The 288,358-nt window shown below is 42.9% G+C and overlaps 5 protein-coding genes across 7 annotated transcripts; 2 read left to right on the top strand and 3 right to left on the bottom strand.

The window, feature by feature from the left end:
• The first annotated feature begins 16,927 nt into the window (after positions 1–16,927).
• Positions 16,928–20,132, top strand: PDX1 (pancreatic and duodenal homeobox 1). Its single transcript, XM_035542799.2, has 2 exons — positions 16,928–17,324; positions 19,744–20,132. Exons 1-2 carry the CDS (start codon positions 16,928–16,930, stop codon positions 20,130–20,132), a joined length of 786 nt encoding a protein of 261 aa, XP_035398692.1.
• Positions 20,133–34,095: 13,963 nt separating this feature from the next.
• Positions 34,096–37,917, bottom strand: CDX2 (caudal type homeobox 2). Its single transcript, XM_035542798.1, has 3 exons — positions 37,422–37,917; positions 35,043–35,188; positions 34,096–34,263 (listed from the first exon to the last, which is right to left on the bottom strand). Exons 1-3 carry the CDS (start codon positions 37,915–37,917, stop codon positions 34,096–34,098), a joined length of 810 nt encoding a protein of 269 aa, XP_035398691.1.
• Positions 37,918–46,867: 8,950 nt separating this feature from the next.
• Positions 46,868–79,928, bottom strand: FLT3 (fms related receptor tyrosine kinase 3). Its single transcript, XM_035542797.2, has 24 exons — positions 79,916–79,928; positions 75,346–75,470; positions 73,176–73,378; positions 72,235–72,350; positions 69,980–70,097; positions 68,908–69,059; positions 68,189–68,328; positions 67,954–68,107; positions 63,245–63,410; positions 59,644–59,750; positions 57,954–58,065; positions 56,274–56,452; positions 54,862–54,974; positions 54,632–54,764; positions 54,438–54,542; positions 53,313–53,423; positions 51,453–51,606; positions 50,966–51,096; positions 50,473–50,597; positions 49,981–50,103; positions 49,226–49,337; positions 49,044–49,143; positions 47,745–47,850; positions 46,868–47,002 (listed from the first exon to the last, which is right to left on the bottom strand). Exons 1-24 carry the CDS (start codon positions 79,926–79,928, stop codon positions 46,868–46,870), a joined length of 3,033 nt encoding a protein of 1,010 aa, XP_035398690.2.
• Positions 79,929–92,314: 12,386 nt separating this feature from the next.
• PAN3 (poly(A) specific ribonuclease subunit PAN3) lies at positions 92,315–172,786 on the top strand. 3 transcript variants are annotated; one of them, XM_035542574.2, is made up of 21 exons: positions 92,315–92,720; positions 98,447–98,587; positions 105,391–105,512; positions 115,595–115,661; positions 117,380–117,450; positions 119,586–119,648; positions 128,347–128,508; positions 136,556–136,706; positions 143,373–143,620; positions 144,171–144,275; positions 144,900–144,957; positions 146,088–146,249; positions 146,516–146,632; positions 146,720–146,821; positions 155,012–155,177; positions 155,605–155,692; positions 161,468–161,607; positions 162,520–162,649; positions 165,620–165,684; positions 166,413–166,551; positions 169,690–172,786. In XM_035542574.2, exons 1-21 carry the CDS (start codon positions 92,315–92,317, stop codon positions 169,828–169,830), a joined length of 2,844 nt encoding a protein of 947 aa, XP_035398467.1. In that variant the 3' UTR covers positions 169,831–172,786. The 3 variants fall into 3 exon arrangements, with proteins under 3 accessions (XP_035398467.1, XP_035398468.1, XP_035398469.1); XM_035542575.2 differs by lacking the exons at positions 161,468–161,607; positions 162,520–162,649; XM_035542576.2 differs by lacking the exons at positions 161,468–161,607; positions 162,520–162,649; positions 165,620–165,684; positions 166,413–166,551; positions 169,690–172,786 and adding an exon at positions 158,907–159,295.
• A 3,111-nt stretch (positions 172,787–175,897) lies between these two features.
• On the bottom strand, positions 175,898–287,970 carry FLT1 (fms related receptor tyrosine kinase 1). The gene is made up of 30 exons (XM_035542796.1): positions 287,913–287,970; positions 273,172–273,268; positions 272,644–272,864; positions 263,704–263,828; positions 254,524–254,686; positions 254,300–254,436; positions 252,594–252,768; positions 250,615–250,732; positions 248,419–248,588; positions 247,858–248,017; positions 232,636–232,750; positions 223,583–223,691; positions 217,409–217,699; positions 212,590–212,736; positions 207,404–207,535; positions 202,086–202,192; positions 198,886–199,024; positions 194,185–194,289; positions 190,861–190,974; positions 189,994–190,082; positions 188,298–188,457; positions 187,782–187,879; positions 187,108–187,230; positions 186,083–186,194; positions 183,917–184,016; positions 182,426–182,531; positions 182,217–182,347; positions 181,835–181,919; positions 181,344–181,435; positions 175,898–176,102 (listed from the first exon to the last, which is right to left on the bottom strand). Exons 1-30 carry the CDS (start codon positions 287,968–287,970, stop codon positions 175,898–175,900), a joined length of 3,984 nt encoding a protein of 1,327 aa, XP_035398689.1.
• Between the last annotated feature and the right edge of the window lie 388 nt (positions 287,971–288,358).

Genomic DNA, 288,358 nt, shown 5'->3' with positions numbered 1-288,358 from the left:
GATAAAAGTTGCTTGCCAAGTGGCGACAGCTGGCTGCCTCAGTAAACACACCGCGTAGCTACCTTCACCCCTGAGGAATGTTAATTGTTATTTGATATAATAAAGTATGTTTAAGGTCCAAAGGAAACAGGCAAGGAGGTTAAACTCAACAGATACATAATGCTACCAGTCATAATATCTATCACTTAATATTTACTACCAAGTAGCAGTACAGCTAATACCCACTTCAACCAAGCCTCCCAGGGCAGCGATAACAACTGTGATAGACATGAGATAATTATGGACATGATGCTTTCAGATTTACAGTACAACTTCACTGGAGTGCCACCCAGATGACTATGGAAGGGAAAACATCTTATGGACATCTGAGGAGAATGCATTGTACCATTAAGTTCCTCTTGCTATTTCTACCTGGGCAGGTGGAGCACTGGCCAAATCAAAGCCAAGAGCCTGGTTTGAACCATGACTTGCAGACAGTTCATCCTCACCCCTGGCCCTGGGTGAGCTCACTGAAACCAGGCACTGAATGACTCCATCATCCCTCAGCGCTCTTGAGGTGGGTCTATATTGCAAGTACTCTTAGGTCCATGCTGAGAAATGGCATCAGTTTGACCTTCCTCCTTGTCATGCTCAGCATCTTACCCCAGATTTGGGCCTGACACAGGCTTTTCTCCAAACAGTTAGGGCTTGAGGCAACCTGGAGCTCGTGAGTGGACTTGGGCCCGTACTCAAATGCCAAGGGAGCAATGGCATGTGCCGTGGCTGGGGAAATAAACAGAGCTTTGGGGCACCAAAAGCCATTTCAAATACAGTACAGAAATGTGAGGAAGGGCTTGTGTTCAGGAATCTTGTCTGTTTCTTCCCAAGGTTTCCACCAATCAAGTTTAAAGCCATCACCTTTCCCACAAAATTTGCCCCATTTATAATCCTCAACCTTTGGACTTGTACAGTGCTGAGAGCAACAGGACATTGTAAGTCTTCACTGCAACATAAATCATAAAATAATAAGACAAAAAAAGCTAATGTTGGCATTTCTAGCTCTGGAAAAGGTTCATAGATTGATTTATGGCTCTTCTTCACATAGAACAACAGCTACTTTATGAATCAGTGGTTCTGTCACAGCTCTAACATGAGGGCTGTTGCTGATTTAAAACAAGCCTTTGCATTACCACCCCCTGGCAATCTTGTTGCTGTGAGTAACCTCAATGTTTTCAAGGGACTCATTTTTCATCTAAATGCTTTTTAGTGGGTTGGGGGAAGGACAAGGACTGTAGACTGGACTAACATTTAAACATCTTCTTTATAAGAACTAAATGTGGTAACAACTACAGTATTTCAGAGGCACTAGGGAAGTCACTAAGTTACCTAAATCTTAGTTCCCGGGGGCGTTTTAGATGTCTGCGATATCCAAGACATCCACACACATCTAACAAAGATACAACAGGTCCTGTGGGAGGCTGCCCCACTGCAAAGCAGCAGCTGGAGCCTGGACAGGATATCCCAGAGCAGACCACAGAGCACCTGCATTTGGACAACTGAATTTCAGACAACCCGTTTTGTATTCGCAAGAGTTACCTTGTTCCTCTTCTCCATGCAGCCACAGCCAGATTTCCCCTCTGAATTTCCTCATGGGTTGTTCAGTCAGGACACGGACTGGGCTAACCCCACCATAAATCCTCCAGAGCACAGGGACCTGGGCTGGGAGCACCCATTTGCCCTCTGGATAAGACCTGTCTGCAATTTGTTAAACAAATAGTCTTGAGTTGTTTTCTTCTAGTGATGCTCTGTGGATGTAAATGTGCTCCACATTTGCAGGAAGGGACAAACCTGGGTTCTCCTGGGCTTTGTTGGAGAAATTGTGGCCCCTGGCCCCTCTGCCCACGGAATTACTGTGAGCACGAGAGCTCTTTCGGTAACTGTGCCCATTTGCACGACACAGAAGGGCTGTGTCCCTGCTGATGGGCAGCAGAACAGGGTGATGTCTCCTTCCAGTTTCTGCAAGCTCACGTATGTAGAGCTCCTGGGATGCATAACTGGCCCCAGTCACTAAGCAGTGAGAATGGAGAGCTCATATCTTTATTAATTTTCCATAGATGCAAGATAGTTGGCAACCACATAAACTCAGGGATGACTTGGAGTTGGGAGCAGGCAGCGTCAGACATGACCTATTGGTGCTGGAGGATACTGTGAGTAATATGCCATCACGTAGTCAAACAATGAACTTCAGTCCTATCAACGAGGATCAGCATGGCTGTAAAACCCAGCATCCAGGCTATCTTGAAGAGCTGACTTGGTTATCTCTACACTTCTCTTAGGAGAGCGTTTGATATCTCTTGATGGGCACTTTTCTTCTGGAGGAAAATAAAACAGAAAGCGTTTACTTCTGAATGTGGTATTTGCATTGGAAAGACGCAAAAGCTCGGTGGAGTCTCAGCAGGACCTCTTTGATGGAGATGCTCTGAAATGTTTGACTGCTACGGCTTGAGCTACGCTTCACATCAGGCCAAGATTTTGGGCAACAGAGGATGTTTTAAGACCTCGCATTGAGTGTTTGGCTTGTTGCTGCAGAGCACTGTGACCCTCCAGCTGAGGACATGCCTTGGCATCGTGCTGCCTTACTTCATCGCTGCCTCTTCTCCTGCCCTCCAAGCACTCCTTGGCATCATGGACTGCATGAGGCCATGTAGGGAGTCAGCCTGGGGAGCAGACCCACACGGAGAGAGGTCCAGCAGAAATGTGTCTTCATTAGCTGTTTAGCCAGCTCTCTGTGAAGCTAGGGTTTGCCTGGGTGAAGGCCTTTGCTGCTTGCAGTAGGAGCCACCACCTCGTCAGCAGTTTTGTGTCGTAAAATGACCTCACACAGAGCAGAGCAGATAGCACAGCCGTGGCAGTCCCTGTTCAGATAGGCACCCCGCCAGGTGCCAAAGCCACCCAGTACCCAGATGGGTGGGTTGTGAGATAGGTAGGCAAGTAAGTATCCCAATATCATAGCTACTTGCCTTACTGTTTCTCTGGTTTTGGAATATATACATACACACATACAGCCATCAGTGCTGTTATTATGTGTAACATATACGTATGTTGCTAGTATAGCTATTTTTCATCAGCTGTGTCATGGAATAAATGAACTGGCTGTTAGAACTAGTGCCTGAGGTTTTTATTTTTTCCACAGATGGCATTTCCTACATGAGGGAAGTCTTCTTTAGACTCCATTTGAGCAAAATCTGTGGACTGAGCTTAGAACAGCAAATGCCACAAATTTCAACAGTGTGCAGTAATGGCCAGGGGGGTCTCAGATGACTTCTCGCAAATCTGGCTGGGGAGACAGAGACCCTCTGCTCTGCCTCTCTGTCAAGGATGCTGGAGCAGCATATGCTTAAAACACCCCATCAGTGTGTCCACGAGCAGTGGTCATGGTGCACTTCCAGTTGTGGTGGCCACCAATGTCACATTCCCCTCTTGCTATGTTTGCTGAGGACAAGCAGCCAAGGGGACTTGTGCAGACAGCTGATGAGGGATGCTTGCTGAGTACCTCACTGCAGCTCTGAACATGCCAAATGCTAACCTGAGCCCCGACCCTCTGCTTCCTGTTGGTCAGTGAAGGTTTTCTCACCCCAGCCAACCTGGGCATGTTGCTCACCCCCTGGAGGGATGTTGTGGAAAACAGCTGGAACAACAGTTTGGTGGGAAGGAAAACCCACTTGTTTCTACATTGTGGTTTGGCAGTGACCTGGAATCGAGGACATGAGATTTTTGCTCCTTTCCAGCAGTCCTGTAGGCCAAGTCTCCATCATCCTTGGTAAGCGCTGCCAACAGCCTCGCCTCTTGAAAGGCTATACGACGTGCCACATTCCACTTCAAACACTGAGAAGATGGCTGTGCCAACATATCCCTGCTGTTCCCTCGTAGCACAGCCCAAGCAGCTTCCCACTTCATTGGAATAAACTATTGCCTGTTCCACTGTGCTAGCAAGACTCCTTGTCATTGCTGGAGAGACCCAGGCAGCTCGTCAAGAACCGTCCTAGAGCATCTCCCTCTCTCCATTGACCGTACAGGGAGCGTCACTCTTCTGGGGTCAAAGTCAATCTGCTGTGGCGTCACTCTTCTGGGGCCAAAGTGTCTGCCTATGAAGTGTTACGAAAGAAACAAAAGGCTGAAGTGACCGGCATCCACCGGAGAGTTTCTTCTCTTGCATTGCCATCTGAATGCATGGCACAGATCAGAGCCCTGCCTGCTGGAGATGTCCAGACTCTAAAGATTTGAAAAGCCACCAAGTCCCAACACTTCTCTCTTTAGTTTGCACTTATACACTTGATTTTATTTTTTTTTGCCTGGATTTTACTACCTTTTTGCTGTCTCAGAGCTTTGCCACATGACATTTCCAAGAAATAAGGCATATTCAGAGCTGTAGGTCCTGTCTTTTGAGGGGAAACATAATGATATTTTTGGGAGGAAACATTTTCAAAGTGATAGAAGAACTAAAGCAACCCAACACACAAAGCCCAGTGCTTCTGCAAAGACAAAGAGGAAAGCTCACCTGTCACAACTCCCTCACAACCCCACATGTATATGTATCTTTCTGTCTTAACATAATATGAGCAAGTTACTATTGGACATAGCACTGGAGAGTAGAGGGCTACAGGTTAGGTCCTCCTGTCATGACTAGAGGAAAGATTGTTTTGGCATCTAAATCTTGAACTTAGTTGTCTTCTTCCTCTGGGGTTTTAAAGCAAAATCACTGCTTTTTTTTTTTTTTGCAATTCAGACTGGTGCCAGAGGGGTCTAACTGTGGTATAATACAGCCCAGTACTCAGACAGGAATAAAGGTGATTGCCATGACCAGCTCATAAAGCCTTGCTTGAGATGCTCTGGCAAAACTCTTTTTCAATTGAAAATAGGATTCTGGTTCAACTATTTTGGAGAATGTGTTTACTTGTTTATTTTAGGGAAAGCAACGACTTTTTCAAGAGATTTTTTTCAGTTTTGCAGGAAAAATGAGAATCAGAAATCCAGTGCTTCTTGACTGAAAACCTAAGAGTTCAGGGATGACTTTTTGATGAAAAGAAATATTTTTTGAAGAACAACCTCCTCCCCATTTTATATGCAGGGCTACTGTCTGATTTGATCATGTCACCAGGCTGTCATGAGTTAAAAATCCTAGTCTATAACTTGTTTATGAAGACTGTGGGTTTTGCAGAATGGTGGATCATTTAGTAGGTAGCAGCACCTGAGAGATTCTTGCTCCTAAAATGAGGTGATCCATGACTTCAGCTTTATTGGAGAGGTTTCTGTTGTAACAAACTGCATATTTTCACCCATTGAAATGGTTCTTTTTGAATATATTTAAGTGAAAAATCACTGAGAGTACAGCATTGGCTTGTCTGTGAGTATCCAGCAATAGAAACACTGCTAATAGGCCAACAAGCACTCTTACCCTTTACTGGTCTTCTGTTTAATAGCAACCCAACCAGAATCATGACTGTATAGAGAAGCCCTCAATGCTCCAAATCCCTAAGCTGAAATGATGGTCACAGAAGCTGCAAGACTGACAGGCAAGAGGAAAAAATGGATAAGGGACTACAAAGAAATAACAAGATAACATTCGTTATCCTGGTTTGGGAGGGTTAGCAGGTGCACTTCTCAGGGCACTTCTGTGGGTTGTGCAAACACCTCCTAGCAAGTGTTTGCCTGTCGTCTTTGGGGCACCTGTTTCACCAGGAGGCAACCGAACCAAGTGTCCCGGTCTGCTGTTTGTAAGGTGGGCTGGGACAACTAACCAGGTGGAGATGTGATACTGGGAATGGGGAGGAACATGGGGACATAGGAATGGCTGCACAGGTCAGGCAGGGGTCCCTCCTGCTGGGTGTCCCCTCCCCAGCAGTGGCCAGGGGATGCCTAGAGAGGAGTAGATCACCAAGACAGCCACCAGGAGTTTTGGGTCAGCATTCCCCATTAGTGGAAGAGTATTTTAGTTTCTACCTTGCTCCAGCAGCTGTTGTTTTGAGTGTCTCAGAGCAGTCCCAGTGTTGGCCACTATTTTTGAACAAATTATACATCCCCAACAGTTTTGGAAATGTGTTGTTAATTTAGAGTCAAAACTAAAAAGCTCCAGCCCTCCTTGGGGATTTTTATCTCCTTGCTGATGCAGAATGCTTTACATACTCGCTTCCTGCAACACCTCCAGGGTGACGTTGCTGTCACCTGCAAACACTCGGTCACACCGTCTGTCCCCACCAGTGACAGTTCCGCAGGCGGCCCTGGCATGCTCGTCCTTAAGCCTGAGATGAAATCTCTCATGCCATCATCAGCTGCAGCCCTGACCCCTGTCCCTAACATCAGAAAGCTCTTTTAGAAGTGTGATTGAATCCGTGCATCCAGGTACATCTTTGTTCTTCTGCAGTCCCTAAAAACTTATCTGTAATCACTGAGTCTCTCCCTGTGAAACAGGAACCTGCTCACTGGTGACTTTAAAGGGCTGCCTTCCTACTTGTGCTGGTGGAAAGTGAGCTGCTTGCTGATGTGCTGCATTGGCAGGGGCTGAAAAATCTCAAGTCCCCACAGAGGAGCTGCAGGGACGGCTGTGGAAGGAGTCCTTCAGTGTGTCCACACAGGCACTGCAGGTGTCAGGCCTGGGTGGCCTCCATGCATTGCCCGGCTGTGGGCAGATGTCTGGGTGCCAGACACTCGTGCAGGCAGGGTATTGTGTTAGTTGGAAGCACCCTGGGGCATGGGAAGAGCTTTCCACACGCTGGTGACAGACATAAGGTCTGCTATCAGCTGGGAGCTTGCTGTCCCAGGCCGCCCCAGGTCAGCAGCTAACCGGGCTGTGAGCGCTGAGGACGGGGTTGTTTGCTGTGTGACAAATATAAGTGTTACACGGGGACAGTGACCCCAACAAGGGGCTGAAAGAGCAGCTGCATTTCAGACCAGGCTGCAGGAAGGCAGCACACACACAAACACCTCCATACAAAGGCGATCCGAACATGACGGGAAGCTTATGGCAGACTTGTGGGACAGCCACATGCTGCAGGGGATTTATCTGACCTTATATCAAGCCCATACATTTTCCCTAATACTATCTGAGCTCAGTATTAGCTTGTGAGATACCTCTGTGCCTCCACATGACGCACGAGTGATGTTCAGGCCCTGGGTGTGGAGCATGGGGAGCATGGCACACGAGGCAGAGCTGAAGCGCCCACGTACACACCTCACCCAGGGGTGCAGAGCAGGAACCAGGGTGCTGTGAGGGACAACAGGCAACAAGCACGTCATGCCCATGCCAGGCTGTTGCTCCTGCTGCGATAATGGCAGTGTTTAGATACTCACAGAAAAGAGTAGACAGCTTTGCGGCCTGCACCAGACACTCCTAAGAGGCTGCTGCACCCACCAAAAGGGGATTAAAAACAGAGATCCCTCTTTCTCTTGGGCTCACAGAGCATCTAAGGCTTTCCCAATAAAAAAAGCATGGGTGAATCCACAAGGAAGGACACAGAGGATGTCTTTCTAATCCAGAAGAGAGCATGCCCTTCAACCTGCCATCCGTCTCTGCTAATCAGCTCCCACCAGGGCGCCAGAGCCCCAGGGAGGAATGAGGTCTGGGAGCTGTTTCCACATTCACCCCGTGCTAATGCCTCATCTTGGGAAAAGTGTTAAATCCATCTAGACTTTGAAAACACGGTAATATCAAAACTGAATTTCAACCAATTTATGCACAGTTCACCACAACATTTTAATGGAGAAAAACACACAGCTGTTTCAAGCTTGAAGGGTCTAAGTAGTATGGTTTTGTACAAATGGCTGATACATTATTTGTTCATTGGGCAATCTACTTTTTTATATTGTTTGTCAGGCTATATAATTTTAGGTGAAAGCTTTTTAGCATAGTGTGCTTGCCAGAAGAACTTCCTTTATATACAGGTGTCTGCTCCAATGTACATAGAAAATAGGCCACTAATTGCCTTCTTACCCCGTCCTGCTCCGTTAACTAGAACCTGACTACTCAATAAATTAGACGACCATATTAACGTCGCTGCTGCACAAATGAGTTGAGCACTAAAGCAGTTGATTTCATTTAAGGCTCACAAGAGGATCATTTAGTTTAAGAGGCTGATTTTGGCATCTCCTCCCTGCAGCACTCATTTATTCAATTGAAGATTTCCTAACCACAACCAGGGGAAGTGATCTCTTCATTGGACACCGGACAGTGATGAGAGACCCGGATTCTTTCACTGGGGTTATTTCTTGGGGCAGGTGCCTTCCCACCCTTGGTCTGCTTTGGGTTTTGGAGCCTGAGCTCCTCTGAGAGGTTACCTCCTAGCCTGAGCTGATGCTGGGACAATGTGGCCCTGGTGGCAGTGGAGCTCCTGGAAATTTCTTTATTAAAGCACGATGTTTCCCCTCCCTCAGTTGCTATGCTGAAATTGCTCTTGCCAAGGTTTCTGCAACACCATGTGGGTTTTATGGACTGTGAAAAACTGCTGCAGATGCAGCACCCGAGAGCAGCCTTAAATCAAAAGATCTAATGATCACGCCTGGCTAGAAACTCTGTGGGCAGGGGATGCTCTGTCGGAGCCTGCCAAGGGGCATTTTGAAGTCTAAAACCCAGCAGAGCCTCTCACCTGGCTGGAGCACTAATCCCCTCCTCAGCAGGGCAGACACCACCTGTGTCAGGAGCCAGCCAGGACACACACGGGCTTTTAAAAAGCAGCCAGCCTGGAATTTCTTCTCTTTATTTCTCCAGCTCGCCCATGTTGGCCCAGGCTTGTGGCCGGACTCCTAACCCATGCGGTACCATCCATGAGAGATTCTTCCCTCTCACCTCTCCCCGAACGGGTGAGACCAAGTTGTCTGTTAAATGACACCCAGCGTGTTCGGGCTGCCCCCTTCTTTAAAGCCTTCTGTCATTCCTAGAGCTTGGGCCAAGCACTGAGTTAATGATTACTGGGTGGAGTTTCACCGATCATTTTGAGGAGACAGCCTTTTTTCAGCCTTCTGGACACCCGAGGCAGGACATTTAATCAATGTCTTTGTCCTTGTCAGCTGGTGCATTAAATCAGATGGTGCTTAGGTACATAAAATCATTTCAGGCTCTGGCAATGTGCTTTCCAGTGCTCAGGGAAGGACCAATAAAACCTACATGCATCTTTAAAAGAATGAGAATCTAGCAGAGCTTTCAGTTAAATGTGCAAATTTGTGTCCATATGTGTGTACAGTTCATCATAGCTCCATAAAGACATTGATTTTTTTTTAATTATTTTTTTTTCTGGTCTGTTACATTACTGTAGTTTTAAATCTCAGCTTTTCAAACTTGGCTGGACACACCTTTCAGGTGTGAAATAAATATACACAAATATGGAATATAATTATTGTACAAATGCAAGGAAATACATACATAAATAAGGAACTGGAAAATACTAGATGGAAATACAATTAAAAATATTATGATGGAGAAAGTGAAAGAGAAAGCAAAAGAGAAATCAAGTGAAAGGGAAAGTGGAAAAAGGAGAGGAAAAAGGAGAGGAGAGGAGAGGAGAGGAGAGGAGAGGAGAGGAGAGGAGAGGAGAGGAGAGGAGAGGAGAGGAGAGGAGAGGAGAGGAGAGGAGAGGAGAGGAGAGGAGAGGAGAGGAGAGGAGAGGAGAGGAGAGGAGAGGAGGAGCTTTGCAGATAAATGGAAATATTTGAGGCTATGTGAATCTTTAGAAAGGTTAAATTGCACTTGAATCTATATTATAAATAAAGTAAGTGAATAAATGTTACACTGCGCCATAAACGTTAATTTTATTTTTTTTTACAAATGCACAATGAAAGCAGTAATCATTTCAGCTGAGCAAATGAGCAAGCCATATTATTTAATTAGTTCTGCTTACTATTGTGTTTGTCAATTATCTTTGAGAAAATGCCAGTTTCTTTTCCTTCATTTCTTAAAACTTGAGAGGCACTAAGACATCTTCAGAGGGCAGGTGTTTGTTAATAATAATTATTATAATTATATATTTTATATGCATGTACATACATATAAAATTCAACCCGTGTTAACAATTGATTGGACACATAAGGCATATGTACATTTCTCTTATATATAAGGCACTTATACATTTAACCTTGTAGTTGTTAGACAGTCAAGAAGATGCCAGCAAGGAATTTAGCTGAACAGCTTCACTTGATGCCCGTCTCCATTCTCTGTGAGATGGATTTTTGCTTCCTCCTGTTCCTTTTCCTCTTCTCTCATTTTCAGCACGCTATAGGCAAAGCCCAGTTAAACTAACACTGTGCTTGTCCTACGTCCCCTCCTGAGCCCAGGACTTCCTCACAGTACATTTTATTACCCTGTGCTAAGGGGACAGGTTTCCTCAAGGGCTGATGTGATATCAGTTTATTGAGGGGAGAGCCAAGTTTCATGCCCTGATATTTAACTCTTTGCATTGATTTCAGTGGAAGGTAAGCATGTAAATCCCTTCTGAAATCCACGTTGGATTAAGTGGGATTAAGCTAAAAAGTATCCACTAATACTGAGTGCCTAATTGAGGTGGTCAGAAGCGCTACTGAACCCACCACCCCAGAAAAAGCAGACCTGGCACCCCAAAAAGCAAGGTATTTGCAGCTGCAAACACCTTCTGTGGAGTCTGACCCCCGAGATCCACCTTGGTGATGTTATTCCCCTGTGGTGTGCCTGTTTGGGACACACAGCAGCATATCCCAGGCCCTGCACCCAGCTGGGCAGAGGGCTGCCAGGGCACCCCTTCCTCCTCTCTTCTCCCTGCGGGAGAACCCTTTCTTCTGGAGGGTGAGAGCCTTACGTGTCCTCTGAGCAAGACACTTTCCTTCCCCATGCTGCCAAGGTCTGGAGGAAGGGTTGTGAGGAACATCTCCCTGCTTATCTCTCCCTGGGATCCATGCTGCCTCTGCAACGTAGCGAGCCCTCGCTGAGGCCTGAGGCCTGGGGCTGGGGCCTGCTGCCTGCGGATAGAAGTTGTGGAGGTTTTAGCTGCTAAGTTTTAAGATGTATTGGTGGAGTCTGCATGACGAGTTCAGAGTTTGGCCAAAAGTGGTCAGTTTTGCACAGAGAGATCGGTCTGGAGTGGCATTGCTGTAGCAGGACTCGTGCCCTGTTTAAATCCAGCAAGTCAGTGCAGCATGGAAGAAAACTGGCCAGGAAAACCCTGTGTAGGATTTCTGTCTCCACATGTCAGTTGGACTCTTCCAGTCCTCTTCTTCAACCTGGGATCACCCATACTTGCATTGCTCCTGTTTTTAGAGACTTGCAGGGATGGTGACTCCCCACCCTCCCCATATTGTTCATTTCAACTATTTCCTAGCTTCCTTTCTGCCCCCATCCGACGCATTTTAATGAAAATCCCCCTGAACATTTGGTGAGGGGCGGAGACACAGAATGGAAAATTTTAGCCCAAGTGGCTGAAGGCAAAGCTGTAATGGACAAACAAGAGGGGAGGGATGGTGAGAACTGCCAGGTGAGCCAACAGCAGCCCAAGCACCACCTGCACGGCGAGGCTGGGCTGGGCTTTGCCACCCCACTCTGCGACACAGCACCCACCCCGAAGAGCCCAGATACAGGGGAAAATGCAAGCAGAAAAGTCCTCTAAGGAGGGATTCTCTCTGGGTTGGAGTTCTGCTTTGAATATCTTCACCTGTACTTAAATATATATATGTATTCCTCCTATCTGGTACAATAACCATGAAGTGGCAAACAAAGTTATGCAGGGCAGGCAGCGTGAAATTGCTTTATTTTCAGTGGAAAGGTTCACAGTATTTTAAAGCAATTCCTCACCGCTTCTTATAAGGTGATAAAGTTGTACTGCACTGGTGATGGTCATTAGTCCTACCAGAAAATGCAATTATGAATAGCAGGAAAAAAAAAAAAAAGAGAGAGAGAGAGATGTAAAAGAGAAAGTCTAAAAAGACAGGATTCATCTAAGATCCCCTCCTGCTCTCTCTCAGTCTTTCCCAAGGCAATTTTCCTATGTATTTCCTGGACAAGATCTTCTTCAAACTGGCTATATCTACTATATCTATGACCCATACCTACTGTATGAAGAAGCCAATGTGTGCTGAGAAGAGCAAGAAGCAAGCCGAAGTATCATGAAGTATCAGTGTTTGAGTACAGAATCTCTCAGAGACCAAAAAATGCTCCTTGAAAAGAACAAAAATAAAGAAGAAAAAAAAAAGCTGATGAACCAGTGTTACTTTAAGGCAGCTGGAATAGTTCATGCTCTGTTTTTTATCATTAGCGCTCAGAGGGAAAGACAGCTTTGTTTTCACATGGTTATTGATTATTAACCAGCTTTGTGAAAGGTTACCTTTCTGCTAGATACAGCAGTGTGGGGGTTTTAAAAATCAATCCCTGGGAAAGCTCTGTTTCCCAGTCAACTTTTCCTTCTCCCACTGTTGGCCCGTATCATGGGAACAGTTTCCCCGTCTTATTTTGAATATGTTCCAGCCACCTTCAAGGTTTCTCCTCTGTTAAAAAGTGAATTGGGAAAAAGTGGTTGAGTGCTAAGAAGCCATCAAATACTGTGCAAATAGAGAAAATTAAACCAGGTCGCTTCAAGGAAGTGCAGCTGAGCTGCACTCCTTGCTGGTTTATACTCTGGTTAGCCACAGTGGGAAAGGGAACTGAGTAGGGGTTCACAAATTATTTGTACGGAAAGGCAAACAAAATGCTCCTGCTCCCTGTCCTAGGGGAAAAAAAGATGTTGTATCCAGGTGGTTTTACATTTCACTGATCTCAGCAGCCCGCAGTAACATACGTCAGACACGACTGGGGAAGAAGTAGAGAAGACATTAAATTAAGCTTCTAAATTAAACATTTCAGGTAAGATCTTTGAACGCACCATTGAATTTCAGGAGTGTGCAATGCTGTATCTAATGGAATATATATTGCAGCATAGATTTTAAAGCCTCATAGATATGACATCAGGCATGTGGCTTGGCTTTCCGAACCACTGGGTGCTCAGCCACACTCTTATTATGTTGTGAAAAGTTTTAGACCTCATATATGAGGGGAAACCAGTTAGCCACGCAGGCAACCTCTTCTCTGTTAGGCAAACACCCAGCTAGAGGATAAGATCAAATCTCAACAAGTCTTTTAAAGACACACAAATCTAGTATGGTAATCCAAGTATTGCAGTGTGGTTATTGCAGGATCTCACTGTAGGATGGCAACAGCTGAGTACCTGAAACACTCATTACTGATACTGGATTATTTGAATTCCTGTTCTTGTGTTGAGGATGATTACTACGTGCCTGTACTACTCAGTGGTGCTGCCGTCTTCCTTTGACTAATGCTACATACTCATGGATTCACTTTAGTTTAATCTCTTGAAATAACGAGCTTGTGATAAGGGTCGACCTTCTAGGTAGATCCCCACAGCAACTTTACTGGGAGCATGGAGTACTCCAAAAAAGCTACCTCTGAGGAGTGAAGTGCCATTAGAAGAAACAACCTGGACCTACCAGGGCTGTTCTCAGCATGAACTTCAACCATGTTATTCATTGTGGAACCATGCTCGTGGATCACAACACAGAGCTGAAAGGGTGAGCATCCTATCTCCTTGGAAGAGGCTGGATGAGCTGAATGTGGCAGCCACAGACATCCTCAAGATCTTTGGGAGCTCCTGTGGCCTGTAAAATCTTCCCAAAATGGGTAAAACCCAGGACCTCCAGCACACATCCAGACAGGCATTAAGATAGATCCAACCCCTTGTAATTTGTTCTAGTGTGAGATGTCTCCCTTACTTTTGCTTTTGCTTTTGCTTTTTTCAATGTTTAGACACTGAACACTATTGTGCATTTATCAGTTGGAATAAATATATCATGTGTATCATCTGTCTTTTCTTTGCATGGGTCCCTAGAGACTGAGGATGGCCACTTCTCTCTGCAACTACCTGAAAGGAAGGTGTGGGGAGCTGGGGGTCAGCCTCTTCTCACAGGTAACTAGTGATAGGACTAGAGGGAATGGCCTCAAGTTGCGCCAGGAGAGTTTTAGGTTGGAAATGAGGAGACATTTCTTCTCAGAAAGAGCAGTCAGGCATTGGGATGGGTTGCCCAGGGAGGTGGTGGAGTCACCGTCCCTGGGGGTGTTCAAGGAGAGGCTGGACGTGGTGCTTAGGGACATGGTTTAGTGGGTGACATTGGTGGTAGGGGGATTGTTGGACCAGATGATCTTGGAGGCTTTGTCCAACTTTAATTATTCTCTGATTCTCCTCAGGCGTGGAGAGTAAGGGCAGGGCAACCTCCCATCTGGGATTTGCAGGAGTTCCCTGAGCTCACCATTCAAAGTACTCAAGTGCCACTGGCCTCACAGTGGCCATATATTAGCTACAGTGTCAGCACTGCACCTTTTGAGTTCTTGCACCATGCCTACCCATCTTGAGGCCCTTCCAGTGGGAGAATTAAGGCCCACACAGCTGAGAAAATCCCTGGAGCAGAATATGCTGGGAACTTGGGAAAATAGCTGGGTGCTGTATTAAGTGTGTGCTCCCTGCTGGGATTGCCCTAAGCGTTGTGTGGGAGCACTGTTCAGGGAGAGGGCATGGGGTACCTGAGCTGGTTTTGGGGTGAGCAGGGCTGGTTCCATCAATCCTGCCTGCACTCTCCATCACCATTTCCCACACCAGCTGGGCTCTGGGGAGTGCTTCTCCTGGGGAACCTCAGCTTTAGAGGGGCTCTCTGGTGACAGTGACAGTGTGCCAAGAGGTGGAGGCAGGCACCGGTGATCTCTGGGCTCAGCTCTGGGCTCTGGACAGGTTCAGGTCACCACTTGGTGGCTGCTGAACTCTGCCACCCCCAGCCCCAGCACGGGTCCCCCACACCGGGAGGGCCAGCAGGGCCCTTTTCCTGCACTGCAGCTCGCCGCCTTGTTGTTAGCACGGCAAAGCGTGCCCTTATCGCCTGCTCACGCAGGCAGAATGAAAGAGAATTAGCTCTAAATTATACGAAATTCATTTGCTTTGGAGGGGGAAATGTTTGCTCTATTTAGAAATGTTCGTTATAGAGAGAGGACCGCATTAAGACACCGGGTAATGGTCCTCCCTGGCGATGGATCAATTTGCTCTGGTTTTTATGGCTGCCTGTTTGTTTGTCCGCACCGGTTCCCCGTGGAAAAACCGAGGCTGTAAATGCTCCAGGGAACAGCGCAGAGCTGGGCTCCCCATGGGGCTGGGGCCGTGCCCCCACAGGCAGGGGCTGGATGAACCCCACTGGCAGTACAGAGTCCTGGGGGGCTCCAAACCCACAGCTTCCAGCCCAGGGGGAAGGAACGGAGGTGTAGGCATGGAAGAAGTCTCCGATGGGATCGGAGGACACCTGTGGCTTCCAGCAGCCCTAGGGGAGCATATAGGGCTGTGAGACCCGGGCAGGGCCCGTACCCCAGCCCGGCATGCCAGGGGATGGAGAGGGAGGGCTCCCGGCGGGGGCAGCCGGAGGAGCAGCGATGCCTATCAGTAATTCCCGCTAATAAAATACTTTTTCACTATCCGCACTATAATTGGTTTACAGCCTTTTTTGTTTATTTATCCATAAGAGCTGCTGTTAAATGGCTTGGGAAAGCAATTGCTTAATGGCTCAATATTGAATCAAAGGCTCACTGTGCTTTCCGAGAGATGGGGGGCCCGAATGGATTCATAGCGGAAACTCATTTTCCGTGTAATGGACTGGGAAGCTTTTATGATCCCTCGGAAGCCGACGACTGAGCCAGGTACCGAGGCGCCTCCTTCCTTGCTTGCCCGGGGAAGCGTGGTCCCAACCGGGCCGAGCCGAGCCGAGCCGAGCCGGGCCCTACACGGGGCGCCCGCTGCGCGCCCCGACGGCTGTGGCCGGAGCCCGGAGCCAAGTGCCCGGAGCTGCGGGAAAGGGCGGCGAGAGGAGGAGGAGGAGGAGAGGAGGAGAAGGAGGAGAAGAGGAGGAGGAGAGGAGGAGGAGGAGGAGAAGAGGAGGAGGAGAGGAGGAGGAGGAGAGGAGGAGGAGGACCGAGCAAAGGAGGAAGCGTGCCTGCCCCTGAGCCGGCGAGAGCGGCCGGCGGGCCGAGCGCAGGGAGGCAGGGAACTGATCTTTGTCCCTTTGGGTAGCTCTCCGCCTCCTCATAGCCTCGTCACCAAGTCAACCGGCAGCGGCTCGGAGCAGATTATCTCCGAGGGTCAACACTTTGCAGCCCAAGCCGCGGGGAAGGCTCCCAAATTTACCCCTTCGGCAAACAATCCGCCGCCTATCGCTCGCCCTGGCGATAGCGTTGTGGTCCCCGACGGCCGCATCCCCCCCCCGGGCAAGGGGTCGGTGGGCAAAAAGCCGCTCCTGGCCTCCTGGGGACCCCCCAAATACGTGGGGTCCCCCCGAGGGAGACCCCAAGCACCCTGCCTGCCCTCGGGCACCCGTTCCCACCGCCGCATCCGTGCCCGAGCTGCCCCCGCAGCCCAAATCCAACCCGACGCCAAAGCCCCCATCCTTCCTCCCCCCGAAAATAAAATAAAAATAAAAAGGTTTTGATCTGCTGGGGGGGCTCAGGGATGAGCAAGCGGGGCGGGGAAAGGACAGCGTGAATTTTGGGGCCGCCCCTCCCGGAGCGCCCCGCACGTCGAGGCGCTCCCCGACCCCTTCGCCGCCCCCTGCCCCGACGGGGGGCGGGGGGGGGCTCCTCGCACGGGGGTACGGAGGGAGCGGAGGGGGTCCGGGGGACAGGGTCGAGGGTGGGGGGAAGGTCTATGGGGCCGGGGCCACCCCGGGTGGCCTCTTATGGGTCCCGCCCCGCCCAGGAGGGCTGCGGGAGGGCTCACGTGGGGGGAACGGCGCCTATGGGGAGCCGGGCAGGGCGGCGGGGCCCGACGGGGCGGCGAGCTGTCAAAGAGGCATCCCGGGGCCGGCAGCGGGAGCAGCCCGATGTGTCCCTAGCTGCGAGACCCCCCCCTCAACCCCGGCCATGAACGCCGAGGAGCAGTATTACGCCTCGGCGCAGCTCTACAAGGAGCCGTGCGCCTTCCAGAGGGGCCAGGCGCAGGATTACAACGCCAGCCCCCCCGCCTGCCTCTACATGGGCAGGCAGCAGCAGACGCCGTACCCCGGCCCTTTAGGGGCGCTGGAGCAGGGCAGCCCGCCGGATATTTCCCCCTACGAGGTGCCTCCCATCACAGAAGATGCCGGGGTCTCCCACCTGCACCATCACCACCACCACCACCACCATCTTCCTCCCCCCCACCAGGACGCGCTGCCTTTCGCCGACGGGGCGGACGCGGGGGCGATGGAGGAGCCCCGGGTGCAGGTGCCCTTCGCCTGGATGAAGTCTACCAAGTCGCACGCCTGGAAGGGACAGTGGGCAGGTAAGCCCAGCCGCCAACCCCCCCCCCCCCATTCTCTTCCCCCCTCGGCGGGCAGAAAACCTCCCCAAAATCAGCCGTGACCCCTCCTTGCTTCCCCCCCCCCCCCCCCCCCCCCCGGGGGTCTCCTCCGCCGTCGGTTGGAAAGCCGGGGGTGGGAGCCGGCAGCGCGCAGCCCACGGGGGCCAAAACCCCACGAGCATCATTTGGGGGGGGGGTGCCCGAGCCCCACGCAAAAATTCACGAATTATTTGCCCCCGATAAATTCGTGGTGGCCGAGGTGGGGAAAGCCACCCGGGCTTCCCAATGTTCCCAGGGCTTCCCGGTGTCCCCAGGGCTCCTCGGTGTCCCCAAGGCTCCCTGCTGTCCCCTGGGTTCGTCCCAGCGCCCTATATCCCGCCCCCCCGCGCCGCCTGCCCGCGGGTTTTTACCCGTAATTGCGCCTTTACAACCTAAAACCGAGGGCAGGGGAAACAATGCACAAACGAGGCAGAGGTGCCAGCGAGGGGAAGAAACTCTATCTAGGCAGAAAGTTCCGCTGCGGAACAATATTTCTGTCTCTCCCTGCACAATGTTATCGTGTCCTGCGCCTTTGTCACGCCTATAGGGCAAATATTATATTAATGGCTTTGTTCAAATAGACAGTTGAAAAAGGGACCGGGGTATTGAAATCACCGTGAAACAGTCTGGGAAGTGCCCGGGACACAGCGAGGGGGAGAGGGGACGGGCTGCGGTGCCCGGTGGCTGAGAGGAGAGCTTGTAGGGCTGAATGAATCGGGGGGGTGTCGGTCGGGGGAATAAATAAAGAAAGAAAATGATGAAGCCGAACTTTCAAAATATCCCTGATTTTTTTCCCTCTCCTCTCTACAAAAAAAAAAAAAAAATCTCAGCCAAACGAAACTTGCCCCACGGAAGTCGCAAACTGCCCTGTTCCCTCCTTGGGGGGGACAAGGGGGGGGAACACAGGCAGGGCTGTGCCGCAGCAGGGCATGGGATGAGAACACCCGCACCCTATAAACCCTACAAACCCTATAAACCTTCAGTTTTCATAGACACGCGTGGGATTTACACGGCCGTGGGTCTGAGGGGGGGTTGAACTGATTTTACCATGGGGGCTGGGGGTGGTGAGGAGGGGGAGGAAAGGCCCAAAAGCTCCCGGGGGGGGCTTTGGCCGAGCCCAGCCCGGTGCCTGCCGCCGTGCCCGACCCGCGGGGCCGCCAGCCCCGTCCCGGCAGCTGGCAGCACAGCCACGGTGCCGAGTCTGAAGGGCCACACACAGACCCTCTTACATACGTGAAAACGTCTATTTTTATAGTTTTTCATATTATTTATATAGCAGTATTTTCCTATATATGGCCCATGGGAATATAAAGCCGAGCGGGGTAAAGCCGAGTGGGAACAGCCCCGGGCTGCTTGAACCCGGCTGTTCACATCTCCTCTGAGCCCCGGAGACTGCACCAGGAGTGTCCCCAGCAGGCCTCCAAGCTCTGGTGACAGTGGCAGTGGCATTTCCACGCGGACCCCCCGGCCCCTCTTGCTGCCCACGCCGCCCTCGCCACCCCGGCCCAGCGGCATGGCGATGTCGCGGGCATGGCGGTGTCGCCGTTGTCGCAGTTTCCGGGAACGAGAAATCAAAGGGCTCGGCCGACCTGGCCACAGGGACGGGTGGCAGCCCCGGGTCCCCGAGGTTGTGGTCCCCGCACCGAGCCGCGGCTCCCCGACGGCCGGCGAGGGGCCGGGACTGCCCCGGGGGGGAAATCCCGGGGCACCCACAGCAACCCTGACCCCACGTCCCGTGCCCTTTCCTTCTTTTTCTTATTTTTCCTTTTTGTTTTTCATAATTCTTCCATTTTTTTCATTATTTTTAATTTTTTTCCCATTATTTTGCCTTATTTCTCCATTATTTTTCCTTTTTTTTTCTTTTTTTTTTTTTTTTTTTAATTTACGATTTATTTTGGTCGCTTGTGCTCGGCGCGCAAAAACCCCATTTACTTATTATTATTTTTTTAATATATAGTTTTGCTTCTATTTTAAATCACAAACGACATATTGTGGGTTGGCGCGCAACAGCCCCATTTTGTTGTGCTTTATTTTTACCTTTTTTTTTTTTTTTCTTTTCTTTTAAATCATACCTCACATAAATCATACCGGAGCTCTCTTCGGCGGGCCGCTGATTTTTTTACACTTTTTAAAATTGATTTTTTATTTTATTTTTATATGCATATTTTTGGGGGGGCTCCTTCGCCTCTCCCCGGCCCCGAGGGACGCCGTTTCCCTGCAAATTTCCCCCAAATTTTTATCCCATAAAACCACAGCCTCCGTGCGCGCCGCGGCCAACGCAGCCCCCGGGGGTGCTCCCGCAGCCGTGGCGGTGTCCCCCCCCCGACGGGGCGGCCGGGGCTGACTGTCCCCATCTCTCCAGGGGGATCCTACGTGGTGGAGCCGGAGGAGAACAAGCGGACGAGGACGGCGTACACCCGGGCGCAGCTGCTGGAGCTGGAGAAGGAGTTTCTCTTCAACAAGTACATCTCCAGGCCGCGGCGGGTGGAGCTCGCCGTCATGTTGAACTTGACGGAGAGGCACATCAAGATCTGGTTCCAGAACCGGCGGATGAAGTGGAAGAAGGAAGAGGATAAAAAGCGAGGGGCGGCCAACACCAACGACCCCGAGCAAGACTGTGTGGTGTCCTCCGGCGAGCTGCAGGGCACAGAGGAGCTGCAGCCGTGCCCCCCCGGGAACATGCCCTCGGGGGCCTCCAGGGACCTGCTGGCCCCCAGCCTGCCCCCCCGAAGGCAGCAGGACTCTCGGTGAGCCGGGGAAGCGGCTGGCACCGGGGGACAGAGCCGAGGGGGCTGGCGGCCGGCCCCCCACGGCCGCCACCGTACCGCCACCCGCCTTCCCCCGGGGAAACAGGGTGCCTGCCCCCCCGAAATTGCCGTCCTGAGAAAATCGAGAAAACGAAAGGCGTGCGGCTGCAGCGAGGAGAGGCTCGGTGCGCTCTGCAGGGCCGCGATGGAGGCGCGCCGCGTCCCCCCCCGTCGGGGGGAGGCTTCCCCCGGGGAAGGCGGATCTGGGACCGACGGCGACCCCGGGAGCACGGAGCAGTGGGGACAGCGAAGGAGAAGAGGTTGGAGGCTGCCCCTGCCAGGTTTGGGACAGCCGTGCCCGCGGGTGCGGAGAGGGGGGCGGCGGGGCGCGGAGCCGGGCAGAGAGGTGCGGAGCCTCCCCTGGCCAACCCCGCCGCTTCGAGAGGCTCCGGGACATCGCTTCTAGGGAGAAGTCCATCAGGAGACCGGACTAGCGGTCATTTCTTTGGAAATCTGCTTTGTTTCGTTTTCTTTGGAGTTTGGAAAGAAAAAAAAAATGGAAGAAAAAAAAAGACGGGGGGCGGGGGGGAAAAAGACGGGGAAAAAAAGAAGAAGATGGGGAAAAAAAGAAAAAGACGGGGGAAAAAAATAAGCCCTCTCGTCCTGCGGGCAGGACTGACACCCCCGATGCCCCATTTCGGGTGCCCGGCCCCGCTCCGTGCTGCCGCGGGCACCGTCGGGGCGCGCAGGGCTGCGCTGCCCGCCCGGGGCGTCGGTGCGGAAACCGGGCAGCTGCCAGCCGGGCTCGGGACGTGCCCCGGGCTGGTCCCGGTGATGTTTTCCTTCGGAGGAAAAGCCCTTTCCCTTCTTCATCCTCCTCGCTCGCATGAACCCAACCTCAGGGAGAAGATGCCTCCGGGCTCTACGACTCCTCCGTCTCCCTGCTCGTTGCGCCGAGATTTTCTCCCCAGCCGCTGCGAAAAATTAAGTGAATTTAATCGAAATTAAAACCTCACACCCAAGCTGGAAACGAAAAAGAAAAAACCGGGCGCTGGAGCTCCGAGCTCTCCCCGGCAGCAGGCAGCGGGAGGTGCGGCGAGACCCCCGCAGCATCCCCGGGGACCGGTCCCGGGAGGGCCCTGGGGGAGGAAGAGGAGGAGGAGGAGGAGGAGGAGGAAGAGGAGGAGGAGGTGAGGAGGAGGTGAGGAAGAGGAGAGGAGGCCGGTCCCAACAGTCCTGATGAGATGTTCCCAGTCCCGCGGCTGAAAGCAAGGGGGAGAAGAAGCAGCTTGCCACATTTTTTTTTTAATTATTATTATTTCATTTTTTCTCCCCGTCTTGCATAAAACGCTTAACAATAAGGAAAGGTGGAGACTGAAGCTGAAGGTGTAATTCGTTTGCTTTTCTTTCCTTTTGGGGCATTAATGTGTGTGTGCAAACAGGGACGTTCCTGGTCGTTTTTTTCCTGCACGTTGCATGAGCGATTTTTCGCCCAGGCGTGTGTGTCCTTCTTCACCTAAACGCAGCCAATGAGTGAGAACTTTGCTAATGATTATACGAGCAAAATTCAAATAAAGCCCTTCTGCTTAAGAAACTAAGCCACCTTAGTAATTAAAGTAACATTTCCCAAACTTTGGGGACCGTGAAATCATTTTAAACCTCAGCATTTCGCGGCACCATTTACTCTTTGCAGCAGCCCGTCACTGGAAGCGCTCCGCGGAACAATTTCCACGTCCCTTTCACAACGTCTGCCACTGAAATCGCAATTGGGGAGCCACTGCAAAAATAGATCTAGCTGCAAAAAGGGAAATCTATGACGCAAAATGCCAAGATTTACTGCTGAGACCCTCACAGTGCATTTCACTGGGCAAACAGCAGAATTTTTGCCTGCCCTTTCTCTAGCATGAGGCGTTCAGTTTCGTTTTTTTTTTTTTTTTGTGCACTGCTGTACTAATGGAGAATTTGCTGAATTGTTACGAATTTACTGATATGATTTTGACAGCGAGGTCAAGGTATTTTTACGAGTGAAAGTAGAATCAGCCCTGCATGATTTAGTTTTAACGATTAAAGTCTTTTTCGTTAGAGAATTGGCAGAGCTGACGGGTTTAGCACTTTTTTTCCCCCTATTCATCTTTCTTACAACTGCACCGATGGAAAAAATAGATTTAGCTGCGTCAAGAGAGCCCTGGGACCTTGCAGAGGTAAATGCTGCAGGTAACCTGGTGGAAGGCAGGGCTGGCATGGGGGCTTACAGGGCTGCTACAGCTCTTGTGCCGTGCCATCTCACCAAAATCAGGTGTCCAAACATACCCATTTTTCCCGAGGAAATGCTCCCCTGCCTTTGAAACCTGTAATAACTGCACATTTAATCATCTTTAACCCTGTGGATCAGGTTTTCACGAGGGATATTTACCTTCCCTCTCCTGTCTCTGAGCAGGGCTGATGGCACACAGCTACGACAAGCCTGGGGGCTGCCACCACTCGGCTCCTTGCCTTCTGCAGGGCCACGTCCAGCAGCCCCCTGCTGTGTGTCTGCAGCCCTGTATGAATAATGATGCCCATAAATCAATGCTGAAAGCGGTGATTTAACTGAAGGTGTGAAAGTTTTTCCACTGAAGCCTGCTGCCTCCCATACTGCGGTTGCTGCTGCCGTCATGGGCGTTGTGGAGGGGAGATGTTGCAGGCTGGGAGAGGAAACATTGCTCAGGAAGGCGGTGGTGCCTTGAAGCATGACCACAGAAGGGACGCCAGCCCTACAACCACCACCAGAGCCAGGCTGGAGGGCTGGGTGCTGTACCTTGCAGTCTGGCCTTCGTAAGGGGCAGGGCTGGCTGGGAGCTCAGCGTTGTGCTGCAGGGCTAACCTGGCTGCTCGCCCCGGGGGCAGGAATGTCATGGGGCTCCCAGCACTCCTGGCACCTTGTATCATTCTTATAAGAGGTTTTGGGGACCTGCAGGTAAGCCCCCCATACACACATGTACATACACACACAGACTTCCCATACTCCCTGGCTCAGAACAGCAACTTCTTCCCTGCTTCCTCCTACCCTGGGGCTAAGAACAACCAGATCTAAAGGGTATTTCTGCACCACCAAGACCACATCTGTTTTAATGTCTAGGGAGGACATCAAAAGCGAAAATGGTGTCTCCCGTGTTAGAAATAGTGAACATTATCCACTTCCATTTATCCACAGCTGCCTCATTGCCCCTCTTGTTGGCTCCTGCACCCCATAAAGCACCCCATAAAGCACCCCATAAAGCTGTGCACCTCTCCAGTGCCTATACACTCAGTGGTGTCTTAGCTATGAGCACAAGGAATGGGGAAGCAAAGTGAAAAGCACATGGAGCCAAAGCTTTTCCCAGGCTCAGCCTTTCCCTACCTCCTTTCCCACACCACTTACTGACCCAACACTCAGCTCCTCTGTTCCCTGGTCCATCCGGGATCTCAGCACTCACAGGGACGGGTGAAGCACCGGGGAGATGAGCTGTGCTCCTCTGTCCCCAGGTGCCTGAGGGATGAGTCAGGGGCTGGCCAGCCTCTATCATGGAGTAGGAAACCCAAACACGTGGTTCTTCTACTGTTTGGTCTTGCTGCCTACTGTCTGGGCTTACTCCAGGAGCCCTCTACTCCAGCAGCAGTGCTGGAGGGAGGAGAGGTTGCTGCTGTGCTGCTGCCAACCGGGGTGCCCTTAGGTGGGACCTCACCTTCGCAGGAGCCTTCCTCTCTGGCTCCATTCACCAGGACTCACTGGGCACAAGTTAGGCAGATGCCTTGGCAAACGGATGTATTCATCACAGATGGCCCAAAAATATATTGGGAGAAAAGAAACTTGAGAGAGGAGTGTGAGCAGCATGAACCAGTCCAAAGTAGAGGCACCTGAAGAGCATCTCACGTGGAGAGCACTGCCAAAGAGGCTTCTGGGCTTTATTTCGTGACAGAGATGGACTGGGCATGATAATCTGGTGCTGGTGGCAGCCTCAGGTCCTCTGTGTCCTTCCTGTTACATGATGGTTTGTGTCTCTTGCAGGGCTAAACTTGGGAGCTTTAGTGGGAAGAAGAGTTTCTGCTGCGAGCAGCTGGCAGCGTGCTGGTATTCCTTCTGAGCAGGGTGGTGGTGTCATAAATGTAAGTGCGCTTGGTTTGGACAATCCCCAAGGGACCTCAAAGCACCAATGCATGTAGAAATTGGTGTCTTCACTGGCAGAAGAAGCCAGAAGCAGGAAAGGATCTCCCTTCAGAGAGAGCCGAGGGTACCTAGGGCCCTGCCAGGAGATCGGGCTGCCCCACATCCAGCGCTGAGCTAGGGCAGGGACACCAGCTCCCAGCCCGAGCAGAGCCCTGTGTTTGAACACCACTTCCCTGGGCCCAAACCCTTCTCCAGGGAAAAGCAAACAGCTACCTGCCGGGAGCCTGGGCTGGGCGCGGCGGCGTGGGGCTCCAGAGTCACGTTCCCAAAGCAGCCCCTCCTGGCAGGAAGCTGTGCTCTCCTGGGACAAGTGGTGTGCAAGCAGCCGCCTCGAACACCAGCTTCTAAATACCCTTCAACACAGCCACTCAAGTCCCTCTGATTTGAAATCGTGCCTTTTCTTCCCCGCAGAGCTCCCAGCAGCGAGGGCTGGTCTGACATCTGCTTTGCCCTCTCTGCTCTCCCGCTGCTAACCCCTGCTGGTGAGTCAGTATTTGGCTAAGGGTGAGACTGCGTGAGGTGACATTGCTCCAGATAAGCTGGCACACTAGCAAGCTCTGATTTTCTCGTGCGCTGCATGGGCTGGATTTTTTATCCCAAGAATGGAAATTGCCAAGCAGTGGGGTTGGGGGAGGACCCCCTCTGTTCTTGTCCCATGGACATGGGGAAGGCAGTATATTTCCCTTCTCCTTGTCTCCCAAGAAGGCAAAGGACAAGATTTTGAGGGATGCAAATTGGGGATGTGGGCAAGAGCAGCTTCCACGGAGCCCCAAAAGGAGCAGGTGGAGAGGGTGGACCTATAAGGATCAGGAAGGTGGCAGCTGAAAGCAAGAGGGGTCAGAGGAGAGGCAAGTGGAGGTGGAAGCTGATGGTTGTAGGCGAGAAGCCAGAGACAGATATTTACCAAGAAAAGTGAAGAAAAAGGTAAGTGATGTCATGCCAAGACCTCTGCAGCTACAGGATGATGATGCCAATGAGCTCATTAGCAGGGAACGCGGCTCTGCTTTTGGGGAACAAGTCACCGTACAGACACAAGGTGCTCTGTGTGTTTTGCTTAGCTGCTAACTGCAGCACGCACCTTTCATACTGAGGCTTAATTCCCCCGTGTGATGCACTGGAGGTTGCTCCCCCATCTCCACAGCCTTCACAATACAAGCACTAAGGGAAATATTGGGATTCCAGCAGAGATTCCCATTTTGGGTCTCTACGGGCTGGCATTGAGCCCTTATTCGATGCACGGTTTGTTCCAACTGCCCCTGCTCAGGTCAGATCAGGTACACACAGCCCAGTTTGCCCTGGGCTCTAAATAAAGATAGTTTTGGCAGAAAGTCTCCTAGAGCTAGCTGCCTCACCATGCCTGGGAAAAATCACTGCAGTGGGTTTGGAAGCAGGCGCTGGAGATTGTCAGGAAAGCTGCAGCGATGCAGGAGATAAAAAACCATTCGGGGTGGCAGATTTATGTCTGGCTCCAGCACAGCACCACTTGCTCCCAGGGCTGCTTTTATTCCATCCTCTCGGACTGGCCCTGTGGCGTGAGGTGAGGCACACACCAGTGAGATCTGTAGGATATCCTCCTCCCAGAGGAGTCCCAGCCATCAGGTGCCAGGGGACCAGGAGCAGCAACAACTCTCTGGAAAATCCTTGTGGGCATCCACCCAATAGTTCCTTCTCCAAATGCAGCCTTTAGAGGTGCCAGGGCTTCATTCCTCGCTGATTATACATCTGCAGACACTGGGGAGAAGGGGGAGAAGGGAAGGGAAGGGAAGGGAAGGGAAGGGAAGGGAAGGGAAGGGAAGGGAAGGGAAGGGAAGGGAAGGGAAGGGAAGGGAAGGGAAGGGAAGGGAAGGGAAGGGAAGGGAAGGGAAGGGAAGGGAAGGGAAGGGAAGGGAAGGGAAGCAGGAGCCGCTCAGCTTCCCGCAGCGCCGCTGCCACCTGCCGGCCGCACCCGTCCCCGCAGCCCCGCGCCCAGCCGGGAGTCGCCGCGCCGCCAGCCGGCACCAGGCGTCCTGCACGGGACGCTTTTTCTTTTTTCTTTTTCTTTCTTCTTTTTTCTTTTTCTTTTTCTTTTTCTTTTTCTTTTTCTTTTTCTTTTTCTTTTTCTTTTTCTTTTTCTTTTTCTTTTTCTTTTTCTTTTTCTTTTTCTTTTTCTTTTTCTTTTTCTTTTTCTTTTTCTCTTCTTTTTTCTTTTTCTTCTTCTTCTTCTTCTTCTTCTTTTTTCTTCTTTTTCTTGTTTCTTTTTCTTTTTTTCTTCTTTTCATTTTTGATTTTTTTCTTCTTTTGTTTTTTCCTTTCCCCTTTTGCCTCTTTTTCCTTTTTCCTTTTTCCTTTTTTCTTATTTTCCTTTTTCCTTTTTTCTTTTTCCCTTTTCCCTTTTTGTTTTCCCTTTTTCATTTTTTCTTTTCCTCTTTCCCTTTTCCTTTTCATTTTTTTCTTTTTTTTTCTTTTTTTCCTTATTTTCCTTTTTTTTTTTCTTTTTTCCTTTTCTCTTTTCCTTTTTCATTCACAGATGCCCTTGACTTCAACCCAGAATTCCTCCACAGGGCAGTGACAGAGGGGCAGTGCCTCTGCAGAGAGAGAAGTGAAGGGGCAGGCAAAAGACAAAGGGCTGGGTGTTGCGGTCAGTGAGCAGAAGGTATTTTTGCTCAGCAGCTGTGCTAGGGGAATAGGGACCACGGCTGGATTGTGCTGCAGACTGAGGGTGTAACCCCAGACCTTTCCAATACTAAAAACACGTTCCTGGAGCCCTTCCCAGCCGCACAGCACAGCCCTGCTGAAATGAGAGCAGATTTGGCTGTGAAGGTACAGGCAGCAATTCCCTTCTGCAAGGTGAAGGCTCAGGTTGCTCCTGGCCAGTGTGCCAGCAGGTTGGAGCTGGCGGATGGGTGTTGGCAGCTGTCCTCCTCCCAGGCATCTAGCCTGCCACCTGCACAGACTCAGTTCTGGGGAGCTTCCTAGCAATAGCAGCAGAAATCAGAGAATCACAGGATGATTTGGGTTGGAAGGGACCTTAAAGACCACCCATGGCACCGCCTGCCTTCCTGCTAAGGAACTAACAGAAAGGAGGAGATCTCCTGGGACATTTCACCAGGTGTGTTCACATCTCCAGATATTTAGGACTTCTTGGAAAAAAACGAGGAGGGTCTTTCCTGACCTGGCTTATGAATTCAATGACACTTATAAATCTAGAAGTACATCTATACCAGTGAGTAGAGAAAGGCTCCAATCACTTCTGAGCATTGGGGCCACCAAAAGGCCCATATGCAGAGGACTTTTCTGTTATCACCCAGAGCAGGTTGACCCAACCCTTGTCCTGGGAACAGCCCCTTGCTTGCACGAACACTCAAACCGTGCCCAGGAGTTCCTTGGACAAGAAATAGCTGGCCCAAGCCAAGGCTGGCTGTGGACCATGCAGCAGTTTGTTAGTCCAGCTGATTGAGTTGCAGTGCCCAGGTACTTTTCGATTTATTAGGCTGGATGTAGGAACCCAGCCTTGTGTGCTTCTCCGGCACATCAAGCGGACATCTGCCATCTGAGCTGGATGCCTCCAAAAAATCGCTGTTGGAGAGGAGGTGCCACCACGCCAGCTAGGCTTTGTGAGCCCAGCACTCCTCCTGGCGCCTGATGCTGCGGATTGCTGGAGCAGGGATCAGCTGGGATCTGCTCCAGATCCTTCACAGCAGGGCCCACTGAGTTTAAGGGTACTGCCATGGGGATCCGAGCACGTGCTGCTCTGGGAGGAAGCAGGGTTTCACGTCTTTCATAAAGCTATGTACACAAAGCGTGGTGTTCTCAAAGGGAAGGTACACCGAGCGAGATCAAACATCAGGAACGTTTCTAGAAACATTTTAAAACCCGATAAAAACACACTGCTGATTCCTCCGGCGTGAATCACCGGTTTGTGCTGACGTGCTCCTAGCAGCTCGGGGCAGTCCTTGTGTTTCCCCAGGGCTGGGAGGAAGGGACCCAAGGGCCAAGCAGGCTGGGTGGCCGGGTAAGGGGGTAGCACAAAGTGACAGAGCTGGAAAAGCACAGAGCTGGTCTTCTGTGTGCTTTCCCGTGGGCTCTGCAAGCTGCAGCGGTGCATTTACTTACGTCCATCTCAGCAGGGTCTCCTTTTGCTCTGGGCCCCAGAGCAGATCACAGACAGGTCTGGGCTTCCCTCAGACACCTCATAGGGTGTCCCTGCTGCCTGCTTTGTCCGGGGCTGAGCTGCAATGTACACCTTGGTGAGGGATGTCCACCAGCAAGGAGATAACATTGGGCATGTTTTACCAGCAGAGACCATGCTTTTGAGGATGGAAACCACATTTGGAGCCACAATGGGAATTTGGCAAGAGATGACTGAGAATAAAGCAGCAGGTCTGGAGCGGCACAGTGGTTTTGTGGTTATGTAGTTGCTGGGAACAGAAGAGGGGTTGTGTTTTTAAACTGAAGTCCTGGAGGAAGGAATACACTTCTGATAAGAGAAAATCAGTTTTTCTTCTGAGTCACTGCATTCCTGGGAATAGTTGTGCAACATGTTTTTAGAGTTCCTTTTTCAGCTAACTGTGGTTACCTGTACACGTATAGATGCATATAAGCATATTGATGAGAATTCAAGATCTAGAAAATTAACATTATTGCCACAGAAAAAAATTATACCGAATTTACTGTAACCAGAAGAGGAGTGGATTGAGTTTTCTTCTACTATTGAAGTTTATTATATAGCAGCAAATTTTAATTTTAAACTAGAATCAAATTCCTTGTCATATCTGATAGGAGGTGATGTTCACCAAGAACTAATGCAAGTTCTGTCTCATATTCATTAGCTGTACAGATTTCCCCAGATTAGGTGAGGGCTGGAATTTCCTTAAAACATAACTGAAAGCTTGAGTTACCTTTGGAGAAAGCTCAATAGTTAAGAGCTCATACCAATACTACTGTTCATACCACTTCTGACACCCTCTGTGACAGGGACTGTCTCATTTTCAAACTGTAGAAAAGGAAGAAAAAATTAGGGTTTTGCTGCCTCTTGATTCCTGCTTGATATGGGAACGCAGATCCCTTCAGAGGCCACGGAGCATTCTGGTGTCCACCTCCTGCCCATCTTCCACTTGAGATTCATGAATGCAGGACTTCAACCTTGCAAATCCTGAGCCCCATGGTGGAGACAGCTGAATCGCAGCCCTAGCTCACAAGTTTGAGTTTTGCAGCAGGACCTTTTTTGAGGCTTCGTTGAGAAGCAGCCCTTGTGGAAAGCCACCAGTGGCCTTTCTGCTCCCACTCAGAGAGGCAGGGAAGCAGGCAAGTCTTCTGGCCCAGAGAGATTTTTCCATTTGGATGGTCAACCCACGTCAGGGAAAGGTTAGACCATGAGAAAACTAATTTTTTCAGGGCTGAAAGCTTGCCTTGATCACCTGAGGAGTAAGGGAGGTCCTGCGGCAGGAGCATCCTCCCCGAAGAATGCCAGAGATAAGGCAGCTTTTCTCTCACAAAGTTCTTTGGTCCTGTCAAAGGTATCTGAGGGACGGGCTGGGACTGCTTGGAAGCCAACAAGACGTGTCAGGGGAACAGGATCTGACTCAAAAGCAAAACTACACAAGCTTGCGACAGCTGCCAAAAAATACCTGGATGACTAAGGGGACAAGAATGCCTGGAGCAGGACGGGTCCGCGTGCTCGGCTTTTATTCCTCTGCAGCAAGATTTGCTCTTGCAGGGTTTTTTTTTGTTTTGGCTTGCTCTGCTCTCTCTGAATAGCACCATAGGAAGAGCTTTCCTTCCAACCCTGCCTGTTATATCTGGGTGCAGAAGCACTGGGAAGCAGGGCATGAGTTGAGATGTTACATTGGGCATGAGCTACTCGCAGTACGACTTGAAATAAGCAGTTAGAAGCAGTCCTTTAAGACTTTAAACAAAGCCAGTGATGCACTTTTGTTAACTGGAGGAAGTGAATCAAAGCCTCTGCTCGGGCCAACAGATTAGATATTATGTTTTGACCAGAGGAAGATAGGAACAGGAGGAAAACTATTGCTTGCCACCTTCATAGGATCACAGAATGATTTGGGTTAGAAGGGACCTTAAAGCCCACCCAGTTCCAGCCCCCTGCCATGGGCAGGGACACCTCCCACCACACCAGGTTGCCCAAAGCCCCACCCAGCCTGGCCTTGAACACCTCCAGGGATGGGGCATCCACAGCTTCTCCGGGCAGCCTGTGCCAGGGCCTCACCACCCTCTGAGGGAAGAAGGTGATCTTGCCAATGTTTAATTGGGCTGGGGCCTGATGTCTGCCACAGATCTGTACTTACACATCCAGGTGGGCATGAAACGAGAATCTTCTGTGAGTTTTCATCCTCTCTTTGCGCATACTTGTGATGCTTTTAAAGCAACTGCATGGGGATGCACAGGGCATCATCCCCAATGGATGACAATTTAATTTAGAAATACAGGTCTGGAAAGGGATTCCTAGTCTCCGAATCCAGTCTCCTGGCAACAAACTGTTTATTTTAGTGAATAGCTCAAATTTTTTCCGTTGCTTTGCAAGGGAGTGCCTGTCCCCTTCCTTCAAGGAAGGTCAGCTTCATCTCCAAAAGAGCCAAAAGCTGAGAAAGGAATGGGGGACATCATGGCAGCTGAGACATTAACTAAAAGAAACAGCCTGTGTTCACTCAGCAGCAGCAAGAGGGACTGTCCCCAGAGCTTTCTGGCACTTCTCTACAGCAGCCTTCACCCACAGCTCCTGGCCAAGGGCAGCCTCCACAGGCTGCAAGTGCACCTCCTGCCCTCTGCTCCCTCGAGCCACCTGCCCCATGTCCCTTCACACCCCAGTGGCCTTATTTTGTCCCTGAGCTGCTGCACACCCTGACGTGCCTTCGCCTGACCCCTGTTCTGCTGCCTTCCCTTACCCTTCGTGAGCTGTTTGCTCCTGGAAGGCCTCCAGCACCACCTCACTGGCACCAGTTCAACTTTTGCTTTCGGCTCGGACCGCTCAAAACTTCAGCACACGGCTCCAGGCCCTGGTGGGATCCAGGGTTTCTGGGGCTGGTTGCTTGCTGCTGACTTTAAAGATTTTTTATTTTTATTTTTTTCCTTTCTATAAAGCTTACTGACTTCAGCTAGCAGGCTGAGGGACATAACGTGGTTGGCATGGGGGTTTCACCAAAACCAGCTTACCACTCCCAAATCCCATTCAGCATCATAGTCCGGCCACTGGAGTGCTCCATATCCCTGTAAATATCACCCCAAATAAAGAAGTTATCCAGTTTGTGCCTTTTTACACTCCTTTATGGTGCATAGGGAATATAAAGGAAGGCGGAAGGCTGGTGGTTTATTTGTTTGGGGATGGGAGGGGGCAAATGTTTGAAGTTGGGTGTGGATATAATTTGCTCGGTTGGTTCCTCTTTATAGCAAGAAATTTGAGTTCTGCATTGCCGCCAGCAAGAACTTGAGGGGAGCTCAAAAGCAAACGTTCACTAGCAAAGGGGGAAAGAGATCAGTAGTGGGGATTGCTTAAAACACACCAGGCTTGTTTCGGTGTGAACAATTTGGAGACATAAGAACTTCGTGCACTTTACGAGATGTTCACCCAAAAGTCCTATAGATAAAAGCTGAAGATCCTGACACTTTCAGCATTGAAGACAAGCAGGAACGTGGTACTGGAGGGGAACAGAATCTGTCCTGGTGTCTCAGATCTGTCTGGGCAGTCCCGTGCCCTCCTCGTGGTGGTGATCCAAGGGCTCTGCCAGCCCCATGCCACTCCAGCTCAAGGAGCATGGGGAAGTGCCAGCCAAACCCTGCCAAGCAACACCTATTACACCCAAAGATCCTTTGTGATTAATTCACTTATTGATGGTTCTTCATAACTCTGTGGTCATCTTTTTTTTTTTTCTTTTTTCTTTTTTCTTTTTTTTTTTTTTTCGCTGCCATTAATTATTCCTGGAAGCAAATAAAAGGGCCCACCGATATCTCTCCCTCCCTCCCTCCTGCCCGCCGCAGCCAGCTTTTCCTTAGGGAGAAAAAACTTGTACTCGTTCTGCAGTGGGACAATGCCGACTTTTGAACCTCTAACCACTAAACAAACAAACCTTGCGCTCCGCTCCACAATCCAAACAGGGTTTATTGACAGGCGTATCGCAGCAACCCGCACCGGCTCAGGCAGCAGCCGGGCCTGGGATCGATGCTGCGGGGGCGGCCCCGGGCACCAGAGGGCATCCTCGAAGGGGGACAGCACCCCACCTGGAGCCCCTGAGCTCCCCTGGGAGGAAGGAGCAGGGGATGGTGCCCGCAAAGCCCTGTGGACTTGGCCACGCTCCCTGGCACAACCACTCCCTGCACTGGGGGTGCTGCTCCCTGCCTTGGTCTTCCCCCATGCATGGGAGACCGGGTTCAGGTCCTCATGGCTGCTGCCAGCCTGTGTCCAGCCCCAAAAGCTGCAGAAAAACTCAGCTCCCAGCATTTCCCCATGCTCCCTCAGGCACAGAGAAGAGATACCTGGTCCATGCGGCAAACCAATCCTGCCCATGCCATCCTGCAGATCCCGCTGGCACGTGGCTTCGGCTGTCAGCAAGGTGAGAAGAGGAAAAACAAAATGCCCCGAGGAAGGCAAATAGGGTATTTGGAATGGAGTTGGTGAGAAAAACAGAGAGACACAGGGCCACGTGCTGGAGAAGTCAGCAACCTGCAGAAATCACCCCAAAATGTGCCTGGGGCTGGGCGGTGCTCCCATTCCCACCAGGGCGCAGCCCCACATGAGTGGGTCCCACAGCCAGCCCGGGGCACTGGGTGATTTGGCCAAATCAACCAGACCTTTCTCCTTTCGTCTCAGACTGGGTGAGCCTTTGGCATTTCTATCCTGGTCCCCATCGTTTAAGAAGAAATGGTGAACGGGCACAGCCCATGGGAGGCGAGCTGTGTTGGGCACACGGCTCCTCTGCGGGTTTCTGCTCTCAGTGAGGCTGCGATGAAGGCAAAGCTGGTAAATCCAAGGACAGTTTTGAAAACTAACTGGAAGAAAAAAACTCCAAGTGAGCCATACAGCATGAGGGGGCGAGAAAAGAGACATAATTTAAATTAAAGGACACTGCAAGCATTGCAAAATGGCACCAGGCACTTTGCGTTAGCTCCGCACGCACAGACAAGGATTCCCCCTCCAGCACGACTGGACATGATTTGGAGAGACTTCACTCTTCCAATTTCTCTGCACTGCGGCTAATAAATCTGGCTGGATGACTATCAGCACGGGATTTATGGGCTCTTTTACAAGTGTCTAACATTAAGCAATTCACTCCTGAACGTTTAAACAGTGCCTTATCTTGTCTGCTCTGACCCTTAGGGCAGGATGAACGTTTTGCATATTTATGGTCATGAGAAAAAATAAAATGATAAAATATAAAATAAAAAAATGTGCTTTAATTTTTTTTCTTCCTGTTAAAATTCATTGTTAACCCGACAACATTTCGAAAACCTTGCAGATCCCTGAGATTCACGGGGGGCAGGCAGGCAGTGCCCGCGCCCCCCTTTTATCTAACAAACTCCAGGGTAAAAAAAATAAAAAAAAGAAAACCGAAAACCATAATAATATTAATAATAATAAAGCCACCGCCACGATTCCCCCGGACGACGAGACACGCACACTGTACACTCTGTACACAAGGCCGGCCCCGCGGGGCGGTGTAGTGCATAGGCGGGGGGGGGGCCGCTCCCACCGTGCCACCGAGACCCCCCCGGCCCCGGCACGGCTCGGCCCGGCCCCGCTGCGGCCGTGCCCTCCAGCAGTCCCTGAGCTGCGGCCCCCCCCCGGCCGCTGTCACTGGGGGGCGGCGGGACCCAGCCCGGCGGCTGCCGCCCCCCCCGTGGGACCCTGCAGAGGGGCGCCGGGGCTGAGCGGCTCCGCACCGCCGGGCTGCGCCTGCTGCAGCTTCTTCTTGTTGATCTTCCTCTCCTTCGCCCGCCGGTTCTGGAACCAGATTTTCACCTGCCGGGGGGAGAGAGGGCAGTCAGGGGGGTGTTGCCTGCGGCTGTCCCGTCCCCGTCTCCCCCCCCTCCCCCCCCCGGGGATCCGTAATGGGACAGACGCCGGGAGCCTCCCTGCTCATCCTGGTATGCGCATCCCTGGTTCCACGCATCCCTGGTTGCGCGCATCCTTGCTCCAAGCATCCCTGCACTGAGCATCCCTGTCCCGGGCATCCCTGCATCCCGATGTGCGCATCACAAACCTGTACATTAAACTCAACACATCCCAACCCTACACATCCCAACCCGATACATCTCAACCCTACACATCCCGTCCCTGTGCATCCCAACCCTACACATCCCAACCCGATACATCTCAACCCTACACATCCCGTCCCTGTGCATCCCAACCCTACACATCCCAACCCTACACATCTCAACTCTACACATCCCGACGCTACCCTACACCTCCCGACCCTACACATCCCGACCCTACACATCCCTCCCCGTGCATTCCATCCCTGCGCATCCAAACCCCACAAATCCCGACCCACACATCCCATCCCTGTGCATCCCGTCCCTGTGCATCCCAACCCTATACATCCCGACCCTACACATCTCAACTCTACGCATCCCGACCCTACCCTACACCTCCCAACCCTACACCTCCCGACCCTACACCTCCCTGCCCCGCACATCCCTGCCCCGTGCATTCCGTCCCTGCGCATCCCAACCCCACAAACCCCGACCCACGCATCCCTGCCCCACACATCCCGACCCCCACATTCTGGAGGCACACACCTGCCTCTCGGACAGCCCCAGGCTGGAGGCCAGCTCCGCTTTCCTCCGGATGGTGATGTAGCGGCTGTAGTGGAACTCCTTCTCCAGCTCCAGCCGCTGGTGGTCGGTGTAGACGACGCGGTACTTGTCTTTCGTCCTGGTTTTAACTGCGGGGAACAAAGCCCGGGTTGGGAAAGCAAAAGCAAAAGCAGCGCGGAGCTGCGCGGCAGCCGCCGCAGGGTGGCTCCCGGAGGGCGCAGGGCGAGCAGGATGAGGCCAGCCCGGCTTCCTGCCCGCCTCTCCCTGCACCGGGCTCCCCTGAGAACAGCAAACAGAGGGGAGAGCAGCAGTTAAACCGTCCCTCAGACCTTGGGCACGTGTTGCAAAAGCTGCGGGAATGTCAATTGCGACAGCGACATGGGCGCGGGCCCTCCGCCACCCCCCCTGCGCTCCGGTGCGCTCCCGGTCGTTTTGCTGGGGACAACTTTATTGTGCTCTTTTGGCCACCTTTGGTTTTCCTTTGCCTTCCCCATCGGGGACGGACTTAGGAGGAGAGGGAAAAGAAAAGGGGAAAAAAGGAAAAAGAGGGGGGAAAAAAAAGGAAAAAGGGGGGAAAAAAGGGAAAAATGGGGAAAAAAAGGAAAAAAAAAAGGGAAAAGGGAAAAAGGAGGGAAAAAGGGGAAAAAAAAAAGGGAAAAGGGGGGAAAAGGGGAAAAGAAAGGAAAGCCCGGCTGAGGGCCCGGCGGCTCGGAGCAGCCCCCGGGCTCCTGCCCAGCTCCGCCGCCCCTCGCCCCGCTGCCGGCGTCGGGCAGGGCCGGAGGGGACTCCGCGGTGCCCCCGGGAGGGCCCCGTGCGGTTGCAGCCCCCCAAAATGAACAAAACCCAATCCGAAGGCGAATTTCGGCGAGTGGCCGGCGAGTATATGCATGGCTGCATGGAGTGACCTCCTTTCTTGGGCTCGTTTCTGGTTGAGCTGGTTGGAGCCCCGGCCCTTCTCCTTCCCCAGAGATCTGAGGCGCGGGGAGTTTCTGCCCCCTAGGTGCTTAATGGCTGGCAGGCTGACTTTGTTCAGGTAAACTCTCTGCAAACCACAACAAAAGCACCCTGTAAAGATACAAGCCTGATCAGAGAAAACTCCCCAGAGCCAGTGAATAGGGAACACAATCCCAAACAATGCGGGACAAGGAGATCTTATCAAAGACAAAAAAAAAAAAAAAAAAAAAAAAAAAGAAAACCCTTCTCAAAGCCTTAATGACAGCCACATTCTGTTTGAATTACCACTACTGAACAAATGGCGGCAGGCGCTTTCATCCCCCCCCCCCCCCAGCCTCGCGCATTAACATAAACACTGGCTCCAAAGGCAGAATTTGAATGGAGCCAGGGGACCGGCCACCACCGCGCAGCCCCGACCTGTGGGAACACCACGGGCTGCTCTGGGAAGCGCCACGGGCCCCGGGGGAGCTCCTCCAACACCGCCACCGCCACCCGGAGCCAGCGGCGAGGGCACCGGGGATTCCCCAGAGCCTCTGTGCCCGGGACCCCCCGCCCCGGGCCGTCGGGGAACCCCCCGGAGCTGGGAGAGGGATGCCCAAAGTCCCTTTTTGTTGGGTGCTTTTCGGCCGTATATTTATAAATATAAATAAAAAAGAGAGACAATGGCAGCGGAAGGTGTACATCAAAGCGGGAGGCATGCATCTCCCCGTGGCAGATGTAAAGGTGGGGGGAGGAATATATAAAAGAGGGGGCCCGGCCGGGCTGCGGGGGGATTAACATCACAAGGGAGAGCGGCGCCGGGAGCGGCCTCCCCCGGCCTCCCCCAGGCAGCCTCGGCCGCCGGGGGAACGGGGAGGGGGGGACACAAGGGGAAGGGGGGACGCCCTCGCGCCTCCCGGCCCCATTTCGGGGACCGAGGGCACCCGAAATCCCCGCAGGGGTGGCCCGGCCGCGCTAAGGGTTCCTAAAGGGTTAGGCGGCCAGTGAGTCAGAAACAAATGCGGAGCGACACCGGCCGATGATTTATACGCCTGTAATTGGTTATAAAAATCTTTTAAGTGGCTATAAGTGGACGAGCGGAGCGGAGGAGGGAGGAAGAGCGGAGCGTTGCCCTCGGGATGCCGCCCGGGCTCGCTCCCGGAGCTCCGCGACCCCCCGACGGGGCGCACGGGGAGCCCTCGGGGCTCTGCCGCTGCCCTCCGCCGCAGGCCGCGTACCGGGGAGCGCGGGGCGGCCGTCAGCAGCGCTTTTTCCCCCCGGCGGCCAGCAAGAAAACGCCGCCGAGGAGCAGCTCCCGAGCGGGTTTGTGCCGAGGTCCCCCTCCCCGGGCCCCCCGACGGGCGCGGAGCCCCCCCGTCCCCCGACGGGGCGCCCCTTTCCGCGGTTCCCCGCCGGCTCCCCGCTTACCCTGGCTGCTGAGGGGGGGCTGCGCCGGTTTCCTCATCCACTCGCAGAGCCCTCGGCGCTGCCCCCCGGGGGACAGCGGCTCCGGGGCGGCCCCGGCGGCGGCGGCGGCGGCGTTGAGGGGCTGCATGACCCCGGCGGAGCAGTGGGGCGAGGGGCCGGCGTGGTGGTGGGCGTGCGGGTGGTGGTGGTGGTATTCGGCGGGGCTGTAGGCCATGGCTGCGGCCGGGGAGCCCCCGTTGAGGCCGTGGACGGTTCCGGCGGCCGGCGGCGCCCCTTGCCCGTAGGCTCCCCAGTCGTCGCGGAGAGGAGCGGCGTAGGGAGCCGGCCAGGCCGTGCCGGGGGACTGGGAGCTGTCGAGGTTCACATGGTAGCCCCCGTAGTCCGCGTACTGGGGGGCGCCCACGAAGTTCTGCGCCGCCAGGTTGAGCCCCCCCGAGTGGCGCACGGGGCCGGGGTACATGGGCCCGTCCTTGTCCAGGAGGTAGCTCACGTACATGCTGGCGGGACCCCGGCGGCGGCTCTCCGCATGCTGCTGGGGCTCTCGGAGCTGCTGGGGCCCGGGGCCGGGCTCCCCCGGGGCGGGGAGGGGGCAGGCGGAGGGGCCGCGGCCCCGCTCTGCCTCGGCGCCGAGCGCTGCTCGCTGCCGGGGCCGGTCCGAAGCCGATGGCCGGCAGCACTTACATGATTAACGATTGTTTACAAGGCCCTATTAGTAATGGCCCAGACACACCAAAGGCAGGTGACGTGGAGAGGCGCTGGGTATATAGCTACTACCCCTAAAAGACGATTTGCATTTAAAAAGATAAGGAGAGGGCAGCGACCTGATCACAGCTAAATATTCAAGCCTTTATTGTTTAAGAGCTTCCTCCTTCCATTGCAACCTGGTGCACTTTAACCTCCAATCACAGGTTCAAAGGATGAAATCAAGAGACTTGCAAAAGACAGAGAGGGAGATCTAAGGGCGAGGGTGGGAATATGGGAACCGTGTATCGCGGCCGATCTGCGGGCAGCGCTTTAACCAGCTCTTCTTGGGGCTGGGGGGCAAGGAAGGGGCGGAGGAGGAGGGAGTTTTCATTAAAAATCCACCAAGCGATTTTTTTTTTCTTCTTTCTCGTGGTTCTTTTAAGCCACAAAACCCCCCCGCCGCCGCGGCCTGCTGCTCTTTCTAGGGCGCTGCCCACTCGGTCACGGGCGATGGAGGCGAGGTAAGAGGAGACCCCCCCTCGGAGGGCACAGCCTCTGTCCCCCACGCGTGTGTCCCCGCAGCCTCCAAACCCGGCGCTGTCGGGGCCCCGATGCCCCTGGGGGCTCCTTTTCCCCCTCGCCCCCGACGGCCTCGACGTGGGCCCCGTGCCCTGTACTCGAGCAGCGCCTCCCGCCCCAAAAAGAGCTCCCCAAAGCCGGGCTGCGGGGCGCCCACGGGGGTACCGAAGGAAGAGCTTTGCCCGCTCTCATCTCCATCGGGAAAGCCGGGAGGGGCGATGCCCTCGGGGAAAAAGGCGACCTCCCCTCCTGGCACACTCGTATTTTTTTATTTCCCACCCCGACGCCTTGGGAACCCGCCCCGGAGAGCGGGCGAGCGGCAGCCGGCTTCCCCGAGCCAGCCAGCCCCCTTTGAAGAGGCGCCCCTCCAACCCCCCCTTTTCTCAGCTCCCCCCGCCGCTTTTATGCTTTAACTTTTCACCCTGAGCCGGGACAATGCCAGAAAACGTTTGCATATTTGCATCTTTTCCCATGACACAGCGAGGGAACCTTTCACCCGCCGAGAAAAGCCCCCCTCCGCTTTCCCAGCACGTCGCACCGGCTTTCCCCGACGGCTCTCCCCGGGCTCCCGGGGGTCTCCGGTGGTCGATACCCGGGTGTCCCTGTCCCGTCGCACGGGTACCGTGCGGAAAACGAGGTTGCCTCAAGCTCACGGCCGTGGTTGCGAGCCCACAATCGCGACCCTACAATAACAAGAGCGCAACGCTCGCCCGCAGCCTTCCCCCGAGGTGGTTTCCCTCCCGTTTCCAGCATCGCACCTGGGTGCTGCTGGGTTAACTGGGAGGGGGAGCGGGGCTCGCAGCCCCCATGCCAAGTTGATGATGCCACAAAAAGGGAGGAAGGAACCATCCAAACGACAAAAATCCGAACATAAAGTATTAAAACGCACCAAACCCCAGAAAAACCCTAAACCAGCCGGGCACGGACAGCTCAGGGTGCCCCCTCCCCGATCCTCCCCTCCTTGGCTTTTCCCGTGTCCCCTGCCCGCACCGTCTCCGGGGCCGGCGGCACTCCCCTTCCCCTGTCCCCCTTCGTTTCGGCTGGGGCAGGATTTTTGTCTCCCCCCCAAAAAATTGGGGAGAGGGGCACCGCCTCCAGCTGCAGCTCCCACGCGGGTTTTCCCTCTTCTGTCCCCGCGGATTTGGGGACGCAAAGGCGACAAGGCTTTGCCGGGGTGGGGGTTCCCGAGCCGGCCCTGGCTGCCTCCCCCTCCTTCTCTGCCACCTTTTTGGGACTTTTCCTGCTCCGGCCAAAGCCCCCGGAGCGGAGCGGGTCCCGTTGGGGGGCTCAGGCAGCTCCATCCCCGGACACAGGAGCGCAGGAGAGGCCCTGGTCTCTCCCCCCTTGTTTCCTTCTATATTATTATTTTTATTTTTATTTTTATTTTTATTTTTATTTTTATTTTTATTTTTATTTTTATTTTTATTTTTATGTTCTTATTTCCCTAGATCCCGAGCGGGGAAAAGCGACCCGATACCTCTAAAACCGACAATTGCCCAGTCGGAGCGGCCGGTTGGAGAGAAATATCACCTGGTGCTATTGTGTTTTGGTTTGTTTCTTTATTTTATTTTATTTTATTTTATTTTATTTTATTTTATTTTATTTCGTTTCATTTCGTTTCGTTTCGTTTCGTTTCACTTCACTTCACTTCACTTCACTTTATTTCTTTTCATTTTACTTTATTTCTTTTCATTTCTTTTCTTTTCGTTTTACTTTATTTCGTTTCTTTTTCTTTTATTTTCTTTACTTTTTTTTTTTTTTTTTTTTCCCCGAGGGGCTCTTTCTCCCAGGACTTTGGCCCGGCCAGACGCTGCTGTGCCAGGCTCCCCGCTCTCCCCATCGGGCTCCGGGGCTCCGGAGCCGTCGCTGCGGGCTCCCCGCTTTCCTCCTTGAGCCCCAAACCTTCCATCTGGAGCCGAAAATCAGCATTTCCCAGGGGATCTGCCTGCCCCCGGGGGAGCCGGGTCCGAGGGAGCCGCCGGCGGCGCGCCCGGTGCCCGTTGCCGGTCTCGGGGGGGCAGCAGCCGGTGCCCAGTGCCAGGCACCCCCCGCCCCGGGCCACCCCCCTTAAGCCCCGGGAAGGGCCTTGCAGGGCTGCGGGTGCACCTTTTTGGGTCATAATATGCGTTTTTGTTTGAAAAACTAGTATTTTTCCATCACTTAGGAGAAGCTTGGGGTGGGGTGGGGAGATCATCCCCCTCCCGTGCCCACCCGTGTTAACGGCGCGGAACCGGGAGCTTTGTTTGCAAGGCAAAAAAAAAAAAAGAAAAAAAAGAAAAAAAAGAAAAAAAAGAAAAAAAAAAAGCCCTTTGGTGGCCAAGGAGAGCGAAGGGAAGGAGGAATCGTGTGTTAGTTCGTCCGCCCTGTGGAATTTATGGCTCCCCCTAAGCACAGACATGATAAGGACTCAGAAAACATCTTGGATCTTTTCAAGCCGGCAGCCCCCGAGGCTTTGATGTAGATTACGTTGCAGAATAACCCAATACTTTTATCGTGGGGTTGATACCCGGCTTGTTTAAGCACATGCCTCTTGGAGAGGGTTGGATGCTGAGCGCTTGCTCCCCAGCGGGATCCTCGTTGCTGGGAAGGGAGCGGAGCCGGTGGACTGGGGGGAAGGCATGGCACGGCTCGGCATGGCTCAGCAAGGCATGGCATGACACAGCTCGGCACAGCTCGGCATGGCACAGCAAGACATGGCACAGCACAGCGTGCCAAGCTGCAGCACCAGCTGGGACCCCCCGCTGCCCCCTCGGACAGGTGCTGTCGGGGCTCAGCTTGGATGGCCCTGGCTCCCCTCCGGGAAATGGGAGCCTAAAGGAAGTGTGGGGAGAAAATGGGGGAAAAAAGTCAAATTAAACACTGGAGGATTTGGTCAGCCACAGGGTGTTTGTGGTTGTCCCCAGGCTCCCCACTGGGATGTCACCCCAGGGCCTGATCCAGTCACAGTGGCCAGGACTCAGCCCACAGAGTGTACCCAACGGGCAGGAGACCGAGGCCAAGCAGCTATTGCTGGCAGCCCCATAACCCCGGGGGGCACCCCCACACCCTCCCAGCCCCTCACGGGGCCTGCAGTCTCCCCCCATGCCCCTTGGGCTGTGTGGTGTCCCTCAGCCGCAGCCTTCGGCCTCGCACCGTGCAGGATGTGGCCACAGATGTTGGTGCTGAGTCCCTCCCCAAAGACACCATCACACTGCAGCTGCAAGCCTCCGGGCTGTCCCCCCCCTTCATCTTGGGGTAATAGAAAGCCTGAGGTCCTTGCTGTCCTCCTAACTCCTGGGGGTGTTCAAGGAAAGGTTGGACGTGGTGCTTAGGGACATGGTTTAGTGGGTGACATTGGTGGTAGGGGGATGGCTGGACCAGATGATCTTGGGGGGCTTTTCCAACCCTAATGATCGCATGAGTCTATTTCCTATTTCTCCTGCCTTTGAAACATAACCCTGGCAGGGAGGTGATGCATGTGGCTGTGTCTCCCCACACGTCCTATCCATTTATTCCCCCTACCCAAGGCCCTGTATGGCCAGAAGCTCCGCAGTGGCTGCCCCATAGCTCCCTCGGCCCCGTGTTTCTCTTCGAGCCCAATCCAACAAACCTGTTCAGTCAGCAAAGGCACGGCGCAACTCCGGCCTGCGCGGACGGTTTGTTGTTTGCGGGGTCGAAGGTTTCGAAGGCGTTAACTGCACGCCTCCTTGCAGGCCCCTGGGCTTTTGTGGGTAATATTTCGTGCTGGGCACTGTGGGGAGTGTGGGGACGCAGGTGCCCAGCTCCCTTATGGCCACGCCGCTTCCCAAATTTCCTCCTGGGGGCTACAGGTTTTCCTGCCTCCTCCCCGCCGCCTGCTCCTGAAAACAGCTCTGGAGCTGTAAAGAAGGGAGGAGGCCATTCATCTTCCAGGGACAAACCCGGGCCCTCCAAACCAAACAAAAACCCCTGTGCTATTGGCTCCGAGGAGGAGCTGCTGTCTGACTGCCCTCCACCTCCTCCTGGTTGCTCCCAGCTGTCACCTCCCAGTGCCAGCCCGGTGTCACCCCCTGCTCCTGGGCTGGAAAAGCCCCAGGGGCGAGGGGCAGGGCCCTGCTCCCAGCCTTGCCTCACACTGCCCTCCTCCGGCCGCTCACCTCGGGGCTGAGCACGCTGGGCCCGGTTTGCCCTCAGTGGGGTGGTTTGGGAGGGTGACAGGGTGACAGCCGCAGGTGGCAGCCCAGGTGGCATTTAGAACTGAAGTTTGGCTTTGTGTGGGGTTAGCACCACGACCTCCACACATTGGGACCACCCCGAGCTGCTTCCCGTGGTGCAGAGACCCCAAAGGAGTCCCCTGTCTCCCTGTCCTTGCTGGCCTCCTGCAGGTCCTCAATTCTCCAAGGGGAGCTGGGTGGAAGCCAGACATGGGCATCTCCTTTTTCTTGGGATCTCAGGACAGGGCTGTCACAGCACTGGTGATACCACCGGGTTGTGATTAGATGCGACTTCCAGGCTTTCTTCAGAAGTTTAGTCTGGAGAACAGGAGGCTCAGGAGAGACCTTATTGCTCTATACAGCTACCTGAAAGGAAGGTGTGGGGAGCTGGGGGTTGGCCTCTTCTCACAGGTAACTAGTGATAGGACTAGAGGGAATGGCCTCAAGTTGTGCCAGGGGAGGGTCAGGTTGGAAATGAGGAGACATTTCTTCTCAGAAAGAGCAGTCAGGCATTGGGACGGGTTGCCCAGGGAGGTGGTGGAGTCACCGTCCCTGGGGGTGTTCAAGGAAAGGTTGGACGTGGTGCTTTGGTGCTTAGGGACATGGTTTAGTGGGTGACATTGGTGGTAGGGGGATGGTTGGACCAGATGATCTTGGAGGCTTTGTCCAACCTTAATGATTCTATGAAACAGATAAAGGACAGGGCATGGTGCACGCACCACAGCTCCTCAACATCCCTCCTCATCCAAGACCTGATCCGTAGCCACGACCCCTGGACTCCCCCAGTCCTGCCAGGAGTGTTGCTCCTCTGCCTAAATATCAGTCGTCCACCTCAGCCCCTTAAGTCTGAATCCCTGATCTGAGCAGCCCCCTTTTTGTCTTGTCTACAGGAAGCATCTCCAGAAGCATGAATTGGAACGGGTCTTCAAAGGGCCCCCAGACCAGTGTCAGGGTGCTCATCCAGGGAGCTGAGCTCCTCTGTCACCTCTCTCCTAGAGGTCTGTGAACTCCTCCACCACTCCTGGGTGGATCTTTTTGTGCCAGCTTTTTTAAGGCTGTTTCATTTTGCATGGCTTAATTAATTAGCCACTGGGGGATGGGGAAGGAGGCAGCGATACACTAACACAGCAGCGCTTCCAGCTGGGAGGAGGAAACCCTGTGCCACCGAGCACCTGGTCTGGTTTGGTGGCTGTGAGAAGGGGGCTGAGGTCTGGCGTGCGTGGGGATGCCCTAACCCAGTCATCTCCAGTCTGCTTTGATTTCTGCACTCCCACAATGTTTCCCAGCAGAAGTGCACCTTCGTCAAAGATGGCAGATCTGCAAAATGGCTCTGCGGCTAAGCCGACCTTGGATTCCTTCATCACTTGTCACAGATCCCTCCGTGAACCAGTTTTCTTAACTCAAGCCCCTGCCATCCTGCACAACTCCCACTCTCCTCTTCTGGTGCAGCACGATTTTACTCCCAGCCTCTCTCAGAAAGCCCATCCCAGGTATCCCAAACCTGGTGGTTTCACCCGTGTTGGAGGACCATGTCCGGATCTAAATACAGAAGAAGGCTCTCATTATTATTATTATTATTATTATTATTATTATTATTATTATTATGTGAGTGCTTTCTGTGATGGAGGGCCTTTTTTTTTTTTGGGGGGGGGGGCGGAACACAGCTGGAGGAAGCTGCCCGGTCGGCACCCATCCCATCCCATCCCATCCCATCCCATCCCATCCCATCCCATCCCATCCCATCCCATCCCATCCCACATCCCCACGGATGCCCTCGGGTCCGCCTCCATGAGCCGGGTCCCCGCGCAGCGCGGTGCCGGAGCTCCCCCTAGTGCCTCTTCTCCTTGGCTCGGTGGTTGCTGAAGCCTTGTCAGCCTCTGCCTGCCTTAAGGCATCTGGCTTGGGTTAATGCATCGCAGTCGGAGGCTTGCACACACCTCCTGAATGCACTAACACCTTGCTGAGTTGTGTTGGAAGCACTCTGGAAAGGAGATGTGCTCCAAAAAGATATTATTTGCCACTGAATTCCTCCTGCAGCTTTGTGCCACCCCTGCCTGCTCTGCGGAGAAGCAGACACAACCCTCCGTGTGTCCACCCCTTACAGGAGGGTCTTCCTCCTCATCGTGCTTCCTCACAGGGTGCACTGTTGTCTGAGCTGCTTTTTCACGTGTGCATCACGAGCAGTTTGTGTTAGCTCCGTGCTTCTCCATTTACCTTTATACTCAGGTGCCTCAGCTCAGTAGTGAGGACGATGAGACCTCTGTCCACTCCTTTTTGAATCCTGTGGTAAAACATTGGACACAACTCCCTGGCTTCTTTTAAAGGACACGGGCTTCCCATCTGCTCCTCATCTTGGCTAATGAGCCAAGTTCACATCTGCTCAGCCTCCAGGGCCAGCTGAGCGTGGATGCAACCAGCTCGGCCCTTGCTCCTCTAGCTCTGACAGCTCCTGCCTGCACGAGGTGCTCGACACTCACCATGTAGGCTGTGTGTGAGCAGTGCCAAACGGTGACGTCTCTTTGCTGAATGCTTTGAAATTGTGTTACATGAGCACGTTAAAGTCCATCTATATTTTCCAGAGCATACAAAGTTAAAGTTTTATTTCTGTCTTCATACTTCCAAACTATTCTCTGGCAGTCTGATTAAAATAATCCGTGATTCTTTGCTAATTCTACAATGTTAGTCAAAATATACAATTTGTAATTGTTGTAATAAAACATTATTTTCAGACGATGTTAGTAAAGAGCAGCTCGATTTATGAGATAGCACATTTCATCCAAACACATTGATTTACAACACTTGCCACTGGAAGTCCTAATTGCAGGTAACATTTTGTAAAATGTAACAGAGAAGAAAACTATTTACCCATATATTCTTATCTTGATTCACTGAGATGTAGACAAATGTATCCTGTTAGTCATTATGAAAGGCATGTTTACAAATCCCAAAACCTCACCATGAAAATAACCTGTCTTTTTATCTATATTAAAAAACCATCACAAGTCTCTGGTTATTGTCCTGGAAGTTTGAGAGAAAGGTAAAGAGATGCACACTCATTTTATTGCAGTGGAGTTTATACAGACAGGAGGACTTCTGGGAATTGGCAGTGATGATATTATACTCCTAAATTGCTACAGAGGATAATTTCTTCAGAATTAATCATTTTTATTTGATATTAAAATACACAAAGCTTTGAGAGTGGGATTATCCATAACTCAGTGGAAGTGAGACTTCCAGTTGGAGCCAGTCACCTGGATTTTCTAGAGCAGGGAGCAGGGAGGTCATCTCCTGCCCTCTCCTGCATGTTTTGGATGCTTATTTTAGGTAGAAGGAATCACCCTCTCTAAGTGCGTCCTTCTCATCAGCAAGCACAGAGCTGGATGGCTGGAGCCCACATGAATGCCTAAAGCTTAATGAAGTGAACTCACCTGAACTGCATATCTATTGGGAACTTTACAGCGATTGAGATATTCAGGATGAGGCAGTTGTACATGTTCAGATATACAGTTCCTTGTAAACTAAAGCTGATGTTTTAAAATTCAGGCATCTAAAGTTGGCTACTTTGGTGGTCTTTTTTCCAACACTTACTGGCCTCTGGAGATCAAGATGCGTGTAGCACTTCTGGAAATCACACGATTTCTCTTTAGATCATTGTCTGTGTTTGTAAACGTTAAGTAAAAAACCCATGGATTTTCTTGTGTTTGCTTGCAATATGGCAAGAACAGTCTGAATTCTGATGCATTGATTAGGCACTGTTTGCATATAGCCAGGAAAAGAGATATCCAGTTGTAGAAAACCAGCAAAAAGACAACTGCTCCTGTCTTGTGACAGATGTGTTTTCTGAATTCAAAGAAATGAATTGCTGTCTTCTCCTCAAAGTAACATAAATATGGAGTGGCCCATAAGAAATGTGAATAGAGCAGCAGTTGGTAACATCTTAGTTTTCTAGTGGTGATGTAAAGCATTTATGCTACACGGAGTATAGGAAAATACTGAGATCCGGAACCCAGATTATTTTTTAACTTGAGAGTCTTCATGCTGGAGCAGAGCTGAGGACTGGAAAGATTCCTCATCCTTGCTTACATGTGGCTTAGTTTTGGCATTGGATTTGTGCGTAGAAACATTTCTTTTCATGTTCTGGTAAACCTAGCGATTGAGAAGAGGAAACAAATGATATCTTCTGTTATGATTTATTGTACTTGGAGAACTGCTTTTCTGCTGATGAAGCAGGTACTGGGCGAGACATCCCTGTACACCATGGGAGAGCCATGCTCAGGTCTGCTACTTCCCACCAACTCCAAAGGGAGTCCAGACAACTGTCTAAGGGAGATGGATCTTATCTGCTCAAAAAGAGTTGGGTTGAGGAAGGGCACTGGGCTGCAGAGGATTTTTTCTTCCTGCTATAGTGCTTTGGAATTGCTCATTGCAGCCCTTGGTGTTACCTTTGGCAGTAAGGGTGGGCATGCATACAGCCACCAAACATGTCATGCGTGTCTGTTATGAGTAAGAAATGGAAAAGGGACCTCTCCATCTGGCACTTTCTGCCAGGCTAGCAGCATGCAGAGAGGTTCAGGGCTGCAATGGCAAGTCTCATCCACAGCCCCCCACACCCCAAAAGGCTGGTAAGAACTCTGGACATGGGGAAATAGTGTGTCAAGCTCAGAGTGGATACCCAGGTAGGAATCAGTAGTTCTGCTGCACTGGCTTCTGCACAGGGGAAATGCATTTCTGTAACACAGGCTGAGTAAGTAACATCCGTGGGGAATAGCTCCCTAGCACAGTGGCACGTGAGAATAGAAATCATAAGACTGTTTCTCAGCCCATTATGGTCTGTGGGGCTCAAAAACAAACAAACAAAAAACACATTTTTTCTTTTGTGCTTACTTACTGCTCCGTCTGCCTCAGCCAGCTGACAGGAAAGAGAGGAAACAAGCCTGGAAAAAGAAGGTCTTCTTCTGGAGTCCAGTGCCCAACAGGACTGCATCACGCAGTAGCTGTAGAGCAAGGAGGTGACACATATGAGCTTTTGGAGTCTCTAGTAAGGGACTACATGGAAATGCAGAAGTTGCACGGGAATCACAGGGCACCAAATAATTTTATGAAAAGATGCTGGATTTGAGCATGGTTGCATCAGAGAATAACATACAAAGAGATGGGGAAAAGGGAAAAATTAAAAACACAGCTTTACTGGAGTCTTTAACAAAATCCTTCTCACAGGACTGGTGCCCTGGCTGGCATGTGTTGGCATGCTAAGCTTATTTTCCAGCTTCCACACAGAAAATGGTAGGAGGACAATTCCTATCTGACTCTGGGGATGAATCTGCTCTTGCGGACTCTACAGGACTGAAGGCAGTTTCCCCAGTGAGTCTTTTTATGGATTTTTGTGTCTTTCTGAATTTTAAAGACCACTTTAAAGATTTTACAGCTTCAACAGGGACTAGTACACTGTGTATCTGCTAAAGTCTCTTGCAAATAGCTTTCCTGGTATTTATGAGTCCCACAGCAACCTTTCATGGCTGAATCTGTCAGATTCACCTGTACCTTTAATGCCATTATTGTCTCTACATGGAGAGGATGAAAGAGGTACATTGCAAGGTCTCAGAGCTCCCTGCCACCTTCTCCTCCTCTTGTCCCCTGGGGCCTGCCTGCAGGCAGCCAGAGTCTTTCCAGGCACAGGGGCACTGGCTGAAAAACATGAGCTGTGAGCACAGGAACAACAGCTCCCACCAGCTTTTCCCTAGCAGGGTTTTTCTCTAAGAGGTTCCTTGGCTTTCTAGAACAGAGTCAAATATGCTAATGCTCTATTAAAATAATAATAATAAAAACTATTACCAAAGATTTAACCAATATCCAAATGAATACAGTATAACTTTGCTTTTGCAAAAAGAAAAAAAGAAAGAGAGAAAAGAAACCCACTCTGATCTGATAAGAGGAAGTTAACTGGGTAAGGAAGGCACAGCTCAACACAGATAATAAATTTGTCCTTTCAAACACACATAACCTCTAGTGTTGATCACTTCTGCTTTAGGACAAAACTTGCATGATCAAGAAACCTTTTACAGGGTCAGAGAAAGATCTCACCTTTTGCAACTTTTCTGAACAGGGTGCAATGAATTAAAGGTCATACAGATGGTGACCTAGTAAGCATAAATCCCCATGCTGTACATCGCTCATAAAAAACACTTACATGTCTTTTGTAGCATAATACGGTCGGTCCATTTTAAATCCACTTTGGATTAATTTGTAGAAGTTGGCATCAACCTGAATGCCAGGGTAGGGATTTACACCTGGGAAAATATCGGAGAATACATGTTGACTCAGAAGCCACCAGAGAGAAGCAGTGTTCTTCCACCACATTACAGAACATACCCAAAGAGAATATTTCCCACAGTAATATTCCATAAGACCAGACGTCACTCTTGATTGTGTACGTCCTCTCGAATAAGCTTTCAGGAGCCATCCATTTAACTGGTAAGAGAGCCTGTACAGATGGGGAAAGGAGGCCAGGTCATGCCGTGACACAGGTTTTCTGGATGACTCGCTGCAGCTCTCACTTCTCAACTAGAATTAATTCATGTCTGCTAAGTGAAAAGCTTGACCTCTCCCAGTAATCTCTTTATATCTCCTTTATAGAGAGGAATAGGCACTTCCAAGGAGCCACTTCATCTCACATGTTTTAGATGACTGTTGAAGGTACTGAGCTCTGCCCTGGAAAAGCCTTTTTCTTTTCCCTGACCACCACAGCGAGTAGCTCAGGTGGAGATGTCCACACTGTACTTCTTCATTTACCCACACGACCTGGTGTACCTCACAGATATGCTGTTGTCCCTGTGCTATTATTGTCCATAACAATGACCAGTTCCCTCCACTTCCCACCAACAGGTTTCAGTAAGCTTGTGAAAAGACATGGGTATCATTTCATTTATAGTACTATCACTAGCCTGATTTGGCTAATTATAAGCTGAGAATCTGCATTTGCCAAGGGCAGAAAAAGTGAGACTTCTGCACTGTCTATACAGTTATCTATAATGCTAGCAGGGAATTTGAAAAATGAAAGCTTTCCTTTCTTGGTTCCCTATCATTCTTCAATGATACAAAAAAATAGAGAGCACTCAGGAACTTACGTTGCCCCGGACAATGTAGTTGGAGTCATTCACGACATCTCTGGCAAGGCCAAAGTCACATATTTTCACTACTTTTCCACGGGTCACTAGTATATTCCGGGCAGCGAGGTCTCTGTGAATGCACTTAGAGGGACAGGATGGGTTAACACTCTGCAGCACTTGGTAGCAGAGGGAAAGAATTCACACAGGGCTCTGTGAATTGCTGCCTCCTTCCTCTCCAACCGTTTGGAGGATGAGCAAGCTGGGCAGTCCCTGGTTGCTCATGGTCATGGCCAGGGCCAGGGTCAGAACAGGCAGAAGTGTGCAGTGCAGCCACTGCTTCTTACTCGGGGACATGCCTGAAAGTGCAGTCCAGATGTTGCCATAAAGCTGGGGAAGGAGGTATAATTCGAGCCTGCCACTGTGTGTCTCTGTTCCTCAGTCTGCCTTTTCATAGACTGACCTATTTTGGCTGTCTTTTCTATCTAAACAGTTTGCTAGCCTTCACCATACCGATTTGGACTCCAGAAACTCCATTCCTTTGGCAACTTGGTAAGAAAAGCAAAGAAGGTCTTCAAAAGTGAGCACATTAAAATCCTCTTCTTCATCCATCTGCCTGCTTATATGCTTAATTTCATCTGTAAAAAACAACCAAGAGTATGAATTTTCCATGGGATTCCTCTCTCTCTCATTAATTCTATTGGCTATTGTAAGGATTTTTCTCTCTCCTACTGAGAACATCATGAAGGGCATTCACCTTTGCATCCTTTGCTCAGACACAAGGGAAAAGGTATTTCATACTCAAATGCCACGTATAGTATGAACAGAAGCATAAGTCTGAGGTCTTAAATATTGTTGAATTATTCTCCAGCAAAATTTCTGCCAGGAGGAAAGAGAGACATACAACAGCAAGGGGCCTCCTGTGTCACTGAATTTGGCTAGCTGGATCAATAAATACAATAATAACAGTTAGAATTGCTAGAGATAACACCAGTTAATCTTTTACCTTCCTCAGAAAACAGCACAATCCCATTTGGTCCAGGTGTCATATTTATGTTTTGGCTTGTTTGTGTGATTTCAAATTCGTCCTCTCTGCACAGACTCATGTTCACACCATACTTCAGGTGGGTTCTCATCCTGGAGGGGTGACACATTTTCAAAGGTTACACACAGAGGAGAACATAATCTGCCAAATGCAAACAGTTTTACATAGAAAAAATATGATCGGTTATTGATATTAAAAATCTGGGCATAGGCATGGGTCTTCCCAAAACTGGAAACTGAAACAAGAGATTTCTCATCTTTTGCTGTACAGTGAAAAGAACATCATAACAAGAAGCAAATCTCAGTTCCTCCCCAGGCCTTGTTTGTTAAAGTAGAGAATGAAAATTCTCAAGAATTCATTAATTATACCTGCTTACAGCACAACTGAGAATGCATCTATAAAGACACAAGAGTTTTACAAAGTATTAAATTGTTTCTGAATGTCTTACCTGGAATTTTGGTCCAAATGGAAGTTGTGGTAAAAGCTGAAGTTGTGTTGTTTAAATATATCTGTCAGTGTCCAGTAAAATTTTTCTCTTTTGCTCCTTAAGTAGTTCAGAAGGTCACCATAGCAACAATACTCAAATATCAAGTAGATTGGTCCTGAAATAGTTGGAAATGTAAATGCCTTCTGTTATCCACAGCAGCCTTCCCATTAAAACCTTAAGGATGCCTCATCTTCACCCAGGATTAATCTATATTAAACGTCCTAAGCATTTCCCCTTCCCAGGCAGATCAACTGTATCTGTAGATAGACTGGTGGAAAGCCTCTTTGGAAAATGTACGCAGCTGAATTTCCCTGTGGTGCATCTCCCAACATGAATGGCAAATCCCTGCAAAGGCATGAGGACCCTTTCCTATAACAAAGGCACTGACTGGGTTGGGGAGCACAAGCTATAAAGGTGCAACATACTGTCTAAATGGCTCAAGAAAAGGTGACTCTCTACTCCTTGTCTTGATAGCAAGAATTGACTTATGGCCTTTCATTTATCTGCAAAGGAAGGAAAAACACCTTCAATCCCTGACCCAGGCAGGCCTGGGGGAAAGCCAGTGCAAGGCTGCAGGAGCAGAGCAAACATCCCATGGATTGCTTGGAGTGGTCACACCACAATCCTGTAGTCTTACACTGGCATCACCGTTTCTGGCTCAGAAAGACCAACTATGAATTTGTGGAGATTTCTACCAGGAATGTCTGTCAAGCAAGGGAGGCCACTCTGGGGGAAAACAAACAAACAAACAAACAAACAAACAAACCCTCTACAGTATCACTCAGGGGAAGACTGCAAAAGTCTGGGGAGCCAGGTAAAGGCTTCTGAACACAGGACTTGGATGAGGCTGAAAATGTTCCTGCCCTGTCCTGCCAGATGAAGCAGGTCTTTCCTGCTGCTCTCCTGCCTGCACTGCCACATCTTGCAGAGCTTTCCTGAAGGCAGTGTCTGCCACTGCCTGGAAACTTGCTGTACGGCTTCAAGTCAACTAAAGCCACCAGCAGTGATCTATTTGTCTGCCTTTTCCATATGCCTCAAATGTCTTTGCATGACTGTGTTGCCATTGATGAAACTGGGGAAAAAAGGGTTAACTGTTCTCTCTGATCCTTCCAACTTAATACATATCTGTGGCAGAAAATCTGTCAGTTTTTTTCAGGGGCAGGTCTTACAATTCACGATATGGGCAAATGCTGGGTAAAATCCTGCCCTTTCCCCTAAGGTGATCTCTCTGGTGTTCCTTAGCCACTCTTCACCCGCTCCTGTTCACCACTGAACTGGCCAGAGTGGGACTTCTTGGGATAGCAATTTCCTCAGTGATATCACTAGCCACACAATAATTAATTATTGATAATATCTTGCCACTTAGTCCATCTTTGCTTAGTTCTTTTCATCTTCATTTTTTTGTTTTACATTCAGTCCCTCACAGCGGACATGTTTTTCCTTTTCTCTCTGAATAAACAGGCCCATATCAGTGCCATCACTGCTGTTACAAGAAAACCTCTTTTATAGAAGGGTTATTGTATCACTTCGTGAAAGTACAGTTAGAAAGGACCCATTTCTGTACACATGCAAGCCCTTAACTTTGCTTTCAGTTCATCTTTATCTTATCTGGGGCTGTGCAGAGCAGCAAAATTGGTTGGGGAAGGGAAAGAAAAGTCAGGACTCAGGGGTGAACAGAGGAAGAGCAGCCTGAGGAATAGGCAGCTAATTATGGCTTGATGATTTAACACTGCTGCCAATGATCAATTTGTAATACTTCTATTCAGCAGTCCTCATTAGTCTGATGGTTTTAATTGGTGCCTTTCCACAGTTGCAAGTTACCTGACACAGTACAAGCTCCTAGTAGGTTCACGATATTTTCATGGCTTCCAATGTGAGTCATCATTTTCAGCTCAGACATTAGAGCATCTTTTTCTGACGTGTCAGACTTTTCTGAAAAAAAGTAATTACACACATCTGGAAACCTCCATCAAAAAAAAAATCAAAACGGTTGTGATGCTTTGTCACATTCAAATCTTCATTTCAAATGACTGACAGTACGTTTGGGAGCATTCTGAAAAAACGTTGTATGATATAGCTAAGCAGGCCATCCTGGGCTTCAGTAGTAGCCTTTGGCTTGCTTTTCAGCAAGCATTCATCCCTTGTGGTGTCAGTGAATTGGAGACACGAACCGAAATGATCCAGATGGACTTCCAAAAAGACAACTGCCAAGCAGCAGACCAAGGAAGCATAAAGCTGATGCACGTTAGCAAACAGGGGATGATGAACTGGGAGGAAGGGGCTGTGCGGGCACAGAGGTGAGCGGGGTGCAGCTGTTGATGTGGAACTCCAGCCCTCCTGCTCTGCTTGCTGCCCGCGAGGCTCATGCCTGGACACTGCTTTTATGGGAGGTGGAGACAGCTGGTAGAGAAGCCAGAGCAAAGCAGCAAGGAGGATTAGAGGTTTAAGAAGCCTGACCCATAAGGAAGGATAGAAGGACATTGTTTTGTGCCACCCATCAAGAGCAGGAAGATGTGCTGTAAGCTTCACAAACAAGCTAGCCCAGACACTGGAGGCAAGGAGTGTGCAACAACTCGGCAGTGCTATAAGAAAAAGGGACCTCACACCCAAGTTCCCAGAGTCAGCAATGTAACCGGCAGGCTAAATTACGCTATGAATTTGGATTCATCATCTTTGGAGCAGAGCAGCTCCATCCTTCCCCACACAACACAGATCTTCTCTGGCACTTAGGACAAAATGCAACATCCTGCAGGAAGAAGGCACTTCAGCAATAACTTTCAAAACCAAAACATGATTTGGAAAGCGTTATGAAAGTATTTTGGAACTAAGCATTTGTGAGGTCTAACTACTAAAAGTCTGTATTTAAAGGGATTTCTGGCACTGCTTCTGCTTTGGGGTCACTAGAATATATCACTGCTTGCAAAAAGCTCCCAGAGTTTGTCGTACCTTTTAGCATTTTGACTGCAACCTGGACTGAGTCTCCTGCCTTGCTAATTCCATAAGCTGTTGCATTCACCACTTTCCCAAAAGCCCCGGAACCAAGGACCTGTCCTACAAGACACAATATGCCAATATTATTTGTAGCCAGTACAGCACAGGCTGCTGCTCCAACGTTGTGGTTTGCCTTGTGGACTGCTCACCAAATTCCAAATTTTCCCTGGGAAATTCCCATTTGAGATCGTACTCGAATTCACGGAAGTCAATGTAGGTATACTCGTTATCCAATGATCCAATCATCTGTATCATTTGCAACTGGCTTTCATATCTAAATTGCTTTGGAGGAAGAAAAGAAGTGGAAAAGGCTTAGAGAAGAAGAAAAAGGCTGGTATGAACAAAAGAAGAAGGGGCAGGTACTTATGTTTGCCTTTACCTTTTTGTATTTATGACAGATGAGTAGAGACAAAAAAAAGATCAATAGGAGGATAAATCCAGCAAAGACATAGAATGCAGTGTTGTCCGGGGGCGAAGAAACTGCTCCTGCAACTTTAAAAGAGACATGTTACTACCCACTGAATTAGAGCTTGGGCTTATAGATGAAGGTACAGGGGGAGTTGGTAGTAGCTTTGTTGATTTTGCAGTTTGGAGCCGTTTCACATCTGAGCTTTCTCTGCATGGGGTGTGTGATGGGAGGTTCAGTGCTGGAGAATTCTGACATCTGTTTTCATTAAAAAAAAAAAAAGTTACACGAATTAATAAATCTCAGGGCACTGAGGTGTTGGTGTCTTCCATTGATTAGGCTTGGTGAGCATAAACGGGAGTAATCAATTTCTCTTCTGATCTTCCCTCTTCTCTCCCTGCATCTTCCCCCAGGCAATGTAGTTAGATACCAAAGCACCAGAATCAGTGGACAGACTGCACAAAACCTGCTTCAAGAATTGTTCTGCTGTGCAGCAAGGAACTTCTTACATAGCCAAGGCCAATCAATAAAGTGCTTTTGGGTGAGGAAGTGCTACATGAGGTCTGTCCTCATATTCTAAGAGCAAAAGCATTATGTTTACTTTCTACTGCAATTTCAACATAAATGCTCAAAGTCTATTAGCAGTCACAGCTTTTGTCAGCTGTAGTCAAGAGCAGCAAACAGCTTGTTTGTCCGTGATGAAGGAAAGCTTCATACTGCAAGTATCTGGGTACTTCAAAACACTTCCCAGGTGCCACAGCATGCTTCCTGGGATGGAAATATTTTGCCCTACGGGATGTATATGGAGTATCAAATATAAAGTGCATTGGTAAATACCAACGGCAAATATCTTGCTTGACAAGGAAAGACTTCCTCATGGCCCCTACAAGAAGAGAGACCACACAGCGGTTCCCAGGCCAGGGGTCTGTCCCTTGTGTGGGTCTGACAGCAAACAGAGCTCCTGTGAGCACTGCTGGGAGCTCTGCAGTGACCTCTGGGAGAGGATCAAGAGCCAACACCTGCCACCAGCTACCAGAGCGGCTTCAGTTCTTCCCAAAACTGATGTTTCCAGGTTCCAGGTGGGGATTACGAAGAGGAAATAGAAAATCAGACCCCTGTATTGCCATAGCTCCATCCTGCACTATTTTTGTGACATTTCTGCTCATGTTAGTGAAGGAGGCCCCTGCTTTGGAACTAGAGAAGAGACGTGTCCCCTGTCCACTCAACTCTCCCCACACTGCATTCACACAGCGCTTGTGTTTTACCTGCAGTGCCATTGCATGGCCAGCCATTTAGCTAAATAAATAAAAAAAATACCATTAATTCTACAATGCCAGCTTTAATTAAGCTGAGAAAACCTGTGCTAAAACACTGATTTATGGTACCTGACAGGTTAATGAAGCTCTTTTCACAGGCTGAGCCTACTGGATTGTTTGCGCAGCACTCAACAGAGAAGGTTGTTGCTGTCTCCTTCACATCTAAAATACTGCTTGAAATCCATGACCCGAGGGATCTCCTCTCTGGCAAGAAGTTCTGGATCCCCTCAGTGATTTCTTCTGTGCAGCTGGAAAACAAAGGAGACCAATTCTGATCTTTGGCTCACATTGGCATTTCCCAGGGGAGAAGGTGAGATGTTTCAAAACAGGCCTTACATCTGTGTGGAAGGGGGGAAGGGAAGGATAGATGGGTTTCTTTTTTATTTGTCACCATTAGAGAGAGGCTTCAGAGTTGTTGCCAGTATCATTTATGTGTGATGGACATAGCAGAGTAGGCAGGGGATGAAATAGGCTCTCTACCTCCCACCCTGAGCTCACTCCCACTTTCTGCCAGTGTCCAGCCCCCTACTGCAACCATTCCCGCTGCTTTTACCTTTACCTCATCATTTAAGTCACTGAGCAGCTTCAAATGAGCTGTTACTAAAACAATAAATACAGCATGAACCCAGAGTAAAAGTTATGACTCCCTCCATTGAAGGGATGTGATTTGAGCCATAAAGTTTCTCTAACTCAAGGCCTAAGATGGAAAGCATCCACCCTGTATGAGTGGCTTATTTCAGACCTCACGTGTAGAAATACAGAATGTTGTACACTAGGGAAAGGAAGCCCACACAGACAGAATTTTGACTTTTTGCTTTTCTATCATTCATCAACTTACTGCTTGACTTACTGTCCACATAAATAAATTAGTAGGTGAGTAAATAAATTAAAATTCATTCAGCTCTGCACATAGCATTAGCTTGTACATGTGGAAGTTTCCAGAAAAGAAATAATCACAGCATTTCCTTTTCCAGAAAGCTGTTTTAAGGAGAATTTGAAACTTGCTAGCTGGATGTTTTCTTCACTCTTCAATTTCTGCACAAACACACTGACATTAGGAAGCCTTCTCAGAGGTACGGATAAGAAAATTGACTAGATATCTTTTTCATATCTATTTGAAATACTCAGAGCTTTATCCGTAATCTTCCAAATGATAATTTGACCTGGTGCTCTTCTACAGCTGTGGGATTATTAGTTTTTTGGCATTTCTAAAATAAAAGCTGCAGAGTTCATAAAGCAGTCTCAGCTTCTCATGAAATTTTGGGGCCTGACTCATTGCCCTGCATAAATAGAGGAAATGGAAACATTCTCCCTGACTTTACTGGAAACACTCTCACTGACTTTAGTGGCTTTGGGTCATTGTAACAGCTATATTAACCAAAGCTCAGCCAATTAATCAAACCCGTATTAAACAATGTGTTCCCTGAATGGCCCACAACTTTGACAGCCAGAGAAAAACTTAGATTGGACTTTTTACCTACCTAACTGTAGATATAAACCCAGGTGGGTTATTTGAGTGTAAAGAGCCTGAGATACACATCTTTACAGATTTAATTTGATGCCAACAAAAATATTGAAAACTCTTCCTAGTTTTGGTGATTCCTGCACCCTGGAGTGGGTCACAATATCCCATTTTCCAAATGGTCAAGAGTGCATTTTTCACTCAGTTTGTTGCAGACCAGTTTTCATATTATCGAGGATAGCTCAGATACGGTCTTCACAACGACTCAAAAAGAGAAAACTATTTACTTGGATGAGTTCAGATCAGGACAGTTTCTCCAAATCCAGGATGAGGCTGGGTAGCTCTCAGCGATGCACGAGATCTGCTTGAACAATAACTGCATTGTTACTTCAGGCTTTCCTGCAACAAGGTGACACAAGACAATTTCTGTCAACGCTTTGGTGACCAAAACCTTTGTGTTTACATGGTAACACTACATCTGGCCAGCCTACGATCTGCCTCTGTGGGTGCAAAACAACCCACCTGCGTGTCACTGTGGGAGCTGTCCGCAGGCCTCAGCCCTCCTCCTTCCTCCAGGCCCCGCGCCTCGGGGCTGTGGGCAAGTCAAGGGGAGCAGCCACTTCTCTGTATGGGCATGGCCAGACCAAAACAGTGAAAGGGCCGAAATTGGAAGTCTCGACTTCTGCTTTTCTGACTGACAGCAAGGATTCGGCCTGGTTGCTTGGCTCACTTGGCTGCTCTGCAGCTTCACGTATCTGGAGCAATGGGCAGATGCCATAGCCATGTGGCAGAGCAGAGACAACCAAGAGCACCAGCCAAGCCCATGGGCAGGTGTAGCCCACACAGCTGTGTTGCACACCAGACAGCCCCCAGATGAACTGCATTAGCTCACAAATGTCATCAGGAAAAAAAAATGACACAGACCACAGAAAGCTACCACCTAATGGGTGTGTTTCCTGTCACTGTATCTCTACAGTAGTCACATGTATTCTGGCTCTGTGGAGTTAGAATACAGCCACTGTATTTAACAGGGATCTTAGACCTTGTGGTTTTCTTTAGAAGTGTTAATTCCTTCAGTATATGACTAAGTTCTTTTACTCTGTTCCCTCTGTTGATGGTAAACTACGAGGAGGAGAAAAAAACCTAACAACTTCCTCCTCCAGTTTGATAAGTGGAGACTTCCTTGGTATTCCCCACCTCATTTCCATATCTTTATTGCTAACAATGGAAGGACACAGGGCAAAAATGTGATTCTTTTCACACCACACTGCATTACAGAAATCCAGGCATGGGGTCTGGAGAAGGATGTGTTTGTGGATCGTGTTACTTGTGTTGGTCAGGGACAGAGGGCAGGCCTTCCATCTGCTATGGAACCAAGGCTGGGACTGAGTCAGCCCCACACTGGATGTCCTCTCACCAGCCCTGTGTGGCAGCTGGACCTCAACATTTCTTGCTGGGAGTCACCTCTTACTATATTAATTGTAGGGACATTCCCAGTGGTCCAGTTGTACCCATTTAATTAGGACTCAGGCTATCTTACTGCATTCTGCTGAGGTGTACAGGAGGTCAAAAATGCTCCCAGATAGCTCTTACAGAGTCCATGAGATTTGATTATTAAAGGTCAAAGCATCTAAATCAAAGTGTCTAAATAAGAGATGTTAGGAAGGAGCCTAGCAGTTGGTGAAATCAGATATTCAAATGCATAGTCAGATATGCAAGTGTATTGATTTATTTGAAAAATCAAAGACAGTTTAATTCAGTATCTAGTCAGAGATCACTCTGGAATTTAAGTCTCCTGAACCCCAAATGGATGGAGAAAATGAATATTCAATTACATGTCCTCTGCTGTATGACACAATGAAAGGGAAAAACAGCAAATAAGCTCCATTTACATCAATAGCAAAATCTTAAGTGAGAGATCAAGATTATCCCTCCCAGACTTGGCCACATCTTTACAGGGATTGTTTTCTCACTTACTTCTCACGTACAAAGTGAATCTTTTTGTCATGACTGTATCATCATTTTCAGCATAAAATATATATATCCCAGACTGGTGCTGATGGTTGCAGAACTTTGATGAAATGCTGTGGAGCAAAGAAAAGGAAGGAAAAATACAAAAGAAAGTTGAAAGCAAAATATTTTAGATGTAGTTAAGACTCATATATATGTTTGAAACAATTCAATATCTTCTAATGATTAATCCAGACTAAATTATTTTATTAAACATTAATCCAGACAAAATGTAACTGTCTTAATAAGAGGATTTTTTTTTCCTGCAGTATTGATTTCATCCTGCAATTTTTCTGTAACTTTCAATAGCTCATGGAGTGCATCTGGGCTGTGGGGTTGTGATTTTGTTACCAACCTATTGGAAGACAGGGTATATAATGCATTCTGATTCAGATGCTAAGACCAGCAAAGGATCAAACTGTCTACTCTCTGAAGGATTCCAATGTTTATTTCTGGCTGGTATGAACAAAAGTATTAGGAAATAACAATGAGATAGTAGGATCATGCAAGAGAAACCTCTCCAGATCAGAAGGTCTGATGGAACTCAGAAATGAGATCATCATCAGAAGCTCAACGTCAATGAGACAAAGCACCAACCATCAAGACAGTGCTGCAGAAGGAAGGGCAGCCTTCTACCACCCCCTATGGCCTTTGGCCCAAAGGATGGAAATAAAGCAAGACTCTAACCCTGCTTGTGATGATGGACATGGGGACTGCAGAGGACTTGAAGACTGATGCAGGACTGACCTGTTGAGTCAGGAATAGACAGGAGGAAGGGAATATATCATTTTTACAAAGTTGGCATACAATTTCTGTCCTTTTGGCTAGGTCAGGATGGTTGTCAGATTTAGACGGGAGATTTGCAGTTTGTCAACGCTAGAAGAGCACTTAAGAAAAACTCATCTTAGGTTTAGTTGTTGACATTTTACATGCACACATTTTGGCTGATTGCTAACAAAAACTGAGTAGCAGACATCCACTCAATTTTAGTATGAAATGCAAGCAGTTATATCAGGAAGTTTTAAACAGACAGAAAAAAAGACAGTCCATACCAGCAATTGCAGAAGTAAGAGAAAGCAATAATGAGCTTGGAAGAAATCTAGAGAATTAAAACCAGGGTGTTTCTCATTAAGCAAGATACTTATAAATGAACTAAGACACCAAGTATCACCATGCAATTAAAAATCAAGAAAAATCACATAGAAGCCACTGGGAATTTTGCCTTCTGACTAAGATAGCATCTCCATATCAAGTTACTCACTTTTGAGTGTCTTCATCTGAAATGACCTTAAAGATGTCCCTGAAATCAGGGATTAAAAGAAAAAAAAAAAAGATCCCTTTTATGTTGCCTCAAAATAGATGCCAAAGGAAAGGGAAACCACAAATCACTTGCTGCTTTTGAAAACCTAGGCCTGAAGGATTAAATCCTAATGAAATAATGAGAAAATCATTAAAAAAGAATGCCTTAGGTACCTGAAAATATAAGAGGATGTGAGATAAATAATATAAAATTACCAGAGATCATTCTGTATATGAAAACTCATTTGCTCTTGGGAGGGAAGTGAAATTCTGCAGTGTGATAAAACACAGAGACAGCAAAAGCAAATATAAAATGGAAATTTTGAAACAATCTCTGAAAACACAGAAGGGCACTGACAGGAATGATAAATCACTGAAACTTGAAATCAAAAGCTAAAGAGGACGGCAGAGTTAATTAATAAAAGTTAATATGATCTTTAGGAGGAACAGTTTGATAAGGAAATGGCAGAAATCAAAAAAGGGAAAAACAGGAAATGAAAAAGGATATGAAAGGAATAAAGTAGAAGTGTTGGGAGATGGGAGTACACAGAAGTGAACTAAAATATGCAAAGATAGACTCAGAATAAGGTTTGTGTTGACCTGTTTTGTGTTGTTTTGAGAAACGTGCTTTAAAATCATGTTCGGATCTGTGGTGCTACAGCTTGTAGGCAGAATCCCATCACCCCATTCCCCCTTGATGCTTCTGGGGACACTAAACTAAATGAAACATTTGTCCCTTCCCATTCAAGTTCCGGGACAGTGGTGGGGCTCTCCCCTGTCCAGCAGGAGGGGATCGTCCCCTCTGGGCTGCAGAGGCTATCTGAGGTGACTCACGCATTCCAGGACACCAACAGCTGCACCTTACTGATTAATGGGGTTACCTAAGCTATGTCAAGAGCTCTCAAAATTGTTATTGTTGGCCCAGTCCGTAGCACCTTCTTCTTATCTGGATTGAATTCACACCAGCTGTCCGAGCAAAACTGACTCCTGCTCTTACCAGCAGTGAGAAGAAAACTGCAAAGCAAATAAACTTGGCATTATAATGCAAGGATGAGCAACTGCTCATGGCAGTCCCAGGAGACCTCATTTCCAAAATCAGTCTTGACCACAAAGAACAGACCTGCCTAGCCCACATCAGGCATGCAGATTAGTCACCAGCATCCACCCAGCACTATCAAAGTTTGATGACAGCCCTCACTTTATCAGCAGGGACAGAGTTCCTGTGGCCATTGCCAGGAGATGACAATTTACTGATCTCAACTGAGCTATCTCTGAAGCATGCGGAGCTCTGACTCCAATACTCCATCTGATGCGGATGAAAAGGCCAGACTGTTGCAAAGACAACTCAGCAAGCTAGTGGATAAAATCTAGTGTACCAAAATACTATGGAAAGAAAGTGTAAGAACTGCAATCAAGGCTGTAACACAGGTTTAAGAAGATGATGAGAGATTTTAAGAATATGAAAAGAAATCAATGCAGGCACATTAACTCCTGCCTAGGTCTTGCTTCATTTTAAAGCTAAAACTTCACAAGAGCAGCTTGGCTTTATTTTCACTAAGGTGAATAAGAGCTGTTACCTTGAAAGCCATGGGACTACTCTGAAAGCAACTCTGAAGGAAATTAGATAATGTTATCAAGAATTTAGAAAGCCTAGGGAATGGAGAAAACATTAGCCTTAAACAGGACTCATGCCAGAACTTCGTTTTAGGAAATAACAGAAAAGGTAGATAACTAACAGGTTTATTCAAAACATGTTTTGCAACAGTGAAAGAATACATGACCTGGGTAATTAGCAGAACGGTATGTTTCTGCGGCACAGGCAGAGCCAAATAGATCTAAGCCTGGGAAACTACAGGGCCCTGGGTTTGGTTTGAGCAATAGCAAAGATACTGGGAACATCACCAAGCACAGGATGACAAAAGGGGAACATGGAGAACTTGAGATCCAGCGTGAAAACTGCAAAAGAGCTGTAATTGAATAATTACATCAGAGAGAAAGGGAATGGCAAAATACATATAACCTAAAGGGTTGCTGGATGTATAACTTACAACAGGGTTTATTTTGAAGCGGAGAATAAAGTGATACTGTAAGTTATCTACACAAACTGCTGCTGAAAGCCAAATTAATGTTTGAGTACCTTTTGTTAACATGTCTTTATCACCTGGCCCATCCACATATTAAAAATACAGAGTATGAAATATGGAAAGCAATTTGTTCAAATGAGACACGAAGAGGAAAGATTTGGAATTATAACAAAATATTCCAGTACCTGCGTCCATCTGCACTGTAACTTTGCTTACACGGAAACATTTTTTGGGAAAACAGCCACATGCATCTAACTGGTGGATATGCTCTAAAGTTAACTTCGAAGCAAAACTCTTCTTCACCAATTTCAAAATCTTCTCTAGAGTCAGTTATGTTTATAAATCCCTTTTCTGAAAAAGAGAGAATATTGGTATTGTGATAAAAAGGATGGATTGCTTAATGAATGAATTTTGACATCTGTATGTTTTTCATTTTGGTTATCACACATACATACACAAAGAGCACCATGTTACATCACAAAAGGCATCCCTTTAATCAAAAGAAAACAGTTCTTCAAAAATAGTATTGCAATGATGTCTCTCTGTTCAGCTCCAGACAACTGATCTGGGTCTTTCTGATATCTGCTAGAGTTGTGTTTTCTGTCAGACCACAGCACTTCCAAAATGCTCTGACACTTCTTCTGCACCCACCTTACAGAACCACAGGACCAACTCCATGAGTTTTTTGTTTTGTTTTAGGTGTGTGTTCCAGGTGTTAACAGCTACATCTAACAGGGGAAAAAAACATATGGCACCACCAGCTTAATCAGATGTTGATATTCATTCTTTCTCCTTCCCTGAAATGAGCTAGAGATTTTGCAAATCAGCCTTACAGCTGCTCATTTGTTTCTCCATCTCATTAGAAGTATTTGATGAAAGACAACAGGAATGTGAGAAAGCCTTCTAAAGGTGTGGGTGAGCCCTGTGCTGCTGGTACTTTCCCTGCTAGGGTGGGATTGGTTTCACCTAGTGGAGCTGTCTGAAGTTCAGTGACCCACTCAAGCTACCTGTTTGGACCTCTGATACACTCAGTGGAATGAGATAGGCATGTCCAGATATATCCCATGGTAATATAAAAGATAACAAAGATGTACTGAAATGCTCTTTGAAAATACCTGCCTCACGCCACTGGCAGCTGGAAGAACGTAAATCATTCCTGGGGCTAGATGTCTCATGAGGTGAAATGAATCCCAACCAAAGACACTGAACTACACTTCTAGGAGGACATGGTCCTCAAGGCATCAGCAGAGCTAAGGATCAGCTCCATAAAATTAACAGAACCATACATGTTGGAAGTGACCTCTGGAGATGTCTAGTCCAGCTCCTGCCCAAGGCAGGTCCAACTAGATGAGGTTGGTTGGAGCCTCATCCAATTGAGTTTGGGTGTCTTCAAGGAAGCAGATGCTAGAACCTCTAGGAAACTTGTGACAGTGTTTAACCAGCCACATGGTGAGAAAAAAACCTGCACTGTAGAAATATGACTGGACTGAGATTTCTCTTTAGAGTGTTTTTCTTTTGGTTGTAACACTATGTTGTGTTTGGTGTGATTTGTGTCTGTCTAACTTCACTGGTTTAAAAAATACAAGCTGGAAACTCCCATGTAAACCACAAAAATATCAGTATTTTAAAACAAGAAGCAATTCCTTTCATGACTGTCCTCCTCCTTTTTAATATTAAGGGCTTATTTGGTTTATAGATTGGACCTTTGTCTTTTGAATGTTCTTTTGGACCTCATCTTTCCAAGTACAAGGTCATCAGTATGTGTGCTGTTAACAACACAGCTGGCCAAGAGTAAAGGCTTTCTCCAGAGTGCACACAGGGATCTTGGAGCAGGGCATGACATTTCTCTGGAAAAGAACTCAGAAAATGTAGTTTCTTTCTTGAAACAGAAAGAAAATAGTTTTTTTTTTTTTTCTCTTGGGTTACCAATTTTTTGGCATGTTGAAGTATATTTCTGCCAAAGAAATAGTGAACATTATTTAGTACTAACAGAGAGATGAGATGAAATTCTTGAGACTGGAACAAAAGTTTTCATGTTTCTGTATTTATTTTATTTGTTTATTTTTTTTTGCTTTAAACCTAATATGTGTTGGAAAATAGCTTGCATATTCCTGAATATAGATTGCATAGTGCTAATAATTCTTTATTCAACACTGGTGGAAATTGAACATAAGACCTGCAGAAACAAAGAGCCTTGCAGCTGCAGTTGTTGGCATAATCACTGTTATGCTTTAAAGTGACCTAAACATCCCTTCTTGATCTGACCAAGTGCATGAGATGAGATAAGTTGGTGAAGTATCAAGCAGCAAAGAGCAAACCAGAGCTGTCTTGCTACAAGGGGTTATTAGAGCATAGAAGACCACCTACCAGTGTAGTTATGCTAGCCAAGCTCCCCAGGCAATGCAGTGTCCCCAAAAAATCAGGCTTTTTCTTGGTAAAGTTACATTATGACCATTCCCGGTGTGGCTATGGGTACCAGCTCAAGGACAGCAATGGTTTAAAGGTAGGATGCTGATCATTTCTGAGGTTGTTACTCTATGACATGGACATCAGAATGAAATTCCTATATATATCACTGCTGAAATTGAACCTCGAGTGCTAGCACAGATCCACACCGGCAACTGTTGCCATTAATAAATTAGGCTAAAAGTTGTGGGGGATCAGAAGTATTGCACACGATGTCCCTGTATTAACCTTGGAGAGAGAAGCACGGCTGACAGCAAGGTATGGCAACAGCCCCCCACTTGAATCCACCACATAAGTAAACAAGATTTCTTCATCAGAAAAGCCAAAGAGTCCCCAGAGGTTTTGTTGGCATAAGGTGTATTAAGGAGGGTACAACTACAACAGTTTGGCGTCCCCCAGTCAAAAATGCAATGAAAACAACATTTCAGTTAAAAATGGCATCACTCTGAAAGACAACCTTCCATGCAGAGTGACTGAAATATCCCCGGTCAATATGATGCTTACTCAGGCCTGAGAGTTAAGGGACCCAAGAAGCCAGTATTTCTGAAGTGGGCACTAGTACTAAGAAAGAAGATCTCACCCTACCTCTACACTGTCCCCTCACCCCTACTTTCCTGTTTACTAAGAAGCTATATCTAAAAAAACATGCCCAGGTATCATGCCCAGTTACTGTAAACCTTCACAGAACTTCCTGCTCAGAAGTAGGCAGAAGCTGAAAAGAGGATATTGCACAGGGAAACTAATTTCTGAAGAGACCGGGGTAAGTGTTCTCACTTCCTACCATTCATAGCTTAGGTGTCGTCAACTCTGAGAGCAACTGCATCTAAGGTCAGCCCAGTGGTGGTTGCTTCAGAGAGCCTTGTCCTTGGGGCTGGAAATCCCAGCTCCATGCACAGCTCTCAGAAAATTTCTCCCAATACATATTTCAGCAGCATGGCCCAGGCTACAGCTTTCCTTCTTCATGCCTTATTTCCAATTCTATTCCTATTTAGCATATTATTTCCACCTGAGAATCAAGGTGTGCTGCTGAGGCTGTTCTGGGCTAGCTTCAAGTTTGCTGGCTTTTAAATGGACATGTTGCCTAAGTAGAATGATGTTTCCTTTGGTGTGCATTAGATTTTCTGAATTTTCAGACCCAGTGTAGCTTGGTGCTAGGAGGATGGTTCACTTCAGTACCTGGAAAGTAGGAGACATGTAGACCAGCCAGTAACACTGCAGAAGTTGTCTCTGTAGCCTCAGGTTTTCCATGCTATCCATCATGGCTGCAGCAGCGTTCTTGCATGGCAGTTTGCCAGCTCTGTCATCACGAGCTGTTCATGGTATCTCTGTGCTTACATTCACAATTCATGCAAAAGTTTTCATTCTGCTACCAGTTCCACAGGTTACTGAGCTAAAATACTTCCACAGGTTTACTTTTCCCTAAATTACTGGGCAAATTCAAACAGCCACTTGTCAGTCTCTCCCTTGCCTTAAGATGAAGAAAAGGTCCTCTCTCTTTTGCTCTGCGTTTTGGGTGAGAAAGCCAACCACCAAGAGCCTCGCAATTGTTTGATTGCTTCCCAGCGGACCCAGATCAGACCTCATACAGATTTTCTATTTTTTTTTTTTTTCTGTATGAAAGCAACGAGTGCCTGAAGGGACCATGCTCGTAGGTGGGGTGGAGGTGCCCTGTGTGGGTGAAAGGGAGATGTAGTGGGAGAACATGGCGAGGAGGCAACCGAGGTGATGGCTACAACATCCCAAAGCCCATGGTGGAACCAGAGCAGGACATTCCTGCCTCACAGCAGTTGAGACAAGCCACTGGTCATTCCAGGCTCTGACCAGGCTAACACATGGAGCACTAAGAGCTGAACATGGGGCAGGTCATGCATTTTATATTCTTGGCCAGCTCCAGAAATGGTGTTTTCTGCAGGGCTTTACCTCCAATTGTTTGTATCTGCTCTGCAGATGCCTACATCTGAGGTGATGGCATAGGGGTTCCCCTGCCCAGGAACACCAAGGCATGGCTCCCTGTAGCTTTGTGTCCCCCCCAAAAAAGCTGCTGTGGCTTTGTGTTGTGCTGGCTGGGAGTCACCTACAATAACACGAGCCAAATCCCAGCCCGTGCTTTGAGAAATAACACTGAAACAATCGTGTGGGCTAGACCTCCAAACAGTGCCAGTTCATTTCACCTCTAAAAGCACTTTAATTCTAATTTAATGGGAATTACTTGGAAAGCAATATATGTAAAAGAAAGTTCATTATTTTCAGGTACCTGAATGACTCAGTTCAGATTAATCTCTTGGCTTTCCTAGGCTGCCAGTAAGTGCATTTTCCTTAGAAATCACTATAAACATATGCTGCACACCTGCGAGCAAAGACCTGCCATACTGAAAACAAAGCAAAGCAACCAGCCAAGGGACAGAATTAACACCAGGGATGGAATTACCTAAAACTGTAACCAGAGCAGTTTGATTCGGATGCACTGTAGAGGAGCAGGTATAACGTCCGCTGTCGCCTCGTTCTGCTGCTGAAGCAAACATGTACTGGATCCGGATGGCCGAGTGGTCTGTCAGATACTCTAACCCATCAAACCTACGATCCTAGTTTTCAACAGAGATTTCCAATTATGTCATTGATACTGCCCAGTATTGCCCATTTTAAAAAGTCCCCTTTTTTCTTACCTGCTGCAATTCTTTGTTTTCAGAAGATAAATTTATTCTGAATTTATAGTTACGATAAACAGCTCTGCATCTGATCAGCAATGGTTCCCCGACTTTGAGGAGTAATTCAGGTAGAGGTGCTGCTTGTCTTTCGTTTAAATCTACAAAACGAAACATAGTCACTGAAACAACAGCTGTCACACTGCCTAGAATAATGCTCATTTAAATCAATGCTTTTTCTTCTAATACTTTACAGACATCCATTATTATATTGTAATGACAATTAAAATTTGAGGAAATTACTCTTTAACCATGAAATCAGTAAATTTGATGGATTTAGATGTCTCAACCCAAATGTTTGTCATAATCTACAAGCTATCTTAGGGCACAGTTTAGCACAGAGTTTAGTTCAAGTCAGCTTTATTTAAAAACAAGAGATAAACAAAACAAAATTTATACATTTTAAGAATGTTTTGAAGTACATTTCACTGCGACAGAGTTCTACAAGCATGCAAAAATGAATGATAGCTGTTTAGAAAGCACAGGAGGGCAAGACATTTTTTACAGAGACCACAGATAGCTGTTAGAATTTCGGATTAAACACAACACAGAGCAATCACAGGCACTGTTAGATTTGTTCCAGTGGTTACGAACAAATAACTGAGTCCAGAAACTGTGCTCGGACGAGCTCCAGTGGCAGGGTCCAGCTCACTCATGAATATACCCTAGAGCGTAGTTACCTATAGTAAACAGGCTGGTGCATTCTCTGCCCAGGTCGTTAGCTGCACAGCACCATATGTAAGTTTGGAATAGTCCACCCTGACGTAATTCATGTTGTACCTTCTGTATGCCATCTTTTCCTCCATTTTCTTCACGCATTTTATTAAGGCAACTGCAATTAAAAGCACAATTATTCATTGCCTCGTTTGGTTAACCTCAAGCAAATAAAGCTGATAAATCTCCAAGCCATGAGAATATGCAAACAATACTGGGAAAACTGGATCTTACGCGGCAGAATAAAAAGGAACTAAGAAAGGCAAAGATAAGAAAATAAAAATGTCATGGTCTAGGCAGAAGAATGAGCTGAAATGACCTGAATATGCTCAAACTGGTGCATAAACAGGTAAATCTATGTCTAAAATCTGGGCAATAGTGAAAATGATAGAGGTTGGGCTTTCACACCACATCTCTGAATTCCTGCTGACAGGAGTTGCTGCAAATCCAGCAACCTTTACGAAACCCAGATCCCAAACTGCCACACAGCAGAGCAAGGCATTGCCTATGGCCATTGCACAAAACACACCAAGGGCTGTTTTCTTTGAGTTTATTTGAACACATTCCCACAGTTAATAGAATCAATCATATATGTTAATAGAATGGGAAAAATCATTTAGATAGGAAAAATATGATTCCTTGTAACATCTCCCCAGCTTTAATGTGAACACACTTCCAAAAAATGTGAAAAACTAGAGGGAAAGGAAATATTTCTGCTCTGTTTTGGTGACATCAGAATACCAGAATCTGGAACAGCATTTCCAGGCCAAGAGCTGGAAGTTTCCAAAAGAGCACAACAGCCAACATTTCTAAGAAAAATGTGCTGCGATGCTCCAAGAGTGAGTCATGCAGACACATGGATGTGCAAAGCAGCAGAGCCCACTGTGTTCTGCAGCAAACATGCTGACCCCAAAGCTCTTCTTCAATAATCCAACCAACCTGCCAGGAACACTAAACAATACAAAGTCTCTACCCTTCATCAGAAGATGGTAAACTTCCAGTCTAGAGGTTCAATATGCGTATAAACATATGCTGTACCTCCAGTCGGGTGTTTTGCAAAACGTCCACTGCACAGATGGCTGGGGGTAGCTCTCCGATATGCACTGTATAGCATCCAGTTTTCCACTCCTCCTGAAATAAGGTTTGCCTGGTTTATCTGTTAAAAATCATGCAAGTGTTTAAAAATGCTGAAATCTTTCTTTAAACAGACAGTGCTTTGCTCTTTTCACAGCACATGAAGTCACAGGATTGTAACTTGCTTCGTGAGCTTTCAGTGCTGAGGGAAAATAAAATGATTCTGCCCTGGGGATATCAAGGGTTGGTCTCACAAGCTTTTCAGTCTTGATTGCTAAATGCACAGCTTCCCCACTATCAAAGACCTGCCTCTACACACCAGAGGATGATCCTGAGGCTGATACCGAGGTGTTAACTTGCTGTGGCTGCCATTCACCTCACGGGGCAGGAGCACAGACACCTTCCAAAACCACATCCCAAGCCCCTGGCCCTTGGTGGAACAGCTGTTGGGACTACAAAATCTCTGCTCCAGATAGGATTGTCGTGTGCTGCTCCATCAGGTCAGACACACAACGGAGGACCATCGGGGGGTGATGGCTTCTGACCACCCACAGGCTCCTCCACTGCAGGTCTGGAACCTAGAGGGAAAGTTTCCAGGCAGCTCCCAGTCCCCTGAACCTGTCAGGCTCAGACTTGGTCTAAGTATAAAAAATTAATGCATTAAAACTCTTTAAGATTTGACTTAAAATGACAAATGCTGAGTTTTAGGTCATCTTACAATGAAATTACAAGTTGCACCCAAAAGACTGACATTTTCTTTAGAGTCATTCTTTCATTTCCAGCAAAGCGGCATGATAAAGTGAAACTAATATTTTACCTTTTTACTTTCCTTGTTCATTTCTCTCTTACAAGCTGGGCCTAGAAGGCTTTTTTTCACCTATAGAGATTCACATCTCAGTTGAAGGGTTCACAACTAGCCTGAAGGATTTTATGAGATGTAATTATGACATTAGATCCACAGGAGCAGAGAAGGCAACCCAAGTAATTGATATGGAGAAGATCTTTATCGAGACTGTTTTGAGCTGCTCTTGCTTGCACAAGTAATAACATTTTTTAACCTCCAAAGCTTATTACTATGGCAGTGAAGGTAAATTTTAATCAAAGATTTAATAGCCTGCCCCCTCAGTGAAGCTGTTAAAATTATAATTGGGACAAGCAATAGGTCTTTAAATTAAATAAGGAGAAACTGGAGGTGTCACTTCTGACACTTGAGAGAGAAAAGAGTCAATCAGAAGAAATACTCCAAAAACAAATAAAGAAGGGTTAAAAATGTTGATTAAGTGTTGATTAGTCACAGTTTTTTAAAAACAAGGCAAGTAATAATGCTTCTTGTTAAATCTGTCTCTAGAAGTGCTTGGTCCTATCAACTTTGCAAGACTTTTAGCTCTTTGGATTGATTTTTTTCTTTGATTCTTCTTCAAAAATTTTAAATTTTATATATAAATTTGGCCCTTTACAGATGAAATAATGTTATTTTCCCTCTGTTAAAAAATCATGTCAACATAGGCCACTTAAAAAAAATACTTCTTGGACAGCCCTACTTAGAAATGGAAAATTGAACTTGGTTGCAGTGGTTGCCTTTTCCCAAGGGATGTCCTCTGCGTGGTCCTGGAGGGAATTCACCCAAATCTGCTCCCACTGTGAGCCTTTCAAGAAGCTGCACCTCGTTTATGTGCTCTGCCATGACTTGCTGGGCTCAGCAGCTGCAATGCCAGCTTCTCGTGCAACTCTGTGTGAGCAGCTGCAACACTGCTGTGTTTTACCCTGAAGCCACCAAGAATGAATAGGTCAAGACACAAGCAAACAAGTCCAGCCCATGAGCTTTGGGAGTACACAAAAGCCACTCTTGGTCTGTCCCTTCTGGCACAGGAGGAAATCTCTCAAAGGGGAGAAGAGGGCTGGTGCACATTTACATCTTTATTTGTTCATTTGCATGTTTTATTGACTAGCGAAAGCTGGCTCGCATGCGGTAATGCAGTCTGTGGTTTTGACTTCAGCCTCTGAAGACAGCTCCAAGTCCTGTGAATATCTAGGAGGGTTCTTGAAATGCAGCACGGGAGAAAACTGGCACACAGCATGGGGCTCAACAGACAACAAGAAGTGCTTGGGGAAGAGAGATACCCCATGAAGGAAAGTGGAAGCTCACTGCTTTAGGTGAACTTGAGCCTCTCCCCTTGGACTACTGATGGAGTGACTCCTTTCATCTGAGCCATACTTACTGCGGATGAAAACAGGAACAATTATGGTGTAATTGCTGTTTTTACTTATGACCGAGAGAGTGTATTTTCCAGCCTGTGTTTCTCTTATTTGGGAAAAAGCCAAAGAAGTAACATATCTATAAAAGAGAAAATAAAGTTGTATTTATTATCTGGAAGGTAATAGGCAGCAGACACAATAAAAGCATCTGCTCCATTAGTTCTATACTTTGAGTGCAAAAACTATCCAGAAATGCTGGTGCTCATTATTTACACAGCACCTTGTGACCTGAAGTGTTTTCATGTATCTTCCTACACATGACGCACATAGGACCTCACAGCCACAGGTACCCAAGCACATACCTAACGTTGAGCATTGGGAAGGATGAGCTTCCTGAGCTTAGGACAGCTGTGGAGGTCCACAGGGAAACACTTTACCTACAATCCCATCCCACATGTCCTGTAATGGGAGGCAATATCCCAGCCTCGGGTTCCACCCCAGGTTTGGCTGTGAGAATTAAGAAGCTGGTGCTGGCACTGTTCCTGATCTGCTTTGTGACCATAACAAATCACAGACCTCTCCATGCCTCAGTTGCTTTAACTATAAAATCAAAACCTTTTCCTTAAATGAACACTGCAAACCTCAAACTGATCAATGTCAGAAAGTTCCTAGAGACCTCCATGCATGATGCTATACAAATTAAAAGACTGAATTTATTTCTAATGATTCTGAGTTTAAGATTCTTAAGTACATATGCTGTGTCTACATCAACAATCAGCAGCATGCTGACTGGTGACAACATTTAAGAAAGACGAGAAGATTAAAAAAGTTAAGAAGATTAAAAAAATGCATAACATGAAATTATTATTATACACAAGAAAAGTCACACAGAAAATATTCCATTTGCATCCTGAAACAAATGATCCCTCAAATGTTCTTTGATCCAGAACATCCCTTGACTTACCGGTTCTCCGAGTCCAATGAAGGTTTACAAGTTTGGCTCTCTTTAAAGAACCAAATGCATGAAATGATCTCTGAAATGTTCATTATCACTCTTAATTCAATATCTTCAAACACATTGACTTCCACGTTTTTAGTTGGTTCATAGATGTTCTCTGTTCCTTGAGAATTTAAATAGCACCCGAGATCTTCCAAAATATTAGAAATCTGCCGTGTGAGAGAACAGATTGTTATGTATTTAGTAGCAATTAGCTTTATTTTCCTTTTCATATTCAAATATTTTAAAAGGGTGTTCTTCTGGAAAAAGCTTTCATAAATTAATAATGCTGCCTAATTGCCAAATATGAATAGAAATTACACAAAAGTAACACCTTCAACATACTTTCATTTTCTTTTCTAGTGTCAAACATTCATAAATATGTTGAATTCTACTGCACAAGGGAACATGACAGGATTCCTGTAGCTTTAGTTAATTCTGTTCTCTAGACAGACATCACAGAACAACTTCAGCCAGAAACATGATAATTTCCCTTAGTGGTTATTCTTTACTCTCATTTTTGCTTCCTTTCATGTAGAACCATAGGAAGACAGAGAAGAACTATAATAACATCTTTCTGTTTGAGACCTCAGTGCAAAGGCAGGGCTAGATAAATATATATATTTTTTTCTTTAGCATTCCACTGCTTGTCATCACAGAATCTGGCTAGACTGCTCCTCAGCTCCTTGCGGGCTTTTCTGGGCAGAGAAGGTTTGGGCTGGTTGCCTTCACACCTTTCATTTCCTCGCCATTGTCTACATCCAAAGGAGAACTGCAGCCAGAAAGAAAATGTTCTACATGCATTCAGCAAACTGATGGTGGATTAATGAGTCTCTAAGCTTAGCTGCAGCAAAAGGTGGCAAGTAAATAGCTCCATCTGAAGAGTAGCTCTAAAATGTCTCCATTACTGTGTCAGGTGAAGTTTATCCAACGTATATGAGAAGACAGGGTTTGCTGCCTCCTCTGTCCCACGCTGTGCTTGGCCAGGCACCCTGGGCAGTGAGTGGGAGGTGAAAATGGTGTGATTATGCTCATTCCTTGCTCCTTCTTTTTCCCTTTTCTTGATCTGAGACGTATCTAGAGAAAACAGCCATATTCTACCTCCTCAGATGCAAGGACAGCACAGCTTTGGCTGGTGTACTAGACAGAAATGACATATTAGGAATTTGGTGGTTGGAAAGTGGGAAAGTACTTTATATGGTCAAGATCATGAAAGCTGACAAAATGTTGCATGAAGCACCACACCTGTAGTAGAAGGGATTTCATCTAAAATGACTGAAATATGATTACCAGGCCAGAGAAAGCCAGAAGACCTTCACATATCTGGCTATGATGGGAGAGATTACACTGGGCTCTTACATTTAAAAGACCACCCCCAAGGTCTGGGGGACTGGTCTCAGTACCTTTAATTTGTTAGTCTGCTTCTCACCTATCTGAATTATTGATTTATTTGTCCAGGAATAAAAAAGATTTCACAAGCCTGTCTTGAAACAAGAATCCTCAGGAAATACTTTAATCGTAGTTCTCAGCTGCTTTATAACTTAGTAGCACACCATCTCTTATTGACCTCCTGCCATTTAGAAACTTGGAGGCAGAAAACTTGGAGGCAGGAAAGAAGGAAAAGATTTCATATTTGATTCCTTATCTAGCTTTGGGCTCTCAGGCAAGGTTTAGACCAGGTAAGGATTTATGGGCTTTGGTGGTGGGAGAGGGTTCAGCTTCCCCACCAGTCCTAGCAGCCAAGGCACACATGTTAGTGTTCAGCTATGGCTGTATCTGACCACTGCTTCACCTCATGACCTTGCCAATCCCCACAGATCATTTGTCCCATGAGGGCATGTAGCTTTTAAAATTGATTTTTAGTAATATTCAGGAAAGCTGATGAGAGACAGCTTCAAGGCAGCACTTAACAACACGGTTTTAGAGAAAAATGGTACTTACCTATTTATAATTTAAAAGTATGAATTGTGATATGTATTTTCCTTTAACTTTCTGTAGCCTTTTATTGGCCTAACTCTCTTTATTTTGACTGTGACATCCCCACACTCTAAAGGGTTAGGGTGCTGTAAGCTTCTGGAAAGGTATTTCTGGAATGAACAGGAATATTTTATAAGCAACTTGTTCTCCGTTAGATTACCTTAGAAGATACTGATGACTCTGGTGTTCTTGAACCTTCATCCTTCTGGCTGATAAATACACATGTAATCTCAGATATATTTTGATTCATTGCAGAAATGAAAGTTATTGCTGTCATAACAAGAACTGTAAAACAGAAATAGGAAACAAACATAATCCTGTCTATCTTTCTGTCAGGGATAACCATTTTAATAAAAATAAAAATAAAATACAGCAAAACTGTAGAAAGATTGCATCTTTTTTATTAAAAGGCAGAAGAAATACACAGATATATCATGTATTTGCAAACTCTGCCTTTGTGTATCAAAACTGAGTGAAAAAGCTATTCAGAAAAGCTTTCAAAAGTGCTCATACATCACACTTTAGAAGTATGTCCCCAAATATTGTAGAATATTTTCTCCCTCCTGCCCATTGGGAAGCCCAGGTCAGAGACATTCCCCAAGCACTCCTTGTGCCTGCTCAGAGTAATGGCAAAATGAAGCCCTCCACCTGTTTTTAGAGCCCACACTCAGCTCACCTAAGGACCCAGGTTCTGGTCTTCCCTTTTTCCTTCTCTTCAGGACTGTACTTCATCTGTCAAACTCATTGGAGACCCTCCTGAGCCTTCCTGGTTTAGTTCTGCATCCCAGAAGCTTGTGAGGGAGGGACAGGGTAGATGCATCTTCCCTTGAGCCACACTTGCCCCTCCAGGAAGCGAACAAGGCAAGAATTCACACTCTTTTGGGGAAAGTGGATGCAGAAATTGAAGGCAGGAGGACAAGGAAGGACCACGTTTTTTTCCTGCCTTATCCCAATGGCTCTGTAGCAACTCAGGAGCCTGCAGAGCCCGGGCAGCTGCCAGCTGGAGCAGCATGGAAAAGTTTCTAGTGCCTCAACAGCATGATCTGTCTGGAATGCTTCATATGAGCCCTTCTGCAGGGTCTGCAGCTTGAAATCTCACTATTTAGCCTCAAAAGAAGTGATAGAGTAACGATGGTCCCATCGCTGCACAGAAACAAAGAAAAACAGAAGTAGGACTGCTCACACCCGCCTGGGTGAAATGTGTCTGATTCCCACCAGTCCCTAAAGCCAGCCCTTAACAGTGCAAATAAGCAGTGAATCACAAAATAACATCTCTGCTGATGAATTGGGAAATTTAATGTCCTTGGGTCTTGGTTTTGTTTTGTTTTGTTTTATTCTCATTTTATTTTCTTTTGTTTGTTTGTTTGTTTCCTCAGCTCCTGAGATGGTTGGGCTTAGAGCAAGGTGCAGAGCTGAAAGGAGGATAAAGGTAAATAAATCACAAAGCTCTTGAAGGTACCTACACCAAACACGCTGATTCCCCCCCATACACACACCTCTGCAAGCCAGGTTTCCAGCCCTCCCACTGGAGGATGATGGAAAGCAGCCTATGCCCAGGAGAAAACTGGATTCCCTGTCCTGTTAACTGCTAGAGCTTGTTGCTTCTATCCTCTACCTTTATCCTGTGTGAATCCAGGAAGGTTTTTAGGCTGAGGAAGGATATTTTGGACTGAGATGATTCCAATTGCTGTATACTGAGAAAAAAAAAAAAAAAGAGTGATATGCTAGAAGTATTTATACGTGATGAGACGGGGGGGCCTAAATTTGTGCGGGTCTTAGAGAAATATATTACTTTGACTTAATAGAAAATAAAAGCATGAATGACTCTTCCAGCAGAAGCAGAATCAAGAAAAGAAATATTGGGAAAACGGCAATGCTCTGATTTTCCGTCTTGATTTTCCAGCTGCTAGCTGGCCTGTGCAGAGAGTGGTGTAATGGGCTGCAAGGCAGTCATCCTCCCCAAAGTCCAAAGCAAGAGCTGCAGAGACTGAAAGCACTGGGTAAGGAGTATCAAATATGCAGTATGCACAATCATGCCTTGCATTGCCAAACTGTACTGAAACTGGAATGGAAAAAAATTGCTGCCCCAAACAATGTTTGTTTATGCCTGCTTTCTTCTTCGTTATCTTTTTATAGGTTATATGAAAATAAATGCAGTAGGAGAAATCTTGCTCTCGCCGAAGTCAGACAAACCTCTAGTTGTCATAAACTGAGTCAGGATTTCATCAAGATAGGCACATATAGGGGGAAATGCCAGTACAAGTGACTGTCTCCTTGTACACAGCACTGGTGAGACTGGACTTGAATATTGTGTTCAGCTTTGGGCTCCTCACTACAAGAAGGACATTGAGTTGCTTCAGTGTGTGCAGAGAAGAGCAATGGAGCTGGTGAAGGGACTAGAAAGCAAGATATTAGAGGAGTGACTGAGGGAATTGGGGTTGTTTAGTCTGGAGAAGAGGTTCAGGTTGGGCTTCCAGAAGAATTTCTTCACAGAGGTGGCCAAGCCTTGGAATGGGCTGCCCAGGAGGTGGTGGGGTCCCTGGCCCTGGAGGTATTTAGGAGATGTGTGGATGTGGCACCCAGGGACATGGTTTAGTGATGGGAATTGGTGGGTCAGGTTAATGGTCGGATTTGTTAATCCTGAAGGTGTTTTCCAACCTAGATGACTATGATTTTATAATTCTAAGTCAAAAAGCAGGCTCACATGTAATGTTTCTGAGAATAAAGGCTTGACTCTACTGGCCAGATATCAACTGAAGACGCTGTGTCCAGATGGTTGACCTAATAGAACTACTTCGGAGATTTATGCTCAGATGGGGGATGACTAAAGCAGCCTGCCAAAAACTGGGGAAGCCAGCCACACTCTGACTCAACCTTCCCAAATTTTCTTCCTGACCAGGGAAGGCAGCAAGCTGAAGCCTTTCGTCTTAAGCAACTACCAGCTGCAGCAGAGATGTGTTCAGCTTTGGGCCCCTCAATACAAGAAGGACATTGAGTTGCTCGAGTGTGTGCAGAGAAGAGCGATGGAGCTGGTGAAGGGACTAAAAAGCCAGGCAGAAGAGGAGCAAATGAGGGAATTGGGGGCTGCATGACCACGAGGGGGAGCCCTCGCAGCAGCGCTCCGAGAACCTAAAAATCCTCGACATCCGAAGAAGAAAAAAGAAATTTGCTCAAGCTGCCTCCTCAGGAGCATCGTTGCCAAGCCCAGCTGACTCCACTGGTGTTTGCAGAGTGCAGAGAGAAAGACTTTGTCCAAAAATTAATTTTCCACTTTAACTTTTCTCAGCTCCCCATTTTCAGGTCCCAGACGAAAACAGCTGCAACGAAGACAAAATTATTCTTCCCCCTTCTTTTATACCTAATCACTTCTCTCTCTGGCCATAATTTCCAAGAATTTGTCCTCTGCCTTGCTATGTCCTAACAGATTTTTTGGTACTAATCTCAGCCAACTTCACCTTTGGGATAAAACTATGTCTTTTAATGCTACCACCTTTCTCCTTAGAGGAGGACAGGTAGCAGTTCTGTATATGGCTCATTGCAGCTAGCTTATAAATTATGCAGAAATTTTAACAAAGAATAATTCAGATGGCTGAAGATTTCAAATCAAATATCACACCCGTGATGTATTTTACACCTCTTTGTCAGAAAGCCAAAGAAAACCTTTTCTAACAGAACAGGTAGCTGGAGTCAGCAGAGCCAATCCCACTTTTTTACTGATTATTTACAGATATATTTGTTTTGGTGCCTTACGTAGTAAAAATAATACAATGATGACATAAAGCAGGGTCATATTTTTCACGACATTATTACACATCCAACTTTATTGACTACTTCTGCCATTAACTTTATTGCAGACTGATATCCAAATCATGCTCTGTGATTTGTCTTTTCAACATTCATTTAAGCCAGAATGAATCACAATCCGGTTTGACATATATTTCTATCACGTTTCAGATTTTCTAATCATATACTTGTCCTCCTGAGTACGTGAAACCTGCTGTTCTTCTGGGAATAAGCTGCTTTTATTGTGGGATTGTGCACATTTATGAACAGCCTAACCCCTATAGCTGTTGCAGGCTTGTTTCATGATTACTAGCTGGTACTAGCATCATGTAGCTTCTTAATTTATAGATTTGCTTTGAAATCACTTTTTTGAGTCCTCAGTCTGTGTCGGTAAATTGTGGTTTGTATCTGAAAATAGTTATCTCCTTAGCATGAAACAAATGCTGGGGACTGAATCTAGCACGACATCTGGCTCCCTTTCACCTCTCTGTCCTGCCCCTTCTGCTTTGTGGCTTGGGCAAGGAAGAACTGCAGGGTTGTATTCAAACCCTTATTTGCTTTTCATTTCACTAAGATAACTTTCCGTCTACCTTCCCTGTGAGTTGGAGATAAAGACCCTGCTCCAACAGCTGGGCTGTTATTTTTTTTTGCTGTTACTCATTTTGCCTGCTTTGCATGGGACTAGCTGAGTGAATGCCAGCCCCTCCGCCCTGAAGGACAGCCACAGGTCCCCGGGACCTGTTGAAATCCCTGCTGTCCTACCCACAGTCTGTGCCATTCTGCCACTTCTGATCCGGTTTACAAAGAATAACTGGGACTGCTGAGGATACCCCTTTTGGGGAAGTGGCTGGAAAGTGGCCGAAAAGGCAGCAAACCTCAGCTACCATGGCAACCTCACTTTCTGAGGAAGAGCCCATATTGTGGCTGGTTCTTTTTCTGCTTCTCACCCACATCCTTCATCCTCTCAAGGGAGCTTCTCCTTGGCTCCCACATCACCCAGATCTTTCAGCCTCACTAGGCACGGTGAACAACGATATTCAGGGTTGCATTAGGGGTGTTGCCAGCAGGTCAAGGTCCTTATCCTCTGCTCAGCCCTGAAGTAGAGGCCTCACCTGGAGTGCTGCGTCCAGTTCTGGGACCCCAGTACAAGAGACACCTGCACATACTGCAGCTGGGAGAGCTGGGGCTGCTCAGCCTGGAGAAGAGGAGGCTCAGGGGGATCTCATCCGTGTCCCTAAATCCCTGAAGGGAGGGTGCAGAGAGGACGGAGCCAGGCTCTGCTCAGCGGTGCCCAGCGCCAGGACAGGAGGCCATGGGCACAGCCGGGCACCCAGGAGGCTCCCTCTGAGCCCCAGGCAGCACTTCTGTGCTGGGCGGGTGACGGAGCCCTGGCACAGGCTGCCCAGAGAGGCTGTGGGGTCTCCTCCTTGGGGATCTCCAGAAGCCGCCTGGACGTGGTCCTGGGCAGCCTGCTCTGGGTGTCCCTGCTTGGGCAGGGGTGGCACCAGGGGCCTCCAGGGGGCCCTGCCAGCCTCAGCCCTTCTGTGGCTCTGTGAATAAAGGGATAATTCTGCAGGTAAAGACGAACCAGATTAATGCCACCACAGAAGTCCTCCATTAATCAGAAAGTAGCATTGGGCTGTCCTTGCTCTTGAATATCCTCTACAGGATGTTTGTTCATGGGGATGGCACATATTTATGCCATTAAAAAGCTGGATAGACAGCCCTGAAGCAAAGCAAACAGACATATCTCATCTAGTGGCATAAGTAAGTTTGCTTTGTTTAACTCTTTTTAACCTACTCTGTTTAAGCACTCTAGACTCATTACCTGACACACTACAGCACTTCTACTGACATTAATGGAATTATTAACCTCCTGCAAGCAAGAGCTGCTTTAGTTAAGTACCCAAAGGTAGAGGTATGAGATTCCCGGCACCTCATCAACAAGGAAAAAAGGATCTGCCCGAAAGAGAAGTGAAAACAAGACTACAAATAGTGAAATTACACTACTTGTCATCCTAGTATTGTAAAACTTCCCTATTTGAATGAAAACAACAGCTTCCACAACTGACTATAGTATGATGTCCTTCTCTTCTTGGATAGGGGTGAGGGACGGAACAGAGGCAACTTAACGTGAGGATGGGAGAAGGAAGGACAGCAAGAGAGAGAGTTAGAGAAAATGGCTCTGCTACAAAACCAGAAAAGATAAAAATGAATCAAAGGAATTTGATTTAAATGGTCATTGGTTTTTGGTACCGAATTTTAGTAAAAATGAACAAAACAAACACCAGTTGGTGTTATTTATATCACCAACTGGTGATACGTTACTTATGAGGCTAGGGTTAAAAGATAATTGCAGTTCCCCAGTGGCTGTACAGACGTAAAATCTAACATACTGCTGGTAACAATAAGGTGCTTTTCAAACCAGCTCTTGCATCTCACCCACTGGAAACCTTATCTACACAATCAAGCCTAGACTACAGAAAAGGATGTAAATACAGCTTACTTTTACAGCAGTAATGGAGCTAAATATCCAGGCCACCAGCTAGCCTTTCTGTATGTTTACACTACTCAGTTTTTCTGCAGTTTTTAAGGAAATATCCTAGAAAAATGAGGGAGCTGTTTCGTCCTCTGAGTGGGAAATAAGCACACAACGTTTATCCAGATGTCAGTCTAGCTTTGTTATGTTATTTCTCATGGAAGACAGAAGGAAAAAAGAAGAGGCTACTCTTCAGTCACACCAGCAAATTTTAGGGTATTGTCTGTGTTTCAAGGTTTACAGATTCCTTAAGGAAGCATTTGGCATCATACTTCTGTTCAGATTCCTACAACATCTTCTTAAATGTATGTCTCTCAACAAGAATAGGGTTAATCCATATGGGAAATACGGTATTTCCCCTCTCCTCCCCCCGACTTGAGAAATGCTGTTCTTTGTTGGTTATGAACTGATTTTCTGGTCCCTACTTTCCTTTTAAAATTCTACAGTCATTGGGTTTAAACAATTCTTGTGCTTTTTGAGTGCTGCTATATAAAACTGAAATTGTTTTCTGTCTTCATCGGTCATCTGTTCCTGTTCTTCCACTTTTTTTGCTCTGTAAATGTTTTACTCTCCAATCTCATTTCCACTGATGTTTGCTGTATTTTTTCACCCGTGCCTTTTGCAATGAACGTCTCTATGAAAAATTTCAGAAAAGCTAACTCAGCTCAATGACCCCAAATATATTCTCAGTCTAACAGCACAGAAACCTACATGTGAGGGAGTTTATGCCATGAAGCTTTTGAAAGCTGCATTTTCAGAAGCTCAAGAACAAGAGGACAAGGGGGAGTTTGGATTCAGCTCCGTGCTGTATTATGCTGGGGCCCCGATGGGAAGGGCTGTAGAAGGGGATGCTGCAGAAGGACACGATGCGCACAGCTCTGCTCCATTGAGCACAGTCACAGCAGCACCCACCAATGTGCCACCGGGCAGTGACTGGCTACTGGATAGCTGCAAAGCTGGGTAAGCTGAGGAATTTTCTGGGGAAGAGAGGGAAAAAGCAAACGGGGCCAAACCTCAAAAGAAATAAAACACCAATAGTTTTAAGTTGCATTTTGTGGAAAATAACCCTGAGCAATCCCTTCACATTCAGGAATCATCACTTCTGAAGAGATGCCTTATCCTCTGATCCATGAAATCCATGGTGAGAGATGACCATGAAAATACGTTCTGCTGGGCACGACTGTGTTTCCCTGAGTAAGCAGACCACGTACTGGCCTCATACAGCATTCACAGCTGGTTTGCACCAAGGTTTCTGCAAGCTTCGTGGAAAAGATTGCAGTCAGGATCAAACTTGATTCCCCCTAGGGTGCTCATTGATTTCACCTTTCTGCCGGCAGCGGGGCTCGGTGCCCAGACATGCTCTGCAGTGCTCATCAGCTGGGGTGCTGGAAAGCAACGGGTGTATTGCTGGGAGATGGACACATCCTGCCAGCTGCTGGGTCCCAGCCTCTTCTGGCTCATCTCGTGTTTTTCTGGTTCTCTGCCATAGGGATGTAACAGACACCTGTGTGTCTTGTGAGGGGGTTTTCAACGTATAAAACTCCCAGAGTTTTTGTGCAATCAGACCCAGCATAAGCTAATCCAGAGCTTGTTAGGGCCTGAGTTTGCAGCCCTTGCTCATATAAAATTTCCTCTCATTTGTCAGCCGTGCTGAGATCTTAGTCAGCAGCTCAGAGCTTCGTTTCTCTCAGGTGCCCTGGAACTGCAAAAGCAATCCCATGAACAGCTCTCAGCAGAAGCGGGCACAACACGAATAAAAGGAGCGAGAGCAGTTAAAGGAAAGCTTGCTCCAATGAGAAAGGTCACCCAAAGTCTCTGTTTGTCACACAATTCTCCAACTTGTGAAACATGAAACTATATTACTGCCTCAGGTCCCAGTCCCCATCCACCCTCCCACCTCATTCACTAATGCCAGGCTAATTGTATGCTAGATCATGCTATCATTAACCACAAGCTCTTGCTTAGGATGACCAGAAAACGTTAAGAAGGTGAGGAACTGAAGTAGTGCTTTTAATGCACATACCTGTATTTACATACATATTGTGTTGTATATATTGTTTTCTAAAATTATTGGGACTACATTCCTTGCTGCTGGGTATCATTTATTCCAGCAAATAACACTGACAAGATGCTTTTTCTTTCCTGCAGCTTTTGCAGTTCTGAGCCTATAATTTAAAGACAGACCTGGTGCCTTAATTCTGCATGTACCGGTGAGATTTTCCTCTAGCAGTTACTACAGTTTGGCTTTCCTTTCTCTGCCTAAGTGTCACAATTTCTGATGATTCTGGTTCATCATACAGATACAGGCTGTGAGTCTGCCCAACTTATTACTAGGCCTTACCTCGAGACAATACGTGAAGTTTTACAGGGAACACACTCGTCTTTAAGAAATGACATATAATTCATTAAACACTTAACAGTTTTCCATCAACATTGCTTTTAAAGAGTCATCTGTTAGAGAGAGATTCATGGAGCTAGCAATTCTCAGGATTTCTGCTGTCAGCTACATCTCAGAACTTTCAGCTCCCATCCAGCTTGCACGTCCCAAAGCATTTACTTTTTTTTTTCTTTTCTTTTTTTTTTTTTTTTTCCCTGTATCTGCTGGCCTTATAAGAAGTATTACTGCCTCTCTACATACCTTCATTGACTAAGTAGTATCTCAACTCAACGAGCAGCAGTCCTCCTGGAGGATAATCGCACCTCGCACCTCGGTGCTCCTCTGGCTCTTGCTCCCTCCTCAGAGCTGTCTCTCAGCCGTGCTGAGGTCTGTTCTTCACAGCTGCCTTCGGGCACTATCACATCCCAGATGCTAATCGCTTTTGTTTACCCTGTTATGCAGCCTGCAAGACTAGCAGAGCTCAGTCAAGACGAAAACACAAAAATCCGTCCTTGACAGGGTTTGCTTAGTAGTAGTATCAGCAATCATGCAAAGCAGGAGATCATGAAATACTCATTTTCATTTTTACTCCACCTTGCCTTCTATCTCGGGTAGACTTTCAACCATGAATGAATAATATCTAAACAATTGCTCTTTGAAGTAAATATTATTGTTCCCGTATATGGAGCTGAAAATGAACCCCAGGTTGTAAAATGACTTTCCCAGGCATGCATCAGAACTGAGTTGATCAGAAAAACAAAAAAAAAAAACCACTCTCTTGTTGTTTGGGTCCTGGATTTTGAATCAGCAAGATCATTTCTGATAGGAGCAAGCCATTTATTTTAGAGCCAGAGAAAAGTAGTTGCAGGCATTTGAGATGGAAGAAAACATTTTCTTTTCTTGTAACAGTTGAAATGTTGGCATGACTTCACTCTGACGAAACAGATAAACTTTCTAGATATTAATATTGTGCTTTCGTCTGTTTAGATTGCTCAACAGCAACAAAACCTGGTAAGATACAGATGCACTGCTAAATTTCATTCTATCAACATATCTCATTCACAGATTATTTACTTAGGAAAATGCAGATATATTGTTTAAGGTGATCACGTGAAGCTGGTATTAATGCATTTACATCAGGAAAAGTAAGAAAAAAAGAGTATTTTAGGTACTTCTTGCCTTGTGCATGAAATGTGTCAGGTGCACTAGAGCAACAGCCTGGCTGGGACACAAGGGTGACGGGACAGAGAAGGGGACACCCAGAAAAGAGAAGAAAAGCAGGATGGAAAATGAAAGATGCAGGAGAAAATGAACAGATAAGAAGCTAGAGGTGAAAGAAAGGAAAGATGTGAAGGGATGCGGTGAGATAATGGGAAATGGAAGGAAAGGGTCCGAGGAGCAGGTTGAGGAGGCCTTACCTGGTAGCCAAAGTGGGGTCCCTGAGGGGTGGGCAGCGGGCGGGCACAGTGCCATGGCTGGTGATGCCCTGCCGTCCTCAGCCCGAGTGCGTGAAACCCGGCCGTGCAGGTGGCTGTCTTCAGGGCGCACGTCACTGCCCACAATGAAACCACTTCTTCAAAAGCCCGGGCCCCAGACCTGAGCCTGAAGGAAATGGCTGAGTGTGGGCGAGCAGAGGGGCCTCTCTTGGGCTGAGGGATATTTCCAGCGGCGGGTGAGAAGCCAGCCCCAGCGGCAGCAGACCTGTTGTGTGCCTCTGCCAGGCAGGGGAAGCAGCTGCCCAGCTCGGGGACCAGGCCCGGTGGGGCAGCGCGGCTGCGGCGTGGGTCTGTGTTTAGCCCCAGAGAGAAGGGGGAACTAGCGCTGCCCGCAGGAAGGTGCAGACAGAGCTACAGCTGCTCTGAGGCCATTTCACAGATGACTTGTCGAGGGGATAAAAATAAAGGCCTCCAGGTTCACCCACAGAGGCAACCCTCTGGGGACACAGACCTTGGTGGCCTTGCCCAGCATGCAGCACTCCAGCATCTGCCTTCTCATTGCTTCTTGCTCATGGTGTACAGAGGGTCCAACTAGCCCAACTAGCCCAGATTTACTATCCCCTGGTTTATAGCAGGACCAGGTGCTTCAGAAGGGCAGGCAGATGTTCCTGGCTTCTGCAGCCATGCATCGCGTCCCCCTGACAGAAAGTGGATGCATTTCTGTGGGCTAAGCTTGTGCATTGCCCCCAGCTTCATCCCTGCTATTCCCTCAACTGTTATATTTTTTTCTTGTTACGGACTAAGAACCCATTCTGAAATTCTACAAAACTAAACAATCCCTTGAAAAGAGCTTGCATGTAAGCAAATAAACTCAATGTCAGTAAGATGCTCTTAGCAACCTGCCAGAGATTATATCTTGAATGGATTATTTTTGGTACTGATACTTAGTAAATAGCTTCTTTGGCATTAGGGAAGATTATATAAAAATGTAGATGGACCAGCGCTAGACAGGTATATTGTATGTAAAAGACATAGAAGACATCCCAAAGATAACTACAGGAGAAATGGAGGAAACGGCACTGAGGCCAGCATTGTTAGAGGAGGTGAGCACTTGGTCTCTCACAAGACTGCCTCAGAAATACAGACTGAAGCAATAACATTGTACTCGGGTGCTGAAGACAAGTTTGAATTTGATGCAATGCAAAGGAAGGAGCTGAAGTGATTTGCAAACTAGGGAGGGACATATTTGCAAGGCCTCAGAAACAGAGAAAGGAAGCATAGGATTCCATAGGCCTTAGAGAAATCATTGCAAATAGGGAAATACCATTCTGGGAACAAGCTTTCAGAGGTGTTACTATGTCTTTGGTTTGCAGGTGGCCTTTTTTTTGGACACAGCCGCAGCATAGATGAGGTTGGAAGACACTTCTAGAGATCATCTAGTCCAACCCCTGCCCAAAGCAGGGTCAGCTAGAACAGGCTGCCCCAGGCCACATCCAGTTGAGATTTAAACATCTCCAAGGAGGAAGTCTTCACAACTTCAGGCAATCTATTCCAATATTCAACCACCCGCACAGCACAGAAGCATTTCCTTATGTTTAGAGGGAGCCTCCTGTGTTCCAGTTTGTGCTCATTGCCTCTTGTCCCGGCACTGGGCCTCACAGAAAAGTGTTTGTCTCCATCTTCACTACTCTCCCCCACCAGGTATTTATACACGTTGATAAAATCCCCCTGAGCCCTCTCTTCTCCAGGTTGTGATTCCAGCCCTTTCACCCCCTTCTCATCTGTCAGATACCCCAAATCTTCATGGGAAACCCCCATCTTCATGGCCCTTCACTGGACCCGCTCCAGAAAGCCCACATCTTTCCTGTATGTTCATGTACATCCCTCTCAATGGCACACCTACATAGAGGTTTTGCCCTCAGAAACCAGGGTGCAGACAGTTTGTGCTTCTGTTCTGAAACTACCAGACATCTGCCCCAGTCACTGACTTCTTGTGGGGTCAGGTGGCACAGCAATGACCTGTCTGAACACCTACATGTGTACCAAAACAGTGATTGCCTGACCTTTGTTTTAAAATTTGCAAGTGAGCAAAGTGCTTTGTTTTCTCTTCCACCTGATGCATCGCTGGAAGCTAGCGGGATTTCATTAAAGACATTTTACCTTTTCATGGTTTCAACGAGTATAACCTGACATTAACTTTCTTGATCAGAACTTATTACAACCTGCATTTAAGTAACAGAACCTGTCACTGGTGATGCGGCTGTTCTGGTATCAGAAGTCTTGATATACATGTCTTGTTTTCAGTTAAAAACTTTCTGCAAAAGATGTCAGTAGCTAGTAGAGTTTCTATCTACTGAATGTAGCCAAAATAAATATATAATATCCAGTATATTAATTTAGTCCTAAAGATACTGGCAGAGGAGGTTCAAAAATGTCATACATGTGTAAATGACCATTAAGTATTCTTTTGAGTCAGCAAGTTTCTATTTTTCCCCTCATGGGACGGTGGCTTCTGTTACCAAGGATTTTATTGAAGATATGTCACATTATGGTATGGCCTTCACTGCAACGGTTAGATAAAGCCAGCTCTGCTGGGAGTAGCCACATGGTAAAAAAAACTCCCTAGCTAAACCATATGAATGGGTTACCAGCACCGTGAAACTAGGCTAACGTTTTGTTGCTTGTACTAATATGAACTCTAGCCCAAGGCTAGACCTCCCCCCATACATTATTAACTTAGGTGTTGGCATACATTATTAACATAGGTGTTAGCAGGAGCACTTCAGGGTCAGCTCCTGACTTGCTACTTGATTTCAATTCAAAACTTCACTGAGTTGGCATGAATTTGTTTTTGCATGTGAATGGGAATCTGGCTAGCAGCAACATTTGGTTTCTTCCACGTACTGCTAGCAAAGGCAACTTCCTTGTCAAGGACCCGTAGGAACTGTCACAGCAGGTTGGCCCACTCATTACTTAGTCCAATATCCTGGCTGCCCTATTATTTAGTCTCAAACACTTCAAAGGGAGATTAAAAAATATATCATTTTGTGGAATAATCTCAAGAGTGGCAATTTCCCCTAGAATTCAGACACCACTTGGTTTATATCCTGAGCTATCAGGCTTCATTGCTCTTCCTTCAAAAAATAAATTAACAAATGCTAAATTCTTGTCTAATATTACTGTGGACTCTGATCATGCTTATATTTTCATAAAACTTGCTAACATTTTTTTCCCTATTTATATACTATGTTAGACTACAAAGGTTAAAGTCAGATTATGCAAAAACATATAAAAAATATATTTCCCTTGATCTGTTTCAATAACATTAAGGAAAGACAGTTTTTTTTAAGTAGAGATAATATCTACTAACATACCAGCTGGTACTGCTGAAAAGAAAACAGTGCTTTTCCCAACTACTTGGTGGTTTAACAAGCTTCCTGCCTACAAAACTTGTCTTGCCTATGCTGTAAAAAGAAAAAAAAAAAAAAAAAAGAGCTAGTATAACACCATCGCTCAAAAAGTATTGTTATTCATTTGTATTATTTGATGCTAGCATGCACTTCAGGATCTGTTTCCACATGATTTACTGAACATGTCAATTTTGGGTCAACACAAAGAGAAACTGTCACTCTCAATAGCAGACGCAGCTTTCTCAACACTGAATCTAATGTTAGGGGAGAACTACTTGGCACTTGCAACCTGCTTTGGCTGGGGAAAAGATCCCTTGGCAAGGCTTTCCTTCCCAAGGATTCCTCCTCCTTCCCCCCCCCCCCCCCCTTTTTTTTTTAATCTCATGTTTTGTTCTCTCACAACAGCTCTGTCACTTGGTTATGTCTACATGCATGCATACAGGAGTATTTCCCCCTTTCTGGGTCAAAAAGCACACCACATTTATGACTTGACTACAAACTGGGACAAGACCCAGAGGCATCTATCTGTTCCTCCTTTTCTTTCTCCCTGGATCTTGTGAAAGGCAAATCTGTGTGTGTGCCCAAGAGAGGAGCTGCAGTGTTCCCTGTAGAGGTGCCAGCTTCAATAAACAGGGGACTTGTTTTGCCAAAAAAAATGGTAACATCATCAGTCACTATTCTGCAGGAATGCCCAGTAAATCTCTGTGGACTGCACATGGCAGTGGAGCAGGTTCAAAGACACCGAATGGCTGATGGGACTCCCGTGGCATTCTGGCTGGCCAGCAGGAACAGGCAATGGAAATAAAATTCTGGAGGAGAACACATAGTTACAGTTAATGAGAATGTGTCAGGGTCCCACGTGGACACTCAATAGTTGCAGGTCAGCCTTCAGGTCAAGGCCTTACCAGAAACGGAGAGACAGGAGAGGTGAGAGCTTGCCAGGGCTAGAAAAAGAGGTTCACGCCATCTGCAGCCTCTTCCCGTTATTGGCTCTGCTCTGCTGGCCAAGAAAAGACAAAGGACACTTCCAAGCTGATTTCATGTTTGGTAGGAATTTGATGCTCACTTCCACCAACGTGGGGGGAGGAGAACCCAGACACCCATTGCTCTGTAGCACGTATCTCATTGCTACCTGTGCACCCTCGCTGGCAGAATCATGTACCACTGCCCAGTCCACTGTTTTTAACTCTTCCTGCATCCAGGGTGAATGTTTCCAGCCTCAACCACAGCTTGCAGACAGAAAAATGTGGGTCGTGTATACACAAGCCCATTTGTTCCTAACCTTACCGTGTATATGCAGTGTTAGACATATGCATGGATCAGCAAAAGAGCTGTGGGAAAAGCAGATTCACAAGGTTGAAAACACAGGTTAGAATACACTTCAGTGATGGGAGCGGCTACACAATTGAAGTCTTTGCTTGGAAGAATTTATTTCATGCTCAACCAGTTTACCCAGAAAAGGTATTTCCCTATGTGTATCATGAAATCTCTTGTAAGATAACTTGATACCATTAAATCCACAGTACTAAAGCTCTGGATAAAAGATCCACGGGTCTTGGGAAAGCTCTGGGTGAAAGCTGAAATTTTTCTTCTCCCTTTATTAACATCTTTCAAGTACCCCTTCCAGCCTCCTCATGTGCATCTATAACTTGGCCCCTCAGTCTGATCTTTCTGGAGGGAAGGGGCTTTTTTTCAGGGGACATCATTCTTGGAATGAGGTGTGATAAAGAGACTGCTGAGAATAGGACTTCAGCTGCAGGTGATATTGGGTTCCTCTCGCTCCCCACACCTGGCGTTACCTCAGCATATCACTTTCTGCTTCCCACTCCCCTCTACAAAACCCCTAACCCACAAAAGCCTCAACTGCCTGAGAACTCTACCCTTCTCTAGTACCTTCCCAGGGAATGGATGATCAGGATAAAAGGAGAGAAAGCAATGCACTAATGCACTTTCAGCCCTGCCTTTCGCCACGGCAAGAGCTGAGGGACACGTCACCCATAGCTGCAATGTCTCCCCGTGCAACCAAGTCCTTGGCTTCACCCCTCAGAGGAATAACGCTAATGACAGTGGTCTGAGTGATAACGCAGCTAAGTACTGCTGTGAGCACTCAGCAAGAGCTGCTGGGACTGCCTCTGATTTGTGTACAAAAGCAAACTGCTTTTGGTTATCTACGACGGTGCATGTTCTGACTGAAACATTTCTCATGGTTGAAGCCTTTACGAGGGCTCTCTTCACTGTGGAACCCGCTGTGGTTTGTATCTGAGCTCCTTCTGAGACGTTGTAATAGAGAATCTAACAGGGCCTTCCCTCCCTGTTGCGCATTTTCTGAACTTATAGGAGCATAGTATCTGTAGCACCTTTGCCATATACAGTTGAAGGAAGCAAAAGGCTGAAAATTGTTAGGGAATAACAGAGATATAAGGCCCTTCATATTGTTTTCTTGGGATGCCAGGCTAGCATCGGAGGTTAACTCTTGTCACCTCGCTCTGCTCCAGTTTTCTGTCAAATCTTCTTTCTGCAAAGCAGCAGCCTTTTTTCTCAGCTGGCTTGTAAGCTTGGAGAAGGTGCCTTCCTGACTGCAAGGACTTGAGATTTCAGCTTAAGGCACCACTACTTCTCGAAGACTTCATCTGAGGAGGAAAGGTTTCAGCGTGACACTTAAAAGCTCGCTTATTATTCTTTTATTTATTTTTTTTTCACACAAACTGTCAAAGCACTTTGGAGGCAGACTGTTTTTTATTTTAAGAGAGGATACAACAAAAGACAAAAAAGCGATCTTAGTTCCACACTAAGCACTTTTCTTACCAAACTACTGTCAAGCGCGCGTTAAAATATGCTTCCCCCACTATACATATACCATTTCGGTGATTGCACCGCGAGCGATGCCAGCACTCTGAGGAGAATTTCAGAGAACCTGGAGCCGCTGTGGCGATGAGTCACCGAGGACTCCCACAGGAAACCCTCCACGCTCACGGGGAAACACTTGGAGCGCCCCGTTGGAGGTGGCGAGCCCTCCTCTGCCCGAGGAGGGTCCCTCAGACGTGCGTGGCAGCCAGGGATGGGAGTTCGGTGCTGTTTTGAGGGGAACGGACGCGTTTCTCAATCAAGGCGAGCAACGAACGCGTTGTGGTGGGGGAGCCGGCCCCGTACCCTCACAGCCCGCCCGGCGGGGTCTCCCGGCCGGGTATCCCCTCGGCGGCCGCTCCCCGCCGGTTCCCCCCCGGTTCCCCCTCACGCCCCCTGCCCCGGCCCGGCTCGGCACGGCCCGGCGCTACCCGGCATGCCCCGCGCCGGCGCAGGCGCGCCCGGGCGGCCGCTGAGGAAGAGGAAAATGGCATAAACAACCCCGGGAGCGCCGAGGAGCCGCCGCCGCCGCCCCCGGCCGCGCTGAGAGGAGCGGAGGCTCCCCCCCCCCGCCCCCTCACCCTCCTCCTCCCCCCTCCTCCTTCTCCCTCCCTCCCTCCCTCCCTCCCTCGGAGCCGCAGCCCGGGGTGACGGCGGTCCCCGCGCCCCTTCCCGCTCCCCGCCCCGTCCCTCCCTCCCTCCTTCCCCATGGTGCCGACCCCGGCGGCGGGGCGGGTGCCATGAACAGCAGCGGCCTGCCCTGCTCCTCGCCCTCGCCGGTGGTGGGGCCGGTGGCGGCCGGCGGGGCGGGGACCGGCGGCGTTAGCAGCAGCGCCAGCAGCGGGGCCGTGAAGCTCAAGTTCTGCCGCTACTACGCCAAGGACAAGACCTGCTTCTACGGCGAGGAGTGCCAGTTCCTGCATGAGGAGCCCGGCGCCGCCGCCGCTCCCCTCGGCGGGCTCCCCCTCGGCATCCCCCCGGCGGCCACCGCCGGGCCCGGTTACTCGCCTCACGGGGCCAGCCCGGGCCCGGCGGCGGCGGCGGCGGTGGGGCCTAAGAAAGCCGAGCTGGGGGCGGGAGGCGGCGGCGGCGGAGGAGGAGGAGGAAGCGGCGGCGGCGGGGGGCTGGACGGCCCGCGGCTGGCGAGTGAGTGGGGCCGGGGGTGGCCCCGGGGCTGTGGGGAGTGGGTGGGAGATGGGGGGCGCCCCGGTCCTGCCGGGGAAGCGGCTCCCGAGCGTGCTGTGGTGCTACCGGAAACAAATAACAGCCATGGTGGCGGCGGGGCCTCTCCCTGCCCTCCCCCGGGCCTCCCCGGCCGCCTGTCTCAATCCCCGGGGACGTTTTTTGGGGTTCCCCCAGCCCCCCCCCCCTTCTCCCCCCCCACCCGGATGCGGTGCCTCCATCTTAGCCCCGTCCGCCAGGGGCAGACCGACGGGGAGAGGGGACGGGTGTGGGGTAGGGTGTGGGGAGAAAGGGCAGGAGCCCCCCTTGAAACGGGATGCTGGAGAGGGGATGCCCTCCTGTCCCCCTCTTGGGGGGCTCCTGGGCATTGGCTGCCCCTGGTGCTAGGTTTGGGGTGTCTTTAGGGAGCCCCCCCCCAGCTGGGGAACCGCTCTTGCAAGGGTGGTAGCGCAGGGGCAGCTGCTGCCTGGTGTGCTCCTCCAGGCGACCGGAGTTGGGTCTCAGCTGTTGGAAGTTTTGAGCCTTCCCCTTGAAATATTATTACATCGCAGGCGCGTGTCACTTTGTAAATCCTAAAGTTGTAACAATTTAGATGCGTGCAAGCCATCCGCTGCTGCAAGGAGAAATCGCTTGTAAATTTTTTCTGACTTTTTCCTGCCTTCATTCCCTGCTTGCCCTCACCTGGTAGGGGTTCAGGGTTCCTGTGTGCATTGCAGGGCAGTTGCTGGTCAGTTTCGTGGTGGCTGTATAGATGCTGATTGTAGCAAGCTGGTTTTAAGAACAATTCGGTTTGTAGTGAAAGCAGCAGCAGCACTTGAAACAACAAAGTCCAGCAAGCTTTTAAAGCTTCTTCAGAAATGTCACGCTCTAAATGAATACATTAAGCTTGGTTGCATTATTGATTTCTGTCATAAACCTGGTATTTGTTTACATTAAGTGACTCAACAGCTAAATGGCCACAACCATGCTTTTGCTGAAATTAAGATGCAGCCGTGCTTTTGCTGAAATTAAGATGCAACCATGTTGAACATCCTGTGTATAGCTCTCAGCGCTCAATATGTTTCAGGTACTTGTAACTGCTTTTTCACCAGGTGTAGTGAGCTCGTGCCATTGAGCGATGTTGTCTGTGTAGTTGGTAGCTGGACAGTGCCTTGTATTAGTACAACACTGTCATGTCTACTCTTCCAGGAGAATCCTAAAACATAGAATTGCTTAATGCTTTCTGTTAAAAGATACGATTTTTGATTGTTTTATCAAACTTCTGTTGTTCAAAGTGAAGTCTATGCTGCTTTTTTTTTTTTTTACGGGTAGATGGGAAACATTCAGCAGTGATCATTTGATCTCTGCTTGTTTTTCTTTTGAACAGAATTAGGCGTGAGATGTGTAGGTGAATAAAAATGTAAAAGTAAATAGTTAAAATCTGCTAAGCTAGTGTATCCAGGCTTGTGGAGAGGGTTTATAAGCTGACTTGGGGATAAAAGCTTCTATATGAGGGATTTTCTTCACTTGTTCTCATAAGAAAGAACTCTAAAAGTTGCTCAAGTCCAAAACCTAAGAAAAAAACTCAGTTTGTGTGTGCTCAGCAGTTGATATTGCTGAGCAGTTAAACTATTTGGAAACCATGTGTCTGAGTATGTATCAGCCTGTCAGAGGTTTAAAACTGCATGGAGCTCTCAGCAGTTGCCCCTGTTATGAGGGCACCAAGAATGGGCAAACTCCCTGCAGAGTTATCAGTGATTCCCTGCAGGGAAAGACACCTCGCTTGAAGTTACAGGAGGCAAAGGCTTGGACTAGTAGAGGAGGGTCTTATATCAAGGAGTCTAGCTGGGAAAAAAGAGTAAGGAGAGGAAGGAGAGACAAATTCTAAGTGAAGAGCCTCAGAGTGGGCCCAGTCTTGCTTCTAAGCTTCCTTGCTTCAGTATGCATTTGTGAAAGAAATAAGGAAGGTATTCGTTCAAAATCTGGAGCTGACCGGTATAGCTACTGACAAGTTCATCTCTTAAATTCTCATTTTGCTGATGGCCCACGGTGTTACTAGTACAATTTCCAAGTGGATGGAATGAAAGCTTTATTTTTGCGGATGTAGGAAGCTATATATCAACTTTTATTAAACAGTAAAGTTCTGGGTTAAAGAATGTGGAATTAGGAAGTGCCAAAAAGTATCCTTCCTGTGCAGTCTCACTGCCCGTCTTCCCTAATGCAGAAGTATCGGGGTGGTCTCCAGTTAGGCACCTGCGTGTGCTGCCTTCTCTCCCTTCTTCCTCACTGGACCCCAGCATCATTCAGTGCACGGAGCAGATAAGAGCAGATAATGCTCATTGAGTAATTAACTGTGCAGTCCTATTTATTGTTAAAAGTGGGTCAGCGCCTCATTCTAACATGCGTGTTACTCTAATCCTGCTTTGAGTACAGGATTATTAATTTGCTTATAGGTTTTTCTGTAGTAATCACAAAGACTCCCCAAATACTGACTTGTTTTCAGAACACAGGTGATGGGAACATTGATTGACAAGGAGAAGAACAGCAAAAATGCAAGAAATATTCCAGGGCAGAAGTATTCCAGTACAAGGGTATCAAGTGAAACAAGCAGGTGACATGTCCAGAGCTAACCAACAGAGATTTCTTCACACGACGTGTGGTTAAACTGTTCTGTGCCAGAGATGGTTTAGATACTAACATCTGACAGGGGTTCAAAAAGTCATCAGATATTATTGAAAAAAACTCTGCCTTGGACTATTAAATGTGGTAAAAAATCATTTCTGAGTCAAACTCATTTTCTACCACGTATAGTTGAGAGCCTCCAGGGAACCTCTGCCTCATCCTCACCTCGAGTTTATGCTTTTGTCTACACGCCCACCATTGTCCAGCCTCAGAGGTGATGCAGAAGGCTAAATGCGTCTTTGGCCTGACTGCTGTGGCTTTTTACGTTCTCGGGGAATGAGACTGACCGTGCTGATGAACTCCATCCACTTTCAGAAGGTAGCACCCCTGCCCCTAAAGCACTTTGCGTTTGGAGCACACGTGTTCAAAGCACTGCTCCTGCTCTTTTGGTGCTGTGAGTGCTTGGCCTCCTGGGTGCAAGGTGTCCAGCTGCCTGTCTGCAAAATAAGAAGCACAGCTGCTAACTGCCTGACCAAAGTTTGATTTTAAAGAGAAGTCCTTTTCACATAGGACCTCTAACCAAAAAGGAAGGAGAAAATATCAGAAAAGGTTTCCTTGAGATTTGTTAGTGGCCAAAACCTATGTACAGCGGTCTTGTGATAGCCACAAGTCCTGAGTGTCAGCCCAGGTACCGGGCAGAAGAGCAGTGGTATCTAACCTGAGAGGACTGTAGGAGTGGAGATGGGGGAAATTACCATTCCTTGGCATTTGGGGGGAAGGATATGACCAACAGGGTTTTAAGGAGCAGCTCAGGAAAGGATAGGTGAGAGGCATGAGAAATTTCTCCTCCTGTGCCTGCTCTCTGTGCTGTTTGAACCTTTACAACTTGTGTAACGAGCAGATTGGCAGCCTGCTGCTGGCTCGTTCCCGGAGCACTTGGTGCCATGCGAGGGAGGGTCTAAAGAGAAAATTGTCGCTGTTACTAAAATCTATCATGTCTGTACATAAGCTGGACAAGTTAAAGCTGTACAGACAACTGCAGTTGTGAAATTATTCGAAAGTGAATAAATACAAATGTAATACTCTTCTGCACACGGGCCTCACAAAAGCTGTATTGCACTGATAGAAGCGTTTGCTGCTTGCTACAGTGCTTTCTGTGCTGTGAAGCACACGATACACGGCAGTAACCGTGAGTGCTGACTCTTTAGCCTGGTGCCTGACTTGTCTGAGCGCAGCCCCGGAGGAGGGCCGATGGGCTGAGCACTGCAGGCGTGCTCAGCTCTGCCGCAGCGGGCTCCGGTGCTGCTGTCCACTGAGGAGCATGCAGGAGCTGGCCACGGGCACGGTGCTGCCGCTGTCTCTCCTTCCCAGGCTTCTGAGTCTTGTTCTCTCCCAAAAAGCCTTCCTCTAGGAAAAAGGTGTTTAAACCAGGCCCCTATTTCCATAACATACCCGCAGTACTGCTCTGTTTCTCCACAGCTGCTGAGGAAACCTGTCTGCGCGTAGGCTTTGTCCGTGAGGAGGTGGAAAGGAGGACAATGAAGGCTTGGGTTGCGTTGGGTTAGCCTAATAAAAGCATGATTGCTGTTTTCACAGCCCACAAGCTGTGTGTTAGAAGGCCAGTCAGAGCAGCAGTGGGTATTGACGGCCTCTGTAGCAGCTCTGTATGCAATCACTTGGCAGTTAGCTTAGTGAGAATTAGGGCTTAGGTTTTGGTAAATCCATAAATAGGCTAGGCTTGGGATGGGAAGAGCCATACATTTGTGTTTTTTTTTTTTAAAAGGTGTTTAAGTCTCTACCAGCCCATTCTTCTTCAAACTAAATGAAATAGCGGATATAGAGAAAATGGGAAGATAAGCCATTCAGCAAAATAGATATTAAAGGTAATCTGTTGGATTATGCTTCTTAACGCAATGAAACAATGGTCAGGATTATTCTAAATACGGATTTTTTATCATCTCTGGTAGTGTTTGAGTATTTACAGCTTGAAATATTTAGAAACAGGCGTCTCAAACTTTTTAATGTAAAGATATTGGTGGTGTGCCGCGTGCTAGTCACTTTTTCCCTGGGTTTGTTTCTTCTTTGCTTGGGTACAGAAAACAGGTACTGTAGTCAGGAGAGAGGGTTGAGAATTCCTTCTCCAGGCCTGCTTGTTTTTTTAGCAAATGATGCTCTTTAGTTGTCATATACCTCTTTCCTTATTAGAGAGATGCCTCATGTTTTAATATTCCTGATGCCTTTTCCAGGAGCTGATAGAAGATACAATTTTTGCTTTGCTCTAAATCTTTTTTTTTAAAGACATTGGAGACAAGTCTGAGAATTGACGAGACATTTGGGACAGCTGGAGACTGTTAAATGATTGAGAATTGAAGACTTAAAAACAATAACAAGTTAGGAGATGCATGGGAGTAAATGAAAATTGGTGAATTCACTTAATCACCTCTTGTTTCATATATCAACAGCAGAAATTGGGAAATGATAGGCATGGATTTTCTCTCACTTTTGTGTTTCATGTGGAAATGGGGAAGAAATGGAAAGCTTATTGGAGGGGTTAATGAAAAGAGGAGAAAAAAACTTTTACATCCCCAAAGTTATTTGGGATATATAAGGGGGCATGTGAACATTTATATATATAAACATATATTTGGGATATATAAGGGGACAGTTTCAGCATGTGAAATTTCCAGGAAAAAATAAAACGTGCTATTGTGCTTGAAGCTGATTTTTCTGTATTTATATACTTTGGGGGGGGGGGTTCTTTATTGGGTGAGAAAACATTCAAGTCCAAATATTGCACAGAAATTACAGATCCCTTGGGAGTATGGGTACTTATTTGTTTCTGGTAGTACCTACCACGTGCTGGGTATCGAAGTACATGACAATGGCATTATTACTGTTTTGATTGTTTTCCTCTTTCAAAGACAAAGATAAAACTGTGTTTGGGGGGGGGATAGTTATAGACATCTTGTGAGCAAACTCAAAGGTGATAATTGCTATAATAATTTGAAGTTTTGATGATGTTTTTTAAGATACTGAGCATCCCCATTTAGTTTCTGTCTAGCAGTTATTAGATAACTGATTTTTTGTAGGTATCACTGTAGGAGTGGGCCTGCAGGAAGGATTTGAATGCACAGAAAATAGTGACCTTGGGGACCAGCTCAGAAAGAGCTCCCTGTGTAAGGAACCACCTAGAAGCAAATTTAGACTGCTGCGGGAAAAATGGACGAATGGTAAGTGAGGTTGGGGTGAGAAATGCAGGGAGAAGCAGTTCTGTAGGACCTCAGAAGCTGAAAAAACTCTTGGTGTCGAGGCAGCTGATGGAAAGGGGGTCAGTGGAGGGATTTAGATAGTAAGCTGATGTGGCTGATGTTTTCCTTATCTGTTGTTTTCTGGTAATGATGTAATACATTACGCTGCCTTAAAAAATGGTATAGTGAATCGCTGTGTATTGAAGATGAGTTGGTACAGATCACGCTCCGTGCATGTCTGTGCTCCATCAGTCTCTTGGGAGTTAAGTTCTGATGGTATGATTGTTTTGTCTGATCTTCAAAGATATTTTGTGTTTAGATCTTATTTGTATCATTTTGTTTGCCTCCTTATGGCCTTTTATTCCTTTTTTTCCTCCCTCTGAGAATTGAGATTCAGAAAACAAATACTTAAATATGAAAGTGGTGGTAGAGATATGCGTTGTAGATGTTGCAGTGAGGTGGGTTATGTGATAAGAAATCCCTGTAGTCCATGGGTAGAGTCCCTCTGTGTCAATTGTTCTAATGCTGATGAAACTGATGGGAAGATCTTCCCTTTCTTTTGTTTTCTCCCTCCCACTCCCATAAGGAATAACTTGGACAGGGTGTTTGGACATCATCTTCCTTTTCATTCAACTGTTTTTATATAAGAAGTTGAATTTTATGTACAGGAAGGAGGCTGTTAAAAAACAAATGTGTGTTTTGAAAAAAATAATGTGGTATATCGAAAAAATTGATGCAATACATCAGGAATTATGAAATGGTTTGGAGGTTTATTCTGAAAGCTTTGATATTAAGTGATTTCCATAGTTGGAATTGCTGTCTCTGATAAGAGTACTTCTGATGGCTCTTTTGAAAAAGTATCATTTTCAATTAGTTTTATCACTGTGCTTTTGGACTCGGTCCATGAAAAGGAGTCCTGCTGCTCTGGATGCTGTACAAAGATTTTTGCAGAGCAAAAGGATGGCAGCTATACTTTTTGGGGGGCTTTATCAGATGCTTGTATGATATGTGAGATAAAATTAAAAAAAAAAAAAAAAAAGGCAGCCCAGTCACTTAATATTATGGTAAGGATTGCTGTTTTCCCTTGCTTGCCCATGAATATCTCATCACTTAGTGGGAGTGTTTGTAAATAAGGCAGCATTTCCCAAACTGTTTTGCTTCCTGTCTGCCTTTCAGCCAGCTTGGTTCGTTTGTGCTGTCTGCCCTCCAACTGCACTTCCATTCACAGCATCCTAGCGCAGTGATGTGCTCCTGCTCCTCGTGCCTGGGGGATTAGCTCAGGTTCTCTGTCCGCTGTCCCTATTTCAGTGATTCCTAGGTTGGTTTTGGAAAATTAAATGCATTAAAGGAGAGAGAAAATAGGACCAGAGAATCTACTTTCCCTAGCAAACTGAAACAATAGTAGTGACACTGTAGGGAAAGCAACACCAAGATGCACCTGGCACTATGTATAGTGCTCACGAGGTATGCAGCAGGGCTAACACCTCAAGCACCTGTTTCCTGATACCAACCTAACAGTACAAAGCAAAATAGGACAAGCATAAGTTCCTCTGACACCGCAGTGCTTCTAGAGCACTAAAACTACTTTTCTAAGTCTTAAGTGACTTGCCATTCGTGGGCATTATATAAAAGTTTTATTGTTTTAGTCTCAGTGTTAGGATGGCTATCTCAGTGTAAAATTCCACTGGAGATACGGCACTGGAGTTCTTACTGCTTTATATCTAGTTGAGATAACACCTTGTTCTTTGTGTGCACGTGTACAGTGAACATATGATTAAGTTTACCAAGCTGTGTTGAGGTGAAAAGCGCCTGTAGTTGTGGCTGCTCTGGGAGCTGAAATCAAGATTACCTCTATAAATATAAGCTTTTTTTCCCCCAGCATAAAATAATTATAGTACAGTTTGCTAGGCAGTGATAGTAGCAAAATGGATTATTTCAATCTGTTTTATTATGTTGCCAGAAATCTTTAAATAGTTGTTTTGAAGACGATGTCAACAAAAATCTATTGTGATCTTACTTCAGCCCACTCATTTTTGGGCCAGTATATTCCATTACTGTAAGGGATCCTTTTTATATATTAAGAATGGCTTCCTAGATAACCAGTACTAATGCCAAGTTCATAAGAGAGGCCGTATAAGATAGTGCGGTATTTGTTTACTGTCCAGAATGAAAGTATTAGAAATGCCACCTTTTCAGATAGTGTTAGTATTTAGTGCTAGTATGACATGACGAGCATTAAACCGAAACCAGCTGAAACCCACTGATTCTGTTGAAATGTTTGTGTGGAGTTCATCACAGTAGTACTCAAGCACCTAAGCTGCGTTGAGATCCTTTGTACCTGAAAAAAGTCTTTGGAAAAAAAGTAAGGCAAAAATAACCATCTGTTTTTTTCTCCTCTTTGGTGCCTGTATCTGATGGGAAGCCTACTTTCTGCTAAATTTCTGTGGGTGATGAATTATATAAGACGATATTTATTTTTAATTGCAGTTGTCACATTAAGCTGCAGTGTTACTCATCAAGCAAAAAATTATTAGATAATGTGGATGTAAAATGTTAGAAAGCACCTTCTGAATTTCTCAAGATGTTTAAATTTCTTTCGAGAATTGCGAGGAAGTAACTTCTGGCTTTAATTTTGATGTTGTTCAGAAGTTTCTTCTTGTTCTTATGTATGTGCTTACCTAAAGTGTCAGCGTGTATTTTACCACTGGATTCTCAGTTTGCATAATTATTTGCATAATGTGATGCCTCCTGAAAAAGGAGACAATGCTTTCTGTTCCTTCATACATCCATCTTTTTTCTCACATCTGCCTAGTCAACCTTTCTAAATTTATAAGAAAGCTGTTACTTCTCTCCAAGGAAGAGTCCATTGAAAATTTATTGGACTTAGACAGGTGGATAATACTGTTACAAAACAAAGGCATGTTCCTTTGGCAAGAACAGCCAATTCCAGATTTTCTTTAAATTATTGTCTGAACTTACTTACCTGCAGTTATAGTGGATCTTTTAAAAGACGAAAAAATACAAACCTCAGTGTTGCGTTTGTCATTCTAATAGCATTATGTGAAAAATGTTTGGAAATGTGCTGTTATGGTAGGAGAGATGTGGACAGAGAAATCAAATGCAGGTTCTAATGTAAATGAGTAAAATGAATAAATTCATGAGAACAAAAATTTCTTAAGGACTAGAATCTTCATTCCAGTTTGGACTTTTTTTGGTTAGTTTTGTTCTTAATACCACGCCGCGTGTGTGGTGAAGTCTACACATTTCTGCTTGAAGATCTCCTGTAGGTTACTAATGATAAATGGCTTTTCTCTTATGCTCTCAACTGCCTTGGTCTTCCAGAAGCAAGTGAGAATTTACGATTTGCCAAATATTTGGCAGAAAGAAGATAAGTGCTTTCTATTTCTCCTGGAGAAGGCCAGGTGCCAAGTACAGTACAGCTGCCTGTGCTGTTCAGGTATTTGCTGAACTTTCATCGCCGCCGTTAACAGCTGAACGTCCCTCCTTTGAGCAGAGATGGAGTACGTGGTCTTGTTTGTTCTTACAGGCAATGCAGGGATTGCTTTTTCCTTTGTACCTATATAAGCTTTGTCTTTTCTGTTAATTTTCTTTCTTCTTGCTATAGGGAAATAAATTTAAGGAAGCTAGATCTGAGTTTTCCTTCGAAGACAATCGTTACATGCATCGCTTCTGGAGAACTCTGCTCTAAATATGGGCTATTGCTAAGAAAACTGCCCTCTGCTCTAGCGAGCTTAACTTTTTGATGTTTTTCTGGTGGAATGTTTTCTTGAAGTCTTGGTCCTTTAACTAGAGGTGTTTTCCAGACTGTTGGGAAGTTTATTCACTTTGTTAGGTTAGTGCAGCAGGTGGAGCATCGACAGAGTTCAGCGGTACAAAGGTGGATCAGCACTCAAGCACAGCAATTTGTGGTAGCCCTGCAAGGAGTCTATCAGCACAGCCAAACCGCTGGACTCGAGAGAGAGTCTTCACGCAGCTGGATAGCAGAAAATGCTGTGGAGTAGCTTTTCCTGTCTGAGGAGCCCAGTTATAAATCAGTGCGTCAACAGGAAGCCTAAAGCGTAGTTCAGAGCAGCTTTGAGTGGCGTGGATTGGCTTGTGCAGCAAATGCTGCTGCTTTCCCGCTGCTGGCACTTGAGCAGTGTTGGGGATCACTGTTGTGCTGCACGGCAGTGTCCTCTGCAGTGCTCAGCCCTGGGAGTGCTGCAGGAAACCTGCTGCTGCTTGCAGCTTGAGCCGCATGGCACTACGGGTGCCTCGTCTTGACAAGAAGAGCATCTGGTCCTGCCTGCCTGTTTTTGCCCTAGCGAGGCTACCTGCGCTGGCTCCAGTGATTGATTTGGATGCGACGGGGTGACTGCAGCTGTACCAGCTGTCCTGGCTTACTGGAGCTGAGCCGGGGGGTTTATTTCATACAACTGAAGCTCTTGCCTTGCTGCATGTGGCGAAATAACCACTTGAAAGTTTTCCACTTTCCTTTTTCCAGTTTTGATGATTTTGCGTATTAGCTCTATCTGTCCAAGAGAAATCAAGCTAAATGGGTTGTTGCATTGACTCTAGTGTAGTGAGGAGCAGTGGGAGAGGTTGAAACGATCAATTTTCTGTTAATTGTTCGACAGACTGAAGCATCTGAGAACTGGTTGTGTAATCTAAGGGAGGCGCTCGCTGTAGTTTGTTTAAAGATTGGATGTAATCTGAAGTTTGACAGAAATGGAAGATGAAATGGCAGATATACTGCTCAGTTGATATAGTGTACCTTGAAATGATGGTTGTTCCTGAAAATTAAAGCTTTTCACGGGCTTTTACAGTCAAGAATCTAGTATCAACACTGCAGCAGTTCCTGATAATGGTTGAAATGCAGTCAGGGAAAGCTAGATAGGAAACACATTTTTAAGAATAAGTATTAAAAAATGCAGTGTGGACACTAAATTTCTGGGCAGACTAGGCTGCAACTACTCATTACACATGGATCTGCTATTTTTCAATTTTCTCCTGAGAAAAATCCTAGGACTTTCTCATGATGCTAGAAAACGATTGTGTTAAAATGCCAACCTTCACATGATGAGTTAGGGCCTGAAAGTAGCAGGTAGGAGAAGACAATAACTGGTGTTACTACAGACATTATTAATTTTCCTGGTACAATAGCTCAATCACAGACTACTTTTTTTTCTAGTCTTCAGCTTCATTTAGGGAATTTAAGTTCAAAAAGTAATGCCTTAACCTGAAGAACAGCTTTGTCTTTTTTAGGGCTATAATGAGAGGACTTCTGAAATTTCTACATGGCTGCTTCTTTGAAGTTTTGAAGGAGTAACCAGTTAATGGATGGTGAAGACAGTTTTATTGTCCTATTCTCTCAGCTGTTTAAAAACTTTTTTTGGAAATCTTCCTGTTGTACTTCATTAGTAATTAAGCATCTTTAAAGTCCCTTAGGTGTTTCTCTCAAACCTGCAGAGCATACAAACGATGTTCTGGATTTAGCAGTGGTACTTCAAGAATTTTTTTCAACTGCAAAGCTCATCTGCCTGCAGTACGGATGCTGCTAGTGATCCTGGTCTTCCAGTCCTTCCTATGACTGCATGTGGCTGTGGTTCTTTTGCTGTTTTCTGCGCATATAGCATAGAAACAGCTTCCCAGGTTACACAGTCTCTTTTTGGAGTGGAAGTTCCCATTCTGGTGAGACCTTAGGAGTTATAATTTGCATGCCATTAGCTCTGCTACAGAGTTCCACTTTATTTCCCTTGAGGATTTGGGACAGGAAGCTGTTTCAGTGTGTCACCAGCTGGCTGGAAGTCCATGCAGAAGTTCAAGTTGGATAGTTTGGTACAGGATGTTCTTCTTAGTTGGATGTGTGCCTTTCTACCTTAGAGCTACCAATTACTCATGTCTGTTGGCTTGCAGTGGCCTGGACGTACCGATTAGTGTCTTTATAATTTGCTGTGGGTGTTTTTGCGGAAGCTTAATTTGAATTGCAGCGTGTGTACAGCTGTAAAGTCTTTTTTGTTATCTGAGTAATACCTGCTTGAGTGTTTTGTGTTAATTATGACTGCTGCTGGTTGTGCTCTGTAGTCTCATAGAAGTGAATTCATTTATTTGTGCTTGTGTGTCGAGCCCATTACTTCCAGGCACGCAATTTCGTGGGATTAATTTCTTCAGTTACATCCTTCACACTTGCTTTCATTCCAAAGGAGGTTTTAGCCACTTTTCATAAAACTGTTGCCACTTCGTGTAGTACAAGATAATGAAAATAGCAGTAGGCTCTTAAGGAAGCTTTAAAAGTATTTCTGCGTTGTATGGGAGGACTTGAGATATTTTTAAATGTATGTTTTGTGTGTTACCCTTCAAAAGAACAAGTACATCCCCTTAAAAACTTTACTTGACACACACATTTCTAGGATGTAGGCTTTGTTTGTTTGCCTTTTATTTTTTTAGTTGGTTGATTATTTTTTGATATCATTACATGTTTTGTTGTTACTGTTTGTAAAGTTCAAACTCATAATTTCCCTCAAAACCTTTCGCTTTTCTGCCTCTTTCTGCGTTTGTATTATAAATCCATGCTGCATATTTTGTCGTTCAGCAACCTTGTTCATGATTTTATGCAGTTATGGTTTTAGTTGCTTTGCTGAGAAGTTAGATTTGAAGATTAGTACTACCAACCATCTCCAATTCCACACTGCCCCCACCCCCCAGCCGAAAAATTATAAAGATCTCAGCAAGTGAATTCATGGTGAACTACATTTGTCTGAAACATTTTTCCTTTTTCCTTTTAGTTCCTGGAATAGATGGCGGCGGGTTAGCTGATGCTAGTCTCACAGATTCCTACTTTAGCACCAGCTTCATTGGCGTTAACGGATTTGGAAGTCCCGCTGAAACCAAGTATCCCATGATGCAGGTAATGGCAGTGAATTGTGTGGTGTTTCATTAGTTTTGGCTGGCGTTACACCAAGAAGGGAAAACTGTCCAAGGGTCAGGAAAAATGCAGTGCTCTGGTATGTGTCATCTCGCAGGGTATACCGAGTCTACTCGTTTTAATCTTGCTAATGGAAATGAAACAATATCATTGCTTCACAATTAGCCTGGTTTTGTTGGCACTTATTTCAGCTGTTGGATTAGGCATTGCCATGTACATTAACTCTGTGCTTCTAGATATCTTTTTATGTTCATATCTAGTTTTGATAGCCTTCCACTAAATATATAAATACTAGATTTTGAAACATTATGAAGACCAAAAGTCACTAAAGCAAAATGTGAACTGTTAAACCAGTAAATTACCTGACAAAAAAAAAAATCAGAATTTGTAAACTCATTCTCTGGTAGCATTCAGTGATGTTGGTTACACATTTAAGTCCTAAAATGATTTTTTTCTATATATACTGCTCTGTGGACATAGGCATAGGAGTTTCCATGAAGTGGAATTATGGTGTAGGTAGTAGTATGCAAAAATTTACAGCAAAAGGCTGTTATTTAAAACCTAAATGAGTTTCTGTTGAAGCAGCACACGCGATACTATAGTAATTCCCTCAAACTTATGCTGTTTAAAAGCAGAGATGGTCTCTCCCTGTACTTAAAGGTTTAACAAACCAGTTTCTGGTAAATGAAAGAGAGTGCAAGTCAAATAGTTCCCACTGAGTCCTGACAACAGCTCTCTTCTTTTACATCAAGGAAACTCTCCTTATGAGCTTACTTTGATCTCAATTGTGGCTGTATTATGGATCGAAAAATAACTCGGCAAAAGGTGGGAAATAATTAGGTGTGTGCTGTTTCTTAATGCATGTTTTCAATAAGGCTGGATTTTTTTTCTCATTCAGTGGAATTGTAAAACCATGGAAATGTTTATTACTGATAGTGATGCATGTTTTAAAAAGAACATTTTAACCTCTGATTCCAGAGGGTGCTGTTGAAGCTGGAAGTTAGGTTATTTATTGTTCGTACAGTTACAGATTTTGTTCTAATTTAGGTCATATTGTGTCCTTTCAGTGCAAAGTTATGTTTTGTATCCTTAAAGTGTATTCTGCAGCAGCACTTGTGTCTTTCTAAACACAACATTTTAATTATAACTTTTTTTGTAGAAATGTGATAAGGAATGCATCTAACATGAACACTCATGGGATTTTTAAATACTAATGCCTGTGAGATTAGAGTCAAAACGTTACGTTTCGTTTTGAGAAAACAGGAGAAATTGATGTGCTGCTTACCCATTGGAGGCTAAAGAAAAGAACTTCCGATGATGGATTTCGTTATTTTTGGAAAGAGTGCTTATGGGCATTGAACTACAGTTTAAAAACCATTCTTAATTTTTTTTTTAATCATGTAATTCAGGTTCTTACTTACATAGGTAAAGCTGGTAACATTGTCTGTTTTGAGTGCCAGTCAGCTTCTTAATTCACACCATACCAATACATTTTATCCACTTGTAGTATAGCTTTCCATGTCATTTAGCTCTTTGGAGAGCAAGGTGAGGGAAAAATCTTGGTGACTTTTGTTTAAATAATAGCAATGCTTTATAGTTTGGAACAGAGGCTTTAAGTGTGATAGATTGGTGGTTGTGTCACAGATACACATTCTGCTTTCTTTCGGCAAATTTGCCGAGATTTGGTCACTTGACAGCTTTGCAAAACTGGTTTATATAGACACACTGGAGACTTACTAGGTGCTAGATGATTTCCCAAAGATGTAACCTGCACTGGCATGTTCCAGCTTGAGCACATTCCTGCTGCTACAGTGTTGCCCTAGTGTAGGCCTGGCCTGAACACCAAGCAGGAATGCTGATCTGATTTCTTTTTTTTTCCTTTTCTTCCACTTCAGACTGAAGCAGCATGGAAGTGGGTCTGTATTTAGTGGGGGAAAAAAAACCTGCATGTCTATTAATTATATCGGAGGGATGTGTAAGGGCACAGAGACTTATGCTGTGGGCTTAGTGAAACTGAGCTGAAGATGAGTGAATGAAGAGCTGGGAGGACAAGTGGAAAGGAAAGAGCAGGAGGACTGGAGATACTTACAGAATGGAGATTAGAATTGCATGAGTAAAATGCATACAACTTGGGACAAAGAAACAAGCTGGCATAATGCAAACTTGGGTCAAAGCAGAGTGAACAGAACACATCTGTGCGCATATGCCTTTCCAGGTGCTTGAATCAAACTGAGATACTGCAAGTTTAGCTTTCTGTTCTTAATGAAATATCAGAAATCTGCTGCAAAATGTCTAATTAGCCTCTGCTTTGCTTGTGCAGATGAAAACGTCTACACCTATGAGTTACTTATTCATCTCTGGTAGATCTGTGCAGTTCACAAATAGATGCATCGGTGATGTAATATGAGGAAAGTTTTTTTCAGCTTGTTTTTTAGGACTGGGGAAGTTGCATAGACAGCAAAATAAACACAGCTAGAAGAAACGCTAGTTAAGATACAGTTAAATTTTAAGAAATGTTAAGGTCAGGCTGCTGATGCAGCCTTGAGGTTATTATATTGAGGTGTATTCTCCATAACGTTGTGTCTTTTCAGTAGAAGAATTATAATTAGGACTTAACTCGAGACAGACTGCATGGTGCATACGTAATGAGCATCTGTTTGATAGTTGATTAAGTGTTTATTTCACTGTCCCATGAATGCTATTCAAATCTTTCTCTTAAAGACAGTTGGCAGCATGCACGTTGGTGTTATTGTATCTGATATTTACATTTCCTTTCAAAAGTAAAGGAATGCTTTCCTTATTAAAGAAGAAAGCTGCCTACGTTTTATAGAGGAATGGGAACAAAAAGGTTACAATAAAAACAAACAAAAACCAGTGCTGCTGCCCAAACCAGACTGCAGAGTTTCTCAATTTAACCTATACAGCTTGAAAGTAAGGAATGAAGATAGTGACCCCATGTAGAAAGCTCAGTTCAAGTGACGTAGCTGGCCCCAGTCTGGTGAGGATAGAAATAGTCAGTCTGTTGTGAGTAATGTTCATTTTCTTTCACTATGCAGTATTGTACAGTCCAAGCTTTATTCACTAGATGCCTTCCAACATTATCAGCAGGGATTCAGTACACGAGTCTTCCTGACTATTTCTAATTAAACTTCAGAATGCATTTGTCATGTGTAGGAAACAAGCCAGGTTTGTTGGAAAAGACTGATTGTGTATATTTGGGTTATCATAGCACATGTAATGGAGGCAAATTGCCTCAAGCAAGGTTACTATCCAAATTTTGCAGTCACCATGTTCTTGTGTGCAATACATTGTATTAGTCTTAAGTACGCAGCATAAGGAAGGAAAATAAAAGCAAATTGTACCGTGATGAATTAAGGAGGAAATATGTGTCTTTGAACATATGTAATGTGAGGTAGGTAGCGATCAGCATTTCTGCAGAGTTATCTTTGACTGAGATGTCATTTGTATGTGTTGAAGAGTGTTTTAAGAGGTCTAGAACTTTTTGTTGGGTTTAGACTAGTGGTGAAGATGCAGCTAGTTGTAATGTTCAATTTGCATTGGAAAAAAAGATGGCGGTGAAAATTCTCAGTACTGTTCAGAAGAGGCAGGGTTTTCAAAGTGGCCGTTGTTCTAATTCTTCTTGTTAGTTCCTTTCTAAAAATAGTAACTCTTTGCCTCATCCTACCACTCCTACCTCAAAATTCTTTGCTGTTAGCCAACCTTTTGTTGCCTCCTGTTGGTCTCTTCTGTTGTTACTGGCTAGCTTCCTATTGATTAATAGTCTCCTGTTGTCATCAGTTTGCATTTCCCTGTAATATGGTTTTGTTTCGTATGCCTTTTCTTCCCTGAATCTGCACGTTCCTTCGTATGCTGCATTTGCAGTGTTGGCTTCCAGCTTATCAAAGCGTCTATTTTCCCTTTTCTCCATAAGTAATAACAGAGCAGGCCTGCACAACACATGGCTCCCAGGCTGCACGCTGTCCCTGAAGCTGTTCTTTTCCTTTTTTTTGGCTTAGCAGCAGCCAAGAGACAGGCTGAGGTGTGGTTCAAGGAGCAGCTCGTTTCACTTGGCTTTCCCAGCAGTGAGGAGGCAGGAGCTGGCTGGCCGGGATGCCTCTAATGCTTGGCTGTTTGCTCAGGCACTCTGCGCGTACCACTCGGCGAGCTGGTATGTGTGTTCCTCTGGACCAGTCACGTTAGTACTGCCTCTTTACTAGCTCGTGGGTTGATCAAAGGTACAGGCGGTGTGGGAAGGAGTTTCAGTAGTATTATGTTGGGATCGTAAGAGGGCATGTGAATAATCTGGGAGAATGTAGAGCAGGATGAGGCAGAGGAACGAGCACCTTGATGTCAAAACTCCTAATATAATAGGATTGAGCAACCTGCTTGTAAGAGCATAAAACAGTAGAAAGTATCTTCATGTATATTGCTTTACAGAAATGTTTTTCTGTATTTAGATACGACAAGTTTTGTAACTACATGCCTTCCATTGGTCTGTGGGTTATGTAGAAAGTAAAAGCACTTTTTTTTAATTGCTGTAAAGAAAATAAAAAAGAGAAGCCGTCAGCATTAAAGTTGGCAAGGCCAAGCAATGGAGAAGAATGAGTCTTGCTTTTGCCATGCTAGTATTGGCGTACTAAGAGTTCTTGAAAAGCCTGAGAAGTAGAGATCCTCCTTGCTTCAAAGCCTTGCAGCTGAGTAAACACAAAGGCCTTTGTTCCCGTTGTTGCATCTGCCAGGAGCTGAGTAATAAAACTCTCCTTAACAGGAGCACGCAGGCTTGTTAATGTCTTCAATTTTTAACTGTTGAGAGCCTGGTGGAGCTATAGACATGCTATTTTAAATATGAAATTATGCGATTGTTTACATAATGCTTTTGGAAGAAGTCCAGTTGCTTTAGTTCAAACATCTGAGTGGGACGTGCTGTGAGTGGTGTCAAATATGCTAACCACCCAAGACAAGTTTTGGATCATTTAGAAACAAGAGCGAAAGGTATTGCCATTAGGAGGTCACAGAATGTGACAGCTAAACAATGGCTTGTTTGGTTGTGACAATCTTATTCTTTTGCAGTAGGACTTCTTTTATTGTTCAATTAACATTGTTCCAAAAATTAGAGAAATAACTGAAATATAATTCTGGTAGAAGAGTATTAAGGTAAAGAGAAGAACTTGTGACATGCTACAAAATATTTTGAGATAATATACTTAGCACAGGAATGAGTTTGAGGGAAGTTCTTGTTTTCTCAGGATTAAGTAGGGGAATGTGGAGACAGGGAATAACTGCCATCTCTTAGATATTTTGGGGAAAAGGTAGAGAAGAAAGCGAAAACTGAAACTTAATACAGGTCTTGTAATATAAAAATATTAGTTCTAATGGAATACTGCAAAGCTTTATTTATCCTCTATCTTGATGAGAATTCTGTAACTATGCTTTTTTGGTAGAGGGAGATGAAAGTGAAGTGAACTTGTAAGCACAGCTATGATTTTGGATTTTGCTACTGAATATTGAAGGGTGGAGGCAAGACTGTATACTTTTTAAAGGCTGTAATGTTTTTTACCTTCAAATTTCATTCTCTTCCTAGCAAAATATGCCAAGGAGGTATTGAAAAGTGTCTAATCCTCAAAGATTTTTAAAATAGCAACATGATATGGAAATTATTACAGTTTACTACTGCCAGTGTTGTCCTAGTCTGTGTTAAAATAATACTTTTTTTTTTATAAGACACGTTAACTTGAAACAGTTCTGAATAGGAAACTTTAGTAACCAACAGGCTATCTGATGTCTAGTAGATGAGATGATGATTGACAAAATTTTTGTTTTTGACACTGTACATTTTCATACAGCCTTTTTCTGAGAGGAGATTTGTTATTTTGATTATTCTTTCTTCAAGCACCGGGATTAAAAATTTCCAAAAGAGTTTATTCCCACTCCAGTATTGCTTGAATATTCAGGAATTAACAAAGTATTCTGAAACTTTTAATCCCTTTTTTCATGAAATTAAAGAGCCTGTATTTTGTCACTGATCGGAGCTTCAACTTTAAGCTGAAGCCTTAGGTTAAATCCTAGGACAGGAATTAATGTGACAGTTTGATTTTGTAGTAGCTTTCTTTTGAGATGTGAACAAAAACAACTTTTTAGTTGCCTTAGAGAGGTCCAGGATGTGTGCCAGGCAGCCTGGTTGAATTTTAACTACTGCTTAAAGAACCTCAATAAATCATAGCAATAGGCAGGCAAGGAATTCATATGGACCTGAGTGACATTGGTGTGGTGTTCGGTTGTGCCAAAGTTCTTTCTGTATTAGCTTCCATATGGTGAAAGTCATGATGCATTAAAATAAGTGAGAAACTTTGTGTTTGCTTGCCTTGCCTGGCAGGCTTATTAAGAATGAATAGTTCATTTTCGTCTGTTAATGGCTGCTCTTACCTTTCTGGAGCTTTCATCTTTTGAGCTAGAGGTTCTTGTGCTTGGATTCTTCTTAAAATTGAATTTGTATAAAAAATAGTTCAACGCTATTAAAAGATTGAGAAACATTATTTAGAAGACAAAACCTGTTGTCCAGAAACCAGAAATAGCAAATAGTGCTTGTTATATTTTTTATTTTTATTTTTTAAGATGTTTTCCTGTGGACTTAGTAAAAATGAGATAGAGAAATAACCCTACTGAAGACTAAATGCTTTAGAGTGTGGTGGAAGTCTTAAATATTAAAACACCTTAAAAATCCTTTGCTCACTACATGCAGGACTTTCATGACTAATGGTAAGGTAAGAAGCTTGTGCATGCGTAATAAATGTTGAACAAGATGAAAAATTCATGAAAGTGAGTGGTTAAGTGGTGTTTTTTTAACTTCATGCAAGCTGTGGCTTTCAAGCAGTTGTTAGAGCAAGAGCTGCCCAGGATCAGTAAGTTTTGTTTTTTCAGAATCGTGGCTCATGTGAAATACATTTATGCCTCAAACAAGCGTTGTCTTTGCAACAGCACATTTGATGTTTGTAGACTTAGGAAGGTCTTTGCACTGTGTTATTAGAATACTGAACAGTGTGTTCTGTTGCAATCTGTTTCCAGCGTGCACACTATATATCTTTTTATTGATTGTATCAGCACAGATTTTCATTATCGCAGTCATTTTCACATTTCAAGTCTGATTGAAAGTTTAGCTGCACTACTTGAATAGGAAAAATACTGTTGACAGAAAAGTGCTTGGTTCCCTGTTTTAGCCATAATCTTAACCATCTTCGATACCAGCCCAGATGTCAGTTGTATCTATCCCTGGTCTGACAGACCGATATGTTTTGCATTAAAATTGTTACAAATACCTGCGTGTCAGAAATAGACATTAACACTATCAATTTTTGTGCAAGTCTGGAAGATTTCCTTCACATTCCTAAACCACTTCCTCTTACAAGGATCAGTGTGGATGTATTAAATACTTAGGAAAAGATGCATAGTAGGGATACTGTTTTGTGAAAGTTTAACACCTTTCTGTTGCTTGACCAGGAAAGGAATATGATGTATGAACAGTTGAGCTACTATAATCCAGAAATTACTTATTTTTATGTATTCACTAGAAAATTTCTTACACATTAGTGTTTATATACTGGTATTTTACGGTTAGATTTCTACTTATATTTTGGAATGGAGAGAATAGGAGCAGTAATTTTACTATCAAAAGGACATACTGAATCAAGCCCGTGACCCCAGTGAGTTAGGAAACTTTGATTCAATCTCAGAACATGCTGTCTAGTACTGATCAGCCAGAGACTCGCTGTGACCACTTGGGTGCTGACCGGCTGATAATTACTTTAAGATCACTGTGCTTTTTGTACAAGACAGTATACTGCTAAAAATAATAAAATACCACAACTAACTTGTTATGTGACTACTAGAAACTGGTTGTTCTCACCAAAAAATACCAGCTACCAGACCGTGTGTAATTCTCTAGCTCTCTATGTATAATTTTTGCATTTGTCATAATAAGGAATGAAAGAAGTCTTATCTGTCTTTCAGCCTCTGGTAAACTTATCAATATTACAGAATGTTTGCAGTAGATGAGGCAGAAGCTAAACTCATCTTTTGTCTCTGTAAATACTGATTTGTTTGCTAAACACCTTGCTGAAAATAGCTAGTAATGAAAAGTTTAGAATTTGCTAGGCTATTTCCTGGACTTCAGCTGTAAGTTTGTTCTTGTGGTGGAGACAGTGGGATGAGCCTCCCTGAACTTGAGCAAAATTGTTAATATAGTGGGGTTTCACAAAATGTTACCCTGTTTTGTAGAAATCAGTAAACTGTTTCATTAGAGGCATCCTTTTTGTGGAAAGAATTACTTGTTGATCACTAGATGTTTAATGTGAGTTAGGAACATGAGACGAGTGGCATTAAAAGAGTGAAAGCATGTAACAAATAACGTTCCTCATTTAGTTCTTGAAAAAGATAGAGGTTAACACAGTATATACATATGTATATTACATGTTGTACATCTGCAAGTAATCTAGTACTGCTTCGTATAGTACTACCTACTCATACTGAATGAAGAGTTGTGTCAGAAGATCTCACAGGGCTTGCTGTAGTGAAGGAGCACAGATGCTGAAATAAAGGAGACTAGCATGTCACTTGACAATAGTATATTGATCGAGCCTGCTGTTGAGAGGATAACAAAAAGATACCTGATTAGGTACCTAATTTTGATGAAAACTTTCTTAAAGTTACTTTCCTAAAAGCACATGCTGATTTTTTTTAACAACTTGCTTTCCACGTTAATGTACATTACATAATCTACTTATTTTTCTAGATACAAGTGAAAGCTCCAGCTTCTGGTGAAGTCAGTTTGAAAGCTGTGATTTTCAGTTTTGTGCAGGATGCTGAGAAACTTTTTTTTTAAATAAAAAAGTAAACCTAATGTACTTCTCGCCACACCGGATGACACTAGTTTGCGTTGGTTCTCCTCTGTTCTGACCAAATTTACTCCACAATATTGATCCTTCTGGTCAAGGACTAGCTGAAATGGCATTAAAGTATTATGTAGTAGGCTTCTTGCCATCTGCCACTAGCATTCAGGTTGGCAGTGGAAAAATGAAAGTGTAAAGTGCAACTCCAGTGACCAGTTTTGATTCTTAGTCTGTGTCTAGACTACTGAATTAGGCATGCCTGGAAACTGTCCTAGAGACACTTGGGGCCAGCTGGCATGAAATGGCCTGTTTGTGCTGGTATACACTCACCCACGACAGCAGCTGCTGCATGCAAACTGTCTACTTGAAGGGATCTCGAAGCTTTTTGCTGTTGAATAGTGCCCAGAAATTGGCTGGGAGACTCCTAGTTGATGGGGGCCAAAAGCATGCCTAGGAAGATGTTAAAAAAAAAAAAAAAAAAAAAAAAAAAAGCACTACTCGTACTATTACTCGGTGATGGAGAGGACACTTCCTAGCGTTGCTGTGCTTTTCTTGTACTTTTCCCTCTAGCTGGGAGACTAGAGGAGTAGAGGGACACTGTCTTGTGTATCAAAGCAGTGGTAGCTCTTCGAGCAGTACTGCTTTATGTAGTCCAGCTGATTGCTAGCAGGTATCTGTGGAGGAGTACAGGAGAAGCAGGTGGGGCCGAGGAGGAATACTGAGAAGATTTCAAGTGTCCTGCTGGTTTACAAGAATTGCATGATTTTGCTGAAAGGTACTGTTCATTTTTTTTAAAAACAGACAAAAAACAATGAACTGTCAAATATACTAATTTGAATATTTTTGCTTAGAAAAGCTTCATGTGGTGATTATAGTGTATAATAAAGTGGAGAGTTATAATAATATAATAAAGGACTGGCTTACCTAATGCTGGTGATGTATAGGAAGAGAACCACAGGTTTGGCAGAACCTCCCAAACTAGAAGTAATTCATGAGGATAGTGTTTCATTTTAGTATACAGTTGGTTTTGTTTTGCATTGTTCTCATGTGAAATGCTGTATTTTACTAAACGTTTTTGTCAACTACGAACCACTCCTAAACTTTCTACATACTGTCCTCAATGCCCTCACCTAATCTTTTGTAGCTTTTATTTTATATGTACAATTGTTTTTATTTTTGCAGAGGATGACAAATAGCAGCAGCTCCCCTAGCCTTCTCAATGACAGTGCCAAGCAGTACGCAGGCCATGGTAAGCACTCTTAAAGTAATACATACAAAACTATATTTGGAAATTTAGGAGATTTTCTTTGGTAAAATTGAGACTGAAGGTAGGTTTTCTCCTCTGATCTGATTTAAGATGCAGGTGAACTTCTTGTCCACTATAATATATTATATGATTACTTCTTGTAGTCCAAAGCTGAAGTGCTACAGAACTCAAAATTTTCAGACTTCTTTTTGCTGCAGTGGGGAAAAACTAAAACAACAGCAACAAGAAAAAAAATATTACTACAAAAAATGCAGTCTATTGGTCTTGTCACTTCACATGAGATGCTAGTTTGGATATCCTCTGTAAAGCACTGATAGCTTAAGTGCTTTTGTTGCTCCATGGTGATGTCCCTTTTTATTGTGTTTTTCAAGGAGGTTACTGTGTGGAATGAATATACAGGTTTTTAATCTTGAATTCAAGGGTGTACAGTTCGTGTGAAATGTATCACATAACTGACAAATTTTAATAGATACCAAGTTTTGTCCTTTAAGCAGTACGTTTAGCTCTTACAATATTTTTCTTGTTATTGGGAACGTGTTTTTCAACCAAACAATGTCTCTAGAGTGCAGGCTTGTATATTCGCTAGATGACTGTGAAGGGTGTATTGAACTTGTATAATGTGCTTTTCAGAATTCCTTTCCAAATTATAACAGGCACTGCAGATTATTTCAGCTGTAGCTGTCAAGCCAGCTTCTTTCAAGAAGAGCACTATTCCCTTATGGTGTTTAAAATGTTTCTGTGCTGAAAATTGCTGTATTAATAATGTTCTAGAACTTCATTTGCATGTCTGAAACTATAGCTAGGCTACTTATGCTTACATTTTTTTGGTAAAGCGTGGTAGTATATACTTATAGAAAATTAATTTGAAAGCCAAGTTTGTTTTTGTTTTGCTTCCTCCTAGTTCATTTCCAGTAGGTTTTGTGCTTTTGAATAGCTAATTGTGCAGTGGGACAATGCAGTGGAGTTCTACAGTTTTAAATGCGGTCAGTTAGAGTGTGTGACAGGCCAAATAGTGATGGTGATGCATTTGAAGGAGAGAAACCAGACTGACTTTTGGAAACCACTTTAAATTCTGTTGTGTCTCTGGTCCTCCTATTTTTTTTCCCCTCCTAAGCTGTGCCTCACTTGCAGAATTAATCTGTAAAGGAGTATTGATGAATGCTAAAGAGTGTTTCATTAAAACATAACAAATTAATGCCACCTGTAAACAGTAAATTTGATAATTATATAAATTTAGTTTGGAGTTTCCTGTTTAAGTTGCATCTGTGATTGTTCAATTTTTGGTGCTTCAATTTTGGAAGGGATGCACAGGGAAAAAAAATCAATAAAAAGCTACTAGTAGAGTGTGGACTTTTGCTACATTTAGATCAGATTTAAATTTGTGCGTGACAACATCCGCGTCATTATTTGTAATGCTATGTTACGCTGAAGATGACTAATTTCAGGTAACTGGAGATGAAGGCTTTAAAATGTTGGTGGACTTTAAATAGTGTCAACAGCAATTAAATGTACTACATTTATGCTAATGAGCACTATTTCATTTATGCTGTTGCATGGAATCTAATAAATGCTGTAGTTTTCAGCAGCGTTGCTGAATGTAGTTTTGCCTGAGGGATTTTTTCCATTCAAACAAATTAAAAATTGTAAGCTTTTTTTTGTATATATGTAGGTGTATAACATGTTTTACGTTCTTTTTACAGATCCACTAACTTCACCAAATTCATCCTTATTTAATGACTTTGCTGCCCTCACCGTGTCTCAAAGGAGAAAGGTAAGCAACAACTAAATTTTAAGTGGTGTAATCGTGCATGAGTTGACAGGGAAGAAGATCTGGAACAACTTGAGGAACAACTTGAAATGCTAGGTGAAATAAGGATGATTCTTCTAGTGTTACTAGATTTATTTTAATAATTCACTGCCAATATAAATGAGATCACTTTCAATTGTGTTGCACCAGATCAGACTGTTGCTATTAAGAAATACTTCAAGCATTTGTAAATTGAAGTTGATAAGAATGCTTTGAATATGAAAATTCAGACATGGTCCATTGCATTTGAAAACAAATTATTTTTATTGCACTGAGGCTTGCAGGTGGTGCTTGCAGGTGGTTTATCTTGTGCCTTCACAGTAACAAGTTGTGAATACAAGAAGAATCATTCCTCCCATTTATTTGTCCATGCTGTCAAAGTAATTCTTTGTTTGAAATGCCTTCAGTGTGAAAGATACTCTAATAATATTATGGGGAAGTTAAGGTGTGATATTTTTTCCCATCTAATCTGTATTGAGAAATCTTATGCTGAAAACTAAAGAGCATCTTCAAACACCTTTGACCTACGCCAACTCAGGCTGTGCTGTTTTCTAATTACCCACTCAAAAGCACAGTGGCTGGAATAAGAGACAAAAGTTCGGTTACTCCAGAATTCTCATTTTTTCAAACTGGCTTTTATCAAAAAATACATTATCTTGTCCCAGCCAGTTATCAGATTTTGCTTTCACTGACTTTCATGTTTTGCTTCTTATTTGCCTCATGATCCTGAACTTTCCTGTAGTCAATAATACCTTTTCTTGAAAGCGTGCTGTATCAGCACACTTACGACTTTTCATAGAGCTTTATTTGCGTGTTGGCAATTAAGCTCTGTATCATTCCTGCAGGTGAAGATTGAGCATGAAGATAATTACCATAGTTGGTCCATTAGACTATTTTGCTTGAAATAAAATGAAGCTGTAGAATGATAACTTCCTAATATTATGCATCCAAACTAGATGGAATCTCACAATTGCCTTTTTCCTTAATGCCAGCTGTATTGTACTGGAAGTTTGATGTAAACAACTGTGTTTACCCAGTTAATGAGGACAGTAAGAAAGAAAATTCTATGCTATTTACATGTGTATGTATATTAAACCATATGCTCAAAAGAAAATGAACTGTCATACAAAAGCATACTAAAACACTGCTTCTGATACTGACTATTAATTCAAAGTTAATGAAACAGTACAAAATGGAAGCAAACCGGGTAATGTTTCAATGTAAAGCTCAAGTAACTTAAAGCTCAATTAGTAATGGAAAGTCTGTTCTGACTTGGTCTCTTTTTTTCCCCAAGAAAGAATCAGCAATTAAACCACTTACAGCAAAAATAGTATCAAGAGAGGCATTTATCTGTGAAACTGATTTACTTATTTTTTTCCTCAATTAATATTTCAGACATAACTGGCATTAATTGAAAGAGGTTTTTGTTTTGCTTCGCCTATTAGTCATTTATTGTTCATTATGGCTTCCATTTTGTGATGTATATTTGTGTAAAAGATTTTGTTAAATAATGCTAGTAAGGGGGAGGTTTTCATCTAATAAGATGGGAACTGTCTTAAAATCAAGGCATCAAGGCTCCCTCTATAGTCAGTAGAGAGAGACGAGCAGCTTGAAGGAACACTTGGCTGACATTAAGAAAAGCACAGTAGAAAAGACTAATGTCAACGAGTGGTGTAGCAGAAATGAATTTCTGCTGTGACTGACTCGATAACCAGACAATACATTGCAAATAGTCTTGGATGTCGTTTCTTAATATTTTTAGTATTTTTTTTGAGTACAATATTCAAATATAGTCATACATTTCCTCGAACTAAGTGCTTGAGTGCTGGGTATTTTAAAAACTTCTGTGACTTGCACCCTACTCCAGTAACTGAGTTTTATTTAGAGGTTGAGCAAAGTGACTTAAATGGCCAGTGTTCGATACCTGCTGTAACACAAGCTAGCTAACCTTCCAGAAGTGCACGTTTCTGGTCAATGACTCTAAAGGGAGCCTTGGTGGCTAGCTCAAGTGTAGGTGTTAACAACATCTACTATTTGAAAAAACCTTTCCATTTTCTTGCTAAGAGCCCAGGGCTAAGGTTTTGTTTGTTCTGAACTAGCTGGCAAAACCAGCATTTCCTTCGTTTATCACTGACTTGGAGGACAGATATAATACAGTCTTGGTAAGTGAATAAAGAGTAATTGTTTTGCTTTACAAATTAGAATTGATATTTTAAATATTTGGAATTAAGTTACTTGCAAGTATGTAAAAATTGGATGTTTGTGTAAAACGATGAATAGTTTCTATAAAAACTTGTAATATGTAGATGTCTTAAGATTATTAATATTGTCTCTGAATATTACTGATTGTGTTATTCTGGCAGCCCTTTAAGAGTGGGCAAGCCGTGTGAGCTTAAATATTTGATAATAAAATATTAAATAAGACTTGATCAGAATTCTTAATATCCTTGCTTTTTCAGTAGTGACTAGGCTACTGAAGTCGCTTATGATAATCTTCATGTTTAAAAACATTGGTTACAGCTTTTTAAAGAAAATTGATCAATTTTACTTCTTGTTTGAAAAGTAAATGTAGTCCTTTAACCTCGAATGTTCATATACCTTATTTTCTCTGTCTAGAAATTATTAAATTGCATTTCGATTTTAGATTCCAGGAAAGCTAAGATTACTATTTAAAGACATTTTATAGGATACTTAAAATGAAATCAAAGGAGCTAAGTATTTCTGTAGATGGAGCCTTGGTGGAGGTTCTGTCAACTGTAAACCCTGCTGGATTTACTGTCCGGTTGTTGTAACTCTACATGCAGTAAGACAAGCAACCTTAAAGTGAATTTCCTATAAGAGATTTTCAGGTAAGTATTAATTTACAATGCACAAATAGGATTTGTGAAGCATGGAACAAAAGCTAGAGTTAGACTAACCCTCTTCCCTGAGAATAATGATGTCACTCTTTTTATTTTGTTTTTCTTCAAATACGTGTTACGCTTGCTAAAAATAGGGTAGCATTCTGAATCTGAAGTTCTTGGGTGTTTTTTCCTAAATTGGCTTTGATCTTTATCTAGAAAAAAGTTCCTCTGTAAACTCGGAAATAATCTGTCTGGAAAACTCATTTGTTTGTATTCATTTTGGTGGTTCTGGTAAACAGTTCATAAAAATATGTGCAACATAACTGATGAGAATCTGATGCCAAGGGAATGACAGCTTAATGTATTTTAAAAAAGTGATGAAGCTTTTGTTTAAATTTGTTCTGAGACTGTTACCACCAATCTGGACTAAACAGTTCCACCACTATTCAATAGTCAGCCTTAAGGGTAGTGGAAAACATTGTTTAAGTTTTGTTTTATTTTTTTATACCTTCAATCCTCATGGAAACTGAACTCTTCTGAAAAGTTCCTGACAGTGGTTTAATTTTTTTTAATGTTTCAGTCACACTTAGAGGAGGGTCCTTAAAGTGAGGATTACTGTTAGTCCTCAGGTTGCAAAGAGTGAACCAATTTGCTGTAGTAAACAGAACTCCAATATAACTTTAAAGCTGTTTGTATGTGTTTTACAAAATTCTTTTTAGAACTCCTTCCACTGATTTTAGGTGACTAAAAGCCAGGACCAGTGTACTCTAACTAATTAGAATGGAAATTATGGCAGAGATTATTTGGACTGAACTTTACCGAGAACAGGATGCTGCTGTTCTTGAGGGTTTTCTGTAGAGATCTATGGCAAGTGGGACTGGACAGCAGACTTCTTTAATTCATATAATTTGATCAACAGTAATAAATAGGCAGATAACATTATTTTGAAACAAAAGACTGCCTATAAGCCTAGCCCACATAAATGCAGGCTTTTTTAATGAGGACAAGGAGAGTTTTCCTCTTGAAAGAAAATAGTAAAGCTAAGTCTAGGTCTTATAAAAAAAAAAAATATATATATATTCTCAAGATCTGAACTATTTCTAGCTTATTTTTGAGTGTCCTGTCCTCCATCTAGTTTTGTTACCTGTTGGGAACCTGTATTTTGCTCCAGCTGCCCATCACCGGCTCTGTCTTGACACCTCTGATACCTCATCTTTATAGTATTTAGTGGTGTTAACTGAAGAGCCATGCATGCTGTTTGATCTTGTTGTGTTTACCTTTAATGAAAAATGTTCCATGTTTCATGGTCCCTGGAATACCACCTCAAAAGCATGAAGCATGTTCTGAGTAGCTGAGGGGTCATTGCCAAACAACACCTCACATCACTGTGTGTTTTAAACTGCAGAATTGTGGCTGCACACACTTTATAATGCATCGGGGGGGATGGGGGGGGCTAAACTTAACTTTCAAAACCTGAAACCTTCCTCCTGGGGTTATACATCTCTATTGCAATAATAAAACGTCACAGTTGGTAAGTGATGCCAAAAGTTGTTGAAGGAAAATAGAAAAACAGATTACGCTTCTAAAGAGAACTAGTAAATATTTGCAGGTAGTATGAAGTCTTATCCTTAAAACACATTTTAGACAGAGGTATGATATCTGACCTGGTTTACAGTTTTCTTTGGAACTGTTACTTACTGGAATTGTTCATTGTTTGTGTACTGTTGCTGTCTTAGTAAATACTACATAGTATGGTATGTGTGTAACAAGAGTGATTTTTTTTATTCTCATTGAGTTTTGTGTATGGATTAGTGATTGTTCTGTAAGAAATCACATTATTTAAGCACCTTCTTTTAGAAATGCTGAACACTTTTATATTGATGAGTCACTATATTTTTGTCTCCCCTATTGTGTATTTGAAGGAAAAGAGCAGAATAAGATGGCTTCACAGCGTAGCACTTGCCATAGAACTGCATTAAAAAAGACCTCCGCTGGTTTTGTGTCTAAGTAGTTCAGATATATTGTGTGACCTACAGATGTCTAAAACTTCGAAAGCTACCATCACTCCCCATTTTTAAGTGTATTGTTTTAGTTAGCCACCTAGACCTTTGTCAGGTGACTTGAATGTGTGAGATGTTGTTGCTTATATTTACAAGCTTTTTTGATCCTTTCTATAGTAAGGTGCATGCACTCTTCAAGTAAGATTGACTAGCAGTATATTAATTGAAGGATTTCTTAAACTTGTGTGCACAGTTGTTGAAAATTCTATGCAAATACTTAAAACAGCTAGAAAAGTACACCATTTTTGAGAAATCATGCTAAATAAATAGAGTAAAAGTTGCATCAAAATCTTTAGTCCTTTTCCCTATACTTTTGGTTCTTAACTGTATCTTGGGATGGTGGTCCTCTGGTAAGTCTTCATTACATAGAGCTATCTGCTATAGTGATGGAAAAAGCCTGCTTTTCTGCCAGCTTGTTTCAATTCAGCAGGTTATAGTGATCTTTTTAGCAAAGAACTCTGCCAGTGACTGTGGTAGGTTTCAGCTCTTTGTGATTCATACCTTACCTGACCTGGCTTGGCTGCAAAATTTGAGTCCAGACTTCGATATGTCAACTTAGCTCCGAGTGTTTCAGGATTTTCATGTCTTCAACTTCCATGCTCCTGAAATACTTTTTTGTATTCATACCTGAAAAGTTTTCTTTAGCTATAAGATGTAATGCCTGATCTGTTGGAGCTTTCACTCAAATTTGGTTGAACCAAGATTTTTGTTGTAATGATTAAATATGTTATGGGGTTAAAGCTATTTCCATGCCACATGGGACATTTTAGCTTTCTTTGAGCAGAAGAATATTTTTTTGCTGTCTCTGTATGACACTTTTCAACTAGTGAAATTTTATTTCCAGAGAAAACCAAGGTTTTATGAACAATAAAAAAAAAAAAGGGTACATGGAATTTCAATGTATAACATTATAAACAGTAAAATTGTAAATATATTAACATTGTAAATGTTGGTATACTTTCTCTTTTTTCTTAAACAAACAACAAACACTTTTTTTTAAACTTTTAGACCAAAGGTTAGGCTACTATTCCACTTTCTGTGGATTTTCAAAGTCAGACAGGTTCCGAAGGTTCCAACATTCGGAAGCTGGGATAAACAAGTGTTGGCTGCCTGTGTACCAAAGAGAGGTTGCAATGAAATAGGAAGTGAAGAGAGTACTTTGGTTAGCCAAATCCTAAACCATGTAAGGGGTTTGTAGCAATGTTAGCTGCAAGGCTTAAAAAGTAATGACAAGACAGCTGCCTTTTTTCATATTACCAGCTTGCAAATCTGTGAGGGTATTCCTAGTGACCCCACCTAGTGTTAAGGTGTAATACTTTGTGAATCCATTTATGCAGCTGTACTTGCAATTAATGCTACTCAGCTGATTGTGCCTGTATATGGATTCTGGCTCTGACTTGTTCTTTCCCCCACAGCCATGTTGAAGTTCATATAGATAGCTGGTTGTTTCACTGTCTTATTCCAGCTGATCTGCTATGGCTGTTGGGTGAAACTACCTCTGATAGCTGCTTGAAGGAAGGAAGGATGGAGCAGAGTTCTGATTTAACAGGAGTCATTTGCAAACTCTGCCAGGGGAGTTCTTGGCTCATAGTCAGCCTTTAGGTTTTAAGAAAGAAAATAAAAATGTTGGCTCAGTAGAGTAGCACAGTAGCTGAGCATTTAATCTTTTTCTAATGGTCTACTTGATAATAACTTCTGTTTAAAAAAAAAAAAAAAAAAAAAAAAAACAAACTGAAATCCTACAAGGCAAGTCAACATTTGAAACTAAAAGCACATTTCTTAATTTTGTAGCAGTGCAAGGAAAATAAAATATAGTATACCCAGTTTTTCCTGTCTGACGATATAATACTAGTGTATGTTTGTACATGATACAATCAACTCACTGTACAAGAGATGAATCCTAGTTAATGCTACTATGGTATCTTTTTTGCTATGGTAATTTAAGGTAATGCTACTTAAGTTAGCCTGTGATAGAGAACCATGAAGTATTTGCTTCAGTATATGCACGTAGACAGCCTTAGATTATTACGTAGACAGCCTTAGATTATTACGTAGACAGCCTTAGATTATTATTAGAGCTCAGATTATTCGCAGTATTTTTAAAACACTATGGCCTGCTCATGTGTTTGTATGCTAAATTTTGTTGTGCATATTTTGGTATAGAAACTGTATTGAAAATCTAAAAACTCAAAGCCCGTCAGAGGGTAAGGACATTTTAAGGAGCAGAAATACAGTTTGGGGCATGGCTGATCCAACTACAGATCTTCAGTGGAACAAAACTTTGGAATAGTCTGTTTTGGTTTTCTGCCTTATCCAGACTTAAATATTACATGGAGGTTATTAGACAGGAGGAGTCTTTATGGTTTGAATCTTCATGAACCTTTTTTTTTTAGTTTTTATTTTTCCCTCTAGGATAGCCTTATAACATCGGTGTGTCCAGCCCCTGAACTGGAAAGATGAAGTGGGGCATTGCCTAATATATGTTAGTTGCATTTTCTTGTCTATGAAACAGAAACTAGGGACGAGGCATAACCTTGTTACAGCAGATAGTAGGAAGAAAATAGACTTGCTAAACATGTTCCCAAGCTTCCTTTTGAATGAATGGGAGGCAAGTAATTAAGCTGACTTGAGGAAAATTTTCTAGCGTGGGCTAATTAAGTTACTCATCTGTAGTAGTATTCTGATGTGAAGATGCTACTCAGGTCCTTATTGTTTTTAGAGTGGATTTCTTGTTTAAGCGTAATGTTTCTGAGACTTTGGGGGTTGATCTTTCCTAATATAACACTTTCCCTCTAATCATGCCAACCAATAGCTTCCTACCATTAATTGCTGGCAGAAGCTTGGTTTCACAGGGCAAGGGTCATAATTACTAGCTATGGTTGAAAATGCTTACCCTTCTCACCCTGGGGAGCCAAGCTGTTGCTAGCAATTAAACGTAGTTAGCTGTTCCCTGCTTCATGTAAACATTTGCAACCAGTAATTACTATTGCTTCTTACTTCTTTGCCCTGGAGGAACTCAACTGTTCCAGTAATGCCTTGTAGTAATTTGGCTTTGTTTTTTTTCCCTCTTACACTATAATAATTAATATGAAATCTAACCTTATTTTTAATTTTAAAATTGGTATTTTTGACCTTTCACAACTCATTTGGAACATGTAAACATCTTGGGAGTTGAAACCTCGTTTGAGAAATACTTCCTTAGGAATTATGAAGCATTTAAATGCTTTAGCCACTTCCCTGAAAAAAAAATCAGTGTGCTGAAGGATCCCTTCATCTATATGGTTGAGCGGGGTTTTTGTACCTTATAGAAAAATGTTATGGAAGGCAAACACGCAATTGCTTTTGTAACCATCCAAAAGAGTTGACCCATGCCAAGAAATTGGGTTTGTCTAGATGATCATGTCTCCTTTTCTTAGGTAGACACCTCAGTTCAGAAATGAACAGTAGATGCTGAGTTCTTGCTCTTTTTCCAGGGTGCAATCTGCTGTCTCTGCTTTATTTGCTGCTCTATGTTGGAGGCAGGAGTGTAGGAAACTTGATAATCTTTTTCAAACTGCTCGGTCTGTTTTGTTCTTTCCTTTCTATAGAACCTCTCCTCTTGGCAGATACTTTGTTTTCTAGTCTCATGTAAACTCTGATTGGATTTTTGATTCAGATGCAATTTTGCTCATTGAAAATCAGTGTAATTTAGAATGGTTTAAATGCGAATAAACTTTTTTTTCCCCCTAAATGTTAATGTTGTATTGTTTTAACAATGGAATGCTGGCCTTGTAATCTGGTGATGTTTTGTAATAGGTAATAAAAGTAAAATTTTAATTTTGTCTTGCCCACTCACCCTTTGGCTTTTTAGTTTGACTTTTTTTTTTTCAGTAAGACTGAATTACTGGTGTAAGAGCTTATATTTGCTCAAAGTTGATTTATGGCATAGAATTAACCACTGTTTCTGCCAGCCCCCTAACATGGTCCCTCAAAGCCTAAAATAGTTCTGTTTTGTTGCCTGGAACCTGAATCCCATTGAAAAGGAAATAGTCTTCCTCCACAAAAGCTCCACTCCTCTTTTGTTTTGGCTCTCCTTTTTCAAATATTTATATATCACCTTTTGTTATGAAGTATTCAAAACCCCTTTATGAATCGAAATACAACTGAACGCTGGATTGTAGTCCCATAGCCTGAGGCAGACGGTGCCCTGCGCTTGGAAGAACATTGGAAGAGAGTTGAGGAAGATGCCAAGTGAACTGCAGTAGATATCTTCATGATGCTATTATTTCCAATAGCCAAGCTAAGAAAATAGCATACTATATTCAAACCTTGCCCTTAACTTCACCATAATTTATATATCTGGTTTCTCAGACCTTACAGCTTTGCCGTTTATGATAGTAGTAGTTTAAGATGGGAAGTCGTCCAACAGTAGAGTGGTTCTTCCCATAAACAACCTGTATTTAGCTCTACTGTGATTGGTGTGCATTGGAGTTACAGGAGGACTATGTACCTATCCATCATAGTTTACCAAATTTCTAATTGTAACTAAAATTCAGCCTTGTCGATTGTTATGAAAGTCAGTTAACTTCATCTTCATGCAGTTTCTTGCCTTTGTAGTTCATATTCAGTGTTGGGTTTCTTGCTCTTTTACAGGCAAATGAGCTACTAGTGACTTGTTTCAATGTTATTTTTTCCAAAACTTTCAGACTAAAAGACTTCAGGGAACTAGATCAGGGAATTTGTTTAGGTTATGACTTTGCAGCCAGTTTATTATAGTTTCGACATCTATTTTACCATTTGTTTGTGTATGGGTGGGAAATCTCCAATTATATTGTCACCTTGTTTATTGAGGAACAGTTTTTAAAATGCATATCAAGGTACATCTTGCTAAGATTTCTTACCAGAAGAAGCAAATAACTGAATACAGGTAAGTTAAACTTTGATTAATAAAAAGTAGTCTATGTCCAGATGGTGATAGTTATGCTTGCACATCAAAAAAAAAAAAAAAAAAGGCAAAAGAAAAACACACAAGCCCCTAGGTTTTGCTGTAATTGGTATAAAAAAGATCTTGGTCTAAATGAACTTGCATGCTGAAATATTTCTTGTGGTTGTATTTACTATCTGGGAAAGTACATGTTGGTTTGAAAGCATAGAGCAATTTGGAGAACTTCTGAACCTCACCTGCGTGAAAGTCTTCAATGTTTTTTTTCCAGTGTCTTTTTTAATTTAATGTTCATATCATGCTTTTTAAACAGTTTTATTTGTAGAGATCATTACCAATGTAATAGAAATTTAACTCCTGTCGAGGCTTAAACATCTCCTGCATGTTTACTACTTAAAGCATGTTTTATTTTCTCAAGTTTAAGTTGGTTTCCTATGCATTTGTCATGGTAATTTGTTTCTCTTCACTTAAGACAGTACATGAAGTTACTCTTTTGAATATTAACTTGAGCAGAAATGTTTTTGTTGAGTTGTTCTATAATTGGCTACTCAGTTTTACCTGTTATTTAAAAGAAAAAATAAAAAGACTTAAAATCTTCAAGAGATGAGTCTTGGGAAATCTGAACTTAAAAAGAAGCACATAAAAATCAATGTTGGTTTCTTCAGTAAAAATCTTAAGGGAAGTGTTAGAGTTCAGTATTATGATGTGGTTGAAGGTATCTGTCAGAGAAATGTGGATTTTTTTTAAAACTAATTTTTACTGAATTCCTGAAAATACGTACTCGTATTTCAGTGGCTGACTTGTGATGGAAAATTTTGCTTACAAATAATTAGCAGTCCCTGAAGTTTTTTTGAAAAACATTGTTTATTACAACTAAATAATAATGATTGAAAGGAAACAGTCTCAGATAAATTTTACTTGCAAATTGTTTCCTATTCCACCAATCCAGAAATGAAATCAGTGTAACACCTATCGTAGTGTAGCTTTAGATGAGGGTTGTTAGGAGTGGCCTGGTTTCTCTCCTTCTTTTTCGTAGCCCAGGAAGTATCGACTGGGGATGCTGGATGAGAGGATAGTTCCGGTGGGATCAAAAGCAAGAAAATCAAAGAACCCTATCGGCTGTCTGGCTGACAGGTGTAAAACAGGAGAACCCATCAATATGGTTTGGTGGAACAGAGTCACAGAAAACAATTTACAGGTAAAATTATTTTTTACTAGTCACTTTTTCAGTATTTTTGGATGCTTGATTTTAAATTCTAGAGAATGTTAGCAGGGGTTACTCCAAATATGCTTTGAGATAGGATAAAATATCTTGCAAAACAGGCATAGTGGCCCCCCGAGGAGAATGACTCAGATGTTTTATTCTCTTTACTCACCCCTATGTCATGTACTCTGTTTGATTGTTATATTCTATGGAGGAGAAGCAAAAACAATCATTGAGTGTGTTTTAAAAGCAAGCAAACGTTCTTGTATTTTAATTTTCATGTGAGCAAAGTTTTTACTGTGAAAATTAGTAACCTTTGTTAAAATAATTGACAAAATGCAAAAAAAAAAAAAAATAAAATCCTGCAGTGCGGAATGTAACCACTATGAACAGAAAGTATAAGTTCTTAAGTTTCATGTTAGGATAGCTTACATTTCTCAACTTGTGCTGAAAACTTTTGTGTTACTTTCTTTATTCCTGACTTTGTCTCTTCAAGAGCTGGATTTGAGCATATCTGATTCTGAAGTAGCAGGCTCTCCTTAGCATGATAATGGAGGATGATTCTTGTCTGGGAAGAATCTGCTTGATGTCAGGGTTTAGAAAGGGTTTAGATGAAAATTATTGTAGTTGTCATAACTACAACGCTGCTGCTATTACTATTTTGCATGTAAGTGGTGCTTTTGATTCTTCAGAGAAAGAACTTAAGTTCTTCAAAGACTTCAGTCTTTGCGAGGATTTTCTTTTTTGTGTTTAAGTGATAGAAATGGGTAAATCAACAATAGACTTGCTTATAGCTAGAGTCTGTGGCCTCTTAAATTTCTTTAGTGTCGCTGAACTTTCAACATGACAGAAGGGCAAACATGAAGCGGATATTAGAGCCCTGCAATACCAATACTAGTTTTGCTTTACTTAATGTTTGGACATCTTTACATTGCTGAAATTAGGAGTCATGGGCAGCATGTTGCATGCAAAGTGATAATATTGCATAGTTGCTTGGGCGTAAGTCTTGCATCTTTTGCTGATGGCGAATCAGAGAAGCCACTAGCAGAAAAAGACGAAGTCTTAAGGAAACATCAGTAGACGGACCAGGCAAGGTTGCAGAAGAGTGGTTGGAGCCAGCGAAGCACTGCTTTTCTCAAGTGAGAGAAGATTGACAGATTGAATTAACCATGTTTATCTAATGGGGAGTGCAAACACTAATTAGCAGGCAGTTGCTCTGAAAAGAGAAAAATCAGTTTTTGAATTTCAAGTGGGCTTTTAAGGAGCAGGAAAAGCCCCCTTTTTTTCTCCATTGTTTTCTCTTGTTGTTCTGTGTAATGTCAAGGTTTGTCATCGATCTATTCTGCATAACAATAAAGTGGAACTACTTTGTTTTTTTCTGGAGGCTGGAGAACCAGTAGTCAGAGATTGGGAGCTTCTGGCCAGGAACAGTTGTCTTCGGTATCTGCGTCCTACAAAGCTCAAAGTCCCTAAGCTTTCTTTGGTTAGTGGCATTGGTGCAATTCCAAGCTCCCTTATTGTGCAAGTCCCTACTATATAAATGAGTTAATCTATGTACAATATAGAATTTTGTATTATAAAGTGCAATTACGTAGTTTACCATGGAGGTGTGGGACTTGAAAATGTATATGCATATCTGGTAGAAATAAGAAGAGAAGGAAGTTCCAGCCATAGGAAATAGTTCGAGAAGACAGGGAAGGGATAGCACAGTAATAGTGGAGTTTGACAAGAGTGAATGGAGAAGGGTATGAAAACAGGCTATATCCTCATGAGAATGAGGATATATAAAGCTCTGCATAGATAAGAGACTGAATTTTGTCTTGACATTACTCAGATCCTTGCAACTCTTTGTATTCATGTGAACAGTTTTGAAGTCACTGCTAAAACAAAGCTCAAGAACTTTAAAAATTGGAAATGTTGATTGTAAAAGTACAAAAGATGGCTGTGGTTATTAGAGGAGCTTGCTACATGAAACTACATTTAAAAAAAGTAGTTTCATATTGAGATTTCAGATCGACTTTTTTTTTCTACTTTTGGACATGAATCCACAGATAGCATAGGTCTCCGGTATTTTGGAAGACAGGCTGTTTTTTGCAGATGCGAATGTAGGTAATGCAAACTAAATCCAGGCTGATGATGAGTGCTAAGCAATGATAAGTAGACAGGTTAAATTGTGATAAAGGCACATCTGTTTGAGGGCATCTTTTTTCATTTGTTTGAAGATGAGAAGCAGACATACGTCTCAGAATTGCTGAAAGCTTCTAGTGCTGTGCAAATGTTGAAGCTCTTGTGCCTATTTGGACATCCCCTCTTCCAAATGTGTGATTTAAGGTGTGGAAAGACCCTATTTCATGGTGCAGTGTTAACTGCTATTTTGAAAGGTGTAAAGATTTTTATCAGAAAAATGGCTGTTCTACACAACAAGGCAGTTTGCAAGATGCATTGTAAAATGTTATAGTTGTGTGCATTGCTATGGATTTATAATCCAAACCTACTTATTTTAGTCACGTAAGCATGACCCAGTCCTTGAAACTGGAGTCCACACAGTGGACACACAGCATTCAAGGTTGTGCCATAAAAAGCAGAAGCACAAAGCCAAGTTTATTCTTCAGTGTTATGTCCTGCCCTGTGTTAGGAAATGTTCTGTGTTACTACCGTGCCATGGGATACGTATTATAATATCAAAGTATATATAGGATAGTAGGAATGGGTATGATTTTTTTGTTATATGGATCAGTTTATAAGCACAATGAACAGCAATTTTTTTTGGCTTCTTGAATTAAAAAGTAAAATCTTAGAAATGATTTTTCTTCAAATATTTGCCATCAGAAACATGGACTTAAACTTTATAGTTTTAACAATACTTTGAAGTATTTTGCTAACAAAAAGTGGAGCAAATAACTTTTGTCTGCGCTTAAGCTAAGACATTTTAGTGTGTTTAAATGAAACTCTCTCTAATTTTTCTGAAAGAGCAATGTCGGAATATAGCTAGTAATGCTGGTGAAATGAAATTTACTGTAGAACCACAGAATGGTTTGGGTTGGAAGGGACCTTAAAGCCCACCCAGTTCCAACCCCCTGCCATGGGCAGGGACACCTCCCACTAGACCAGGTTGCTCAAAGCCCCATCCAGCCTGGCCTTGAACTTCTAGAGCTTATTGTGTGGGTAATGTAATGACTTGTGACAGCAACTACAATAAGGAAGCATGTTGCACAAATTCAGTAGTGGGAGGGAAGGAGATTTGTGTTGGAGTCCTTGGTAACCTCCAGTGTCTGATGGGCTGCTCTGACATCCCAGAATGTGTCCTTCTCTGATGTCACAGTCATCAAGGAATCCTTCTGGAGACGGAGGGATTGCCACGATGCTCTCTATGTAAAGTGAAGCTCCTTCTATGGCATATCTATCCATTTTAAAAACAAACAAAAAAAAAACAAAAGCTCTTGCATGTTTTTGAATTAATAAGACATTCTGAAAGCTATGCCAAATAGTAGACTGGCAGAGAACTGCCCTGCTCGTAGCTTGGGTACAGTTTAGTGGTGGCTTTCTGTAACCATTACAGGACTATGCAATTCGGGATGTCAGAACAGATCAGCATGAATTTGGAGGTGAAGGACAACATAAAAAGAGGACAAAAAGGCTTGTTTCCAGTTTTTAGTATGGTAAGTACATTAGCACGTTCTTCTGAAATAAAAATGAAATTTGCCTACTTTTTGCTTTAGGTAGCTGGCCTTTGGTAGTGTGTAACCGGAAATAACCGAGTAGTGTTACAGCCACAGAAATGGAGGCTGCGGCTCTGCCACTGCTGTACAGCTCTGTTGTGAGGCATTCAACTGGAAATGAGAGAGAAGGGCAGTTTCCAGTACTTCTGTGCGCTCCCTGCATGACCTTTAAAAGGCTGCATAGTCTTTGTCTTGGTTTCCTCCCCCGTTACAGGGTACCTCTGTACTTCAAGGCAATTTGCAGATTAATTTGTGAATTCATGTACTAGAGACTTAGGAGTTTATCATTGACGTATGCATAGAAGAACTGCATTGAAATTTGTTGATGAAATGGGAATTGTCATCTTCTAGACTACAGAAAACTTCATGTATACAACTGCAACATACAGTGAAGGTGCATGCTGCTGTGCAGTTCTGTCAGCAATGGCACGCAGCTGAGATACCTGATCCTCTACCCTCAGCTTTCAGTGCCGTCTTTATTTTTACTTTCAATTTCCTATAAGGAATCTTGAATTTTTGTTCTGTAATACTGACAGAAAGTCTGTTTCTTTCCCCCACCACCATATTTCAGTCGTCTTAAGTGTTTAAAACATATTAGCCACCAGACAGATTAAACTCTGTGCTGGATGGTGATGCAAATTAATTATTTTATAGTCTTTCCCACCTTACTCCTCTTGTGGTTCCATCTTTACTAATTGCATCATGACTAAATTCAGACTTAATTTGGACTTTTTGTAAGTGTTTTATAACATTTTGTGCTCTCTTGCATACTGAAGTATAGAACTTTTTTATACGGAGTTGGATGGCCTCCATTTTGTGGTCTCTTTGGAAGTTTCTTCACAAAACTGACTAAAAGGAGGCTCTTATCTTTTTGAAAGAGCATAGACATAAATCTGAAAGTAGTACGTTTTTGGTGAAATTTTCTCACAGAATCATTCTGGTAAGAACGTGTGATGCAGGTATTAATTCAGATAATGCCTGTGGAAGATATGTTCCCGCTTTAGTTTGACAATATTTTTATAAATTTATTAGATAAGCAGGATGAGATTTAAACTGGCCAGGCTGAAAGAAAAAATGAATGCTGGCAACTTTAGTGGACATATGAGTTGGTAGTTACTTTATTTTGGTAGTTTTTAGAAAAATTGAACATAGCTAACAGAGCTGTACTTGTTTCTCTTTTATCTCTTTTATAGAAATGTATTAATTGGTGTTAGTTTTGAAATCAATTTGTATGTGCCTCTCTATAGGACACTTGAAACTGGAAGATATGGTCTGTTGCATAGTGCAAACAGTGCTAGCTGCTTTTTTTGTTTGGTTTTCAGGAAGTGCATTCCCTTTTGTTTTTAATGTCACCTTATTACTTAATTCATTACATGATCTCTAAGTTTTTCTTCCATCTGCTTTCTTTTAATTACTCTCAGTATTTAAGTCATCAATACCCATTTTCTCCTTTTTATTTATTTACTTATTTTTTAACCAATCCTGGTTTACTCAGACTTTTAAGTTTTAAGCCCAGTCTAGTGTGAAGAAGCTACCTTAAGATCGGGAAATAATGACTAAGTTGAATCTGTCATAACTGGGCACTTATTCCAGATATGAGGAATCTATAGATGTGTTTGAATCTATAGCTCTGTTTGTTGGAAACAAAGTGCAGAAAAAGTGGCTTAGTTCAGGTGAAAACTTGTATGCTTCTGGAAATGTAAGAAATGCAGCTTCAAATACATATAACATGTATTTAAACATGGCCTGGGGCTTAAGCTTCAAATCTTCTGACAAAGTATTAACTATTTTTCATCACAAATTCTTAAAATTTTGTTGTATTAGCTTGATAAGTTTGGTTTGGATGGTGACTCTGAAGCTCAGATATTTTTTCTGCACCTAGAAAACAGCTTGAATGTGGAAAGTTCTTTTATTTAAGTTTGGTTCCAGTTGTAATTTTTTGAGCAATGAGGAAAGTCTTGGGTTACAACTTCATGTTTGTAACCTCAGAAGTAAAACAGGCCTTTATACTGAAGGTTGTAGCTTCACAATTCAAACCTGTTTTCAGTGAGAGCATTTTATATAAGTAGTTGTATAGGAACATCTCAGCATTATTAGGCTTTGATTCTTACCCTAAATTGTGACACCTAAACGTTGAATGAAAACTGAATTTCCATCAGGCTTTTGGGCCACTCTGTTTAATTCTACAGCATAATCTGGCCTGCTCTAGCAGATTCCTAGGTTTCCCTTCCACTTGGATAAACTAAACCATCTACCAGTTAAAGTAGAGTTCTCAAGTAGTTTCATTGTAAAATGATGAATATGTAAGTAACTGTTTTAGAGACCAAAACTGCAAGTGTCTATGAGCACTTGTTGAATGCATTTAAAACAAAGAAGTCTCATTCTGTAGGCACCAATTGAATAAATTGGTGAAAGTAATAAAAGTTTAACCAGAATGGTGTGGATGGGACTTTAGGAACTCTCTAAGTTGCTCTTTTCAAGGCTGAGGATATCTTCTAGAAGGTGTCTTCTCTCCATTTACATATTCTGAATTTTTTCCCATCTCCTGTCTTTGTTGCCTAGTTGACAAGATTTTTAGATGTGGTAGATCTGTGGATGTGCCAGGGCTAGTCTTAACAGCAAATAAATAAATAAACAATCTTGAGTTTCAAAGTTGTTTGAAATGCCTTTTTAGTAAGGTGCTACAAATTCTGTCCCTTGCTGTCCCAGTTGTTTTGTCTGATGAATTTTCAGCTGTCGCTACCTGGACAAATTCTACTCAGCTCTCTACCACTTCTGTCAACTCCAGTGCAGAATTAGTTAACTTGTTGCATGCCAAGTTTTATCTAGAGAAACATCATTCTTTTAGTTATTCCTGTACCTAACATTCAGATAAGTCCAGAATATTATCGTTTGAGTTTAGACATCAGTTACTAATTTAGTCTGTATAACGCAATTTACCATTTGTTTTGCTGCATTAGCGTATACCTTAGCAAGCTTTCCTTTACTAAGTGGGATTGAAGAATTTTAAGATTCCTATGAACTTTTTACCCATGTAAGTCCTAAGTGTTTTAATTCACTAGTCTGCATAATTGGTTATGGCTGTTCTTTAGTATTCAGACACATGCACATATGGAATGACAAATGTGTGACATAATAAGGTGGTTAGTGGTTGTGTGATCGAAGGTGGAATATTCTTACTACTTGCTTTTAAACCTGAGCATCCTCTAAGTTTACAGCTTTCAGAATCCTCTTTCTTTTCCAGTGCTTTGAAATGCATCAATACTATGATATTTGGCTGACCTGTCCAAATAAAGGTGTTTTAAAAAAAGCACAAAAAAGAATACTTTTCAAATACTCTTCTGCACTAATTTAGTGTTTCATAATCACACTTCTTTTCTAACCTGACACTAACTTCTCTGTCACTTTGTTCACATCGGTGAAAATGTAAGTTAACTAACCATTGAAATATTTAGTTGTTTTAAACCTGCCTAAAACCAAAGTGATCCAATATAATTTGCTTTGGAAAGCCATTATGGATTATCTTCACAGTATCCTTTATTTATTGCAAGTTGTTATTATCTTCTCATTTTATTCTTTTTTTTAGACTTCATAAACCAAACTTTTGACAACTAATACATAATAATCTTCAAACACTTCAGCGTGCTCATATAATAATTGTTTTTTTTTGTCTTAATTTCTTTTCTTCCTCTGTCTTCTGAAACTCCTATCCCCCTTCTTCCCCCCCCCAAAAGCACAGATTTTAAGAAAAAATTGAAAGTTGGTTATACGTTTTATGATCAGTAAATATTAAATGTTTGGCAGTCACTTTAATGCTATTTCTTTCTGTTATACCAAATTTGAAGTCGTTATTAAAGGATAAAATGGAATATATCATTAAAACAAGTTAATTTGACAGAAAAGGAACATAATTGTTATTGCTTTAATTTGAAACTGCTCCTTAGTTTGCGATGAATTCTCCAAAGTCACATAAGAACAGTCTGTGCAGCAGTGGCAAGGCTTTCTCATTGTCAAGTCTGTTCTCCAACTTCTGTAATATAATGCTTATGGAAAGCCTTTTGCAAAGTTTTTATATGAACTCATACCTCAGCCCTTCATATGGAAAGCTCGCTAGCACTACATCACATCTAAGGCAGAAAAATATTTAAAATTGTTCATGCAGATCAGCTTCCTGTATCTGCTGTTCTTGTCAGCAAGCTGTACGTAACTTAAATATCCCTTGCTCTTGGTAGGCTTGCCTAGGATGTATTTTCTACCAAATAGGCATTGTCCATCTCTTCACATTTAAAATAAACATTTAATTTACGTTTGTTTTTAAACAGACACCAAACCCTACTGCAAGTGAGTTTATTCCTAAAGGAGGATCAACCTCCAGGCTGAGTAATGTATCCCAGTCAAGTATGTCTGCCTTCTCTCAAGCCTTGTTCTCTCACCCCTCCATGGGAAGTCCTGCTACTGCTGGGCTAGCACCAGGTAAGTTGAGAGTAATGACTTGTGGTAAAGTTGATTCTTTGAATTTATAATTATGCCAAACATACCCCTGTACAGCTTATAATAAGGTTTACTGCGTATAAGTCTAGTCACCTCCTACTTTAGCTCTTAATTTTGAGGAAATCTTCAAACGTATAAAAGAGATGTAACTTGGAGTTTATTTCTTAGTATAATGGAAGTCACACTGCAGGCTGTAAAATCTGTTCAGCCACAGCATATAGTGTATATGAGGGCTTAAATTTTTGATCAGTAACAAAAAGGAGAACATAAGCTTATCCTAAAAGTAGCCATTAACTGTTAGTGTATTTGTCATATCATGTAGTTTCACTTCTAAGATCAACATCAGGTTATTTCCCACGTTTAAAGCTCTTATCTAAATGTGTTCTATGCAGTCAGAGAGTTCAGACTGACAAGATTTTTTAAACTTTAAGTTCAAGCTGTTCATACATCTTCTGAACTTCTTATCTTTAAACAGTTAATTTGTAGAAAAATGGAGTAGTTTCAAGGTAAAAAGATGAGCAGATCTGGATGTTACCCATCCCAGATTCTTTAGCAAATTTCTGTATGTACTTAAACCTGTGGCAATCTATCTCAGGAACAAGCAGCATTAGGTAGCTGCCAAAAGACAAAAGGGCAAATAATGTAAATGTTTAGTGTTTCTTAAAAGCAGTACTGGCAATTACTGTCTGTTCAACAGAACTTCAGGCTTTCCTGATAGCAGCAATAAAAATCAGTGCCAATATGAAAGGAGCCAGCACTTAGCTAGTGAGGTGGTATAACGATCAGAACAGGCTAGGAAAGTGATTGGTGCTTCTGCTGACCGAATGAACATAATGCGGTACTGTCTGATTTATCCTATATTGTGCTGTACAGTCTTATTGGAAAACTGTTGTGTTTATATGCCTCTCAGCCTTGTCACCTGGATTGAAAAGTATATAAAGGATTAAATAGAATACAGTAAAATGATCTACTTTTGGAAAGTGTCCAGTGGGATCTCAGAGGGATCCTTCAAAGTCCAATTTCTTTACTATCTGTAAGTAATACTTGAAAGGATAAGTAACAATGTTGATGAAAGAAGTTCTTACAACAACTAGAGGTCTGAAAAATACAGATGCCATTGCTGAGACCTATCTAGATTCAAATACTATTGTTTGTTTAGGAGAAGAGGGATGGGGGAGTCTTCATAAGTGCTAACTTCAGGCAAGACTAGCTTGTTTTCTTGCTCTTTCTGTGTAGTTATAGAGAATATCAGTTCAAAGCTGAGTTGGGTGCTTTGAATTGCTCTAGAAGCTTCTTTCTCTACACTGAGTGTGGAGTTTTCTGAACCGAAGTATGCAGTGTAAATAATACCCACAGATACTTGTTTTTAAGTGGCTTAGCTGCCAGTAGTATACAACCGCAAAAACCTTCTGCTACCTCAAGGTGACTTAGGAGCTGCTCTTTGTAGAGGACTAGACTCTTAAGTACAAAATCAGTATTTGTGTGGGGAAACTTTGCCATCTGGGTTATACTGGATGTCAGAATAAAGAATTAAATGTGTTCAGAAATTGTCATTAAAATGGTTGTTGGAGGTCTGTTATTGGTTTCATTTGAATTTGCTTTTGCTTATTAATGTAAAGAGTTTACAAGAGTTTTCCTTTAAATAAAGGTATGCACCATTTAACTGGAAGGAGACTTATTCTCCAGTAGAACAGCTTTCAGGAAGGTGTTGATGATTTAAACATTAGCATAAGATTAAGATTACTTACATTAGTTTACAGAATACTGGAAATTAATATTTCATATTAAACAAGGAAACGTAGGAGGAATAATTCTTTAAAAGATCCATACTTCAGTTCAACCATTGCAAAATAGAGAACAATCCTTTGATTTCCCTCTTGAGGATGGAAAATAGTAAGTTCTCTTACATATCCAATTTCTGAGATCTCCTCAAAGGTAGGTGTAAATCAAAAACATTTTTGACATCTAGTATTTCATAAGTAACTGGTCACAAAATTGAGTGTCCCTGGAAAATATTTTTTGCATCCGTCTTGTCAACAATACTGCAGAAAGTAGAACAGACAACTGAAACCTAACCTGTCATGATGGGTAGCTCGTATCCATACCTGACACTTCCATTAGGATACAGCATGGAAAAAAGCTACTTTTTCACGTATCTACTTAGATAAGTGCTTTCTAGCATAATCTCTACACAGAGTCAATCTTCATCTCCATAGCTTTTAATAAAATATTAAAACAATGAGATAAAATACCATTTAAACAGTTGGAGAAAACTGGTATCAGAGTTCTGAGCAGATCTCCTTCATCCTTTCCAAGTGGTCTTTTCTTAAGCTCCCCTGGATATACTGCCTTATTCCCTCTCCTTCTGTTCCCATGCTAGTAAGTACTTTCTGTTTAGCATTTGCGTGGGAAATTTAGTCTTCAAATAGTCTGTTGAAGACTTATCCTACCCAGTTCTCTGTAGTAGTTCCATAATAATAGCACCATTAAAGCATGGCAACAAAGCATATCAAGGAAATTAATGGCTGTCATGAAAGTGATAAGACATCGCTGCCAAGTTAACCTTGAAAGAGATTAGATGTATAGCCCCCAAAAGAGAAAGTGTTTGTCTGGTTTGGTTTTCTTTAAGCTAGCTTATAGCTAAAGGGTGATGGCTTTGTCATTGGTGTAAGTTACAGCAAATTGCTGATTCTAGAGCTTCTGTATTTAGTTAAAGACAGAATCTGAGCCTATACAGAATGCATAGATCCTGATAGCAGCTGTGTACACCTGCCAGATGTTAATACCGTGCGTGTGCCTAGATCTTGATTCCAGTCTTGATTCTAGCAATCTGAATCTGCAGGCTTAGGAGCCAGGAGGCACAGAGCCTGCTGTGACCTCCCATACCAAGTACAGCACAGCCATGCTGCTGAGAAGGTTCCACAGTCCTAGCAAAATAATACAAGGAAGGCAGAGAGACTGTAAAATTATCTTTAATAAATTGAGGAGGAATTTATGACTATAATTTTTTATGGAATTAAGTAGATTTAATTACCTTGAAAATACACAGCTACAATGCTAATGATCTGTTAGAAAACAATTTTTACTGAATTTAAACATACTGCTTTCAAGAGATCCTTAAAATAGCCTTGAACTATTAAGCTCAGTTTGTCATTTCTCAGTGTACCTAGTAATGTAGAGTGTCTCTAAAGTACAGAACATAATCATGATAGTATTAGGCATTTGATTTCTGACCTCTGTTTTAACATCCTTAGTTGTATAGGGATATGGTTGTAGTTGAGTAAATTTGTAGACAAAGGTTTAAAAACATACATATTTAAAAGGTTTTAAAGGTTTGAAATATATATATGTTGGATTACTCTCTTTTGAAGTGCTAGTTGTAGGCTAGCTGATTTCCATACACATGAGCTGAATGAAATCCTGCTTCATGGTAAACTTTCAGTGATTCTAAAAACTTTAGACACTGAGTCCTTAAGGAGAATTCAAGCTTGATGTCTTTTCTTTCATGCTGCTTATCTGTAGAATTATCAAATTCAAAATATAACTTGGCATTTAACTTAAGGCTTTGTAGCATGCAATACATTTATTAAAAATGTACACCTTGTGAAATCTTTGGGCAGTGTCTCAAATGAATTTCAAAGTCTAGCGCTTCTGTTTTGTCAGTCGCAATGAAACTTCAGAAAACAAACAAACAAAAAAACAACAATGCAAGAAGAGAAAATGTAACAATAGGACGGGATAATATAATATCTTCCTCTGTAAAATGAGTATAGCAGCAAGGGCTCCAGGTGCGTGTAGGTAACCTGCACTGTTGCAGTGAATATTGCAAAAAAGCTTGAAAGCCTGCTACCGTTTACATGTTGGTATGATGACTTTTTTTGGTGTGAATAACCATGAAGCAAAAAAAGCTTTCTCTTGTAACTTACCTTTCAAGGTAGTATTTGACTTCTTCGTTAGAATTCACCAATACAAGAAATTGAGTGTCATCTACTAGAAAAGAGAGCTCTCAAGAAGGACAATTTGAAGCACCTTACAATTGTATTTTATGTAACTGTACCAACTGGTGTACTTACATAAAATACAATTGTAAGTAGAAATGTAATTGTAGCTAGATTCAATCCCCATTTTTTTCTTATGTCCTCATGTGAATAAATGTTTACATAAAATTGCAGTGTTGAAAACAGTTGGTCAAATTCTGTGAGCTGTGCTCCACGTTCACCACACTGTTACCCCATCATAGGCTCATTGCTGTCTTTTTCCTTCATGTGAGTCAGTAGGAATACCACGTTCACCTTTATATAGCAGCCACTTTCCTTCATTTTTTCTTGAAGTAATTTCCATTTGCTGCCTATTGCAGCTGTTTGGCTTGAGTTCTGCTATCTCATCCTATTTTACTGTGGTTAAATATTAATATTAGTAAGATTTTAACTGATTAAAATCCTAATGAAGTTGGTGAGATCTGCTTGAGTTTGTGCATCTAAGTTATTTTTTACTTACATAGTTACATAATGGAACTGACATAGAGCTTATTTTTTTCTTTTACGTATGACTTTAAGTATTAATAATTAAAAGTCCAGACTCTGCAGGATTTAATGCAGATCTCAAAAGAATCTATCACCTTGGGTATTTGTTGCCTCTGTCTGCCAGAACCCACCGCAGTGCTAGCAGCAAATTTCTTGTAATGCATAATATAGTGTTCTAGTAGTATGAAAATAAACTCTAGTCAAATTTCTTTCATATCTTGAACTGATTATGTATATTGGCAAATGAGAAGCCCATATGTTTTGCCTGACAGACTATTTTCATTGAACTCTCAAGGTCCTTTCAAAATCAGACATGAATGAAGTTAAAAGGGCATTGAAAAGGACTTGTGTAACTGATCATCTTTCTTTTATTTCACTCCCACATTAATACTCAAAGACATTAAAGATTTAGATTTGTAACTATTATTTGGCAGGAATAAATTTTTAAACTCTTACAGTGAAAAATGTTTGAAATTGTATCTTTAAGAGCTGCTATTTTGTATTTTCTTAAGAATAAATTACTAAGGAGACCCAGCTAAGGAGAAAGATCTCAGATTTTCATATGATTTACATGAAAAATCTTATTTCATCAGAAATGCTTAATCAAAGAAGTAATTGTTCTGGTTTACTAGTTTTTGAGATACTAGCGAAATGATTGGAGATAAGGTCACAAATATTCTGCTAATACAATGAGAAATAACATGGTTTCAGATTATCTCCCCCAAGTACTGATTGAATTATTAATAGCAAAATTGTTATTTGCCTTTATAGTTTGTGTTTAAAAATAATAATAAAAAAAATGTTGGGGAGAGATCTGTTGTAGTGGTGAGACATGAATATGAGAACTCATACACATTACTGATGGTGCATATGTGTCAACTTTTCAAGTTCTATATCAACTTAAGTTGTATATCAGCTTAAGAAGACAAAGCAGAGCTAATAAATAGAAGTAATTTAAGCAAATATCTGAGAAATTACTGACTTTTTTTTAATTAGAGGAGAATTCTCAGCTGTACATAGAGATTAAATATACAAGTTGTGTATCTTCCATCTTTTCAAAAGAATTTAATTACTAATATATTTCTGTCTTTTAAGGTAGAGAAAGTACCTTCTAATTTGAACTGAGCAACATCAGATTTCAAAAGTGCTGTCTTTGTTTTGATGGGAACACCTAGATAACTAGTATCTTCTACCAGAAATACTACAAGTTTTCTGAAGGGTTATCTCTCTTCCTCAGCAGCACCCTGAAAGGCTTTTTGATACCTAAAATTTTATAAATAGGCGTGTCTGAGTATTTTGCATACAATAACTCTTGAATGAAATAACTAAATCAGTTTTTGGTAACTAAAAAGCATGTGTGTGGTACAAGTTGCCCTTGTTTTTCCCCTTACTAATGCACTATGTTTAGAAGCTAGGCTTCTAAAGTTGTATTGCCAGTATTCTGTTAAGCTTAGTGTAAACAGCGATCAGTAAAATCACTTTAAACAAAATTGTAGGAATACCCAGCAGATCTCATATTCTGAAAAGTTATCTATCCTTACATAACAAATAGATCTTCTGGAGGGTATTTTTTTTATTTGATAATGACAGGAAAATAGGTGATTTCTCCCCTGAAATTATTGGAAGTGGTTTATTGCTTATTTGTATGCTGTACTAACTCTATTAATAGGCATTCATAATTGTGGAGTTACTTCTAGTAAGATGAACACGTGTAAGGTTAAATGAATTAGAGCTTGGCAAACTTCATGACTGTTCTTGTAACTGTTACGTAAACATTCATTTATCAGGCAGTTGTTAATATTTTCTCTGTGCAGTTTAATAAACTCTCTTCTTCCAGACAAAGCATTAATTTGGTTCATCTCCTCCCTTTCTACTATGTTTTTCCAGTTCTTCGTGTGTAGGTCCCAAGTCCTTAACCCTTTTCTCTCTGAACGTAAATTTTTTTCAGGAAAATGTAGCTGTTCCAGTCTTGCTCTTATGGTTTTACACTTAATTCTTCATAAAGATGTACCAATCCTTAAACCTCTCACCTGCTCAGAGTAATATTTAATTCTGAACTGAGTGTAGTGAAGTTAGTAGCAATGACAGAGATTTGATCAAGAATATCTCCTTGTGTTTCTCTAAGGAATGTCACTGTCAGCAGGATCTTCTCCTCTTCATTCCCCCAAAATAACTCCTCATACATCTCCTGCTCCTCGACGAAGAAGTCATACTCCTAACCCAGCAAACTATATGGTGCCTACTAGTGCCTCTGCTTCTGTTGCTAATGCTGTCTCCCAGCCTCCATCTACTGGCCAGGTGATCCAGAAGGAAACAGTGGGTGGAACGACATACTTCTATACTGATACAACTCCAGCACCTCTCACAGGAATGGTATGTTTGCTTTTAATGCAAAAGTATATGGAGCTTCTAAAGACTGAAATGATTAATACTATACAGGTTACTTGCAACACTCTGGAACCCTTATTCTCTGAAGATTTGGCCTTTTAAATGTTGGCATTGTTCGCGGAGATCATTGAAATTTAAAGACCAGTGAACTTTATTGTGTATTTTTCATTTACCTTGTATAGAGTCTTGTTTTTATAAAGTAGAGAAAGCATTTAATGCATCTCAGTGGATATGTACATAGAAAATATCAATTATTTCAAATTGCTTTCATGTCTGATAGATTAAAGAAATCTTACGTATACAGTAGAGGGGAAAAGGCATTTAGAAAAATGTTATGTGCTTGCACACACATCATTGAAATCATCAGTAGTGAACATCACAGGAAGAAACTAATGCATCTGGCAGTGTATTTGTAACATGCACTGTGCCTGAAGATGTTATGGTTCAGTAGTTTAAACTAATAAGATGACAAAACTGGATTTTCCCTATGCTTAAGGATTTTAAACTGCTTAATTTTAATTTTTTTTGCTTTCAGGTATTTCCAAATTATCACATTTACCATCCAGCTGCACCTCATGTTGCTTATATGCAGCCAAAAGCAAATGCACCTTCCTTCTTCATGGCGGATGAGCTCAGACAGGTAAGATGATAGAGAATTTAAAGGAAAGTCATGTATCCTGGAGAAAAGTAGAAAATCATCAGTAGCGGAAGAGAAATAACCACTGAAAATCGGTGTAGTCACTTTTCCCAATGAAGAATTTTAAAAATCTAGTTCTGTGGAGGATAGAGGATTAGGGTAGGTTTCAGCACACGTCTGCAATCTAACCTGCATGCCATGATTTCCTATTTAAGTATTCTTACTTGTTGCATATTATGTATTAGTATGCATGAATTATCTATGTAGCATTCTTTTAAGCTGTGATCCTACCCAGTTTTAAAGTCTTTCACTGAAATGAAAGGTGTTAGTTAATGAGCCCTTCTCTGTGGGTTGGCTATTACTATACTTTATTTCAGCTTTACTGTAGTAGATGCCTCTGTCAATGCTAACTCTATAGCTAATTTCTTGAAGGGGGGAGGTACAAAAGACTTCACGTTGTTGTTAACTTTTTCAAGCTAGTATTTTTTTTTCCACACCCTGGGACATTTGCATCAGCGTGCTATTGTAGTACAAGTAGATGGTACTTCAAAGACAGTGTACTGTTAATTTACCAAAGATGGTGAAATTGATTATAAGGTTCAAAACTTGACAGAATTTATTCTTCAGGAACTGATCAACAGACACTTAATAACTATGGCCCAGATTGATCAGGCTGATATTCCTGGTAAGAACCTCTTATTAATTTCTTATTAAATTAAAACGTGATCGCTTTGTTCTGCAACTATGTGTATTCAATAATACTAACAGTGTCTTGAAACAAAACAATAACAAAAGAAAACCACAAACCCAACACACCTGTTCTTAATCTTTGGTGAAGTTTGAGCTGTAGATACCAAGATACAAAGTATTTCAGAAATAGGAAATTTGTTTCTTGCTTCTATTCATTTTTTTCTTCTGTAACTTTCTTCTGGTTTGAAACTCTGAAACGATGGGTACTGCTTAAAATTAGTGAAACAGAAATAAACATCAAGGCAATAGAGATTTTTTGTAAAGCAGTATTGTGTTACTTTGTACATGCATCCTCTAAAGGAATGCCTACTATGTGTTTTCAAATGCTATACTAGCAAACTTGGTTGTTTTTAAAACAAATTGGCTGGCTTATCAGAGAGGCTTTGTACTACTTCTTGGCAGGCAAGAGGAACATAGTATTCATTGTAATTTTTTTGAGAATTTACAATTGATTCTGTTCAATTGATATTTAAACAGACTGTTTTGCTTGCAGTACCCTTTCTTTTCAACTGTGTGTTTAGTATGATCATGATACATTCTAAAATGCAGTTTAGTTTTCTAACCCAGCTAAGGTACAAGTGTATCTCTTCTTGCAATCTCTTAATCTGATTTGTAAGTCTTGAGTGCCTCTCTGTTCTTGAAACCAGTATGTTACAATGCAAGATTCAGGTTTGGTTTTTTGTGTGGATAGGGTTCTTACAATGATATGAAGTCTGTATGGAAATTGGTGCTTATCCATGAGTCTTTGCAGGGAAAAAAACACAACACGTCATTCAGAAGGGTGAATTTTTAAGGCAAGTGAGAAAACTGCAGATGAAACTCTGCATCTATTGTTGATTTTTACTTGGTGTAACTATTTTTATGAGGACAGTTATCAGTGTGGAGTCCCTTCCAGGAACATACATTGATATTAAAGCAGAAATAGTGAATTTTGACTTTACATGCACATGAAAGATGCAAAGAATTTCTGTGTTAGTGACATAATCGATTTAATCTCTACTCTTGTAATATTTTTTTTCAAAGATAACTGATACCCAATATGTTTCTGTACGTATGCTTATTTAGCAGTTCCAGCGGAAGTGGACAGCTACCACAGCCTCTTTCCTTTAGAACCACTGCCACCACCCAATCGGATACAGAAAACAAGTAACTTTGGGTACATTACGTCATGCTATAAAGCTGTAAATAGTAAAGATGATCTGCCATATTGCCTTCGGAGGATACATGGTGAGAAAAATTAAGTTAACATTTTTTTAAATGCCAGTGCTATTTTTGTTTAAATATTTTGAGCTACGTGTGAAGCTCAGAACAGCTTTGATGGAATTATTCTGTGGGGCCTAAGAGAGCAAGAAGATCCCATAGGACTAGCACTGCTAGGCATGCTATTCTTATTTTAATGTTTAATTGCTTTTCGGTAATTTCAGAAGACAGTTAAAAAAAAAAATCCCCTTCCCCCAAACATTACATTTTAAACTGTTTTTGATCTTTTCTAGGTTTTCGTCTTGTTAACACAAAATGCATGGTATTGGTTGACATGTGGAAAAAAATTCAGCACTCAAATATAGTAACCTTGCGTGAAGTGTTTACCACTAAAGCATTTGGAGAACATTGTAAGTTTTTTTTCCCCCGACTGATGTGTTTAGACTTTCTTCTAGATATGCTTGAGTTAGTAATTGTCACATGCTTCTATTTTTAAGCTCTTGTGTTTGCATATGATTTTCATGCTGGAGGAGAGACTATGATGAGCAGACACTTCAATGACCCTAGTGCTGATGCCTATTTCACAAAAAGAAAATGGGGTAAGGAAAACACATTATCATACAATACTTCTGTAAACTATTTCCACTACTTGATCAGTAAATAACTGATCAAAAGTAGTTGTTCATCTTAATTTTTTAGCTAATCAGTTTTGTCATATTATATAATCTGGTTGGGATCAGAATTTTCTTCATTTTCTATTTCTGAATGAAATTTTTGAATATCTGTTTTTTAAAATAACTTTTTCCTTGAGTTAAACTTTTCAGTTAAGGTGAATGAACAGCTTTTTCTCCTGGTCACATTTGACTTAGATTCATTTGCAAAATTAAAGTCAGTTTGGAAAGGAATTTACAATTCTTTTTCTGCAGGGTAACAGGTTTGCACAGGGGATTGGGAAACGAGCTCTGGGTCCTAATTGCGGGTCTGTCACAGGATAACACCTGACACTGGAGGTGTTTTGTAAGAGATGTATGCTTTGTCAGTGTGATGCTTGTTGAGGTGTTCTCCAATTATAAAATCTTTTTTTAGAGCATTCTGAGGACTAATTTTAGGCAGCGATTTGTTTAATGTTTTGAAATATGAAGTACTAGTTGAAGACAAGAAATGGACTGAAAAAGTCTAATATATTATTTTCTGACAGAAGCTCCATATCATAGGTCTGATTTTTTTTTCTTTCAGATTTATGCTCTGACTTCAGAGGAGTCGTTCAGGCTACATTTACATTAATGAGCAAAACCTGTCACCACATATTATGTGGCCCAGTGGAGTTCATATCCATGTGGCTAAACTCTTCCCCTCCAAAATAGTACACTGTCAATCATGCTATTAGAACCAGTTCTTGACCCATACAGTCCCACAGAGTGAATTCAGGTGTCAGGAATGCAGCAGGCCAAAACTGTAAAAGGCCAATACCATGCTGAGAGCAAAGCACGCTAACAGTTGAAAAGTATCACAGAACAATTTAGGGTTGGAGAGTATCCTTGGAGCTTGCATGGCCCAATGTCCTCTTACCTGGACCAACCTTGAAATCAGATCTAGCATATGGATGAAGAGGGGACACTAATGGAGCCTGTGACCTGGTCTTGTTTATTAGTGTAGATGTTGCCTAAATTGTCTTTAGGTGGTGAGTTGTTAAAGAGAACCAAAACTAAGGTTTCTACTTTATTGTGGCTGTTGAAATTAGAGCCTTTACTTGTGAATTCAATCTCTTTCAAAGGTTGGGAAACTTCATTTGGCTATCTGGTAGATCAGAGTATAATGGATTATTAGCATGTGAATATACATTCAAAGGCTTGTTAGGTCCCTTGTACATTGAATAGTCCACACTGACTTTGCACTGAACTAATATAAATAAAGTTGGAACTTGGGTTCCACCGTTGGTTTTGGTGGTAATGTCTCAGGACAGAAGAAACACTAGATTGACTTGCCACAAGATATGACAAGTTGAAGAATGTAATTACAAATTCAGTGAACTTGATGTGAAACTCATTTGGTAGGATAAACATGGAATGCCTACTGCTAGGGACTAGACTTCTGAGTGTCTCCCACGTGTGGTTTTCAATTTCCATGTAAATCAGTCCTTGTTATGTTTTTACACCTCTCTAGAGTATTACATAGAGAAGATTGATGTCTGCTCTAGATAAATTAATAAATGTATAACAAAATTATTTTGAACACATTCATTTGTCACACTGGAAGAGAATAGGTTTTGCTGCTATAAAAGGCAGTCATGCCTCATTAATATATTGAAGATCTTTTGAAGGAAGATCCAGTAGATATCATCTTGGATTTTCAATGACATCCATCATTCTCTTTAAAAACAAAACAAAAAAAACCCACCACCACCACCACAAAAACTCCACCCCAAAACTAAGTGGTGATGATACAAGAGAAGTCCTCAGTTAGGCTAGTAACTGGTCGGAAGGTAAGAAACAGAGTGAACAGTTGACTTTCACAGCGCAGGGAGGTCACTGATGGAGTCTCACAAGAATGTGCTGGGAGTTGTATTTCTTAACACATTCACTTATTCATATTGAAGGTAAATAATGCTCTGTCAGCGTTTGCTGATAACACCTAGTTATTTGGATTGTTTAAAAACAAAGGCCAATTGTGATAGATTGCAGAAGGATTTTACAGGACTGGAACTCTTGGCAAAAATCTAGGGGATGAAGTTCAGTGTAATAAATGTAAAGTGAAGAGACTGAGGGAAAATAATCCTAATTTTAAGTATAAATTGATGACCCCTGTCATGGCTGTTACAACTGAAAAATAGATCTAGGGTTATAGTTAAATGGATCAAGGTAATACTGTCCTCTTGGATATGGATATGGAATTGTTGCAGATTAAGAAAAGAGTAAACAATGAAATAGAAGCTGTAATTAAGATGTGGTTGTATCACAGATTTAATACCTGTAGTTGTGGTCAACTTTAGCCACTTTGACTGAAATAAAGGAATATAAAAAGTTCAAAGGTGACAGGGGTAATCAAAGACATGGAATAGCATCAGTATAGAGAACAGCAAAATGGAATAGTACTTTTACTGCTCTTGAAGATGGGAGAGGAAGATGGGGTTGAAAATGACTGGAATATGGTAGGTGTCTGAAAATCATCAGGGAAAATAAAATAAGCAGCAGCTGTTTTCTGTTTCTTTCAATACAAAAACTAGGGACTGGCAATGAAACGAAGCTAGCCAGGCAGCAAATTCAAAACCTGGTTAAAAATAATTTAGCTAGTGACAAATTTATACAACTTTTGTGGACATTTGCCTGGGTTCAAGGGTAAAGTATTCTTACTCACAGAAGAGAAATAATTTGAGAATTGTTAACTGCAAAGACCATCAGGAGGTCTCAGAGCTGCAAAACACTGGAAGATAGCAAAATATTCTGTGTTCATGATCTGTTATTTATTGTGAGCTACTGTTTTGATTTTAGCGTATGTCATTGAAGCAGGCTAGTGGGCTACCTATTTGACACAGTGCAAATTTCTTCTTTAGGTAGGGATAGTCTTTGAAACTGAAAATAAGGCATCAATTTCTGTTCAGCCAGGAGAAAGTACGTTTTAATGAAACAAGACTATTGCGTCCTCCTTGAATACCACTAAGTTCTGATTACTCTCTCCTGCCTGTGGCTCTTCCATTTTTTTTTAATTTAGGAAAAAAAAAATCCCCTGCAGTTCACCAATTTTGCCAAATCTTTCTGCACATCTTTGCTCTGGCCTTTCTTTTTTGGTAACTTGTGCTTTCTAGTCTGATTCTCAGTAGAAGGAGCAATTTGAGAGAAAAATAAGATTGCATACTTGATTTCTCGGAATTGCCTGCCTTCATGGATCCTTTCTCCATCCCCTCACAGAATTTCTTGGCCGTCTGCCTGCCTAGAGGAGACATCCAAGAGAAGCAGGGGAATGGATGGAAGTTGGGTACTCTGCAGCATGAGACCCAGATTAGTGCAATTGCTTTTAAGGTTTTAGGAGGCACAACGCTGCCAACCTGATCAGTGATCTCAGAGAATTTGATTTCAGGTATGCAACCTTATTTATGTTGAACACTCCAGTTGGCAACACTATACTTTGACGGTTACAGGCTGAGGATTATTTTGTTTTTGTTTTTTTTTTTAACGTGGCTGTCTTGCATGTCACTTTTGGTGTCAGTGTGATCAGTCTTGGGTTTTTTCTCTTTGCCATGCTATTTGCAGATTCTGTTACAGTACTTCTTTGGAGGCAATTTTGCGTGGAAAAAATTAGCAGCAGCCTACGTTTATTTTTATTCTAAACACTGTAAGCAAATGTCTTCATTTCTGAATTCTATACAATTTTTTTTTTGTGGAGTTCTTTATGCAATGAAATATTCCTTCTCCAGGTGATAGTGTGGTAGTCTGATGCTGTTCTGTAATATTCAACTAAATGTTCACAAGTTTTAAAATCAGTAATCTTTTTTTTGCAGTTAACTTGGAATACATTTATTTGAATAATTCCTTTTTTAATTCTCATTCATCATATTTCCTCAAGACGCTTTCATTTCTATCAAGGGTCTGAACTTAGCATTAAATCTGTTGTTCTAGAACTTGTTTTCTCCACCTTTCTGGTATTTCTGTTTCTGATTATAGTACATGTTAATACATTTATCTCTGCAGAAGTGCTGTTTTCTTTAATTTAGCAAATTTAACCCAAATGTCCTGAAACCTTTTTTTCTTAACCATCCAATAACTAAACCGCATTCTGAATGCATGTATTTTAAAGCTAATAGCTAGAAAATCCCGGCAAATAAACAGTAACTCCATATTGCTGCTAGTTAGGTATTTTCTTTGTCCTGATGAGTTTTTTGAGGTATTAGCGTCAGAGATGAGCATGCCCCTGTATGTCCTTTGGTCTGTTTATTAAAAACACTGAGTTATTAAGCATGGTGTGCATGCATGTAATAGTAGTTTTCAGCACCACAGATTCTGCTTTATGGCAGTTGAATAAGTTGAATACTTGCTAATGAATGTAGACAAGCTTTCTGGATCTTGATTTCCTTTGGATACATTATTAATAATAGTGTTTAATGCAGAAATGTGGACTTTGTAGCCTTTGCATCCCCAGTCACTGAGCATTTTTTCAGAAAATACCTCTTCAATTTAAAATGAATTATGTACTTGGACTATGATAAGCAGGAAGCATATATGAATATTTAAAATCAACATGATATTGCTTCTGTATCTACAAACATTTTATAAACAAGGATGATGAAATCATTTCATATCCTATTGAGAGCATGAAGCTAACCAAAATATAGAAGTACTACTTTTAGATACTGTGTAAACACTGTTTTGCTCAATTTTCAGCTTTTTTGAAGAAAAATATGGAACAATTATCCTAAAATACCTCTGCCAGAAGCTGCAACTCTTTCCAAGTCAAATCAAGTTTTTGCTATCTTCATTTTTTCCTATGGATTGTAGTGCTGCGTTAGTATTTCAGAACCTTTCTGTACATTGAAAATTGGGAAATGTAAAACCAAAGCCTAGGCTCCCCTGGAGAAGGGGGCAGAAAGGAAAGCTACTGCATGTATCTTACTTCCAGTATTATAGCCATGGAACACTAAAACTCTAAATTCACAGTTCTAAATGTAAAAGACTGATTTATAGGCCTGACAGGTTCAATTTAGTGATCAGGTAAATCTTTCATTACGCTTCTGATTTTTCATAAATGTCTGATGAGAACAGGGTGTATTAGCATGCTCTGTGGCCATGTTCCTGAGTGAGTATGTAAAACAGGCCCTACTGCTAAGGGTCCCTGCTCTTCCTTCCTGTCCCAGGACTATACCTAGCGTCATCCTTGTATTGGGTAACTGCACTTCATTTTGATGTCTTTTTTTCTTAAAAAAAAAAAAAAAAAAAAAAAAAAACGCCAGTGCTAAGCGTATGCTGCACATCTTGCTCAGCTGAGAACATCATAACACTGAATTTAAAAAAAAAAAAAAAGCAATGAGTTCATTTTAATGTAGGAAGGAAGATAATGGGCTACCCATGTTTTTGGAATGGCAGTTCTTACATTTTTAATCTTCTCCATTAGCATTTATTTACTGCATCTCAGAGGTGAAAGCTGTGACAGAAGCAAGTCTGTCCTGCACCAGAGGAAGGAGATAATCTGAAACTCTGCAAGTTTGTGTCTGTGGGTTCAACCTGGGGTGGGAAGTCTCCTTAAAATTAACCATGAACCTCTAAAATACCACTTTTTGGGCTAACAATTTTGATCATGTTTGTAACTTTTCCTTAATGTTCTTGTTACATTTCTTGCAACTTGTTTAGCACTTTTTGGTAAGCTTTTAGCTGTGTGCTTTACCTACACAGTGAGCTTTTGGGTCTAATCTCCTTGGGTCGTTGCTCAGGTGCCATCTGTAGCAGGCCTGGTAGGCCTTCAGGGGCATATTTCATAACCAGCATTGCTGCTAACTGGACTGCTTTTAATGTTAGTTGTTTTGAGCAGATAGATATGTAAGAGGGCATTTCAAACTGATTCTTCTAGTGTTTTAACTAGTACCTTTAGCGTAGGGGAATGAAGGCTGCAGCCAACCAGCCTGAAAGCAGCAGCCTAGATTTAGCTGTAGCCACAAGCAACTCTTTCCAGTAGTAAAATAATCCTAGAATCATTAAGGTTGGAAAAGACCTCCAAGATCATCTGGTCCAACCATCCCCCTACCACCAATGTCACCCACTAAACCATGTTCATAAGCACCATGTCCAGCCTCTCCTTGAATACCCTCAGGGACGGTGGTGTCGCCACCTTCCTGAGCAACCCGTCCCAATGCCCGACTGCTCTTTCTGAGAAGAAATGTCTCCTCATTTCCAACCTGAACCTCCCCTGGCACAACTTGAGGCCATTCCCTCTAGTCCTATCACTAGTTACCTGTGAGAAGAGGCCGACCCACACCTTCCTTTCAGGTAGTTGCAGAGAGCAATGAGGTCTCCCCTGAGCCTCCTCTTCTCCAGACTAAACAACCCCAGTTCCCCCAGCCACTCCTCACAGGACTTGTGCTCCAGGCCCTTCACCAGCTTTGGAGCCCTTCCCTGGACACTCTCCAGGGCCTCTATGTCCTTCTTGTACTTAACTGAGATCTTCTCATTGACAGAAAGAAGGTGTGATCTCCCAGCTTTTTTTTGAATGTTCCCTTGGTTACGTTGCCTTTAATCTGGAAATCAAAGGGCGAGTGTTCTTAAACACATGCAGAAAAATAACCCTGAAGTTCTGGCTTTTTTCTCTTCAGAATATTATAGCAACACTTCTGTTCTGCACATGTTTATTTTATACATACAGGTTCATAAGACAGTTACATATTTATTCCTGCTAAACATCACGTGTTGCTGTTTACCAGAAGTAGAGTGTACTCTATTATAGCAACTAATGGTTAGAAGAAAAGACTAGATTAATACAGGAACTTACGTCTCACATACGTCTCACATCTTATAATTTTCTCATGCTAAAGAGGGTAGTCATGGGGGCTGGGGGAGTTTGCTACGTGAGACTTCTGGTATGCTGCTTTGTGGGAAGTGATTTGCATAATGATTCATCAAGAGGCCAGAAAAAAAGACACAAAGAATGTCTCATTATATTCAGCCTTCAGTTGACATGCCAGGCTTGATGCTATTTAAAGGAGACAGTGTCTTGACCTTTATAATCTAAACCAAAGCACCTTAAACCTGCAAAATGAGCTAGTGTTTTTTTTTTTAAAACTGGGAATATCCTCAGCCCATCACCCCAAACTAGTAAAATTTCTAAGTAAAGCTTTCAGTAATATTTCATTTTTTGACACGTGTGTGTACCCATGCAGGGGCACATAAACATGCACACAAACTTATTTTAAGCAAGTGCATGGATATGGACGCGCTGTTGAGGGGAAAAAAACAACAAGAAACATTTGGAGAGGAATTTTGGTTTTGATATATTTTATTTGAGATTTGTGCCATGCAAACTGTAACAACTTTGTATTAAAGGCATCTTAGTGAAAATAACATTTCTTATCTATGTCTTTTTTCAGCTATGGCTTAGTGTTACTGGGAAACAATTTGCAGTGTGGAATTTGGGTGTTTGCAAGTAATTAGTTTTGCTTTAGAAAGGATGACCACAATACCATTTAGAAATCAGGGGCTGTATTACTTTCAGATGGCCCATTAAAAGTCTCATAGAGTGACTTGTCAGTGAGCTGGGTTACAGCTGGTGGATAAAGTTGTGTTCGATGATGCTTAGCCACAAAATTTTCCACTCTGCTCATGTAGTTTGAAACTAGTTTGTTGCATTTCCCTGTTTTATCAGATGTAGAATGTTTGACTTCTGTACCTTCCCACAGAAAAGGAGATGAAACAGGGTCTGTTGCAGTTGCTCTGATATATGCTTGTTTTTTTCACAATACTAGTATTTTTACTTCTCAAATATGTACAATTCCGGTTCAGCAATACCTGGAATTTTTAACTGGTGCTCTTATTGTAGTGAATATTCATCCTAAACTTAAAAATCAGCATAGTTTTCCTGAACATAAGAGTGAAAATAGTAATGTCCAGTGAGTTTGCAGTGTTTCAAAGTTTATTGTCCTTCCAAAAAAATAAACAGAAACCATTATAGCACAATAGGTATCTGTCTTTTTGAGGACTGTTGATTAAAAGCTCAATGAAAGGAGTATGTGAATTAACTGTATAATTCAATACGTTCTAAGTTTAATTTTATGTAGTAGCTATCTGTTGATGCTTACAGTCTTTTCCCTCCAGGTCAGCATGATGGACCTCTACCACGGCAGCATGCGGGATTGCTTCCGGAGTCGTTGATATGGGCATATATTGTGCAGCTCAGCTCTGCCTTAAGGACCATTCATACAGCAGGATTAGCATGCCGAGTTATGGATCCAACAAAGATTCTAGTAACTGGCAAAACAAGGTAATGAAAGGATTCATTTTCACTGTATGCTGTGGTCTGCGTTTGATAGCTGTTGACCATGCAGCTTTTTAGCAAAATAAGTCTTAATTAAAAAGTTCTATTAATGTCTCATGTCAGTTGAAAATGTGCTAGAACTTGTAAAGTTCTATTTAAACACGTTTCAGGAAGACTTATAACACTATCCTCAAAGTAGTGTTGAGATCCACCACTGCCAGTTTAGAAACTTATTGATTTATTTGTAATACAAAGGTGTCTGTTGCACTATATCAAACAGTAAAATCAGTATTTTCTGCTTCATAATGGTTTGTTAAATACTAAGACAACTTTTTTTGTCATATTAAAGCATAATCAACAGTATGAATATTAGGGAAGATGGAGTAAACAGCAAAACTTAGTGACGCTTCTTCCTTTTTTCTCGTTCCTAAAGGTTACGAGTTAATTGTGTTGGAATCTTTGATGTTTTAACATTTGACAACAGTCAAAATAATCCACTGGCATTAATGGCTCAGTTTCAGGTAAGACAACAGTGCGCTGTTGAGGTTGGTGTCTTGGCACGGAGAGTACGGAAAACCAATGTGATTCCTTTTGGAAGATGAATATTTTACTTGAATTGTAGTCTGGTATAACTATCTCTAAATAACTATTTTTTTTATTCCTGATTTGATCTTTGTTTGAATTTGTTTGTAATTTAGAAATGTGAAAGCTCATTTTGCTACCTTCTGCTTCTGAAACTTCAGCAAACTCACAGAACAGGTCAAACTGTTAGTATTTAACAAACTGAAGTCAGAAATGGTTGGAATCACAGATATCTAAAGAAAGAGGAAGAAAAACCTTCTATTTAGTGATAGAGATCAGAAAATGTTTCAGTAGCTGTTTTTGCTCTTTCTCCTTTAACAAATAATTAAGTGATGAATGACTGTAAACAGAGGAGGAAGAGATCTTTTACAATATCTGCATTTAGGCCTTCTCCTCACTCCTAAAAGATTCGAGTGTATCTTTATTTTAGGCTCCTAGTTTTTCCGTGCTCTCCTGGCGTTCTCTGAAGTGTGGACTCTGCATAATTCGTGAATTAAGAAGAATCCCTTTAGACTTAACAAAAACTGTTCCACAGTCATCTGGAGCATCACTGTGTACAGGAGTGCCTGTTTCCCTAACTTCCCCTCAGGGTAAAGTACATTGCTTCAGCAGTCATCATGTACCCTGTCCATACTGGGAGTGAAAGACTACAGTAGGGAGTTGGATTTAATTTATTTTCATTAATTGAGCTTATTCACTGTGAGAAAATTGCTCATTTGGAGTCTTCCAGTAATAAATGAAATGTTTGAACTTTGGCCAGGCAGAAACTAGCTTATTGGAGACCTCGTCCTAGAACATACCAACTTTTTAAGATAATACACTAAAGCAATTTTTAGTGTACTTCTGGTAGGACATCGAAGGATCCTTCCCATGCCCCACCAGCTACATGTCAATGGGCTTGTGGTAATAATTTAATAGAAAACAACTGAGAGAATACAGGGATGCATGTAAGTGAGGGATTCCATTCCTAATACTGTGGTGAGATTATGATCTAAATTCCTTGAATTTACTTTAATAGCAACAAGAGAAGAGATCCTTCTGAGATATTATGACATTCAAGTAATTTTAAAGCAAAACATTTAACGTACTTGGAGTTACAAATCTGAAAATACTTGCAGGTATGCCAATCTGTCAGAAGCATTTAGCACCATAGCAGCCCAACATTTGGCAATTAACTTGCTCAACACCTAGTTTTGCTTAGATACACATTTTGTTTGCATGCATTATTCATTCTTATTATCCAAATTATTCAAGTATCACCACTAAACCAGTAGAGAAGTACTCTTCTGTGTGGAAGATGTACGCTGGAGTTAGAAAGCATTGCATTACCTCCTTTTTGTTGCTTCCTCTAGAAAGGCTAGACTTTCACAATCCATTTTGTTCCTTCAGAGATTCTGGACTGAGTTAATTCCTTGAAATTCAGAAGTCGTTTATCACACTCTACCTTTGTTTGCCCTAGCCAGATAACACTACAAAATAACAGCTGCAGCTTGTCCTTTTTCCTCTTGATCCATGACCCAGTTCCTGAATTCCTCTGGGACTGTAAAAAATGTAGGTTATCTGTTGGTGTACTGCCCAGCTAATATGCATTTCCTTGTTGCTGTCTTCAGTGGAGGAAGGTATTTTTGTTAGCATTTGTCATTTTCTGGCTATTTCCCATTGTTAATATAGATAGGAAAGAGTTTGGCCACAACAGAGAGGGGCTGTTACAATTGTTCTTCAGTCTGTTTTTCAGAATCTGTGTTAAACATGTTAGCTTACATGATCATTTAAGAGTTAAAGGCAACAATAAAGGAAAGTAAAAATACATAAATGAAATATGAATGGTCACTTACATTAAAAACAAGATGCTTAAACCTATAGAAATTCCTTCCCCATCTTGCCTCCCTCCCCTGAATCTTCAAGTCATGTGTCAGTTACTAGATTCAGGTGGTAAAAGTGTAAATGGTGATGCAGGAAACAATAGAAGGGTTTAATAAATACTTCTGTATTTGGAACAAAATGAAATGAAGTTCTCTCCATATGAAATGAAGAGAAAACATAGGTTCTATTGATTTAACAAGGGCTGTAAGGTTACATTTGCTCAAAGTTAATACTTTTAATGTAGTAAACCAAAATAACTTTCACATACACCTCCCCAGATTTAAAGAAACTAGCAGAAGAGGCATCTAAAGTCTTGTTGTTGACTTCAAAATTAATAAATAATCTAGGAGCTTGGAGGGACTTAAGTACAATTCCAGTGCTTAAAAGGGTAGGCAAATCTACAGAATTAGTGACTGAGCTGATACTGATCCAAGCACAGCACTGGAACAGGATAAACAAAGTGTCAGTTTCAAAGAACTTATGGAAAATGGATCTTGTCAAATAAATCACATTTTTTTGACTAGCTTACATGTCTAGCTGATGAAGCCAACTGTATAAAATGCTCATATATCTTGAGGGCTTTTGGCACAGGAGCGTGGATCTTTTTAACATTAAAATGCAGGAAGAATACCTATTCAATTAATTTTTAAATTGCTAACTGACATATTTAAAATCCATTTGATAACCGGGAAACCATTAATGAAGGGGGCTGTTTCTGAGGGTATCTTCTTGAGGCCATTTTTTAGTCTAATGCTACTTTATATTTCCATCAGTGACCCTAGATGATGGTGATACAATCCTTACTTGCAAAGTTTTTCAGGAGATAAAAAAGAAAGGTTGTTACAGGTTACAGTTATTACTAATTGAATTGATAATTAAATGGTCATTAGTTGCATTCAATGTACATTTTTGAACAAAAGGCAACGTGTACTTAAGAAGTGTAGTAGTTTTCTTTGAAGTTGTGAATTGACTTAGTATGATTTTAATAGTCACTGTTGATAGTTACCATAGCAAAAGTCTTCTGGCAAGCTAATGGCTCATGTGATCCTTAAATATGTGAAAAGCATGACATGGAGCGTAAGCAGAGAAATGATCATATTTGATGTGTATCTTGAATTGGTAAAGCTACTTCAGGAATACTCCTTATTTCTAGTATCCCTGCTTCAAAAAAGTCTAGCAGTTCATGTGCGTCCTTTAAACTTCCTCTGCCTTGAAGCAGCAAGATCTGAATGAGTTTTTTCAGAGAGGAGGGTAAGACTTAATAGGAATATATGGCATTTTTCCTTACAGAAAGATGGTGTGCTTCAGCTTCTGGGATGTTTTACCTTGTCTGCATGGATAGAGTTTGTCAGTGGATGGCAGTTCGATCCCTTCTGAAATAGGAATCTGAATTCTATAAATCCAGATGTCCATTCCATTATCTAATCAGACACAAGAAAAAAACTGTGTACCTTTGTGCTCTTGTAAAATTTCGTACACTGGGCATTGTAATAGCACTTTATTTCAGGGTTTTAGCTGTCAGTGAATAGTGAGGCATCTTCAGAGAGTGATTCAGCTTGCTTAAAATCTGAATTGTCCTGTGGAATACAGAGATCTTCAATTGATCAGACTCTTAACTGAGTAACTTCAAGTTAAGTTCCTAAAATTAACGGGATGAATCCAAACCATTTTTCAAACAAAACACAAGTTAAGCATTGGCTGTAACTGGAACTGTGTGTTTGAGGCTGCATTGGTGTGTTGTATTATCTCTGCCCATTTTTCTGTTAGATGTACTTTTCAAAATAAAGAAAACTTAAAAAAAAAAAAAAGTCTGAATTTAGAATTTCCTAGCTGAAGCTAATGTAGACCTCTTTCTCAACCACTTTTTAAAATCTAATGCAATCTGTATTATGAAAGCACCTATGTAAAGAGACTATTTCTCCATAGGGTCTTTCCTTAATTTTTATGTTTTGGTTATATTAGTCAGGGTTGGGTGGTGATAAGAATTTATATGATACCTACGTAACAATTATTAAAAGTTGGAAGGTGCTAAGTAGGAGACTGCAGAAAGAAGATAAGGTTAATACAAATACTTCCATATTTCTCTTAAGTCTTTTGGAAACAAATAACAAAAATACCATTGCGCTGGGTGAAGGTGTCTCAGTACAGATACCTTATCAGCAAGGTTCTTCTGTTTTGTACAACAGCAGTGTCATCTGCTGCTCAAACTGTCTGTACTTGGTAGTGGAAGCAAGTAGGTTCCCACTAAGATGGGATTTGTTGGTCTCTTTCATTTCTCTTTGCCAAAGTACAAAGCAATACTGATGCTCTGGAATTCCTAGTTCCTTAGGAAGTCAAGTCTAACAAATGCCAATCCCATCTTCTCCACACATTGTCTTTATTTCTGTCCTATTTTCCGCATCCTGTTTCTGTCTTCATTAATGGCTGCCCTGTTCTATGCTTTTAAACTTATGTCACGTTGCTTATCCATGTTTAAGTTGTGGTGCTTAATCATACATTAGCAGTTGATACAGAAATAGCAGGGATGTTCAGAGACCTGGAAATGTGTTCTTTACTCAGTGCCTCAACATCTGGAAGATGTGGCCGAAGGGAAAGAAACTCTGTTCAGCTGCTGCAGCCAAAGGAAGCAGCAAACACAGCTACCTACCCCTCTGGGCGGAACAGCTGCGAGGGGCCATGGCATATCCACCATCTCAGGAGTTTCCTAAAGTTTTAGCTGCCAAATTCTAAACAGAACTTTTTAATGTTTCTGTGCTGCCAAATTGTTGACCTTCCTAACAGAAATGACAGCAGGTATACTCCCTGTGTGACAATGTTCTTTGCAAAACATCCCGTCTTTCCTCCAGAATATGGAGTTGACATTCACAACAAATAGTATCATTCACCTCTTAGCTTTTACAAGAATATCTTTTCTAAGAGGAAAGTCAGGAAATCTGACTCTTAAATGCAGTCTGAAGCAGGCATCCAATATGGAAAGCTGCAAATGTTTCAAGTTTGGCCAAGTTACATGCACCTGAAAGACTTTCTATAGGGAGGATCAGGCAGCTTTTGCTATGAATAGTACTGTCTGCTACTAAATTAAGCCTCTGCTCTCAGAGGTGACTTCAAGTCTGGTGTAGCTTTTCACAGTAACTTCTTGTGGCTGTCCTTCTACCTGTAAAATCAAAATGAGCAGAATTTTCTGTTGTGACAAGGTCTATGCAGCATTTTTTTTAGAGAAGCTTTACTGTAAGGAAAGTGGTTTGTAATGCTAAGGATTTCTTCACAAAATGGGATGCCACTCCAGTTGTTAGCCTTACAGGTCTGTTCCTGTCTAGTTACTTCAAGCAGTTCCTATCTTTTCACACAGGCCATTAGAGATGAAAATCTATGATCTGTTTGTTAAAACAAAAACATGAGCTGCTAGGTTCCAGTAGGACATGTTTCTGTTTTAATGAATAAGCCCTGATATGTATTTCTGTCTCTTGTGTTGAGAAGGCTTGTGCAATTTGCTACCAACTACTTGATTCCTCAGCAGCAAGTGCATGAGTGGTTAGGAGAATCTCTTTGTGTAGAGCTTCTGCTCAGTACAGTAGATTTTGCTCTGGTACTATCATTAAGCTAAAATAAGTGAATTTTAAGCATTCAATGGTAAATATACTATCTTGAAACTCTTAGGTATCAAACAGGAGATCAGGACAAATTATCCTCTGTACTCTTTAACTACGTGGACAGCTGTATTGAACTATAGCACTTCAGTTGCTCAAGTCCTTCAAAGGTTACTGAAGAATGATCTCTTTAAATTCCATCTAGTTCTGTAGGTAATATTTATCTATACTATGAATCTTATCTGTGCATGTTTTCCCTGTTAGCAAGCAGATCTGATCTCCCTGGGGAAAGTTGTGTTGGCTTTGGCGTGCAATTCTTTATCAGGAATTCAGAGAGAGAATTTGCAGAAAGCAATGGAACTGGTGACAATCAACTATTCCTCTGATCTGAAGAATCTGATTTTGTAAGTTTGCTACTACATTTATTTGCCAATGTTTAAAAAAAAATAAAAATACATATTTTAAAGGAAATTAACATACAGATGAAAAAGTCAAAATATTTTCAGATGCAAATAAGATACAACTGTCATTGAATGTCTGCATAGCCAGTGCATTATTAAGTGTTATCGTTAAAGTTAATTTATATAATGTGTATTTTTATGGTGTTTCTAATAAAAATCAGTGCCCTTGCTTTATTAGAGTGTTGTTAAAGCTCCTAATAAGAAATTGCTATGCAACTTTAAAGAACTATACAAAGCAAACACACACACCCCAAATGAAAAACAACAACAACAAAAAAAGAAACACACTGCCACACAAGCCTTATAAGTAATCTTCAGTACTGGGTTTCTTGCCTGTTATCTACCATAGCAATATCCTGGTCTTATCTCACATTTTCACAGTTTCAGAAGATATTAAAGAATAGGCACATTTCCTTTTTGACCAAAGACTTGAACACTAGCTTTTCTTAGTCGTGTGTTATTTTGGGGTGTTCTTTAGTACAGTCATTATTTCTGCTCTTGCAGCCTAAGAGGGGAAAGTAGAGAAATCTGTCCCCTCTCTCATTTGAAAAACAATTGCATGACAATCTGAATCTTTGCATCCTTCCCTCTTTTCAGGTATGCTCTTAATGTTTGAGTGGGGTGAACTAAGAAGTTCCATGAAGGCACAATCCTAGCTAATACAAATAACTGTCTGGAAATGTAGAAGTAAATTAACACAAATGTTTTCTTCGTTAATATCTTTTTAATAAAACACAAATTGTCAACTCATATTAAATAGACGTCAGGGTCAATAGTTGTAAAATCATAATAGGACGAACTCTGGCACTTGCAGCATGTTTAAGTAATCTTTTGGGGGTGGGGATATTTTGGCAGGTATTTGCTGACTGACCAAAACAGGCTTCGCAGTGTAAATGATATCATGCCTATGATTGGTGCGCGATTCTATACTCAGTTGGATGCTGCTCAAATGAGAAATGATGTTATAGAGGAAGACCTTGCAAAGGTAAATAATTTGGTAATTCGTACAGGAAGACGTATAGTTGGTATTCCTACAGCTCTACTTTAAGAGGGAATGTTTTCTAGGTACTTTTTCTTTTGTTTGTTTAGCAACCCAAGTAAGCTGCTTGCAGACTTAACTCTGAGTGCAAGGTACTGAAAGTCCTAAAACTAGTGGTTCTTAGAACTTTTGGAAGTGCTTGGCTGGCCTTTAACTCTAGGTAGCATCTTTATGTTCAACCAGCAATCCTAGGAAACTATTTTCTTTACTGAATGGTTAAAAAGTAGTATTCTGGTTTACACTATATGTCATCTCACACTAGATCATCTAGCTTGAGTTAGAGGTTAAAGAGCAACAAATGCTTTCTTCAAATTCTTAGATTTAGATTTCAGTGCCACTTTACTTATCTCATTCCTTTCCAAACGAATGGTTGTGGAAGTAAAGGTTGTGATCCTCAGTTTCCCTGAAACATGCACCTTTTGCTGTATGGGTCTGGTTAGTCTATCAAGTTTAGTCATTGTATTGAGTGCTAGCTACAAAGGAAATATGTACTTTGTCCTGTGTTAGTGTGTATTTGTTCAGCAGGAAAGGGTTTGAGCTTCATCTTGTCTGCTTATCAGAAGCCACTGATCATAGGATTTTCTAACATGACTGCGATACATTGCAGAAAGCTTTCATATTACTGAAGATTTGTGTAGGCTAGTGTACTATGTTTCTAAGGATTTAAGTCTTGCAACTCCTTTCCCTTATATGCCCCAGATAAGCATATTTGAAAAGGCAATAGATAGGATTCTGGTGAACTGGTACTGTTAACTTTTCCATGATAGACTTGTTGGAAACCTGCTTTTCCGTCCTTAGTGAAAGATAAGGAAATCTTTCAGAAGCAGAGAGATGTAAAGCAGGTTGGTGTCTACTTTGGATGCCAGACAGGTGTTTACTCTTCCTATTAACAGTCAACCATTGCTCCTACTCTGAAGGTGTTTAGGATCACTTCTGGTCAAGGTGGCCCAAGATGCCTGCGCAAATTTGGGTAGCTGGACCTCTTCCCATAACAAAAATGGAGATTGTCCTGTAATCAGCATTAAGGACTCTGCATTTTCAGTCAGGTTGTTTATAGCAGTTGCTTTTCACTTGTAGGTGAGCACAGCTACCACAAATCCAAGTTGTTGCATAGCCCCTAGTTTGGCAGTAGCTGCTTATCTAGCAGCAATAAATAGCAGTTGTTGATTAACTATCATATTATAACGTGGTTGCACTGTCACATATTCCATACCATCAGACCTACAGTATCACTTAGGTCTAGCCATATACCCTCTCTTCATCATTGCTTCAAAGAACGTTAGAACAATGTTTGTATGTATGTTCTTTCATCATATTCTCCAAGCATGCAGTCATCTGCAGCTTAAGGGCTTCTAATTCCTGAAGTGGTTTGTATGTAGTTAATAACTTTACTACTCTTGAAGCCATGAATATTGTTATTTGCATTTCACATAGCAGTGACCCCATTACTCTGTCCTTTTCCTTCTTCACCTTAATATTCCTATCATCTACGTGTCACAGCACTCAAGTACGCAAAGCCTCAGTTTTCAAGTCCCCTAATCCAGTCTGTAGAAGAATCCCCTGCCCTACAGGCTACCAAGCCTGCAGAAAGGCCACCTGGAGCCTTAGAGCCAGTGTTGGTATTCAACTTTGTCACCATTGACTTGGAATCTGCAAGGCTGTAGCATTCACACACATGTGTTTCTGGCTTTTGTGTATTTGGGCGCATGCCAAAAAATTATTTGGAGGTTGTGTAGACCTCTGCTAGCTGGACAAGGTAAGTCTTTTCTGTCAACTTCTAAGTGCAGCTTCACTTGAAGTACAAGCTGTTCTGCTGTGTGTTTTTTAGACTGGTAATAAAAATCTTGCAAACCCATAGACTGTCTGAGGTCAAGCTATTATCACCTTGACCTATTTTATTTACCCAGCTGTGCACAGTAATCTACTCCAGGCTGAACTCATTTGAAATCAATATGATCATGCATGAAGTGAGATGCAGTTTAGCATGAATAACACCGGAGAGCTGGGCCACTGGAGAATATGAAAAATATCAGGAGAGAATCTTTTTTCCCTGCCAGCTTTGAGGAGCTTTATTTAAACGGAAGATTAATCCATAGTGTAATGCAAGCTAGGTTAAGATGCAACACTTTACAGTAACCTAAATGACGATGAAAAATGTATGAAATAATTTTTTAATTGCATGTATTATGAGCATTTTAAATTCTATTGTTCTGTCTTTTGTATGAGCTTGTTTTGATTGCTTTGCCTCTGTTATTGAAGGACTTGGAATTTACACTGCATTAAGTAAAAAAATTAAATTTATAGCTTTTTTCAAAAACTTGTTTAAAAAATATTATTTTAGACTGCTATTCTAATTGGTCTGATGTTGTTGCTAAACAGTATTAACTAATAATGGCCTACAAAACATTTTTCAAGAACACATCTAGTAGATCATTTCTTGTTTACCTGAAGTTAGCTATTATACTATTTACCTGTACAGTCTTGATAAGTACCTGTGTATGTATAGACATGCACGTATGTGTGCGTATATATGTGGATATATATACACATGCATGTGTGTGTGTTAACATTGTTTATTGTACAGTATTTTGACATACTTTTAAGTGTAGGCTGGCAAGAGAGTCTAGACTTGTTTCTACATAGGGCTAGGTTGCCCAATCCAGTTTCTGCTGGGGCAGCAAGATGTCACTGATTGTTAAACCTCCACATTATAACTTGTCTATGAACTGCCAAGATTAGAATTGGGACTACCAATACACAATATAATGTATTGGATCTCTTTCTGAAAAACTTACAGGGTCTTAGAATAATTCCATCTCTGTAGTACATAGTGCTTCATTGCCATTACTACTATATATCTTTGGCAAATAAGTGTCTTATGTTTCAGAAACTTTAATAATCTTTCTTGTTTTCTAGGAGGTGCAAAATGGAAGGTTGTTTAGGCTTCTAGCAAAATTGGGAACAATCAATGAGAGGCCAGAGTAAGAAATTCTTGTTTTTGTGGTGTAAAGTATGCAAAATCCCATTTGCAATGCAAGGCTTCTTCCCTTGTAAACTTAAGCTAAACATTTTCCCCATATTTGCCTCTTAAGGATTTAGTTGTTTAAGAAGCCTTGAAACAATAAGATAAGCAACTTTGACCAAAATAGTAAAGGAAAAGAGAAGGCTACAAATAGGTATGCCAAAGTTGCTTCCTCTTTTAGTATGGATTCTCTTGTTGGTCTGTTGTGAGTGACAATAGTTTTTGAGGAAATGCATAGCTTCCTTGATCTGTAGCATATGGCGTAGCTACCAGCTTTAAGCCTGTTAATTATCAGCTTGTTTTTTAATCAACTACCTTATAAAAATTAAGTGTTCATGGTCTGTTTTCTATCCATTATTGTTTTCCCCATTACTGAATTGACTTGGGTAAAAGTTGTTTATAAAGCTAGTTTCTAATTTTTATGCAGTAAACTTGTTGGAGATGGCCATTGCTTTCTTCCATTCCTTTTCTGTTGACCATTTGTATTAGCTTCAGATACTTCAGCTGAGTTGCTTTGAATGTTATCTTCTGTCTGTATGGCAGGAGGGAAACTGATTTAATTGCAGATTGTAACAGGAGGTTTAGCAGAGCAATAAGATTACTCGATTCAGATCGGTCATGTATATTTGTGGGTTTCGTTTTGTCTTAACTTTCTGAGGTTTAATCTGAGCCTTTGTTTTACACCAGGTTTCAGAAAGACCCAACATGGTCAGAAACTGGAGACAGGTATTTACTAAAGCTCTTTCGAGATCACCTTTTCCATCAGGTGACAGAAGCGGGTACTCCTTGGATTGACCTCAGTCACATTATCTCATGTCTTAACAAGGTACACTGTACTTGGGTTAGCTTTTAAAATTTGCTTGGGTTAACTTGCTTTGAAGGGAAATATTGTTTTAAAGAAAGATGTCATTGACAGATTAACTCTGATTTACCTTATGCTTATTTCTCCCCTTTTTGGATGAAAATGTGTTTCCTAAGCTAATATTCAAACATTTATGAACGTTTTAAATAAACTTAGTAGCACATTTATTATTAAAACTTGAAATTCACTAATAGAGCATGAAATACAGTATTGACTTGTTCATCCTAGAATGCATTGAATACTGTGAATAAGCAATGCTGGTCCCTTTATGCTACTCTGGTCTTTCAACACAGCATAAAGGATCCATAAAACCCCTTTAACTGGGAGGTTTCTGCTGATATACTTATCGCAGAAGATGGTCATAAAGCAAGAGGATCCATTCCTTAAACTGTTTTGTCCAGAGTAGAAGACGGGAGTGTGTATCAGGAGGGGAACTGTAATAGAAATTAGTGCAAAATCCAGCACCTTCCTAGACAGCGAGGAAAACTTGTGTGACACAAATGTTAAGTATGTTTCTGGTAACTCATGGTGCCTTGCAGTTTCTAAGCTGCACCACTACCAAAACTGTAGCTGAGTGCTTTCGTGGCTAATAGTGGAGGATGCATGAGAGACCACAAGATCTTCAGTAGTTGTAGAACTTCTTGTCTTGCTCCATAAATTAAAAAGTACATGAGCTGTCAGATCAGCTTTTGACTTATATTGTTTTACCAAATCTGAATAACTCATAGGAGAATAAAATGGTACTTCCTTTCTTCATAGCTGCTTGGCCATTCCACTCACTACATAGGGAACAGTGCTGCAGACACTGACAATATGCAATTTGTGGATAGTGTTATTTTCTAGGATTAGGATAGCCAACTTTCTCTTCCAGGAAGATTTGAATATATTTGGATCGTTTGGCACATGACAGCAGACTAATCACAGCTAAATCTATTTCTAAATTGTCGCAGCTTTGTCTCCTGTTAGACCACTGCTGTGCTTTTTTTAAGTTCCTTTTTATCTTTCTGATTGGTATCTGTAATTACTCTAAAAGGGACATTAAAGGGATGCTAAATCAAAAAGCATGTTGATAGTCAAACAGACAGTGAAATGTCATCATGATTTGAAAGCAGTGACCAGTACAGTTCTGTAGAGGTGGGGAACAATCCAGAACTTTGTAGGTAAGAGACTGTCAAAGAATGCCTTTTTCTGTAAATGCTCATGGCTTACCTTTTCAAAGAGAAGCTCTTCTCTTCTGTGGTTGTGGGCTCAGTACACGAAAAATGTAAGGCTTACAGAACTCCACTTTGGAAACACAGTCTAAAAAGCACTTCTGAAATTGTGTGCACTAGTAGAAGTGGTTATTTGGGCTTTCCTGCTGTGCTCCAAAAACATTTCTTTTGAATGAAACTTTCGTTCAAAAAAGTCTTTTCTTCAATATGGTGTTTCTGCGATCTTTTCTGCTGAGATGCCGACATCTGTATCCACAGGAGAAGAGAAAGAAAGCCATATAATATTGATGTTTCTAGTCAGCTGTGTCTTTCTTAATACAGATCTTCCAGATACTAAATTCATAAGATATTTCACTGAATTTGTGAATTATAATGTGAATAGCAAACAATTTCTCACACACCATTATTTTGTAATGGGTACTGGAAAAAGATATGTGATTTTATCCTACTCTACCAAAACTAAAAGCTAATTGGCTTTCTTTTGTCCTTCTGAAAATACTCACAAAGCAGAAGCTTTAAATCTGGGAGGTTCCAGCTTTTAAGGTTATGATCAGAGTGTTATTTTTAGAAGACAAATGCAAGCAGTTTCTAACTTGCTACGTTGCTCCAGACAGCAACCAACATCTCCGTGCCAAATCTAATTGCTTCTCTGCTATTCAGTGCAACATTACAATACACTTATTTTATCCTGCTGGGACTGTATTTCCAAAGATTGTCTCAACAGTATCATATCTCACTTGCCTCTGTCCTACCTTCTGTATGGGAACATGAAAGTTTGTAGTGTAAAGTATTTGGAAATATCAACTAAAACAGCCATGCAAGTTTCTCATTGTAAGAGTCAGTTCTCCACTGAACATTTCTTGAAAAGTGAGGTCATAAGATAGCATTGGAAGGGACTTTGGTGCACAGCATATTATACTATTCCAAATTAAGACTTTGTAGTACATCTCTAATGTATGTAGTGTAACATACATACATGCCTCCCGAATCACTGCTTTTCTATCCTGTTCCCAAAACTTTTCAATAAAAGGAATTCAGCAGCTTCCATAAGGAAGATAACACCATTTGTGGAGCTTCGTTTTCTAATTCATGACAAAAGCACTTCTGCATCTGTTACAGACAATTGTCACCAAACATTAGTGACAGTAGTTGCATGGCAGTCACTTGGAAGATCGTGCAACTCAGTTCTTCTATTACTTTATTAGTGAATTTGAGAACTCAGAACAAAATCTGAAAATAAATGTGGAACAAATTTTAATCTTTAGGCCTGAATTGTTCATTATGGACTGTAACTAGGCAATCTTTTCCTTAGAATAAGGGAAGAAATTTACTGTACAGAAGGCTTAGAATCTAGTTTGTTTCCAGTACTGCCAAAAAACTTAGGTTTGGGTTTCTACCATTGTTTACCATTGTTCTGAGTACTTGGGGCTGGTCCATCCATTAATTCATTTTCAGAATGGACAAGAAGTAAACTACCTACCCTACTAGGAGGCTTGTGGATCTTACATGCAAATGTAGTGGATTATGTGCAAATATAATGTCAGAAGTGTTTTTGTTCATCAGGAGCTACCAGGAAATTATGCTAGGTTTTCTATACAGGGGGAGATAAGATAGTATTGCAGGATTATTAGCATTATGGAAAGGGAAAAAAACATTAATGTAGTCCACAGGTGGGGGATGTCCATCAGGTTAAGACCAAAATGTCTCGATTTTTTTTTTTTGCCAGGTACATTGTTTTGGTGCAACTTAAATCCTTTCTTTTTGTGTTAGCAGATCTGTGCTGCACCAAAACAGTATACTTGTCAAAAAATTGATTGTTTTTGTTATCGGGGAAATGTTTTGCCATTTCTTTCACACTTCTTTTATTTTATCTTTTGCATTCTTGTTACAGTTAGATGCTGGTGTGCCAGAAAAAATAAGCCTCATTTCCAGAGATGAGAAGAGTGTACTTGTGGTAACTTACAGCGATTTAAAACGCTGCTTTGAAAATACTTTTCAAGAACTGATTGCAGCCGCAAATGGTCAGTTGTAGTATTTGCTGAAAGCATGCAGGACATTGCTGAGGAACTTAACAAATAGCAAATTGCACTACAGCTGAATTGTTGTTGTCATCTCATTTCACATTTGGGAAACAAACAGGAGATGAGCAAAGCTGCTTGCACTTCAGTCAGGTACACTGTTACTTGAAGGGAAGAATGTTTCACTTATCCTAGAGCTAAGGCTGCCATTGGAGGCTTTATCTGTGAAGAATTTATTTTAGATTAAGGAACACATCAGGTGCATGATGTTCCTGCTTTTATTTTTTCCACTTGTATATGCACTAATTTTAATTTTTTAAGACTTTTCTGATCTCTGAAGTTTTGCCACATTGTATACTTAAGGGAAACTCTTTGCAAGGACATTTCTGGGATACATTTTTGTCACTGAGGATAAAGCAAAATTTATTCATTTTTGATATTATTTGCACCCAGAATAGCATAAAGGACCAGGTAAATAATTTAATAGAAATTATGTTCTATTAATTACTGTTTAGTTCGTAAACTCTGTAAAAGTGTGTTGTATGCAAGCTCTGTATGCCACCCACTGTTAGCTCAAAAAAAAGAAGATGAAATGTAAAAATCGATCAAGTTGAAGTATCAATGAATTGACCCCCCTCCCTCCTTTAAAAAAAAAAAAAGTCCCATCATTTGATTTAAACTTTGTCTAAGCGAAGTGACGAAAATAGCATCATGGGAAACATCTATAATTTAAGGAGCATATCAAATTTGCTCTAAACACAACCAGCGCCTTTTAAAAAACTGTATGTTTTCCTGCTAGTCAGAAGCATTTACATTTATGCAATTTTTTTAATAGATTTTTTTTAAAAAAGAAATTGTGTTTAAATGCCTGAAGTTTCAGGAGTGTATTACTTAGGTTATTTACAGTATAATTTTTGTATAAAGTTCTGTTCTTTGAACCACAGCTTTATTATGGTACGCTACACTGGATACAGATACAAAGACACTGTTAAAAGAAGATTAACTAAACACAGCAGTTGTCTGGCATCAAGAGCTTTTCAAGTTTTACAGCCTGAATCTGGAGGGATAATGATCTGCTGTGCCTTTGCAGTCACTGCTTAGCCCAAAGTAATATTACTTTTGATAATACTCAACACATGAATATTCCTGAAGTAATTCAGTCTCAAAAGTCTGGAATTTTCCTCCTCAATTACCTTTCTAATATTTGGACATGCAGTTCTCTCCAAACTTGGGTATTCATGGGATTTCTAGTTAAACACCTACACTTTGATACTGAAGACTGCCAAATACGTAGGAATTTTCTTTCTTAAAGCAGTAGTGAAGACTGTATCTATTCTTTCCCAGCACTGAATGTTTTAATAGCACTGGGTGCTCACCATGAAGAAAATGTGGAAACTCAAAAGGTCAGGACAGACTCTTAAGCACTTGCAACTGATGTTACTGGCATCAATTTTAATAATTCTCAATATTTGTAGTTTTCAGAGAAGTTTTTAATATTTCTCTGTCCACTTTTATAAGCTTTAAAATGATTCTCTGCCTTGAGACTTGCAGCAAGAAAAGCAACTCTCTTCACTTCGAAAGCTTTGAAGACTAGGGACATGCTTTACACATTTTAGAAAATGTGGTTGAATCCACATTAGGTAGCATCAGTTGTTGAGTTTAAAGATCGATTATTGTTGCATTTGATCGAATGAATTTTAAAAGGAACATAATGTTTAATATTCAAACGATAACAGTTACCAGAATGTTCTTTTTAATGTAAAAGGAACAGGAACTTTGAAAAGTGAACATGCAAAACAGTCTTTTATCATTAGCTCATGTATTTGAGGAAGAGCAGCTGTCTTTTATATGTTTTTTGACAAATCATATTGTAATTCTTTTGTACAAAAAAGAAGTACTTGTATTCTAGAAGAAATATGAAATGCTTAATTTATAAGCGGGCTGAGGTTTTTTCCAGTATTGTTTTCTTTGAAAATGAAAGGGGATCATCTGTTCAGTTGTGGGGTTTGGGAACCTTTGAAAATTTAATTTGTGGACCAATATTTTGTGAAAGTGTGAGGCAGGGGTAAAATAGGGCTTGAATTCTCATCCTTTTTAGACCAGCAAACCACCCTCTGCAAGACATGTCTAAATTGCAAACCTGTGTGTATTTGCATAATGTCAGTTTGCTTCAGCCCCTAATAACCTCAGGACTTGGTTTAAAAATAAAAAGGTAGACAGCTAATAAGTTTTCATACATAAATGTCAGCCAGAAAATATTTGGTGTCAGGTGATGCATAAATAAAAAAAAGTTGAGCTTTGTTTTCTATTTATTTCATTTGGTCTGTATTTGGGAATGATTTGAACAGTCTGAAGTTCAGCTTGGGTGTTTTTTGGGGGAGAGCTCTTCTACCCCATTTTAATTCCATTTAGAAGGTTGTCCTAAAGATGTAGTTTGATCCATTCATAGGAAGAATTGTGTATATGTATTTATAAAGAAGAGCCACCAGGATGTGCCGTCCCAGATGGGAAATTTAATTCTGACCTTCCTATTTTTACAGCTAAAAGCACAGAAGGGACAACCTTTGAAATCATGTGATGTTAGTCATCTTAATTTTTTGTACCTGTTTTAAATTTTGTTGCTGTATTTACTATATTGTAAATATTTTGTTGAGGGTACCTATGTATTTTTGATTTGCCCTTGTTTCAGTAATTCAGGTGTCAACTGCTTCCCCTAAAAAGCACCGGTATGTTAAGTTCTAATGCCATGATCCCAATATGTGTTACTCATCTTTAATCCTGTTTTCATTCTTCACGTGTACAGCAGTATTTTTAATAAAGAATACCAGAAATAATGTAGCCTTATTTTAACAACATGAAGTATTGAAGTTGGATACGGGGGTTTTCAACTTTAATGCTGAAATTGTATTTCATTTAATTGTATATCTTGTGTTCGGTGTCTCCAATGCAAATTTAAAAAAAAAAATTATGCTCCACAAAGAATGTTTAGTGCTTGCCACTTAGAGTATGCGTCAGATATGCATCAGATATACATCAGATACCCTAAAACTTACAGATGCTGTTTACTTGAATCATACTAATATACATTTCCTTAACTCCCAGGTAAAGTCCATCTAATTCTGTCAGATCAGCTCAATGTTACTAGACAAGCCTTAATTTAGAAAACTCCATTAGAAAGTATTTTAATTCCAAGTCTATTGACCCTTTTTGCTCAATAGCAAAAAATATTAATTTCTCTTGAGAATTTGCATGTGGAGTAATCAACAGTTTCATTGCCCAGAATTATTTCTGTATTGTTGACCTGCATAGGTAAGATCTTCTATACCCATCCAATCCTGACTGCATGTATAACACAAAACTTTGTGCAATATGTGTGAAATAGTCAATACTTTTTGTATTAATTTAATATGGAGTCATTATCCCTTAAATTACAGTTTCTAGAAGATTTATTACATGGAGACTAAAGCTGTGGTAAGTTTGATTGGTGCTCTTACCTATTCTACGGTCTGTCTTTAGTAATGTGCAGCAATGGATGCAGAATATCCTACAGTAGTAGGTAATGCTGTTAGGTTCTGTGTCCAAAGAAAATTTCATCTCTGCTTCCTTCCAGCACTTCTGTATCATTGTATCTACAGTGTGGCTTAGAGTTACCCTCAGGTCATAAAATGATATATGGCAGAGAGCCCTTGATGGAACACCTCCGTGGGAGGCAGCTTCTCCAGGTTGTGCCATCGTGGCTGGGGATTTAGGTCTCCGGTGGGTCTGTGAAGAAGAGAACATCTACCAGGCCTGAGTTGCTAGCTTGTATCATAGTTGGTTTGGAACAGGCTTTATTCATGAAACCTGGCTTTGTTTGCTGTCCTTTCATCTGTACCAGATCTAGCTGCAGGACTGACCAGAAGGTGAGTAATTGAGTGGATGTTTGGGAATGGCAATTTTTAATTCCCCTACCATGAAACCTTGGCTCTCCTAAAGGCAGAGTTGTTTTTTTTTTGGCCTCCAGACAGCAGTAAACATTTCTTAAATATGCTGAATTTAGTGGACTTCACTCTCACGAGGAGCAGCACAACTGTCCATCATTGTATCCACTTTGTTCAAGAAGTGTGCCTTCAGTGCAATTATTCCACATTCCTATTTCTCACAAAACTGGTAGGTTTGATGTGTGAGGGCTGTCCAGAGCTGAATTGTCTGTTGCAGTAACCTTTGATACTGGATTAACCAATTGGGCAGAACTGTGCACATTCTTTGAAAAAGCAAACTTTATTGTATGAGTTTAGTAGTCAAATGCATTATATATGAAGACAGAAAATGCAAGATAAAAGGAGTTATTCACATCCAAAGAAACTTAGGGGGTTCATATAAAAGTAATCTTTGTAGTCCAGTTTTCTTAAATATTTATGCACAAAAAGCATATTTATATATTTACATTGTGCAAACACTTCCTTTCAGAGATGCATTATCCTATAATGACTATTGCTGAAATGGAACTAAGAAACAGTTCTCTCCAATTCCATTTGTTTTGATCAAAATCAAATATACTTTACCAGCAAGAGACAGTGCAATATGGTGTATTTAAAACTGGTGATCTCTTGGGAAGGAAGATCTAGAATTGCTGTTTAGCTTAGAAGTGGCGGTACATATTTCTTTTACTTGCATATACAAGATCATTTTTCTTTGTAAATATGCAAAAGCTCATTTCCCTCTGTCTGTTAGTGGGTTAAATTCACAGTTCTTAAACTGAGTTTTAAGAGGTCAATCACATATGTAGCATTTTAATATATATATTAATAGTGGACCACAAAAAACAGATTGGGCAGTAGTTGATTCAAAAGACATCTGTGCTGTTGTGTTAAATGGCCAAATCCTCCTTAATATTGTATTTAGAGATGAAAGGGGATAATGCATCCCCCACACATCTCAAACAGAGAGCATTCATGTCCTTTCTGAGATGCTATACAAAAGTCTTGCAAATCAATGATACATTTTTATTCCTGTACATACATACTGTTAACTAACCTAGAAGTTCAACTGTCTTCATAGAAAAGCTGCCCAAACTTTCCAAAGAGATTGCCATGCTATTTCTAAGTATTCACTTCATGCTCTCTATTAATCAATACTTTGTTTAAAATATATGCAGTTTAATAGCCATACTGTCCATTCGGACAGACTCCCATAAATAGAATATAATCAGTGCAGTGTTAGAAAGTCCACTAAGTTTCATGGATGGAGCTTGGCTTTAACGTAACTAGCTTGTTTGTTTCCAGTGTGTGTATGTTGGCATATTGACAAAGTGCAAATCTTCAAGACTGTTGACCTGATTGCAGCAGCCTTGACCAAAGGGAATTGGTCTGCATTCCCTGTTACGGCAGCACCGACTCTGACCTGAGTTCTTTTGTATCCTTGCAAGTTGTGTTTTGTAAGATGTGCTTGAAACTCTTGCCTCACAGAACTCCCTATGTCTTTTGTCATCCAAAGCAGTAAGACCCGTGTAGTGCCTCATCCCTGACTATCCTTCCACCAAGTTTCTCAAGGTGGAATTTTCACTAAACTGTACAGTGTGGTCTGTTCTGTTGTTTTTCGTTTTCTCAGAGCCTCCTTCATTTTTCAGCACTACACCATAGCCCACCTCAGCCACTACACCACAGCCTCACCATAGGCCCAAGCAATACAGCACCAATTCCAAGGTGCTGTACACTGTGGACTCATCCCAGCTGCCTCTCCTGACCAGGACCCCAGTGCTGTGCGCCAGAGTCTGGGTTAGTGCAGCATCACCAACCATCCTGCTGCCAGGGACCGAATGGTGAAGTGTTTTCTTTTGGTAATGATAACAATTATGGTTTTCAGAAGCGCTGGGCAATTTTACTGACAGCTTCTGGAGTTCAGCATTGGGAAAGTCAAGGCCTAAGCATTAGTATTCTGCTATGTTTTGTATATATGTTTGTTGCAGTCTGTAGAAACGCAGATCGTTGAGACTAAGCCAATGATAACTTCTTTAAACTTCAGGATAATTTTTTAAACTGACATTTTTTTTAAGAAAAACCTGTTTGCATTAAATGCATATTAAATCTTGGCCCAGATGACTTAAACAGGCGGCTGAGAGTAATGGACCACTGAGTTGTAGTCAGGAGGGGGAGAGTGGCACGCTTTCATTTTCTCCAGCACTGCATTGCCGTAAGTGTATCTTCGCTTGGGGTTGCTGAGTTGGTCACAACTGAAACTGCAGAAGCTTCTTGGCTTTGTCATTCCAGAAAGCACTGACTCCTTGCTCCTGCTGGCACCTTTCACACTGAAATAGAGCAGCATCACTGTTAGCATATTTAACATGTGCGGACGTTTTGTTTTCATGACTTGAGCAAACCACATCACAAGTAGCAGCTTTGTTTATTCTCAGATGAGGGAAAGAAACACCATTGATGCAGATGGGATTGCTCAATGGAAGAGGAGAACGGAGCATTGAAAGAGCCCTTCTGTGTCCCCCTTGAGTCTCCTTCTGAGCAGAAATGCTGTGACTGAACATCCGTAATAAAGTGATTGTGGTCATTGTATTACAGACTTGGTGCTTACAGGGGAATATACGGGCACTCGCCCTAACCTCTAGTGCTCATTTGTGGCTGGTGCTGGGGAGTGAAACTTCACTGCAGGGTTGAGTTAGCGTGGAGCGTCCAGCATCTGCTGGGCTGTGGGTCCCAAAGGGGTCTCCATACTGAAATGTTCTCTGTAAGGGAACTAGGGCTGTTGTTTGACCAGGAGGATCGAAGTAGTGAAAGGTCTCAAGCCATGTGTTAAAAGCAGAAAGCTACTACCATAGAGTTCTCAAGAGCCTAATGCCGCGATGAATTTTTAAGACAAGTGACCAGTGCTTTTGAGGAAGGGCAAAAGATCTGGGAATCTCCTATCTTAGCCTGCTCTCAGCAGCAGCCATAAGCTGCTGGTTTTAATTAGAGTGTTCCTGTCCTGCAAAGGACCAGTTATCTTGTAGGCTTTTATAAAATGCCCTTTATAACAGCAGTGGTGGTATTAAATGCCTTCTCACCTTAGTCACTCCTTAAGACACTGTTTATTTTGCAGCACTTTCTCACCCTTATTCTGAGAGTGCAGTGCTTAAAAGGGCTCTTTCAAATAATGAAGACACTTAAGACACAGACAATTCTCACACCATTGAACATTGAACTTAGATACTGAAGCCTTAGCTGCAGACATATGACAAGACGGGACACTTTCCATCATTGGTTAAATGTGAAATCCATAATCCCAAGTTAAACCTATGTTGGACTACAGTACCTAAAATAAGGTACCCTTCATGTTTATAAATTCCTGGACACTCTGGCCCTCTCCCTTTGTAAGGTCAGGAACATTGGCAGTCTTGAATTCCAGAGAATACAGTCAGAACATCTGGTGAGACTTTGCGAGTTCAGCATTTTGCTTTTAATTTTAATTTGCGCTGTTTGATCTTTAAATGAAGTACAGAGCTAGTAGCGCAGCACAGATTAGGAAATGGAGAAGTACCACTTTCTCTTAGATTTCACGCTTTCTCGAATCTGGAACTCACAAGCCTTTGTGCTTTGTAAGGAATGAGGGCTCTGCCTACTGTAGGAAATTGAAGTGCCCTCCCAAACAGACCACCCCATTACGTTTGTTTGTAGATGGATGGGGTTCATGAGGAGGAGTCCTCATGATGAGGATTGCAGACGCATTCCATATTTTTATATTTAATCTGTTGGCAGATGGCAAGTAATTGCCTTGGGATAAATTCCATAACTGCGTGACAAGGTTAGTCACAGCCTCAATGGACATTTTAAAATGGCTTTATAAAGAAATGCTTCCATGATTTACATTGCAATTGTCGAGTCTTAGGGAGCGGTGGGCTGGCAGAAGTACAACATACGTGCTAAGTTATGAGCCTTAAAATCATCATGCTTTGATCCTTTTATTTCTCACCAGGCTTTTGCACCATGAGAATGAGTTTTCTTGCAGCCATGGACTAATGTTTTGTCATTATAGACCTAGTATATTCGGAAAGATTAACGCTTTAACAAACAATACCTCATATCTCAAGGCCAGCTAAAAGGCCTGAGGTAGTATCATGTTATGGAGCTAGAGTAAAGCTTCAGTACTAGGCTTGGCTTCTCCTTAGGCTAATTAACAAACTTCTATGCCAGTAGAGCTGTAGCTATTCATTTCACTGTGAGTGCACTGGTGTACCTGGGCGCACGCTCCCACAGGCAGTGCTCAGAGAGCCTGCAGGGTTTGGCATCTGTAGTCAGGCTTCTTTAGCTGTGGACTATTTTATTTCCACTCTATAAATTGGAAGGTGTCTACTTGGGTTTTAATTGGGATTATTTGCTGGAGGGAATTGCTGCTGCCTTCCTGATAGTCTGCATTTAGGAATTGGCTGAGGTGGGAGGTTGGCTGTGGCTTTTGAGATGCTTGTTCCAGTCCAAGGATTTTGGCTTAACATGGGTTGGGCTTTTATCTAACTTTTCAGTGTTGGTGAAAGAGGTGTCGGTAGGATCCCATTCACTTGCAAAGGAGAAGAGCTCAGAAGATTGCTCTTTCTTTGCCCCCCAAACCTTTCCATTGAAGTCACATCACTTGAGGCCTTACATTAGGAAAGACTTCTCTCTTAATGCTGTTCACATGAACACCTTTTTTCATCTCAATGGCAATAACAAGTCCAAGGCATGCAGCCACCATGTCAGTAGTTGTGCTCCTGGCTGCCACTTGGGCCTGAGGGGCTCACTAGGGCTTGGGGAGATGCTTGTTTCCTGTAGCAGGATGGGGTAAAACCAAGGGGGAGCTTTGCATGCTGATACCTTCCCCTACACAGTGTTAGAAGCAGGAGGAAGGGGACTGGCCCGAGTCAGCTGGGTACCTCTGTGCTGTCAGCTAAGTTGAGTCCCTGCTGTCCCCAGGGGCCTGCCTCTGGTTGTTCACACTGAGGTCATACTTGGGGAGTCACGAGCGTGGAGTCAACTGATGAGTTTCGTGTGAGACAAGCCCTGTGTGCACTCCTGGGGACTTCTCAGTCCAGCACTGGTGTCCACGAAGCAGCACAGGTAAGATGCAACAGCTCTGGCTCCCTCCACCCTATGCAGTGCTTCAGCACTGTCACATCAGGCTTGGCCCTGCTACTTGGTCCTCTGACACCACACTCCAGGCATGCTTGGGCTGTTATCAAAACACCACCCTATCTGCCTGGCTTGCATGCTATTTCAGGCACCTCAGACTAAGAAAAAAGCATGCAGATCTCAATCACTGTGTCCTGGGAAGCATGGCAGCCAACAGAGAAATGCAGGGCTTGGTGCTACCATGCTGTGAGCCTGGCCAGCCTGCCCCAGAGCAGGCGAGCTGGGAGCAGCAAGGGCACAGCTGCTCCTGAGAGTGCATTTGTCTGCATCTGTGTTCTAAACATAAGTGTTGAGGTTGGGGGAGTGTGATAGTGAGTGCTCTGGAGTGGCCAGGCATTGCAGTGAATGTGGCCCGTTACCTGCTAGTAAGAAGGGTGACCCCTTCCTCATCCTGGCACTGGCTGCTCTGACCGTGAGCCGCTAATGCTAGCTCAGAGTCTATTTTAGGGTTATTCTTCTCATAATCCAGTGACCTGAGCTGGAGAGAGGACAGGACCACAGAGTGGGATCCTTGAGATGCAAAGGAAGAGGTAGGACTATGCATTGGGTTAGATCAGCTTACTACCTTGCACTCTACCTTGTCTAGTGTTCAGGGGGTATTTATTTGCTGCTCCAGCTTGGCCTAATTAAAGGATGCTTAGCTAGGAAGCTGAAACTTTTAGGAATGTGTGCACACCATAGGGTCACTGATATGTGAATGCTTTTTGGCTGTAACACTACAGCAATGCTTGTTTAGCTTGCAGGCCAGATGACCTTGTGTGTTCTCAGCCAACTGCTCTGTTTCCCTGAGGATATACATTCTAGCAGCCACTGCTGAGTTCAATTTTTTTTCCCCACCCAAGCATTCCTTTTCCTTATGCAGCTGAAAAGTTTCCTTAAAGCCATTCCAGAGCGATGCTGAGGGCTTCATGCCTTCTGTGCCACACAAAGAAAAAGGCGTTTCATGTGTTTCATAGGGGACGTCACCATGTTGTCCCTGTGGCTGACAGCAGCCTTCATGTTTACGTTTACATCACATTTACAGAGGAAAAAAATGGGCTAAACCACTTCAGGACAACATTGCATCCTCAGGAGCCTTGTAACGCCTGTGTGTGTTCCTAGCTTGGTAATACCCACCTTCTCCAAGGAATGTATGGAAAACTATCTCAAAAAAATCAAAGCACAAGGTACTCTCCTGTGCTTGTTTGTGGGGGCTCATGTTGCCCTGGCCTTGCCCCGCACCAGCAGTGCTGTCATTGCAGATGTCTGCCAGCAGCATGTGTCCCTGTCGCACCGTGTATTTTGGCTGTGCGAGCGGGCCCACGTGCTTGCTCTCACATGTGTGGCTCTCTGTGTGTAACCAATGCCCTCTTAGTCACTGGAATTTTTCTCGAAGCGAGGCCTCCCTGCCTTGATGGCATGTTTCAGCTGTCCGCAATTGTTCACTGAGACAATACCGAGACAATACCGTGCCACCTGGCCTGCCCAGCTGTGGGCCGGTGATAGGTTTGGAACAGTAAAGATGGCCTTGACTTCCTGCCAGCCTGAGAGGAGCGGTGGGATGGAGCCGGGCCACCCCCGGCCCAGCCATGAGCAGTGAGCTCAAGCAGGCCGTGGTGCTGCTAGCTTCATGAGGCCTGGGAGCTAAGACAGCCAGCATCGAGAAAATAAATATTTCCCACTTGCAGAGAGCTCTCAGCACGTTTCTTAGCACAGCCCTTGGGTAGCTGTCAGGAATTAGGTGGAGGAAGGTGGCCAATATATTAAAGTGCTTAAAGGCAGGAAGAGAAATGAGGCCCTCACATCCATCTATTGTAAAGTTGCCACTTCAGCATCCTGAGCCCATGGGTGTTAAATGGGCCGTGCTTAGCTGAGTCATGGAAAAGGAGGGCAACAACAAGCGCTGGGAGCCTTGTCCCAGCTGGGGTGCCCTTGGGGACACGCAGGAATGACCGCAGAGCTTCCACAGCCACACGTTCCTCCTTTCCCTCGCCAAGGGCTGTTTTCCTGCAGCCTCCCAACTCTGCTTCCACTTCTGCTCCTTGGCACTCGCCTGCCCAGCCTGGCATGAAGGTGATCAACAGAAAGCTAATAAATCCTAGAGGCAATGGGCATCGAAGGGGCTGAGGGCTATTTGTTTCCTCTGAGGCATATGGAGGGTGGTAGGAGCTTGTTGATTCTTGACTCAACTGAACACAGGAGTCTCACACTCGGACTCAACTGCTTGAGCAGGGTTTGGACCAGAACGACCTCCAGAGGTCCCTTCCAACCTCAAACATCCTGTGATGAAGACATCTCAGCAAGAGCCTTTTAAAGGCCTGGGGGCACCTCAGCTGCTTTCATTAAGCCTGATTCAGCACAAAGACCCTGAGTCCTCCTTTGCCCTCTAACATGAGGAGAAGGGAACATAAAATACAGACCCAAAGAGTGTCCGCTTCTGCTTGCTGCCTGTCCAAGTGAAGCGTTTCAGCTCTTCTGAGGGCAGCACCATCCCGCTGTCTGCTTGGTAGTCCTTGGAAAAAACAGAAATGAAGCCCTATTAGGCTGTATTAAGCTACTTTTATAGATTTGATTCTTATTCAGGAGGTTTTCCAGTTGTTTTTCCAAACTGCCCTTGTTTTGGAGTGCATCAAACACATGCCATTAGTGCAGATAATGAGTGTTAAAAGAAATGTGCCTATAAGCAAGGTGAGGGCCTGGCCAGCCACCAGGTCAGCCTTGAGAGCAACACGGTGCCTTTCCCACCTCGCAGTGTGTATAACTGCTTGTGTGCAAACACAGCTGATCCTGCACCTCAGATCAGTAGAGGCTGCAAAACAGTAGAACCCCTTCTTGATTCTCTTTGTGTAAATCTGTCACGCAAAAATAAATAAATAATCAATTGCCTATCACTTGGCCAAGAGTCACTTACGTTAAATACAAGCGTTTCCTTGATGGGAAGCTCTTCAAATGTCTTTATATGCTGGGGTGGTTTTATTTTGAACGTGTTTATATATCTGTTGAACAAAAAGAGGAAGACAACTTTTGGTGAGAGCATGAGGTGCACGAGCAGGAAGCGCTGGTTGTTTCTGTGTTTCTTTCAGTTTTTGCTTAACAGCCACTGAGGCTGTTTTATCAATTGGGCTTGTTGGCCAGAGCCCACCTCAACCTCCCTCCCCAAGCCCAGGACCACATTGTCTGGCCCTGATAGCAGCACTGCTGGGAAGCTCAGCAGCTGTGTCTCGGGGTTTTCTCCCACCCAAGCCCAAACCAGCAAACCAACCCAAACAAACTCTTCATCCTGCTTATCTCACCTGACGTTTTCAGTGCTTCTGCAATTTGGGCTCGTTACAGGAAACTTCTCATTGCACAAAGGGTCAGTTGCAGGGGAAAACCCACTGTTGGTTGTAAATATGGTATTGAGGGGTATGTAGTCCTTGCCCTCCTAAAAGCAGGTGGGAAATCACAGCGTTACTCCCGAGATCACGGGGCGGCAGGCAGCACACAGCCTTTCTGCACATACCTGTTGCACGTTTGCCTGCAGCAGGTCGCCCAGCCTCTTCACCAGCTCAGAGAACCTCGGCCTTTCGTTGGGGTTGCTCCGCCAGCAGTCCATCATGATTTGGTAGCTGTGAAGACAAGGGCAAAATGAGCACGTGGGGGGTTAGGGTTCAATTTGATCCAAGGCAGTGCAAATGGCTTTTTGCTGATGGCTTTTCGTCGACAGAGTTAACTCCTGAACCCGTATGATTTTACAGAGGTGCTCTCCATCACTAAAAGAGCAAGGTTTCCACAGACAAAGCAAAGGATTTCTTCTCACAAGACACCAGGAAGACCACATCAAAAGAATAATTTAGCCAACTAGTCATACTTTCTTTTTTTATTCCTAATTAAACATTAAACCTTTGTATTAAACACCTATTAACTGGCAATGTTTAAGTTAAGGCATCCTAAGATGACTTATATGAATGTGTCACTTCCTTGTATTGGTTGAGTCGAGCTTTCCTTCCTGCAATAAAATATGTGGAAGAAAAAAAAAACGACAAAAAACCAACAAACTCTTATTTACTGTCATTGAGATAATAAACTTAGCCAATGGGTAATAATCCCAGATAGATGTGGCTGGCTTGCTTCCTTTTGCTTCTTCCAGAACTATTTTTTGGCAAGCATGGCTATTTTGAGCCATGAGGGAGCACCCAAAAATGCACTGAAGACGTACACGTGCTTTGCCTGCAGGGGTAAAACCCAATAGATATGCTCATGCTCCTGAGTGATTTGCCCCACAGGGTGCAAGTTTGGTGTGCTGAAATTCACCATCCCTGTGGGGACAGCTGAGGCCAGGGCAATCCCAGCTTGGGTGGGGGTGCTGCAGACTCAGGACTTCACTTGGCTGGTCATGGGGGGTCCTGCAGGGCTGTCTGTATCACCGCTGTGAAGTCAAGACAGACTGCAGACCAAGCAGTCTGGGAGGTTGTGGGTCCCCGCCACCTTCCTCCAGACAGTGGCTCCAGGAAAGGGTGGGTCCTCACCACCAGCATGTTTGCAAGGAAGCCTCTGCTGCCGCTTCCGAAGTTCAGAAAACGTTCCTAATGTCACATTCCTCTAGCACTTATCTGTGCGCGTGCTGGTAAATGCTAAACCTGGAAAGGAGTGGATGACCTTCTTCCTTCAGCTGTGGCTGGAGCAGCCCTCGCCCAGGCTAGCCAAAGCTGCACACTGGTTCTGGTCATGCAGGATGGACATTATGGAACTGACCCTGCCGTTGCAGGACTACCTGTGGATCCCCAGCACCTGGGCTCAGGTCCACATCCCACTGGTGAGAGGTCCTGCCATGGTCATCGTGCTGTTCACCCTCTCTGACCCCAAGGGAAGAGCAAGAAGATGCCCATGGTAGCAAGAAGACATGAGGCTGCATTGTGTTATTCTCCTGTGTGTTTGTGTAGAGTGTTTTTTGCAGAGGTTCATACATTATGAGGGCAGAGGGATACAGGGCAAGTAGATAAAGACATCTTACATCTCCTCGGTGGCTTGCTCTGGGGCCCTCATCCTTGTGCCTTCCTTTAGTCTGCTGCAGAAGTCCTCATCTATTTGGACTCCAGGGTATGGAGAGGCACCTGGGGGGCAACACGGGGAGAAGAGAATCATCCATCCATCCGTCTATCCGTCCTTCCATCCATCCACACATCCATCCATCCATCTATCCATCCATCCATTCACACATCCATCCATCCATCCATCCATCCATCCATCCATCTTTCCACCCACCCTTCCATCCCCTGAGACAGGTGGTGAATTGTTTCTGCATACGAGGACATATCTCTCCTGGCATATAACACACAAGCGGCTGTCCCCATCCCTGCACCATGCTCAGCACCGTGCTCCCTGTGCAATTGGTGGAGAAAAGCATGGTGTCCCCTCACATGGACCCCCCCCCCCCCGCCCCACCCAGGGGCAGGCGAGCTGCTCTCAACAGGTCTCTTCTCCCAGCACTGATTGCAAAGGGAGCCTGGCTGGGTATCTGTGACCTGGCCTCAGACCCTCACATCCCTCCCACTGTCCCCAGGCTCCCCCCTGTTGTCCCCAAGCACTTGGGTGTGCAGGGCTCAGGGCATGGAGACCACAAGCAGGGAAATGCTGCTGCTGATGGTCCTGCTCTTCAGGAAAGAGGGATTAAATGCTATTGGTGGTGTTCACCTGACCTGAATACAAGAAAATGAACCCGAATTTGACTTGAAAGGAATCCCAAAGGAAAAGCCAAGTTTGATCTCTATGGTTTGGACCACTCCAAATACTAGTTACCTAAGCAGTCCCTCAAACCCACCTTGAGAATACTAAAATCATGGTTTAAAATCAGATTGTGGCACATCTGCATTATTTCTCAAGTTTCTGTAGCTGTAAGGTACAGCCTGACCTTGCTATTTTTGTTTGTTTGTTTGTTTGTTTTCCTGGAGATAAGAAAGCATCAGGAAAAGGAAAAATAGAAGAAAAAAAAAACTACAACAAAAACAGACAAAAACTCTCTGAGAGTCAGTCACCAGGTTCCAGGGGCTGGGACTTAAAGAAAAAATAACAGGTATTATGAAGCTGACCATAAAATCACACGAGTTGGCAGGCTGACCAGCAACGTGTATTTAAACTTATAAATGAATGATTGTCCTGCAAATTGTATGGCATTGTTTCCTCGGCTGTTCTCCTCTTTTGTCAGTCTCTATGTTGGACCAAATTAAGATTCTTCTGTTATGATGGTCATTGTTGTTCCCTCGCACTGTACATTTTGTATCCTGTATTTTTAAAGAAGGAAAGGAAAGGAAAGGAAAGGAAAGGAAAGGAAAGGAAAGGAAAGGAAAGGAAAGGAAAGGAAAGGAAAGGAAAGGAAAGGAAAGGAAAGGAAAGGAAAGGAAAGGAAAGGAAAGGAAAGGAAAGGAAAGGAAAGGAAAGGAAAGGAAAGGAAAGGAAAGGAAAGGAAAGGAAAGGAGAAGAGAGGGGAGAGGAGAGGAGAGGAGAGGAGAGGAGAGGAGAGGAGAGGAGAGGAGAGGAGAGGAGAGGAGAGGAGAGGAGAGGAGAGGAGAGGAGAGGAGAGGAGAGGAGAAGCCTCCTTGCATGTTAATGTCAGATTGCATGCTCCAGTTTGCCCTGCGGCATCTTTACACTCAGGGGAGGCAGCTGGGGTGGTAGGGGTGGCTGCTGTCACACAGCTCAGATGGCTCCAACACAGCCAGGGACATGCAGAGACCTCCTTGTGGTTTGGGACCCCTTTGCTCCCGCGGGGGGAGTAAAAAGCCTTGGAGGAAGCTCCACGTACGCGGCACAGGTCATCTTGAACACTGTTGCACACAAGGCGATGCTTCAGCCCACCTCAGGTGACATGAAGCCACTGACCAAAGCTCACAGGTTCCTTGCTGTCCTACAGGGTTCCACTTTCAATAAAAATACTTCAAAATTTGCCCCGTTTTTCTGGTTTGCTTCATTGGTCAATAAAACTAAAGAACGAAAAGAACTAAAATTGCCATTTCTCAGAGATGTGTTACAGACAATTCCCCCCCTCTGTCCCTACTCTCCACCTGTGCTTGATTTAGGTGTTTCCTTATTAAAGACCCAGAAAAATCTCATTGAAGTCAGTAGCTGAGTCAATGGCAGCTGCCTTGGCCAATTCAAGCTCCCAGGAGCAGATTTAACGTACCCAAGGAAAATATCTCCCACAGCAAGACCCCATAGGACCACACATCGCTTTTGGTGTTGTAGATTTTATCAAATATGGATTCTGGAGCCATCCACTTGAGAGGAAGTCGAGCCTGGAATGAAGCGGACAAACCTCACTGTTATTTCCAGAGACTGAAAGAATTTAATCATAAATTAATCAACTATATATTGTTATGTAAATAATTACTATTCAAACAGGAGCCTGTGGGATTTCCTTACTGGCAGTCAAGATAAACCCACGCTCATTCAGACACTTTCTTAACAGATTGTCCGAGTAAAAGGCTGTTTTTGAAAATACGTGTGGCACAAAAAGCCAGGCACTGGAAATCTGTGACCAAGGTGACCAGGCCTTCTCCTCACAGGGATGTGGAGATGTGCCAGAACAGAGGTCTCTTGCCAGGGTTCTAGAGATAGGAAACAGAACCCTATGGCCAGTCATAAATCATTTTGTTATGGTTTTGGAGACGTTCTTGGGAAAATTTTTGAGAACTGTACCAGCAACCCTTCAAGACCCCTCAGCACAGCCTGTTATTGTATTCTGAGCAGTACTCAAGTCATGTGAATAATGTTTCATAGCTAATATGTGGTGTTAAAAGTCTTCAGAGATTTATTTATTTATTTATTTATTTATTTATGGTGGATGAGGGCATAGCTGGCAGGTGGGTGAGTGAGACATCCAGGAGGAGAACCTTGTTTTGAAGGGGTTTCCTTGATGGAAGGTTATTGAGCAAGGGGGGTCACATTGCAGAGCCAGCCAAGAGACAAATGTCAAAAGAACATCTAAAGTATCAACAGACGAGAGCTGTGGACCAGTTACAACATCGAAGCCTTTTGCTTGAGGACAGACATACTTTCTGGGTATATGACGCATCTTTTTCGCATAAAACTGTGATAGTTTTCAAGCTGTTTTAAGCTCAGGAAATGTGAACATCTTCAGAACATTCTGGTGGGCAGTTTGAAATGATGTTATAAACATTTGGGTAAATAAACAGCATCTTGACTTACATCTCCTTTTCTCACATAATCAGGATTCTTATAAATATCTCTTGCGAGGCCAAAATCACAGATCTTCACTACATTGTTCTCAGATAAAAGGATGTTTCTGGCTGCCAGGTCACGATGAATGCACTATAATAAAACAGTTTCACAATCAAGCTGCATTTCCTTAATCCTACCCACAAATTTCCTGACTGTCTCCCATATCCTTTTTAAAATTATTATTATTTGAGAGATCAATTTAATATCTTTTTAGGGAAGTCAACTATAGTTTACATGACATTACAGTAAACAGTGGCAGTTCTTTTCAAAAAAGAAATTTGCCAAGTCCAGAAAGTCATAAATTTTTAAGCACATTGATGTTTCAAGGGAAAGTGCAGATTTTTCTGGGGCTTCCTACATAATACGTGTTGAAATTGAGGGTAAAAAAAAAAAAAAAAGCAACACCACACACACAAAAGATCATCTCTGAATGAATGAGCTTGACCCAGTGCCTTCAACCATGATCCTGTGTTTATGGACTAGGGAGACTTGGATAAACACACCATTATATTTATAACACCAAGAGGAAAACGTCTCTTCCTTTGGGAGCTCTCCCAAGGAAGGTGTCACAGAAAAGTAGACATGATTTCACCTCTGCATCCCATCCTTCTGCAGGGAAAAGTCCCCAGGGCAAATCTCACCTTTCTGGAGGAGAGGAACTCCATGCCCCTAGCCACCTGGAAGCTGTATGAAATCAAGTCCTCCATAGTGAGGGGCAACTTGTAGAGCTCGTCAGCATCTGCATGGGTGGAACATGCGGTTGGTTACAAAGATTGCTCACAAGGCAGTTATTTTCCCTCTCTCTTACTGATATTATTACTCCCATAATTTCAGTCTTCGTAGAGTAGCGTTTGAAGGTCAACCCACTGTCACTACAAACAAAAATAGTGTTTGCTTTATACCCCACGCTCTGGACACTGCTGTGTTTTCCCCAAAGATAAGGAGCAGTCAGAAGAAACAATCACACATTTTCCTGTCAGATTTAGTAACCCTGGAAATAATCTTTTTTTAAATCTTCTACCCTCTGGACATGACCCTGTGAGCATCTCCCACGGATGTTTATTAGGGTGATAAATGAGGAAAAAAATTTCAGGGATGCACAGTATGTTGTAAAAATATCACAGACCGTGTAGGGACAGGAAGGAATTAATACCTACCCTCCTCGTCCTCCTCCACATCACTCAGACTTTTATCTTCCTGAAACCCCGAGCTTGCGAAGCTCTCACTGCTGGTCACACTGGCCAGCCTTTGTTTTTTGCTTTCCACTGGCTCCATATCCTTTTTTTCTTTCATCAGCTCCCCTTGCAGAGAGGAGTCCTTCAAATAGAGAAGTGCAACGTCAGAGCGGTGGAGGGAGTGAGGGAGGAACCAAGTCGTGCTTCTCTTTTGTTTCCACCAGGAGAAGACGCTCACCTGTGGCACGTGTGGTCACATCTCCCCTTGGTGTGGGTGCTCAACACCACAGCAGCAGGTGGGGGCTGGCGGCAGGGATGTGCTATTTGGGCAGAAATGATGGGATCTCCAGCTCGGGAGCTCCAGCACATCATTTTGGGGCAGCCCAGGTGGACTAGCTCTGATGAGATGAGGATTTGCAAGGTCCATGGATGGACATGTCCTCTGGGCAGAAGCCCATTTCAGCCTGAGGACATCTAAAAGGGCCTTTTTTGTCCACTAGCCAGACAAGGAACCTTGGGGATGAGTTGAGAGATGTGCCCACAGTGCAGGCATCCCAGCCCGACCAAATTTAAGTATCAGCTTTTGTTCCCAGGTTACAGAAGGCACCTGCCTCTGCATCCTTGTGCAGTGCTTGGTGAGGATCAAGAGCACTTGAAATACAGCTGCTGAAGGATCTGACCATCTCTCTTCCTCAATGCCTTCACCCAGTGTTTTCATGCAACATTCAAGGACAGTTTAATGGAACACATACAACACGGCTTAGAAAATGCTTTTCCTTGCCATCTGGGGAGCAGCCTAGCTGCTTGGCCATGCTCTCACAACCATACCTCTCCCCTGCCATGCTCCATGCCCCTTGGGATCAGAGACTCTTCCAAAGACCTTTGGAGGGCATTCCTCCTGAGCATGCCCTACTGCAGCCTTCACAGGACCTTTGTGAAAAAGTCCTGAGATGCCTCCAAGTTTTGGCACAGCTGAGAAGGGACTTTGAGGACTGCAGCTCTGGATCCAGGCTCCTAAATCCCACCTCAGATCCCTTAATCCTTTGGGGGATTTTGCTGAACGTGCACAAACAGGGATATAGTTGTCACATTTAGGTTCAGGTTTGTAATGAGAGACAGGCAGTAGATTTGATTCAGAGGGCTGTGGGATGTGAGGACAAGAATTTAATCTTTTTTATCCTCTGGACAGCCCTGCTTCTCACACAATGAGATAATTGGCAAATCTCTCACCATTAGGGTGTCTTGGAATATGGCTTTAAATGGCATTATCTCGTTTGTTTTCCCAGCAGCACTGAAATCAGTGGGCAAAACCACTTCCTTCAGCCTGACTGACACGAGCCTCCGAAGTGACCCCAAGCTCAGCAGGAATGGGTTTGTCAGCAGAGGGGTGAGGGCATGTGGGGACACTGCGGATAAAATTCACTTCCTCTCGCTGTAGATGGCTCTCTCCAAATTAGTCACAGCAGGCTCCTTGCACAGTCGGAGGGAGCAATGAGCCCTTTCTTGGCATGACAGGTCCCACACCAAACATTTAAAGCAGGTCAGGTGTATTGTATCACCCAAAAGCAGTTCTCCCCTTTGGTGGCAGAGAGGCTGAGGAGAGTAGCGCAGAGGCAGACATCTCCATCCCTGACATGTCAGGGGTGATGAGCCCTACCTGGGGCACCTGCCTCCTCACCTTGCTGGGGCAGAAAAAATTCCTCTTGCTCTTCAGATAGTTTGATAAATTCCCATACTTGCAGTATTCAACGATCACCATCAGAGGCCCTGGGAAAAAAAAGGAAAGTGCATTTTGAGCAGCATAAAGCAATGCATGGGGGGTTAAGCTCTGAGAAGACAAATAGTCTTCTATGCACATCGGCATAACTTGAGCCCAGGTTGACTAAAGACATGTCCTAACGAAAGCTGCTTGAAGGACACTGGACATGCTAGCAAAAACAGTACTGTTTCTGAAAATGAAGGACGGGCCTACTTTTGAAAGCTGGGTCATGACCCTGGGCCCTGAGGGACCCTCCATTTCCTCTTCAGTCGGTCTGAGTTCAGACTGGAGTCCCGCAGCCCACACACGCTCGTTGAACTAAAATAGGTGACATAACTAAAACAAATGACTACTCTCACTGGCCCTTTGATTTTCTTAGAGGAATATCATGAAGGATTTTACAATAGTTGCCTTGTGACTCATCATTCAGGGCCAGCAGCTGATATCCCTTGCTCCCAGCCTTTCCAGATCACGTTTAACCTGAGCTTGAGCTTTGAAGTGAGTGAGATAAAAGGCAACAAGTGGCTCCTTATTCAGCATGGCTCTATATTCACTTCATGCGTTAACACCAAGAGAAAGTTTAAGTAGGGAAAATGTTTAATCATTTCATTAAATGACCAGAAATCTCTATTTCTCTTCTTTTTTCACTAAGCACAAGACGAGTTTGAATATTTCAAGTTAATAACTTGGCCTCTGGATGAAAAGCAACAGGGTCAACTGACTGGTACTGGGAGGTAATTCAGAACCATTTTCAATGCAGTACAGATTACAGTACAGATTTTTTACCTCCATTTTTTGTGCATGCTCCCAACAAATTCACAATATTGAGATGATGGCCAATGTGGATCAGGATTTTCAGCTCAGTCATCAGTGCTTTGTACTCACTTGCTGTGGCCCCTTCTGTAAATGAAAAATAAAATCAATGTGAAAAGGCAAAGAATTGGTCCTGGTGAGCTTTACCACTTTCTGTCACTCTACACTTCCATTGTTGGGGGTGCTTCATGTGCTAATGTTCTTTTTCTATTCCTCCCTTCCCAGCATCCTCATACTTGCAATAAAACCCATAAAAAGAGTCAGGCAGTCAACTTCCTCCCAGTAGACTCTGTTATATTTAGAACAGAGAAATTTTTCACATGAACAGTTTTGTAGTTTAAGCCAAAAAATGAAAGAAAAAATAAAAAGGGATTTCAAGACTATAATTAACTCCATCCAAAGTAGGTTTCAGCTGACCTGACTTCAGCTATCTAATAGTTATGTACTAGCTTGAATTAATTAACCTCTCAAAGAGTCAGTGGTAAGAACAAAACATTTCAGGGATCTGATGCAGCCCTCAACATTAGCCTTCTATGTACAGGGAAGAGATGAACCACACTTTGGTTATAATTCTCTGATTCTGTTCATTGTACAGGAAGCCTGGAATATTAAATTAGACCAGGCACACATATTTTACATGGTTGAAGTTAGGGGACTGCATCTCACCCTTACTGGTAAAGATCAATATTAATTATAACAATAATGATGTAAGAAATTCCACAACTAAACACGAAAGTTTCTACTTAGTCTAGAGCATAACTTTTCATTCCCTCCAAGCAGTTTTTCTTTTTTTTTCCTGCATAATTTCATTTTGGCAAGAAAACAAGAAAAATAAATAGCATTGCTTTGTGTAGACCCAAAAGGACTAAAAACTTTAGTGACACCAAGAGTTAAGAACGGTCCAGTGCAAAGAGCCTGGAGTTAGGTCTTAGAGGGCTTGGTTTCAACATCTGATTGGAAACAGATTTTCTTGGTGGCCCCCCACAAAACTTGTCATCTAACCAGTAATCCACTATTTATCTGTATAGGCAGTGACACTTCCCCTCCACCTCATGGGAATTCTGTGAACAAAGCTCATGAATGCCTCCAAAGTTCCTGGATAACCTAGTGAGGACAAAAGAAATTGGACAGGTCTTCCCTAACTTGAGGTGCCCATTGTGAAGATGCCTACAGAGGACCTAGTCACCACAGGCTCTCTTTGTAGTCAGCAGAACAAAACATGCACACGTGTCACCAAATAGAGGGATCTGCCTTAGGATGGGATGGCATGTTGTTTCTCAACACTGACAATAAAGGGAGTTTGGGCATCTACCCTGCACGCACACACACATGAATCCCACCATGAAGGTTTCCTGCAGCTGCCATCTGCTCCCGTCTATTCCAGGAGCAGCCCTGCTGCCTCTGTGGTGCTGGCACAAAAAGCCTGCTGATGTACGTAAAGAAATGTTAAATTTGACAGACCACTCTGCCATCTCATCTGTCTGCATGTTGGCAAAACAGCTGTCACCCGGGGCCAGGCGGTGACCCAGGTGACAGACCATCCTCTGAAACCAATGACACAGATAGCTATTGGCCCATTGCTGCAGAAGGACTAAAGATTTGCTTTATTTTATTTTATTTTATTTTATTTTATTTTATTTATTTTAATTTATTTTTTTTTCTAGACATGCTTGCTGCAGGGTATTTGTTTGTTTTGCATTGCCCAACAAGGTTTTTCTGTGCTTTTTGAACACGACTGAGATGACATAATTGCAACCCTGTCAGCTGAAAATTCCCTTCTTGGGGACAATCCTGGATATTACAATAGCAGGTGCTAAAGCATTTGGCATAATATTACTGAACAAGCCTGTTGAGTACAGTAGCAAGAAGGCACACCTGACAGGGCATACATCTTTCAGGTCACTGCCAGCAAGAAATGATCTCCTGATGAAGCTATTTCAGGTAGAGCATTGCAGAGAGAGGTTGTAGGTCTGAAAGTACTCTTGCATGTGCCCCTTCAAGGGCTAGAAGTAACAGGTGCAGATCTGCTAACTCTGATAAGCCAGTGGGCAGCTGTGAAGCTGGGAGCCCCTGGTTAAGAGGGCTGTATTCAAACCATGTCTCAGCAGAACCAGCTGAGAGCATCGGGGGTCCAGCAGAACAGGGGGTATGTGGCCCGGCAGAGAGCAACGCTGAAAAGGATTCAAAGATTAAGGTGGATGAAGCAATGCAGCATAAGGTTCCAGGGCAGTGAAAGAAAAATAATAAAATAATAATAATAAAGCAACCTGATGTGATCCTTAGCTATATAAAGAAAGGAAAGCTGTATGCACAGGAAAGGATGTCACCAGGGCTCTGGGTTAGGGAATTCAGCCATGGCTGCTACAGGCTGCTACCGAATATCATCCTGCTTGCTAACTTCCCAAACGGCCTCCTTAAATCAATTAGGGTCTTCGTCCTTCCTGCTCCAATGATAAAAACAGCAGAGAATAGCTGGGAGATGATTTCACTTTGGGAAAAGCGCTGTTGTGTGAAGAGCACTGGTAATTCACTTCCCAGCCTGTGTGTCAGCATCCTATACACCATGAAATGAGCCTGCAGATGGGTCAGAGAGGATGCACCTGCACTGCAACTCAGAGATTTAAACTGCTCAATCTGTTTAGCTTAATAGAAGGGGCCTTCAAGTAGAAAAATTACTGTGTTTTAGATAATCTAATGGAGAATGTTAGAATGAGAAGCTAAAGCCAGATGGATGTAAATTAGGCACAAGGCACCTGTTTTTAACAATGAGATGATTAATCTTTGGAACTAATGACCAAGGAAAATATGAGAGCTTCTATATGAGCCTCTTCACATCAAGGTGAATGCTTCATGCTTCAGCTGAGGTTCATTTACTGTGGTCATTACAGGGTAAATATAGCATAGTGGTTCAACATAGGATACACTGGAAATCTAATTCCCAATTCTGATCAGGCAAAAATAACTTTTTCATTCTTTCTGGCATTTGAAGTAGAGGAACCAAATTATCAAAAAAATAAATTAAAATCAGGCAATGAAGTTCTCAGGGCATCTGAAATTTTCTCATATATTGTGTGGCAATTTATCACATTTTTTACTGTGAGTGTAATTTTCATTTCATTGTTCTGCCACTTCTGGAAAACTTTGGTGGACCTGAAAGTTGGAGTACACATTTTTGGAAGCTTCAAAGAATCAGGGGTGGGAGGAACATCACACACTCTTGCTTTTGACAGAATTATATTGAAAGTGAGACACAATATAGTGCATCATTTTTTCCAGCCCATCTTTGCAGCAAGATACCTTTCAGCATTTTCACAGCAACTATTCTGCACGTTGGTGATTTCTTAATTCCAAAAGCAGATGCTTGTACCACCTTTCCAAAGGCTCCGTGTCCAAGTGACTTTCCTGTAAAGAAAATAAATTAGAGAGACATTTTGTTAAAAAAGAAATCTTGCCAGCTAATGAATTAATAAATAATGAAATGAAGAATGGTCCTAACAATGAGGCATGTATACTGTACATGTATATAGCTAACATAAAGGTATTTGGGGATGTTTTGTTTGTTTGTTTGTTTTTGAAGCATAAGCAGACAAATCAGAAGACACAGTCATTGAAAGGAATAGGTGACGTGATAGAAAATAATGCTAAATTAATACAACCATTCAGTGGATGTACACTGGATTCTGACTCTATTTTTCCAGTCTAGCTCTGCCAGCAGGAAGGTTTGCTACTCTGTTTTCTGAGCACACTGTACCATACAGGAGGCTGTGACACTGTTAATTATGTCCCCAACAACTTAGGGACACTGCCTAAACTCTCACATACACAGAGATGCAGATTGATGAGACCTTTCCATTTGCAAAATGAGGCCTGGAGGGATTCAGCGAGGGAGGACCATGAGTGACAAATGGTGGGCTGGTTGCTCCAAGGTGGGTACGATGCTTTCAGGTGCCCAAAAGCAGACATTTGTCCTGTGGTATCATCACCATGCTGCCATCAGACTGCAGGAGAAGCACCCAGAGGCCCTTGAAAGAAATCAGTGGGTATGCATAAAATTCTCTGGCAGTAGAAGCTGTGTCCTTTTCCTTCATGTTCAGAAGCAGTACAACTTCAACTATACTGTTATAATTTTTTTTAGTTCCCAAACATCTAAAGAAAGTCTGTAACTTTTTTTTTTTTTTTTGGTTGGCATTTTAAGCCAATTTTGTGATCTCCACAGCCTCATTCATGACTTGTTAATGTTTGAAGCAGAGATGGTTGACTTCCTCTTTGACTCCATGCTCACATGGACAGGACTGGCCACTTTTGCCATTCCTGGGTAGCTGGTGGAGTATTGATCAGAGAGATGCTGTCCTGTCAGCTAGCAAAGAACTTCATATCCAAGCAACTAATTTCAGGCTGTACTTGTGCTCCACCTTCAGCAGAATCCAGGCACCTCAAAGTCTAACAAGAATGTAGCAGCTGAGTTTGCAGTGTAGAGGAGAAGAGCAGAAAATAAAGGGCAGCTTTTCATACAAAACCGAAGGACAAGATATGGCACTGAGGCCACATTCATTTCTCAGATATGTGCATGTAACACAGCCGTCTTCACAGGAAAATTTCCTTTTTCTATGGTGGAAATCTAAGCCAGAAGAGGTGAATTACTTCAAAGGGGCCTGTTTGACTGGCTCTGATTTGGATGTCTACCTTGTCGATGTCTATAGCTGTGAAAGATGAATCGCACCCAGACACTCAGAAGTAGAGAAAAAGAACTGCTGCCAGTTCTGAATTAAATTAAATAGATAGTACCTTTTATATTTGTATCATTTCTAAACTGTAATTCCCAGTATGTCTGTCAATAGAAGACAAGCAACATACGTTACTAAAGCAGGGGAATACACAATGTGGGGGAAGAAAAGAGACCACAAAACAAAACAAAAAACTAGGTTTTGTTTTCCCCCAGAATTGCGAAAGCATTGGTGTTTTTTTAACAGCAAATAAAAACCATAAAGAACTTAATCTTCATGGCTGAAAAGCACCCACAGACTCAGCCTTGGTATGTGAAAGGCTTTGAGTTTCACACACAAATATGTGTGGATCAATGTGTGTCTTTGAAGATCTCGTCACCATCTTTTCCAGTTACTGTGTATCGCTTCTTCATTCAGCAGATATATCAGGGAAGCAATATTAAGACAAAGGTTTCAGTTTTCTGGGTGAGCTGATATTTGTCATCCTTAATGTGTTGACTGTTCATGGTCTGTACAAGGTGAAGCTGCAGTTTGAGGTCCTATAAAACTCACCATACCTTTGTTCAAACCGTAGCTTTAATCAGTTTCCATCACTACTAACTCACTTCCCACATCAAGATAACCTACTTAGTCACCACTTGGAAAACATACCAGTTAGCTCATAAAGCTACACAAAGCTGCTAACCTTTCATAAAGGAGAATGAGCGCTGGAAACAACACTTCCTTCTCCAAACAACGATTGTGATTTACTGGGGAGCTGTAATAACACTTGATGTATTGCTCTTTGTTGCTCTGTTATTGTTTTGTACTATGCTAAATTTCAGAGCAGAAGAGGGCTGCTCTAAATTTTCAGTGCTCTAAATTTTCAAACTCTGGTTTAATATGTAGTTTGCATTAAGGACTAATCCTAACAGATTGTCTTTGCAAAAGCCCCTTATGTGGACAATCAAAGTAATTAAAAAATTATTAAACAGAGCAATTAAACAGGAGACTATTAAGATGGCCAACCATCTGAGCAGCCAGCCTGTCGCAGTCCCCAAGCAGCTACACTGGACAGGTTCATAGTAACTCTCAGGTATGAAATGCAACATTTTCATCCAGACCAAGGAAATGAAATGCTCTACTTAAGCTTTCTCCAGTTGACTTTGGTTTCTTGGGGGCAATTCAGAACTCATTGATGTGAACAGCCCCTTCAAAGTGTTTTGGATCAGGACGTTTCTATTTCCATCCCATTTTAACAGGGTTCTTCAGCAGCCTTTTTTTTTTTTTTTTTTTTTGTTACATCCAACAGCTCTGCACATGAAGGAGGATGGAAAACACACTGCCTAGTGCCAGCAGCCTGGATTTGATGTGCACAGCAGGGAGCAGGGCACAGGGAGCCATTTACCACCAGTGTGCCTGACCTCACACCAGAGCCATAGGACAATACTCCTTGGGGTCCTGCCTCACAGCATCAGTGGTTTGTGACCTCTTCTAGATTAGGAAGGTTGAGCCCGGGAGCAAGGTGAGGAATGCAAAATAGCTCAACACTGATGTTGGACTACAGCATCGTCACCGACCACACTGAAAGTACCTTATAGCACCATCGTGCTTCTTTCTAACAAAAAGATAACATTTAGATCTCAGTTGGGCTAATCTACACTGAATGTTAATTATCCTGCCTTCTGTGGTGCCCTTATGATGTTTTCTGTAACATCTGTTGCTTATGGTTGGAGGGAGAGTACTGTTGTATAAGCACTGCATCACACCCATGAGCTGTACATGTGTGTTGGAGGAACACATAGCAAGAGAGATGGGCTAAAAGTAGAGGCTTACTTTACAGAAGTTACAATAAATATGTATATTTGAGGATAAGTAGGTGGAAAGAGACAAACAGACATATCTGATGCTGGAAGGGGTTCTATTTCTAAGTAAAAATATCTATTAAAAAAACATAGAAGCACGTTTTGTGTTTGTGAGACACTAATCCTTGGAGACTGCCAAGGTTATTCAAAGACCGAGCTAACTGCCATGTAAGCAGGACTTGCACTGAGCTAATCTAGCATACTGCACATACCCGGCTTCTCCGAATCTGGTTCTCATTCACTGTCAGCATTCTTTGTTTGTTTACACCAGTTCTTCCACTTTTAACTCGTTCTCTGGTCATCATTCCTCACCTCCAGACTCTACATACCAGCCCTGTGAGATGTGGCTTTTCCTCGGTGTTTACATTCCATCTCTGCTTGATTCTTTCCATGGGATTTGTACAGAAATAAAGCATCACATAAAGCAGAGTTCACGATGTCTGCACATCAAGCTCTTGGTCCATCATTGTAAGAAAACTATTTAAGATTGAAGACACTCCAAGACAAGGTTATGTCTCAGCATTCCCAGAATCATGTCCGACAATTATAAATGACTAGCGGTATATTTCAGCTGTGCTTATCCACATCTGGTCACCTTGTGACTTCTAGCAGGAGAATTAAGTGTGATGGTAACCGTACTCATGTTTTAATTACACATAGTCCCTGATCCCTGAAGGGCAGGAGGAATCTGTTGTGGCTCCTAGCTGAAGTGCAGGGATTTTCTATCCCCAGCTGTAGGACCAGTCTGATGCTTGTCTGAAGGAACAAACAGCACTATAGCAACAGCCTGTGTTTATCACTGATTTTTTAAATGTTGACCCTCTTGCTGAAGTCTGTGTGGTTTCTGGAAGGACTCCTCAGCTCCAAAATCTGATCCCTACCCTCCTGCTTTCCTCATCAGCCCCAGGCTGGGCTAAGCAAGCCAGGAATGCTCCCAAGCCCATGCCTTTCACTGGGGCATCTGTAGGCGAGCTAGCTTGCAGGTTCAAAGTTTCCGTGGATATTTATTTATATGGGGACTCATATGTCACATTCTTGCACTTTATGGTGCACTGACAAGAATGTCTATAAATCTGCAGCACAGAGGGAAAACAGAGAGAGTGGGCTGGAGGGAGGAGGAAAGGAAGAAACTGGGAGGGGCAGACTATAAGGGCCCATGTCTGCATCGTTTTTTTTTTTCGCAGCTGAGCATATACCAGGTTACAAGGGAAGAAACTTCCAGTAAATGTTAAAGGTATACGTATGGAAAGTTGGTCACAGTTGGCCAGTCCTAAATGTTCTGATTCAGTCAGGGGACAGGACACTTCTGCATGGAACCTGGCAAGAAGTGGTGCCCCGTTTCCAAAATATACCCAGCTCCTCCACACCTATAGGTACACCAACACCTCACTCAGAAGCCACATACACAATGTGAATTATGTCAGCATTACCTAGTTTCAGCCTTTCCCGTGCAATCTCCCACTTGCTGGCATCATAAGGCAGACGTTCACATTGCTCATCTAACGGCACTTCATCTGGATCCATGATAATGGACAGGTAATGGTTGGTCTTCGTTTCGGAAGAATAAGGCTACAGAACAAAGAATATTTCAAAATGACAAGGAGGATGACAGTATCTGTCAGTACCTTCCTCTTTGGATCACGGCTTCCAAGTTAATTCTGCCCACAGGGCTGCATTTCACAGCCCAGTGGAGGGTTTAGTTAAGCTCCCTTTGGCTTATTTCAATGTTGCAAGACTTTTTTATATAAAAAAACTCTCCTTCCTCTCTTTTTCCTATGTAACTTATCAGTTTCCTCAGTGAAATCTATGCGTATCTGTATTGACATATGGCATTATGATACAGGCCCTCTGCACAGATGAGAGAATTATTTTCTTCAAATGACTAAATATTGCTGTTAAAAATAACTTTCCTTCATGATTGTGCAAAGCAAGAAGTGGCCATATGCAGCAGATGGAGCTCAACCGCCAGTGTTTATTTTTTCTATATACCCAGCAGAGATAGGTCATATGTGGTTAGAAGTTTTGCAAGAACAGTCACCAGGAGACTAGATATTACACATCTCAGAAACTGTTTACAAATTTTTAGAGTTTTTCATTACTTTGATATCATTTCTTACAAATTTACTGAAATGATGGGAATTTGGTGGAATTCATAAATATCTGGATTCGAACACGTAGCTTAAAATGAATTTTCCGGAAATTCAGTTTCTACTGAATAAACGGATTATCCACTTCACATGAGAAATTTTGGATTCGATGATCCTTGCGGGTCCCTTCCAACTCAGGATATTCTACGATATTCTAAATATAAGGAAAAATGAATCTAATCTCAAAGTTTTCTGCAGCCCATCCTTTTCCACTTTGAAGTGTATTTTTACTTTAAAGAGCACTGAGATTGCCACTCTAATCCATTAGACTTCTCTTGATGCAGGAAGTGCTGATATTTCTAGAGAAAAAAAATAGTGTTTGCTCTAATTTCCTGGCTATTAGCTCAAATTTATGGAAAATCTGTTGACCAAGATTATTCATACTGCTTTCCCTAAACTCACGGAAACAGCACATGAGCACATACACGAACACACAGGTATGTCTACATGGTTTTTTATTGTTGCTCCGACTGCCCTCTGTGACTTTCAGCTTTCCTCCTCTACAGCTTGGAAACATGTCCCTAATACATGCATTTCCAGGCATTTATTTGAAAAGGATGTTGCTGGCTTTGTATGCTTTGGTTGCAAACATAACTAGATTAAAATGGCAGTAGCTAACAGCTCCTGCTTTGGTTGCCTTTCACAATCCCAAGTACCCAGAAAGTCAGTCCCAGGAAGGATTACAGTGATGCCTCGAGAAAAGTCAGGAGGCACAAAGCCTGGCTCCAAACCCTCTGCTGTAAAAGTAGCATTTTTTTATAAAGATGTGTGCCAGACAGCTCTTACCAGTCACTTTAGAAGAGATTTTAGGTGGACCCACCTCAAAGAGCAGTAGGGGAGTGGGAAGGTGCAGACAACTTCCTATGTTTCTCCATTCAGACTTGCTGAATAACAAACCTTTGGCACAATCAGAGCTTGGAAACAACATTTTGAGTGGCAATGAACTACTAAGTATATCATTTGACCCTGTATGCGTAACAGCCAGGCTTTAAGAAAATGCTCTGTTTTTCAAAGAGCGCTAAAGATTATTATTATTTTTTTCCGCTGTGGCAACGTCATTTGTATATGAAATTTAATTCAGAGCTAATTCTAGATGTAAATCCTTGAGAGTAAGAGTTTGTAACAGTAACACAGAGAAGACCGTAAACAGACTAATGCTAGTTGGAAAGGCTTGTCTGGAAAGAAACCTTCACTTGTCATCTAGTTTAAACCCCTTGCTCTGTAGCAAGAAGGATTATTTTTGTTCTCTGTCAAGAATCTAAGAAACAAATAACAACAACAAAAAAATCTGCAACTCCTTGCTACTTTTAGAACTTACATTTCTCCAAGGGCTGAACCCACAACTTTGCAGTCCTGTTACCAATTACTTTATCGTTACTGATGCGAAATCAGAACTGGTCCCAAATGCTTTGTCTCTGTACAGATATAAAGTTTCTCCACAGCTTTAACCTCTACTTTTCTCTCCCCCCAAGAAGTCTCCCATGCATTTCTTCTTACAAAAGCTTGCAGCAGTAGGGAGGCAGGAAGGACGACTACTGCCCTACAGCCCTGGTCCTGCACTCCCATCAGTCAACAGAAGTTCTCCATGTAAAACCTAAAATGCAGGCAGGCTGCGATGAAATGGTTTTGCAGGCTGCAGTCAGCTTGTCACACTCAGCCAGCTGGAGCGCATCCAGCCATAGGGGCTGAGAAAGGATGCCCGGTGCCTGCCCAGCTGGGCAATGGATGCAGCCAGGGCTCAGTGCTGCTGGGCAGTGGGAATGGGGAAAGGGGCTTGTGTGGCCCTTCCCCTTCTCCTATCCCACACTGAACCCCATCGTCCCAGCACCTCCTTTCCCTCAAATCCCTCTGTGCCCCTGAGATGCTCCAAGGTCCTTCTGCACTGCAGCAGGGTTGGATTTTCGGTGTTGACCTGTGGGTTTAGGGGTGGCATGGTGGGCTGTCAGCAGAAAGGAGAGCTAAACCATCCCGGGCACTCTTGGACGAGAAGGAAGGCAACTGACATTGTCACGATGATACAGGAGTATCTGTATGAGAGACTGCCCTGCCAAAACAACCTCAGTACAACATCACCTCGCAAGTGATGTAACTGTACCAGACACTGTGCACACACCAGACCTCACCGGGTCTGTGAGGATCTGTCATTCCTCCTCACTCCCATCTTCAAAGACACTGACGTGCCAAACTCCCACAGCTTTTAAAGGGATGGGAATGCCTTTGGTTGGAGTCAGGCACCCAAATGCTCGCAAGCCTGAGAGCCTTGCCCCCAGCCCTCAGCTCTCCAGCTTTGCTTACTCATACCCAGCCCCATGAGTCATTCCCTGGGCATCCATCTGCAGCCTGGTGGTGATTGCACAGGGAGTCACAGTGAGTGAATCCCAGTTTTTATATTCCTAGTAATCTCAGTAGCCTGGGAATAAATTTTTAAGATGATGGAGAGCCAGGCACCACGGCTGGGATCTCCCCCCATATCACAGCCTTACCCTCTTCAGCTTGCGTATGAAGAGAGTCAGCAGGAGCCAAAAGAGCGTCGCAGCCACACAGGTACAGGTCAAGGTTATCAGCTCCAGGTTTGACCTCTCTGGTGTGCCTGGGAAAATCAAGCAGCAAGCATTTTAGAAAACGACCTGCAAAGCCAGGTGCGGTTTGTGGTTCTCTGCCATTAAAATAAAATACCAGGAAGGACCAGCTTCTATTCAATGGGGCATTAATCTCTGTTTGGACTGGAAAAATAAGGTCTCCTCAGCACAGCCATTGTACTGAATGCAGAAAAAAAGCACTAGATCCATCAGAAAACTTTTTGGTAAAAAGTCAGCCCCTCTTAGGGGTGCAGGAGGTGAAGTCAACCAGGTGAGGGATGGCCGGTCAGACGATCGTTTCATTTTGAGTTGGAAATACAGCTGTGGGGTATTTTTAGACATTTTTTTTTCTCTGTGTGAGAATGTGTGTGGGCCTGCTCATGCAGTTTCACGATACAACAGTGAAACCCATCTGGCCACGTCTGCATCCGAGAGAGGAGCAGAGGGCAGGGAATCACTTGGTCCCGAGCCACGCCGGGAGCTTGTGGTGCTGCGGACACCCATGGCTCCAGTGCTGCTGCCTGGGTTTTGCTGCCCAGGGGGGTTTCTGCCTCTCCCTGGGCACTGTGCCTGCTCCAGCCCTGCCGGGGGAGCCCCTCTGTGCTGGTTGCTGAGCCCTGCAGCACAGCCATCACCCAGAACCTCTCTGGGGATGCTTAAAAGGGTCGTGGCACAGCCGGCAGGGGTCCACAAGCCTTCACGTGGTCTGGATGAATCAGAAGGAGCAGGAGCTGGGGGCTCAGCTCACACCTCCATCCCGTGGTGACCCAGCAGGATCCGTGCCCTTGGGTCTCCTGCGGTCACAGCCGTGGTTCCCCAGGGGGACATGGAGCCCGTACTGTGCCCAGTGGAGCTGGCAGAGCCCAGCTGGCAGGGAGCACGGAGGGCTCTCCAAACCCCAGAACAAATCAAACACAGGAAGGGAAAAACAAAAACAACAGCAGCAGAAAAGGGAGCAGCGAGAAAACATGAGCATTAGAAATCTGGAGAGTATTAGAGCTGACTGACAGATTTAAAAAAAAAAAAAAAAGCCAAAATAAAATTCACTTCAGACTGCTACTTAGGGACTCATAAAATGGTTTCAGAGCAGTCTGTTTTGCAAATCCTGTGATCATGTCAAAATACCACGCTTCCCACAATATGTTTGCCATCCGACTGGTAGCAAATGCAAGAAGAAATCATGCTCTGCCTTTTATTCTGATACACCCTCCGGAGAGAGAAAACGAGAGGACAAGAAGGAGTAATTCTGCACAGGATTTCACAGTAGTTTTGTCAACTCCACTGGCAGCACTTTCAGGCCCCAGGCAGCTCGGTGTTGCTCCTGACAAACGAAGAAGGAAGGAGTGATGTCTCGCTGGTGGGCTCACCAGGGAATGCAGAGGGAGGTGTTGCCTGGTTTGGGGCAAGGCTGCAGAGTTTTGTGCAGAATTTAAATGGCTTCCTTTAGCTGTGGCTTGACTAGCACAACACCTAAATATTTAATCTCTAAAGGTGATATATCCAGCCCCGTGTCTGAGTTTCTGCAGGCACATCCATTCTGGAGTTTTGAGAATAAAGCTCATTGAAGGAAAACACAACTCTAAGTGGAGGTAAAAAGTACCTATTTCAACAAAATACCACGAGTGTTTTCAAAAGCATGAGTATTTTTAAAGAACTTGATTTAAATACAGGCTGTATTGATGGCAAAGATGATACATCCTGAGGCAGCTTGCCTGTCCACTAGCATTCGGCTTCCCTTTTACACAGGGATCTGCTCCTCCCGTCTGAGCAACACCCATGCAGATGGCAAGTAACAGCCTCTAACCCTTGCTCAGCAGAACCTGCAGGGGCTGATGGTTCCTTTCTTGCCACTGTTCCATATGGCAGGGCTCACAAAACCTGTGAGACACAACACAGCCGCCCCGGGCAGGAGGCAGCAGCTTCCCCACAGCTCCTGTACGCGGGAGTTGGTGAAGGGATGCAAAGGCACTGTCTGTGAAATGCCCCAGTGACTTTAGGAAACCAGAGCACGTTTCTCCAATCTGGGGTTGGGTTAGGTTATAAACATTGGGTTCCTAATCTTGTTAAAGCCTGGCAGCCAGAGCTGGCTGAACGCCTTGCAGCAGGGTAAAAAAGGGCTTGATCTGAAGCAAAACAGGTAGGGTAGGGCACTCGGGTGTCAAGCAAGGAAAAAGCAATGGATGAGGCACCAATTCCTCTCTGCTGCACCCAAAGTGCCCCCCACCCCTACACTAATGGATCCTGCCCTGCTCGACCCAAATGATCTTGTGGTCACAGCCCTGCAGCACTGGGAAGGGTGCTCAGAGATGCTGAGGGATTTCCATCCTTGAAGGTTTTTGCATTTCAGCCAAAACCACCTCTGACTAGAGGTAGAGTTGATGATGTTCATGGTTTGAGCTGGAGACCAGGCTAGACACCTCCAGGGCTCTCTTCCAACCCACTTTGGAGATCCCCTGTAGTATCAGGAGTTTTAAGTGTCCCCTGATGTTCTTCTTTTCTCTTACGGTCATCCACATAACCCAGGCTGAACCACGTTCAGTAAACAAGGGAATTCCAGATAAACTTCATGGAAACATTCCTGATGACTTCAGAATCAGTGTGGCCCAAAAAGGACAACAGCTTTATGAGATACAAAGTCGGAAAGGTGGGTAGGTACAGAGACAGTTACATGAGAAGCAAACACCCTTTCCACAGTGTCAGAGCAGTTCAGTGGATGCTTCACAAATGCGATGCTTTCCTTTCCCATCAGCAGGGATCACGTGAAGTTATGAAGCAATAGCTCTAATTCAGGGCATTTTGCTGGATTCATTTGCTTGTTACAGGCCTGGATTTCAGTGACTGTGATGGTCTCCTTCTTTCACCAGCACCCTTGCAGGCGGTTGCACTTCTGCCACCAGCTCTCTCACTGGCTCCCACTGGGAGGGAGCGGTGTGCCAGGGTCACCAGAAGAAGTAAGGACATGGCTTCAGTGGCAACTGGGAGCAGTGCAGCAAAGCTGCCCGAGACAGCCTGTGTCCCCTCCATGTCCCCTCCGTGTCCAGCCTGTGTCCCCTCTGTGGCTGCTCAGGCAGCCATTTCTTGTCCTCGTTAAGTCCATTCAGATTCACTGCCTCTTCAGCTCCTCAGCCAAGAACAAATGGACAGCTTGCTCTAACATATCCGCAAACACAGTCCCTTGTCTCCTCAGGCAGCCCTACGAGCAAGGCTTCCAAACCAAACAAGGGCTGTGATTATTAAAGACAGCCCTTGGATTCCACCATCCATTCATCCATGGCTGGTACAAAAATAACGCATTGTTTTATCTGTGAGCATAAGAATGTTTTTTCAGAGGAAATAAAAAGAGCAGACAGTTTCCTTCCTGGCTCATTTGCAAACTGCCCTTCTAATCTGCTCAGCACAGCCACCGACGTGGGGCGTTGCTCTGCCGCCTTTGATCTGGAAAGCCAGGGGACAGTGGACGGCTTTGTGGCAGTGGCAGTGGCATGGTGTGTGTGCTGAGAAAGGCAAGGAAGGGGTAAAACCTAGAGAGGGACCCATGTTAAACCCTCAATTTTGTCCCTGCAGGCTGAGGGATGGTCTGTGAGGCTGCCATTCCCCAAGAGGAGGACAGGGACTCCACTTCGGAGAAGACTGCCAGGTCTGGAGTGAGCGAAGATGCTTCCAGTGACATCCCCTTGTGCAGTCAGAAGAGAGGGGGTAGAAAGGCATTTTCCCTGATGACAGCAGATAAGAAAATCTCTCTCTCTGTTGCATCTAGTCTCAGACTATAAATTTTAATACAGTAGACTTCATCTCCTGCTCGTCTAAGAGCTCCCATAGGAATCACGCAAGCACATCGTCAGCGGTCCCCGCAGGGCATGTAACCAGAGAAGAAGCCTTCCTGGCTTCTGTCTTCATTTTCTCTGGTTCATGTACAAGGAGATATGACTTCCTAGAAGCCATCTGACAGAAAGAGTGTGGTTGAAATAAATAGCTGAGATACAATGATACAAAAATCAATACCATAATGAATTACATTGTCCAGAGCTATCAATTAGCATTGGTTGCATTGGACAGCTAGTACTTAAGGACAAGTCATTCTTTTAGTGATTACAATAGCTATTAAAACCCTAGCATTATTCAGAAGGAGATGGGGGTTTTTAACTCCCTGATTATACCCGTTAGGCCAGCCCACATGTACATATTCTTATCCCTGATCTTTTAAAAGAGCTTTGTTGTATCGTCAATGATACCCATTAACTGAGGCTGCTGACACACTCGTGGCAGAAAATCAATACTGGTTTACCAGCTGTAATTGTCTTTTGCTGTAGGGCACTATCCAAATACTCAGCAGCATTCAGATACATTTAGCAATTCTATGAGAACAGCTACAAAGACATAATCCCTGCTTGAGAGACCAGGTGGTAATCAAACTGTTCTCTAAAAAGAGAAACTAAATGCACTTAGGACTATTTACTTAAAAATGAGATCAATAAGACAGGTTATATCAAATTCATACATGGCACTGACTTACATGGAGAATGTCAACCTGCTTCTCCTATCTCATAACAGATGAACCAAAAAGATATTCAATGAAACTGAAAAGTCACTGAATTAACTTTATTTTAATGCAATGTACAATTACTTAGTGGAAGTCACTGAGGTGACTCAGGTCTGAGTCAAGCTTGGCAGAAGGCAGAACAATGCTGGATGTTTAAAGGAATAGCAAAATAACTCAAGTAATGGCTACAGAAATCACTAGATCATACCTACTTCTTACAGTAAGTACCTTTAAAATGCATTTCTACCTATTGCTAGGCTAAAGTCTTCAGGTCTGATTTGGCAGTTCACTTTACATTGAAAATAAGCCAATTAAAATATCCCAGACCTCTAATTTTTGTGGAATTAACCTGAAATGGGAAAATGAGGGGGTAGGAGGGTGTTCCTTATTTTGTTTTTTTGTTTGTTTTGATGATGCTAAATTTACATCTGTCTTCTACCCTGACCTGATCTTTGTTGGGCTGAAGCAATTCTTCTTTTTAGGTCAGTGTAAACACTCTCTGAGTTAGCATTTCCTGTTAGGCTTCCTTTCCAACCTGGTACGTTTCCCTTGCTAGGACTTCCTTCAGATTGCTGCTTTCAGAGCTCCCCACATGCTCCCCAAGTCATACCCCCCCACCTTTCCAGCCAGAACAAGACCATCACTCGGGCAAGCTTGCTCTTCCCACGTAATGCACCTTTACCTTGTACTGTGACATACGCTGAGCTCTCCACAGACCCTTTTAGGTTGGTGGCTATGCACTGGTAAAGTCCTTCGTCCTCCTCTTTTACTCTTTCAATAAACAACATTCGGCTTCCAGGCCCTAAAATTATTCCTGTGAAATGAAATATTTTGCAATGAGCGGTAGCCAGGGGATAAACAAAAACAGACACTTGTGTAATAATATCTGCTTCAAGTTTTTCCCAAAAGAAATCTGAGTTGCAGACTGTACAGCGCAGTGTTCTCTGCAAGAAAGCCAAATATGCTTGGAAGCTTTGGGAACCTTTTGGAAATGAGTGTTTACAAAGCACTTGTGTGAGTGAAAAAGCTCAGCCTAAGGGAATTAACCTGGGAGCAGTTGGTATCTCGTGTACTGATTAGCACTGTGGTTGGACACTCTTCCAAGCAAGCTTCTCATCATGTCTCCAAGTTTTAGAAAATGGGTGGTCTGACTGCTTACCACTGCACTCACAGGAGCAGTTCCACTGCAGAAGCAGCTACAGCTTTGAGCAGTCCCAAGCCCCAGCTCACTTGCTCGTGTGGCTGGGGACATTGGGCCCCTTCTCAGAAGGACCCCAGCTAATGCAAGGAGAGGTCCCATGAGGTGTACCCTAAAACATGGGAGTTACCTGCAGTTTTCAACACCTCTCTTATTCCAGCTGGGTCAAACCTTAAACCAGCCTGGATGATATTCCAGCAAGCAAGGAAGGGGCAGGCAGCAGATTTGGCCTCAGCCCGCCTTTCAGGAGTGATATAGCCAGGAAATGTGCAGTCAAGTACACACTTGTGCGTTTGGCTCCATCCGAACCACATTCCCATTGAAGTGTACTCCCACCATCTATTCCAGGCAGCTAACTAAAGTGCTCTGACCTACCCTGTAGAAATGTCTTCCTGGATCCTAACCTCATGTGTTGCATTATGCCAAAGTTAAGCACATAACATCCATTCTAGATGACAGTGTGAATAATGCACACTACAACTATGTGGTCGTGGTAAAACTTCACAGAATCTGGCTGTATATAAAGTTCAGTGACTGTGTTGGAGGTCTGTGCATGCCTGCAACTCACTTTGACAAATACGCAGAGTTCTTCCTGTTGCCTTTACTCATGCCTGTCCTGGTTTCAGGTAGGACAGAGTTAATTTTCCTCCTAGTAGCTGGTAGGGTGCTATGTTTTGGATTAGGATGGGAAGAGCGCTGATAACATGCTGATGTTTTAATTGTTGTAGAGCAATGCTTACACCAAGCCAAGGACTTTTCAGCTTCTCGCTCTGTCCTGCTAGCGAGCAGGCTGGGGATGCAGCAGGAGCTGGGAGGGGACAGACCCAGGACAGCTGACCCAAACTGGCCAAAGGGGTATTCCATACCATCTGACGTCATGCTGAACAATATATACGGGTGGCTAGCCAGGGTGAGGGGGGGGCCGGCTGCTCGGGGATAGGCTGGGCATCGGTCAACGGGTGGTGAGCAATTGCATTGTGCATCACTTATTTCGTACACATTATTACTATTAATACTATTATTATTATTATTACTGTTCTTATTATTTTCCTGTCTTAATAAACTGTCTTTATCTCAACTCACAGGCTTCACTTTCCCATTTCTCTCCCCCATCCCACAGAGGGAGGGGGGAGAGTGAGCGAATGGCTGTGTGGTGTTTAGCTGCCAGCCGGGCTAAACCACAACAGTCCTTTTGGCGCCCAACGTGGGGCCCGAAGGGTTGAGATAGCGACAGATTTGACCAGAGTGTGTTAAACTAAAATTGGTATAAGTATTCGACCTGCATAATAGTTGCTAGTCACAATGTTGATTGCCTTAATCTCAAGTCTGCTGTGCCTGTTTCCCAAATTGAGTTTTATAGCACATTACATTCTGTATGTGCTCCCTGTCATGCTGTTTATCCTTTCCGGGCCCTGGTTTAAGATTGTTATGGTACTGTGTGGTGTAACGATGGCTTATGAAATGATGAGATTTCTGGTCATGACTCTAACCTGGTATTTGTACTCAGCACTGTCGTCGACTCTATACTTCGGAAACCATATCTCAGAAACTATTAGCAATTACACCTATTGCCTTTTTTCATCAGGGAGCCAATCTGTGGAGGGGACAGGGGAAGATATTTTTTCCTACCTGTTCACTCTCCCTTCCTCCTTCACCACCCTCTTATCCCCCGAGCTAGTTACGGTAGCTCTCCAAGATGTTGAATATCCTTGGGATACTCAGACCAGCATGCTCTTGTTGTTATGTCTCCTGAATGCACTTCAGGTTTTGTTTAAGGTTAAACAAGCTACCAGAAAATGAGAAGAAATATGCCCTGTTCACTGATGGGTCCTGTCTTATTGTGGGAAAGCATCGGAGATGGAAAGCTGCTGTATGGAGTCCTACATGACGAGTTGCAGAAGCTGCTGAGGGAGAAGGTGAATCGAGTCAGTTTGCAGAAGTGAAAGCCGTTCAGCTGGCCTTAGATATTGCTGAACGAGAAAAGTGGCCAGTTCTCTATCTCTATACTGATTCATGGATGGTAGCAAATGCCCTGTGAGGGTGGCTACAGCAATGGAAGCAGAACAACTGGGAGCGCAGGGGCAAACCCATCTGGGCTGCTGCATTGTGGCAAGATATTGCTGCCCGGGTAGAGAACCTGGTTGTAAAGGTACGCCATGTAGATGCTCATGTGCCCAAGAATCGGGCTACTGAAGAACATCAAAACAACCAGCAGGTGGATCAGGCTGCTAAGATTGAAGTGGCTCAGGTGGACCTGGACTGGCAACATAAAGGTGAATTATTTATAGCCCGATGGGCCCATGACACCTCAGGCCATCAAGGCAGAGATGCAACATACAGATGGGCTCGTGACCGAGGGGTGGACCTGACCATGGGCACTATAGCACAGGTTATTCATGATTGTGAAACATGTGCTGCAATTAAGCAAGCCAAACGATCAAAGCCTCTTTGGTGTGGAGGACGATGGCTGAAATACAAATATGGAGAGGCCTGGCAGATTGATTACATCACACTCCCCCAAACCCGCAACGGCAAGCGCCACGTACTTACAATGGTGGAAGCAACCACCGGATGGCTGGAAACATATCCTGTGCCCCATGCCACCGCCCGGAACACTATCCTGGGCCTTGAAAAGCAAGTCCTCTGGCGACATGGCACCCCAGAAAGAATTGAGTCAGACAATGGGACTCATTTCCGAAACAACCTTATAGACACTTGGGCCAAAGAACATGGTATTGAGTGGGTGTATCACATCCCCTATCATGCACCAGCCTCCGGGAAAGTTGAAAGATACAATGGACTGTTAAAGACTACACTGAAAGCAATGGGTGCTGGGACATTCAAAAACTGGGAAACACATTTGGCAAAGGCCACCTGGTTAGTCAATACTAGAGGATCTGCCAACCGAGCTGGACCTGCCCAATCAAACCTGTTACGCACTGTAGAAGGGGATAACGTTCCTGTAGTGCACGTAAGAAACATGCTGGGTAAGACAGTCTGGGCTACTCCTGCCTCAGGAAAAGGCAAACCCATTCGTGGGATTGCTTTTGCTCAGGGACCTGGATGCACTTGGTGGGTAATGCAAAAGAATGGGGAGGTCCGGTGTGTACCTCAAGGGGACCTAATACTGGGTGAGAATAGCCCATGAGTTGAATTGTAGTATGTTAATTATCATATAATACTGTATGTCATCACTACCATGATTGCTATATATCATAGATGAAAATGGTGATTAATTAGAAGGTATTGGAAAGAGTGTAACCTGAGCATGACATAAATGGTATGGAATAAGGGGTGGATATCTGTCCTGGTTTCAGCTAGGACAGAGTTAATTTTCCTCCTAGTAGCTGGTAGGGTGCTATGTTTTGGATTAGGATGGGAAGAGCGCTGATAACATGCTGATGTTTTAATTGTTGTAGAGCAGTGCTTACACCAAGCCAAGGACTTTTCAGCTTCTCGCTCTGTCCTGCTAGCGAGCAGGCTGGGGGTGCAGCAGGAGCTGGGAGGGGACAGACCCAGGACAGCTGACCCAAACTGGCCAAAGGGGTATTCCATACCATCTGACGTCATGCTGAACAATATATACGGGTGGCTAGCCGGGGTGAGGGGGGGGCCGGCTGCTCGGGGATAGGCTGGGCATCGGTCAACGGGTGGTGAGCAATTGCATTGTGCATCACTTATTTCGTACACATTATTACTATTAATACTATTATTATTATTATTACTGTTCTTATTATTTTCCTGTCTTAATAAACTGTCTTTATCTCAACTCACAGGCTTCACTTTCCCATTTCTCTCCCCCATCCCACAGAGGGAGGGGGGAGGGTGAGTGAACGGCTGTGTGGTGTTTAGCTGCCAGCCGGGCTAAACCACAACAATGCCATAGTAATTTCCAAGGCAGGACAGAACCTCAAATATAAATTTTCTAAAATGCTGGTATTTAAGACTACACAGGATTCAAGTTTCTACAGACCAAACCTCCTGAACCATTTTTGCTGAGCCCGTAATGTGATCTCATTGTGTGCTCCTGATTTGAATGTGCATGAATTTGCATGAGAAAGGTTTTCCTTTTCTCCCCATCATTCACTTCCACCTGAAATCTCCAAGGAACACTTCCATATCAGAGCTGGAAGTTTAGTAGCATAAACTGATGTTTGAAGCTAATTTGGACACAGCAGAAAACATCTCCCAATTTTTTCCTGCAGTAGCAGCATGTCACCTGGGAAGTTGTTCCTTTCTGCTGCAGGAAACATTGGATTCCCCTGGTTCAGTCAGACACATTTCAATTTTAGGGACCCCAGAGATGGAATTAGCCTGGCAGTTAGGCTGTGAATCTAGAACAAACTTTGCATGCTTGACCAGAGGCTTCCCCTGGTACTTGTACACCTCACTCAAGCTTAACTTTCTCCTGCCTATCTGTACTCTGGCCAAGACACCTGGTCTTTAGGCTCCCTCTATAGTAAATGAAGAGAAATAAGATACTCTGGAGATGACTCTTCTAAGATGTAAAATGAGATATTAGTATCTATATTTTTCCCTCTGAATCCACAGGGACCTGTTGTGTCTACACCTCCAGCCTGGTTGACATTTTGGAGTTCAAATGGTCTCTGAAAGCACAAAGGACACAACAAAAAGTCTGTACAAGGTGGGGAGACATACAGAGCTCTCACCTGATTCTTGGTGTATTTCCTGATGGTTTTTAAGCCAGGTTATCTGGGGCTCAGGGATGCCATGAACCTGGCAGTCCAACATGGCAGAGTTACTGGTGTTCACAGTCTGATCCATGAGCTGCCGCAGCAGGGCTGGTGCCTCTTGAGCTACGAGACAAAACAACACCTCCGTTTTACATTCCTGTAACTGTGGGGGCTAAATTATCCTCACTACCCGCCCTTTACTGATGTTAGAGATTGCTAGTTAGTTGTTCACAGATCTTATTTACTGTTCCATTTTGTGTTCGGTGTGTGCTGAGTACTCCTGTTACTCAGCAGGAGCAGGTTGTGATGGCCAACAAACACCCAACACTGACCTCGTTTAACAGATTTCCTCAGTTCCATTATCAACCACATTGGTTTACTAAAAGCACCACATTTCTATGAAAACATCAGAAGGAGGAAACCCTGAGACCAAAGCTGTCAACAATCAGCAGGACACCCTTGCAGCAGAACATCACTGATGGCACTGCACAACACACCATGATACCCACAAATGTGAATTTTATCATTTACTTACTTTAAAGAACACATTTATGAATTGCATTCAGTAAGCCCACACAGCCTAAAATGAGAAACGATGAGCACAAAAGCATTGTGTTACATGTCCCAACGTCTTCACAAATTCTTCCACTTCTGTGTCTCACATATTTGGCTGAGCACACCAAGGCCTGGCCAAACCACATCACTGCTCGCCTGCCAAAGCTGCTCTGGTGAGAAATGTACCCATGTCCTCCAGCAGCCCACGGACTCTGGAAACCCTCATGGCAGGGGCCGAAGCTGAGTGCTAGCACACCATGCATCATAGCGACGCGGCTCCTGTTTCACTTTAATCTACCAAAATCCAGGCAAACACAATGCAATAAAACACATCCATGACATTTAGTGACAGTGAATATTGGGAGCGTGGCTCATCTGTACTGCTTCTGCTCGAGGGCTGAACAGAAGGGCATTTCAAAAACACTCTAGACATCATGTCAAAGTCATCCCGGAAAGATGCGAAACAGCAAATCCCTCTTATCCTCTTTTCAGCACTTTACCACTCCTTCCCCCATTTCATACAGGGCTGAAAGGCGTTCTGACAAAGACCAGGGTACTTGCAGCATTTATGTGCATTATATGGTAACACATCTCTGTCACACTGGCAACTCTCACACGATCCTTTCTGGTATTTTGTTTCCTTAAAAGCAGTGGTGGAGAATCCAGAGAGCTCCTGAGCAATCTCACAGATGCAGATGCACTGCAGATTCCCTTGAATTCCCCAGCCCCGCAAGAACTGAATTATTTGCAAGTTTTCCTTTCAAAGATGCTGCCAGAATTAGTAGTCACTAACACAGTGAGACACACATTGTAAAACATGAAATAAAACAAAATAAAGTAATAATAAAAAAAAAAACTCCCCTTGCAGATTTTTTCTTTTGGACTGCAGTAGATATCAATACCCCAAGTTCAAGTATAATACCAGCTAAATTTCTGACACTCTGTGTTTGAAAGATTATACTCTATCCTCTCACAAAAAAAAAGACTGTCTATAAGACATTTCCATCTTCACAATCATTAAGTTACCAGCCGTGAATAAAAGCTCTCCTGAAATGTTAAGCACCTACGCACCACCAGCTTACAAAGTGTGCATGAACCCCGCAGAACTAAAAGCTTTGTCATGCTTTTAATCTGTCTATGAGCAGGCACCTTTTGACACACATACACAAGCTGAGGAGAGCCCCATGTTTTGCATTTATCAGCAATAAATGATGGACACCCCAGCCCAGACATCCAAAATGAAGGCAGACAAGATGACACAAACAAAGGCAAACCACACATTCCATGAGTTATTTGTGATTAATTTTAATTTGTTTATAGCCATACACTAAAGTTGGGTTTTCATATTAAAAACTTTCTTTTTTAAAACTCAGATCCAGTCATCATTCACATACTTCCAATAATTTCTCTGCTGCAATCAGCTGATTTTTCAAGGACTCTCTCAACCTGAGGGTTAGGTTTGCAAGCCACCTGCTTTCTCCTGCTCAGTTTTGCAGCGTAGCCATGGGGTGGGAGTTTCAAACACAGGCTTTGCCTCCCTGCTCTGCTTGCCCCAAAGCTTCAGGGTTGGGTGCCAAGAGCCAGACTCTGCTCTCAGTTGCCCCAGGGAACTTCATTGTAGGCAGTTTGGCCCAGGGCAGTGACGAGAGGTCACAGAAGGGAGAAGGGGGCGCCAACGTCACAGCACACAGCAGACCCAGGGTGGTATGGGGGAGGATTTCCATTTCCAAAAGCAATCAATGGCAAGAGGGGAGAACACATTAAGGTTTGTTCATTTTGGGGTATACTTCCCATTCTGTCCATTTTTTGCCCTTTGTTACTGTTATGTTGTTTGTTCACTTACTTTTATTAACCAGTACAAAAATATAAATACAAGCTTTAATTTTAACACAAAAAAAAGGAAAACAAAGAAAGAAATATAATTCACACCTTTCTCCCTAAATAATATTTTACACAACAAAAGGCAGAGGAATTCCCCAAACCACTGAGGTTCCCCCATCCTCTGAGGACATCAAAAGTGACAGTAGTCTTTATCTGGCCACTGAGAACTGCTTTCCAGAGAGTTTTCTCTGTGCCTCCCAATAGAGGTGGCCCCACAGAGATTTCACAACGTCCTTGCACAGCGTGGCCCTCTGAGCACCAGTCAAGACCAGGCTGGCAGGACGTCCACCCAGCAGTAATGCACATCATTGCAATTCACAACCATTTCATGGAGGAGCAGGCTAATGGCCTAATTTTTTTTTTTTTCATCCACAGTCATATTGCCTGGCAACTGGCTGCTACAAGTCATCACACTCTGGCTCCCAAGGCCATGGAAAATTCAGAACGTCCTGTCATCACCGCCCACCTTGTCATCAAATGTCTTCTCACAAAATAGCCTCATCAAAAAGGGGATTCTGTATTGTGATCCTTCTGAAGACTTGCAAATGCTACAGAGCACATTTGCCCCATTTTTAAGCCATCACCAATGATTTCGCTTGCTTTTTAGGCGTATTTTAGGAAAAAAAGAGACCCAGGTCCCTTTGCAAGAACACATTGTTTCTGGAAGCCATCACACTAATAATGAACAAAAGAGCTACTGTATACAAGCAGGCTATAGGTGACATTTCAAGATATAAATGATTATTCTTTTCTTTACTCTGACAACTTCCAGGTTATCAATTGTTTTCTAAGCATTTTAGGCTCCATGAAGCTGGCATTATGGGGAAATGCTATTGTTTACCCTTTCACACTTGACAAAAGCAATTCCCACGTGAAAGACAAGTTTAGCCGTGGGACACAGTCTTGATACCTAAAGGAGGAAATAGTCTGGTGAGTTCCCAAGCGCAAGAAACTGTCATGTTGTCACCCTCTATTTTAAAAGCACAGCCACTTTGTTCCTTCGCTGTAGCTATTTTGGTCACTACGGTCTGTTTTGTTATGGCTTATGTAAATGCTATATGAATGATCAATCATAAATGTAACCAAAAATAATAAAAGCTATGTATTGTAAAAAAATAAAGTTATCAGATCTATTAAAAATAGTAACTTCTTCCTTATACAGAATTTATAATACACAGAAACATCTCATAGCAAAATCGTGACGAAGGAATCAAAAAGGGAAACAATCACAAGGAAGTTTAAGGTTGCCCTTAATTCTCCTTCAGCAGTTTAGTTGGTTCTTAATCCCCATAATAAATCCAATTGTCATTTGATACCAAAAGCAATGAATATTTTTAATGGATTCAGTTTTGAACCTCTGTTTTTAAAATAAGTATTAAACCTCTCACTGTGCTGGCTGCAACCTTGTCAGCCATGTTAGTGGGATATTTCTCTTTTAATAAAATAATTACAACATTACAAATTCCTGTATCTTCAGTCCAGGAACAATACTCATGCTTTTTATCAATAGCTTTTTACATTAGTGCAGAACTGACTTTAAAAATTGACCAACACAGCAACTGGAAATCTACCTGGATTTATTTGGAGAAACACAGTTCACGTCTGTCAGTTTTTAAATCATCATTATTATAAATGATATTATAGGTCTGTGCATTATATCAACATTTTTATTTCTTCCCTGCATACTTCCTTTAGAAGATACTTTTTAAGATTAATGTACTTTAGTGTAGAAAATAATTTCAAATAAATAAGCATTAGAACTTGCTCAGCAGGTAATATTTATAAGTCCATCAAGATCAGATTAAAATAAAAAATATATAGTCCAGTCAATCTCAAACTGAGTTGTGCTCATTCTGCACATTAAAGTTAACTTATTAAATGTCCGTTGTTGACTGAAACAGCAGTTTTTTAAGTTAATCAGTTTATTCAGCTTTGACACTTTTGACGAGGCCGATATCAAAGTGGAAGAAAAGATTGATCCAAAGTTTTCCTGATCGCTCAGTAGGAGACACAGCAAGAGAAAAAAAAGAACAACATGCAAAATGTAGCACAGGGGATCTTCCAAACCCCAGCTTCCACGTGCTTTGTCAAAGCAGAAAACACCCGTCTGAACTCAACTGGAAGCTCATGCGATATGATTTTGTTTGCTATTCCTCCTATGTCCAACCCATGGGGGAATGTGCACCACCTCAGGGCCTGAAAGGTAGCAACAGCAATAAAAAATCAAGATGATGTGAGACACCTGTTACTGTTTAATGAGTCCTTTAATGTTTTACATTGCTTTGTGTTGTACAATCATTCCTTGTGCTCTTATATTTGAGGATCCGAGAGTAAACAGCCTTTTTGTTGCAGTGCTCACCTCTGATTGTAACGTCTTTCTTTTGAAGCACTTCTTTCCCCGTGTATATGTTCCTTGCTCGGCAGACATAGGTGCCTGAGTGTGCCAGGGAAACGTTCTTGATGGTCAGAGTGAGGGTGATGGAGTACTCCTTGTTGAGGGCCCTTCTTGCTTTCGTTTGGTTGTTGACTGTCCTCGGTAAAATCCAAGCGATGTCTTTGTACAGGAATTTGTTGGCTGAACAGGACAATACCAAATTCTCTCCTTCAATGGGCATTTTTTCCAAATTAATGTGGAATCCACTCGGTACATCTGTCAAAAATCAAGAACACCCTTTAGTTTATGTGAAATGAATGAGCCAAAATTAACATGGCATATATTTTCCCCTTTATCAGGAAACCTTTGAACTGATCAATGTCGTTGTCTTCCTGCTGAAGTCTCTAATCTTTCCTTTCATATGCTAGGCTCCAACTATTCTTATAATTTGTCTTAGAGCTACGAGACGCTTGGGCTTGGACATCAGCTCGTGTAAACTGAAGCTGCTCTTGGAAGTATCGAGCTTGTATAAATGTTATGCCAAGTTAAGACAGACTGGGGCAAGGTACCAAAAGCAGAATTATTTAAAGACAGCATGCTGGGACTGTGAAAAAAGACAGAAATTCTGGTCTCAGCTCATCATGTTTGGATATATTGTTTTCTTTTTATTTATGAGTAGTCAGACAAGTGATGTCTTTCTTTTTTTTTTTTAATATGCTTAAAATTCAGAGAAATTATGGAATATGTGGTTACGTGCCTGAATTTCCATCGGAACAGAGGTATTTACTCCATGCATGTCAAGCGTATCAGCCACCCAAGAGGAAAGCAGAATCAATATTCTCTGGCCTGGTGCCAGCTGAGTGCAGGCAGTGTCAAGAAAAAGATCACTCTATGCAGACTGCTTAGCATCAAATATAGGTGAGTAACATCACCTGAGAGAAATCAAGGGCCACTGCACCAACCATTTCCTCAGCATAAATACGACTTGAGTTTTAACAAGGATTTTGCATAGCAGATAGTTCAGGCAGGAACTGATTTAGCCAACAGCGTAAAAAGCCTGACTTGCAAAGACACATGGGCAGTTGGATGCAATGTTACGGCAGCTTCCAATGCCTTCGGAAGGGCCTGGACCCATGGCCTTCCTGGCCACCTCCTGGCCCTCTTCACCGGGGCTCAGCCATGCTGCTGACCTAAGTGAAAGTAGAAGCGAGTTCCCAAGAGAAAACACTTCCAAGTTTTTCTCCTAGAATGCAACCTCTCTTGGTTTATTTGTAGCCAATATTCTGATAAAGTCATTTCCTTCTCCCTCCAGTGAAATCGGCTTTGGCCATTTTCAATTGTTCTCTCACTGCTAATTGCTACGGCACTTGGCTGTGAAGTTGCCTCAAGACTGTAAGATCGGTTTCATCCTTCATAAGTGAGAATTATGCCTTCTTTTCTTGTCTCTTAGAGCATGAACAGCTCAACCCAGACTTTCATTCAGCTCCACATTTGTCAGTGTCACTTCAGGCCTAAAGTCACTGCAGCAGGGTGAAGAATATGTCCCCAGAGAACAACATCCCACACCCTCTTTCAGTAATCTCTTTCATTGATTGACCAATCTACTAGAAATCTTCTTCTGACTCCCTAAATCCCCAATACTAATATTTTATACTGGATTCGTGATGAATTGTTCCTTTTATATTTCATTGTGGTCCTCTTTTTTCCTCTTTCTGGCAAAGAAAACTATAAAAAGCCTTTAATTAATTTATTTATAAGTGACTACCATCACCATGCTCTTTGATATGGAAGGGCATGTGGAAACAGATTCTGGTTTCAGTTCAGTATGTATCAATTGGAAGTGCCACTAAAATGAAAGAAACCTTTCCCTACAGGGGGTACAGCATATTTAACATAAAACTTCAAAATGCAGACATCTACTAGTTTTGTGTACGGGCAAAAGTTTATAGTCATGGAATGACACAAGTACCTCCAGAAAGCAGTGTAGCCCATTGTCTTCAGATGAGTCAAATTCCAGAGATCCCAATCCCTCATGATTAATTATGAAGTGTTCTTGCATGACCAGTTTAGGCTTAGATACCCAACTTTAACGCTTAAGTTAGATGAAGCGAATCCCATGCTTGATTTTGTTGAAAAACATTGAATTCAGGAACATTTAAATCCAACCAAGTCCAAAGTTTTGATCTAAGAAAGTGCTGCATCTTACCCACAGTGTATCTGAAATTGTTCTGATATGTATTGGGAAAGCCAGGGCACTGGCCTAGAATACTGATAATTTTTGGCTTTCACAGGTGCCAGTGCTCAGTAAAATCTAGGAAGAGCCAAGCAAAACTCTAAAGATGGAACTAAAAATCCTCTGGGACTGAGGCAAGTGATCTATTTTTAACATAGAAGGATAGCGTGCCAACAGAAAAATATAGTTGCAACTACTTCCATGTTGTCAGGTCTGGAGCTCTTCCTAGATGTGTCGTCTGTGAAGAAAGACTATTTTCTGAATAAATCTAGGGACAAAAGCAAAATGCACGGGATTCTGAAAGAATCATTTGTTTAAAGGCTATGAGCCCCCTAATATATGACACCTCTCACCAATTGTTACAGTCTCAGGCTAGCTAAATAACATAGCTGGGAATAATGTAAAAGGGTTTTATTTACTTTAGTGATTTGAAGCTTCCTGTGGAAATAGCTCCCAGGTTTCCTGATGGAAGATTTTGTTTATCTTTGCCAAGCGCCATCAGGAATCTCAAAATAAAATGCGCTTAGTGACATTGGGAAACCAGGGAGATAAGGCAGAGCTGTTCCTGTTTCACCCTCTGTAATTGCAAACACACCCATGGGCCTGCTGTGTGCCAGTAAAACAGCCCAAAATGTAGGGAAAGGGGCAGGCTGGAGGGAGTGGGGCTATCACAGTTAAATTTGGTATAAAGGTGTTGCAGGGACTGTTTCAGTATCAGCAAGCAGGAGAACTCAGAAATCACCTTTCCATGTCACTTGTACATAAGGCTCACAACTACTTTTGTACCTTGAGTGAAGATTTGGCTTTAGAAATAGGTCAGTGTGTCAATACCCCCAAAATTACCTTCATCTGAAAAAGGCAGTAGGAAAAAATTACTTCAGAGCCCATGGATTTCTTGTCCTACACCCTCAGGCACAGGGTACAAAACTATACCACCCTCAAACCTCCCTTAAACCCACATGCAACTTGCACTTTGAGCTGCTAAAAATTATGAGAGATTTACAGTAATTTAAAAGTAAGTGCTTGTTGTTAGTGGGTCATCTCTGCTACACTTTCTTGTTCTTACACCTGCATTTCCATGAAGGGGCTGACTGCAAAACTAGGCTTGCTGAGATGAGCTTTGCTTCCCCAACACCTTCCCAGTGGTTTCAGCCTATAGAAAAGAGACTCCTCACACCAGCACAGCTGCTCCACTGGAGCATGCACTTTTCCTCATCGTCAAGGCACAGCCTGACCAATATAGCCTCCAAGGAGAGGGATGTCGCCATCTGCTCTCTGGGATCCTTTATGTCCTATCCCTCTTACAAAGGGCAGCAGCTCCTCTTCCTATAAGGGATCACCATCTCTGTTTAGACACTTTCTGCTCTTACACTTGGTTTTGTGTGGTTCAGGCTGGCTTCAAGTGGCACCAAGTAGCCCCAATAATGTAACATAAACTAACCCCAGGCTGCCACCCAAGACCCGAAGTATTGGTTTTGAACTCATCAGAACAAAATACTCTGCAGTGTCCCGCCCATTTTGTTCACATCCATCATCATTAGGGTCTCTCGTCTTTTAATTCTTTAGCATGTTATTTAGTGAATGAACGCTGGAGAAATGACGCATTTTTTTCACTGACGTGAAACACAGGCTGTTACCCAGCCACAGCAGTTTGGTCTCAGCCTGACAGAGGAAAATTATGATTACACCACGCAATCAACTGATGCGTTATGTGCACAAAACAGAAAAATGAGTCTGACTTGATTTTTTTTCAAGAACAAAACAACAGTATTGTTTAAACAAGCTGCCTTCAATCAGTGCAACTGAGCGTCAGCGGATGAACAGGACTTTCCATGTCACACAATTGAAGTGCTCAGCTCCAGGAACTAAAAGGACAAATGCATTGCAACATCACCACCCTATATAGAAAGTTTGCCACCAGTGAAGATGTTAAGAATTTCCAAGCCATAATAAAGCAGCCACTCCTCTTTCTGAACACCAGCCAATACCAAAGTCTTCAAAGGAAAGTCATAATATTCTGCATGTTCTCATGCAAGCTCTGGTATCAAGGAGAAGGATTTCCTTCTATCCCTGGTCAGGATCTGAGAATGTGAGATCTAAGAATGGAAACTAACTCTGTCATGTCACAACACTAAAATATCCAAAACTTTGAAGGGGAGATTTGCGTACTGCAAATCAAAGTTCAGCTTCATTTGGTTTCTTCCTTGTTATGTTTCGAAGACTGAGGAGGAAGAGGTAGACAAGATCATATTAAAAGAGCAACAGCCTCTATGAGTAAGTCTCAGTGACTGCTCAAAGCTACGTGGGAAGTCCTCACAAGAAGATAAGAATACGGCTCAATTGGCACATTAATTTATGTAGAATTATGTGTCATTTTTAACCTTTCTGTTCAAGCAGACACAATGTAAGGGCAGGGACCAAAGCAAAACTGTGATTTGAGAGCTGGGGCAGCAGTCGTCTTCGAGCTGGCAAATGTTCTTGTCACATCCTTTAACAGAACATGGAGTTACTCTTCTTGTTTCAGTGTTCTAACAAACAACCTGCCTATGCAACGCTTATCTCTCTACATTTCAAGGACTACTTCTCTTGCTTGGTACTGAATTTCCATATTTATAGATAATTGGGACTTTTTAAATGTGGAGGTGTATTATTACAGCCAGAACACTTCAAAAATATAATTTTTGGTCCACAAAATGGTGTGTGTGTGTATGTGTGTGTAGAGAGAGATCTTCCTTCTTTTTTTAAACCAAATTTAGTGTTTGTCTATTCTCTCTTGATAGCTCCCTGTAGTAACAGTACGAGTTTCACTAACATTGTTCATCAGAATGATAAGCAGGAGACTGACAAGAAAAACAGATGAGAGAACCAGCAAAAATTAAAACAGATACATTGAAATTACTTTTCCCTTTGGCTTCAAGATTGTGATTTGTGGAATTAGGTATCAGAATATTTTAACCTTTCTTCTTTTCTCATGTTTCTGAATGGTTTTCATTTCTTTAATGACCTATTCTGAAAGCTGTCATTAGCCTAAGTGCTCCATGAACTACTGCTTTGTAAACAAAACTAAAAATAAATCTTACACGAGAAAACAAATCCTTTGTTTTGGCATCTGCAGACATTATGCTTCTAAATATTGCAGTAGTTATTCTCTTAAACCTGTCTTTTTTTTTTTTTCCTCAGTAATTCCTGAAGTCAAACCATTTAATTGTTTGTTTCTGAACCTGCAAATGCTTACATAGTGATGGATAAATAACTGGAAAAATGCTCATATGCACAGCTAACACGATGAGCCTTCTTGGTGTCATGGCCCAAATCCCACCCAAGGGCATCTTTCTCAGAAAAGGGAACAAAACTCTGCAGCTTGCACCCTGCCACTTTTCTACCTACAAATAGTCCCTGAGAGCTGTGAGAGGCTGCCCAGGTACTCCTGGCCTTCCTCCTCTGGTACCTGTAGATGCTGGCACTGCTATGGGCAGTGAACTGTGACACCTCCTGGTTGGGAGCAGGATGAGGCTGTAGACACAGTCAGTGTCACATATGATGCTGGTGTGTGAGAATACAGTACCATTGCACATATGGAATGATTGCAGAGTCTAGGTGATTTAAAAGGAGGAAGTACAGGTTGCTATATTTGGGAGCAATTAGTGTCATTCTGGGATAGTTGATGAAGGCATGAGTCATTCACCAAATTTTGTGACCTTAGAAATCCAGAGCAGCTGCTGTGACAAACCCTTTCAGGAGCACCAATAGGCATGGAATAAGTTTATACGTGCACATATTAAAACAAGTCTCAAACTTTGGGATATGAAAATGCCATCACAGCCTGACAATTATAATCATAGGACTATGAAAATGCCATCACAGCCTGACAATCATAATCATAGGACTAAGAAGCATGTTTGGCTCTAGCGGGGAATAGATCTTACCTGTTACAATAAAACTGACATTTCTTTCAGCTTTTCCCACTTTGTTGGATGCCACACAGCTGTAGATTCCAGAAGATTTGGCTTCAGCTACAACAAGAGTGCTGGCAGTCTGCAAAAGAAAGAAGAGGTTCAGCTCTCGTTGGATCACGAGCTCAGTTAAAGCTTCCCTTCTGTTTTTCCTAAGTTGATAGTCCTATGATTCAGTCTCTCCATTCATTCAGTGACAGGCACCACTGAAGCTATTTAAAGGAGGTATCACCACATAAAGTTTTGGAAAGGGTGGAAGAATAACAGGAAATAAACTCCTTGAGAGACCATTATATTATCAGAGCTGTCATAGCCAAAAATCTTTGAATGTATCTCTCAGGTTGATTTATCTCTTGGTGCTGATGTGAAGATAAGCTACAAAACATTAAACATGACACAATGTGGTCTGCCTGAGGAGATGACCAGCCTGTAGGGCAGCCAAGACTGTAAAGGGAATAGATGAGGAATGCCTCAGGCAGTTGGATAACACTGGGAAAAAAAGGTTTGGCACTACATGCATTTGATTTCTCTTTCATTTTCTCCTGTAAGTGTTAGGTGAAAAATGACAGAGGCAAAAGAGAAGTTTACTCATCCTCTTTTTGGACTATCTCCTCTTCTTGGATTTACTACTTCTATTATTAAGTAATAATATGTTGGGTTTCTTTACATTGCACTCTAGCACCATCTTAAGAGGTTCACACATATTCTCACAAAGTGATATAACTTGCAAGATGAGACTTTGGAAGGCCAGAGGACAAAAAGTAAAACAAAACAAAACAAAACACTGTAATAGTAAGAGTTATACCTTCATGGTGATGGAAAGCCATGGTCTAATGTCTTGGGCACTAAGTGAGAGAAGAAAGTTACGCACAGGCAGCTGAGGTGTCATTCTGATATGGAGCTGAGACATGGGACATGCACAGGGGGCTCAACATTAGGACACGCTCTCAGATACAACAGTAACTCAATTTTCTGTCTTCCTGTCCCCATTTTAGTTCTTTGGCAAAACGTGCTTTGACTGGAGTTATGGTCAGAACTGGGACAATGATGAAAGGAAATTGAGTGGCCATGGAATCCTGTTGCTTGAAACTGTTTGGCTTTTCTAAAAATCTTCAGAATAATTTCTGTGTAATTAATACATTCTTTTAAGTCTGTCTGATTGCTGCAGCTCAGAGACAACCACAAGAATGTGAGTCAGTACTAAATAAGGACCAGTTATCTACACTTTTACATAAGTACTGGCTGAGAATTTGTGCTGCTTCTGCCTCTTACTCAAAGACTTCATGGCACTCCCCAAACTACTTGTTGTACCCCTAAAAAATACAGACCTTCTGTTTTCCCAAAAACTTTATTTGTTTGAAAAAGTCTAATACTTTTCCTCGTATGCAAGCAAACACAGTGAAGACAAGTCATTTAATTTTGGCCAAGGTATTTGTTTTAGAAAGCTGCCTTATGGCCACATCAAAACAACAAATGATGCTAATAGCACCTCTACCCTGTTAATCTGTGCCAACGGCCAGCTACCTATCTGCTAGTAAATTGCATCTCATTTTCAGCTAGAATTTTTCTAATTTACCTTTTTGGCTCTTTTGAAGGAAGCTTAGTAATACCAGATAGGTAATTATAGCCCTTAAAAATTTCATACAATTTGGCTAAATTCAGTAGGCTGACCTCTATGAATTCCTAATTATAAAGCATGGGTTCAGCCCTGCCTGTATTTCGTCATTCTCTTTGAATTCCTTCCAGTTTTTAAATAAAGTGTGGACACAGGGCCCAGAGGCAGGATTCCTGCAGCCGTTTCATCCACGCTAACTTGGAATGGAAGGAAGTTCCACAACATCTGCCAGAGGGCTAACGTGGGTGGCTAGGAACTGCTTCTGCCATCCCAGACTTTCCACAACAAAAGCATCCTTTCTTATGTCACTCAACATTACCTCATAGTGCCTTTGCCCAGGTAGCAAAGACCTGTGACGCAAAATGCACACTGAAGGAGAATGAGACTCTTCCTCTCTGACTCCAGGACATCTGTCTTGATCCTACTATACCAAGAACTAGACTATTTCTGAGCCTGAAAAATGCATGTCAATTATTACTCCCACAATTACTTTAAAGGTATTATTATTATTATCATTATTATTATTATTATTATTATTAGTGGTGGTGGTGGTGGTATCAAAGTTTATTTTGTCCTGACATTGTCATGTATTAGTTTTTAATGAAAAAAAAATCTGAATTTTACTGTTCCAGCCCACTACAATGTGATTATCACTTTTATTACATTGAGAATATCACTTGCAATCATACTCAAGCAGCTTGACTATAATTACTGGCTCGAGTGTTAATAGATTTTACTTTTACTTGTATATTAAATGATGCTAGATGACTTGCCTGGGCACTGAAATCCAGTGATTTATGCTGCTACCTTGTTCCCAACATTGCTTTGGTTTTGACCAACTTGCATTGTCCAAAGTAATCCTCTAGCACAGTCTAAGGATCACTCCCAACAAGCAATTCCATGTAAGCACCATCTTTGGAGGGTAAGGGAGATAAATGCAATGAACACAGGCCCTAGCGCAATACCACTGCTATGTTTATTGACTAATACAGAGGTAGCCACAGTGTCTAGAAAAAGCAAGACTGACTTTGCAACATAACAGAGTATTTTAGAGACAAATTGTCTCTGCGTAAATCTTTGAGCTTATAAATTAGTCATAAGGATAAGATAACATTTCTTTGAACAAGTCGTGAGCCCTCCAGTGGTGCAGTCTGTGTTCTGCACTGTGGATGCCAGCCAAAACCTACCAGAGAAGCGGTGTATACAAAACTAAGCCTGGCGTGCTTCTGTTTATTGAGTAATTATAGCTGTTGAGATCAGCTATATAGCTGTTGTTCTGTGTGGTTTCCCTATACAGCTATTGCTGCAAAAGAAGCAAGAGAAAAAGTCTTCACAGCCTTGTGTTGTCTCTCTTCGCAACAGAGTTCCAGGCCATGGATTTGCAACCAGATAATTTGCAACCAGATAATGCACAAAAAGTCTGAATCCAGTTGCTATGATCAGAGAGAGAGGAAGAAATCCTTCCTGGCATGCTTGACACATTGAACCTCCTCCTCTGTCCACAAACCCCATTTACCACCAAAGCTTTGATCCTTTCTGCCTCCTTCCTACACCCATCCCAGCTGAAGCACTTTGCTACAGGCTCATTTCAGAGCCAGGGGCTGGGGAAGTGAATCACACACTGCTGCTGCTTCTGCCAGCAAATAAAAGAGGCATAAAGCAGACACTCTGAGATGGAAGAGGAAATTACAGATTTGCTCATGGTGGAAAGTGATGAGGAAAAGACTTGGGGGAGTGTGCACAAAGTGCACACTCCAGTGTGCGTGGTCTTTGTGGTTGGAGGCAGGGCAGTCTGGTGGTTCTCCTGGAGTGTCTGCTTGAATTTCTCTCATCCCATAGTAGCTCAGCTAGAGGGTTGCCACTGCTCCAGCTGATGGCAGTGAAGCAAATGGATGTTTCAGCAAACAGTTGGTAGCCTGCCTCTTAGAAAGCCTCTGTGCATATATATGCTCCATTGAGAGATTGTTGTGCTAACTAGGAAATAAATGAAAATATGATCTCCTCACCCCCTTGGATTTATCTTTGGCTAAAGGAAAATTATTTAGGAAGATACATGTCAAAATATTGGCAGCACACAATTAGATTGTTTTGCTTATGCCAAAGACATATGATCTGCATTCCTCATGCTGGGAAGGACCATCAGTACAAAACATCTGGACAACATGCTTCACCTTCAGGACCACCAGTATGGCCACAGAATAAACACTAAAATATCTTCAATAGCAGGACATGAATACGTGCAGAATAACACTTCTTTCCCCAGATCTGACAAGCAAAACACTGCTGTTTAGCAAGCAGAGCTTCGGTTTCCCTCTGCATCACATGTTGTTCTTCTTGAGCAGGGCATGAGACTGAACACATCCATCTTATTCACAAGGAGGTCACACTACAGACAGCTACGCACCACCACAGGCACCTCCTCCTCTCCTTCTCAGGCCATACATAGAGTAAAGCAAGATTAGATTCACGCCTCCCCCACAGACCCAGGAAGGGGATGGGTTTCAGGAGTTGCAGCTCAGCAGAGGCAGGTGCCAAGTTCTCCTGGTTTTAATCTCACCAAGTGCTAGGCTCTGCTGGCACCTCCAAGTCATCTATTTAAACGTGTTGACAGAAATTCTAGTAACACTCAGGAGGGCCTCAAGAGAAGTTACAATGTGCTGAAAGAGAGGCAGGCTACACTCCCAGTGCTATCTTTAGCCTGGCTTCCTAGGAAGATCACACTGTCTGCCTGTCCATCTGTCTGCCAGTCCTCTGTCCTCGGTAATTTTTTAACCCATTGCCTGAGTTCAACCAAAATTGACAGATAATCTCAAAGTTCAAAAGTTCTCCTATGTTTTATGAGAACCATCTGTTGGGTAGAGGAGAAAGACTAAAATGAGAGCTAAACAGCTCTTTCTTTTATTTTGGGTACCAGCTGGCCAATCAGCATGGATGTATGGGATAGTCAGAGGGCACATACAAGGACTCAGGACAAGCAGAAAACATGCTTCCTCATCTCATCAGTAAGGAGGGGACATGGGAGAGAGCTACATGCTTAGGGCTTGGCATAGAAGACACAGGAGAGATGGAGTTGTCCTATATTCCAAGGCCACACCTTATGGGTCATGTCCAAGAGGGACTGACTCTCCACCTTGATGTTGGACTGCGACAGTTTCTAATATTACCCACAGACAGCATATGTTAGAACGACCCATTATTGCCAGCCAAACCAGAGATGGACAAGCGCAAGCCTGGCTTTGGTCTTGTAGAACCTTCTTACAGGGTCATTTCTTTCCATTTGCCCTGAAGTCAGGTGGCTTTATCACTTGCAAAGGATGGGACCACTAAAAATTTGTGTCAGTAAGGTATTAGGTATTTATGCATTGAAAAAAAAATTAGGCCATACATATATATATATAAGCACAATTTTATGCATTAATATTCTTTATACCCATCTGCCCTTCTGTCCACTCTCTCCTTCCCTTGATTTTCTTATCCTTTCTTCTTGGCCAACACCTTCTATTCTCACTCATCTGAACCCATCTTCTTAGCCATCTTCTGTGCATTCTCCATCCCCAGGATCTTTGTCCAGTCCCTCCTGCAGCTCCCTGTCCCTGATATCCCTGTACAAGGAGTACTACCTCCTTCTTTCAAAGCCGTTGATTATCCAATGTGTGGTTTATCCAATGCATGCACACACAGGAGGGAATATGCATATACTGCAGTGATACCAAAGAATACCTGAGCTGTTTGCATCTCATTATTGCAGGTCATTCACAGGTTGACATTTTAGGAAACCACTGATGGTGATGATGGTGATAATAATAATAATAATAATAATAATAATAATGAAGAAGAAGAAGGAAGAAGAAGAAGGAAGAAGAAGAAGGAAGAAGAAGGAAGAAGAAGAAGAAGGAAGAAGAAGAAGAAGGAAGAAGAAGAAGAAGGAAGAAGGGGAAGAAGGAGAAGAAGGAGAAGAAGGAGAAGAAGGAGAAGAAGGAGAAGAAGGAGAAGAAGGGGAAGAAGGGGAAGAAGAGGAAGAAGAGGAAGAAGAGGAAGAAGAGGAAGAAGAGGAAGAAGAGGAAGAAGAGGAAGAAGAGGAAGAAGAAGAAGAAGAAGAAGAAGAAGAAGAAGAAGGCCTGAGCTATAGTTAGGAGTTAGCTTTGGGTGGGAACATTGAGAAGTGATAGTTTTTAGCAGTTGAATGACAAGAGAGTGTCTGAGATCTGTTTACATGATAAGCCTAAGAATAGCTCAATCTTGTAGGAAGTCACTGAAAATGTCCAACAAAAAGAGAATGAAAATTTGGGTGGGGAAATCAAATCACTTCAAGAGTTGTTTTATGATCAAGTATTATGACTTCTGTTACAAACTTCTTCCATTATGCTACTTGTGTTTCTCAATGTCTGTTTAGAGAGGCTTCAAGGGAAATGTTACTAAAACACTGTTGTCACGGTTTCTCTCTGTCACCAGAATAATAATGCAGAACAGGCTTCCTGCGTTACTTTAACCATGCAGACACGAGGTTTGAAGTTTTTCTAACTTTAAATATATACTTGTGGCTACCTGAATAAGCACAGAAAAACAAACAATCAACCTACCACAGCGAAAGGCCAAATTTTGGAGGGATTCATATACTGCACATACAGGAAACTAAGGAACTGGCATAATGCCTTTAACCAAGGTGAAAGTGGCTACCTTGATTGATAAAAGAAACCTTTTGACCTTTCCTTGTTCATCTCTTCCCTTGATTAAAATAATCTCATCCTGTGGTCACCCCCATTTCTGCTTTCCTGCTAATCCAAAAGTGTAACATCTGAGTCTCTTCATCCATTTCCTACTGCTTTGTCTCCTACTACTTTGTTGTATCCATTGAGCTTTGAGATTGTTTGTACCACACTTGCTATGCTCGGATGTGGAAGTGGGGTAGACACTCTGTTTAGATGGCAGGACTCCATTGATGTGGAAGTGCCTCGGCAAGCTGTTCTTAGCTGTGTGCAGTAGCAGAACTGCTCACGGTAGCAGTTCATCAGAGCCAGACGCTTGTGATGACATGCTGCATTCAGTGAGCTCAGTGCTATTAACAGTTTTACAATACCCCAGCACATGAGGAAGGGTTTTGTCTGAACTCTGTCCCTTTGAGTTTGCTCAGGGAGACCAGGAATGACTCTTGGACTGCAAAGTGTGAAAAGCTATAGACTCCCACAGAAAAAAAAAAAAAATAAAAAAAATTCCTGGATGCTCTAGAGCAGCTGTGTGCACACAAATCATGCAACTCACAGTTTGGCCAGAAACCCAGGCTTAGAGAGCATTTTCTTTACAATAGCATTCCAGCTGTGTTTGAAAAGCTACGGAAGAGCAGCAGAAATGAAGAAACCTTTGAAAAGCAATTCTCAGAAGCAGAGAGAATTCACTTCAAGCTAAGAACTTGAAAACTACAGATGACATGCATATCTCCAGCACGGATGGCATGCAAGGTAGAAGCCAGGCAGAAGTGTCTATGTTCAAGCTGCTTTCTTCCTAACAGCACCACAACCAGGTACACTTGAAAAAGATGGGCAAACAGATTGTTTCACTCACCTGCCCTTCCCCATAGGGAGCAGAAAGGATAAAGCAGTACTAGACAGACCTTTCTTAGCTGAACTAAATAGCATGAAGACAAGTAATAACAGGAGAGCCGCTACGTTTCACTGTAAAAATTTCCATGTAACAAATGCAGAGATCATCCCTTGGTTCATTTCTGGGCATCCTTTTTAAAAAAGGGGCAGCTTGCCAAAGACTTCAAACAAAATCTAAAGTTCTGCTGCAAGGACCCATTATTAGCATCTTCCTCTGGGGAGGAATTTTTTGCTGCTGACTGGAAGTTGGTCTGACAGACACAGACACAGACACAGATTTCTTGGTTGGAAGAGACCTCAAGATCATCGAGTCCAACCTCCGACCTAACACTAAGTACTCCACTAAACCATATCGCTAAGATATGACTGAAATGATTGACATTTCAGCCACTCCTCTTCTGCTGTCTCCAAAACACACAACACAGAAGGAGAATGAGGTCTGGCCATTAGGCAGCTCCTTCTGCACCCTGTGAGCAGGTAGGGCTTCACCCATAACATACCTAGATGTCTTCTGGAAAATTACTGGGTTCTCATGAGCTTTTGTTCATAATCCCCCCGTTGGAATAGGCTTTGTCTTCCTGTGCCTGAAATGATTTCCCTTTCCTCCTGCAAATCTCTCCGTATGTCCCACTTTTTTTTCGTGTGATTTCCTACGATAGTATCCCCTAGGAAGCTGTTTGCTCCCATCTTTGCCTTGATCTCTAAGCATGTGGAGGTGGCCGGCTAAACAGAGCAAACCTCTCACTGGGATCCAGCTTGTTCCCATATGCTGGACCTGTGCCATGAACACCTGTGGTACTTTCTAAATAATACAACAGCAGAAGAAAATGCAGTTCCAGGCCTGAATCTTGGCTGCATGCAGAGCCCTATTTATTCCACAGTGTGTGAAAGAGCCCTAACATAAGAGTAATTACAGTTTATATCCATTTTCACATGCAAAAAAACCCTGAAGGAAGACATCAAGGAAAGTACACCTACATCCCTGGTGTCCTTAGAGTCACAAGAAGATTTTCAGCATCCTTAGAAATGACAGGCCTAGAATAAGGTAGGGGAAAAATATCTTGATTCAAAGGTTTTAAGTTGGATGGATAATTCTCCATGACCCTTTGCAAGGTAATCTCACTGGCTTTCCCTCCCATGTTGGACAATGATATGACCGGCCTAATCATCCTTCAAAAGTGCCTACATCTCCCCATGGCCCATGAAGGGATGCTTGAACTGGACTAGACACCTAACTTTTAGACTGTTAATGCAGACAAGATGAATCCCACCATGCAGAGGTGACTGAAATCTCTGAATGAGATGTCTCTTAAACTTTGCTTCTTAAATCTGGATTCATTTGGCCCTTTAAAATTTTTATTGCAAGATAAGACTTGGTCATCTAATAATCTAGGACCACATCTGTGAATAAACTTTCAAATGAGAGTAAATTGTTTTACTCTCATAGGAAAAATAACAGAAAATTGTGCAATGGCACAAAATGAAGTAAAGATGGTCTGGAATCCTGCCCCTGTCCTCCTGAGGTGCTCCAAGATATTGCAGGCCAGCTCTGAGAAAGCCAAACATACTGAATCCCTGGCATATCACTTACCTTAATATGATAGCATGCCAAAAAAAGTACATCTCTACATCTCAGCAGATAAATACCAAATCTCCATCACTGCTGGTGTGGAAGTTACTTACATTTATGTAGGTCTTCAAATCCGAACAACATAAAAATACTGGTTTACTCACTGTTACATCAATAGCATCTTAAAGCACCTTTTCAACTGATGCTGTCACAGAGAAAGGTTACTTGTGCCTAGGAATCATACCTTATTTTTGCCCTCTATAATAGCTGTTCGCTCAGTGATGCTCTGGATCCTGTTTCCTATGTGGCTGCCAGCTTTCACATTGAAAGATCCTTCAGTATAGGAGCAAAAACCATGCCTGAAGACAAAAAAGTGAAGTGAGTTTTTATTGATTTGGTGATAGACTGAAGCATTCAACACATAAACCAAAAGAATTATTCTGGAAAGAGTGATCATCTGGGGAATCTGCAGGTGTTGTGATTACCATGCAAGAATGGCTACACTTCAAAAAATCTTGAGGTTTGAAGCCTGATGGTTGGATTCATTTCCACAGCTGCCACCAGAGTATTACATTTCTAGAGTCAGTGTTAACATTTAATCAACTGTAGACTGGGAGGTCAGAATTTACAATCCAAGCCTGGATATAGGACTGTGTGAGACCAATGTGCCATTTACAATCCTCCTAAGTTTTCAGCCATTGTCGTGGTCCAGGCTTGGCTTCAAACATAGGTATATATTATTTTGAGTCCTAAATCCAAGACAACATACATTTGTTTCAAGATCCGTTCCTTAAAGAATTGGATGCCATTTAAATATGTGCAGGTTCTTTTTGTTATGAAAAAAACCACAACATTTCATTTCTGATTTTTTTTAGTTCTGTTTACAAAATGGCAAAATATCAATACCGTGATTCAATGATCACAAGATAAACAATAAAAATGACCATAATCCTGCAAGTTAGTGAAGCAAGACAAAACAAAACCATATCTAACAATAAAAAGGATTTAAATGTTCATTTTATCTGAAAAAAAAAATTGAAGATGTTACTGAATGGAAATATCAGGAAAAAATGTTTTTGCCTTACACAACAAGTTGGCTTATAATCAGAACATTCAGGTGTGGTCATGGTACAGCTAATTTGTTTCCCAAAGCCTAATTTGGTACACATGGAAATAAACACATAGGAATGCTTCTTAAATCCTGTCCATCCCTTTTCTTTGAGTATATCGAGTTTTTCTTTTCATCCAACATTGAGTTGTTGCTTGTTCAATTCCAGCTTCAACAGTAGAGCTTAACCTTTCATCGGGGTCAACCTCTTTCAAATACAATATGTTCCTTTGATCTTCCATGTACTTGAAAGACAAGAGCTGTTGTATCCATAATCAAGTTGTCCTGACATGTATATCAGTTGTTTGGAGAAATGACCCTTAAGGGCTGCTGACTGGATAACAACATCTGATGCAATCCTGACCAAAGAATGAGGTTCATTTCCCTTCAGCTACCTATGTAGTTTGGTTAAACTTTGTGTTGTTTACAGTATCAATGGTACGCTAACTTTACATGCTTGTTTTTAATTGTGCAGCATTACGTCAAACCAAACAGTGTCTTAGCAGACACTGCAGCTTAGAGAAAAGATGAAAAGTAAACTAACTTGAACTGTAATCATTAGCACAAATTACATGAATGTGTGCCCAAATTCTTAACATGCATTGAGAGTCTCAGGGAGATGAAAAAGCCAAAAATCAGGAGCAGGTCATGGTCATTGATGCATGGAGAGAGAACAGGAAGAAATAGCATGGCAAGGAAGCCCTACGTACACAACCACTTATTCTAGACTGGTTTAAAAGCCAGCTTCTAATACATGATTGTTGAGGCCAGGGTGGATGAAAGACAGCAGCATTAAGACAGCTGATGCATTCAGAAGGGAAAAAATGTTTTAAAAATCACTCAGAAAGGTAGATGTCATCTACTTATCACATTTAATGCTTTAAAAAGTCTGTTTTTGTAACAGGACTTGAACACAGAAGACATGATAATGTTGGTAAACCATTAACATTTCTACACCATAGCAGATATCAGAAGTTATTTCAGCATGCCAGTGCCACAGATACACAAACAGGCAGTTTCAAAGGTATATCCTTGTGCCTGGATACTTGGACAATCTCTGTATGGGAAGACAGACATCCCACTATCTCATTTCATTCATAATAAGTCATTTAAAAAATGTTCATCCTTTCAAACTGAGGGAACTGGTATTTTTCTGCACAGAATGATTTCATGTTTCTTTCTTGCAATGTTGAAGATCTGCGCTTTTTACAATAAAAGTATTTACTGAGACACATTTTGGTAAAGGACAGAAAGAAGGTATAATGCATATTCAGAAACAGGCTATGTATGTCTGAAAGACATCTCCAATCTCATTTCTTGCAGCTCTGGAGCCTTAGGCTTAGTTATTATTATATTATTTTTCATAATTCATTGAAAAGGACTGTATATACTTAGGTTGCAGTGTTGTAGGGATGAGGACAGTGTTATGTCTTTGTCGATGCCTAGCACAATGGGGTGCTGATTACTCATTAATACCATAATACAACCCACCATCATAATTACAATACCATCACAATAATAAGAAAAACACATGTAAACCACTAGATAAAATATTAGCCCTGCAGGCACATACGTGAGCTCCACTGACTTCACTTACCGTATTAACTCCAAACTGCTGATTACGATGTTAATGCAATTATAGGAGAAAATCGAATACGCTTAATAGCTGTTGTCCATGGTTTTAATAAAAAAAAAGGAGTCCAAATCAAGCTGTGACTACATTAGCTAACAGCCCACGGCGCACACTGGGAGATGGGACTGCTCTCGTCCCATGCCACTTCAGCTGCACGGTCTGCTGGCTCAGCAAGCATTTGCAAATCAGTTTGAGAGTAGCTGCCAGGCAAAGTTTAGGACAAGGCTCAGACTCATCCCTTTGGATGTTGAACCAGATGCTTTCCCTCCCCAGCTGCCAAGTGCTCTCACTTTAACCTCAAAACACACCAGCAGAGCTCCAGGCTCCTAAGCGGGTTGCTCGGGTTATTACTCAGCCATCCTTCCTCTTCTTGCTGCCAGCGGTGCCACACGAAGTCACCGCTCCAGGCAGCAGCAGCAGGTAGGGATGAGCAAGTGGCAAATGGGAGGGATTAGGAGCCCCATCTCCTGAACTGCCTTCAGCTCTTAACGACAGGCGTTTGGTAACTGAAAGGGAAAAGGCTCTGCTGCACTTAGATGTAGTCATCAAATCAAATGTTTTTGTTAAGTACGGATGCTTGGAAAGAAGTAGAAAAGAAGAAAAAAAAAATTTACCCTGGCTGGAATCAAGATATGTAATTATCTTCCAGCTCATACAATTGATATTTCATTTTGTATGTCCTCACACAACATCAGACAGGTATTTCTGTGTCTTACAAGTAACTCAAAACTATCAACTCAGTAAAAGAGCAAGGTCATCCTACTTGTAGCAAGAACTGCCAGTGTTTTCAGCGAAATTCCACTGAATTTTGGATATCTGAATCTCACTCCAGACATCTCCCGAGTGCCTGTGTTCCTGAAATGGTTTGTTGATGGGATGAGCCTCATTGCTTTGCATATTCAAGAAAGTTTGCAGCAGGGTTACCGCCAGGTTAATGAAAAAGCACACAGTGTGCACAGCGGCTGATAAACAAGCTAGTATCTGCCAGCACATTTCTAAGCAGCTCTTACACCTGTTTTCCAGCTACACGTTCCTACTTCGTGCTTGCAACCCTGCACATGCAGAGAGCCTGTATAGTAAAAGCAAAGGCTGTGTGCGTGCAAAGGCGCGTTTATAGATATTGTGTAATCTCAGATCGTGGTAATCCAGCTCTGCTGCTCTGCTCGGGTGCCAGGAGGCTCCGAGCGATCGAGTGCCCCCACCCCACCCCAAGTGGTTTTTTTACATATGCCTGTGTGCGTGCTCGCTCATGCGTTCGCCGGTGTGCACGGGCGCACACACACACACACACACGCACAGGCACGCTCGGGTCCTTTGTGTCAACAGCTTGAGAAGCAGGCTATTCATCTGCGAAAAAACAGGAGCCATTAATCCTCCTGCGGATTTCGGAAGAAGCCCAGCGCGGGGGCCGGGGGGGGAGGTCAGCGCTGCTCGGTGGGGGATGCTCCTGGCGCTCCAAAAGGGCTGCCCTGGGACCCTCGTGCCCCTTCCAGCTTCGGGAGTTTGTCCTTCTCTGGGAGGGCAGGGGGGCTGTTATGCAGCCAGAAGCAATCTGGGCTTTAAAAAAAGGTGTGCAGTGTGCGACGCTGGCACCCTGAGGGGTCCTGGAGAAGCGGCCGGGGGGAGGGGAGCCAGCCTGCTTCTCAAGAATACATCAAGCCCTTGAGGAAGCAGAGTGTGCCATGTTTGAAGATGCAAAGATAATCACAGTGCTGGGAACCGTCTTGTGTAGCGGAGGAAGCCAAACAACAAGAGGAAAGCAGCATATGCTCCTGATTTCGCACAGGAAGCTAACAGCACCTCCTGCCAAAGTGAGATAAGAAAACTCCCATGGCCTATTCTGGACAAGGCCATGGTTATCAACCTCAGCTTCACTCTGTCCTCGCTCTGCTCCGCAGCCCGCTCCCTTTCCTAATGAGTTTCAGAGCCCTCACCTCTATTAGCATACAGCATGCCAAGCACAATAGTGTGGTATATTTATAACCATTGATGGGGAAAAGTTTCCAGGGTAAGAGTGTACTTCATGTCATCTTGATATATTTCACGGGAGTGAAACTACAAACCAGCTTCAAGCTGAAGTGCTGCCTGTGAAACTGCTGGTCTCCAAATAAAAGTGGTGTTCTTGTCACCCCAATGATCCGCAGTAGAGCCTGGGAGCTGGGGTAAAGGGCTTCTCTGAAGATTCACTGGGCAGATTTGGATTTCCGTATGGCAGAGTCCTAAACGAGAGCCCTACACCCAGCTTGTGTCCAGACACATCTTCTTCCCCACTCTGGAGACAGTGCTAAAGGATTGACAAATACCATCATAACAACACCGACCCCCATTTAAGCTGGAAAAATAACATCTTCTGTCTTCTCATCATTTCAGCTCCTCCCCCTAAGCCCTCCTATGTGACGTCTTTGCAATCCTTCCCTCACGTACAATGCCATCCACTTCCCTCAGTGTTCCTTTTGGCAAAGCTACCGGCAGCCTCAGTCATGCTCTTACTTACTGAGTAGTATTTGGCAATTATGCCTGTACTAGGAGCAAGAGGAAGCCCTACTGTCACTGACGGTGGCTATTTTCAAGAATGATTAACACCAGGAATATTTATTTTCTCATCACCTATCCCTTTTTAGGGCAGCGATCAATTCCTAGCAGCAGTGGGGTGGTGTTATTACGAGTTCAGGTTGGGCTGACGCACATCTTTCAAGACGCGGTGATGACGACACTATCTTCAAGACAGGAACTCTGGAAATTCCTGGAATTGTAAAGAATATATAGGAACTGCTTCCCACTTGGAGGTTATCAAAAAAAATCTAAATGACCCAGGCCTCGCCTGACCTGCGCCTCGGCGCTCGGTGCTGTGCTATTGGTAGCACCGGGCTGGCATAGCCACGTGTCCCGGGGAGCACTGGATCACGGCAAGACCGGAAACAAGAGGGAAAATAGTAACAGGGAGCATGCACGGGCTGTGAAACGTGCTTTCTGGGGGAGGGGGGGACATGTGCTGGCTCCCTGCCAGTGTGCTCCCTCTTGCTTTGACTGCAACATGATAGTGCGCTTGTCGATTCAGGAGCCGTGGTCTGAGCATCCCCTCCCTCTCTCAGCCAAAAATAACCAGTTCCAGGTTTAAACACCAGCCCTACTGCTTTTGGTGACAAAGCTCCAGTTAGCTCCAAACAGATTGGGAATTCACCCCTAGCACCTTCCCTGGTATGCACACATACATTGAGTATCACAGAATCACAGAACATCTTGGGTTGGAAGGGATCTTAAGGATCATCTAATTCCAGACACTTGTATGTGGGGTTTTGAGGAGATCTTCTACAAATGGTAGGAACTGGATAGTATTTATATCACATTCTGTATGTTGATTTATATTTATTTAGGAGCTTAGCAAAGGATACCAAACAAGAAGCTGCATTGATAGTGGCACAGGTTCCTTCTTTGCATATCTCATTCTTCGCACTTTTGCCTCTCTGCTCTCACTGTCCCAGGTCCTTACTTGTGCCCACTGCAGTGTCAACACTTGCCCACCAAAAACAGATGGGACACCACCAGCCCATTTCAGGTCAGACTCTCTCATGACCCTGAGAAAGCAGTAACTGTCCATCACCACTCCTCACCCTTGGCCAGCAGAACAGGAGAAGACTTGTGGCCGAGGATATTATTAGCTGTGCTGAGATTTTCACTGATGAGATGCAGGGTGGCTGGAGGATTTCTCAATGGCCCCTATGCATTAGGCTGTACTAGGATCCTGGTGTACTGCACAGTTGCCAGAGTAAGGACTGAGTTATTTTCTGTTTTATAGGATGTTCTGCATCCCCACTGAGGGGGATACTTAGAGGGAAAGCTCATTCTCTTGGGAAGATCCCATATGTCCTGAATGACCCCTCCTCCTGGTGAGCCTCTTTGGTACTACATCATTAGAAATAGTCGGGTATATGACATGCACAGCCTTGTTGCGTACCATCATGGCTCTATGGAAAATGAAAGAGTTTGCCATCTCCATACTGCCTTTCCTGCTGTTATCTACATGCAACCAGATTAATGAATTGATTAATCCCTTTCACACTCATCCTTTCCAAACATCACAGCTTGTCCTGAACTACCTCAGTATGCTGCACAGAAAGCCAATTGATCTGACTTTTCTCAAAGGAAGCAGGAAGATCAGCATCAGTCTTACCTGTCCCACCTTTCACCCCTTCATCAGCCCACGCATGCATTCCCACAGGGAAGAAAAAAAAAAAAACCAAACACAAAAACAAAACAAAACAAAACAACAACAACAACAAAACAACACAAAGACCCAACACTTCTACATCTGCACGGCTAAGCAGCCTGAACACCAGCCATTGACAACAAAAAAAAATAGAAAACACATTTTACTTTCAACTCCTTTGCCAGTACTTGAGACCTCTGAACATAAGGGAACATGACAGCATTTGGAAGTAGTTTTTCAGGATTTTTGCACATCCTGAGGTAACCTGAAATTTTCTCACCTTGAGTTTGTTATAAGATAATTATATTTTGTTTCTTGACCCTGTGTTTCCTGCTTCACACTGCTTAGCAGTCTTCGTGGACACAGAATATGATCACATTTCAGCCAAGCCTTCCTTCCTTCCTTCTTGTCCACCTCCTTTCCCTCCTTTGCTAGGCTGAAATCACTCTCGTCTCCCATGTGGTCACCTTGACTCAGCCTCCACTTTCTCTCACCAGCTATGTCCTCCACAGAGGAGCTGAATGCTGGCTGGAACTACAGAGTTATCAAAGCATGAAGTTTTCACAAGCACCTAGAACTTCTTGCTGGGAAAAAGGGTTTGAGTTTAATAGTCTGTGGTAGTACAGAAAGGAAGAGGTCTTCTCCAGTTTGGTTGAGCAGTCAGAAACCTAAAGGGAAAGACCACAAAGCCTCTACATACAAAGTCTACTCTTGCTCTGCTTCTATTTCCAGAAAAAAATCCCTATATATAAAGTCTGGGATTTTGTTAAGACCCTTCTGGCTTAAGTTATTTCCCATAGACATGTCACTCCTCACAACTCACTCAACTTTGAGACGTAACCTCACATCTACACCCACCCAAGATCCAGGTCTCTCCAGCACCTTAACAAAATGCTGAAATTCTCTTCCTTTTCTTTGCTGTCTTGACTGGATCCTTTTGGCTCTTTACTGATCTATTTACACAGTCCTTAATATACCCTGTCTTTTTGACAAGCTGGAAGCACAATGAACACCCTTTCAAATACCATTTCCCAGTGATCAGCAGAAGAGATGAAAGAGCTTTTGCTGCACAGAGCTTGTGCTTTTAAAGATAGATTGTTTTCAGCTTCACTGCAAGTAGTGGTCTGTGAGCAACTCTGGGATGACTGGAGCCAGGGACTGGAAGTGCAGACAGAAAACAAGGAAAGGATGAGAAAGAATGGAGGGAAACATTTTTAAGGAGAGAGGGGAGTTGATTAGAGGGAAAACAGGAAGAGAAAATACTGACAGACGTGGACATAAGACCAAGGATCCATCTACCCCATATCCTGTCTCAACAATGACCATAAGCAGATGGTTGGGGATGAGTAAGAACAGGACTAACTTCAGATACTTCCTCCCAATACTCCCCCAGTCACCAATTCTTATCAGCCCAAGAACTTCCTGCATCGGAGGCCATTTCTACACTTAAGCAACTCCCAGTGGATTTCTCTTCTAGGACTTCATGCAATCTCCCTTTGAAGCCAGTCGAACTTTTAGAACCCACAAAATCTTCTGGCAAGGAGTTTCACAGATCTGCCACCCACTGCATGTACAACCATCTCCTTTTTCCATCTTGAATTGCAGTCCTCCTGGTTTCATTTCATGGCCCCTATTTTTTAAACTAGAAAAAGCATATACAACTGATCCTCAGACCTATGTGTCCTTCACTAGTCTGTAGATATCTACTGTGTAGCAACCAAGCCACCTATTTTTCATGCTACACAGCGCTGACCTTATAATTCCTAACACTCAATTTTTTTTTTATTTTTTTTTGAGCTGCTCCTGATTGCCACTGCTTTCACAAACCTGTGTACCACATTACTCATAGCTTTCTTTGCGTTATTAGTGAGACAATGGCTTATCATTTTACATGTGAAAGTCAGACTGCTTTTTCCTATGTACATCATGCGCTTTTATCTTCAGTGGACTTCATCTGCCACTTTATCACTCACATACTCAGATTCATACAGTTCTGCATTTCTTCGCAATCAGCCCTCATCCTTACAAATCTGAATGACTTAGTATCATCAGCGAACTCTGTCACCTCCTTACCACCTTTTCCAGGTTATTTCTGAACATGTTGACAAGTACAGACCCCAGCACCAGCTCCTGAAAAACTTCACCTCCCTGCACTGCAAGAACTGACTGTTCCCTCCTAACCTCTATTTTCTATTTTTTAACTGAATATTTTTCTTTCTGACTATGATCTTACCTCATACACCATGCCTGTTCAAAGCCTTCTGCAAAGGGTTTTTGAAAGGAATAGACATAAAAGGAAGAAGGATGCTAGCTGAAGTTTGTATATTTTTGTAAAAGGTGTACTCAGTCCAATAATAGCACTCCATTTATAATCATTCCTAAGCACACACAGCTTGACCCTGTGCCTTCCTCGGCCAAGAGCCCCTGCTAGCACAGGAGGAGGTTTATGGCCACAGGCTGGGACGTTCCCATGGCTCAGACACCGCTGCTGCCCCACGGTGAGTAAAAGACCAAGCAATAATGATCAACCACCTGCATGGACTCACGTCTGCTTCCTTAAGAACGGGTGTCAGACTGTCCCCAGTAAAACAAAGAGAACACCCTGCGAAGGGAACCACAGAAAAAGAAACTGGGAAAAAATAAATGAGTGAAAAAGAAAATAGGAGAACCATGGTTTAAAACACGACACTAAGCAGAGACACTTGTCACAATCTGGATGTTACTGTAGTCCTTATATTTTAAGTTTGATCAATAATGGGTTTAAAAAAAAAAAAAAGTTACTTGAGCAACATAATGTATTTTCTGCTAAACTATTTTCTATTGGACTTGGAAAAATTTGATTTAAAGTGACTTGAAAGTTAGCAATACCAAAATTGGAAAGCTTAATCTTCTGGTTCAGCTAAGACCCATAATGAAACCTTTGATAACATTTACAGCCTGCACAGTGAATTCATCAGTGCATTCACTACATTACCCTGGGGACAGACTGTGGCAAACTGTACCTAGAGTATAGCACATATTTACCAAGTTTATTTATCCACATGCATATGCCTGATCTGATTCACATGGCATTTTGTAAGTAAAATATTAAAAAAAAGATCTTTTCCAAAATATTGACTGAGGACAGGGATGCTGTCCTTTTAGCTGTTTTCAGAGAACAGGAGGTGTTCACAAACAAACATTAACTTCTGGCTCATCGTAGAAGTAAAGAATGAGATGCTGCAGTATACTCCTTGGTCGGTCTGAAACAGATGAGACACTTTTACTTCTCTCTTTCTTTTGGCTTCAAATTCTCTGCAAGTCCATGCTGCCACAACATACACTCATGTCTGTTCCTCTGCATTTTTTAGAAATATATGAGAAAAACACAGAGCCTGATTTTCATTTACACTAACCCATTTCCACAACTGCAGAAAAATAAGGAAATAGCTAGCTTTTTTTTTTTTTTTTTCGTGTACCCATTTCAAGTACCTTTACATTACCAGATCACTGCAAGTGGATTTTCTTGTAGTAGGGAATGGAAGGCACAAATGCCACCAGCCAGATCCTCAGCCAGTGTGAATTTAGAGCTGAGGATCTGGCCACATGTCAAATTAAACAAAGGCATTTTTGAACTACCTGTTTATTAATGGCATCTGACCTACTTTTACCAGCTCTAAGGACTCAGACTTCCCCTTCCCGAAAATAGAAGGTGGCATGGGGAACAAAAACAGTTGCTGTGGACAAACTAATGGGCATCAATGTTTGCAGACATCCACAATTAAATTTGGGTGGTTCAGTACATTTCTAATTAAGTACAATTAACATTTGTTCTTTAGTTGTTCATTTTACATACCTCAGTGATGTTCCAAACCTAATGTCCCCCGATAATCTATCCAAGCACATCCTAACGATTCTGCCTTTCAATCCTTTATTAATACTTTGACATAAACAATGCAGAAATGCAATTAGACTGCTATGCACACATGCCCTGCTTCCTTTCACTGAAGCTGGTGGGAGTCTGCCCATGCACTTTTGTGGTGGTAGTTCAAGGCTTTTTATCTCTCTGCAGAGGTTTCAAGAAAAAAGTTCTAGTTTTTGCCTTGCTGAGATCCACAACACGCTCCTCTCCCTCACTCTGTAGTGCTAGAGAGCTATTTCTGTAGAAAATTATTCACATGGCCCTACCTTTGCACCACAGACAAGCCGCAACAGGAGACAACAATCCCCTCTTATCACTCCATGTTAAGTCAGCAGCAACTCCACTGTGGTGCATGCATCCATCCATCCACCTCAGAGCATCAGGAACATTGTGGTGTCCTGAGATGGCTCCATGGCAGTGGTACCAGCTCACGGCAATGCTGCATGGTCCCTAGTTCCTGCTGCCCACTCCTCTCCTCATCTTCAGGCATGCAACCCATTCATCCCCAATCCCGTCCACCTCACAGTCTTGCTGGGATCATGACAGGCTTGGGAAGAGGGGGCAGAAATAGTTTTGGGTTATTTTACCACTGAGAAGAGTTCATATCCTAGCACTACAGCTCAGGGGACAGAATTAAGGTCTTTCCAGAGACATTCTTTTTGCAGGTTCCTCCCCAATACCTTTGTGATTCTCTCTCCCTCATGCACGCACACAGAAAAAAATCTAAGCAAATAAATAAATAACAGACTGACATGATGGCAGGGTTGAAAATTAATAATCTGACACTCGGTTTGAGGCTAACCATAACTGATAGCTCAAGGTGAGAGGGAGGCAGAAAGGTGACAGGAGAGCTGGAACACCCGAGAAAAAATTTCATTGCTTCTTCTGCCTACAGTTTCTGGAGGGCTGATGAATCAAGCCCTGGGCAGAGCACTATGAAGGTCTCTGGAACTGCCTACATGGAAATGTCCAGAGAGAGAAACTGCCCTCAAATGACACCGCATCAGAGCTGAGGAAACCAGTGCTTACACTGAGCAACATCAATATCCCACATGCCTTTCTTGGCAACCTCTGCCAGACCAGCCTAAGATAAACACAAATCTGCTGAAGAGATTTGGGTCAAGAGCCATGAGCATCAAGCACATCCCTGGCGTGGGGATGCTCGTTCTGCAGCCTCGGAGCTGATGAGCTGTAGGTGGAGACCAGCCTTGGTGGCTCCAGGGAACATCAGCAAGCCCTGCCCTGGCTGCCCCTCCACTAGACTCAGCTGATAACCCAGCCTGAGTGAAAATGAGGCGAGGAAGAACAACAGCAGGGTGGTAGGGAAGAGGCCAAGGAGGCTGCTCAAGCAACAATTTAATGGTGGAGGTCATCAGTCTTCTGCTATATCCAATGAGCAATGAATATGTGCATCTGCTGCCTTGCCTGGAGTAAGCTGACACTGGATAAGAAGTTTCTCAGGAAAAAAAAGATAGTCATTTAAGAAAGACTAATCTTTTATCTTGTTAATTGCATTTCATTTTAACTCATTCCATTCTCCACTGACATTTGTCTGCCGTATTTGAACTGGTATATCTGAATAAGCTTGAAAAATAAACAAACAAAACAACAACAACAAATAACCTTATATATTTTTTTTTTGGCCCAGGCAGTTTTTCTTGTCTCTTTTATGTTTCCTCATTGGGATGAAAATCAGAAGTTAATTTTTACACCTATCCATCTAGTTACCTATCTGCTAGTTAACAAAAGGCTACCTAATGGTAATAGAGTTGGTTAAGCAAACTTATTTTAATGGAAAATAAAGCACAGGTAATTTTAATGACATTCTTGGTCTCTCTGCATTCCAAAAAGTTAAATCTGTTGAGCAATTTTGCAGCTTTTCATTATTATTATTATTTATTTATTTTATTTGCTACCGTGAAACTATGGAACCTGTTTAATTTGGCTGGATTCCCGTTGCTGTCTTGAACAATGTACAGAGGAGGGTTATGCAGATTAATTGTATTAATTACAAAGCACTGAAGAATATTTGAACTTTTTTTTTAAACAGTGGAATCCACTGAGATATTTTTAGGATTTTTGAAACAGAAATACTGTCTGAAACTGCAATTGAAAGAAGCAGCCAGAGAACCTAGTGGTTTCTATTAAGGAGACTATAGGCAACAGTCCTTCAAATAATAATAAAAATTAAAAAAAAATCTCATTTATTCACTGTAAGTCATTCCCCAGCTTTCAGTGATAGTACTCAAATGATGTAAAATTAAGCGCATATATAAATCTGGAAGCAAAAAGATCTGTGTGCTGCAAGGTCTTTGCAGCAACAAAAGTTTTATACTTATAGTGTTTCCTGCATCCTCTAGCATGGGACCCAGAAACTCAATGTGAGTCCTTACTGCAGTATGGTGAATAATGGTAACCTGTGTAGGTTTATCAACTTGAGCTACATTTTTTTCACCTGTGCATTGAAATAGACATTATCTAGTGCTGAGCACAAACAGAGCAACATTTTAGCCTTGGAAACCTAATGATGGGCAGGTAAATCCAAAGCAACAGCTGTAATGGGAGAACAAGATACATTTTTGATCTGCTTTCCAAGGTACCTGCATCATTATTCTGTTACTTAAGCAAGTGTCACCTCACACAAGGAAGGAAGAATGGTGGAAAGGATGGGATTAAAGGGTTTTCCAGTTCTTTGGGGAGAACACCTACACCGGCACAGATGTCAGCCCTGCATCTGGCACAGCTAGTATTTTCTGCTCCCTTCCTGGAGCAGGACACAAAATGCAATTATTCAGGGATTCCTGCCATTCTGTGATACTTAATTGTTGCCATATTTTTCACAGGGAGTCACTCCAGTCATCTTATGCAAAGCATTAAAAATGGTGTTCTCCAAACTACTTCTTCAATGAGTGTTTGAAGGAGAAGGAAGGGGAGGGGGGTAAAAAGAATTGTCACAGAACAATTATGAAGGCAATTTGGAAGCAAGTCTGGAAACAACCTTGTAACAGAGCCAATAGCTGATGTTTAAATTGCTACATTTCTCCTTTGATCACCTGTTCAAACACACTTCCATTTAGCATTTAATTGAGTCTACAGTTTAGCACATTATTAAACACCTGCTTGTGGATATTAATTTTTATTGCTTGTTAACAGAAGGATATATTTGACTGTGTAAGAACCCTAATCCAACTCCCAAACACAATCCAACTGTTTTACTAGCATCACACTGTGTTTTCAATCCAGAGTATGCATAAACGTATAAACACTTAAAAAAGACTAAAAGGTTGAAATTTTTCATATATGTCTTTCATGGGGTCTGTCTACTTAAAAGACATTGCACTTCTTTTTATCATACACCTTACATTACTATACAGAATTCTGTAACCCGTGCTTCAAAGATAACATAAAAGAGAGAGGAAATGCTGACCTTACCTGTCCTCGAAATGGACAATTTCAGATTTTACCTATTCTAGCAAAAGGAGAGATTGCTAGTGCCACCTCTTGGTGAAAAGGGCACAGAAAACCATTTATTTGCATAATCCCAAAGCAAGGTGTAATGGGAAAAGCAACATGTGCTTCCAAGAAGTGCTGCCTAGAATTTACAAGCACCCTTAATTTGAAGTAAGCTGATTGTCCTATTTAATCGAATGAGGTGTCTTGTATCCCCAAAGTTAAGCACATACAGAAATGTTTGTCTGGATTGGTGTTAAAACTCAGTCCTATGAAAGTATTAAAGAAGTTAAATTCTATGTAAAGTGATTAACTTCAACTGAAATTTAGAGACTATTGGTTCCTTAGCTTTCGTTAGGTTCTTAAACATCTTTGTTGAGCTATGCTCCAAATACATTGAATGTTTGAACTCTTCAATAGTAGCTTAATGCTAATGCCATTGTGGATGTTGAGTGTTAATCATTAAGATTGTGTCAGATTTTGAGATCCAGGAAGAGCTTTGGGTAAATGAGTCAATATGCACAAACTTGGCATCATCAGTCACAAAAAGTTCAAAAGTAATCTTAAATATAAAAGAGGATTAGTTAAGTGCCACATCAGCATCAAGTAGGCTTGCACAGTGCCATTTATATTTTGCCCTGTTGAAATATTATCTGGAGAATGCTGGTCACATTTGTCTTGCTGAACTAAACCTATGAGTCACTGTATTGTAAGAAAGATTTGATCATCATAATAGAAAAAAATCTTTAAGATTATTTCTGTTGAATTTCAAAATAAACCTCACAGTGGAATCACAGTGTGGTGACAAAAGCATGGAGGAAAGCAAGGAAATCTCCTTCTTGAGAAAGTATGAGCACTTCGCAAGACATTGCCTGCAAGTCTTCCCTCATAAAAATCAGAAAGCAATTATGGCCTCTGAGCATTGCATGCATGAATAGTAATGAACTGTAAATAAAGGTAAGCAACAATACAAAACAATGACTCCGCACCGTCATTTCAAATAATGATGCAGAAAAAAAAATGCATTTTGTCTGCACGTTTACCTAAAAATAAAGCACACATACTCTACTAACTATCAATGTCCGTGGTAAGCTTTATTCTTAAGTTAATATTCAAATATAATAGGAAGGGAAGACAAGCTAAACGTAAGTAAGGAAGCTGTCCTACCTTGTTTTGGAATGGTTTTGTCTGCAGGGGTACCACATCCATGTAATTTTTGGCTGAGGAACACCATACACAGTGCATGTCAGCACTTGTTTGCTGCCCAGTGAATACAGATTGGGATCAGGGAATGATGATACGGCATTTTCGTATATCTGGGGTTTCACTGTAAAGAGTAAAAATTGGAAAGCTATTAAAAGCAACTCATTTCCAATGTATTACATGATCATGAAAATCCTACATTCCTGCAGGGTGAGTAACAAAAAAAATCCCCAGGAGGACAAAGAAAAACAGCAGGAATAAGTTGAGTCAGATGAGCAGTTACTAACACATTTAAGTCATCAGGAACAAGTATGTGACCGTGAAAGACAGAAACCCTTCTAATGAAAACCAGTGTCTGTCTGCTGATTTTAAGGAGGGTCCATCACCCCACGCACGGGGCTTGGATTTGTGTCCATGAAAGTCAGTAAGAAAGTGCACAATGTCCTGGACCATGCAAGATCAACTCTTCAATGAAAATTTGATGTTTATGTTCAGAAAAAGTGTGGGAACGTGCTGTAAACTTACCATTTACTTTAAGAGTGACTGTAAGATTCTTAGACAAGTTCCACTGTCGTATGCTCAATATTATAGTGTAGTTTCCAGCATCTTCCTCAGCAACATCTTTGATGATTAATGAATAGTCTTTAACCATGTACCGGGCACACTTTTCAGCAGCAGGTAGCCCATCTTTTAACCTGTTTAAAAGAAATCCAGAAATTAAAAAGAAACGAAAAATAGGGCTGCTTTAACAGTCTGTGCTTCTTGGTTTCACAACATTTCTTGATCTTTGAGCAAGTTTTGAATTTACTGTCCAAGATTCTGCTTATCAGAGGATTATCCTTTCCTTACAGATTGCTGATATTTATGGAGAACTCTGAAGAATACCATTCTATACATTAAAATTTATAAGGATATGGCAGAGTTCTATAACATCTGAGAGTTGCTAAAAATCACAACTCTATCTCTAAAGATCCCAGCCTTCCATACTTCTGCTGCCATTTATTCAAGAAGACAACCATTTTGGCCAAAAGTCATTCACACAAATAAAGGTTGCGTCATCCAGCCCTGACCATTTCTTATGACCTCAGAATACATACCCAGGACAAAGTATTACTGTAGCCTAAGCACAGCTGTGATTTTAGGAAGAGGAAGAGTAAGTAGATTAGATAAGCACTTAAGAATCAGATGTCCTGCTATCGAGTGAATGTTTTTAAAGATAATAGAAAATCAACACAGAAAGTACGAAGTGTTGCTCACAAACAGATTCCTGAATAAGCAGAACATTTCTTTTTTCTGAAGTGTAAAATATGGCATAAACCATATTTTTGTAGGTTACTGTATGAAGCTCAATGTGAGTGCAACTGAAATTCACTGTGGTGATGGACTTAATTACATTGATTCCCAAGTTTTGGTAAATATTTACAGAAAACATTTTCAGTCATTGAAGGAGCATTAAAAGTTGTGTCTAAGGACCGTAGATTTAGACATTTCACTGCACATTTATTCACAGAACCACTGAATATTTGAGGCTGAATGGGCCTCTGGAGATTGCCTGGTCCAACCCCCTGCTCAAAGCAAGGTCAGCAAGTTGCCCAGGACCATGTCCAGTCAGATTTCAAACATCTCACAGGATGGAGAAACCACAGCCTCTTTGGGCAACTTGTTCCAGTGGCTGACAAACCTCACAGCAATAAATAAGTAAATAAGTATTCTTATTGTCAAATGGATTTATTTATTTTTTTGTATTCAGAAGTTTTATATCTAAGTGTATAGTCAACAAGCCCAATCATTAAAGAGAAAAAAATACCATATAAATGGCTAGTATCAGCTGCACTTTTGCCCCTTAATTTTCCATGTGGAGCTGCAAATGCAGAATGGAGATTTAAATAAAACAAAATATTTGGAGCAAAAATAATTTCTGTCTCTGAGAACCATGAAAACTTACTGTTCATGTATGTCTGGTTTGTTTTCTTAATCATTCTTGTCATAGACTTCTTGTTAAAGTGTGATGAATTGAACCAGAACTATTACTATTTAAAATTATATAAAAACAAACAAACAACAACAACACACACAAACACACACACACAAAAAAACCACCACACCACCTAAAGATCATGAATAGATAACATTGTTTTCTAGAAAGGTGGTTGAGTTAATGCAAAAAAAAATGTTTAAAAGATTCATTAGCTCAGTATACTTGAGCCAAAGTGAAAATTCTGGTCACTAAAGCAGATCTAAAACCTACAGATCCCCATATAGTAAAGCCATCTTCCACTGCTTTTCTAGTAGTGCATGGTTGTATGAATAAACTCAGACAGTTATTTTAATAAAGACTTTCTTTTCTCTTTCTTTTTAAAAGACAAACTAATTTCTCATATTTGGGTCTGCATGAAGTTGGATGAAACAATTCAGAAAAGATTGGTAGAGGGATTTATCTGTAGAGTGTCCATTGATTTCCACAAGAGACATATCTAACATATTTGAGGGTTTGAACTTCAAAGTTTCCAGGCATCCTATTTTACACTTGCAAAATGAAGATAATGTTCTCTTAAATTTTTAAAACTCAGGCAGACCCTGAAAAGTTCAATAAAAATCAACAACTGTACTGTCCCCAGTTTGTTGCCGTTTTAAGGGGTCTTAAATTGAATATTTGACCAACATATTATTTTTCATTTAAGTGTAGGTCCAGTGTGCATATGTGGAAATAACTTGTCCTACCATATAACCTCTGGAGAGGGAAATGCCTTCACTTTCATTGACAGACGATAGGACTTTCTTCCTGCTACAGCCTCCAGCACAGTTTTTCTTCGACGTTTCAAATTAATGAACATTTTATCTTAAAGAAATAAAAGAAAAAAAGTGTTCTCGTGTTACCAATTTTCAGCCTGCAAAAAGAGTCACTCTTCTAAAGAGAACAGGAATTCAAATAAAAAAGATCTTTAATAATTTTGGTGTTCCCACACGATAACAGCAAGAATAAAACCCACCACAAACATACAAAAAACTGAGATACAGTTCCCAGGCCGTGAGTCTGCCTAAACAAGATACACCCTAGCCAAATTCACATTGTGCTTCAGTCAAAAAAAAAAAAAAAAAAAAGCACAAGAAAGAGAAGGTGGTTTGTGGTACATGGGAAGCTGAACTAAATGAGCAGGTGACCCCACCACCCCTGAAAGGCCAAGTATCAGTGGATGTTCCAAAAGAAAATATTTGGCTGGGGATGATTTAAGCGATCTTCAGAGAAACAGCAATGGAAAAGACAGAAACTTTCTGTATCATTGGTAAACAGCTGTTTCATCGAACAAACAAATCTTTATCACTTCATTGGAACAGTCTCAACCTGCTGGAATTCATTCTTCTCCAGTTGTACTGCCCAGTATTTCAAACTCTGACAAATCGATGGGTTTCACCAGAAGCAATAAAACCACAATATTTATAGAGTATATTGGAAATATTTTTTTTCTTCCCAAAATGCAATTAAACAAAACAAAACATTCAAAACATGAAAAAAGGTTTCAGTGTCCTTTGACAGTACCCATAGTACAATATTTACTCACATTATGAATTGTATATAGATATTGTATATATATTAAATAAGTGCAATATTTAGTTATATTAGTCATATTTGCAGCATACTTTGAAACTAACATGTGCAAGATAACTCAGTAGTTAAATTACACAAATGAGGTTATACCTAAAGATACAACCCTGATTCTGCAAACCATTATTCACACTGGCTCTGTCTAATGAGTATCCCATAGATGTGGCTGCTTATGTGAGTTTACAGGCTAGCTTCAACAGCTCCAGCCTCTCTGACTTTAATTTTAATCTAAAACTCAGTTTTTGATAACTTCATGCTTATTTATTTCAGAACATAAGAAGTGAATATAATGATTCATCCTATGTTCCCAGTATCTTAGTCCAAGGGTTAAATAGAGAAAAAGTACTTGAAATACTCTCTGAGAATACCACCATCTGGTGCTTAGACCACAATTACAGATGAGAGAGAAAAAGTAGACCACCTAAACTGTGGAACAAATCAATATTCTGACCACGAATTGTCTGTCATCAAGGAGCCACCAACCATTTGACTATTAATACCAACAATGCTCCGAATATCCTACATAATCATAATTGTAACAGGATGCCACAAAGAAGGTAGCTTCTCATGGAGTCCCAGTGCACAGAAGTCCTAATTCACATAAGCTTGAAACAGCACAGGGAATTTCCAGATCTCACAGGAAGCCTGGGCAGACCACAGAGAACTCATTCAAAGCTCCCACTGTAAAACCACATTAATGAGCTGCAGTATGTTATGTTTGTTTCGGTTTTGTGAATGGTTTACCAGCAATCTTCTCCACGTAGAGCTAGCTTATCTGGTTTTTTTCTTCTTTTGCTTCATAGGAAGCAGTGGATAGGTATTGTAGAAGAGGAACTGGAGCAGCCAGAACTGAGGATGGGATCATCGCAGGACTTAGCAAACAAGAGTGATCAAACTGAACATTAATGTGTCTATTGCCAAACAGGCAAAACAGTCATGGAAGAAAAGGTACATATTCTTTCTTATCTCCCTCCATTTTCTATCTTTGATGATCATGCTAGAAATTCATTTCCACTTTGTGTCAAGATATAGATATCATGTGACTGACCTTGGTAAATGAGCACTCAGTATTTTACAAATTCAAGGTATTTCTTACCGTAAACGAGGACTGTTGTGTTAACTGATTTGATTGAGGGCCCACTCTTCACGTGGCAGGCATACTGGCCTTTATCAATATCACGCACTTTGTCAACAACTAGAATACTGTAAAAAATATTGGCTTCTGTATTCTTCTGGTCAATGCGCTGTGTTATGGAGCCTCTCTTCTTTGTCTATAAAAGCAAAAATGAACAAGAAAGAGCTTAATCAAATTTTTATGAATATTATGATTTTCATTTTACTGTTCTGCCACCAAACCTCCAAAAAATATATCCAGATCCCTTTGCACACGACAAACCTGAAAAAAAAATAATATTTCCAAAGAGTCAAAAATAAGAATGAGAAGTAACTTTATCTGGCAATTCATTCCTATCTCCATTCAAGTTGTAGAAGTATCCAAACTCGTTCTTTCCAGAGGAAGGTAACCAATTCTGCATGACCTACTATAGCAACATGCCCAGCTCCCCTCTGCTCCTGGTACAGCATTGTTCATAAAAGTCCTTGGAGCCAGCACATGAAGGGCAGAACACAGTTTGTTGCCTTGGTTCAGCGTCCATAGGCAGAAGATGTATAGAAGATGAGGGCATTAACATCAAAAGGGGAGAATTCTGGAAACGCTATAGACGGAAAAGTGACTAGATTTGGCAAAGGAGTAGCAGGGTGGAACTGAAGATAATGTGAGCCTGAGGAGTTATTTCCTGCAACTCCCCCTCAGCCTTTGGCCTCAAAGTTTATTTAACCTAGGACATTGTTGTTGTCTTACGAACACTGAGCACCCTTCAGTTACCATCCAAATAAAACCCAAGCAGAATTTCACAAGTGTGGTGCTCAGCTAGGGCTTGGTAACGTAACAGTGACCAAACGTAAGATATTTGGAGCATTTCTTGTTGCTAGGTTGTTTACTTCTGCGATGAAAAAATGCCAAGGAAAATGGCTACAGTATGCAAGAAACGATTGCATTAATCTTCCTTATATAATGTAATCATAATTTCAGCTTGTGATTAGACACAATGAGTGACATAATAAATGATCTTGACTTGAATCACCAGCATAAATCAAACTGACATGAAAGGAATGGGAGTTGTAAACCTTAAACTAATGTCAAATTTCTTATCAGCTTTACACGGGCTCCCTGGCAGTTATTTTGTAAGCGACAAATATTTATGAGGATGCTCCCAATGTTGGGGGAGGAGAAGCACATTCAAGATATTCCTGTAGTTGTCAAAACAAGTGGATTGTTCATGTGACACTTAACAAATGAGATTTTGGCTAACTAAATCAAAATATCTTTTCTAAACATGCTTGAGTCAGGTGCCTGACTGTCTGCCAGTCTTTTAAATGTACGTGCTAAGAAAGACAGCCTCAACGAAAACTTTTTTGTCACGAGAGAGCCCCTGCCTGGGACTAGGTGATAAATTTCTATCATTTCCCTGGGTCAAAAAGAAGCTCCCAGGGATGAAACGTTTCCAGCGCTCGCTTGTGGTTATGCAATATAGCAGAGTGCATTGTGTAAACTTGTTTACTTATTCAATAGAAAAAAAAAAAAAAAACAACCACAACTTAAAAGCCATGTCAGCAAGATTCACAATGGTGGAATGAGAAACACAGCAAGCATTTTGAGATAGAATTCCTCCCAGGATGCTAGATGCAACGCGATCAATGGGAACCCTCACCCAATTTCTTCCGTTCATCCCTGGCACTCACCTGTCCAGGGTAAGTCCATGTCATCTGCACACGGGTGTTCCAGGCTGCCGTGACAGTGCAGTTAATTGCCAGGCTGTCTCCTTTCAGCAACTTGACGAGGCGAGGGGTGCTCAACTGAACATCAAAAATTGTGTTGGCTGCACGTCACAGAGAGAAGGAAACGTGAATAACATCACCAGGGCAGAGGGCTTTCTGAAAAATTTGGAGTGGAGAAGGCTACTTACTTTCTCGGTGCGTTAGGTACTTCGTGCTATACTTGTGCCCAGCAATGGTTGTCTCACAGCTCAGGAGCCCTATGAATCTGTAGGTTGCCTTGGGTATTCTGAAGCCTTTCGTGCTGTCCCAGATTATCGTCTTGCCATCAGGAATGAGGGCTTCTCCGGGAATCTGGAAGTGGCAAACACACTTCATAAAAACAACTTATCCTCATGCCACACTCTAATCAAAACAGCCTCATAAAAAGGAGTGAAAAAAAAAAAACTTGAAAAAATGCCAATCAAAGTAGAAAGGATGATATTTAATTATGCAGATTTTTCAAGTCACGTTTTCATCACAAAATAGAGGAAAAAACTGGGTGAAGAATGTGAATGTTTTATTTGTTTGCAAGATTTCATTATTTGTAACAGGATGTAATTTATGACACAATAGATTGACACTATCATTAGCCTCAGTGCTTGGGCTGCTATTCTGTTGGCTCCCAGTTGGCAGCTAAAGTGCTCATCTTAGAGAACCTTTGCAATTAAATGTCCCGGTGTTACCACAGAGATACAAATACACTTTTTTCAATGGAGGTGACAAATGGACTTGATATGCTGTCATTTGGTGGCTTTAACAAATTCCTGCCAGGATTCAAGCTGAGGCTTCTCATGTTTATGTTGTCTAAAGGACTAGATTGTTAAAAAAAAAAAAAAAAGTGAAGCACATGGATGCTTATTCCAGAGCTGACAGATCACAGAGCACACGTCTCTAAGTCATTCCATACAACATAAAGCACAAATTTTAAATCCGCAAGGCTACCTTGGGCACTTTTATTGAGAACTACAGATCATACTGAATGAGGAAAGTCATATCGACTACAGATTTTGAAAGGATGCCTTGAAACAAAGTATGTCAAATTTCCAGAGGAAAAGAATTCATCACATTTTAAAAAATTGGCACTTCTAGGTCCCTCAGAAGTTGAGAACCCAACAAGTAATTAGTGCACAATGATAAGATGTTTTATAAACTTATGGCCTGAAATCTAAAATTTTTTTTCAGACTAAAGTTTTGCCATGTGGGATCAAGTGTCCACTTTGTCAGCAGAACAAGTGATATTTTATGTTGGCATCCTTTGAGTTTTAAGCCCCATTTTATAAAAAATAAAATAAAAAATTTAAAAAAAATGAAAAGCAAAGCATGACAGAGGCATTGAGGACCAGGCAACACCTCTTTTATTTTACATCAATTCTCTTTTATCATTATTCAGCCTTATTGATAGAATAAATGCCACTGTTTGATAACACAGAGATCAACCATCAGTACAAATCCTGGCTGTGACTCTACTTTTATAAATCCCACTATTATTTTGAAAAAAAAAATATTTTAAAGACACCTTATAGCAGAACTTGAGTGAATCAGTGCCCTAAGCAAAGAGCATTTCTATGCACTTCCATCCATGGGTCTACCTAAGCACCTCGCAGCCCATGACCTCTCTCCATGCTCCCAGCCTCACTGCACCCCTTTCATCTCCTCCTTACCCCTTTATTTGAGCAGAGGGCTGGTGTGCTGGCCAGCCCTCTCTCTTCCTACAGCCAAAGCCACTGCAGGTGGCTGCCAGTGGCAGGGGGAGGCGCAGATGCCTGGCAGCTTCCTGCGTGGCTCAGCTTCTCCGAAACGCGGCACCCTCTGTGCTGCCTGCTCAGCACACACTGCGAGCTGCCCTTGGGATCACCTCCTCTCATCTCACACCATTTCCTCTGACAGAAATGCAAGGTGAATCAAATGGACAACAATTACAGAGAGCGTGAAAGTGCTGTGGTAGAATTCCTCATCTTTACAACAGCTGATAAGATTTTATAATAAGCATGTAAATCACAAGTAAAGCCCACTACGTTATAGCGTTGCTGGCTACCATTCAACGATGTCTTGGACTCTAAGAGCTCTGTTGCCATTCCTGTCTCTAAATGAAACAAATATCCAAGCTTTGGTTTAACTAGTTCATAGTTATGCTTTCAAGAGCTTCAGCTGGATTTATCCTCTGCTGCTTTGTTAGAAGCTAAACTGCTTCATAGCATACTCCTTTATAGGTTTTCATATATAACAAGAAAAAAAGAGTCAAGTCAGAGTGTCAGAGCCTAAACTGATGTTACCCAGGGAATAAATCAACTCCACATTAATAAGTTAATTGATGGATTACCAAATTTGTATTAGTCTTGCTCGAGGAAAGGAAAAGTAGCCAGAATACCCAGGAAACGTATGGATCTTGGAAATAAAGTGCTTATAAATATGGTTTGCATATGATTTGCAACATAGAAAGCTGTCAGTTGTCTGTGTGTCCAGCAGGCTCACCTGCCCTGGAGGCAGACCCTTACCTGCACAGTTTACTTGTCTAACACCAAAAACCAGATAGAAGTACACCTGTGGCTTTGAGAATAAAAAGTTGCATGCACTCATGTGTAAAAGTGCAAATTGACACATTTCAGTTGCTGTAAGGAGAATTTTAGAAAACTGAAGTCCATACACTAGAAAAAGATCCTTATGGCATAGCTGTTCTCTGGCTAAGATACTGAAGATATAAAGGTACCAAACCAAGATACTACAACAAGTCCATTTCAGGGGGTAGAAATGCCAGGATTTTGTCTCAGGGCAAAGGCTGGGTGTTCACCCTCATGGCCCTTCACAGCTCAACCCTTCCTCCTTATGTCTGCTTCTTACCCAGCTCTCCTCCACGCTGCTCTCTTCTGCCACCCGACTGTTTCAGGTGACCTGTTTCCCACTCTTGGAGAAATATTTAGGGCTTTATTCCACCCTAAGCAGAGACACCAGCTTGTAGGCCACCACCTAGTGATATGGCATCATCACTGTGACTATTACTGCATGGATGGTACAGGACGAGGATGACAGAACCACACAGTAATTGAGGTTGGAAGGGACCTCTGGAGGTCACCTGGTCCACGCCAATACCAAGGCAGGGCCAAGCAGGTCAGGACCTTGTCAAAAAACTTGGGCATTTGGTCATCACAGACAGAAGCAGAAAATCCGTGAAGCAACTTTGTGCTGGAACAGCACCATCTCCATTGAAGCAGCAGAGGATAAAACCAGCTGAAATAATAGGTTACAGATGGGTACCAGCAGATAGTGAGAGGCATTCAGAGAAGCAGTTTGTTGTGATGGCTGCAGCAAACTGGAATTTACTGTCTACATGCTTATCTGCATGAGCCACAACGCTGTGGCTCCCACAGCAGTGTTGAACTTCGTTTCTTTGAAACCTTTGTTTCAAACTAGACTTCAGTTTCTCTTGGCACAGCCTGTGCCTCCTTCTTTGCTCAGCACTGGCAAATGAACCTTTTTGGTTCCAAGTGGCATTAACATAGTACTACCACAAGGTTTTGGGTCAAGACATATGGTCAAGAGTACATAGTCATGTTTTGGTTCCCCACATCTCCAAAGACAGATTGTGTTGGAAAGAGCCAGCTGAAAGTATAGCAAAAAATGTACATTAGGCACTGGAATATTAGGCACTGGAACAGGCTGCCCAGAGAATCACAGAATCACAGAATCGTCTAGGTTGGAAGAGACCTCCAAGATCACCCAGTCCAACCTCTTACCTAACACTAACAAGTCCTCCACTAAACCATATCACTAAGCTCAACATCTAAATGTCTTTTAAATCCCTCCAGGGATGGTGACTCAACCACTTCCCTGGGCAGCCCATTCCAATGCCTAACAACCCTTTTGGTAAAGAAGTTCTTCCTAATATCCAACCTAAACCTCCCCTGGCACAACTTTAGCCCATTCCCCCTCGTCCTGTCACCAGGCACGTGGGAGAACAGACCAACCTCCACCTTGCTACAGCCTCCTTTAAGGTACCTATAGAGAGCGATAAGGTCGCCCCTGAGCCTCCTCTTCTCAAGGCTGAACAATCCCAGCTCCCTCAGCCGCTCCTCGTAAGACTTGTTCTCCAGACCCCTCACCAGCCTCGTTGCCCTTCTCTGGACTCTCTCGAGCACCTCGACGTCCTTCTTGTAGCAAGGGGCCCAAAACTGAACACAGTACTCGAGGTGCGGCCTCACCAGAGCCGAGTACAGGGGAACAATCACCTCCCTAGACCTGCTGGCCACACTGCTTCTTATACAAGCCAGGATACTGTTGGCCTTCTTGGCCACCTGAGCACACTGCTGGCTCATATTCAGCCGACTATCAACCAGTACTCCCAGGTCCTTCTCTGCCAGGCAGCTTTCCAACCACTCATCTCCCAGCCTGTAGCGCTGCTTGGGGTTGTTGCGCCCCAGGTGCAGGACCCGGCACTTGGCCTTGTTGAACTTCATACAGTTGACCTCAGCCCATCGGTCCAGCCTATCCAGATCCTCCTGCAGAGCCTTCCTACCCTCGAGCAGATCGACACACGCACCTAACTTGGTGTCGTCTGCAAACTTACTGAGAGTGCACTCAATCCCCTCATCCAGATCATCGATAAGGATATTGAAGAGGACTGGTGCCAGTGCTGAGCCCTGGGGGACTCCACTAGTGACCGGCCTCCAACTGGATTTGACTCCATTCACCACAACTCTTTGGGCCCGGCTATCAAGCCGGTTTTTAACCCAATGAAGCGTACACCAGTCCAAGCCCCGAGCAGCCAGTTTTTTGAGGAGAATGTTGTGGGAAATGGTATCAAAAGCCTTACTGAAGTCAAGGTAGACCACATCCACAGCCTTTCCCTCATCCACTAAGCGTGTCACTTTGTCATAGAAGGAGATCAGGTTCATCAAGCAGGACCTGCCCTTCATAAACCCATGCTGACTGGGCCTGATCACCTGGTTGCCCTGTAAGTGCCGCGTGATGACACTCAAGACAATCTGCTCCATGAGCTTCCCTGGCACTGAGGTCAAACTAACAGGCCTATAGTTCCCCAGGTCTACCCTGTGGCCCTTCTTGTAGATGGGCGTCACATTTGCTAGCCGCCAGTTAACTGGGACCTCTCCTGATAGCCAGGACTGCCGATAAATGATGGAAAGTGGCTTGGCCAGCTCCTCTGCCAGTTCTCTCAGTACCCATGGGTGGATCCCATCCAGCCCCATCGACTTGCGTACATCCAAGTGCTGTAGCAGGTCGCCAACCATTTCCTCGTGGATGGTGAGGGCCACATCCTGCTCCCCATCCCCTTCCACCAGCTCAGGGTACCGGGTATCCAGAGAACAACTGGTTTTGCCGCTAAAGACTGAGGCAAAGAAGGCATTAAGCACCTCAGCTTTTTCCTCATCCCTTGTAACTAAGTTTCCCCCCGCATCCAGTAAAGGATGGAGATTCTCCTTAGTCCTCCTTTTGGTGTTGATGTATTTGTAAAAACATTTTTTGTTATCTTTAACTGCAGTAGCCAGATTGAGCTCCAGATGAGCTTTGGCCCTTCTAATTTTGTCCCTGCACAGCCTCACAACAGCCTTATAGTCCTCCTGAGTGGCCCGCCCTCTTTTCCAAAGATTATAAACCCTCTTTTTTCTCCTAAGCTCGAACCACAACTCTCTGTTCAGCTAGGCCAGTCTTCTTCCGTGCCAGCTCGTCTTTGGGCACGTGGGTACAGACTGCTCCTGAGCCATTAAGATTTCCTTCTTGAAGAGTGCCCAGCCTTCCTGGACTCCTCTGCCCTTGAGAACCACCTCCCAAGGGACTCTGCCAACCAGTGTCCTGAACAGCTCAAAGTCAGCCCTCCAGAAGTCCAAGACAGCGGTTTTACTGATCCCCTTCCTGGCTTTGCCAAGAATAAAGAATTCTACCATTTTGTGGTCACTCTGCCCAAGACAGCTCCCAACCACCACATCTCCCACCAGTCCGTCACTGTTTGTGAACAGAAGGTCTAGCGGGGCACCTCCCCTGTTAGGCTCTCTAACCAGCTGTGTCAGGAAGCTATCTTCCACACTCTCCAGAAACCTCCTAGACTGCTTCCTCTGGGCTGTGTTGTGCTTACAGGATATGTCTGGGAAGTTGAAGTCCCCCACGAGAACAAGCGCTGACGATTTTGCAACTTCTGCCAGCTGCCTGTAGAACTCCTCATCCGTCTCCTCATCCTGGTTCGGCGGTCTATAACAGACCCCCACCAGGATGCTTGCCTTGTTGGCCTTCCCACTGATCGTAACCCACAGAGACTCAACCTTATCAGTCCCAGCCTCAAGTTCCACAACATCAAAACACTCTCTAATATAGAGAGCCACACCACCACCCCTTCTGTGCTGCCTGTCCCTTCTGAAGAGCCGGTAGCCAGACATTGCAGCACTCCAGTCATGAGAGTGGTCCCACCGTGTTTCCGTGATGAGAAGCTGTGGATGCCCCATCCCTAGAGGTGCTCAAGGCCAGGCTGGATGGGGCTTTGGGCAACCTGGTCTGGTGGGAGGTGTCCTTGCCCATGGCAGGGGTCTGGGACTGGGTGGGCTTTAAGGTCCCTTCCAACCCAAACCATCCTGCGATTCTGTGATTCTATAATTAGAGTCTTGAATGGTTGCTTTTTCTTTCTTGTTTCCCTTTCCACCAGCTTGGGAAGGATGATGTGGCATTATTAAGAATCAGACTGTCCAGGTGTATGGCTCTCAGCATCCTTGGGGTTCCTTTTTTATTATTATTTTTTAATCTTTTTATTTAGTACTGAAACGTATTTAGTTCTATTTCTATGAAGGGCATTGCTGATTTTATGACAGAGAATCCAAATGGGGAGTGAATAGAGGGATCAAATCATTGTACCAAAGGAAGATATTTTCTCTGTTTAGTAAGACAAGAGCAAACGAAGAACCAAGGGAAGTGCATACCTTAGTTGCAATAAATTTTATCATATTTTAGGGATCTTGAATGAGGTTGCCAGAATCATATTGATAGGGATGATGGTTTCAAAGGCTCTGGATATCTTTCTATTAAATATTATAGCAAAATAATTAATTGATTTTGCAGGTCATCATATGGTGAGGAATAGAAAGGGCCACCAGCTGTTGCAGATATAGATTGTAATAGGACCTGAAGGCTGGATTTCAAATAGGAATGAAAAGTTTTATCCTCATTTCCTTCCTGACTTTTAAGACTTTTTAGATGTTGCATATGATTACCATGCTATACCATACAATTTGTAGAGACGTTCAGCCTGGAAGTTAGAGCAGCACGGTATCTCAAAAGGGTCGAGCAATGTAAAGATGCAGTTTTAGTAATAAAACCATGTGTAATGTTGAAAATGAATAATAAAACTTTCCCACACTGGTCCACTACTGCTAAGAACGTGCTTTTCACAAGAACAAAATGCTGGAGGCAGTATTCACGTGACTTTACCAATGAGTTCTTTGAGAAGAGAGATATTACAAAAAATATTCCATATTCTAATGGCTCTAAAGCTGGGTCTTTCTTTCTAGCTCCAGGGGACTGCATTATGGGGACACTGACTTCTTCCTTTATTGCTAAATGGAAAACACAGAATAGCTTTTGCCAGCTCTACAGAAGCAGTATGCCTGCAGCTGGGAAACGCATTTAACACATCTCTTAATTGCTATGAGAGCAAAAACTTGATGGAATCTTCATACATGGGTGTCACAGATGATAAATAAAGTAAGATATGATGTAATGCATTGTATTTTACATACTTCAGGAAATTCTGGGATGAATTAGGGAACACATTTCTTTTTCCTGGAATGCAAAACATGTAAGCAACCAATCCTTTCTTTCAAGACTTGGCTCCACCTCCTGTTTCTTCTTCCCAGATTACTACATCTGGTTTTGATGGTGTAAAGATGCATCATACACTGCAACCCCAAGCTAAAAGCAAGCCGATAATGAGAAAAGACAGTAGATATGCCTCAATGTCCTCCAAATAAGGAGAAAAGTTTGCTTTTACATTATTTCATAAGAAAGAATGCTGACGGGAATTTTCTCATTTAGGAATTGAATATGCTGAGATTTCAGATGCAACACTACAATGTCCAGATAAGTTCTTGCTTTACATCCTGCACCTTATAAAAAGCCAAGCCTCATTTACTTTTGATTCTATAGCCACAGAATCTTGTGCATCATCCACCTCTGACACAGTTCTTGCTAGAAAATTGTGTGCGTGTGTTTGTGTATATACATGCAGATACATTTCTTAGGTCAGATTACTTTCCTTTCTCTGCATTTAGCTTGCTTCCATGTGATTTAGCAGCTGGAAACTGAGGTATAATCAGTATCAATGTTAGCAAAACACAATGTTAACAAAGGCTGGGTAAAATTTTTAAACCTCCATGTCAAGTTCAAACACGGGACCGAATCCATGGCTGGTGTAAATCTCTATGGTCAAAGAAGAATCAAAGTCTTTTATTGATCTGGATAAGCATTGCAAAATGATATTGTTTGGCAATTGCATGCTATTCTATAGAAAAAAAAAATCTCTTCCTTATATCAAGGCTGAACATTTATGTTACTATGCACAGATTTCTGTTTGTTTCTGTTATAAACAAAACATCACTGGCACCTCTGCCTAATTTTTAAGCCAAACAAAGCAACTTTAAAAAAGAGGCCCCTCTCTGTCTTGGTGCAAGATACTTTACTACATACATGAAGGCCAGTTAGCTCTCCAAGTAACTCCCAAGCTCCCAAGAAATGAAAACATGAAAAATGTTCCCAAAACATGAAAAATATCTAGATTTTCTGTAACTGCTCACACCATCTCAAACTCTGCGCAAGTTGCCCTACAAAGAGAAGCCATCCCCTGTCTGATAAGCGCATTTGTATGGAAAAATAGGCAGCAGAGTTGCTGGAGGGAGGGTTAACAGGCAAAGTCTTGAAGAAATGCCTTGTGCAGCCCCAGCACATCTCCAGGCTATTCCAGATAACAGGGGGAGAGGAAAGGGGAGGAAGATCAGGGGAAGAAGTGGGAGGAAATCTCTTCTCCTAACAAGAAATTCCCTCCTGGGTCTCAGAAACCTTTCTCTTGAGACGTTAAACTTTAATAAAGATGAAACTTTAATGAAATGGTATGTAAAGCTTAAATTTCTTTAGAAAATTCAAATCCAGTGTAAGACATGAAGCTTCCAAGGTTGAAATATTTTTAAACACACCGACACCTAGGAACCTCATTTAAAAACAACTAAATGGTTTAAATGTTCCAAAATCACCACAATAGCTGTAAACAAAACCAAACAAAAACAAAGAAGCGGCATCCATAACAGCAATAACACCTTCAGAGTATTCTCGGATCGCAGTACCTTTTTTAAAGTGACAGCAATGTTTGGTGCTGTGACTCTGCATGGAATGATCATCTCTCTTCCCACAGTCATGTGTATTATTTTAGGTATATCACTGTTCATCTCGACAAATGGATTGCCTGTATCTGCAGGAAAAGAAAAAGAAAAGGTTAATTTCTGAAATTTTGCAAGAGTGTGTGGGAATTGGAATGATGCATACAGCTTCACTGATCAAGCCTCTTTATAATGAAAGCTAAACATCATCCTCAAATTATTCCTTCATTTACTTTCATCTAAACAACTTCAGTAGAATACCAAAAGCAGGAGTTTGGTACCTCCTTTAAATTCCAGGGCAGTTCAAGTACCTTTTTCTCATTACAGCATCATCTCTACTGCTGGGAGATGTGGTTTTATTTTCAGAACATTTCAGGAGAAGTAGTTATGGGATATGAGCTGAAATTCTCTTATCAGGAAACCCTTACACAGGACATGTTCCTGCCTTCAACAAGGAAATTGATGGGAAAAAAATATATGTTGACTTCACTGGGAGAAGGACTCTACTACGATTATTCAGCCATATTTTCAACCATGTACTCTCAGAAAAGGGACTAGCAAGAGTTAACTATTCTTCTCCTTCCTACTATCACAATACCTATATGTCTCTTTTGTAAATGACAAGGTAAATGAAAATGCCAGGAAAACATTCATTCTGTTCAACTCAATAACTAAAGCTTGGCAGAGTAATTTACCGTCTCTTGAACAATCTCTTTAACAAAGGGCATTGTCATAAATAGCTTGCGCTGGGAACAAGGAACATTGCTGCTGCTATTGTTTGAACCAGTTAACAAAGAGGGGCTCAAGCCACTGACTCAGGCTCCAAATCTTCTTTGCAGGTGTTGAGATCTGGAGGTTTGGTTTGACTCACAGTTCAGATAGACAACCTCCAAATTCACATAAGGTCTGGCTTTTAACTCCTGAAAAAGTGGAACATTTAGATCTCAATTCCATGCTTATCTACAGCTCCAATGTTTTTTCAGGCAAATCCTATTATTTTCACTGAGTCAAAAATCTTACAAGTAACAATGGAAATCTTTCTTGGAAAAGAAAGAAGTAAAGCTAGCAAGAATTGACCCTTTACAAAACCTTAAATTGTAGTGTTTTGCTAAAGCTTTGGTCCCAGAATTCTGCACATCGACCTATGTTCACTCAAGTGGTTCTTTATATACATTGCTTTCATTTCTCCTTCAGAAGCATGATCTGCACTTCCCAGTGTCATAAAACTGTTCTGCCCTTAAGATCTTTTTTATTATATGCAAAAATATTTTTGTTTGAGACATAAAACAGGAAATAAAGCAAATTCCACCCTAATTTATACTGGGGAGAATCCTAAGGACAAATATCTTAAATATACAAAAATGTACTGAAAAAGTTTTTCCAAAGAGGCTTAATGAATTTGTTGCACAAATTTTCTCAAATGAAAGACTATCACAACGTTTTACTTAATAATAGGAGTTAAATGTCCACTGAGATCGCAAAAGGAACTTATGAGTAATAGAGGATGCGCATGCAATAAAAAAAACCCTAAGAACTTGTTAGGCTAACATTTCCTTTGCCATACGATTCAAGGAAAGACCAAGAATGAACCTGTTTGTAGCATGGTGAAAAGAACCTTTTTTGTTTTTCAGGGGCTGCAGCCGTGGAAGAGGTGACCTGCCCCTTAACATCACCAGACAAACGGATTTACAACTCCCCGAAGACTTGTTCGTCTTTGTCACAAAATTAAGAGCTCCTGCCCAAAACCAGCAAGCTTTGCAAAGTAGTTTCCTGTATCATAATCTCGAGATCATTACAAGTGCGAGGAAGAGCTGCTCTGGAGATTACCGGTGCTGTCTGCAGACAGAGTGTCACCACTGACTGATGCCAACAACGAGGCCACGGGGGCTGTGCAGCTCAGACCTTGCAGGATTCCTGTCCATCCGAAGGCAGGGACAGGAAATGAGCACAAAACACCATGCTTAGGCTTTTTTTTTTTTTTTTTCCTTCTTCTTCAATGGAAATTAGCATTTGCGCCTGAAGAAGTCAATGAAGTGCTGCATAAAAGTCAACAAAATGCCCCAGCTCCTCTTGGTAGGCTTCAAATCTTGGCGACAGCCTTCCTTGCTACGTTCCCTGCCATGGCATGCCAAGGCACCAGGACACCAAGGGCTGACTCCGTGCCCCCACAATTCGCGTGCAGAGCTCCCATTGACATCACCAGGGACTTCCGCCACGGACCGGAGGGCAATTGATGGCCCCAAGTGCTCCAAATGTCTTCCTGCTTTTGATTAAAAGGAATACGCATCATGTTTCCTAGCACAGTTTTGTTTTCATAATGAGTGTGGAGGCTTTTCCTGATTCCCTTTGATTTTATTCTCCTTCTGCCTTAATGGCCTTACGTGGATATTTTCTGTGCTTCAAGACCAGGATCAGTTCAAGCTGAACCCACAGCAGCACCAGGGCAGGGTATGCCAACAAAGTGGAATCCTTCTGCCCCTCAAATAACAACACTCCTTGCTTCTTTTTTGCTCTTTCCCTCACATCATAGCCATTGGCAGTGGCTGCTGCTACATTTCCTCCCAATTCCTTTCTGGGGGGAGGTAAATGCCAGCCTTCCTTGACCAGCTGGCTGGGAGAACATCTAGGATGACCTAACCTCCCACCCCAGCAGTCTTTGAGCCAGCTTCACACACATTTGTGTTCAGAAAGCTCTACCTATAAGAGGAACATGGTAGATTGACCAGTCTTGAAGACCACATCCAAGTCACACATTCAGCTTCATCAGGATTTGGAGTACAAGACCTAAGTGAGCTGACCTTCCTTTTTTTGGTTTTGTTCATTTATTTGTTTTGTTTCAGAGCTGCTTGCAAGGGTAAGGAGGTGAAAGAGGGATTGCCAAAATGTTTGTGTATGCCAAAGGTTGCTTTAAAAGTCACTTCAGAATATTTTTAATTGTGCCTGGAATTAATGACTGTGTGCTGGTTTGACTGTGTTCCTTACAATATCTCTCACTTACAATCAACATGAAACCACAAAGAGAAGTCAAGAAATCAGAAAATCCGAAGGTCACTTGCTATATTGTTAAAGAACGTAAATAGCAGCTTTTTATTAAGCTGGTTGGCAGCCAGATACAAACTTGATAAGAGACTTAACACAAGCAATATTATGTCTGGTATCAGTAACCTGTCTAAGCTATTTATGGGTTTTACACAAACAAAGAAATAAGCCAACACTGAAAAGTCAGATTCAGAAAAGATGGGGAGCCTCATGCTTTTTTTCTACACACTTCAGCTACTGTTCTTGCCTTTTTTTTTTTCTTTTTTTTTTTTTTAATAACTTGAACTATGTAAGTCAGAGTACTTATACATCTGCAGGAAGAAACATATCTGCAGGGAAGTGTGAGCTTCTTGAAATCTCTGCAAATTTGTCCTAAAAAGCTCTTCCAAAATACCTATACTTACACCTGGCTCACTATTAACTTTTTTTTTTTTTTCATGCTAAAAGAGCCCAAACAGTCTTTTCCCCCATGCACATGCACTAAAGTACAGACGTGAACTTTGCTAAACCTAATGGGCCAATTGCCAAATTCCCCTTCCCTTTCCAGGGATTCACCCTGACTAATTGCTATTATCCTGGCTAACTTAATAGGCTTGTTCAAAAGTTACTCAAGGAGAGCTTTGCACACTGAGAGTGAATGTCACCTCACACATTCACTTTCCACTCTTCCCTCTTCTTAGCCTGTAAAATAATTCTCTCTGAATACAAATGATTTCTAAATCTTGAAGGAAAACAAGAGCTATAAATTAATAAACACAGAAGTCAGGGAAAAAAAATAAAAAGGAGGGGAATACTTTATAACTGGAGTACATTCAGAGACAAAGCATTGCTAGCATAATTGTACAATGATTTCTAGGCAGGGTTTGTTTGTTTTCCTTTGAGGCTAGTTACACTATGCTATCATTGACGTAGGTCCATCACACATTTAAAAAGTGGTTAAAGCTCTTAAGAAAAAATACTTTAACCAGGAAATTCACAGTGCAGTAACTACTATGTTCAGAAAGTTATCTCTAGAACGGCTAACAGTCATTAGAAACACTTTTTTGGCTGTATCCCTCCTTCAGGATGGGTCATCTTGGAAATGTATTTCCATTACAGTGGCAGCTATAAGGCTTGGTGAGGAAACAGGACCTCAGAGAGCTGAGTGTGCAGCCTTTGATGCTGCCAAAGCTTCCATGCATGCTCTGCCCAACACAGTGAAGTGCGATGTGAAGTCCATATACACGCAATGACACTACTCGAAAGAACAGCAATTATAGGTGATTTACGTCAGAGGCTCTTAGAGGGCTCTGTTTTTTAACAGGAACCTCATTAGACACTAAAAACGTGTCCACATACTTGATACAGCTGTAACATAGTTTAATTCCAACTAGTTTCCTTTTCATAATAGAAGTGCTATCATACCAATGACTTTGAGAGCGTAAGCCAAAAAAGCACTGCTCATAGGTTAGAACTGTGCCAAAAACAAAGGCAGAGAAAAGGCACAAGAGAAAGAGTTTCCTAGGCCTTGTCAGGTTCATCTGTTGGTACATTACGTCTGAAGAAGAAGAAGAAAAAAGGAAAAAGAAGAAAAAATTCTCCTTTACTGTTAGCTTTCCGCATATTTTGTCTTCCTAGTGTTTTAATCAGATTTCTTTTGACTTTGAAGCTTCTTAGATCTTAGAGACCCTTTCAGGTAACTCTTTTAATGCCCTCCCTGTTCTGCAAAATGGTACCTTTGGTGTTTCAGGAGTCAGTCTATTCAAGCTAGACTTTAAATCTACGTCAGTTCTGGGGCTGGATACAGCTAGCTGTCAACAACTGGACCTCCCAAGGAGACATCATACTTCCAGCACTTGCTGGATACAACTCTAGAGTTTGAAAGTGCACTTGAATCCCCGGATGTTTTGGCATTTCAAAAGCTTACATTTTGAAGCATTCAATGATGCTAAAGCCCTTCATTTTGGGCTGTCATTTTGGAGAAATGACATTTGGAGACATTTTCGTTTTGGAGAAAAAAGGTACTTTTTTCTTTCTGTCAAGTATGGAAAGAGAACAGAAAACTGACTTAGCACAAAGGTCTGTTTTTAAAACAGAATGTTTTAAATGGTGATCATTTGAAGAACCAGTAAATGTATCACTTTACTATGAAAAGTGTGTGGTCAGATGATATGCACCATGGGAGTGTGAGGAGAGACAAGGAGAAGAACTGCGGCTAAGCAATGGGCTAATACCTAAAGTCAAGTACAACTTCATTTAGAGAAAAATTCTCTGCTGCAGAAGAACTAAAACATTGTTCTTGTATATTAATAGCTGAAAGCTATCTTCATCACAGGAAATAGCAATGTTTAAACTTGAATCAAATTTTGTTTAAATTCCCACAAAAATCTAAGCTTGTTATATTAATGTAATTGAACTTATTTGCTTTTCTCTGTTGTACCATGGGAACAGGTGATCAAAGGCAAAGGAAGAAAGAGATGAGAGTAGAGAATGAAGAGGCCTGCACATTCTTGAAGAAGAAAGAAAATGAATGAGCTCCAGCAACTGGATAAGAGTGTCTTGGAGCTACTGGAACAAAGGCAGACAGAAAGAAAAGCCTGAGGACTGTCCCTAGGGAAGTCTGTGTAGGTTTCAAAATAGCCTGCTGATAGTCTGGTGTTTCTTAAATGTCTTTATTCCATAATAATCTCTCTCCAAGCAGAAAATTCCCTGTGTCTTACTCCAATGTATGCAGTCACTATTCATTACAAATCTTTCCATTTAACTTCCAGGCTGCAATTGTGTAACAAAACAGCTCTGGGTCTGCAACAGTGGATAAATTGGCAAAGAGGCATATGCTTCAACTCAGATTTTTCCTATGGCTCATGGTGGAAGTCAGGACATCAGTTTTCTTAGAGCAAAGTCCAAGGCTCTTGAGAGAATTCATTTCCCTCGCCTGATGTCTCAATTCCTGAGCTGTGTGTGGTCAAGAGTTGCTGCAGGGCACACTGCACACTCACTCCCCTGTGCAACTCAGCAGTGACCTCTCCAGCTGAAAGAAGGGTGGTGTTAGGACTAGCTCCTGAAAGAAAAAGTCACCAGCCTGCAAGTTCTTGAGCACCCAAACTCCACATTTCAGAAATGCTTTAAATCGTCCAGGGGACCTTGAGATTTGCAGTCGCCTTCTCATCACCTTGCATCTTATTTTTACCTGTAGAAGCTCATCTTCTACAATAGCGTGCTCTCATTTCAAAACCAAAGGACTTACTGGGTTTATTAATTCTTCATTTATTTAATTAATTTTATCCAGTTCATTTTCAGTATCACCCTAATTACGGAAATGAATATCATTTTTGAAACAATAAGTGATGACTTCCTGTACAAACAATATCAGCTTTCCTGATTTGGATTCTGTGTTTGTAAATAGTAACTATTTGTTCTCATCTGCAGCATACTAAGACATGGGAAACAGGCACCTTGGTGATCCACATGCAGCTAATATGGGAAATGGACTGACACAACGTCCTGCTACAGGAAACAATACAAAACTGGGAGGGATTCAAATTTTACAAATGTTTATTTCCGAAGCACCCACAAATCCCTTTAAGATAAAACTAAACTCAAGAAAGTTAGTCTTGACAGAGCGTTTTCTTTTCTCATTTTCACCCCACTCAAACCAGGTAATCAAATTCCTGTGTGTTCACAGAAACATTAACTTATTTTAAGAGATTCCTTATGTATTTTCTTTCCAATGCTAGTGCTACACTGATCAGAAAGTATGAGTTTCGGTACTCTGAATCTTGTTTCTTTTCAATCTACTCGATATTTCTTCCTGAAGTTGTAAAATTTTGAAGGACCAATATGCCTTTCCTCATCTTGGGACAGAGTGACACTTTCAACTGTCCATATATGAGCAGCTGCATCACAGCCTCCCTTGTCATCAGTAGATTACCATACTTTTATATGTCCTTAGTAGGACACAATCAACATTTAACTGTTAAGAAATTGGCTTTCAAACAAAAAGATTGTCGAATACTGAAAATTAAGAAGCTGAAGATGTCTAAGCTTAATACAGGATTATCCCTTTTTGGCAAGTAAAGTAGGATGAAAAACACAGTCTAAGCCTATTTCAACACCAACATCAACATTTAATAACTGTCCTTGAAAAATCAACGTAATTAAGGCACTCAGGCACTTTATCTTATCTTTAACTGATTTGGGGGAAGGTAGGGGTTGACCAAAAACTATTCTCTAATGACTTGCGTCTTTTCTGACATGTGAGTTAGGCAGATTAGCCGATTCACATATATCTGATTAAGGCTATCTGTCAGGTGCAAAGAAGCCACATACAGCTCAGGAAGCAGTGAAGAGTTAGGATGACTGATTGTGTCTTCCATTTGCAATAATTCAGGATCCAGAAAAATTAGCACTTCAAACGGGAAAGAGACCAAGGGAACATGAAGGAATCTCATATAATATATCCTACAGAAGGTTTAGCAGAGAGGTTCTCGGTCAAGTTCACTATCATCCTTGCTCTTCTCGTGTGGTGAACAGAGAGGACTGTGGGTAGATCTCAGCTAAAGATGTGGTCCAAGATGATAGGTTCAAGAAGGTCCCAGGATGGGAAACTCAAAAAAAGTCATCCAAGCACATTGTAATTTTTCCTAGGCAGTGGTAAATGTTGATTGCTAAGTTAATAACCTGCTACTTCCATCACGCTTCCCTGCTACTTCCATCACGCTTCCTTGTATGCACCAGTAGTTGGATATCCAGAGGATTACAGGTAAATAGCTGGGTGAGGAAAATACTCTGTGGCGTATTCCAGATGAAGCAAAGTTGGATGAACAGCATGAATTGTTCAATAATTCTCAGTAAGGCAACACAAATAATGGGAGAGCTATCTTATTTTCTGTCACCGCAGTGAAAGGTCCACTTCATTCTGTTTTTCCATAGCACCAGTCCCACTCTTTGTGTCACAGAATGAAAACAAAGGCTAATTCACTCTGATGAGAACTCGTTAGAAGCAGCAGACGCGTCATTTGGAAAAGTTCCAGTCGCACATTCTCTCTAACACAGGCTTCCAAAATCTGTGAATCCTGATACCTCACAGTAACCTATTAACTTTCTGCTGTAAAAATCAAGACAAGCTATAATACAAAATTGAATGAAAACCCTAAAGGGTTTATAATTTCTTCCTTTATTATTGTTTTTATTGAGCTGTTTTGAGAAGAATCTGATTGATATCCTGGAAGAAAACAGGATCAAAAAGTAATTTCTGTTATAGCCTAACTGACCTAATTCCAGCATTTCCCATATATTGCACAATACTTGTTTGCTGAACACAATTCTGTATTTGGTTTGAATCCAATTATTCTAGATTTTTACAATTGGTGTAACATGAACTGCAGAGTACTTTTATGAATGTGACTTGCATGCAAATATTAATTTTCTACAGCATGAGAAAATTCAGTGATCTAGCAAGACAGTTTTGGTGTCCGTCAGCTATCTGGAAATGTACAGTCTTATACAGACAGGTTGAAGTGGATGTTGCACCAGAAAAATGGTTTTCATCAGTCATCGTTGGATTAAGATAAGATTTCTATAATACCCATTACACAAAGTCACTTCTAGTCTACTTCTATGTGGAGTTCTAGTTACTCCAGGGGACTGGCTGGATTTGGTCTTCTTCCTTCTTCATTTTTTTTTTTGTAACAGAGAAAACACTAGCATTTGCATTTGGAAGCTCTGAGAAAGCAGTTTTTATACATAAATTGGTAAATTAACATGACATTTTCCAAGGATGGAAATATCATTCAAAACCCTGTATTTAACCACAGCTGATGTTCATTTTTATCCATTTTGCTGTACTGAAATGAAAGTACCAAGAAGTGTTAAAAAACACGATCTTACCATTAATAAATACGTAGACTGTAGATTCCTTCTTCTTTTTCGCTGCACTTGTTGGGTATTTGCAGCTATAGTTTCCAGTGTCACTTGCTTGAGTTCTGCTCAAGGTCAGACTGCTGCAGGACTGCTTCCCATTCCTTCCACAGGCATACTTAATTACTTTCAGCCTTTTGCTGTCCTTACTTAGAGTTTCAGGCAAAGACCATGAATGAACCATTTCCCCCCTGCAAATACAGATAAGGAAGCAGAAACAATTATGTTGGGCTGCAATTATATAGCTCCAGTTCCCAAGCTTTCTTTTTTATTATATCAGGCTATTTCTGGGGCTCTCTTTTATCTTGTTTTCCAAAAACAACAACAGAAACAACAAAGAACTACTAAACAATTGCCATTGAAGTTCACTCCCCACCTTTCCCCACAACATAAGGTTTCATTTTTTTCTAATTTCAGTTACTTTTTTTTTTTTTTTTTTTTTTGTATCAGGTGTATGAATTCCCAGCCAAATTATCAGAAGCCAGCTCAGCTGGTTACCTGCATGTGAGATTTAAAGTCTGGCCTGCTTGAACAACATGCTGTGTGCCATTTATGCTCAGCTCAGGAACTTTTAATTTTGATCCTGAACTAGATCCTAGAAAAACAAAGAAGAAAGTCATTAACAATGACGAATCATCCAGCTCCCAATCTGCTCACATTTATGATGTTATACTGGAAGGAGAAAGCAAAGCAAAGGCATGCCCCCCTCACCACACATACACCTTTTCTTTGGGCAAAATCCTGCTGTCCTGACTCAGGACTGATATCCTTTCTAATGAGAATTACTCAGGAAATAAAGAAGAAATGGAAGCTATGCAAGTTTTGGTCAACAACATTGCTCTCAAGTTGTTCGCTGTGTGTACCATGAAGCTCAGGACCCTGTGGCTGCACACCTAGCCAGGGAAGTGTGTCCTGCAGCACTGCTGCTGCATTTCCTTAGGAAGCACTACCATGGCATCTGCTTGAATGGGAAGGGCAAAAGACAGACACAATCACAGCAAGAGCCACATATTGACCTCTGAGATACAGAACTCCCACTCAGAAAACTCACTGCAAAGCTGGAACTGCTTTGGAAGGAGGCAAAGTGGATTCAGGACCTTCCCTTCCTGACCAAAGCACTGTTACCTAAAGTCACTCATTAGCTTCAGGCTTCCCTATGGTAAAGTGGTGTCAAAAGGCAACTGGACAGCTCTGCAGTAAATTTTAAGTAAAACTTCAAGGCACCCTCCAGATCAGACCCATTGCTTATTGGGGACAACAAGGCCCCAGTCATGGCCAGACCATTCTGGTGTGATGGGTGACACCCTGGGTACCCAGTATAATGCAGGGTGGCTTAGGATGTTTGAAACATTGAGGCAGGTTTATCACAAGTGATGTGAAGGCAATTTTTAGGAAGTCTATGAAAAAGCATCATGGTCAGAAGTCTAAAGGACCACAGGACCTTTCCTTGCATTAAACCAGCAAGTGCTAGAAAGGCATAATGTCTTATCTTTGCACCATAACGGGCTATGGCCAGAAAAGCTTTTGTGTCAAGCAGACAGAAAGGCATGCCTTAGAGAAGAAACAGTCCTTGATCCCACTGCCCTCGCACCAACAGCAAAGTGTTCCAGAAGCGAGGAACATAAGAAAATATTTTGAAACATTGAAAACCAGTTTAAGTCTAAATCTGAACCCCAAATGCAATTTGTGAAGATTTGAGTACTGTGAGAGAAGATCAAGGAGTGCCCCAGAGCACTTTACTCCAAGAGAAAGTATTTCATTGTCAACATATGAGAGAAGCAGCATCGTGTAAACAAGGGTACTGCGGATTTTCCCCTACAACGCAGTCAAGCACAGTTTGAGTTTAGTTATTTTAAGCACTTCTAAGAGATCCCTACCACAGCTGAATATGAACAGCTGTATGTACCAAACACAGTAGACATCACTAATCCTTGTGTGGCTGCTATGAATCACCTTTGGAAAGGCCTCTCTCTTTTCATTGACTGTAGAAGGAACTTTGAGACACCACCTCTGGTTGCGGTGAGCAACTAAATTTTGAGTGTATAAACTTTCCCAAGTCAGTTACTCCAAATTCAGCAGCTTTCACCCTGCAGTATATGCATCTGAGGACATATCTGAAGATACATCTATTGCTGAATGTCAAAACTTTGTCCTGAGATGTGAGCTCGTTCAGTCCAAGAAAGGCCTAGAAGCCAAGTCTACATTTTTGGAGAGAGATGCTAAAACTACGAAGACTTGGTACAAAAGGTAAGGAAGCACGGCCCTCATCTGCTCTTACTTAACTTTTTTGGAAGCATCAGCTGTGCTCCATTTGTCAGTAAGTATTTCCTACTGTGGCTGTGGCTGTCATGCTGCTCCTGTATGTACTAACATCCATGCTTGTACAAAAGAAGATTTAAAAAGTACACTTAAACATAGACGTAAACTAAGTTATAGCTCACTTGAACAGGCTTCAAGCAAGAGCAAAACAAGTTTTCAGAACAAAGCAATTCTTTGAACTTCACCACAAATGTAACAGAAACTGAATGCTGATACTGTACAAATACACAGACTTCCTCTGTGATTTGTCTAGACAATCATACTTTTAACTAGAAATTATATACTCTTCCCGCTGCTAACAGGGGAGAAAAAAAGACAGCAAATCTTTGAAGAACAATTTGTTATGTGATATATTCCAAGCACATGTTTTTCTCACCTACCATTTAAGGATCTCAACTCGGAAGTGTTGGGTCTGCCAAACAGTGCATTGTGTTTTTAGGGGATGGTCTCTTGTAGATGCATACGGTCTATGAGCCTACTGAGTTTCAGTTCTGTAGTAATGTCCCTAAAGGTAAACACTGGGAACTTGAGATAAGACGTTACAAGAGCTCAGGCAGCTTCAGGCTCTTTGGTTGACAGGGTTTGTGAGTGCCCTCCAACTAAGCTATCCGACATGAAACTACCACATTCCTGCATTTCCTTTATACTTCTCTTGTCATCCTAGCATTGGAGGCTGAGAATCTCTGAGCTGAGTGCTCGGCTTTGCTCAACATCACTAGCAGCACCCTGCCCAGGAGCAAAGTCAGCCAGGCACCAGCATGACCATGCCTGAGCCGTGCTGGGAGCAGAAGACCAGCCCTGGGAGTGTGGGCTGCAGTTGTGTCCAAAGTCTGCCAAAGGTGAATGGCAAGAAAACATTATAATGGTTACAGACTTCTCTCTTGGTAACTCTACGTTGATATAAGAAGTCCACGTGAAAATCTCAAGATGAGTCTTAAATTAAGCATACAGAACAAGACAGCCTGGTAGTGTGCATGTCAGAAGACCTGCCTTAGAGTTATTAAAATCGAATGAAAAGAAAAAAAAAATCTTTTCACCCTCATCCTGTAGGCAAAAAAGAAAGCAAGATATGCTGGATAAATATTGAAGCTTTTGCCCTTTTACACGTATTACGTGTATCTAAAAGACACCACAGTATTTGTAAATATTATGGGTGGGATCGTAAGGAGTGCTTAGTGTTTGTCTAACTTTGCTCCCATTGATACAAGCTGGAGTTTCACCATGGATTTCGAGCACATTTTAGACACAACTCCAGTACTTAATCATATCAATATTCAAGACCTAGCTTTTGGCATGACATATCAGATTTGTTATACGTTCATTCATTTAGTTTTCCACTGACAAAAATCTGAAGTAAAAGATCTTATTTCTGGCCAATATTAGTTCTTTTGCAAGTATGCTGGACAGTATTTTTACCAGCAAAGATGCTAGGTCTGAAGTAAAATAGCTTTATTTGACATCCTATCTATTCATGGGTTATTAGCTTCCTTAAATTTTTAAATGCTACAAAACTGATGCACAGTACAAATGCAATGGAGTTTGACATGCTTACCAGAAAAGAAAAAGAAAGGAGAATAGCAAGGAAATTCCTACTGTCAATATTTAGAAGTGGGTTATACCTTCTCTGAGTCTTCTCTGGATGTTTTACTTGACACTGTCTTTTCTGAAGGGTCATGGCTCAACAGGACATGTTCACTTATCATTATGCCTGTCACTAGGCGACCATCAGCAACCTACCCTCACACTGACCTACATTGGGGGGTGCAACTTCTTTTCGTGTGATAACAGGGAACTAATTAATCCTGATAACTGAGGAATCTCCTCCCATAGGGGAAGGGGTGATTTTTTTTGCATATTCTTTTTGTTTCGGAAGGCTTATTAGATACATGTGAAAGTCAGACAATAGGCTTCCTTAATTAATAAGCAAACATCAATTTAGACTGCAGAAGTTAGTCTATATAAAATGAGGGAAGGAAAAATAATATTTTCAGAAAGCAGAGGAATAACCTGTAATTTGCTAAGGACCAAAATAACAAACTTTCTTTAATTATTTTCTGCCTTGCAATAAAAGGCAGTGTTTTTCCTGAATTAAGTAAACAAATTCTAATTATTTGTTAACCAAAACCACTGATTACAAGTAATTAAAAAAAAAAAAAGATAAAATAAGTGAACCTGTATATATTTTCCCAGTATGATGTGTGAGTTCATTTCTGCAGATAACCAAGTAACCATGCATATGTGATGTACCTTCCACTAAACCTTGGTTTCTCTTAAAGGGATAGATCTGCTGAACTCAAAATCAGGCCCATGTTCTGAATCGTTACCTCTGTTCTGATTTTTCCAGCTTCTACTTTTGAATTTCCTTTTAAAACTTAAAATTTCTGCTACCTTTGGCTAAAGAAAGTAAACCCAAAATCCAGCTCTATGTCTTAATTTAAAGACAAATACTACATTACAAGTTATTAGAAACTGCCTTGAGGTTAACACGTTTGGTGGTCTTTAACTTCTTTTTCATAATTTGAGGCTAAGTGATTTTCCAGCCACTCCAGATATCCTGAACATGTTGACTGATCTTTTTTCCCCTGCACTACGAGATGTTAAGGAGAATGATCAGTTTATCTTTGCAACTTCAGTGTATACAAGGAGTCTGACCTTCTGGGTTTAAAGTGCCATCTGTGGGCAATAAAGTTATCCATCAAGAAGTAATTGTTTCGGTCATTGTTGAGGTTGCACGTGTGTTGAAGCTTGTTAAACATAACTGATCCTTTGTAACTTTTACCAACAAATATAATTTCCTTCTTTCAAGCACATTCAGCAAAAATGTCTTTTGTATAGGACAGTCTCAAAGTAGAAAGGGAATGCACATGATTTCTTAATAGGGTCTTCACCTCTCTGCCTCTCTGTGCTCCTTAAAATGTGGGTCATTCGGTTCAAATGCAGCCCAGGACTTCACTCTTGTTTCTGAGCATTTCCTTGTGAGTCATCTCATTGAAGGGAATGGTGACACCCACACGTGTGCAACTAATAAGCAACCACAGGGTCTGGCCAAAATGGTTAGGAGCATGGTAGTCACCCAGAGGGTTGACCTTCATTGTGCCCCAGTGAAAACGAACTGACTGATCTGAAGCACCTTAAGCAGAATATGGCCACTAGCTAACCTCATATGCAGAGAATAGGTTTACTCCATTTTGTAAAATTAGAGATAGTGGTAGTTTTCTTTATTTCAGGGTTCTTTGTGAGATACTGTATTACCATCTCTTCTAAAGGTACTTTAGGCCATTTTATGGTTAAATACAACTTTTTTTTTTTTAACATCATCATGCCGTATCATTCTATTAAAAGAAAAAATAAATAAAAAGAAGAAGAAAGGGAGAAAAATGAACTTGTGGTGAACTTCGAGGAGCTATTTAAAGTTGTAATTTACATCTGCCCATAAGGAAAAGTATTGACCAACACTTCCTCCTAGTTTAATCAACACTGAAATTCCCATCAGCTTCAATAGTTGCGGTTAGAAAGAAAGAATTGCAACAAAGTTTCCAGGCAGAATTCTATCAAAGTTTCAGTAGTGACTGGAAAAAAAAATGATTATTTTCCTGCCCCAAATGTGAAAGTCCAGCCTGTTCCTTCCACAGGACAAGAGGGAGAAGGCATCACCCCAGAAAATGAAGCTTTCTACTTCTGTGACTGCTGGTAGCTGGGAAGAAGCTACTTGTCCCTCCCCATGGCAGCAATATCCCCCACCTCATCTGCATTGACTGGGTCTGGCTCCTACACGCAGAGGTAAAAGCACTGTATCCACTGCCTACACTGAGAAGCAGCCTCCAGGGAAGTCTTAGAGTGCCAAACCATCAGCCACCCTGAGGGTCAGAGCAGCATCTCCAGGTCTTTCAGGTGCCATCAAGGCCCCCGTTCTGAAGGAAGCTTCACAGTCCTTCGTACACCTAGGTGCACAGCACGTCTCTGAAGCAAATCCAAATGCCACACCTGCAGTTGGCAGAAGAGAAACCAGGACAGATTATCTGCAAGGGAGCATGGAGGTATGCCTGTGACACAAGATAATTGTCCAGCCGAGGAGGCTGATGATCTGAAGCTCCAAAATGTAACCACTATTTTGGTCCAAGCAGAACTCTGCAGGGCAATCCGGGGCCATGGGGACCTGTAAGGGTTAACAGACATGGGTCCATGGGCCATAAGTGGCTTTGTCCCTGTTTCCTGTTTGCTCTGGTGCAAAGAGAGGCTCTGCGTGTGCTGGCAAAGAGAAACACGCTGCGGGCAAAAGAAATGGTTCATGCTGTCTCACTTCTCAACAGATCCATCACTGGCACATGCCTCCTCTGTGACTGAAATGTGTTCACAGTGCTTTCAAGATCAAGAAAGTTGTTAAAAGCTGTTTACTAACAAAATATGCACTGATTCATAAAAGTCATCAATCTGTTGATTCATCCCTTTCAGGACCAGAAGGGACATTCCAATTATCTCGTCTGATTTTCTGCACAACACACACCCAGTGATTTCTGAATTGAATACTTGAGAGTGATGAATCTCAAATATAATTTAAGAATTCAAAGTACCACTGGGATGTAACATCCAGCCAAGAAAATGTATAGGTTAATGGATGAAAGAACTGGGATCCTTTATGATACCGTATTGTAACAGAGTCTGAAAAGCATCAGGTTTATCACTGTAGACTTGAAGAGTCTTGTGCAGGCTAAAATGCCCTGACCCTGACTCCATACCCTGGAATTAAAAGTGACAGCAGGGCAAATGGACACATTACTGACCAAGAAATGTCTTCACAGGCACAGAAAGATGTGTGTGTCCAGTTTTTCAGCCAGTGTCCTTCCCCACTCAGTACTGGACCTCAGAGCAAGTGATAAGAGTTTATTTACTGCATGTATGCAATTACTGTGCACAGATGTGTAAACACACTGATACAGGATTAGGTGCTACAGAGGCAAAGCATAACACCGGGTACCTAAAAATAGAGCGAGTACAATTCTGATAGCACTTCATTAGTGCATCTGAGCAGCACACACTACCGTGCCAATGTGGCCAATAGCTGTAAATATAAACAAACATATATTCCCCCAATATTTGCCACTCAATTGCCAAATATTTTGCTGGTATTTCATGCTAGATAAGTAAGGCTCAGCTTAGTGTTTACAGATGCCTGTGGTAAAGCCTTTTTATTTCAGTTGTTCGTTTAGATTTTTAGAAATTTAGGTCTAGAAATGTAACAGACTGAAACCACAGTTGGTTATCTGAAATAAATGTGACTCTGGTTACAACCGATTGAAAGCACTACCATTTCCTGTCATAGCCAGGCAGCTGGAAAGCCACAAAGATGGCCAACACGATGCTGTTCAGTGCACTGTGCCCCAATATCTGCTTGAAAGCACCTGCTTCACCAGCCCACCAAAACCTTGTGTCCCGTCTGCCCTAAAGTTACCAGGTGACGGTTGTGCATGGTCACAGGCACTTTAAAACCAAAGCCTGTTAAAATCAATTTCAAAATTCAATATTCAGGGAACCTGAGAAAAATAAATAAATAAATAAAAATCTTAGTTCATCTTTTACCCATTCAATCTAATAACATCTAGACACTTAGCATCTGAAATAAGCACTTTTGCCACCATGTAGCATGGCAAAGGTTCTTGTTTCATTGGCTATGTAAAGAGAAAGTCTTTAGCAAAGTAAAATCAGCCGTGGTCAAAAACATTTTTCCCCATTGAGCATATGAAATTGGAAGTGTGAATCTGAATGAATAACCTAATGCCTCCAGTACAACCCCCAATGGGACCATCGCTGGAAAACCAGCTAAGGCCATTGTGGAAGAGAAGTTGTTGTCTCTCTACCAGATGGTGATGCTGTGTGGTTGGCCACTGGAATTCACCCGGGAGGACGTTTTCACAACTCCACACATGACTAAGCCCATGCTGCATGCAGGATCCTGCATGGCCCTACCCACAATATGTGCAGTGGGCGACCAGGTCTATCTGTCATGTGCGGACACTTGTCTGTGCTCCCTGCCCCTCTGCTCCAATTCTACCTTGAGAGGTACCAGCACATAACCATCAGTTCAATACTTTCATTTTGAGGAAAGTTTATCCCATTAACTAGTGGGGTAGGAAAGTACTGATCAGATATAAAGGCAAAGCGAGCATAATAAAAACACACACAGAAATTATTTTAATTCCTATGTTTAGGAGATAAGGGGGTAAATTTTTTTGACCCAATTCAATTTCTTTACCAACTTGATACTTAAGACTTGTTGCAGATTCTCTGGCAAGACAAACTCAGCAATAAAATGGGATTGAACATGAAGACTGATTCATATAGAAGTCTGAGCAGACAAACTGCCTGGCTGCCAATAATCTGCCAGCTCAGCCGGCAGCACAGGCCTACCAAATCCATTTGGGACTGTACTGTTCATTAAGCTGTGCACACAGGAATAAATTCAGAACTAAATTGTATAAAACTTAGAGCAAACTGCAGGATTTCCACTTTGCTCAAGGCTGCCAATTATTATTTCCGATGCTCCATCGTTACAGCTGAACTGTCCTATAACGCTCCAAGAAAAAACAAAAAGAAATGGAGTTGAAACTGACTTTCCATCCACCCTACTTCAACCTATAAAACAGAGTTACAGAGTACAAAATAAAAGAAAATAGCTAATGCAGAGTGCACCCTCCATCTTTCTTCATTACAGAAGGCATCTTTCTTGCCAAGGGCTGGCCTGAGGACTAGCCTGAGAGCTTGTCTGAAACAGGTCACTGCTCCATTTGGCCTTGGTGGGCTTGTGGATTTTAAACCAGCCAAGGTGAGGACAACACTAATGAAGAAAATTGGACCGTGTTTGGCTTTTTTGGCATGCAAGAAGTGCATCTTGATGAATGGGTCAAGAGGCTAAACCCTTATTACAGTTAAATGTCATGTAAAATACAAAGTTTATGGTAGGTACACATGCAGAAAGTTTCTGGCAAGCATGTCTATGGCTCAATTTACACTGAGAAATTATAACCATTAGTACTTATAGATTAGGACAAATATGAATTACAGTGCTGCATAGAACAAAGAAAAGTAAGTTTCCACCCCAAACTACCAGCATAAGAAAAGAAGAAAATTCTCTATATTATATAGCATAATGCAATATAATCTCACAATGGTATATCCATTTTCCATAAACATAGACAAGACCTAAATTTTGTCAGACTCTAGTTTATTACCTTGACCCTGAGACCTACTGTCTCTTAGTAAGTCATAGTGGGTTTTGGATCGCACTTCCAAAAAAAATCATCTCTAGAGAATGTTATGAGGTAACTACTTTTCTTGCAAGGTTTCTTGAATGTCCCCTGAAGTCCAGATGTTGGACACCACCGGAGACACAACACGGAGCTACAGAGAGCCCTTGTCTGTTCCGGGATGGCAGCTCTCACGCCTCTGTTAACATTGGTCCGCAGTGACCCTGACGAGAGGTTTTTCCATGAAGGAACGACAATGGGAACAAAGGGAACAAATTCCTTCATCCCATGGCAGAGAAGAATCCCACAGGAAGGACGCTTAAGTGAGCTATGTGAAACTGTGGAATTCCTCTCACAAAGCGCCCTTGTGCTCATCCCTTGCCGCTCCCCACGCACTGAGCAGGGGGTCCTGTTCCCAGGGCACGGGCTTCCCAAGGGAACTTCCGAGGAGGGGAGGACATCTGCTCACAGGTCCCCGGCTCTGCTTTGCCACAGCATCTTCAACCCACTGAAATCCTGGAAACAGCTTCTTCCTAAGCATTTCCTCATCCTCCAGCTGCTATAGCGGTAAAGAACACCTTGTTTCAAGGCAATAGCTCCAAAGGTGGGAATAAAACTTAAAAGGGATTTTAATAAGAGGGCTTAGGGTCACGGATCAGTGGATGCTAGAAGAGTATCTCTACCATCTAGAGAAATATTGGAGTCACACAAACGTAAAACTATGTCTATCTCATCATGCTGGATTGTCTTTGGGTGACTTAACACCATGGGTATGGACAAAACAGTTTTGCTATTCGGTGGAGTTGATTTGATGGAAAAACAGCAGTGACAGTAAAATCATGTCATCTGAGCATGAACCATTCTCTTCTCCATTAACGGAAACCAAATCAAATTCTGGGAAAGATGATGAATATATTGGTTAACTGTTGTGCAAGAATCAATCACCATCTTGAGCAATACAGATGCATCATCAGCAAGATCATCTTCCTCATCTTCATTAGTGGCACATCAAAAAGTGGTACATCTCTACCCAACATGCCACCAAAAAAAAAAAAAAAAGAAAAAGAAAAAAAAAAGCCAACAAGCGCAAACATCACCAAACATGGCATAAAACAGAAGTAGTCATCTACAGTCCCAGTCCAAGTTCTCCATACATCCTGATGGTTCAGGGCTCAAGGTTCAGGCAATAGTGCCTCTGACATATAGTTTCTAATCTTTTCTCCCACACCCTTGTATTTCTCAATCTGTTACAACTTTGCTTAGCTCCAGCATGAATTCGTTCTGTCAGTCACAACAGGCACGATATAACCACAGGGATTTTTGCAGTGCTGACCTCCAGCCGCAGCGGAATGAAACTGAACTTCTGCATCTTGATAAAACTGTGGGCACCTTCCTGTCCATCCCTGAACCAACTCTAGGATAAGCAGTTCCCACATGGTGGAATAAAAAGTCAGGCCATTCCTAGCCAGGAGTGCTTGGGGAAGGTTGTTTCCCATTTGAAGGACTGTGTAGTAAGGATGCATCGTAAGGACCAAGGGAAAAAGAGGCTGGTGCTGTCCACGGGTGGAATTCATGCTCAAATATGCACTGAAACGTTTCCACACGCTCTTACAAATACTGATAGAGAAAAAAAAAAAAGATGCTGGGGGGGAGAAGTAGAACAAGAAGTTGAAGCACGCCTGAAGGGAGTAGGTTGCTGCTTGAAGGTGTCCCACCAAGGGGAAAGGCTTGCCTCCAAGAGCAGAGGTGGCTGTGGTGGCTGAGCATCCCATTCTTCGCAGCAAAGCTACTCTTGCAGCAGTCTGGTTTTCCATGCCTTCTGGGGCTGCAACAGGAAGCCTCAATCCCTACTTTTAGGGGATTCAAAGGAGGAGTTTTGCTGATAAAGCCCCACTACTGCCCCACTGGATACGTATTTTTGAGACACCGAACCTTAACCTTCATCTGCTGAGCCTCTTCCTTTCCCAATCTCAGTTGGACACAAAAACTAGCAACTTGATAAACATTTGTGCTTGAAGTTTCCAAACCACATTAAAGTGTAAGGACTCAGCAACTGCCATGAAAATCTGGACAATTTCCTTTTCTCCTATACACCCACACAGTGTGAAGGGCTACTGGTTTGAGTCTTTGAAGCTTCTGACAAAAATAGGCTCAGCTTGTTTGCTATTGTTCACATGTAAAAAAAAAAAAAATCCAAAAAAAGCACCATCAAACCACAACCAAACAAATCTCCAAATCTCCCCAGTAATGATTTTTTTAGGTTTTAAATATATTGAGTGCTTCTAGATGTGAAGATCACACGTGAAGGCACATGCCAAGTCCGGATTTCCTCATGCATGAACCATAAAGCTGGAAAGTGCTAGCTTAGCCCAAAGGAATTGCTCCAGATTACACCAACTATAAAAGGAAGAAATCTAAAATTCTGTAGAGTTTATGAGGAAAGCACCTGTCTGGTAAAGCATTCATAAGTGATGCAAGTGATTTTCTTTAGTAATGCCAAAAAACATGCCAGTACATGCATCTTTTTTAAAATCTGTTATACAACAGCATCTAACTCCTCTGCCTAACATGAATGTAGCTTGAAATTTTTCAGGGAGCCCAATTTCCATGAAGATCCAGAAGAATTGGAATAACCATTTTTTCAGCACTCTGTTGAGATTTCTAGCCCTAATCCTATGTTAGACCACTGTAGCTGTGCATCTGCACAGCTGTTTCAGCTGAGTAGTCAAATCAGATAGAAACCTTAACATGTGAACTTCAATCTAACAGCATTTTCAGGGAAGTCAGGTTAGTTATTGTAAGAAATTAACCTCAACGCTGTTTAGATTTGACCTGGAATTTCTTCCTTCATTTTTTCCAGCTGACCATGAAATTGAAAAGTCCATCATTTGCTGGAGATTTTGATGATCTACTTCCAACTGGAATAACTCAGGTTTGTATAGCACCGTCCACAGATAAGATTGTAATAGATTCTATTTATCTTCTAGCCACTAATTGTGAGGTATTGCCAGTGTGTTGACAGCTGGAAATAAAGCTGATTTATCTGTCTCTAGTTTCTGGAAAAGAGGACACATAATCCTTGATCCAGCCTGCAGAATCTGATCTTTCTGAGGTTTAAACCCAGTCCTTCACATTCCCAAGCATTAGTGATTGAAACTGTTGTGATATAAAGTCTGCAGTTGGGAGATCAAACCTAAATAATGCACCAAAGTTTTTATGTTGACCATTACATATCCAGTCTTTAGCATAAATGTGTGCAATATAATTTGTGGAGTACATATATACAAACTATAAAGGAAACATACGCAAGAACTGTGAAAAACAGAGACAAAAAATATTGTTCTTTCCCTGATAGCTAAAACGCAAATGTGCATAGAAATACCAGAGGGCTGAAGTGCCCAACACTCCCACGTCAAAGCAGATCTCGTTTCTCGAATGGGAACTCTTACGGTTTGTAATTTGCATGTTGCTTTGGGGAAATTTGAATTACTAAATAGCCATAAACAAGCTAAAAGATCTCTTTCTGTCACTTCCTTATGAAACTCTCTGTGGTAACTCCTGAACCACTGACTCATTTGTGAATCTTCTCTGGTACCTATCAGTAAATGGAAGCTCAGCAGACACCCGCAGACTGAAGTACAAGAGTAGTCCATCAAGAACACTTAAAAGGGGAAGTGCTGAACAGCCTCAGTAAGAGTTTCGGGTAAGCAGTGAAGGAACATGAGATGTGAAGAAGTACATAGAAAGACGCATAGCACATAACATCCCACCACTTCACCAATAGCTTTGAAATGCTCCACGCTGATGCAAGTGTGGAGCGTTTTACTATTGACTTAGAAGAAACATGACCAACCAGTATGGGATGTCCAACCAAACCTGTGCAAGGATTATTTTCCAAGAAAGAAAGAAAGAAGGAAAGAAAGAAAGGAAAAAAAAAATCAAAGAGGTTGGAAGAGTCTGAATTCTGACTTGGAGCTCAATCTCTCATAGTTTCAAGGGAGGAAAGAAATACAAGTTTCCAGCAAACCAGTTGCAAAGACACTCAGCCGAACAGCAGAGAAGCTCGTCTCCAGTGCCTACTGGCCCTGAGCTGACCCCGGGATGTGTGTCCCCACAGCTGAACATCCAGAACACCAAGGTTTTCCCCTAACCAAACCGGGTTTTTCCCATTGGATTTAGCATAGGGTGCTCATGCCCCTGACAGTCCCTGGAACAGGAAGGTGAACCAGGGTCTCGTACAGCTCAGATCACGGAGTCCACCTTCTCCCAGGGCAGTGGGTTTGCCACAGCTTGCACAATGGGAAACCTTTCCGACAGGAAAGAGGAAGCCAGTGCCCCAGCGCGGCTCGGCACCGCGGGAGCCCTTGTGGGAGAGGGACACTGAAGTTCAAGCTCAAGCTGTGAAGGAAGCCTGGCAAGGATTTGAACCCACGTTTCCTGTAGCCAGGGTGGGTGTCCCATGCCTGTGTCTATTTCAGTGTTACTCCAAGGAGGGCACAGGAACCTCCTTGGCAGAGAAAAATAATGTGGGGAAATCGGCACTTTCCTGAGGAAAAAAAATAATAATAAAGAAGACGACGACGACGAAGAAGAATACCTATATATCTATACCAAAGTTGATGAATCAGCGCTTCCCGAGCCGGAAAATGTCCCGGCGGCGCGGCCCCGCCAGCTTCCCCCCCTGGGCAGCACCGGCAGCGCCCGGGGAGCGCTCCGTCCCGGGGGGGCGCGCCTGGCCCCGCACGGCCCCGGGTCGCTCCCACGGGCTCAGCGGGGCTCAGTGGGGCTCAGCAGTCCCAGCCCACGGCCACCCGCTCGGGTTTTTGCCTTCTCGCCCCCTCTCGGGATTTGCTCGCATCGCCGAGAGCAGAGATGCTGCGCGCAGCCCACGCGGAAGAGCCGGGAGCACCTGGGGACCCCATGCGGGGAAAGGTTGTGGGGACGCGGATCTGGTCCCGGAGGGCTGTCCCGAAGTGCCGAGGGACCACCCTAACGCAACCTTGCTCCCAGGTGACCGGCGAGGCAAAGCAAGGGGACACGGTTCCCATCGCGGCGTTCCGACCCTGCGGGGCCGGCTCCTCTTTCAAAGTGGGAAAATAAAAAAGAAAAAAAAAAAAAAAAGGAAAAGGAAAAACAACTCGGGAGGAAACAAACAAACAAACAAACAAACAAACAAAACAGCTCGAGGAGGAAAAGCAAAGCTTTGCGCGGACCCATCCTGGCACACGCAGCCTTGCGGGATGCAGGCGCGGCGAGCGGCTCCATCCCGCCCGCGGTACGGCCCCGAGAGATGCCCCCGGGTCGGGGGACAGCGGTCCGTGGGGTTTTTGGCCGAGGAAACGGGCACCTTTTCCGCCTAACGGGCAGGACTGGGAGAGGCTGACTCTCGGAAACAAAGCGGGCTGGAAAGGAGCCTGCCCTGCAGCCGAGTCTTGTTTGCTTGCCGCGATGCACCGGCTCGGACTCGACTCGGGGGAGCGGCTGCTCCCCGGGTTGCCTTGGGATTTGGGTGGGGGGTCTCTCCAAACAGCCAGCATCTCCTTCGGGACCCTTCCCCGGGGTGGTGGGACAGGGACAGGGGCAGGTGCCCTCCGACCCCCGCGGGGGACACGTCGCAGCTAGCCGGTGGCCGTCCGGAGAGGGGTGTGAGGGGGACAACGGGGGTCGTCGGAGCCTTACCTGCGAGCAGGAGGGCGGCTGCCAGCAGCACGGTCCCTGAGAGCGGCTGGCGGGGCATGGTCCTGCCCGCGGCCACGCAGGGCTCTTCCCCTGCCCGCGGCGGCGAGGCGGAGGCGGAGGAGCCGGCTGGGCTCCGACGGGCTCTCCTCGGTGCCGGGTTCCTCCCGCGGTGGTGGAGATAACGGCGAGGCGAGGGATCAGCATCCAGCGGCCCCACAGCCCTCCCCGCCCGCCCCGGCCCGCGGAAAGGGAGTGTCCGCCCTGCTGCCAGCTTCACCTCCCGCGGACATCAATCCCCGGCCAGCCCCGGCCCCGCTGATTTATAACTTCTCCACCCCTCGCCGCGCACCCCCATCCCGCCCCTTCTCACCCCCCCTCGCCCCCGCCCCACATCCTCCGCCGGCAGCACGCCCTCTCCCCGCCCGTCGGCAGCCGCCGGGGGAGCT

This window comes from Cygnus atratus, chromosome 1, assembly GCF_013377495.2.
Source record: "Cygnus atratus isolate AKBS03 ecotype Queensland, Australia chromosome 1, CAtr_DNAZoo_HiC_assembly, whole genome shotgun sequence".
NCBI classification, from domain to species: Eukaryota; Metazoa; Chordata; class Aves; order Anseriformes; family Anatidae; genus Cygnus; species Cygnus atratus.
This window is presented reverse-complemented; position numbering and strand designations above follow the sequence as displayed.

Excerpts from the sequence above, each read along its gene's own strand:
- FLT1 (XM_035542796.1), bottom strand. The coding sequence starts at position 287,970 with ATGCCCCGCCAGCCGCTCTCAGGGACCGTGCTGCTGGCAGCCGCCCTC. Across the intron at positions 202,193-207,403 it reads AGCGTATGTCACAGTACAAG|GCACACCAGAGAGGTCAAAC; the intron begins GTAAAGGTGCAT and ends TGATTTTCCCAG. Across the intron at positions 181,436-181,834 it reads AGGAAACGCTTGTATTTAAC|GACTACCAAGCAGACAGCGG; the intron begins GTAAGTGACTCT and ends GTTTTTTCCAAG.
- FLT3 (XM_035542797.2), bottom strand. Across the intron at positions 73,379-75,345 it reads AGTCATCAGTATCTTCTAAG|ATTTCTAATATTTTGGAAGA; the intron begins GTAATCTAACGG and ends CTCACACGGCAG. Across the intron at positions 47,851-49,043 it reads TATTATGCTACAAAAGACAT|CTACTGCGTGATGCAGTCCT; the intron begins GTAAGTGTTTTT and ends CTTGCTCTACAG.
- CDX2 (XM_035542798.1), bottom strand. The coding sequence starts at position 37,917 with ATGTACGTGAGCTACCTCCTGGACAAGGACGGGCCCATGTACCCCGGC. Across the intron at positions 35,189-37,421 it reads GCCCCCCCTCAGCAGCCAGG|TTAAAACCAGGACGAAAGAC; the intron begins GTAAGCGGGGAG and ends TGTTCCCCGCAG. Across the intron at positions 34,264-35,042 it reads TGGGGCTGTCCGAGAGGCAG|GTGAAAATCTGGTTCCAGAA; the intron begins GTGTGTGCCTCC and ends TCCCCCCGGCAG.
- PAN3 (XM_035542574.2), top strand. The coding sequence starts at position 92,315 with ATGAACAGCAGCGGCCTGCCCTGCTCCTCGCCCTCGCCGGTGGTGGGG. Across the intron at positions 119,649-128,346 it reads ACAGATATAATACAGTCTTG|CCCAGGAAGTATCGACTGGG; the intron begins GTAAGTGAATAA and ends TCTTTTTCGTAG. Across the intron at positions 144,958-146,087 it reads TGATCAGGCTGATATTCCTG|CAGTTCCAGCGGAAGTGGAC; the intron begins GTAAGAACCTCT and ends ATGCTTATTTAG.
- PDX1 (XM_035542799.2), top strand. The coding sequence starts at position 16,928 with ATGAACGCCGAGGAGCAGTATTACGCCTCGGCGCAGCTCTACAAGGAG. Across the intron at positions 17,325-19,743 it reads CTGGAAGGGACAGTGGGCAG|GGGGATCCTACGTGGTGGAG; the intron begins GTAAGCCCAGCC and ends CCATCTCTCCAG.